The following is a 253400-nucleotide window of genomic DNA, read 5'->3' on the forward strand; positions in this document are numbered from 1 at the left end:
AGATTTCCTCCTTGCAGAAGGCTATTAGTCTTGCATTTTGCATTAAGGTGATCCATTTTCGGTTTCTTTTTAATGAGGGGCATAAGGTCTGTTTCTGGATGAAGTTTTTGCGTGTGGACGTCCAGTTGTTTCAGCAGCAGAATCTCCTGGACTTTTCATTCAGTTGTTGTGCTTTTCAACTCCAGATGTTCCATTTGGTCCTCCGTCCTCCCCCCTCCTCCCCCTCCCTCCTCCCCCCTCCTCCTCCTCCCCCTCCCCTCCTCCCCCCTCCTTCTCTCTTCCTCTCCTCCTCCCCCCCTCCCCCCTCCTCCTCTTCCCCTTCCCCTCTCACCCCATCCCCCTCCCTCCTCCTCCTCCCCCCTCCTTCTCCCCCTCCTCCTCTCCCTTCCTTCTCCCCCTCCTCCCCCTCCTGTTCTCCCCCTCCTCTCCCTCCTCCTCCTCCCCATCCCCTCTTCCCCCCTCCTTCTCTTCCTCCTCCCCCTCCCCTCCTCCCCCTCCTCCCCCCTCCTTCTCCTCTTCCTCTCCTCCTCCCCCCTCCCCCTCTCCCCTTCCTCCTCTTCCCCCTCCCCTCCACCCCATCCCCCTCCCTCTCCTCCTCCTCCCTCCTCCTTCTCCCCCTCCTCCTCCCCATCCCCTCCTCCCCCCTCCTTCTCTTCCTCTTCCCCCTCCCCTCCTCCCCCTCCTCCCCCCTCCTTCTCCTCTTCCTCTCCTCCTCCCCCCTCCCCCTCCTCCTCTTCCCCTTCCCCTCCACCCCATCCCCCTCCTCTCCTCCTCCTCCCCCTCCTTCTCCTCCTCCTCCCCCTCCTTCTCCCCCTCCTCCCCCTCCTTCTCCCCCTCCTCCCCCTCCTTCTCCCCTCCTCCCCCTCCTCCTCCTCCCCATCCCCTCCTCCCCCCTCCTTCTCTTCCTCCTCCCCCTCCCCTCCTCCCCCTCCTCCCCCCTCCTTCTCCTCTTCCTCTCCTCCTCCCCCCTCCCCCTCCTCCTCTTCCCCCTCCCCTCCACCCCATCCCCCTCCCTCTCCTCCTCCTCCCCCCTCCTTCTCCCCCTCCTTCTCCCCCTCCTCCCCCTCCTCCCCCCCTCCTCCTTCTTCTCTGTCTTCCAATTCGTTACTACAAAAAAAACTATTGTTTTCAGTCTGTCTTGGAAGTTTTAGAGTCAAAGCATCTTCTCTTTTTGAAGAAGTGAAACGTTTTGCAGACAGAATGGAAAGTGATGGGAATCCACAGAGGAAATGGGAGGGATCCTTTCCTTTGTGGATCAGATTGCATCTGGAAACGTCAGTGGCTCGGATGAAGGAAGACACGGCAAAGTCCTCCTTGGAACTGCAGAGCGAGATGGGCTCTTGCGCCGTCAGAACGGGTGCATCTTGTTTTGTGATCGGAGCGTCGACCAAACGGTTACCGGGCAGAAGACCCACTCCAGTCTCGTGTTTGGCCTCTTGCCACTTGAAAAGCAGTCCTTGAGAGACGAGTGGGAAAGGGAAGGTTGCTTTATTCAGGAAGCGGGCGACCTGGGAACATGGCAGACTGACGCCCAAAGACCGTCTCCAACCGTCCAGGTGAAGCTCGGGAAGGTGTGGCCAAGGGTGAGGCGGCTGCACGCGGGAGAAGCTGGTGCTCAGCCACTTAGTCATTTGTCGGCGCGACCTCCGAAAAGACTTGGTGGCAGCGGTGGCTGTTTTCGGAAATGGTCAAGACGCATCTTCTGGGAAAGTCTGGGTCCTTCGTTCCTCGCCGCCGGAGGTCTGCAAAACCCCGGGCGAAGGAGGTCAGTTCTGCTACAGACTGTGGGGCTTAGGCCGGCAAAGCAAGGAGCGCCCAGCTGGAGCCAGCTGGCCTGCATTGGAAGCTGTCACAGATCCAACACGGGCGACGCTGGAGCGGAGCGTGCGACATCCTCTCGCCCCAGACGACCTCTCGCGAAGCCTGACCGCCGCAGGCTGTCGCAGGGCCGGGCCGCCGCCGTCTCTGTGCCGAGTTCCAGATGGGGGACGTTCAGCGGTGAGTGGGGCAGCCACAGGCTTTTATGGGAGAACAGACGCCGTCCTTCCAGAAGGGGTCAGCACCGCTCAGGGAGAGAGGCTCACCGCTTGCCCGCACAGGAACCGCCGAGACTCCAGCCGCAGCCCGCTGCGCGTGGCTCTGGGTCTGGTCGGTGACCTTCTGCAGCTTCTGCTCTGAGATGCTCGGGAGAGAAGCCCGGGGTGCCCCGCATCGGCTGACCGCCTGGGTGTCTGAGCTGGGGCCCCACCCTCTCGCCGTGAGGCTGGCTGGGTCGCTGTGGTACCCCCGGATTTGCTTCTAAAAGTGATGGAATTGATGCACCTAAGAGAGTGTCGTGGGGACATTTTTCCAGGAATGTGCAAAATGCCCAGCACTTCTCTTTCAGAATGACCTTCAGAACCAGTGGCCCGTTCGTTCAAACACCTTCAGGGGCAGGAAGCTTCATCTTGTGAAGACGTGTTGTGCAGGTGGTGAAATAACCCAGAGTCCCCCAGGACCGAGTTGAGTGAGACGTTCCGGGACCAAGTCGTAAAGTTACGAGACTGATGTTCGAGAGTGCCTCAAAATGGTTTCGTTTACATCACGGGGACGCAAGTATCACTCACTCCTCAAGATGTCCAGATTCACGGAAGCACCATACTCTCCGTGTCCACTGCGTGCTGGACCTTCTACAAAATACCGAGATGACATCCTGAATCCCAGACCCGTGGCAGCAAGGTGCCAAGTGCCCCTTCTTAGCAGATCTCTGTTTTTGTTAACGGTCTGCTTTACAAAATCTCACATAGTTAAAAGACATTTTTTCAATGTTTATTTATTTATTTTGAGAGAGAGAGACAATGTACATGAGTGAGTGAGGAGCAGAGAGAGAGGAAGAGAGAGAGAAGTGCAAGCAGGCCCACACTGTCAGCACATAGCCAGATGCAGGGTTCAAACTCAGGAACCGTGAGATCATGACCTGAGCCGAAATCAAGAGTCAATGCTATAACTGACTGAGCCACCGAGGCACCCCTTAATTTTTTTAGGTGTTTGTTTATTTTAAAAAATATTTTAAATGTTTACTTATTTTAAGAGAGAGAGAGAGAACACGCACGGGGGAGGGACAGAGAGAGACGGAGACACAGAATCTGAAACAGGCTCCAGGCTCCGAGCTGTTGGCACAGGGCCCAATCACTCCAGGGCTTGAACTCACAAACTAGATCATGACCTGAGCTGAAGTTGGACGCTTAAGGATGGAGCCACCCAGGTGCCCCTGGAAACTCTGTTTTTAGCATTTTAAGGAACTGCCGAGCTATTTTCCAAACATTTACACTGGCTGCTTGGAAGTCTATCTGCTAAATTCAACATCGGGACCCCCTCACAGTTCTTACTGTGTTCACCGTGTGTGTGAATTTCACTTTCCTGTTTGTTTGCCTGTCTCCTAATATTTCCGTTTCAAACTGGACATTTTTGATAATACATTGTAGCAACGCCGGTTGATGATGGGACTTTTCCGGGTCGCTTCAAAGGTGGCTGTCCCCCTCTGGCTGGTCCCACTCTGGCATCAGTCCTGTGTGACGCAAACTGGGGACAGCCCCAGGCCAAACACCACCGACTCCCACTTTCCTCTCAGAGATCTGAAGAAATGCTTCTCAATACCATTTTTTTTTTAAGATTTTATTTTTAAGTAATCTCTACAGCCAGCGTCGGGCTCGAACCTACAACCCTGAGATCGAGAGTCAATGCTCCACTGACTGAGCCAGCCGGGCACCCCTGCTTCTCAAAGTTTTTGATCAATTTCCAGAGTCTAGAATTTTTGTTTTTATTGCTTTTTGAGGGACAGGATTTTTTGAGCTCCTCAGTCTACAATTCTGGAACTGTTGCCACCTTCTTCTTTAGTTTTGACTATTGATTGAACTTTATATAAGTGGAACCACACATTTTGTTTTGTGTCTGGCTTCTTTATTCAGAATTGTGTTCGTGAGACCCACCCCTGGTGCAGCTTGCACTCTAGTCTCCATTGTCCTTACTGCAAACACTTTGTTCTAGGAATCGACCGCATTCTGTTGATGGATATTTGAATGTTTTTATTATTTCACTATTTTTGCTATTGTGAGTAATGTTGCCTTGAATATTTTTGCACGTATCTCCCACATCTCTGTGCACAGGTGAATCCACAACAACTAGGGTACTGTTATGGGTTGAACTATGTCACCCCCAAATTAATCTGGTGGAGTCTTGCCCCTCGGTGCCTCCAGTCAGGTCTACTCGACCCCCACCCCCCCGGAATTGATTTGTGTGTACGGCACAACTTGGGGTCAAATTTCAATGTTCCTGTTTTCTTCAAGTACTGAGCCAGTGCAGCTGTCATTAGGAGTCAGGTCTCGCGTGTATGTGACCCTCTTCCCAGACCCCGTTCCACTGCCCTGCTCTGTGTGTGCGTTCTGTGCCAGCCTGCACGGCTGAGCTGGTGAGGCTCTGCACGGAGTCTTGTGTCCGGACAGCGTGGTCCACGTTGTCCTGACCCTTCGCATTTTCAAAACCACTTTAGAGTCAGGCTGACAAATCCTTCCCCAAACTGTGGAGGTTTTTTTTTTTTTTTTTTAATGTTTATTTATTTTTGAGAGAGAGAGAGCAAGCAGGGGAGGGGCAGAGAGAGAGGAAGACAGAATCCCAAGCAGGCTCTGCGCTGTCAGCGCAGAGTTCGATGTGGGGCTCGAACTCGAGAACAAGGAGATCGTGACCTGAGCCAAAATCAAGAGTCGGGTGCTTAGCCGACTGAGCCCCCCAGCGCCCCTGCACTGGGGAGGTTTTGATTAGCATCCCGCTGAATACATATGTCTTCCTCAGTAGGAGCTTAGTGTTTAAAATACCTCTCAGCAATGATTTATAGTTTTGCACGTCGAGAGATTACACATTTTTCTTAGATTTCTTTCTGAGTCATTTATATGATGTGATACTATGATAGTTAAAAGATTTTTGGTGTATATTTTCTAGTGTAAAAACAGACATATACTCATGAATGCATATCATGACTTGCTATTGTTACTTAAACATGTGATGACCGTTATTTTCTCATAGGTTTAAATACTTTTTCAAGACTCTTATGGAGTAACAGCACTGTATTATATGGCTGCACATCCTTCGTTGTTTTTATTGAAACTGAGGTGTAATTAGCATATAGCGAGCCGTCAGGTCTTCAGCGCGCCCGCAGGTCTAGGAGCTGTGACAGGCTTGTACGTCTGTGGGACCCACACCCTTGTCAAGATAGAGAACATTCTCTGAAAGATCCTTGAGTCTGTCCCACTCCGGAGAAGCCACTTTCCACCATAGGTCAGTATTAACCATTACGGAACTTTGCGGAAATGGAATTTTATAAAGTTTGCTCTTTATGTCCAGCTTCCTGTGTTGAGCTACTTTTGTTGTTGTTGTTGTTGTTTTAAGGTAAGTTCCGCACCCAGCATGGAGACCAACTCGGCTCGTGAACTCACAACCCTGAAATCAAGACCTGAGCGAGATCAAGAGGCGTAACCACTTCACCAAGTGAGCCACCCAGTGCCCCTGAGCTACTGGTTTGGGAGTCCGTCTACACTGTTGCAAGTACCAGTGGTTTGTTCTTTCTTATTGTGGAGTAGCATCCCGTCACATGAGTGTCCTACCGTTTAAAAACTGGGTGATGGACATTTGGATGGTTTGCGGTGTTTGGCTGAAGAGGGCAGCTTCTTTGGATATTCTTGTAGGTATTTGCGTACATGTGTTTTTTATTTCTCTTGGGTCAGAGGGTAGGTACGTATTTGCCTCTGTGAGGAACTGCCGGGCTGGTGTTCACGGTGGCCGTGCCTTTTTTACACCATTACACAGGCAGTGTAGACGGCGGCCAGTTGGCCCACACTCGCCGACACTGGGTGTTGTCAGGCTTTCACTTCCAGCCAATCCAGCCGCTCTTAGTGCTTTTTGCTGTTTCAGTTCAGTTTCCCTGCCAACTACAAGGTGGAGCCCTGGTCTGGCTTTGCCCATTAAAAAAATTTTTTTAATGTTTATTTTTGAGACAGAGAGAGACAGAGCATGAATGGGGGAGGGGCAGAGAGAGAGAGGGAGACACAGGATCAGAAGCAGGCTCCCGGCTCTGAGCCATCAGCCCAGAGCCCGACGCGGGGCTCGAACTCACTCGAGATCACGCAAGATCACGCGAGATCGTGACCTGAGCCGAAGTCGGACGCTCAACCGACTGAGCCACCCAGGCGCCCCTGGCTTTGCCCCTTTTAAACCTTGGGGGCTTGCCTGGTTTGTAAGCGGCAGAAGTTCTTTATACGACCCTGGTGGGAGCTGTTTCCTGGGTGTGTACACTGTAGGGTTTTTTCCCAATGCGTGGATTACATTTTTATTTTCCTGATAGTATTTGTTTTAATTTTTATTTTTGTTGATGTTTATTTATGTTTGAGAGAGAGAGAGAACAGAGTGCGAGTGGGGGAGGGGCAGAGAGAGGGAGACACAGAATCCGAGGCAGGCTCCGGGCTCCGAGCTGTCAGCACGGAGCCCCACGAGGGGCTCGAACCCACAGACCGTGAGATCATGACCTGAGCCGAAGGAGGACGCTCAACCGACTGAGCCACCCAGGTGCCCCCCCACCCGGTAACGATATTTTTAAAGTTTCATTTTCTAAATATTAATGGATAGGATACAGAAATGCAATTGATTTTTGTATGCCGACTGTACCCCATGACTGGCAGTTCACATATCGGGCCCTGTGAAGTGAGTACACAGCTTACTCTTATCTCTGGCAAAGGAAGAGCCCTGGGTCTCAAGCCCACACTCTTCAGTGCATTGAGACGCACATTGTCCTGGGTGACGCTGGCTCTGTGGACACTCTGGGGTTGGATTTTCAGTTCTTAGGGCTCCGTGTCCGGGAGGGGGAGGAGGAGGAGACAAACTGCCACGGACACTGGCAATGCTGGGTCCGGGGCGGGGGAGGGGGGGGGGGATGTGCTGGGGCGGGCCTGTGCCCACCCTCCTCAGGGTTTTCTGCGGTGTCCTTGTGATGCCAGCACCTTTTATTGAGGACAGTCATTCTGTCGACGAAAAATTACCGTTGAGAACTATCCTGTGTTGGGTGTGTTACCAGCCAGAGTTTTCTAGTGGAAACACACACACACACACACACACACACACAGAAAAAAAAGACCGACACCCATTATTGAAACGCTGAGTTTCAAAAGCATTATGCCAAATGTCAGAAGCAACACCAAAAAAGTACATCCTGCACGAATCCTTTTCTATACGATTCTAGAACGGGCACAACTAATCCGTGGTGAGAGAAATCAGGTCAGCACGAATCTGGAGCTAGAGCTGGGGAGGAATTGACACGGAGTGGGGGGCATGGCAAAACTTTTTGGGGGTGATGGAAATACTGTATATTTTGATTATGGCATTAGTTATGTGGTGATGAACGTTGATCGGCACTTACCGCACTGTAAATGGCTGTATTTTATTGTGTGTAAATTATACCACAATAAAGTTGATTTTTAGGAATATAAATGATAAACCTAACGATTTTCTTTCAGCTTCAAATAAAATGAAAAGAAGCCAACCACCCAAAGACATCAGAGGAAGCCTTGAGAAGGAGTATTTTATTAACAACATGGCCTTGAGAATTCAAAGTGCTGGGTTACTTATTACTTTCCTCCAAGATAAGGGGGAGGGGGGGTTGAGGCGAAGAGAACCCGGAAGAAGGACGTGCGGGGGGGGGGGGGGGCGGGGGGGGGGGGCAAAGGGCTAAGTTACATCTACATACATTTCTGTTCGCGCTGGGCTGCGGGGAGCAGAGGCTTCCCGGGGCCCTTCCTGAGCCTTGAGAGCAGAAAGTAGTTTAACTTCCTGATGGCTGCACGGCCTCGGATCGCCCACCTGCTCCGGCGTGTGCTGCTTGCCGCGGAAAACAGGCCCAGATCCGCGCACACACTGCGGCAGGAGGCCAGCCTCGCGCCTGTCCTCTTTCTCCCGGGGGCGGAAGTCCCAGTGCAGCACGAGGCTGGTTTCTCCCGCGCTCAGGAGGGCCCCTCTGTTCTTTCTGCTCGGTCCATTGGTGGGTATTTTAATTCTTAGGACGGTTCGAAAGCACAGACTTCCAAACCTAGACTGTTGAGTGTGCTTGCAGACGGTTAGAACACGGCAGGGCAGAAAGCACAGACAATCCTGCCTGACAACTTGGGTGCCGACGTCTCCAAGGCAGGCACGGACCGCTACCTCCCCTCCCCTCCTCCAAATTAGCAGCCTTTCTTCCTCTAAGACCCCATCTTAACCTGGGCGACAGCGCCGAATAGAAACTACATTTCCCAGTCTCCCTTGCAGCGAGACTGGTCATGTGACTAGGTTCTAGCCAATGAGACGTGAGCAGACGTGGCCGGAGCAACTCGTAGGAAGCGTGTCTGAAGAGAGGATCCGAATTCCAGTTCTTCCAGTGTGTCGGCTGGAATGTAGACTTGCTGGGCCGCCATTTGAGTCACGTGAACGATACGCCGCACAGCAGAACAATATCCGGGGAGCCTGGCCTCTAACAGCGCAGACCAGCCGGGGACCGCCTACCCTGACTTCTCCTTTGAGAAATGCATCGTATTGTTTACACCACTGCTGTTTTGAATTTTGTCGTATCTTCTTGGAAAGCTTATGGGACGTTTTGGGCTTGGTTCCCTTAGGGGTTCTTGTCCACGGGGTACCAGTGAGGAGGCCCACAGACCTGCAGAGGTGGGTTGTATGCACTGGGGGGGCCGTACCAGGTGTAAACCTGGTCTCCAGGCTCCAGCGCTGAGCGGGCGAGAGTTTGAGCAGAGAAATTCTTTCCTTGCACGTGCTCAGCTTAACCGCTTCCTGTGGGGCGGGGTGGGGAGGGGAGACAGCAGGAAGAGTCTGCAACTGCCAGTGCCAGCCTCTACCCGACCACCAGAGCCTTGCCCACTTCCCAGCCCCCTCTGCTGAGGCTCCAGGCTCCGTGCGGTGATCTGGTACCCGCCTCACCCCACCTCCATGCCTGGTCCTGCTGGTTCTGAGAGATGTGGCCTGCGGGTCCTGAAGTGTGACGTGGTAGCCACAGGGCTTCCACAGATACTGGGTCCTGTGGACCATCCTTTCTTTGTGGCCCCAGCGCCCTGGAATGTCCTGTCTTCCCTATTCGGCCAAGTGGGAGGACGGGACACCACTGGCAAGCGCTTGATGAGGACCGCAACGGGCTCCCTTCCCCGGGCCCTGTCTCCTTCCCGGGACTGCAGCAGCCAGCGGCCGCTATGGGGTCAACGCACCTGACCCATCCTCAGACCCGGGGTGGGCTCCAGGGTGTTCTCAGCAGGCGGGGAAGGCGTGCGTGCGCGCGGCGAAAGGCCGGCGGGCTTCGTGTCTCCCTCGGACGCTGGGACCCCCAGGCTCGTGGGCGTAGTGCCCGCCGCGGCCTCAGGGCGGCAGCACAGCCCGCGTCGCGCGGCCCTGGGCCGGCGCCCCCGCTGGTGCCGAGCCCGCCCTGGGACAGCTACCGCGCGGGACGCGCCACGCGAGAGTTACCGGGGACCCTGCCCGCCGTCCCCACTCGTGGGTTCTCGCCCGAGGCGGGGGACGCGGTCGAGAACCGGCAGGGGCGCACCGGGCGCCAAGAGCCAGGCTCGCGGGGTCCTCCCACCCCTCGTAGCCTCTCGGACTCAGGGTGGACGGTGGTCAGGGTCCCCGTCTCCCTCTCCGCCCCTTCCCCAGTCTCAACGAGACCCGGGATCCTCACGCACCGCCTGTGGGGGGCTACCCCGTACCCCTCTCTGTGTCCAACCATCCATTCCTGGGGTGGGGGCGGGGGGAGTGAGTGCCAGATCCCTTCCAGTGGGAAGCGCACTGCAGTCCCCGTGCGCAGCAGTGCCTTCGGGACGCGGTGCCAGGCGCGGGGTGGGGGGGTGGGGGGGGGGGAGACGACCTCCGAACGGTCCTAGGCCGTGACCCCAGAAAAGAGATGACAGCTGGTCTCTACCCCGTACATCCCGCGCCTGGAGAGTGGGTGCCCAGGGTGGGCTTTGAGTTGGGGGTGGTGGGGCAGCCCCCGTGCCCCCACCCTACCCCGGCCTTTGTGAGTGCCCACCCCCTCCCCCAGCCAGGGCCCCCACCGTCCATCGCATTCCCTCCCCCGCTCTCTGCCGAGCCCCCAGTCTCCCCACGCTGGTTTCTCCCACCCAAGCCCGCCCCCCCCCAGCCCGCCCCCCAGCTGCGCCATCCAGCGGGACTCCCCCACTGGCGCCTCTCTCTTGAGCTTCTGCTGCCCCCCCCCGCCCCCCACCTCCCTGGCCCCCCAGCCTCCCCCTGCCCGCCGGTCCCCCACCTCCCTCCGCCCTCATTAGCATAGCAGCTGCTCGCCGAGCGGGGACCCGCTCGGAGGAAAGGGCAGAGGCCTTGAGAATGAATGGGGGCCACAGCTTCGGAGGGGGCAAGAGAAGAAAGACAGACAGACGCGCAGAGGGACGGCCCGACATACAGCCAAGCAGAAGAATGAGCCCGACGGAGGGGAGGGAGTGTTGAAGGGGGGCGGGGAGCCTAGGCCCCAGAGGCGGAGCGTGCAGGGGGAGGTGGGGGAGGGCGGCCTCCAGAGACCCCAAGCCCCAGGAGGAGGCCTCTGGAGGAACTGTCTGGGAGGTTCCCAGACCTCCCAGGGCCCCCTGTCCTCCACGCCCTCACACCCCGGCCTCAGGCTTTGTTCCCCAGCTGCCCCCTGTGCCTGGCACCCCTGCTCTTCCAACAGCTTCCAGGTGGACACTGGCCTCTTCTAGGCAGGCTCCTGTGAGGCGTTGGGAGGCACTTGGCCAAGCCAGCTGCCGGGCCCGTGTGTCATACCCCTCGTGTGCCACCCTTTGCTGAGCTGGGAGACGTTTGGGGGACACCGAGGGCAGCCCCTTCTCCTTCTCCTAACCCCCCTCCCTGGCCCTTGGCCCTTGATCTGGCCTCCAGATCCTGCCCTCCCTCCTCTGGCAGGCTCTGTCCTGGCTCCCACGCCTGTTGACTTTAGACTTCACTCTTTCTGGCTGACCATTTTCCTGCATTTCCTGGTCTGTCTCTGGCATCCATTCCAACAGTAAACACTTCCTGTGTCTGGCTGGGGGCAGGTCAGGGAGACAGACAGTTGGACTGGAGCCGCCATCACTCCTGGCTGGGAGAGTGGGGCAGGCCCTGCCCCCCGACTCCTCCACCTTGGGTGTCCTGGGTGGTCCTGGCTGGGCCCCTGGCTTGGTCTCCACGTGCATACCTGCAGAATCCTGGAGGCCAGGCGGAGAGGTCAGCTCTGACTTCTTTCCCATCCTGGCCACAAAGACACTTGAGAGGATGCTTCCACCCCTGAAGGCCCATTGGGGGCGGAGGGGGACTCCCAGGTGACACCATTGGCCCACCCACAGCAGTTACCGCCAGTTCCTGAGCACGGAGGTCCTGGAGAACCAGCCGGCACTGCTCGGTTTGCTGGTTTGTTCACAGCTCTGACCTCGGACAGCGGAAGGAGAACTGTAGTTCGGGGTCTGCTTCCTAGGGCTCTGCCCAGCGAAAGGGCCATGAAATGCCCATGAGAGCCCTCGCCAACAGCCAGGGTCCAGGCAGTGGGGCGGCGGGCACCTAAGGAAAGAGGCAGCCGAACCCCAGCAGGCCTCCCCCACAGCTGTGGTGCTGAGCAGGGCCTGGTCTCCTTTTTTGTCCTTGCTGGAGAGACCATTCCTGTGAGCAGCGCAAAGCCTTTCTCAAAGGTGTCTCTCCAAGGGAGGACTTAAGGGAGCCGCAGACAGCCGCCGGCAGGTGCCTGGGAAGTGCCCCGGTGCCCATGCTCCACCGGCGGCCGACGGGCCTCTCCGCTGTGGGGCTTTAAGGGGATTGCAGGGACAGCGGCTCATTGGGAAGCAGACCCCTCCCCAGCAGCCTAGGCCGGGAACAAGCGTCACTTGCTAGTTCTCAGCCAGCTTCCTCCCTCTGCCGTGGGGAATGGAGATACTGTCCCACATGCCACCCAGGGAGTGCCCAGGGCCTGGCTTCACGGTCCAGACACCCCAACCGAAGCCCGGGCTCTTGTGGCAACTCTCCCTTTCGAGGCCTGGCAGCCTCAGCTGGAGTCCGCAGCCCCGCGTGCTCGCCAGCCCAGTGGACACCGCCTCCCCTGGGAGCTCACTGGCAACAAGTATTCCACTCACCTCTGCGTGTGTCCCAGGGTAGAGCCGGCCCCGGTCTCTTGGCTGAGGGGAAGGTAAAGGCCGATTTCATCAACAGAAAAACGAGCTCGGAAAACCCTCAAGGGTCCAGCAGGGCAGGGTGTGCGAAGTAGGAACATGGAAGGCGCAGCCCCCAAAGCGTCCAGTTTGGACAGGGCAGTGTGTCTGTGGGGCGGGGAAGCCCGAGCCCTTGGGCTGCTGTAGAGGGGTCCGGAAGCTCCGAGAAAAAGCTGTCACCTTGGAAGTCTTAAGCTGCCGGCTCCCCCTTCTCCTGGCAGGCTCCTCTTGCTCTGGTGTCCCCCCCCCTTTCCCGTAAGGCCCCAGGACCCCGAGGGCAGCTCGGGTATGTGCCAAGAGTCTCTGCTCCTCTAGTGGGTCCCAGCAGCAGACACCCTGCTCTGAGCTCTCCTCACGCACACAGGGACGCTGGCTGACACTAAGTCCAACTTGGGGTCTGTGCTCTTCGAGGACCGGCCGGCTCCAGGGGCTTCCCCAGCTCAGCTCCCAGATGCCACCAGGGGACGGAGAGGAGAAACTGGCCTTTTACTTGTCAGGAGAGAGCAACTATGGTGTTCCCGCAATTACAAAAAATACCCGTTCTGCGCAGCAGGCGGTCCAGCATGAGCCCACAGCAAAAGAAGGTGGTGGTGGGCAGGAGTGGGGCCTGGTCCTTCCCGGGACCCGTGGCACGTCGGGCTGGCTAGGGGTTGGGAAGAGCTTCGAGAACTTTCCATGCAAAAGGCCTCGGCTGCTTTGCCAGGGAGCAGAGGAAAAGGTTTGAGGGCTGGTTCTGGATGCACTCAGGGTGGCCTAGGTTCCCCCCTCCGCCCCCACCCCGGGGGCGGAACTGGGTCCACCCCTGGCACCTCCTAAGTCCCGGTTTGCGGCCGACCAGTTCACCAGGCTGTGTTTAGGTGAAAACAAGCCAAGCTTTGTGTAGATGGCACCCACAACTAGCAGGTTGCAGCCTGACCCTCCTCCTGGGTGCCAAGACTAAGAAAAACCAACAAACTTTTTTTTTTTAATAAAAAAAATCAATGAAAAATTTATTCATAAATTTTTCATGCTGGGCTACAAGTCTATATCGTACACTCAGGAATGTGCTGCAGACTTTATCCAGTTAGAAGTGATCATACCAGGACCCACACACAGCTTCCATATAAGCCTAGAAAGTCTTAACATTAATTAACATAATTAAAAAGGTATTTGCATCTAGAAAAAATATACAGAAAAACTCCTTTTGGAGTAATCTGTGCCTCAGTTTCAATGTCTGCTTGTTTCACTGACATTATCAATATATTCTGCTCACACAAGGTTTTATAAAAAGCCCCAGATGACGCCCGAGTGTGACCGGCCGCGCGCAAAGGGCCTCCACCCACCTGTGTCCTCAAGCGCTCCCCATTTCTGCACGGAGGGTCAGCGGCACTTCTACCCAGGGGAAGCCTCATTTAAATTTGAATAATTCAGCCTCCCTTTTATTTCCCAGGATCAAAACAACAAGGGGTGTGGGGTTGCATAGAAAATAGGAACCTCGGAGACCAGGAAGGGCGCCTTTCGGGACCGAAAGTGACGCGGAAGCACCGCCTCCAGCCCAGGTCCCCGCGCGGCCCCTCCCCCCATGACAGGGTTTTTGGATTCGAATCGGGTCCTTGAAGCTCCGGGAGACTGAAGAAGGGGCCAAACAGTCCTTCAACTTACTCAGCAATTAGCACAAGAGATTCACAGTCTTATAGGTATTTTATAAAAATATAAATATGGGTACACTGTTGCCTTCACAACGCTGGATACAACGCCCTTTAAAATTGGGTTTATAACCAAGATTCAAAACATACACCTAAAACTTGGCTTAAAATATGTTAATATTTTATATTCTGTCATAAATGTTATGACATTCAAATGTGGCAAATCCATTTACTTTTTTAAAAAAGTGTGCGACCTACTAACTATAATAGAACTCACTAGAAAAGGTAGGACCCCTCCCGCCCCCATCACCGCCACACCCGAGCACCCGTGCTCCCGAGGAAACTTCGCAAAGCCAGCAGGTTCGGGGGATGGTGGCCTCTCTCACGGGAGAGGGGAGAGGGAGCCCCGGGGCTTCCCAAAATTGTGTGCCTGTGTGTCAGGAGGGGGAGGAGAGGGGGTACGGGGCGGGGGGGGAGGAGGGGAGAGAGTGAGAAGCAGGGAGAGGGACCTGCACGGGAAAACCATCAGGCTGGGCGGTGTTTTCAGTGCAACCAAGAAATGACAGACTCAAGTTTTTAGTTTTAAGACTAAGAAAAAAAAAAATGTATCTTCCCCCCGATAACCACATTGACCACGCACAATATTTTCCAGACAAAAAAATTCAGGCGCACAAACTTCACCCACAAATATACACACACATGATAAATAGTTTAGAACCCTAAGAACAGCGGAGCGTCTCCACCGTCGCGCGTCCGGGCCGGAAACGCCCCGCCGTGGCCCCTGGGCGACTGCGGGCTTCGGCCGCGGGTCCTGCGGGCGGCGGAGCGCCCCGAGCCCGGCGTCCCCGCCGCCCGCCTTCCACCTTCGGGAGAAAACATTTCGACCGGAGGATCCGGTGTCTCGGGACTCCAAACTTGCTGGTAGCGAGACTCAAATTTCAAAGGGGCTGCAGCCCGCGCCCCGCCCCCACCTCCCCCCACCCCCCCACCCCCCCCCCACCGCGAGGCGGAGGGCGGGGGCCGTGGGAAGCCCTCGGCCCGGGTCCGGGCGGCCGCGCGGGGGCGTCGACCCCTGGCAGCGGGCGCCGCGCGGCCCCCGTGGGCGCGGACGCGCGCGCCAGACTCGTTGTGGCCGCGGGGCCCGGGGGCCCGATGCGCACCGAGGTAGTTGGCGGGAAGGTACAGCAGACGACACGCTCGAGGCCCGCGTCCGGGTCCGGGCGGGCATCACCGGCCGCTGCCCGCGTACTTGGCCTTGGTGATGAGATAGAGCACGATGTCCTGGTGGCCGCCGAACGCGGCGATGTGCAGCGCGCTCCAGCCGTCGCGGTTGGCCAGGCGGATGTCGGCGCCGAACTTGACCAGCAGCTTCACGAGCTCCAGGTTGCCGTCGATGACCGACTGGTGCAGCGCCGTCTGGCCCTCAGGCCCGAACGAGTTCACGTTGAACTCGCAGTTGGTCATGTTCTGCAGCAGCGACTGCAGCTCCTGCGTGTTGCCCTTGCGCACGGCCTCCTGGAAGATGCGCTGCGTCTGCGGCGCCGAGCAGGTGGACAGCTCGGCCTGGCTCATGCTGCCTCCGGGCGCGGGCCGCGGGCCGCGCCGGGGCTCAGCGCGGGCGGCGGCGGCGGCGGCTGCGGCGCGGGCCCCCGGCTGTCTCGGGGCGCGCCTCGGCGCATGGAGGGCGCGGCGCCCCCGGGCCCCGCACGCCGCCCCTGGGCGTTCCGGGCTCTGGGGGCCGGGGGCCGCCGCCGCGGGGCCCCCGCCGCATCCAGCCGCGCCCGGGCGAGCGGGCGACGGGGGCGGGCACTGCGCTCGCGGGGGCCGGCGGGCCCGGCGGCGGCGCCGCGCGTTCCGGGTCCCTGCTCGCTGCGGCTCCCACGCGGGTCCCACGCGCCTCCCCACGCGCAGCCACACTCGCCCGCCCGCCCGCCGCGCCGGGGCGCCTTTTACTCCCTTTATATTTGCATAACAATAGGGCGCCCGTGACGCGCGCGCCGGCGACCGGATGATTGGGCGGCGCCCACGTGGGGGCGGGGCGGGGGCGGGGCGTGCCTGGGCGGTAGCGCGCTTCGCGGCAGGGGGCGCTGGTCGCCGGCAGGGGGCCAGGTGGCCGTAGCGGGGGGTCCTTGCTCTCCGCACCCCCCGGGCTCTCCGCATCTCCGCGGTCGTCCCGCCTACTCCCCTTTCTGCCACTCGGGGAATTCCAAGCTCCCTCCGCGGACGGACCCAGGCCCGATCCCCGGCCGAGCGCAACCCCGAGGTGCACCGAAGGGCGGCCTACCGGTGGTGGGGGTTCGCTGACGTTTCAGACCCGGGAGGCCCGGGTAGAGAGCCCGGGTCTCGCTCCGCGCTTCCGGAGCGCGGGCCGCAGACCCTCTGCGTCCCTAGCGGGCTGGGTGCGCAGCGACAAGACTGGCTCAGCCTGGCCCCCAGGACACGAAGTCCACGCGGGTGACAAGTCCACGAACAGCTCGGGCGTGTGACCTGGGCCACGCGGTCTTTCCTGAAGGAGGGCGGCTCCTCTGGCGCCCTGGGTCACCCCGTGTTTGCCCCCAACCTGACAAGCGTGAGGAGCCAAACCCTGAGGTCCCGCCCTGACGAAGCAGGGTCTTTACAGGAGGAAGCTGGGGGCTGGAGGTGCTCAGAAGCCCCTCCAAGGCGGGGAGGTCAGTCGGCCGGACCTCAGGGCGTGCTTCCCTCTCCTGGGCCACCTCCATCAGCACGACTAGGGACAGGCAAGGCCTGGCCAGGTGAGCAGCCCCAGGTAGGGCACCAAGGACCGAAAGAAAGCCCAGAAATGACTCATTTCCAATCCGTAAACCCATTTTGTATTGACATTCTAATACTCCCGCCAGGTTTCCTCATTAGGATTTTACAGTTTATAGCTGGGCTCTGGTGGCTGGAAACGGAGCAGGAATGACTCTCGGAGCAGTAGGCCCAGGGCAGCAGGGCAGCACACAGGAACTTCAATTCCTTCGGAAGCGGGCTGGAAATTCCCGAGGAGGCGGCCCTGGGCCTCAGCCCGGGAGTCCCCCCCTGTCAGGCCTTGTTTGGGGATGGGCTCCCGTGGGCACCGGCCTGGTGTGCCCCATGTTTGGAGACATATGGGGGTGGGTGTGTGCCCCCCATCTCGCTCTGTGCTCTGGAACGAGTCACAGCCGAATCACAGGAAAAACTGGGTAAGGCCACCCCAGGGCTGGCTGCCTCTGGCCAGCTGCCCTCAGACCTGACCATTGTGGACTCTCTCGGGGTCCTCCTGGCAGCCAGAGCTCCCCGAGTCCCTCCCTCTGGTCTTCCGGAGGCTGGTGGTCTGGCTGGTGGTCCAGCTCTTCTGCTCAGTCTTGCTCCCACCAGGAGCTCCCCACAGTGTAGGTGGGTAAGCCCTGGCCCGAGGGGGGAGTCCCGAACCAGGCCCTGTGCTAGGTTCAGCTGAGGTTGTGACCTGGTGGGGGTGGGGGTGGGGTGCCGGTGTCAACAGCCCCTCCCTCGCCCCACTCATCTTGCCAGATGGGGTCCCTGGGCCCAGTAAGGGAGCCTGCTGGACTGTGAACCCCTCGAGGGCGGGGCCCTGACCACCTCCAGCACCCCCTTCCCTGCATCTTCCCAGCATCAGGGAAGAGGGCATAGGCCCTGTCCCCTGGGGCCTGTATTTACCTCTGGACAGTGCCCAGGGCTATGCCCAGAAGGTGAGGGGTTCATAGGCCCCAGCGCAGGTGGGTTCAGGTCCCCTGACCTGAAGAAGGGCATCTGGAGACCCTGTAGGGCCCGGGAGCAGAGCCCGGGGGTGAAATGTCCCTTTGACACGCGCGCAGGCTTCGGGGTGGGCAGACAAAGGGGCCCTGTGAGCTCAGTGTGGGAATGCACGGCCACCACCATGGGCCATGAAATCGGTGGCTTGGGTGCCCCCGGCAGGGACATAGGAGCATAGAGTAGCCATAGGAGTCTAGCCTGATGTTGCCTCCCGCCCCACCCAGGGCTCGGCGTGAGGGTCAGGCAGGTGCAGCCAGGTCTGCCACTGTGGGGTTTGGGTGACAGTCACACTATCTCTGGGGAGCCGATGGGATTTCCGTGGCCGTGCCGTGGCTGGGAGGGAGTTTCTGGTCTGAGCCGCCGTGGTCCACACCCTGGGAGTTGCCCCATTTGAGGACAGGAGGGGAAGAGGGGCTTGCAGGGCACTGGCTCCCAGTAAGCTCTTCTTCAGCGTTTGCTGAAGGAATGGTCCAAAAGGAGGACATTTGTTCCAAATGCCTTGGAGGGAATGGGGAAGCCAGGCCCCGCCCTGCGGCCCAGAGAAGCCCCTCTCCGGTGTGGGTGGGGTTTCTTGGTGGTGTTGTATAATAGATAAGCAATTCACTGGCTCTGAGTGAGAAACCCCTGACCTGGGGTCTGGGGGGACACACTCGACCCTGACCATGCGGCAGGACCCCGTCCTTCTCCCCATTGGCTCCAAGGATGCTGGCCCAGGAGTGCCACCCTGAAGGGCCGTGGTGGGTGGAGGCCAGAGTTGGAGAGGGCCCCCTTCTTTCTCTGGGGACCCCTTCCTCTAGAGGCTCACAGCAGTGGGTGTTGGGGGCGAACAATGTGGGCAGGGGTGGAGCGGCCTGGGGAGCATTCTGGGATATGGGCTGGGAAGGTCTGGGTGGAGCGGCCTGGGGAGGACAGCGCAGAAGAGGCGGCTGGCCAGAGCTGGGCCAAGGCCTGCGGCCACCTTAAAGGCACTAGGCGGGGGAGGGAGGGTGAGCAGGCAGGCGGGCAGTGGGGGCGGGGCTTCCAGCTAATTCATTAAAATGTGTCGGGGAGCGTGGGAAAGAGGAGAGTGTTTCTTCCCAGCAGCCCAGACACCTGGTAGAAGGGCCGAGAGAGGATAGAGATCAAATAACAAACACTCAGCCCTCGGCCAGAGCGGAGGAAGGACGCCCGGGGCAGGAACTGTGGCAGACAATCACTGCGCGGCTGCTTAGGGCACGGCCTGGCACTAGGGCCGTAGCCCACCCTGTCGGCGTGGTGCCTGACCCCTAGCCTGGGAGGGGGCCTGAGGCAGTCCTGGGGCCTCAGAAGGCTTTTTGGGCTGACCTCCTGGTGGCTCAGGACCGGGGGTCGGGGGCTGGGGCCTAGGATGGGGTTGCCGTGGGGCTGGGCTGGGCTGGCAGCGAGTACGTGAGCCTGGGAGGGTTCCCGGGGGGACACGGCCAGTCTGGGCAGCAGAGGGGTGGGGAGGTGGGAAGGCAGGCTGGACGGTACGCGTGTAGCTGTGAGGGGGCACACTGGGAAGAGGCCCCACGCAGTCGCCCTCTTCTCCCTCTAGAGGGTGCGCGGGGCAGTGGGGTGCTGGGGCCGGGCCTGCCTGGAGGGACAGGAAGGACACGTGGTCTCCTGTCTCCCCCGTGCTGGTCCCTGGCTCTGGCCTCCTTGTGTTGAGGACCAGCTGCAACCACCACCAAGGCCTTGGGTCAGAACAGAGTCTCCAGAGTCTTCAGGAAGCAGCTGGGTTGGGCAGTGGGGCCGGCACCCCTGGCGGTTTCCTCCTGACCTTACTAGGGGAGGAGCGTGGTCAGGGCTGCCTCCCAGGACAGGACGCGGGCCAGTGGTCTGGCTCTCGGAAGCAGCACCCCGATCACAGAAGGTCCCGAGCCCTGGTGGGGTGTCTGCTCGCCCCCACAGCCCCACGTGGCCCTCGGGCTCAGCAGTGACCGAAGGGTGGGGGAAGCCAGGGTTGCACGCTTGGCCCTGACACGGTGCCCCGGCTCAGCCCGGTCCTGTCCTGAGTCTCCGAGTCCCTCCCTCCATCTGTGCGGTAGCATCTGGTCCGGCTGGCCCCAAGGTTGCTGCGGGGCCGGGTGGGCCAGCGCCTGGCACGAGGTGGGCGTTTTCAGGGAAAGGAAATGATGGGCAGTGTGGCAGGATGGGTGCATGGCGTTCAGCATGAGCCCCCAGCCTCATACTCTTGGGCCTGACCCCCAGCCCAGGCGGGGGCAGAGGTAGGCCTGGCACTGCCAGCACCCACCTGGTACCTGAGGCAGTCACACCTGGGCCTGCAGGTGCACCCGCTCTGGGCAGAGGCGGCAGCCCCGCCCCGCCCCGCCCTGCCCCCCGGGCTCCCCAGCCCTGAGGCTTCCGCCTGGGTTCCCGGGCCAAATCTGAGCTGGTTTCCGCTCAAGGCAGGAAGGACAGGAAAGGGATGTGGGGGGTGGGGGGGGGGCACATTCCTAGGGAGTGAGCCAGGAGGAGGCGGCCAGGGCAAGATGCAGTCTAGGCCCCTCTCCCCGCCCACCTGGCACCGGTGCCCGGGGCCCTCGGGTGCCGGCAACGGGCGCCTGCGCCTCAGTTTCCCAGAGAGTAGGTGGAGCAGTGGCTGTTTCCTGCAGTTGTGAGGGTGGACGCTCTCGTGTGCAGGGCCCCCTTGTGGCTTCGGCTGCCACTCTGTTTCATGAGAGGAGGCCACCTCGACCGGGTTGGGGCGGGGGGAAGAAGCCATGTGGGGTCACACTCCGGCCGGCGAGGGGGAGAGGGCAGCAGATGCAGAGGTGGGCCTCCCCTCCAGACACAATGGATGCCCTCCTAGAGGGTGGCCGCCCTGCCTCTTGCACCACAGAGGGCTGGGCCCCGTTCCCCAGGAAGCCCCCAACCCCCACCCCCGCCACATCTGGCCTAAAGGGCCCTGGCCCTGAGGGGTCCCACCATCTATACTCCCTGGAACTGGAGGCCTCCCCGAAGGTCTGAGGAGCCCAGGAAGGTGGGGCAGAGGGGGGTGGCATTTACCAACACAGCAAAGGGAGTGGGCCCCCAGTGCGTGGGGGGCCTGTGTGCCCCCGCCTCCCTCCGCCCCACTGAGCCCCGCTGACGGGAGCCGCTTGGGTCCCAGCCCCGGGCCTTTGTGAAGGCCATTTCCTCTACCAGGCGTGTCCTTCCCACTTTCCGTCGGCCTCATTCCCGAGTATCAGGCGGTTCTCAGCTCAGGGTCCGAGCATCCTGACCTTGTGCAAGAACTTTCATCCCTTCCACCCCGGTCCTAGCTCTGCACCTGGGGCTGGCGCCCAGGTGTATGCAATGAGTCCACGGCCACAGGTGCACCTAGGGCCAGGCCCAGGTGTGTGCAGTGAGTCCATGGCCACAGGCCCATGCAGGTCAGGACTTTTATTATCTGTATTGCTGGAGGTGGGTGGGTGGGTGGATGCCCCAGGGGGCAGTGCAGGCCCGCGGGCCTGGGGGCTCAGCTCTGCTTCCAGGAGCTGGAGGCGCTGCTCAGGATCTGGCTGAATTGCGAGGTGACACGGCACAGGTGGGAGCCCTCCCAGAAGACCTTGCCACAGCCAGAGCAGCAGTAGAAATGGCGTAGCCCCGGCCGCCGCAGCACGCCCTCCGGGACCCCTGCCAGCTGCAGCTGGGTGCCACTGGCCAGTGTGGCAGGCGCACCAGCCCGCAGGTCTGCGGCCTCCAGCCAGCGGCAAGGTGGGTCGTAGGTACAGCCCCCGGGGGCCTCCTCTGGGGCCGAGTCTGGAAAGGTGGGGGGTGGGCGGCCACCCTGAGCTCTCAGCCTTATGGTGGGGTGGGGTGGGGTGGGGTGGGGTAGGGTGGGGTGGGGTGGGAGGGGCTGGGGGGATGGTCTGGCCTCCACCCTTTTCTTTCCGGTGCCTCTGCCCTACACTGCCCGGTCCCCCCAACGCTCTGCCTCATCTTACCCACGGACCCCTGGCCCTCTCTCCCCACTGGCCCTGCCCACTACCCCTCGCCTAGGGCACAGGCCCATCCTCTCAGGGCAGTCCCCTCTCCTGGGCCAGGAACAAACCCTGTCAGTGGGTGGTCCCAGGGCTCACCTGACTCCTGTATGTCCTCGCTCTGGGTGGCCTCATCACCTGGCAATCAATTGAGGACATCAGGGACTGTCCTAAGGGTGGGTCCTGGCAGCCCCAGTGCCCACAATGCACCTCCAAGTGCCCAGCCTCTCCCCCCACCCTTAGCAGAAAGGGCAAAGGGTAGGGGGCTGAGGAGCTTTGGTGCCAGCCTGATCCCCTCCCATGGGAACTCACACCTTGGAATGTTCTTGGGGCTCAAAGGTCCTTGGGAAACAAGTTCTGGGCGTGAGATTGGCCGATTAGGGCACTGGGGGCCTGAGAACGGGCCGGTGGGGGCGGGGGCATCCCATTCGTGGCGATGAGAAGATAAGCCACTGCCAGGGCCTGTGTTTCATAGCAGCAGGGCCCAGGGGACCTGCTGGAGCTCAGGGCGACCTTCTGACTCTGCAAGAGGGTCCCCACCTCCGCTAAGAGCACAGGAGACTCCAGGGAGGTGGCCAGGCCTGGGGCTACTGAGGGGCCAGTGCCGGCGTGAGGGCAGTGACAGCTGAGGAGTCCTAGCCGGCAGGCATAAGAAGAGTCCTACCCCTAATTTGCTTGGCAAACATCTCTCCACAGATGGCTCCAGATTAACTTTAGCCAGAGCCTGAATGGATGAGCACTGCCCCCACCCCTCCCCCCCCCACCCCCCCCCCCCCGCAACGCAATGAGGCCATGACCTCCATCTGGTCTCCCTATCTTGCCCTAGTCGGTCTGGCCTCAGCCTTTACCTGAGGCCCACGAGATGCCAGCAGGCCCGCAGGAGGGCCACCCACCACCTCAGGACAGGCGTGGGCCTCTGGGCAGAGCGCTGGTGGCTCAGAGGAGCCGGGAGCCCAGTGGTGGGGCGGCTCTAGCAGAGGGCAGTGCTCGTACCCTGCTCCTCCCTTCCTGGGCCTTGAACATGTCAAGGCCACACTGTGGAGAGCTGAGAGCTGCTGGGGGCTGGACACAGGCCATCACGATGGCTCACCTGAGGAGCTCCAGCCCAAACCTCAGGGGGTTTCGGAAGAATAAGAACACCCTCGTGGGGACGTCACCGTCCGGGAGAGCCACGGCGAGCCGTGCAAAGGGATCTCAGAGGCACCCTAACCTCAGGCTGACCCCCCTGGAGAGGGCACTAAGACACTCTCCTATCCATCCCATCCTGCTCTCCACTGAGGAGCAGCCGGGAGCCTGGGGAGGAGCTGCGAGGCTCCCTCTGGTGCCCCTCTCTCTAGAGGGCGGGGGAGCCGGTGATAGGAATGGAAGGGCACACTCACTGCCCCAGCCAGCGACTTCAAAGTCTCCTTCCAGTTTCTAGTTTTACAAGGATGGAAACTGAGGCTGGGTCCACGGTTGAGGGGGTTGACATCTGGGGTTTGCCCTCCTTTCTGTCTGTCCGGGATCGTCCGCCTTCAGATTGCTTAGCAGGTGCCAGTGTGCAAGCAAATGTGCATCTGTGCACGTGCACGTGTGTGCAACAAGTGTGTACAAACAGGTGCGTGCCGGCACACATGCCTGTGTGCATGTGCACTCTGTGTGAAGGGCAGGGTGACCGGAGAGAGGGCGGGGGACCCCACCCCAGAGGGGCCCTGAGTGTCTCAGCTTCCTGGCCTCCTGGGCCTGTAACCTTTGCGCAGCGTGAGCTCTGTCTTTCCACCGGCCCCTGGCCGGCACCTCCCTGGTCATCCCTGCAGTTTAATCCCGCAACTGGGCCACTGTCCACAGAGCCCACACCTAACCCCATGGGGCAACATACCTGTGATGCTGGGGCCTTCCGGGCGGCTGCTGAGCCTCACCAGCTGCTTCATCGTGTCCTTGGAGACCTTCAGGTACTGGTCACAGTTACAGGCCTGGGGACAGAGGGGTGCTGAGGCCAGGTGAGGCTCCGCCCACCTCCCACCCCCAGCCTCAGGCTCCTTGCAGCTCTGGGTCTGGCTAGGGGGTTTCACAGCGACAAAAGCACACATCCCTTCCTCTCCTTGCAGGACAGGGCACACCTCCTCCTGGGAGCCCTCCTGCACGGCACTGGATCCTAGTGGGCCCTAGGCAGCCTCTTCTGGCTCATGAGACCCTGTGGGCCTCTGTCATCATCCTGGGCTGTCCTCCCCAACCGCAGAGCCTCGAGGGCACAACCAGGCCTGGGCATCCCTGGGCTAGCTCAGCATCAAAGGGTCAGGGTAAGAGGCTTGCAGCGGGCCCCTCAGCCAGGCCATTTCAGTGTCCGTGTTTGTAGATGATGCCTGCTGCCTGCTGCCTGCCCCCGCCCCCCTGCCCCCGGGGCACCACATCACATCTACAAGGGATTAGGAGGGAAGCCACTTTTGCTTCTATTTGGGGTCCTTGTCTAGGACGTGCAATGGCTCTTGGAAGGCACTCAGCTCGGCCCTGCTGACCTTGCAGTGACACTGGGGGTGGGGGCAGGGGCTTCTGGGGCCCATCCTGTCCTCCCAACACAGCTGCCCCAGGGTTGCTTCATGATGGCCACTGACTGACAGGGTGAAGGACCCCAGGGTCCCCATGATGAGGTAAGGAGGGCCCAAGGGAGAGTGGGAGGGGCCACTGGTTCCCAGGCAGGTGGGCACAGGTGCTCATGGACACAAGCACAGCCAGTCACAGCCCTTCCCCAAATCAGAGAGGCCTGTAAGAGGAGGATGAGCCTAGAGCAGGGCCTGAGGGTGGGAGGGGGCGTTCCGGGGCCACAGGGAGGAGGGGTCCATGATCTGTGCTCATGGGATCACTCCCGGGCCCCTCCTGGAGGAGCCTGACCAGTGCCCTGAATGACACAGCTCCCAGGGGTGGGTGGGTAGGTGGCAGCCACCAGCCCCTGGAGCCTCAGGGTGTGCCCACGTCAGGGGCGGTGCCCCCTGCCCCCACACGCCCTTTTCCCATGGGCCTTTCGACACCATGAGCTTGCTGTACTGCATCCAGCATCGGGAGCCAGGGCCTGGGGGCGCCGGAGGGTGGGGCCACCTCTTCGGGGAGGCCTGGGTGGGGCTGGGGCAGGGCCGGTGCCAGCAGGACCCTTCCTCCTGCCTCTCTGGGGGGGTGCCTCCTGTCCCCTGGCCACCTCTCTGCCACGGGGAGTCTACCGTGGGCCCTGGCCTCCCGGTCACAGACCCAGGGACCTTCCTGGGCAGGAGTGCAGGTGGAGCCCTGGCCGCAGGTCTAGCCTGTGGTCACTCCAGGTCCAGCTGGGGAAAGGGTGGTCGCTGCCTTGGGCTGCCCACCACAGAGAACCGCGTTCGCCCTCCTCCCCCGCTACCCAGGCCCCCCCAGGGGACGGAGCCTGTAGGTGTGAGAGGGATGCTGCATTAGTGGGAGGGGGTGGGAGCCTTCCCAGGACCTGGGCCTGATGCACACACCTGGGCGGGACTGCCAGCTCACGCTGAGTCACGGCACGAAGACAAACCACCGGTGCCATCCACAAGGACCTGGCCCCACCCTCGGGAACCACCGGTGCTGCTTTTCCCACGGCTGCTGCCCACTGCTGGGCCCTGCCGTCACCCCATAGGCCCTGGGAGGCCCTGTCCCACCCCCACCCCCAGCTGGAAAAGCCGGTTCTACATGCTCACCCCCTCTCTGCCTGTGCTCCCCATCTGCAGGAAGGACCAGCACCTAGCGGCTCCCTGTGTCTCCTGTCCCCGTCCCCTGCAAGGTCCACCTGCCTCACACAAGGCTGAGGCCCTGCTCTTTGGGGCCCATGGCCCAGCACAGGCCTGGTCATGGGCTAGGTGCCAGTCCAGCAGAGGTCCCTTCCTGACACCAAAGGGGGAGACATTGCCTTTCATTATGAAGAAAGGGGGCTTCTGAGGGGCTGAGTAACTTGCTTACAGGGCCCTCGGCTAGCGAGGACCCCACACCGGGGTCCTCACGCTGACCCTTAGGAGAGGGGGTATGTGCAGGTGGTGTCTGGGCCATGCCCACTCCCCCTTGGGGGACACACGAACCCGAGCCTTGGGATGCCAGTGGGCCTGGACAGACTGCAGTGGGGGTCCCGGGGAGGGCCCTGGACAGGGGCTGGGTGGTACGGTCTTGTGAGTCCAGCCTGGTCTCTGTGTACCCCCATTCAGTCTGGGAGTCTGAGGGCGGGGAGGGCCTCCAGCCCCAGAGCCTGGCTGGGCGGGAAAGGCCAGGTGAGTCGGGGGCTGGAGGGGCTGGGAAGGCTCATGGCTTCCCGGTCCCAGGAGTCCACCTGCGTGCCCGGTCCCCACAGCTCTTACAGCTGCTTGGAGCCAACACCCACTTGCCGTGCTGTCCCAACTCAGGGCACTCTGTCGGCCTGGGGACTGTCTCGGCCAGAGACCTGAGCCCACAAGGGGGAGGTTGCCTCCCAGGGGCTGGGCCGCCAGCAGTGACTGGTCATCAGGACTGCTGGGGCCCACAGACCGGGAGTTAGGCAGACTTGACCTTTTGGCCCACCCTCTGCAGCCCCTTGCCCCTCCCTGGGGCCTGGGGAGGGCAGGAGAGGACTGCTTTGGCCACTTCTCCAGGAGGCTCTGTTTTCTGGGCTTCTTGGGGGTGTGACAAGAGGCTATAGCAGGCACTTGGGACACCTGCCCGTTCCACTGAGGCTAAGACTTGGCAGGGGGGAGCTGGGGGGCTTTGAGGGGCCATGCCCAAGGGCGGGGCCTCCTCTCAGGTCTGAGCCCAGGATTCGCAGTCACACTCACCCAAGGAGTGGTCGTGGCCAGCAGAACCAAGAGCTGCGCAACAGGCAAGGTGGCAGCATCTGTCCTGAAGTCTGCGTCCCTGGAAACGTCTGTGTTCCCACCTGCCCTGGGTGCAGGGCCACCCACACACACACAACCCTGGTCAGCATGCCTGCAGGTGTCTGCTGTGCACAACCAGCGGACAGCTGGCACACAGGTGTAGAGTGCAGAGGGGCACGCCCCAGCCAGGGCCACAGAACGGGCTGGGCAGGGCCAGCAGGCAGCTCGGAGGGGCCCTTGTACACGTTCCTCTCCAGAGGCAACCAGCCCTCCCTGGGCCCAGGACAGCACAGCCCTGTTGGTTGCTTGTAAACACCCTTGGGCCCCCATCAGCCTTGAGCCCCAGGCCTCAGCAAATGGGGGGTGGGTGTGAGGGAGAGAGGAGGGCGGGATAGAAGCCATACCTGGGACTCACCGGGCAGGGGGTACGTAAGAGAACACGTGTTCGTAAGGGTGCAGGGCCTGCCTAGGCTGGGAGCCCAGAGAAGGAACCCCCGCCCTAAGAAGGATGTGAGTGGGGCCTCCTGCCCAGCCAGCAGCCAGGTCCATGACCTGAGCTCCGCACCACAGGCTGGCTGCCTGGGGAGTTCACACCACCCTGCTTCCCCAGCTCGGTAGGCACTAGGCACCGCTGAGAGTTTTAGGCTCCAGCCGGGAAGTGGGCCCAGGCCACTTGGGTGCCCTCCTTCTGAGCAAGGGGCAGGCTTGTAGAAACCTCACTCCTGCCTGACGGCAAGTGCGGTCCAGGCTCCAAGCGGGGGCCCTGCCAGACTCCTGCAGCCCCCACCCCCAGTGGGGGAGGGGGGAGTCATTCTGGAGCCCAGGCCCTGGAAGGCCATGTTTGGGGATTTCTGACCCACAGGCAGGGCGGGTGGGGGCTGGGCTCAGAAGCTGTGGCATGTTCTAGAGTAATGGGCTATTTCTTGCTCATTTAGAGCAAATTGGAACAAGAGCGAAGCATAAAAAAGCAGAAGAAAAGAAACAGCACTTCGTCCCACCGCCTGGTGGGAAAAGCCAACGTGGCACTGAGAATGGTTTCCGGCACCTTCCCGAGCACATCTACACACGGCCAGCGTCTCGGATGCTCCGGTCAGGGTAGTGGGAGCCCTGGAGGGTCTCAACTTCAGGACACCAGCATCCCTGTTCCCAGGGTGCTTTCTGCCCATTTGGTCCCTGCCAAGCGCCACCTCCCCCTACAGTCCACACTTGCTGTCCTGAGGCCTCCCCAGGCTGGCTCATCCACCGTGACCGCCCCCAGGGCCACCCTAACAAATGGCGCCGGGTGCAGGGCCAGAGGGCTGGGATGAAAGGCCACTGGCCTGACACCTTGCCCGGACGGGGCGGGAACAAAGCCCCAGAGGAAGCGGTGAGGCCTGGGTCTGCTCCACACCTCACTCTCCCACACCGTCCGGGCAGCACCTCGTGGGGCCCTGAGCCATCTGCCCCCAAAGGTGATGTGGCCCTGGAGCGGAGCACGACTGCTGGGGCTGGGGCCCTCCTCCAAGACAAGCACATCAGCCAGCTTTGCCCATGAAGACCCTGTTGGCCCCCGGCACAGGGTGTTGTCTGATTGCCCAGAGGAGATGGGACAAGGGGCCAGGAGGACGGAGCCCCCTCCCTGCAGCTGGTCCGCAGGGCATCTGTGAGATGTGACCCCATCCTGCTGGCCTGGGGCGAACGCTGGACAGAAGGGCCAGGACCCAGGCCCTGCAAGGAGCACGTGGCTGGGGCTGATGCACAGGCCTGCAGGCCTGCATGGGAAGGTTTTCAAACCCAACCCTGGTGCTCTTCTGTCTGTGGAGCAGGCCCTCCTGCCGGTGGCCTCCAACCTGGATGTCTATGACCCGGGACAGCAGCCCTACAGGGGCCGTGCTCCAGCGCCAGCCCTGTCCCCAGGCCCGGGAAGGCCAGTTCCCATGGGCCCATCCCTTTGTAGGCTCAGGACAGTGTCTCCACAGACACAGCAGGGCCTGGGCACAGTCAGCATTGTGTGGGTTCCCTAGGGGGTCAGGAGCCACTGGCACTGGGGCGTGTGGGGTGCAGGAGTCCCCGAGGGGCTATGACTGGGCCCGTGTGTGAAGCTGGCGCCCTGCAGGTGTCTCTCTCATAAGCATTCCGGCATGAAGGGTGCAAGAGCACTGAGGGTGTGTGTGCATGTGAGCAGCACAGAGGCATGAACAGGAGTGAGTGTGACTGGGTGTTCCAAGGTGTGGATGAGGGACCTGTGTGACGGGGTGTGTCAGGGCGAGTCACTTCACATGTCCCCTGATCCTGGGAGTGTGTCTGTGTATGAGCAGTCTGTAGACAGGGGCTTGTGTGCACCTCGCCAGGGAGTGCAGGAGGGGTGCTCCCGGGGGCCTCTATTTTCAGTGGCAGGAGACCTGAACATCCACCTCCCCCAGCAGGTGTGGAGGGGACAATGGCATCTGGGACCTTCCCGGCTGGTGACCGGCTCATGGGGCACAGGCTCAGGCTGATGCCATCTTGTGCAGCCTTCTGAGGCCAGCACCCCGCGACTGGGGCCTTGGCCTCAAAGGCAGACGTACGGCTGGCGCCTGGAGCCAGACACCCTCCCCGCCAGCCTCCTGCCGGGCCCACCTCCTGCTACAGGGACGGGAGGGCCTGCTGGACTCCCTGGGAGTGGACCCCCCAGCTCCAGAGCTGCCCTCATGCCTGCAGTGGGTGAGGGCGGGCTGACAGCTCACAGTGAGGGCCCCAATAGCCACGGCTGGGGGTGGATACCCCTGAACTTGCAGCAGCACATGGCTGGTCTCTCTGATGGCGAGGGAGGGGGGAAAAGGGTGGTGGGTGGAATGGGCAGAGGGGCACAGCATGCGTGACAGCCAGAGCCTGCCCGAGCAGGAAGCCCTGCCCCGCCTAGGTGTACCCTGGCCGGGGAGACTCGGGAGGGTCACAGCCCTTCCTCCAGGCCCCTCTGGGGCTTGCAGGCTGGAGCCCTGGGCAGTGGCCACACATAGGACGGGCAGGTGGGCCTCCTACTTGGCATCCACTCCCCACCCTGGGTGCCCGGGCTTCTGAAAAACTCCTCCTCCAGCTGCACCAACCATAGCCCAGGGCCCACTGGGGACCCCCGTGCAGACCCCCTCGTGGGGGCAGTGGGGCCGACTCCAGCCCAGGCTATCTGAAGCTGGGTGGAATGGACCCCCTTGTTCCGGCTCACTTGGGTGGGCCGGGGCTGACCTTCATGGAGGCAAGCCAAGGTGAGCCAGGGGGCCCAGACTGGTAGTCAAGTCCTGCCCTGCTTCCTCAACCCTGATAGGACACAGTCACAGGCCCCCTCAGGCAGCCAGCGAGAATTTGGGCCCTGAATGCGAATTTCAGATCAAGTGTGGGATGGGATTACAGTTCTATGTGAGAAGGTATTCACTATTTTCTGCGGGGTCTGTATTTGTACTTCCTAAAACCAGTGACCTAGTCTCTGCAGGGTATCAGGAGGAACCGAGGCCCCAGAACCTGCTCCCGGTCAGGGAGACCCTAATGAGGAGTGAGTGCTTTTGTCCCCACTCACAAGGCAGGGTTGGCCAGGGCCCCCTGGGTGGCTCCACGAGGCGTGGGGGGCCAGAGAGCACCTGCCCTAGGTTAAATCCAATACAATCTGGCCTCAGGCCCCGTGTGTGGGGTGCTGTCTGCCTCCCTTTGGCGACCTCAGCAACCCCTAGGCGGCACCCCCTCCAGTAACCCCCCCGCCAGGCGCACCCCCCCCCCCCATCCTGGGGCTCCCGGGCACCCCAGCGCGACGGGCGCAGCGCGGCCCGTTCCCAGACGGGGGAGGGGCAGCGGGCCGTGAGAACCAGCCGGCGGCCGGGCCGCGTGGGAAAGCGGGAGGAGGGGCGGGCGGGGAGGGCGGGGCGCGCCTGGGAACGGCCCCCGCCCCCGGCCGGCCTTTGAAAGGGCCACTCAGGACACCCGGCCGAGATTCAAAAGCAAACGGTTGCGCCTGCCTTCCCGCGCCAGGACCCGGGGCCAGGGGGGCTGGGGTACCCCTCCCACCTAGGGCCAAGGGAGGCAACGGGCGCGGGGTGGGGGGGTGGGGGGCAGGCTAAGGAAGTTGGGGAGGGGCCCCGAGGCTGTGCCAGCCGGGATCAGCTCTGGTTGTCCCCCTTCAACAGACAAGTGGAGCCAAGCCCTCAGACAGCAGGCAGCGGCCTGGAAGGGAACTGGAGCCCTGAAGCCTGGGGTCTGAAGCTGTCTGAATGTCTGTGGGGCCTGCCTTTCACTCACAGCAGGCCTGCCCTACTGTGTTCCCAGCCAAGGGAGAGAGGAGCCCCCAAAGTACTCCTCCAAAGAGTGGTGATGCTCTAGAGATTGGGCTGGGGGCCTGGAGGCCTTCCTGGAGGAAGTGACAGACAACCTGGGGCTTGGTGGACCAAGTGGGGAGGGTGGGAGATCAGGTGCCCAGGGGGCCACAGTATGATGGGCCCAGCACTGTGGGGAGCCAGCCTGAGTGGGGGCTGAGACAGGGCAGGGGTCCCCTGGCCCTCTCCTCCCTGCCTCTTCCCAGGGCCACTGAGTCAGGCTAAGAGAGGCAGCTCCTTCCACCACACCTATGCCTTGAAATGCGTTTTCCAAGATGAGGGGAGGAAGCAGCAGTCCTTGCTGGAGCCTGACTCCCCCCACTTCCCTGAAGGACCCTGCACCACCTACTCTCCCACCTCAAGGGAGGAGTTCGGGCTTGGCCGAGCAGGCCTGTCTCCCTTTGTGGGGTTACTCTTCCAAGGCCCCTCCCTGTCCCTGGCTGGCTGGGGTCACACCCAGCCCCCATCCTGCCAGAGCAGAGGGCCCTCCAGGCATGCTGCTCTGCCTCGGACGCCCCATCTGCCCTCAGTGACCTCTGGGGTCTACACTTGTCCTGAATGTGCTCCTCTCACAGTGGGCAGTGAGTAGGGCCCCCTGGGAGAGAGGGAGGAGGGGATATGCGCCACTCCCCAGCCCCAGCCAGGGAGGGAAGAGAGGCTGGGCGGGAGGAGGGGGGGGGGCAGTGCGGGTGACTCATGGATGTTCCTGCCCCCCCTCCCCGCCCCCCCCCCCCCGCCCCCCCAGCGCCCTGCTGCACCGGCCATCCAGCCGTTGGTCCCTGCCTGGCAGACCCTGTTTTACCACCCGTGGGCCCTCCCCAGACCCAATCCATGGCTGCCCATGGCCTCCTCTCCCTGCAGCCCCAAGGGGGGCTGGCTGCTGCTGGCTTTACACCCCTGAGGCCAGCCAGGCCTTTCTTTCTGTATCTAGGGTTGAGTGGACAGTGGGTCCGTGCTCTCAGGCCTGCCGTCCCCATCCAGGCCCATGGCCACCCACCACGCAGCTCACTGCCCCCTGGCTCTTGGGCCCCACTTCTGCTTTGGGGCTGGCAATCGTTCAAAAGGAAGAAGAGTGCCCGCCTCCACGGTCAGATGCCAGCCAGGCCCCTAGGCAAGGGTCAGTCCTCTGGAAGGGCCGTTGGGTCCCTGAGAAAGCAGCTGTGGGCAGTGTAAGGACACACAGGCAGGGCTGCTGCCAAGACAACTATTTGCGGATGCTGAGATGTGAATTTCACACGATTTAGCCGCAGGCTGCGGTGTGCCGACACCAGGGGCAGGGTGTCTGTCTCAGCCTGCCGGTAACCCCGAAGCTGGCTGTGTGCGGCCTCGGTGTGCCTCAGTCCCTGAGCCCCAGGCTCCCTCGGCCCGTGTGGGGCTGTTCTGCTCTCCAGCCCGGAGGCCCAGCTGGTCACCAGGGGCTCTGCCCTCCCTCCATTTCTTCAGAGCCCGGTCCTCGGCCATGTCTGGCCAGTGGTTCTGGACAGCTCCGTGGCTGGGGGCTGTGCAGCGGGTGTGGAGGTGTGGAGCGGAGAGGGGGAAGGACCTAGGTCCTCAGAGACACGACCGCACCCCCAGACAGTGTGTCGTGGGCGCCAGGTGTTGTTTTACTGTCCAAGGTGTCCTAACTGGCCGCAGGCCCAAGACGACAGCACTGGGGGTGCCCCCGGCGGCCAGCTGTGCCTGGCCCATCCTCTGGTACATGTGACCACCAGCTGACCAGCGGAGGGACGCCCTGGCCCAGATGGCTAGGCCTGCACTGTCCTGCCTGAGGGAACCTCCCCACCGTCCTCGCCCCAGACTCCCAGGGGTCTGTCTTTGGCCTGCACCAGCTCCTCAGGCCCAGGGCACACTGGCCTGACTCGGGGCCATGGATGCGTCTGTCCAGGCCACAACAGTCCACCTGCATGCTGAGTGTCCACGCACCTGTGGACACTGGGTGAGCACGTGTACCCCGTGGCCCTGTGTCCAGTGTGGTCCCCTCACAGCGTAGCCAGGCCAGCCTGTCACCCCTTCTGAAAGTGGACAGGACGTGGGCTCACTTTTCCATCAACATTCCGGGGGTCCAGCCAGAGAAGCCCCATCCAGATGGGCCTCCAGATCGCTGCAGGGAAGGCCCATTAAGAAGCACGTGATCGCCGACGGCCGGGTCTTGGAGCACAGCCCACACAGACTGATGTGTGAAGGAGAGAGGGGCTGGGTACCCGGCTGGGCGCCTGGCGTGAGCTGGGCTGGGGGGACTCACACATCAACCCTCCCGGACACTGGCCCAGAGGCGCCCTGGCAGGTCTCAAGGCCATGAGCACAGGACTGGCCCTAGGGCCTCCTCTCAGCCCAGGCCACTTCGTGGGGTGGCACAGGTGCCACTTGTGTAGCCGTGGAGGATGAGGGTCTCGTGGAGATGAAGCAGGCAGTGCTGACTGCTGGACGGGCCAGGGCCAGGGGTGCGACCCAGGAGTGCCAGGGCCCTTCCTAAAGCGGCTGGGGTCAGATTGGAGCCACCAGAAACTGGGGGGGGGGAGGGCAGGCCATTGGGCCCGGGCCCTTAGTCCCCAGGACCATCTGGTGGGAACTGAAGCTGGGCTCTGGCCGAGGACCAGGGCTTTTCTGGAAGGGAGGCAGGACAGGGGGGTGGCCCTGCAGGCTGTGGGGCCTGGGCCCACCCTGCTGTCAGCCCCCAGGGACCGCACTGGGACATCACCCTGGCTAGCATCCTAAGGCTGGGGGCGCACTGGCCTTAATCCCTGCCAAAACCTGCCTGGTGGACCCCACTGTCCTTGAGGCCCCATGTCGGCACGGAAACCCGACGCCAGCTGCCCCCAACCCATCCTCCCCCAGAGCCCCCCGCTGCTCCCCCTGCCGCCTAGGAGCCGGCGGGCCAGGGTCTCTCCCTGTGCAGGGTGGTGGCCACCCCTCCTGCAGCCTTTGTGCCTGTGTGACCCTGGGGGCACGGAGTGTGGGAACAGGGCTGGGGGCCACGGGACACAAAGGCTGGGGAGGGGCGGGGTCAGCGGCCACTGCCCCTCTTCCTGTCGGTTCCTAGTCTGGTCGTCAGGAAAGAGGGAGGGTCTGCAGGAATGGGCTGGGCACAGGTGTCCCCGCTGCCCCAGGTTCTGGGCATGGGTGCTGGGAGGTGGCTGCCTGCAGTCCCCCTCACATCCCCAGGCCAGGGGAGCCCTCTGCTTGCATCCGTCCCCTGCCAGAGATCAGTCTGGGCCGGTGTCCACCTCCACCCCGGGGGCCCCCCGCCCAGCCCTGTTGTGTCCTGGGTGTCTGTGAGCCTGTAGCCTGAGGCCCGACCTCTTCTAGCTGCAGGCTCCTCTCTGGCCCAACACCCTCCGTCTCCTGGGGACCCTGTGGCCAGCACTGCCTGGGAGCTCCCCAGGGCGGGGTCACCGTCCTGCAGTGGCCTCTCCTCCCGGGTGCCCGCTTCCGGAGGCCAACGTCACTGACTCCTAGGACACGCCCCACTTGCACACGGGGACCACAGCCTGCTCCCCACCATAGCGGAGGGGGACCAGAGGGACAGTAAAAATAGACATTACACTTGGGCCATGTCAGGGGTTCCTGCTGACGCTTTTTTTTTTTTTTTAACTCCAATCTCTTTGATAAAATATTTTCCCATAGCGGACGGCACTGGGAACATCCATTTGGCGGATGTTCCTGACGGACGATCCCAGGCCCAGGTGGCCATTTTCAGGGGTCCGTGACCCTGCCCGCCACAGGAGACCCACCGCCCCCTCACCCGAGCCCCCCTGCCCACCTCTGGCCTCCACCACGTGGCTCCCTGTCCTCGTGTGCAGACGCCCCAGAAAGGGGACCCTGTGCCCAAGGCACACGCCGAGTGTCAACACAGCTTGGAGGCAGGTGCTGGGCACTAGGGTGGGGCACGGCCACGGACCCCTGGCCGGGCACCTAGCCCAGGCCTGGACCAGCCCTCTCCCATTCTGACTTGCTTCCCGCCTTGGACCCTGATGCACCGGCCCAGAGAGTGGCCAGGCTCACTCTGGGAATGCCTGTGTGTCAAGTGGGTTTTCCCTCTGGGAATGGCACTAAAATAGCATAAGGAAGGAAAAGAAAACGGAAAGTCAGCCTGGCAGTGGGGGGTCTCCAGGGAGACAGCCAGCTCCAGCCTGGGCCGGGCGGCAGGGGCTCTGAGCCAGCGTCCAGGGTGCGCAGGCCCCACTGGAGCACAGGGCGGGGCCCTGAGGACAGAGGCCCTCCCTGGGTCAGTCCTGAGTGTGCCGCTCCCTGCTGGTCAGCGGCAGGCACTTTCTCATGTCCAGACCGGCTCGAAAGCCGGTCTAGCCCGTGGGGCCACGTGGAGCCAGCCTAGTGGCTTCACTGAGCTTTGGGCCATCGCCCGGGAACGTCTGTGGGGCACCTCTTCGGGGCTTCTCAGTGCTTGCCACCCATCTACCTTGCCTGGCCCTGAGTACAGCGGGGCACTGGGTGGGGAGTAGGGGTGGCCAGTGTGCAGGATGGGGTGGTTGGGCGTTCCTGGCTGTCTCTCAGGCTGAGCTCCTGGGGTTCAGCTGGGAATGCCGTGGCGGAGGGGCTCCAGGAGCTCTGGGTGGGAATGTGGCCGGAGGCCTGCCCAGACCTGTGCTCACAATGACCGGGTATTTGGTCTGAGAACATGCGTGGGGACCCCGGCCTCAGGCCCAAGCATTAATACTACCAGCTCACTGACACAGAGTAAGCTTAGTCCTCCCACCGCTTCCCCAGATGTCTCTGTGGTGACCACGGCCGGTTCCAAATTTAGAAATCCTAGCTTCTCAGAAACCCCTTTCTCTGCCCACTTGGCTCCATAGAGTTGGCCTTTCAGGCTCCTTGTGCACATTCCTGGACCCTCCCACACAGTTATCTGCCACCCAGGGAGGGTCCTGCCCTGGGGCACACCCAGCACACTTTCTTTTGGAGCTGAGCTCAGCTGGAGGCCACTGGCCAGCCTTGGAACCAGAAGCTCTCCAGGCCCTTTCTTGACAAAGGCCCATCGGGCGTCCACATGCAGCCCTACACCTGTGCTCCTGCCTGCTGCCTGTCAGCCAGCCCCTGACTGCAGCCACACACAGGGGTCTCTGCCTGGGACGCCCCCTCCCACCCCCCCCCACCCCCCCGAGCCTGGGGTGGCTGCCCTCTGCTTCTTGGCCAGTGCAGTCACATGGCACCAAGTCGTGGACCCTGTCTGTCCTCCTCCCCAACTAGTCTTGGCGGAATGCATATATACCTCAAATAAGGACAGTGCTGGGCAGAGCTCCCGAGCCGAGGCTTCCCCTTCCCCATGCCCGTCCCCAACCTAGAGGGCCTGATGCGTGGGCCTCCAGACCAAGACCCCAGGGAGCCCAGACCCAGCACCTTCCCTCCCTGCTGGCCAGGGGCAAAGCCTGAAACCCGAGCCCACTCCTCACCTGCTACAGATGCCACCTCTCACCTGGGCTCCCTCCCCCCCGCTACCCGCTGCAGCCAGAATAGGTCTTAGCACCTCTGTGCCCCCGGACAGCGTCCCCCCGGTGGGTTGTCTTCTGTCCTGGGGTGCTGAAGAGCTGCCCTCTCTGGCCAGGGCACTTGCTGGTCCCCTATCAGGGCTGGTGCAACTCTGCCTCCCAGCCTTTGAACTGGCTCCATACTGCACCCACCCCACCTCCCCGGGGCACGTTCTGCATCCCGCCCCTCGCACCTGGCAGGGCAGGGGGGCTCTACAACTGCCCAGGGCGGAGGGGCAGGTGGGGCCGTGGACACTCTTCTGTGTGCGGCTGCCCTCGGTGCCCTCGCGGGCCTGAAGGAGGTCAGCCTGCTCCCCAGCATGAGGCTTCCCGGGGCACGGGTGGGGGTTTCCTCCCAGCTACCCAACTTCCTGTTTTCTCAAGAAAACTTAGCAGCAGAGGCTCTGAAAAGCTCATTAAAATGCCTCCCAGGCATCCCGGACGTCCTGGGGTCTTTACAACACTTGTCGGCTTGAGCACAGACAAAGAGAGGCCGCAGACAAGGTTCCTGTCCTGCCAGAGCTCACTGAAGGAAAAGGCCCCGCGGTGCACTTCCCGCCACTGGGATGACCACAGTCATTTCTGGAAGGGCCGGGGGCCCGGGGTCTGCACAGGCTGTACCTGAAGCTGGGTGGAGGGGGATCCAGGACCTGAAGAAGGGCCTCCCTCCCTCCTGTCTCCCACACTCGGCTGCACGCCTGCCCTCAGGGTGCCCCATCTCCAGACACAGACACACCAAGGTGGGATGATGTCCCATGAGCCTGGCTGGAGACCCTGACCCCTACCCCCCTGCGCTGCAGAGGTGAGGCCCAGTGTCCACCAAACAACTGGGCTTGGAGAGGTGCTCCTCACAGAGCTTCATCATGGCCCCAACTCCAAATAGTCCGGGAATAGCCAGCACTCTGCACCAGGAGCCACTGAGGTGCACTAGGACTGTGCCCTGTGGGGACCCCATGCCGCAGTGCAGCCACGCCCCGGCCTGCACCACCTCCCCCTAAGCCGGATATGGGGGCTAGGACTTGGTGCACCCAGGCCGGCAGAGAAGGGAGAGGAGGGCGCCCCCTCCCTGGTCCGAATTGGCAGACAGGACCCAGGCCTCTGACCCCTCTCTGATCTTAACCCTAGACATGGCTTTCCCGACCCAGACCTTTCTAGACGTTAGAATGGACCCAGTGGCGCCCATCTGCCCCAGATGGGGCAGCGGCGGCCGCTTGGAAGGGCACAAACGCTAAAGCACATGACCTCTGCTGTCTTGCCACCAGCCAGAGACACGCCGGGTCTCCTGTCACAGCAGTGGCTTCCTGACAGCCCTGGGGCTCACACACTGGCCCAAGGCAGGCCGGGGGCAGGTGGGACTCACCTGGCAGCGGCTGAAGATGTCTGCGTGGGTGACCCGAACGTTGAAATGCCTGAGCACGGCCTTGGCCTGCTGACGGGCCTTGAGGGAGCAGTCCACCCAGAGGCAGCGCCCAGCCCCGACCTGGGCCCGGAGCTGCACGGAAGCGCAGCCGCTGAGCTGTGGGCACAGGACCCAGAGCCTCTCCAGGCCCACCTCCCCTCCCTGGGCTCCGGGGCCAAGGGCTCCTCCCCCCCAGCTTGTCCCCCCAAGTGGGACAGCCGTCAGCCCCCACTCCCACTAGCCCCCGCAGCGAGCAGACCCCGAGGGCGGTGGCCCAAGGGCCAGGCTGAGGCTCCCTTGGAAAGATGAGCCATCTTCAGGGCCCCCACCTTGTGGTACGGCAGCCCCGACGTCAAGATGATCCTTCCCTCCTGCCTGGCAACCTGTGGGGAGGCAGAGGGACAGGTGAGGGGCAGGCTGGTTCCAGGACAAGGGCTATTTCTGCCCCTGCCTCTGCCCTGTCTGGCCTCTGTTGCCACCACCGCCCACCCACACCCCCCCCGCCCACCCACACCCCCCCCCGCCCCCGGCCCCCAGGCTGCCCGCCTGGGGCCTGCGTGGCCAGCAGAGTCCCGGTCCGCTGCCTCATTGTGCAGATCGGCTCTTAAAATCATGCAAACATTTTACATAATTGCAAACAAAATTTGAAATAAAAAAAGCAATCTCTCAAAATCCAAAGATGGCGAGACCAATGAACTGCAGAGAAAGAAGTCTTCCAAGCGCCCTGAAAGCGCGGCGAACTGACGGCGCAGCTCCAGGCTGCCTGCTAGCGGCCAGGGCGAAGAAGCCGGGCAGCGGTCCAGTCGCTGGTGCTGACTCTGGCGGCGTCCCTCGAAACGCTCGCTGCCAACTGTGCCAAAGACAGATGGCCGACGCTGGTGCTGAGCTGGGTCCGGGTGGGAGAAGGAAGGGTGAGCGTGGGAACCAGGGAGGTGGCACCGCGGCTTCAGGCCTGACGGGAGCTTCGGTACGAATTTCACACGTGCGTGTGCACGTGGGTGCCTGTGTGTGCACACACATTGAAAAGCATTTCATCACTCTGTCTACCACAAAGGCCTCCAAATGAGAACAACCATGTAGCCAGGAGCAGCCTGTGCCCAGACTGGTTTCCAAACAGGTGGAAAGGGAATCGGGCTTTTTTTGGAGAACTAGCTGACTCCAGGTCTGAGGCAGAAAATGCACACAGTGAGGCGGGCACATCTCGCCATGTCAGAAAGCAAAGAAGTCATCAAAGTCCACAAGTGTCACGTGAAAAGGACTGAGGACCCAAGGAAAGCTCTCACATGCCCCAGGGGGGCAGGGCACCCATCAATGAGGTGACAGCAGCAATGCACAGAGACGTCAAACACGGCGATATTGATGGGTTCGGCACATTCTAAACAATCCCTAGTGATCTCTGAAGTATGCAAGGGGCCAACACAAAAATGTAAGAGTTAAAACTATAAAAATCTCTTTTTTTAAGTTCATTTATTTATTTTGAGAGAGAGAGAGAGACAGCATGAGCAGGGGAGGGATCGAGAGGGGGTGTGGAGAGAGGGAGAGAATCCCAAGCAGGCTCCACGGTGCCAGCTGCGGAGCCCGATACGGGGGTCGAACTCACAAACCATGAGATCACGACCTGAGCTGAAACCAAGAGTTGGATGCTTAACCGACTGAGTCGTGCAGGTGTCCCTAAAACTAAAAGAAAACTAAAAACTAAAAATCTTAAAAGAAAACGTGGTGTGGGAAATGCCATGGCATTGTATTTGGCAATGATTTCTTGGATATGGCACCAAAAGCAAGGCCAACAAAATTAAAAACAGAAAAATTGGACTTCATGGAAATTTAACACTTGTACATCATAGGACACTATCGAGAAAGTGAAGAGTGAGTGAAGATATTTGCAAATCATGTATCGGCTCTGGGATTAATATCCAGAATGTATAAAGAACTCCTACAAGTCAGCAACAAAAAAGCAAATAACCCAATTAAAAATGGCCCAGGGGCTTAAATAGACATTTCTCCAAAGAAGACGTGCAGATGGCCAACAAGCACATGAGAAGACACTCAACATCTTTAATCGTTAGAGAAATGCAAATGCAAACGACGAGATACGACTTCACACCCATTAGGGGAAATAAGTGGTAGTGAGGATGTAGAGAGGTTGGAGCCCTCATGCGTGGCTGGTTGTCATAAAATGGTATATTCACCACGGAAAACGGTATGGCAGTGTCTCAAAAAGTTACACGTAGAATCATCATACGATCCAGCAATCCCGCTTCTAGGCATAGTCACACAGGAACCGGAAGCGGAAACTTGAACAGGTACGTGGACAGAAAGGTGCGCACTGGCATTACTCACAACAGCCAGAAGGTGGAAAGGACCCAAGCGTCCAGGTGAGTGGGCGCACGTGCACACGCACACACACATACACACACGCGCACACGCTGGAATTTATTCAGCTTTAAGAAGGAAGGAAAGTCCAACACGCTACAATGTGGATGAACCCTGAAGACATTCTGCTCCGTGAAATCACCCAGACACAAAAGGACAAATACTGTACGATTCTGCGTGTATCAGGTATTCAGAAAAATCAAACTCATAGAGGAAGAAACTAGAATGGTGGGTCCCAGGGGCTGGGGGAGGGGGATGGAGAATGTTTAATGGGTACAAAGCCTTTCTTTAGGATGATGAAAAATTTCTGGAGCTAGATAGTGGTGATGGTTACACAACACTATGAGTCCTTAATGTTACTAAACTGTACACTTAAGAATGGTTAAAAAAGGGGCGCCTGGGTGGCACAGTCGGTTAAGCGTCCGACTTCAGCCAGGTCACGATCTCGCGGTATGTGAGTTCGAGCCCCGCGTTGGGCTCTGGGCTGATGGCTCGGAGCCTGGAGCCTGTTTCCGATTCTGTGTCTCCCTCTCTCTCTGACCCTCCCCCGTTCATGCTCTGTCTCTCTCTGTCCCAAAAATAAATAAAAAACGTTGAAAAAAAAAATTAAAAAAAAAAAAAAAAAAAAGAATGGTTAAAATGATCAATGTTTTGTATATTTTACCCCAAAAAAGAAGAAAAAAAGCAATAGAGCGAGTGGTTACCTTGTAGTGATAACAAACATACGTCTGTGTGATGAATAAAAAACAAAATAAACAAACACAACTGAAGTAAATATGAAGAAAGAAGCAAATGAATGGAAAGTTAAGAAAAAATATACAGACAAGGTATACGGAAATGACCAAGCATAGGGGCGCCCGGTGGCTCTGTCGGTTGAGTGTCCGACTTCGGCTCAGGTCATGATCTCACGGTCCGTGAGTTCAAGCCCCAGGTTGGGCTCTGTGCTGACAGCTCAGAGCCTGGAGCCTGATTCTGTGTCTCCCCCTCTCTCTGCCCCTCCCCCGCTCATGCTTTCTCAAAAATAAATAAGCCTAAAAAAAAAGAAGAAAAGAAAAAAAAGAAATGACCAAGTACTGATGACAAACATCTCAACAGCAACGATGGACACCAAGAAACAATGGGCTATTTTCAAAGTTTGTCAAACTATAGTTATAAACCCAGAACACTCTCTTTCAGGAGAGAGAAGACATAGAGATTTTTCAGGGAAAAATAGCCCCAGTGAAATGATGTAGTAAAAGAAGTTCTTTTAGCAAGAAAGAGCTTGCTTTTTCTTGGAGCAAGTTCTGTTGTACAAGGGCACATGCACACAGCATAAACTCTACGAGCCATCAAATACACAAAATAAACATGACGTCTAATTAGTAGAATCAAGAAAAACCACATTGTGTTAAAATATTGGAAAATAACAACAGGTAAGTTGGGAGGGAGAAAACTGACTTGATCTAAGATCCTCGTATTAACTTTAACTCTAGACAACGTTAACTCAGATATAAATGTTAAAATTTCTAGCATAATCTCTAAAAGAACAGAAATATAACTTATAGGGGCACCTGGGTGGCTCCGCTGGTGAGCGTCTGACTTGTGACTTTGGCTCAGGTCACGATCTCACGGTTCGTGGCTTGGATCCCCATGTTGGGCTCTGCGCCGACATCGTGGAGCCTGCTTAGGATTCTCTCTCTCCTCTCTCTGCATCCCCCCCCCCCAAATAAATAAGAAATGGAATTTATAACTTTCAAACTAACAGAAAAATAGAACAAGGGTGAAAAGCTAAAAGAATGTTAAGAAACAAAGGGAAAAAAGAACAGAAGTAGAAGCAACAGAAAACAGAAGTTAGGGGAGCACAACTGAACCCACAGGGTATTAGCAATTACATTAAACGCACACAGACTAACCTAATAATTTAAAAAGCAAAGATTGTCAGACTAGATTTTTTTTTCACATTTAGCTAGAAGCATCTTATAAGAAACTCATATAATACACCTAGGCTACAAGAGTAAAGGAAGGTTGAAAGTAAAAGGACTAGGAATGATATACAAATACTAACCAAAGAATACTGGAGAAATGACGTCAATATTAGTTAAAATAGACTTTATGGCAAAGAGCATTACTAGAGCCAAAGAGGTTTATTATTAGGTAATAATTGTAAAAGATTTCAAACAAGAAGATATAAGAAGTCTAAAAATTATATGCATATGCACCTAATAACATAATTTAAAAACATATAAAGCAAATGCTGACACAACTACAAGAAGAATTTGATGAACCCACCATCATAGGAGACTTCAGTACAGAGAATTAAGCAGAAAAATAATTGAGGTACAGATGATTTGAGAAATACATTAATTCAGTTTGATCTACTGAGTATGTGTATGTATGAGAGAGAGAGAGAGAGAGAGAGAGAGAGAGAGAGAAATGAGCATGATTAGAGGAGAATATGTATCATTTTAAAACCCACATGGGGGGGTGCCTGGGTGGCTCAGTCAGTTGAGTGTCAGACTTTGGCTCAGGTCATGATCTCACGGTCAGTGAGTTAGGGCCCCGTGTCGGGCTCTGTGCTGACAGCTCAGAGCCTGGAGACTGATTCTGTGTCTCCCTCTCTCTCTGCCCCTCCCTGGCTCATGCTCTGTTCTCTCTCTCCAAAATGAATAAATGTTAAAAAAAACATTAAAAACAAAAACCCACATGGAACATTGATTAAAAAGATCGTCTACTTGGCTATAAAAGGCAAGTCTTCACAAACATCTAAATTAGCACTATATAGATGATGCTCCTTGATTACTATTCGGTTAGGTTAGAAATCCATTTAAAAAAGAGAACTATAAAGCTCTAAAACTCCAAGCTTTCTGAAATTAGAAAATAGTTTCTAGAGAACTCTTGAGTCAAATAAGTAATTGTAACAGGCACTCAAAAATTATTACAACTATAGAATAAGAAAAGTACTACACATCAAAACTGATGGAATGCAGTGGAAACAGTACTTGAAGAAAAAATGTATGGTCTTGAATGTTTACATCATCAAATTCAAAAGGCTGAAAGTTAAGGAGCTAAGGGGCACCCCACTTGGAAGTAACCCCAAGAAAGCAAAAGGAAGGAAACTATAAAGATAAGAATAGAAGTCAATGAGACAGAAAACAAGAATGAGATAGAAAGGATCAACAAAGCAGATACCAGTACTTCGAAAAGACTCATTAAGTTAACAAATGTCTGTAAGATCAAGGGAAACGGAGGAGCGCGAGTGCCCGACGGTGAGACCGGAAGCGTGAACGCTGCAGACACGGCGGGACTCACGCAGAGAACACCAACGACGGTGTGGATCTGGGACACGGGGCGGGAGGGACACGCTCCAGAAAAAGATTAATTACCAAAAGTGACCCAAGAAGATGCAGACAACTAAACAGTCCTATAATTATTAACTAAGAAAGAATCAGCTCTAGAAACCCCTTCCCCTAACACGTCAGGCCCGGAAGCCTCGCAGGAAGTCAGCCAACATTGGAGGAGAAGAGAATTCAAATATGACTCCAAGGTGCAGAAAGAGGGAAAGCGCCTCCACGTGTTTACGAGGCCAGAAAAGAGGGCGATGGCAGGAGCAGTGCTGTGTCAGACGTGTTCCTGGGGGGACCCAAACTTCCCAACTAAGACCTTCAACCCAAGGCCAGCGGTATAGGAAAGGGTCACAAGCTGGGCCAGGACAGGTCCAACCACGGAGGTTGTCTCGGTTGCTGCAGAGGCGGCTTTCGGCAGATCCCCATCTCCTTCGTGACGGGAGGGCAGCTGGACATCGGCTTCGTGCTGAAACAGCCCCTGGGCCTTGGAGGGCGCGGGGCCAAGAGGCTACCGCTTCTGCGCAAGTGAGCGAAGGATAGGAAAGGGGCAGAAACTGAGGCTGAAAGGATCGGAGAGGGAGGAAGGACAGCGGTCCGTAGGCGGTGAGTCCGCAGGAGGCCCCGAGACCTGACTGCCGGCTCAGCAGAACCGAGGAGACTCTCAGCAGGCTTCTGGGTGTGAGGTCAATTCTTGGCAAAACCGCCAAGTTCCTGGGTGAGCTCTGCCGAGCGAGGCAGTGGGCCTTAGTGGAGAGGGCCGGGGCAGAGAGGTGGGAGGCCGCCTCCCTCCCCTCACCTGACCGGCCGTCAGTGCAGTTCCAGGCTTTACCCGAGGGGCTGGGCTCACCCCACCTCCCGCCGAGGTGAAGAGCAAAGCCAGAGGGATGGAGACAGGGGAGACCTTTCCAGGGCAGGGTCCCCAAACCCCCCAGGCTCACTGGCTCACTAGAAGGACTCGTATGTGTTCTCGTTGACGGCAAAGACTGATTCTGGGGCAAGGACATGAAGCAAAACGAACACGTGAAAAGGCACACGGGCGAGGGGCTAGAGGCACGGGGTGCACCCAGCAGCAGGGGCACGCAGCAGGGAGAGCTGGCTGTCAGGCAAAGCCGCAGGGGCTGTACTGGGGCCGGGTACACGGGCACCTCGGCCTGGCCTACGCCCAAACTGCCGACTCCCAGAGAGACGGGGGGCGGGGGGGGGTCCACACAGAACACACGCTGTGTGGACGCTGCAGGCACGGTGAGCCACCTTCAGCATTTCAGGAAAGTGCCGTATCAGCGAGGGAACGGTTTGCCGGCCGAGCGCTTCTGCGCGGGCCTCTCGAAGGACGGCGTCAGGCCCGCTCCACCGACTTCCTCACTGAGCACGTCGTAGAGCTGGAGGCGGCAGCAGCTGGTGAACACAGCTTGGTCGGTAACCAGAGATCGGCGAATTAAAATACACCATACAGGACTTCACACCGACAGGACGGGCGAGGACAGCTTGGTGCCAGTGGTGAACTTGGCTTGTTCCCACTTGCCCGTCCAGAGGCGCAGACCCTGGCTCTGCTGTCCCGCAATCTCAGGCCTGCGGCTTCTCCTGGGCAGATACGGAAGCTCTGCAGTCCCCGGTGCGGGCTGTGAACACGAAGCGTGAGGCCCACGCCCACTCCTTCCCTTTGCCACTTTGTCTGGCTGATTCCACGCGCTGGTTACTTTGACTAAAACGTCCTGAGGCGTTCACCAGTCTCTTCTTCCGTAGGTATTTGGTAAGGATATCCAGGGCAGGCAAGATTTTGAGTGCCTTTTGCCACGTGATGCCACGGATTACCAGCGACCTGTCTCCTGCGGGAGACACTGCCTTTTAAGGTTGCCAGATTAGAGCACCGAGTTGGAAGCCCCGGGCCCCACTCAGAGGACCCCTCCTGAAGGCTGTGCTCTGGAACCACATCTGGCACCAGCGTCTGTAGGAGCTACGGTCGCCCGGAGAAGCAGCACCAGTCAGAGGCATAAACAAGGAACTGGCTCTCGCTCATGTGGCTGGCCAGGTGCACCCGAAGTCCACCGGGTGGCCCATCGGGGGCGGGTCATGAGCGGCAGGACACCACAGGCACAGCCCAGAGCTGTCACCGGTGGGTGGGCTTTCTCCTCAAATTCCGGCTTCTGCCGAGGGAAGTCCTTCCCTGAGGACTCGGGCTTGGTGGGCACCCTCATGCCCTCACGGCCCTCCATAGCCTTTTGTAAACTCAAACTCTGACCTCTTCTCCATGGCACCTGGCCTCCCCTCGGCCACCCTTTGGAAATCAATCACTTGATTTTAGCATCTTTCACGGTCCCACCAGACTGAGAAGCCCGCCCCCCCCCCCCCCCCCCGTCACCCAGTCTGGCTCCTCTTTGCTGAAGAGACCTTCTCCCAGCTGACCCTGTCCTCTCCCACTTGACGAGAAGCAGCAGGAGGCCCCGGGATGTGCCCTGAGCACCTGCATGGGGGCCTCAGGTCTGGGGGCCTGCCTGACCAGCGCAGGACACGGCGCCCCGTTCTCTGCGAGCACCCCGCCTGCCTGCAGGGAGGACGCCCCTCGTGCCCCGGGGCCCTCAGCAGCAGAGCCTCGTTTCCCTCCAAGAACGAGCTTGTCCGTGCACTAGCAGCACACGAGATGAGCGGTACAGGAGGCGGGACCTCGAGGACAACTGCCCGCATACAGAACACACAGTTCCCTCGTGGGAGTTCTGATGCGGAAATACACGGTCCGGAAAGGTCCACGGAGGAGGACGGAGAGCAGCCAAGGGACCCAGCAGCTCGCTCTGGAAAGTGCCCGAGGCCCTGCCCCCGCGAGACCATCACCGCCCAGAGCGTTTCTGGCAGCAGACAAGCAAAGGGGCGTGAAGCTTCCTACTCTGGAGGCCCTGAAAATGCAGAATCCAGTCACAGCTTTGAACAAAAGGCCTGCTGGGCAGAAATGAGTCAAAGGGACTTTGGAAACTGGATGGCTGACAGCAGTCCACGGCAAGTACGACACCAGGGCAGGGTCCGGGTCTGGCTCACACCTCTGTCCACAGGTTTGCACCACGGAGAAGGACCACCCACAAATGCTGCCTTCGCCAGGGTGGGCCGGGCATCTCCTCTCGACTGAAGCTGGTGTGTTTTTAGGTCTGAACATCCCAGCCCCGGCCGGCCCAGCAGCACTGAGCGGACCCTGCTTCTGTCTCGTGACCTTCAACGCCTTCCGCCCTCGGTCTGCCAAGGCCGGCCAGGCTTCTCCCCTGGTGCCCCAAACCGCCCTTGATTGCCAAGCTCCTTCCACGTCCGTCCATCCGTCTGTTCCGGCGGCGCCACACGCTCTGCCACCAGGACCTGCGCTCCCTCTCTTGCGCGGCCGGAACGTTTCCCCCAAGCACCACTCGGCAGAAGCTGGGTTGCGGCCGGGCTCTGGGGGTGGGGGCAGGCCCACCGGGCAACACCACCCTGTGCCTTGACTCCGACTCCTCCCTCCTGTTTCTGCTCGGAAGGGCTCATGTGACGATGCTGGGCCCACCTGAGTGATTCGAAATACTCTCTTGATTACGGACTGATTGCAAGTTGATTAGTAAATTACATCTTTAAATCCCTTTTGTCACACAATATAAAAAAGCACAGGTATAACACGGGTGTTTAAGGAACACGGGAACCAAACCCTGTCTCCCATTTGCTGGCGATCACACGCTCTCTGGGGGGCTGGTGGGAAGACACCGCCCTCCTGGCTCATGAATTCCTTGACCGATGACGTCTGGTCTGGAGGCCCCGAGAAGGCAGGCTGGCCACCTTGGTCTTGGCACCCCACAGGCTAAAAGCAGCCGTAGCTGGGAAACAGGTGTTTTCTACAGGGACGGTGGCCAGGGCCAATGCCAGGACAGGCCCCTGGGAGAAGTGGCCGATGAGGGGCCAGAGATGGGGGAGAGCGCCACCAACCCCTCACGAACGGCAGGGGCAGGCAGCCTGGGGCAGGCTCCATTCTTCTGGCCTCAGCTTCCTCATTGTTGGGGGGTGGGGGGGGTGACACCAAGAATAGCCACCCACAAGTGCTGGATGTGTCGGGGGGCTGAGCCACGAATGGCCGGCCCTGCCCGGACCCAGTACGTGATATACAGGCAACCACGGTGGCTGCTTGCTCTGGGGCTCCCGGGCCACAGACAGATCCCAGTGCTCTGCCGTCTCAGGGCCGCCACGGGCTCCGTGCTGCAGCCAGCCATCCAGTGAGCCTGGGAACCCGTTCCCAGAAGGACGTTTGCAAAGGCACAAAAGAAACCACGATTAACGGAAAACTACATTACAGTCATGTTCGTGCTCCCCTACAGCAGCGTGACCGGGAGCAGCCCAGGTGACCATCCATTCACACAACAGGACACTATTTGGTCGTAGAAAGGAAGGAAGCAACGGCACATACAAGAACATAGATGAACCCGGAAAACGTGCCGAGTGAGCACAGCCAGACTCCAGAACAGCCTCCCCCGCCCCCCGGGGACAGACACGGGATGGCCAGGGGCCAGGGGCCAGACACGGGATGGCCAGACCCCCCGGGGACAGACACGGGATGGCCAGGGGCCAGGGGCGGGGCTGGGGGGGGTGACAGTTGTGGTTCTGGTCCCACAACACTGCGGATGTACAAAAAGCCACTGAACTATACGCTCTGACGGGTGAGTTGTGTGTTGAGTTTTATCACCATGAACCCGTGGAAAAGATTTCCATCCAAGTGCAAGCCCCTGAATTCCAAGACCCCAGCTCAGGATTTCTCCATGGCCCCGGGGGCTGGTGTCCTCACAGGCAGGCTCCTGCCACAGCTGAGAGCGGAGCTCCTTCCTGTGTGGTGTTTCCAGGGGCCACAGGACAACGGGGTGGAGGTGGGGGCGAGACCACCGGGGTCTGCCTGGGTCAGGCCCACTCCTGCAGGAGCTGAGAGGGCTCCCGCCGGCAGACCCCAGGTGCCCGGCAGCCACAAACATCGCTGTCCTTGGAGACAGTGTCCCTGACAGGCCAGGGAAGCCCTGCCCTCTGCCCCGGGGCTGGGTCTATGCAGCAGGGGCACCACGGCAGCTTGAGACACAGCCCCTGCTCCCGGCGGACAGGGGGAGAGAGGGGCCCCGAGCCCCAGCTGGGTGGGCACGAAGCCCCGCCACGCTCACCTCAGCTGCCCTTCGGTGGTCCTCGTTGGTGCCCAGCACGCGCACGTCCGCGCCCAAGCAGCGGAGGCTCCTTGCCAGCCCCTGCAGCATGTTGTCGCACACCACGCGGAAGGCCCTGGCCGGGACCTCTGGAGCGGCGTCCTCGCGCTCGGCCACAGGCACCTGCAACACGGCCCTGCTCAGAGGCCTGCAGCCCCCCCTGCCCCGCCCCGGACTCTGTGGGGAGTGAGCGCCCTGCGGGCCGAGTGGCCAGCTCTTTCTCAGCCTCTAGAAAGAGGATCGCGAGCAGTATGGCCTCCATGCAGAAAACAGCAGACGAACACATTAACAAAATGATGCGAGATCGCTCGCACCGGGCCCAGGCAGGGCCTCCACACGTTTCCTGGGGTGGGGGCTCTGTGTACGATGCAGCGGGGCTCGGGGCTCGGGGCTCGGGAGCCACACGGTCCACGCGAGACACCGCCCTGGACCTTGGTGGGAGCACGTCAAGCCCGCTGACAGGAGAGCGATGGGAACCCCCCTCCTCCAGGACGCTGACGGGGCTCTGCTCCCCTCCCAGGCCTCCTTCCCCGTCTGGTCCTCCTCCCTGAGAACTCTAATGAAGGGGTCCTGGGGGGCTTCACCCACCTGCCAAGGCAGGGCTGAGGCCTCCTGCAGGCGGGGCGGCTCCGGGGCCCCCGGTCTCTCACTGCACCCTGGCTGCAGGCTCCTGGCCAGGTCCTCAGACAGGGAGAAGCTGGCAGGCTCTCTGCTCAGCGCCTGGTGCACCTCCAGCAGGCAGTAGGCGTCAGCAGCTGGGGTTGGCATGGGTCGGCCTCAGCCTCCAGTGTGGGGGGCACAGGGGTGTGGGGTGTGGGGGAAGTAGGGGTGTGCACCTGCGTAAACCAGCTGCCCCTCGCTCAGCGGCCGCCGATCCCAGTTAGAGAGCTGCTGCGTCTTGTCGAGGGGCTTGCCCAGGACCTGCTGCACCAGGAGGCTGAGGCCCCGCAGCCCCCTGGCCTCACACATGCCTCCAGCTGGCATGTTCACCACCCGCATCTGCCAAGACAGAGCCCCTCAGGGGTGAGCGGCCTGTGCGGGAGGAAGGATGGCCACCACGGTGCCAGGCGGCCCTGCCCTGGGGAAGGCCCTCGCCCTCCAGAGCCGCCAGTGCGTGGAAGGGAGGGCGTGGGTGGCCGAGGCAGGCTGCGCGGGGGGGCCTCAGGTCAGCTCTGGGGATGACATCTTAGCCCCCAAGGGCGTGTGCTGAGAACTCAGAGGGGCCCAAAGCAGGGCTGGTTCTGGGGAAAGTGTGGGGACACGTGGTCACTCTCCCTCCTCGGCAGGGCCTGGTGACCTGGGGCCAACACAAAGGTGCTCTGAGGTCATGAGCTCATCCTGGCACACGGACACCCGCCAGCCCATGGCGAAGAACCCCAGCTGGCGCAGGGCATCGCTGTGCAGGCGGCTCAGCAGAGAAAGGAGGGCCCCCCTGTCCCCCTCGAGCGGACCTGCCTGTGCACCCGCAGCAGGTCCAGGCCGCCCCACAGCCGCTTCTCCACGTGCGCCAGGGCCGGGCAGGAAGCACCCAGGCTCCGAAGGTCCCCCGCCAGCCCATAACCTGCAAGGAGGGCCGTCAGCGTGACAGGCGCCCGAGGAAGGGGCCGGGGCCTTGCCCCAGCACCCTCCCCCTCGGTGGGCAGGGGCTTTGCTCACCCAGTTTCGTGATGGAGGGGTCCGAGAGCAGCCGGGACACCAGCCTGGAGAAGGCCTTCGACACCTGCCCTCCCGCTGGCCGCGAGAGCACAGGCAGGTCCAGCAGGAACACGCGGCCCTCCACTGCCAACTGCATGACTGATGCCTGGGGCCGGCCCCCCGTGCCAAACGAGGGTCTCCACTCCACGTCGACCCCGACCACCTGGCCGGGCTGCGGAGAGGGGCTGCTATGAGCAGGTGAGGCCCGCTGGGGCTGCAGGGCTGTGGCTGAGGGCTGGGAGGGTGCAGCTAGCCGGGCCCCCCCTGAGTGTGAGGTCCAGGTAAGGCAGCCTCTGTTGGCAGGGCTGACCAGCCCTGGGAGCTCCCACGTGACCAGGGCCGCGCCTGGCCCCTGGCTTGCCCGCCATTCCACACAGAAGGGCTCAAAGGAACCTGGCAACCAGGCCGAGGGCCCAGCCACAGGGCAGGTCTGGAGCTGCTGCAGGTGAGGGGCCAGTGTCTCATGCTTGTGTTTTGGGCCCAGGGTCTTCCAAATGGGCTGGTATGGGTGCCCTGCTCTGCAGGGGTGTCTGGGGCGGGTGGGAAGGACAGCCAAGCCTGGGGGTCCATGGCGTGGACAGAGCCCCAGAGCTGGCCACCCACCTGCAGCAACGCCTCCTCATGCCTGGCCAAGTCCTCCCAAGAGGCCAGGAAGTGGATGTCCTCCCTGGCGATGGGCAGCTGGTAATAATCACCCTTCCTGTCCTCCAAAGGCGCCCTGGCCACCCTGAAAGAAGCGGAGCAGTGGCACCCACCCCCCGCTCTGGGCCCCTGGGGCCGCACCCCACCCCACCACCTCCTGGCCTGGCCGGGCCCAGAGTAGACCTCAGAGAGGAAGGGGAGTTACGAGGGCCGCTGGCGTCTGCGGGGTCTTTGCGGTGTGCCCGCCTGTGCCCCTCCTCCCACACAGCTGCTCTCTCCGCCTTGCCCACCTGCCCCTGTCCCACCCCCCCCCCCCCCCCGCCCCGGCCAACAGACTGCCGCTTCCTCAGGCCCTTGGGGGTGTGGGGCCTGGTTGTGGGCTCCAGCCCCAGGGTCTGAGGCCGGTGCGGAGGGGTGCGGGCTCCTGGCTCATCTGCTCTGTGCGTGTCTGCGTTCTGGGAACAGGGGCATGTGCCCCCTCCTTGGTTTTCTGGTCTCACTCCCAAAGTGCTGGCATATGTGAGTCGTGGGATCACTTCCCAAGGGGTGGGGGCCCCAGGGCGTGCTCCCCTCACCAGCCTCCCGAGCCTGGGGGTGCTCACCTCTCCTGGAGTTCGAGCCGGCGGAGCTCGGCAGCCACTGTGGCTGGCAGCTGCTCCTCGGGCACCGAGAGGCCCAGGGCGCACTGCGCGGCCACGGCCTCGTTGCCGGGGGAGGCCAGCAGCTGCACTACCATCTCTTGGGGCCACTCTTCCCGGCCCACCAGGCCCTGGGGACGGATGGGATGGGCTGTGCTGCCCGGCTCTGCCCCGAGGGGGTGCAGACAGTCCCGCACCAGGCCCAGACCTGCCCCCGCAGACCCCAAGGCTCTGTGCTGACCGAGCTGTCGAGGACCTTCCACACGGTCAGGCTGGAGGGTCACCGTCCTGTGTCCGCAGCCCGGCCTGGCTCCCTGCGTCCGTCTCCCCGTCTCCAACGCCCGGTCCCACCCTGCTGCTATCACCAGCACCTCCTCACCGGTCCTGCCCCCCCAACCTGACACCGGCACTGTCTTTCTAGAACATTGTCTCCACCCTTGCCTGGTGGGTTCTGCTCCTGACCCTCCGGCTGTCCAAGTCTGCCCCTCGGGCATCCTTGCCTCCACCCTTGGGCTGGCCAACATGCTCAGGGGAAGGAGGGCCATGGGACACCCCTGAATCCACGGTCCAGACAGTGGACACGGACGGGCGGCCCTCAGAGGGGTAACGATGCTCCGGGGCCTCCCGAGGCGGCCTCTCCCACACCAGTGCCCAGCACAGGAGCACAGGACTCATGTAGCCCACGGGCAGCCCACCCAAGTCCGCTCAGCCTCGGGGCACCCAGGGCAAGGCCCAGGCACCCCACCCTCCCCAGAGTCTGAGCCTCTCGCTCTCCGGATCTCTAGCCCCCGAGGCCTCTGTGCTCCCCAAGGAGCCTCTGCTGGCTGACAGGCAGGGCCCCTCCCAGACAACTCTGTCCCCCCAGCAGCCTCAGGCCATCCGCTTCCCGCAGGCCGCGGGTTCCCACGTGGACGACAATATGTGGAAACCCCTCCACATTCTTCAGGATGTCCGCTGCCCTTCCGGCTGCCTCGGCCTTGGCACCCAGGGGGGACCAGCCTTCCGGGCCTTCCCGGGGGTCCACGTTCCTCTCTGGTGACTCACCGCCCACCCCACACACCCATCACTGCAGGGGTGGCTCAGCGCTGCCCCCCACTGGATGCCACTCAGAACACCAGACGCTAGACCATTCATCAAGGAAGGAGGGCCCCCCCCACCCCGCTAACTGGTGCGTTGCTCCCGTGCTGCATCTGGGACCCCACACCCCCTACCTTCTTCCAAGGCTGCTTCGCCCAGGGCTGGGGACAGCGCTGTGCCCATGATGACCCATACTTCCAGCTCGGGCCTGAAGGACCCAGGCCACTACATGGTCCTGTCTAGGCTGCTGTCCTGGCGGGCTCTGTAGCCCCCTGGGCCAGGAGTGGCCCTTGTATCACCCCATTGGGCAGTTGGGGGCTCATTCCTCACCAGGCCTCAGGGGGCACAGAGCTGTGTGCAAGCACAGCACTCAAGGATGGTCTAGAATATTCTCTCGGTGCACAAGTGGAATCTCCAGCAAACCTGACCTCCTCCATTGCCTGGCAGCTCCGTGCTCCACCAGCTAAAAGGGGCCCCAGGACCCCCAGCCGCTCTGGCCCTGCCTCACCTGGTGGGGTCCCCCTCAGCAGCTGCCTCTGGCACCCCCCCTTCTGACAGGGGTGGGCAGACATGAGTCCCTGTGTCTGGTTTCTCATCAAGGTGTGGGGTCTGTGCTGGGCGGGGAGAAGCCCCGTCCCTGCACCATCTGCTTCCGGCCCTGCCTGGACATTGGAAGAGCTGACCCGGTGTGTGGGCCTACACACCACATGCCTAGTCCATACGTGTGCACATAGCCTCTCAGGGTCACGTGCCCCTCTAGTCCTTGCCCAGGTCTCCAGTGAATGCCCACCCTGCACAGGGCTTCCAGGGGCTTCCAGAGCCTTCCAGACCCTTCCAGAGGCTTCCAGGGCCCCTGGACTCACCTGCACGTGGTCCACCCAGTTCTCCTGAGACATACTTCTCTGTAAAAGTAAGCATCAAGATAACCTTTTCTAGTTGCAGCTCTAGAAGCTGGGGAGGGAGAGCTCCCCCCACCCCCTGTCACGGGCCCAGGCTCAGGGCGCTAACCAGGGCACACGCACCTCCACAAACCGCTTGTAGCACAGGTAGCGCAGGGCGGCCAGGCGCTGCTGATTGGCAGCGTTGGGACACAGAGCTGTTGAAAAAGCACAGAGCTCAGGGCTGGGCAGGGGCCGGGGGCCAGTGTGTGGGGGGCTTCTGCCCACTCCCCTCCACCCTTCACTGTCCCCACAGGTGCCCTCCCAGCCTTGAGCCTCGTTTGGGGTCTCCCAGACCCTCTGCATCGGGGGCTCTGAGGGACAGGAGCCCCATCTCTCCAGGCTTCTTGTCCTTCGTGTCCTTCTCCCACCAGAATGTGAGGAAGGGGCCATCTTGCTCACCTGTTTACAAACTGGTGCTTACTTGTTGGCCTTACTTCCACATTTTGTTCAGAGCCCGAGGGGGCCCAGGAAGGGCCCCCTCCCACCCACCCATCCACCCGCCCCACCCTCTGATGCTGGTCCTCCCTCTTGGGGCCAGCTGTCCTTGAAGCCTGGCAGTGCGCAGGGGATGCTGACCACAGAACCCTGCCCCTCCCAGTGGCGGCCTGGCCTTCTCAGGGCCCTGCACCCTCCGGAAGTGTGGCTGCGCCCGCAGCACCCCACTCCCAGCACCGGGGAGCGCCCTGTTACAGGGTCGCTGTCCAACCACAGCGGAGGTCAGTGCCGCCCAGAGGTTGGGGCCTGCAAGGGAGGGCCAGCGACTCCTCAGACAGGTGACTCCTCAGACAGGGGGCTCTCCCTCCTCCTTCCTGCCCAGGCTGTGAGGGTTCCAGACCCCAGGAGGCTGCTAAGGAACCTGGGACAACACTGCAGAGTGAGGTGGACAAGGCCTGAGGAACGGGGGAACGAATGAGTGAGCTACAAGGAAAGAAGGAAAGAAGTGAATTTCTGCAGGCTCTGTCAGGACACAAAGTAACCATGTGTCCTTGCAGAGGCATCTGCAGACAGAGACTGGTTTTCCGACATTTACGCAATTTGAAGCATCATTTTGCCAGTGGGAAACTTTGTCCAAAAGCCTTGTGGATACGGTATCGTGTCCACAGATAGATTCTGGCGCAGCCTGGGCTGACTGGCTGGTCCAGACGCAGCACAAACCCTTAAAGGGGCGGGCACAGCTGAGCCAGGCCCAACCGCCTGCCACACCCCTGAGCACCTGCAGATACCACAAAACCCAAATACAACGCACACTGCAGCCTGCTGGTTCATCTGCGCAAGGACACCTTGGGGGGCTCCACCTGGGACCCAGGCCTGGGGAGGGGTGGGCTAGTGGGGAGCTCAGGCTGGAGAGGCAAACAGAAGTCCCCGACCCTCCTTCTGCGTCTAACGTCAGCCCACGGAGGACATGGGGTTGGTCCTGTGGAGGCCACAGCTGTGACGGTGGACACGCGGATGGACTGCAGAGGGGCAAAGGGACAGTGACCACAGCTGTGACCCTGAGGCCTCCTGGCTAAGACAGACCCTGCTGGGGAAGCAGCAGATGGGGCCTGGCAGCGGGTGGTCATGCGGAACAGGAGACCCGGAGGGGGTCTGTCCTCCCTGCCCCCAGCAGGCCAACGAGCGAGGCACCCACGGAAAGCACCGGCTTGTCTACCCCGCCCTCTTGTCCAGCGGCCCCCCACTGTGTGTGACTATGTGACCCGGCACATAGTCAGGGGGGAGTCCCCACTATGTAGGGGTGCCTAGGCACCTAACCTGTTCCAGTGCCACACTCAGCTGAGACCTGTGGGGGGGGGGGATAGACCTCCAAGGGGGGCACATCCTGAACTGCGGGGGGCGCCAGGCTAAGGCTGGTCCAAGACCCCAAAGACCTCTCTGGCCCCAAGCCCTGGGCCCACTGTGGCCACGACCCGACCCGGAAGTGTGGGCCCTGTGGGTCAGTGAATGTCATGGCAGGGCTGCTGGGGGGGGGGCGGGGGGAAGGCCTGCACCTCAGACCCAGCTGTGGTCTCCCACACAGCCTGCCCACCACCCCGGCCTTGTGGGCCTCACGCCCCACCCCCGCCCTGCCCCACACGGGCCTGAGTCCTGGGTGGGGAGAGCCTCTGCCGAGGCGGCAGGCGCAGCCCCCCACAGCAGCCAGCATCGACCCTGTGAGTGATTCCGTGCTGAGAGCCTCTCGGGCCCGTGTCCCTCACCCCGTGTGCACCCTGAGGGACGCCAGCAGGGCTCCCCGACACAGCGCCCAGGACAGGCACGCAGGTGACCTCAGAGGCCCCCATGCCAGGGACGGGGATCCCCATGGGGGGGTCCACTCCTTAGCGCTCCAGTCCTGCAGCTGCACCCCAGACCTCCCGGTCCCTCAGACCCCAGCACCCCCAGGGGTCTGTGCTGCCGGGACCCTCCTTGGAGCTTCTGCACCTACAGCCCTGCTTTTGGTCTTCTTCTGCCGCCCGAGGGTGGCTCCTTCCTAGGGCTGTGTCCCCTGGCGCCCCAGGGGTCCCAGCAGCCGGCCGGTCCTCCTAGACCTGCCTCGGCTGCTTCGGGAAGAGGCCCCCCCAGCTACCGTCAGCACAGCCAGCAGCTCCTTGTCCCTAACTGACCCAGACTGACCCGCACCACCAGCCTGCAGGCGCCCACTTCTTGCTCCTCCCATCTCTTCACCTAGTGCCACCTGGGGGCCGTGGACAATCACACATCAAAACCTCTTGGTGATGTGTTTCTGTCTGCAAAAGCCCCTAGCGTTGCCCTCCTTTCTGGAGGCAATACTGCCTTCCGGAGGCACCTTTGTCCAGGGTCAGGGGATCTGCACAATTTCTCAAGGGTGTGAGGACAGAGAAGCCTGCAGGTGACTGAGACCGAAACGAGATGCTGACCAGAGATGGGGCTGAAACTTGGACACAGACCATAAAACACCTGTGAGCAAGACATTCAAAGGAAAAAAAGACAAAACTGGAAATATGTTCAAGTATCAAGAAACCACACAAAGCGAAAGAGCAGATCTGGAAAAGAACCAAAGTATGACTTCTGGAGCCACGGATACAACAATCAAAATGCAGTGTTTTGTAGTTTTTGGGACACAGAGGAGAAAATTAGCGATGCGGAAAAGAGCAGGAGTTGCCCGAGCTCATCATGAGCAAGACACAGGACGGTAACACCGCAGGGAAGGCAGGGTGACAAGATCACACACGGGGCCAGAGAACCAACAGCAACATCTGAGGACATAGTGACTTACAATTTTCCAGAACCAACCGAAGACAGCAATCCACAGATTTAAAAAGCCCAACAAAACCCAAGCCAGATAAATACAAAGAGATCTATAACCACTCTCCTCACAGTGAGACTGCGGAACATCAAAGAGGAGACAGAGAGAGAGAGAGAGAGAGAGAGATTGCTTTCAGAGAAAGGAAATTAGATTTCTTCATAACAACACATTTCAACCCAAAGGACTGACATCATACCAAGCATGATCTTCGATCATGATGAGATTAAGAGCCCACACTAGAAAGGTAACTAATAGTGCCACATAGCTTTGAAATGAAGAAGTACCATTCTAGGGGCGCCTGGGTGGCTCAGTCAGTTATGTGTCTGACCTCGGCTCAGGTCACGATCTCACCGTGAGTGAATTCGAGCCTTGCATCCTGCTCTCTGCTGTCAGGACACATCCTCTGTCTCCTTCTCTCTCTGTCCCTCCCCTACTAGCTCTCTCTCTCTCTCAAAAATAAATAAACATTAAAAACAGAAAAAGAAATACATTTCTAATTAGCCCATGGGTAAAGAAAAAATTATAATAAAAATTAGAAAATATCTTAAGCTGGACAATAATAGAACTAATATATGTTGAAACTTGAGGAATATTTTAAGAAGCAAGAAGGTTTAAAATCTAGTTTGGTGGGCTGGGGAGGGCAACGAACAAAGAGGGCCAAAAAGCCAAAAGCCACCAACAAGTGGCCTTACATCAAACTAAAAATTAGCTTCTGTACAGCAAAGAAACAGTCGACAGAATGAAGAGGCAACCTACAGAGTGGAAGGAGATATTTGCAAACCACGCATCTGACAAGAGGCTAATGTTCAAAATATAGAAGGAACCCATGCAATTCAATAGCCAAAAATCCCAAATAACCAGATTTAAAAACGAGCAGAGGAACCGAATGGATGTTTTCCAAAGAAGACATCCAAACAGGTGTTGAATAAATGAAATGGTCCAAGGTACCACTAATCATCAGGGAAACGAAACTCCAAATTATGATGAGATACCACCTCACGTGTGCTAGAACGGACATCAGCCATCATTGGACGAAAAGACAAGAACGAACAAGAAGGGGCAGGGGCAGGGAGGGGGCGGGGTGCAGCAAGGCCCCGCCTCCCAGGAGTCTACGCAGGCGGGCAAAGGGGCTTGCGGGCCTCAGGCTCCTGCTCCTGTCCGGGGCCTGCGATGGGCAGGCGGCGGGAAGCGGGGGAGGTCGGTGGACCCTGGTCAGCCTGAACCCCGCATCCGCCGGGCGCACACAGGTTGTGGGGGCGGCACTCACCCGGGTCCAGGCCCAGCCGCTCCAGCTGGCTCAGGACCCGCCGACTTAGCACTCGGGGACTCAGCCTCTCCAGCCTCGAGGTCACCTGTGGGTGCTGCCTGCAGGGAGAGAAACACGGCTCCTGTCTGGCACTGCTTTAAGACTTTTGTTTTCATCTAAGTCACACACGCACAGTTTAAAACTCAGGTAGTTCTACAAGGTTTAGGGAGAGAGCAGTCACCCTGTCACCCTGCCCCACTGCACACCAGACACACACGTCACTTTTGCCGTGTTTCGTATTTGTCTCTGTGCTTACGAGCGACATCCTTGTACGTGATCTCTTGGTTATTCAGTTTTAGGAGTTTGGTCTGGACATCTCACCACGGAAGGCCCTCCAGCCTCCCTCCCCACACAGTATCCAAGCCCTTACGTGGGGTCAGGACACCGTGTCTGCCATATCGTGACCAGACGACCAGGCGAACACTGTCAGCGGCCAGGCCACGCCCTCCTGCTCTCTTCAGGGTTAATACCTGTCTGCTGAGGTTGCTGACCCAGGCCCCCCGCCTGCCTCGCCCTGTGCCCACAACTCGGTGGACACACCTCCTCACTCCCCCGGCTGACAGCTCAGCACACACCCGCGGAAGTTGCTAGAGCTGGTGTGCGCCTGAGCTCTGCCCCGCGCCGGCTGGAGGGTTCGGCTGAGCCGAGACCTGGGGGTCTGGGCAGGCGACGCTCCTGGAATCCTGCCCGATCCCTGCTCTTCCTGGGGTCTGCGGTGTGCGTCTCACCCATGCGGGCCGCCCCGCGGACCCGCTAAGCCGGGCGCCTCGGGACCGGGGTTCCCATCACTTGATGTCGGGCCTTCTTGACAAGATCTCCGCTTTTTCTTTTAACCTTTTCTCTCTGATTTTCATTTTGTTTATCTGTTTTGTACTTTTTCGAAGACATCTTCAAATTTATCTTCCAAACTTTTATTGTGCTTTTCACTTCGCTGTTAAATTTTTGATTGCAAAGAGTTCTGTTCTGTGTTCTGCAGACACCTCGGCCCAGGGTCCCCAAGGACCGGCTGACCGCTGAGGGCCCTCCTCGGGCTCTGCGTTGGACCCCACATGCTCCTGGCGGCCACGGGTCAGCTTCCCAGCCTGCTAAGTGCTCTACCTGCCCACCTGCCACCAGCTCTTGGACCCCCTGCTGTTGCTGCCTCTCCTTCTCTTACAATGTCTTCTTCATTTTGGGGCAGAGACACAATAATAAATGCTTGTATTTATCAGCCAGAAGCACTTTTTAAAACCTAGCGTTTATAGGGGCGCCTGGGGGCTCAGTTGGTTAAGCATCTGACTCTTGATCTCAGCTCGTCATGATCACGGTTCGTGAGCTAAAGCCCCACATCGGACTCTGTGCTGATGGTGCCAAACCTGCTTGTTATTCTTTCTCTCTCTCCCTCTCCCTCTCTGTCTCTGTCTCTCTCTCCCTCCCTTTCTCTAGGCCCTAGGAAAATTTTTTCTAAACTATTCTTTTTAAGTTTGTTTGTTTGTTTGTTTGTTTATTTATAAGAGAGAAAGAAGAATGGGGGGAGGGAGGGAGAGAGAGAATCCCAAGCAGGCTCCAAGCTGTCAGCACAGAGCCCAACGTGGGACTCAAAGTCATGAACCGTGAGATCACGACCTGAGCCGAGATCTAGAGTTGGACTGAGCCACCCAGGTGTCTTAAGACCCGGGAAATTTTTAAAAAATCATTGATTTAAACCAATATCCTCAACTAAATCCAGCCACACAGGGCCTTCCTCACTGTCCCACTGTCCATCCATGTATGTCCCTTCTCCACATGGGACTCTGACCCCTGGCCCCACAGTATGTTCACTTATTTGCTCTGTGTCCCCCCACCCTTTTTTTAAAGTCGTTGTTTATTGTTCAAGCCACTTTTTTTTTTTAGTAATCTCCCCGCCAAACGTGGGGCTCAAACTCATGGCCCCGGGATCAAGAGTCGCATGCTTCACTGACTGGGCCAGCTGGGTGCCACTCTGTCACTTTTCAAATCCGTAATGACAGGGAGGAGAGCCAGCGCTGGACGAGCCCAGCCCGGGGCTGTGTGGGTTTGCCTGCTTCCCAGCATTTAAGTCACACAACCCTTGAGACGGCAAAATCAGTCCAGTTTTAGGGACAAGGAAAGAAACCCAGAAAGTGAAGTGACTTGCTCATAGGTCCAGGGAGGTCTGCCCCAGAGCCCAAGGTCTGGATCTCCAGCCGGGGGGCCCCAGGGCTGGGTAGTTCGTGGAGCCCGGATCAAGCCACTACTACCTGCGGACGGGCGGGTGGCTCAAGGAGCCTTCACAGACCTCCAGGAGCTGCTGCCCCCTGTGCCCCCCTCAACACGTGTGGCAAGAAGATATTCTCCCGCCAGATGCCACCCCCGTGCCCTACACCCAGGCGACACCCTCACGTCACATATACCGGCACGTGGGCTATCCACATGGGCTCCACACCCGTCCCTGGCGATTTATCCCGCGAAGGGATGAAGGAATGAGTGAATGGATAAGCAGCATGACTTCCGGAACCAGGTAAGAGGTCATCCACCTGACGCGGAGGATTGTTTCTGTTCGCTCGAGGGTGGTAACCGTCTCTCATCTGGTCCCTGGCAGGCGTGGCCCCTCGCTGGCCGACCCGGCTGCGACTTGTGGGGGCCACGCATGTGGCCTTCCCCTGTGCTTGCCCCCCTCACCCCACCCTGGGCCCCCGTGGGGCTCACCTGGCAACAACTCCGATGTCAAAGCCGGGCCGGCACCAGGAGTCCAGGAGGGCCAGCAGCCTCCTCTGGAGGTCCGGGAAGCCGGCCACATAACGCTCCACGAGGCTCACTCTGTCCTGGAGGAGCAGTGGGGTGCACATCTGCGGGGAAGCACGTCCTCAGGCCACAGCCCTGTGGGCACCTGGCACCTCCACCCCCAGCTGAGACCCCAGACTCACCTCCAACCCAGCCAAGAGTGTGAGTGCCCCCATAGTGGCTCCTGGGGCGTGATGCAGGCAGCCCAGCCCATGCCCTGCGCTTGAGCATCTCGCCCCCACGCATGCAGGCCCCACAGCTCCCTGGGGCTCGGCCTGGGCTCTGTGGTCATTTTCATCTCCGTTACAAAGGCCTGGAGGCCCCAAGAGGCAAGGGGAACCTGGGGAAGCTGTTTCTCCTGTCTTCACTGAATTGGGGGCGGGGAGCGGGAGGGAGGCCAACGTGGGCAGTAGCCCGATGGCCCAGAAATGCCTCCTCGTTGGCACAGATGGCATGCCTACTCCTAGTGCCCATGAGTGCATGAGCCTATGAGAGCCCCAAGCTGAGCCCTCAGGGAAACTTGGAGGCAGCCCCTGACGGTGGCACTGGCCCTTTGGACACTCGGGCCGTTTCCACCGCAAACGTCAGGCCTCGACAAAGCCCCCTTCCAGTGGTCCCTACACTAGACCCCACCTCGCCTCCTTTCCTCTCCATGTGACCACGTAGGTCAGGCTGCCTGGAGCCCAGACTGGATGGGGTCCCCTCAGCCAGGCTGGAACCATGGGGGTGGTCCTCACGGAGAGCTCCATTCCTGAGAGCCCCTCTGGCCACCACTTTTGGAGCATACCACACCTGAGCCCAATGACTGCCCTCCTGGGCTCGCCCCTTGGGCCCTCCGAGTAGGGTCGGGTGGTCACATGCGACCCTTGCCCTCTAGCACCCCAGCCCCACCCTGTGAACAGCAGAGGCCAGGGCTCAGTGGTACGAGACCCTCCGCCTCCAGACCATGTTTCTGGAGACCTGGGCTTCATCCATGTTGGGACCTACAAAATTCACGTGAGAAAGACACTTACCTTTTCAACATCAAGTGCTGGCTGCAACTTCAGCCTGGAGCCCAGCACGACAGCCTGGCAATCAGAAATGGAGCAGGTTCCACAAAGTACACGGGCCCTGGTGGGGCACGGACAGCACCACGGTGGGGGGGCTCCCACCCCCTACACCTCTGTCACTGGGGCACAGGACAGGCCTGTTCAGGTCCAGGGGGCCTGGAATCCAGGAGCCTCCTGGCAGACAAGCACCCCTGCCCCCCACCCCCCACCCCGGGCTGAGTCAGGTTCCACAAGAGGTGGGGCAGGTGGGAATGACCCATGGGCCCTACCAGGCTGGGGTGTGGCCTGCTGGATAGGGCATCAGGGTGGGTGCTGGGCCCAAGTGGCTCTGGCCAGGGGGTGCTGATGAGTGGATAGAGAACGAGGGGGGGCAGACAAGAAGTAGAAGTTTTGTCACCTACCCCCAGGCTCTGCTTCCACACACCCGCTCTCACATGCCCCGTACCTCCCACCAGTTGCCCTCCACCTGCAAGAGCCTGGCATGGCCAGTCACGGTGCTCACAGCCAGGGGCCAGGGTTGGTGACCCCTGCCTCTGTGCACCCTGAGGCCTGGGGGCCTGTGGCCCTGAAGTGCAGGGGCCTCTGAGCGCTTTCCACAAGGCATACTGTGTGTGCAATCCAAAACGACTAATGAGCGCAGGACTCTCTGTCCAAAAGGGCGGATTGGCCCCAGGACGAGAGGCCGGAGTAGGCCGTGGTGTGGCCTGAGTGTGTTGGGGGAAGCACAGAGCTGCCCCCTTGGGTCCACAGAAGAGAGGCTCTGCACCCACCGCTTCCTGGTGAGGACGGGAGGGTAGTGGGCGCAGCTGAGAACCCTGCCCGCGGGCGGCCGACCGGCCGCAGGGACCCTCCTCCGACTCAGCATAGAGAACGCCCGGGGCCCTGAGCGCCCGCACGTAGCGCTGACCGGGCTGCTATTAATAATTTCCATACATCGCGCTCCCATTATGAGCAAAAATAACCGGCAGAGCAGCCGGGCGCCCCGCCCCACGCGGCTCACACAAAGGACCAAAATAGCGGCCTGGGAAAGGCTCGCTCCGGCCTCCGGCCGCGGACCGCGCGGGGCGGGGGCGCAGGGCCAGGGGCCTTTCCCTGCGCGGCGCTGACCCGGCGCCTCCACAGCCTGGCTGCTGTCCAGGAGCTCGGCCGCCAGGGCCCCGAGGGGCCCCGAGCGGGGGGCAGGGGCGCAGGGGGCGCAGAGGGCGCAGGGGGGAGGGGCCAGAGCTGGAGGAGGGACTCGAGGCGGGGCAGGGCCTGGGGAGGGGCTCAGGGCGGTGGGAGGGGTGCAGGTGCCTCCCGCCCGCGGGGACCTTGTCTTTTCTGGATGGGAGGCCCCCTGAGAACTGAGGGAGCGCCAGGCCCCCACCCGGGAAGGCTAGCGTGCATACCCCGGTGGCCCCGCGCACCGAGCTCACAAACTGGGGTGGTCGGAACACTACCACCTGCGGTGCTTCTTCCGCCATCGACACCTGGACCTGCGTGTGGTCAGGCCTCGCCTGACAGCCAAGAAGGGGCTGTGGGGAGGGATACCTGGGGGCCTGAGACCCTCCCATCCTCCAGACCGGGCCATGAGCCAGTGACCCTGGGAGAGGTGGGAGGGGGGGCACGAGGCGAGGGGCAGGGGGCGGCAGAGATGCCCTCCTTCTCCCCTCACTACCTCTGCTGGGGTATCGGCCCCCATCATCTGTGGCTCCTGCTTCTCTAGGGACAAGACTTCGCCCCCCACTCTCCAACAACCCCTCTGACTCCTGGGGTGAGGCCTCAGGCTCGGGAAGGGGGTAGCCTGGAACGGTGGCCTGGGTGTCAGGTCAGGCTGCCACGGGAGGCTGGGCGCTGCCCTTCACAGAAGCAGGAGCTTCGCCTTACAGGGCAGCCTAGAGCCCCGAGGGTGCCCCCGCTCTGCCGGCAGGGCCTCCCTCCCCCCGAGGAGCCTGCGGTGCCAACCCCAACCCTCTCACCTGCCGCCTTGCCACCAGGGTCCTGGTCAGTGATGCCCACCGGCTGAGGTGGGGGGGGCGGTGCTCAGAGCCCAGCCCACCCATCCGAGGCAGGCAGCTCAGGCCTAACATGTGTGGCTGGGTGCACAGCCCACCTGGCCGCACAATGACACTGCCACACAGGGCTCAGAGTGCTCAGCGTGGCCCCTCTCTGCTCCCTGGTTCCTCCCAAGCTCTCCTAGCACCCAGGGTGCCCTCTCTCAGCCACGTGGCCTGTGTGGAAGCTGCAGGGTATGGCCAGCGTGCCAGGGCTGGATGGCCGCAGACACCCCCCAGGGACAGTTTAGGAGGTACCCTCATTCTGCACCTGCACCTCTGTACCTGGAGGCTGGGTGGGGTGGCACAGGACAAGGAAAGGGGCAGCCAGGGGGTGTGGTCTCGGTGACCTGGCGGGGATGATTGACAGCAGGAAGCCCCCGGGGCCTGGCTTCTGTCTTGGGGCTTGGTGGGGGCGGGTGCTGTATGTAGTTCTTTCATTTCCAGGAGGTGGGCTTAGCATCTGTCTCTGGTCATTTTTCTGTCTGAGCTTCTGCTGAGAGGACAGCACACCAAGCCGCCCATGGCCTGGTCACATGAGAGAGTGCAGGCACATCACCTGCTGACACAGGCACCTGTGACAGGGAAGGTGGGAGGGGCTGAGACCCCACGGAAGGAAACTGCGGAGGACTGGGCCCCTGGTGCCTCCCAGGCCTTCCTGGCCTCTGCATGGAGGCCTCTAAGAAGAGAGATGCCAGCTGAGTCAGGGCGAGGCTGTGGAAACCTCTGGCCAGACAGACTCCGGGACTGCTGCCTTTGGGGAAAACAACTCAGAAAACCCAGAGGGGCCGGGGTGGCCACCGTGGGAGGAGCGTTCATGGGCCACCCCCCACCTCCTCCCGGCTGTCCACTCCATGGGGCTGGAGGCCGGGCAGGTGCCCAGGCAGCCAAGCCCAGACTCGGCAGCCTCAGACCCAGGACGGGCCTGCCTCCCACCTCCACAGCTCAGCTCGGGCCTGGAGCCAAGGGGCTTTTTTTTCTTCCCCCTGAAGCAAAGCTATCTTTTTACCTTGATAAGCTGTTTAAAAAATGTAAATAAAATAACTCAGTAGACAAAAGCGGGCATTCATCCCGCCTGGAGCCAGCCGCCGCCCTCGACATGAAATATCGGTGCACATTAAGTCGTGAGTCCCTGCTAATCCGAGCGGACAGGCCTGAATGCGGCCCCTTTCGCCGGGCGCGGCGGTGGGCACTGGAGCATGCACCGCCTGCCGGGCGGCCCCGCTTGGGGACAATGGCTTTTCTTCGCAGAAGGGGCCTGTGCGGGACAAGAGCCCCCTTTGTGTTGGGATTCCTGCCTTGGAGCGCGAGGGAGGCGCATTCAGCCGGCCCTAGACACTCTTTGAAAGGCTCGGGTGTAACAGAAGACACCGAAACACTAGCCTGCCTTCTGCCTCCCGCATTCTTGCAAGCCCAGCCGCCCATTCAGCCTGCGGAGAATGGCCCTGCGCCACAGGAGCGGAGCCCCAGCCACATTGTCCCTGGTGTGGCCATCTTGGTTTCTCAGCGCCCTTCGCCAGCCTCGAGACAAGAGCCCAGGGCCGGGCATGACAGTCGCCAACACATGGCCCACACCTCTGAGGGTGCAGGACTGGCGGTCCAGGTGAGGCCCAAATGGCAATGAGCCTCCTCACTGGGACTGGCCCCTCGGGGAGGAAGCCCCCCCGTGGGGCAGGTCTGGGGTCCTGCCTCGGTGCCCACCGAGGCATGGGGAGCAGCGCCCCTGGGCAGTGGGAGGGGTGAGCCAGGAGTGCGCCCCTGGACACCCCCGGGACTGGACCTGGGACATAGCAAGAGTGCCCCGCTGAGCTGGGCAGCCTAGGACTTCTCCCCGTGTTGCGACCTTCACATCTTAGGGCACAGAGATGTCATGGGGGCCCCTGTGCCTGCAGCAACAGCTCAGAGCTGCACCCCACCCCCACCATAGAGCCGCCGCTCCCTGCTCACCACAGACCCCCCACTCCTTACTACCTCATGCAGACCCAAGTCACTCCCAGTGCTCGTGGCCAGCCTCCACCTCCTCTCGGAAACTTCTGGACTTATATGAGAGCTGGCAGGGCTCATAAAGGAGACCCAACGAACCCACCAAGACCTCCAGAGCCCCACAAGCTCTTACCCAGAGACCTGCAGCTACTAAGCCCACGTTTCCACATTTGCTTTTTCTGACCCAGACTTTCCCAGGATAAGGGAGCCATGACCGGTCCCAGGCATGGCCCCACATCCCAAAGCATCATATGCGCTAGAGGACTCTCTGCTGTCATAACTGGTCACCCGTGCCCCAAAGTGCCAGTGCTGTGCCCTACGCGGAACTTCTGCAAAAAAACCCAAAACCATGCTGAGGGGCTGGTCCTGGGAAACACTGAAACAGGTAGGTTGGGGTCCTGCCCAGCCTAGTACCTGCAAGGAGCCAAAAGGACCCTCGGGGTGTCTGACCCTCACAGGGGCACCACCGCTGCGGGGACCTGGTCCAACAGAACGACAAATAGCAGGAGTTGTGCCACCCAGAGCGAGGCCCCTTCACTCCAGGGCAGGCCCCTTGACGGGTGCAAGGAGGTGGCAGACACAGCATGAGGGCTCTCAGGGGGCTCTTCCAGACCCCGCTGTTAGAAAAGGAGCAAATTGGCCAGTCCCCAGGCCTGGTGTGGGTGTGGCTGCAGGACCCCCGACAAGGATACAAAGCCAGCAGCTGGAAGCGGCTGGGCCCAGAGGGAACTGGCCTGTTGGTCCCCAGGCCACATCACACTGAGGCCAAGAGACCTTGCGAGTGGGCCTGGGCAGAGGCAGGAGGGAGAAGGGGAAACCCTGTGGGGTCATGTGGGTGCTCCCTGGCAAAGCTCCCTGCTTGGGAGGCTCTGGGCTGGGAGGGTGTGGGAGGTCCAGCTGTCTGATCGAGGCTCGAGGGGTGGCAAGTGTGGGCAGAGGGATGCCCGCACCCCTGATCTTCTTAGCCCCCCCGAGTGTTTCTGGGAATTGACATGTGAGACTGGACAGCAGCGGCTCAGGTAAGCGGTTCTGCCACAGGGCTTCCAGGCCAAAGCCAGGGTGTCCTTGGGCTGCTGACCACATTTGAGGACCCAGTGAACACCCAGGAGGAAGGACCCCAGGTGCTGCACCAGAGAGCCAGGCGTGGGGGGGGGGGGGTGCTGGGTGCTGCTCCCAGACTCTTTTCCAGCTTGGTGAGTGTGAGGGGCTCCTAGGACCCCAGTGCATGGCACAGCCCCGAGCTGGGCTCCTGGGGTGGCTGGTCCCTGAGACCCTCTGCTCCAGACCCAGAGTCCCCGTTGCAGCACTCCCATAGTGGAGGGGTGGAGAGGACACTCCCAGGGTGGACCCTGTGAGCCCCCTCAGCCCAGCTCTTGCCTGCTCCACTGACCCCACGTGCAGACCTGGCCCCTGAGCCCCTCCCTGCCAGCCCCGGTGTACATGGGGGTCACACTCACTTCTTTGAACTTGCCCTCCTGGTGGAGCTGGTGGATGTGAGTCAGCAGGGGGCTCCGGTCTGCGTCCTGCAGCTGGAAGATGCTGACCAGTGGCTCCACGAGACTAGGGGGGCTCCTGGCGAGGACCCTGACTGCACGGGCCCGTAGCTGTTGCAGCCTTGAGCTGTGCTGGGAGACCAGAGAGCCAGCCTCAGCCGGGGAGTGGGGGGCTGCAGCTGGAGCATGGTGCTGGGGTAGAAGTCCAGCACCTCGACCCTGTGCCTACGGTGGACAGTCCAGGCAGGCAAGGCCTGGGGGGCAGGAGCACAGACGAGGGCGATGTGTGACCGTGGGGAAGCTGAGAGTCAAGCCCACAGACCCGGGAGCACAGTCAGTCCGAAGGCAGCGGCCCCTGCCCACCAGGGGTGAACGAGCTCAGCGGGCCAGGTCAGGCAGGCGTGGAGCCCACCAGGCCGAGAGCTATGGAGGGGGTGGAAGGGGCGAGGCTGGTGGGGCCGTGGGCAGGGCTCACCTGGGCCGGCGCAGGGAGTGGCCGTGCCTGCAGCCAGCGGTGCAGCTCACAGACTACCCAGGCCTCCAGGGAGGGGCCCTTCCGCTGCCAGGCCTGGCTGCCTTCCAGCATGTCCAGGAGTCCGGTCAGTGGGTCATCCAGGGCAGCAAACCCCCGCCAGGCCTCTTCCCGGAGCTGCGGAGACACAGCACCTCACTGTCTCTTTGTTGAGCTCAGACCCTCCTGGTAAACCCTGCCCCGACCTGCACGGCCCAGCATGTGGTCTGCTCAGAGGGGGCACTGGGGCTGGTCAGCACTGTCCTCCCATCCTCGGGGTCCTGGTCTGACCCGCCATGCCCCTGGCCCCGGGTGGCAGCCACCGTCCACACCGACGGTCCCGTAAAGACAGAGGGCATGTTCCCCGAGTCAGGCCAAGGGCGGCGGGACCCATCTGAGAGGCTCCGTTCATTCGGCTTCGCCCCAACTACTCGTGCGGCACGCCGAGGACCTGGCACTGGTCCTTCAGACACAGTGACTCCCTGGCGGGGCCAGCAAGCAACAGGAAACAGAAGAAAGAAGAGAAAAAGCCAAACTGGAAAAGGTCTTTGATTCACTTTTCTACCTCTTGCACTGCCAAAGGCTTGGAAACACGTATGAGCCGAAAGGAGAAACACCAGGAACACGTGTGCTGTTCTCTCCCAAACGTGTCTTCAGGAGAACAGTGGTTCCTGATGGACTTTTAAGCAAGTGGGGTGTCGGGTGAGGGCCACACTGCACCCAGCCCTGGCTCTCCACTCTGCCTGACTCGGCCGTTCAGTCACGAGACACCCTGCAGTCAAGAACTTGCTGCAACTCCAGAGGCCTGTCTCGGGCCCCCCTCCAGGCAGAGCTGCAGGGTCAGAGTCTCGGCCGTGAGCTCAGGAAACAGACACCCGGACACCTGAGGCTACTCGTAAGCAGCCTGGAGGTGAGGCCCCGGCTGTCCTTGCAGACCTGCACACGGAGAGCACCCTGAGGACAGCCTGAAATACTGCCACTCTCTGGGATGCGCGGGCCACACGCCCGTCTCAAGGAGCCTGGGGGCACCCGCAGGGGCCACTGTCCCCCACCCTCCAGGAACGTGTGAAAGAAGACAGCTGAGGCCGAACCACCGCCACTTTCTTGCTCATGGAAGGAAAGATCTAGAAGGATGCGGCCCTGGACTTTGGTCCTAACTTGTTCACGTGTGGTGCCCATTCAGGGCCCCCGAAGAACAGCTCCGAGAGGCTCCCAGAGCAAAGCAGGGAGGCCGTGTGGCCGGGGCCTGGGCTTACAGTCGCCAGCCAGTCAGCTTTTCCGCTCGCAAGGTGAGCTCAGGTAAACGCCTCATCTCCTTTCTCCGCTGGGCAGTCTCTACCTGCCTGGCCCCTTGCCACCAGCCGGACAGAGGGTGTGCGGCAGCCAGCCCTGGGGCAGGGCAGGGGGCCGGAAGGAGGAACCAGGCGCAGGACCGACCTTCCAGCTCTGAGCTGGGTGCCTACTGACCAGGCGCCACGAAAAGGAAGGCTCTTCCAAGGGCACCACCACCCTTCCAGCCAGGTGTGGCTGCCCAGCCCCGGTAGGTTTCACAGGCCCCTTCCCAGTAGGGTCGCTCCGTAGTCCACTGTTGGGGCCGGCTCCCTCCTTCGGGCTCGCCCAGCTGCTCTTTGTGGTGGAACCTCGTGGTAGCCAGCCGAAGGGGAGTGAGCGGGCATGTCCTTCCACAATGGCCGCTGCCCATTGTTGGCACCCTGGGCCAAGGACTCTGCCCTCCGTGGCTGGGAGTTGGCTCTGTCCCTTCCCGTGAAAAGTGCCTGGGAGGGGCGCCTGGGTGGCTTGGTCAGTTAAGCGTCCGACTTCAGCTCAGGTCATGATCTCACGGTCCATGAGTTCGAGCCCCGCGTCGGGCTCTGTGCTGACAGCTCAGAGCCTGGAGCCTGTTTCAGATTCTGTGTCTCCCTCTCTCTCTGCCCTTCCCCTGTTCGTGCTCTGTCTCTCTCTGTCTCAAAAATAAATAAACGTTTGGGGCGCCTGGGTGGCGCAGTCGGTTAAGCGTCCGACTTCAGCCAGGTCACGATCTCGCGGTCCGTGAGTTCGAGCCCCGCGTCGGGCTCTGGGCTGATGGCTCGGAGCCTGGAGCCTGTTTCCGATTCTGTGTCTCCCTCTCTCTCTCTGCCCCTCCCCCGTTCATGCTCTGTCTCTCTCTGTCCCAAAAATAAATAAAAAACGTTGAAAAAATAAATAAATAAAATAAATAAATAAATAAACGTTTAAAAAATTAAAAAAAAAAAAAAAAGAAAAGTGCCTGGGAGCACTGTGGAGGTGACACTCACCTGCCCAGGTACCAAGCCCCACTGGGGGCTACAGGCCTCATTTATGCTGTGTCACCAGTGAGGGCCCAGGCACCTCCTTGCTGCACTCTGGCATGTCCCCTGGAGAGAGGAGGCCTTCTGGAAGCCCCCAGTGACCTCCCCAGGGTTCTGCTGATCAAACTTGGTCCACAGACTCCTCCACTGCCAGTGACTAAGCAACAGTGGAGGGGAAGTCACCAGGGAGGCACAGACCCCCTCTGCTGTTGGCCCCACGGCCCTTCCCACGCTTCTGCCCTGAGAGCATCTCGGGGCCAGGCTGGGCCAGAACCCTCTCCTTGCAAATCATCTCTTATGTCTGGAGCTCCGAGAGTCACCCACGTTGTCTGTGCGTGCCTTCTCCCACACATGTGCCTCTGCCCTGCTCAGACAGCACCCAGCAGCCCACAGGTCAAGGGGCCCACCCACAGAGCAGTGGGCAGCAGGCAGGGTGCAGAACTGGGGCATGGGCCACAGCCCTGGCATCCACGGTGTGGACGATGCTTCCCCAGGACACTTAGAGCAAACACCCACTTGGTTTGAATGTAATTTTAAGACCACAGTACTTGAGCAATCTGACTTGCTTACCAAAAATGAAATGCAGACTTTCCCCTCAAGCGTTTGGGTGAACTCAGGAAGCCAGGCAAGTCTCTCTCTGCAGACGCCCAGGAAAGGAGAGGCGTCTGTGGGAAAGGAGGCCTCTGAGGGCCCAGGGCTGTGCGGTCAGCACCCTCCACGGGGTGCCACAGGGAAAGGGTGGGCCAATCCCAGTTCGGTGGGCTGCCTGGACTCCAGGAGTCCCAGGAAGCCCCTCCAACACATGGGCCTCCACGTCACAAGGACCCGCATTGGTGACACCCGGCAGGAGCTGGCAGGAAAAAACACCATCGCTCTTTAACTACTTTGCAGACATACTTGGGCCTTCGCCACCAGGGGAAGAAGCTTCAGTAAGATGAGCCCACGTGAAACCCCACAAAGCACACAGGGAACAGTCACCGTGAGTGACAGCCACAACACGACAGTGAAAGGTCTGAGAACAGGGACAGGAGGACACCCCCCAGGCTGGGGTCTGAGAGCCCTTCCCGCCCCTCTGGCCCCTGTGGCCTCCAGGGTGCCCCTCAGGTACTAGGTCCAGCACCCATGGGCCATCTGCCGCCCCTCGTCCTAGAGGATCTAAGCGTAGGCCCCAAGGCCCTGCTCCTGTGCTGGTCCCTCCTCGGCCTGGGTCCCAGGTCTCCTTCCCTCCTGCCCCCTGACCGCTGCCACCCAGCAGGGGCCTGTGCCCTGTCGTCACCAGCTTCTGTGCCCACATGGTCCTGGGGCTGGAGCGGCGCCAGAGCCCCTACGGACCTGTTCAAACAGGCAGGGCTGCCCGAGAACTTGAATTTCTCACAAGCTCCCAGGTGCCTGCTGCCTGGGGGCCCTACTCCAAGGAGTACCGTCCTTCCAGTTTGCTCACCCCTCCTGTGCTGGCCATCTCTCCTGCCGTACCAACTCAGGGGGCTCTGAGGGCATCCCAACCCCACTGTCCGTCCCCCGCCCCAGGCCCCAGTCAGTCCGCACCAGCCTGCCCCTTTCCTCTTTGTGCCACAAACCCTCACACGGTTCTCCAAGCCCAACCCCCAGTTTCCCTGTGCTGTTCTGTCGGGGACCCTGAAACTTCCCTGTGGTCAGCCAGGGGACAGCACGTGTCCCTCCAGCCAGGGGCTTTGGGAGCCGACGCAGTTCCCTGGCACATGCACAGCAGGCCTCGCTGGCACCAAAAATGAAAATTCACGGACGTGACCCTTCACAGACAGAAACGAGTAACAAAAGGTAAAACACACACCTGTGTTTGCTTGGAAATAAGTAACCTGCTGGCCGAATGAGACAACATAATGAAAATCAGAAAACAGGGAAGAGGGACAACGGGTTTCTCCACCTCAAAACTCGTGACCAAGGGAACTTGGAGGGAAATGCACCGCTGTGGGCGAGCGCCTGGGAAAGAAGGACTGGAGAGTAAGGACGGCGTCGACAAGCGGTGGTGCCCAGCGGCACCAGCCACGCCCACACGCTGGCCACAGCGAAGACGCCAAAAGCGGAGCCCCGGGGAAAGCGCTACAGCTCGAGCTGGGGGCTCGCACTGCCCCCCTCGGAAAGCCTGGCCAGCAGCCATGATGACACAGAAGAAACGGAAGCTTCCTGGGGAAATAAACCAGAAGCAAAACTCTGAACAGGCCTGGGTCCCCCGCCTCCCCCCCCCCCCCCCCGCCAAGACCCCCCGGGGAGGACTGTGCACTCTTCCCTCTCCCAGACTCTGGAGGAACAAGTAATTCCTGTCTTCCACCAGTCGCTCCAGGGACAGGAACGAAGGAACACCTTGTATGAGGTTAGTTCCAGGACTAACTAAGTTTTGTACCAGGAACAGAGACAAAAACTCACAAACGCCACAGTGACCAGGGGAGACGCGTCCCAGACACGCGGGGGCGACTTGAGTTAGAGAATCTGTTCACCAGACAGCACGGTCATGTTGCTTCAGTCTTGATCCTGAAGCCACCGTTACAAAATTGAAGAGAGCTTTTGACTTGCAGAAAACTTCGGATTCGTCCAGCTTGAACTGGCCGCTCGAAGCCTAAGCACCTGGCTCAGGGGTGGAGGAGCCCAGGTCTGTCCCCGACACAGACATATGTGGTGGCCCCAGGAGTCTGGCTGACCCATTAGCCAGGGACAGGTCCTCCCGGCATCACCAAGCAAGCTGCGGGCCCGGGGAGCACCCTAACCCTGGACAGCTCACAGACACGGCTCCCGCACGAGCCTGCAGCCCCTTCCTGCAGCACGCCTGCTCTGGACACCTGCCCCCGTGGGCCTGGCCCTCCTTGGGCGGCAGGAAGCAAGGCCAACACTAGACTCGAGCCTCATCCCCCCAGCCTTCACAGCAGTGACTTCTGTGTCCTCCCTGGGAACTAGGGCGACTTCACTCTTTTGCTGCCCCAGGGGAGCCAAGTACAGGGCACGGGGCCCGAGGGTCAGGCAGTCCCACTCCGGAGACAAAGCTACCCTCCAGGCACAGGCCACCACCAAGCAGCCTCCTTGTCAAGCCCACCGCCTCCTGCTGGACGACAGGCTGTCCCTGAGAGAGGAGGCCATGGGCGAGGCCAGTGTGAACCAGTGAGTACCCGGGCCCCACCCGGCACACAGGTGGTCATGGCCCACTGGGTCCCCTGTGCTGTGCGGAAGCCGAATGGCGGCCGCAGGCCCTTCCCTCCCGCTCTGAGCCTCAGGGGTCTGTGTCTACCAGTGTCTCGTGGGTGTCACCCCAAGCCCCAGCCCCCACGTGTCTGCCAGAACATCCGGACAGGGCGGCCCACTGAGGCCAGTGGAGGGCCCGCAACCCCCATGCTCACTCACCTGCTGCAGCTCTCGCGTGGACCACAGTGTCTGCAGGGCCTGCCGGAACAGGAGTGGGTCCTGGCCTGGGGGGACGAGACAAGGGCTATGCAGAGTCCACCAACACCCCCCCGCCTTTGATCAATGCCTGGGGGCTCCCCGCAGATGCCAGCCAGTGCCCGTGGACCCCGGCCAGAGCTCCCCGCTGCCCTTCCCTGTGACGCCAGCCTGGCCATCCTGCAGTGCTCACTGGGATGGGCTTCTGCCCACAGCTTGGGGCAGCCCAGGCCTCATGTTTCAGCAATGGTGGGCTGCAGGTCTCAGACTGACCACACCGTGTGGGCAGGGAAGGGGCATCGGACCCCAGGGCCAAGCCCACAGCACTAACCATCAGGGCATGCCTGGTGGGCCACCGCGCCCCCACTCCTCCATGCCATGTCACAGCCCACGCCTGTCCACTGCCCACCAAGTGTGGCCTCCAGCCCCTGCTGAGCCCCTAAAGTGGTCCCGGCCTCTGCCTCCCCTGGCTGCTCCCCAAAGCCTCCCCACCCACAGCCCTGGCCCTCTCTTGCTTGCCCAAGTCTCCAGCCCCACCGCAGGACTGCTGGCCGGGGCAGGGATCCCACTGGGACCCTAGGCCCCGGGGAAGTTGGGGTTACCCTCATGCTGGAAAAGGGACTGTGCCCTCAGACCAGGTTTAAGGTCAAGGTCTGGGAAGGTGGCTGCCGCCTGCTCTCCGCTTTGGGAAAGAAAGCGGTCTCTGAGTCACCCACAGCCACCAGCGCCCCCTGGCTGCCTCTGGAAGGCCCGCCCCACCTCTGCGGCTACCTGCCCTGGGCCTCAGGGCAGGGCCACCCTGCTCAGCCCTTCCTGGCTCCCCACGGCCTCGCCACACGAGGCCATGGAAACCCATTTTCTCTGTGCAAAAGCTCTGCTGCCGACACCCGGTTGCCACTGACCCTGGCCTCCCCAGCCCCGCCAGAACCTTGCAGAGCACAGGGCCCAGAGGGGGCGCCTCGTTCTTTCCTCAAGAACCATCAAGGCCATGTGGCTCAGAGGTGGGGGGGAGGGGGTGGTGTCACTAACAGATTCCATAGGTCAAATCAGGGGGCTCAAGAGCACGGGTGGCTCACCCACAAATCTACTCAAGAATCAAAGAGACAAGAGCAACCCACTGGGCTCCTGCAGAAGACCAGACGTGGAAGGAAAGGCGGGGACACCTGAGCCCAGCCCTGGAGGGCTGCCCACCTGAGCACACAGACGCAGGGACCAGACAAGGCAACAGTGGTCAGACTCAGTGCACAGCACGGGAGGAGGGATACGTTGGGCGCACTCCAGAAAGCAAGGCTGATCGACCCATGGAGGGTCCACCACTGTGGCTCGTTAATGGGATACGGGGAAACATTTCGTAAAACAAGCATTTCGTAAGAGTAAATTCTATTCACGATTTAGGAAACAACTCTGCAACTAGACCACAGGCAACTTCATGACCCAGAAAAAAAAGATGTTTATAAACAAAACCCCTCAGCAAACATAGAACTTAATGCTGAAAGCTGAAAGCAGGCCCCCAGCGACAGGGCCAACAGGAGGGCACCCACTGCCCATTCAGCACGGCCTGCAGGCCCCTGCCGGCTCAGCACGACACGAAGGAACAGTTGACGGCACAGAATTTGGAAAGGAAACAATAAAGTCAACACTACTCTGACAAACTCTGGTCTGTCCACAAGCGGAATGCGACTCAGCGCTAGAAGAAATGAGCGGTCAAGCGAGAGAGGACACGGAGGGCCCTCAAACGCACACTCCTGAGCGGAGGAGGCCGTGTGAACAGGCCACACGCGGCAGGATCCCAGCCCCGCGACATTCGGGAAGAGGCATGGCCATGCAGGCAGTGACGCGACGCCGCGGGAGGCCGTCACAGTGGACGCGCATCACCACGCACGTGTCCCAGCCCACAGAGCACCGCCGCCAGGAGGGCCCGAGTGCCCACGGGGGCTCTGGGCGATGGCGGCGTGTCAGTAGGGTTCATGAGGGCACCACACTGGCCGGGACGCGAGAGGCTGTGTGGGGCAGGGATATGGGAAATCTCTGTAACCTCCCGGATTTTGCTGTAACCCTGAAACTGCTCTAGAAAAAATAAAGTCTTTAAAAGTTAAAACAAAACAACAACAAGAAAAGACACTACTGCTCACTGAAAACATAATTTTGTGGAGAGCCCTGAAGAATCTGAAGAGGTTCCTCAGTGGACACGTTTCTGCACGGACGCTCACCACCAGGCCAACAGTAAAGTCCACTGTAAGCCCGCAAGTGGAGACGGGCATCAGAAACAGTGGGGGCGCCTGGGGGGCTCAGTCAGTTGGGAGACCGACTTCGGCTCGGGTCATGATCTCGGGGTTTGTGAGTTTGAGCCCCACGTGGGGCTCTGTGCTGACAGCTCGGAGCCTGGACCCTGCTTCCGATTCTGTGCCTCCCTCTCTCTCTGCCCCAACCCACTCACATTCTGTCTCTGTCTCTCTCAAAAATAAATAAACATTAAAAAAAAAAAAAAAGAAAAGAAATTTCAAATAAAGGTGTGCCTGGGTGGCTCAGTCAGTTAAGCTCGGTTAAGTCAGACTTCGGCTCAGGTCATGATCTCGGGGTTTGTGGGTTCGAGCCCTGCGTCGGGCTCTGTGCTGACAGCTCAGTCTGGAGCCTGCTTCGGATTCTGTGTCTCCCCCTCTCCCTACCCCTCCCCTGCTCACACTCTGTGTCTCTCTCTCAATAATAAACAAACGTTTAAAAAAAAAAAAAAGAAACAGTGACAATGGCACAAAAAAATTCAGATTTCTTTGGATAACTCTAACAAACGAAATTCATGCAAAAAAGCCATAAAGCATTGAGAGTAAAATTAAAAGGCCTATTGAAGAAGGGCCATCCCACACAATAGACAGTGTGAAGTTGTCACCTGTCCCACAATGAACCATTCTGCTCCAGCCCAAACAGCGGGCTGGTGTGTGTGTGTGTGTGTGTGTGTGTGTGTGTGTGTGTCCACCTGTCTTAACCATCCACCCAAATCACAGCGAGACAGGACTCTGACCCCACCCAGCCCCAAGCAGCACCCTAGCTAAGGCGAGCGGCACTGGCCCGGAGAGGGCAGGTGTGGACCAGTGTAAAGACCTCAAGTCAGAGCTGGGCACACACAGGACCCGATGTGTGACCACAGTGGCCTCAGGAACTGGGTAACCCTATTCAGAGGACCCTGGAGCATCTCCTGGCCTCACACCTACAGAAAATCCATCCCCCAGTTGTAGATCTGAACGTGAAAGATAAATCGGGCCTCTGGGAGAACATCTTGAAGACCTTGGGCTGGAGAGGTCTCCCAAAGAAGTCAATCACATAAAAGATTCCCACTGATCAGAAGGACCCTGCAGGAACTGGAAGACGGCTCTCCTGTCTGGCCTGGTCCTGCCCTCACCGGGGGCTGTCTAAGGGCACAGCCCTGCTCCAAGCTGCTTTCCCAGCACCTAAGACCTGGGCCCCACTGGGAGCTATGCCCTGGACATGCCCCCCGACTCGGCCCACACAGCTGGACCCTGCACATGGGCTGAGAGGCTACCATCGGTCCCTCCCAGGAAGGGAGCACATTTGACCATGCTCACGGCTGTGGTCTGGGCCTTGATGGGTGCTCCACAGTGACCTCGGTGCCAGGGCCAGGCGTGCACGGCCACCAGCTCAGAGTGGCCTCAGGGAGACCTCTGGAGGGGACCTGAGGCCGGTCTGGGTGGGGTGAGGCATGGCAAGGGCATGGCCTGGGTGGGCGCGGAGTTATGGGCAAGATGCAGGCAGGGGGTCAGGGAGGTCCCCTAGGCTGAGGGGGGGCTCCCAGGCTGATGCCCATCCAAAGACACAGAAAGGGAGGACTTGGGAGGTGTCTGTCTAAAGGGTTAGATAAGCAAGCTCTGTGTCACTCTGCAGAACCCAGGGAGGGGCCTGTGTCCCCACTGCCCTGGCCTAGGGATTTAGGCAGGAGGCTGGGGCCTGGGAGGGCACGTGGGGCCTGGTGCAGAGGGGCCTCTGCCCACAGCCTGCCATGACCTCCGCCTCCCCACCCCAGGCCTGGATCCGGGACCCGAGACAGATGGCCTCCGGCCTATACCTGGCCCCTGACCCCATCCCAGGACCATGCAGGTGGGGGCAGGTGGGGGCCTGTATGCAGGGAAGACACTGAAAAGACACTCAATCCCCAGAGCCAGACCTTCACCCCTGCACCCTGGGCTGCTTCTCCCCGCCAGGCACATGGGCCTCACTGGCTGTCCTGGCCACAGCCCTCCCACACACGTGCCTGGGGGCCACAAGGCAGCCAGGGACTCGGGCAGAGGCACGGGGATGGCCCACCTTCTGCCCTGCCCCCTCCCATCCCGCTTCCCCGGTGCCCACTGGACACCAAGAGCTGCCGGCTACCTCCACTCGTGAGGTGGCCGACAGGAGGAAGAGGGATGCAGGGACAGGGACAGACAGGACAGACAGATGCCGCTTCATCTAAAATGCCACTGAGTCTAAGCTACCTCAGTGGCCTTCGCTTTAAGAAACAGACGCATTCCAGAAAACGTGTTCAGCTGCCATGCCAACTGCCAGGAAGACCCCTACTATTTTCTATCACGAAGCTGGTGTTAAGGAATAAAATAAATAAAGTGGGTGCTTTTTATCGCTGGAGTCGAGGAGATGAAGTTCAGAAACCACAGCTGGGCGTGACTGAGCTGGGCTGCGGTCTCCGTGAAGCCACCTCTCCTCGGACACTCGGTCCTCCTCGGAAGTCAGGGACCTGGATACACAGCTGCGCTCGGGTCAGGGTCTGCAGAGCTCCAGTGCCCACCACGCCAAGCCCAGGCCACCCCGACCACACCTGCCCTCTCTTCAGGTGGCCTGGAAGCCATCGGGTCATCACGGTGTGCACCCCCGCCCCCAGGACGGCTGTCCTGACCCTGTCGGCCCTGAGAAAGGGCCACAGCATCAGGCCCCGTCTCATCTGCAGACCTAGAAGCACCTCACAAAGGCCTGTCTCTGGGAGGCCAGCCCGTCCCCTCACTGCCCACCACACCACCTGGTGCAGGTGCCGGCCCCCTCTGCGGCAATGTCCACGTGAGTGCTGGCGGCGGGCGACATCCCACCTCCCAGGACGGGGGCTCACGGTTCCTCTGCAAAGCTGGGGACTGCCACTCTCTCCAGTGCACCTGTCTGCCCCTCTCGGTCCCTGGTCCCAGGTTCCACGCTCGTCTGGGATGTGATGGTGGGCCCAGCCCCTCCCGAGCGGGCACCGCGAGGGCAGGCGCCAGGCCAAGAGAAAGGGCGTTCCTCAAAGCTCCCAAATCCACACCTCCTGCCCGGCAGCCCCTCGGAGGCCCCCAACGGCACCCAAACCCCATGGGCAGGGTGAGCTCTCCGGTGGGGGCCGTCCCCATCTGGGAAGTGGGGCGAGAAGGCCTTGTTATCTTGCCTCCTCCGACAAGCCGTGGGCCCCCAAGACAGACCTCGCCTGTCCTCAGCACAGGGCCCCTAAGCGCGAGGCCGGCGAACAGCCGTGGAAGTCAGGACGAGCCAGGGCGTCCACACAGACGCAGGCTCTCGCTGTCTGCGACAAGACCACACAGCTTATGGGTCCACTCGGGTGAGCATGTGATCCACACACAGAAACTACCAGACTTCGAGGGCACATTAGAGAATCTGCTGGAAGAAAAGATTCTACTAACAACAGGGATTTAAAATGACGGCACAGCTACTCGTAAAAACAATGTGGGACTGGGCGCCTGGGTGGCTCCTGAGTTAAACTTCTGACTCTTGGTTTCAGCTCAGGTCATGACCTCAGGGTTCCTGCGTCCGAGCTCCACGTCGGGCTCTGCGCTGACAGTGCGGAGCCTGCTTGGGATTTTCTCTCTGCCCTTTCCCTGCTCTCTCTTTCTCTCTCTCGATATAAATAACATTAAAAAAAAAACAACAACTGCGGAAAATCAATTTTTTAAAAAGCACATCTAAGAAGAAAAGACAGCTAGGAAGGCAAACCCTGTCCTTGAGGGGCGTTCCCTTTTTTATGGCTGCGTAGAAATTTACCCTAAACCAGTCATTTCTTACACTCACAGATCCCACAGGCCAGGAATGCTGGCACTGGGCTCTCAGAGAAAGGTCATTTTGATTTCGTCTGAATGGGGGGGGGGGGGGGCTGTGTCTGATCTGGGAGGGGCTGTATCTGATCGGGGTGGGAGGCTGTGTCTGATCCAGGAGGGGCTGTGTCTGATCCGGGGGTGGGGCTGTGTCTGATCCGGGGGGAGGCTGTGTCTGATGGGGGGGGCTGTGTCTGACCTAGGGGGTGCTGTGTCTGATCCGGGGGGAGGATGTGTCTGATGGGGGGGGCTGTGTCTGATCCAGGGGGGTGCTGTGTCTGACCTAGGGGGTGCTGTGTCTGATCCGGGGGGAGGCTGTGTCTGATCCAGGGGGGACTGGGTCTGATCTGGGGGAGGCTGTATCTAATCCGGTGGGGGGGGGGTGCTGTGTCTGATCCAGGGGGTGCTGTGTCTGACCTAGGGGGTGCTGTGTCTGATCCGGGGGTGGGGCTGTGTCTGATCTGGGGGGGGTTGTGTCTGATCCAGGGGGTGCTGTGTCTGACCTAGGGGGTGCTGTGTCTGATCTGGGGGGAGGCTGTCTGATCCGGGGGGGGGGGTTATGTCTGATCTGGGGGGGGCTGTGTCTGATCTGGGGGGTGCTGTGTCTGACCTGGGGGTGCTGTGTCTGATCCGGGGGCGGGGCTATGTCTGATCCGGGGAGGGGGGCTGTGTCTGATCCAGGGGGGCTGTCTGTTCTCAGGGTGGCCTGTCCCTTTGCTAGCTCCAGTAGACCAAGGGTGAGGCCTGCAAGACCCTGGATGGCAGGCACTGTTCTGCATATCCTCAGACTAAGGCCCAGGTGTGATGCCGGGTGTCACGTCAGTACAGGCCCCACCCTACATGCACCCCAAGGGGATGGGCAGACACAGGAGGGCCTGACACACCACCCTGGGTGAGGCCCTGAGAGAAGGAGGGGCCGGAAGATACCCTGTCCCAGACCCAGAGTCCCTGCCCCAGGCCCCAGGTCCCCCAGGCCCCAGGTCTCTGTCTCCCCCCAGACCCTGGGTCCCTATCCCACCAGGACCTGGGTCCTCGCTCCTGTCTCTGGTTGGCTCAATGGGCAGAGGTGACCCCCAAACTGATGACCCAGTTTGGAGGCTGCTGTGGGGAACATCTGGAGACCATGGCTGCTCCGAACAAAAGAGGCAAGCCGGACTCTCAGGGTGGAAATGAGAAAACAGTCCACATCCAGGGCCACCTTTGCTGACCACATCCAGGGCCACCAAGCTGAAGATGCCTCCCTTCCCCACGGAGGAGCTTCCGTGCCCAAATAGGCCCCTCATCTCCGGTCAGGACCCGGGGCCAATGCCCTGCACTGTCCTCTTCCGCCCCTGGGCGCAGGGCAGGAATACCCCACGGGGTTTGGGGCTCCTGTGCTTGGAGCCCGGTCCAGGCCCCTGCTTTTCAGACACATCCCGGTTCCCTTCCCGCTCCTTCTTGGCAAGATGGATCAAACGACCATGTGTGGAGCCCAGAGACTGTGCGTGTCGAGCCGGGACTCAGAGAGACAGCCGTCCTTCCCAAGTGCCCCCACACACGCCTGAGTGTCTGTCCGGTCCCGCAGTCCTCCTGGCAGCCCGCAAGCAGGTGGCCAGCAGGCAGCCCGCCCTGGGACAACCAGGCCACGCGGCTTATCCTCGAGAGCCGGTGGCGCCCTCCCCGGCGCAAAGAGAGGCGCCTACCTGCGGCCCTCGAGACAGGACGGCGGCGCTGCCGTGCTGTGTCGCCTGCACGCTCGCACCCGCTCCCGGGGCGGCCTCGCACAAGGCCACAGCACGGGATGCCTTCCCCCGGGGTGCCTACCTGGTGCACACACGTACCCCATACCCGGACAGACCTCCCCCGCCACACCCGCTGCACGCGCACCCCGCACGCGCACCCACGCCTGGCCCTGCCACGTGCAGCCAGCCGCACTCAGGGCCGTGGGCGCGCAGACTCACCTGTGCAATGGCGCTCGCCGCCAGTGGAGTTGCCAGGGTGGTCTGTGTCTCCAGCGGCGGGGTCGCCGGCGGCGGGGTCGCCAGGAGGGTCTGCCGGGTCCATCCTCAAGGCGGCGCTGGGGAAGAAAGCGGGCAGCTTGAGGAGTGAGGCATCGGCGGAGAGAGACAAGTACACCGCACGCCAAGGGCCCGCCTCTGTGGTCCAGGTGCAGGGGCCCGGGCGCCCTCGGCTCCACCCGCCAGCTGGCCTCGGGGACGGGCTCGCCACGAGGAGCCGGGAGCCAGCCCACACAGGCACACGCACCGCTAACCGACGCCGCCCGGCAACAAGCCGTTACGTCCACGACGCACTTCGCCACGTTTCTGGAGATTAGCCTGTTCTCCCTCCTCTCCTCTGTGCCCAGGAGGCCGTATAAAGACTTCGTCTCCATTCACGGTCGTTTCCTTGCACCACGGTAACGCCTGCATGGCCGACCGCGTAAACCCCAAATCCTCACACGGGCACGGGAGGGGAGACCCACTGTGCTCCCTACTCCAAACTTCCTACCCAGAGGAGCTCTGCTAGCTATGCCCTTGGATACTTTCGTTTATCTTTCTAAAGAATACGTTGATGTGGTTATTCCTTCAGTTTCAGTCTTACCTGTGATGGACCAACCTCAAGGGAAGAATTCACTATCGTCCCCCGGCACCGCCTGCATACCCCACAACCTCCTGAAACGGTTCTGAGAGAGTCTTCCTTTGGCTCACCATTTACAGAAGACATGAGTACAACTCTGTAAATACTATCCCCAGCTGAGCCACATGGGGACTACGGTTTTTTCTCCTTTCTTGCAGGGTTTGCTCCAGACTTCTGCTCTGGTCACGTGGGAGGGCTGGCACTGACGCAGCCCTCTCACTGCAAACATCAACTGGACAACACAGTCGAGGCAGCTGATTCTGGGCAACAGGCCACACACAACCGTGCTTCCCGACAGCAGGACAATGCCCGAGGAGGGCCCCGGGATGACCGCCTCCCACCGAGGGCAATCCCCCAGCCAGGACCACTGATCTGGAACCCAGGGAGCACAGCATTCCACCAAGTGGAGGAGGTGGCAGGCCACCTGCGGGGCAGCGCACCGGCAAGAGGGGCGGTTGAAGCAGCCGGGAGTGTGTACGAGCGACGCAGGATCCCCACGGCTCCCAGAAACAGTTGCCTTGGGGCTGAGACCGAAACAGAGACACTAGCAGTCAAACAGTGCTAGACACATTAGACTCCAGCCCAGACAACACTGCAGCATCTAGCCAAGACTCCAGAAAGACCAGGCCTTGGTGCTATGCCTAGAGTGAGCCCCACTCCTGACCTGCCCTGCCAAAATCCAGAACCAAGCCCCGGTAAAATCCACAATGGAGCACTTTGCAGGTTGAGTCCCACCAACACAAAGACCCATCCTCACGAAATGCCAAGCCATGCTCGCCTGTTCAAGGTAATCAGCTAGAAATTAACTGCCTACTAGAACAAAGGTCAACGTTCTTCAGAGGAAGATAACAGAATCCAGAGTTGCTGCGATGCACCATTCACAACATTCGGTACATGATATGAGAATAACAAGATCTACCCAGAAACAGGAAAATATGGCTCATAATCAAGGAGAAAACATTACAAAAAACAACAATAACGAAACAAACCCAAAAAATAGAAACCAACTCCACGTGGCTCAGATGATGGGTTTATCACAGACTAACACAACTGTCGTAAGTGTATGCAAAGAATGAATGGAAAACATGTCCAAAAAGTTAAAGGAAAACATGGTCATAATGAGTAAACAGACAAAGGAAAATGGAAATTACTTGAAACTATATAAAGGAACTAAATGGCAATTCTCCGATAAAAAGTATAATAGCTGAAATGAAAAATTCACTGATTGGGCCTGACAGTGGATTGGAGATGGCAGGTGAATTGGGGGATTTGAAGACAGATCACTAGAAATCATCTTATGTAAAGAATGGGGAAAGGGAATAGATCAAAGAACAAACTGCACTGCTGGATGCTCTACATTGCCATCATTAATGGGACTCTGACAGAATTCCAACACCTCTCTCCACATGTTTAAACAATCCTGGAAGTCTATCACTTGTTCTTAAAGACATCCCTTCTCAAGCCTCTGTCCTCTGTCTCAGTCTGGACAGCCAATCTCCAGCCCTGTGCCATAGCTTCCACCCTGAGACTCCCATTCTCTTCCTCTCCCGGTGCCTCCTGTGTTTCTGGACTTCCAAGTCCTCACCTTCCCCAGTTTTCCTCTGGTTTTGAGGAGCACATTCTCCAGCATCTTCCTGAGAACAATCGCAAAGAAGCACATTTAACAAGGCTTTGGTTGTCTGCAAGAGTTTTCCCTGGGCCCTTGCTCCTGGCTGGAAGTCTGGCTGTGTGTGGGCGGCAGGTGATGGCGATGGCCCTCCACTGCCTTCTAACTCCCAGTGCTGGTGCCAAGAGGTCTGCAGCCACCTGACTCCCCACTGCATGCAGGACGCTTGTCCCCTCCTCCCGAGGCACCCTCCCTTCAAGCATCCAGGGTCTCAGCAGGATGGATGGGGTGGAGTCCATCGGGTATGCTTATGTCCCTCAGTTCTGGGACATGTCTTTTATTTTCCTTGACAATGTCCTGGCCTCCCTGTCCTCCGTCCTGTCCCGGAAGTGCTCTTAGATACTGAGCTTCCTGGAAGAACTTCTATTTTTCTTATCTCTCCTCTTCTGTGCCTTTGGGGAAGGTTTCCTGAACTTTATTTTTTAAAATGCTCGTTGCATTATTCATTTCCGCTATCAAAATTTCATTAATCAAGAACTCTTTCTCTTCTTACCCCAGAGGACCTCATGACTCAGTCTTTGTTTTCATACACATTCTTCTGTATCGACGCCCTTTTTCCTGCTTACACAGTGACTGTCTTTCCTCTCAGAAGCTTTTCTCAAGCGTCTGGAGACCACTGCTCATATTCAAGAGTGAGGCACTGTACAGCCGCCTGGGGGCTGAGCAGAAGCCAGTCCTTGGTGCGGGTACACTGGGGGCCTGGGAGACCAGGGCCCAGAGGTCTCTCGCCTTAGCCGGTCTGTCAGGAGGGAATGCTCCCTCCTCACCTGCAGACGGGCACTCGGCTGCCACCGCCCAGGTCTCCGAGGTCAGGGTCTGACCCCTCCACTTGAAAACACCCCCAAGACCCTGGTTCCAGTCTGGAGCCTCCCTGGGCTCGGGCCAGGACGGGGTCACCCCTCTGCCTCAGGCTCCAGCTTTCTCAGGCTGTTAGTCACCCTGCTTTCCATCTCCTCCCCTTGTCTTTTCCGTTAAGCACTTTTGCCTTTAGTAAAAGGCAAAACTGTCTTTTTTAAATGCCTTTACCATCATTTTTTTTTAATGTTTATTTATTTTTGAGACAGAGAGAGACAGAGCATGAACGGGGGAGGGGCAGAGAGAGAGAGGGAGACACAGAATCGGAAGCAGGCTCCAGGCTCCGAGCCATCAGCCCAGAGCCCGACGTGGGGCTCGAACTCACGGACCGCAAGATCGTGACCTGAGCTGAAGTCGGACGCCTAACCGCCTGAGCCACCCAGGCGCCCCCTTTACCATCATTTTAATGGGCCTCAAAAGAGGCTGGGGTAGGCAGCCACCACCCAGTCTCTGTGGCTCTTGGCCGGCAGGCAGGCGTCTCTGCTATAAACCCAGCTCCTGCAGAGCTCACGCTCTGTTCACGGTGCTGCCGTATGTCTCACTACTCTCCTAAGTGTTATCGCACCCAAGTCCACAAATGATGTCGGCCTGCACGGTTCTCTTCTTGGAACACCTGCCCCAGAGGTGTGCACATCTCCTACCACAGCTCAGATGAATGGATGCCCGGCCTGGGCTTCTCACCAGGAAAGAAAGGGAGAGACGGGACTACAGGAGGGGGTGGTCCTCACGGCGAGCTTACAACCCCACCCCACCCACAGACTGGCCTCCGGGGGTGGGGGGATGCCTTTCCTAGGGTGGCCAAAGCAAAGCACCACAAACGTATGGCTTAAACCACAGAAATCTAATCTCTCTCAGTTCTGGAAAAGGGAAGCCAAATATCAAGGTGTCGAGGCCTCTCTCCTGGGTGTGAACGCGGTCGTCTTCCCCCTGTGTCTTCCTTCTGTGCATGTCTGTGTCCTGATCTCTTCCCACAAGGACACCACTCAGAGTGGATGAGGGCCCACCCTAATGACTTCATTTCATCTTAATGAGCTCTGTCAAGATGCTGCCTCCAAATACGATCACATTCTGAGGTGCTGGGGTTTAGCGCTTCAGCATATGAATTTTTAGGGGGACACAATTCAACCACAACGGGGGCTAGACACCCCTGATGCTTCCCCACGTTTGGTTCCGAACCGGTCAGAGCACCCTCGGACACTAAGGGACCACATCCGGTCTGACTTTCCACCAGAGCCAGAGGGATTGCCGTTCATTTGCGTGTGAGAAAAAGGGGGTCATCTGGGACTAAACCTGGGTTTTCTTCCAGCTCTTTCCCTGCACCACCGTTCACTTTTATTTGTTTTTAACTGGCTTTTTACTATTTATAAAGGCAATTATGCATATTAGTAGAGTATTTGGAAAATGAAATAAGCTTGCAAATTTTGAAAAATTAATGCAAAGGAAAGCTATTAAAAGCTACAGTCGTGTGCTGTTCACCTCCTGGCCGTTGCCCCGACGCTCCGGGTGCCAGCCTCCCTGCCGAGACACGTGGTCAGGGTCAGCGCTCCCGCCGCGTGCGGCAGCCCTCCTCCCCTCCTGGTGCTGGGTGCAGGATGGGCCCTCATGCGGTGACAAGGAGGGACAGGCGCCTTCCTGCAGGTCGGGGTTGTGCCGAGTTACTGCGCCCCCGACTCGCCACCCCTGCCACGCGCACTGCACACGCTGGGTACAGCACGCTCCAGGCACAGGCTCCCACGCCCCAGGGCCCCTCCTTCTCCTCACAATAAACCATCCTGTCTCCTACCTAACTCAAGAAACAGAAGGACTCACAGCAGGAAGACGCTTTAGGGACAGCTCTCACTTTAACGTAGCACAATCATAATTTCTCTCTATTGTGGGTTTCCTCCTGGATCTTGTTCCGAAATCACGTTAAGGTGGCTCAAGTCCACAATAAACGCCAAATGTGCCAAACCAGAAGATCCTGAGGGCTCCGCTCCAGCCTGCAAGACCAAAGCATCTCCCAGACGGCGGCTACCCTTGCACCTGCCCCACCTTGACCGTGGCCCACCCCGTGCCAGACCCCGCCCACACCCCAGACCACCTTGACCCACTTCACACACCTGCCTGACCCTGGCCCTCAGCCCTCCCCCAGCCCTGCACCCCAACCCCCCCTTCCCACACCTGGCCTTGCCCCTGACCCCGCCCCCAGACCCAACCCGCCCCGCCAGACCTGCTGCCTGGAGGCCTCCTTCCTCCTGCACCACAGCAAGCAAATCAGGGGGACAGAGACTCGTTCCCACAGCACACCCTCTTTGGGGGTCTCGGCCACCCCTGTACCTGCACCCCTGCACACTGGCCGGGCCCCATGGGGCACACGCACAGGTGCTCCTCCAGGCCCATGGCCAGGCTCTCCGCTGGAAGGAGCAGCAGGAGCTGGGGGCTCTCCTCGTTTGTCTGCTCGTCTCATATGTAGCCAACGTGCCACCTTCGTCCCTCACGGTCTTTCCCCCGTGACACCTGCCGGGTCACAGTCTCCCGCCGATCCACCTGTCTGTTTACTGCTGTCCCTTTCCTGGGAATCCCCACAAAGCTGGGTGCTGAGGGGGCAGTCCGGTGCCACAAGTGCCTTCGTGGGCTGTGCCAAGGAGACCTCTCGGGCCCCTGTGGCCTCAAGAGGGAGGGGAACTCTCGGGCCTAGCAGACGGCCCCCACGAGGGGAAGCTGGAGACCGTCCAGGTCCTGTGGGCCCCTCCCTGAGGAGGCACCAGGAGCCCCGCCCATTTCTTCCCCTGGTCAGTCCTTCAACCCTGGTTCCTCCCTGGACTAATTTGGAGCAGCCTCCAGGCCTCAGCAAGGCCAAGGCCCCGGCCTGGCTTCTCCATGGCATCAACACCGTTGTTTCTAGAGCCCTCGACACCTCATGGCATGTGTAGCACGTGTGCAGAAGGGCCTCTTAGGCAGGGTCCTTCCACACCACGCCCCACCCAAGCAAGCAGCAACCCCCCAAGGGCAGTGTGAGCCCCTGGGGCCACGTCCTGTGCCTGCATTCCCTGGACACGAGGATGGGGGTGGGGAGGAGCAAAGAGCATGATGTGGGGGGCGGGAGTTCCCCCCAGGGTACAGAGTTCTGGCTCAGCACCCTTCTGTCCACCGTCCAAAAACACAGGGCCAAGCACCCACCACCTGCATGACCGAGAGCCATGTGGGTGGTTTAAATAAACCCCAAATGGTGGCTCCTCCCCCTGGCCTCTGTCCCTGGGTCGACTGCAGGCAGGTGCCCTGCGCTGCCCTCTGAACTACAGGCCACTCTGACAGCTGCTAGAAGGGTCTCAGAGGGAGGCCGAGGGCTTGCCACGCGTCCTGTCTAAAGCCCTCCTTCAGGCACAGCCAGGCCCCCAGGCCACCCCCTCTCTTTGGCTATCCCCACCCTTGTGTGGTCTGAGGGGCTCCTCTTTAAAAAGGTAGAGCTGGGGCTCCTGGGTGTCTGAGTCAGTTCAGCATCCCACTCTTGATTTCAGCTCAGGTCATGACCCCAGGGACGTGGGATCCAGCCCCACACTGGGCTCTGTGCTCAACGTGGAGCCTGCTTGGGATTCTCTCTCTCTACCTCTCCGCCCCTCCCCAACTCATCCCCCCCTCCACCTCTCAAATAAATTTAAAAAAGGTGGAGCCCCAGTCCAATCAGAATTATAATAAAGACTAGCATCGGTGCAGGGCAAAGGTTCCTCTGACCCCTTCAAGTCAGGTCACCAGAGGAGGAAGCCTGTCCTGCAGACCAAGTGTGGTCCATCCATGCCTCGTGGTCAGGCTCTTTCCACGCCGCATACAGCACAGACTGCCATGACCCCGACGACCTCCTTTGCACTGCAGCCACCCGCTTCGCCGGTCAGCCCAGGAAGGAGGCAGATGACCAAATGGCCCTTTTGAGGGAGGGGCCTTTTTCTAGTGGAGAAACCCCTACGACTCCAAGATTTGCCACAGGCTCTCTTCCCCTTTTCTCTAAGTAGCATAGCACCCAGCGTCTGGCCACCCAGAGGCGGGCAGTGGGCTCCGTTCACAGGCCAGTCCCAGGACAGGTAGACGGACCTACCCCCTCCTCCTGGAGAAAGGACCGAGGCCACAGAAACTCCGCTCAGCTCTCATTACACAACCTTTGTTCTGTTCCCGAGCCCTGGACAAAGTACAGCAACACACTGAAACCCATGTGCTTCTGAGAATGAAAACAGCTGGCAGAGACCAAGTTCAAGTTCACCCCACGACAGACTTTTTTAATTGACCTCATTTTAAAGTGAAAATTAAAAAATCTGGAGTCCAAATCATCTTTAGCTGGGAATGTGGTTCTGGGTTTGCAACCCACACCACAACCAGCAGGCCTTCCCACGGATGGCCTTCCAGGAGCCCACTGGGGTGAGCGGCTCCTGGCAGTTTGAGAACTTCTTTTTAAAATGAACGGTCAAAATGTGCAACTCATTTAAGCACCATGTATTTTTCTGAAAGGCGGCTAACCTGAGCCAGGTTCTTGCCGGGTACCCTGCAGCACAACAAAACATCTGCCTCAAAGAACCCACTCACTCCAGAGGCCCTGCTCCCTGGCCCCTGCTCCACACCTGAGTGGGAAGCCCCTGGCCCAGCGGCAAACCCGGCAGCAGGAGGGCGCGGGCCAGGTGGCCTCCTCTTGACAGCTGGCCCAGGAGAGCCTACCTGACAGCCGCACAGGCCCGCCAGGCCCCAGCAGATGTGAAGCAGAATAAAGGAACCATCCTTTTACGTGGAGCCAGACAGCCAGCAGGGGGAGCCCTCAGCCCTAGCGTTCTGCGCCAGCCGCACACCCAGCAGCAAGAGAGTCACCTGTGCGTGCGTGCACACTACTTTAGCTGGGGCCTCATTCACCCCTCAGCAGGAAGGACTCGGCCAAGGAGAAGCTGCCGGCACCCTGAGCCCTCCCTTCCTCCAAGGGGTTTCCCTTCCATGCAGTGCCTCACAACTGTCTCCTTTTTCTCTGTAAAGTAACCTTCCTCTCCTTTGTTCTCCAGACTTGCCTGTGGCTTCGTCATGGCTTGCTCGTCCCGAATCGCAAAGCCTCTGCCATTCCCGTGTAAGCCCATTTTGCTGGCAAAACAACTGGCTGTCTAATTATCGGGGTCGACACAAGCCATGTCCAGTGTTTGCTACAGGTTCCCGATGCTCCAGGGCGCACCGACCAAGCAGGACCCAAGGCCTCCCGAAACCCTGCCCCTCGGCCACGCCCCAGCCACCCTCCCAGCAGTGTTGTCTCCTCCAGGCAGAGCCCGCTGGCACCCTGCACAGTTCAGGCTGGGGTCCCGGCCCAGCCGCACGGTGAAGTGGGCAGCCTGGGGCAAGTGAGGGCATGGGAACCACAGAGCGAGTGTGGCTGACACACGCACAGCCCTGGCTGTGACCTGGCTGTCTCGTCACCTCTACAGGAGGGAGAGCAGCGCGGGGCCCTGGCTTGCTCTGAGACGGGCCGGGAGGCACATTCTTCCAGCTGGTGGTCTCTCTGCGTAGAGGCCACATGCGTGGGAGGAGCACGGCAGCAAAGCCTGAGACCTGGCTGGAAGCCCAGAGGGCCAGGCTCCTGGCCAGGACAGGACAGCATGGAGCAGACACTTCACGGTGTGTCCTGACCTAAAGCTGCCCTCCAAGCCTCCCAGAAAGGTGGGAAGTAAAGGAAAAGGTCAGAAGTTAAAAGAACCCGGAAGGAGCTACGTGGCTGGCTGAGAGTCCAATGCGGCTGGCTACTGGCTTGAGCCTTCTGCCTGTCTGTCCCTCCGTCCCAGGAGAACAAGGCCAGGGGGCTTCCTGCGGCCACAGAGCACGATTCTCTCCACACTGTGGTCACTGAAGTGACTTTAAATGTCACCAAAGCACTCTCGTGTGAACGCCAAGTCATGGTCCCTTCACCACTTTCCTATAATGCTTTCTGCAAACAGGGGGCGCCGCTGTGTGGCCCCCTCTCCAGGTGAGTCCTGTGCCCTTTATCACAGGGGTGGCTGAGGCCGAGGAGGGGGTGACCACGGAGCTGCCAGCTCCCAGGCTCCACTGCCCGAGGCAGCCTCACTGCCGGGGGTGCCAGAGCCCTGGACTCCTCCTGGCGCCCCCTACACGGTGCCCAGCCCCCCACGCGGCACCCAGCCTTCCCAGGCCCTATGGGTGGCAGCCCCCGCCCGTGTTACCCATAAGACATGCGGCAGGAATGCCGAGGGGCCGTCAGAGGGTCATCAGCTGGCACCAGCCCTGGAGCCCCCGAAGCCGTAGGCCTCATGGGGGAGGCCCCTGAGGCCTGGAGTCCCTGTCTCCTCCCAGCCCTGCCCCGCCCCCCACACCCCCCCCACCACCATCCAGCAGGTCAGCTACGCCCTACTTTTCAGTGCAAAATGTACCTGGCGTAAGGCATCAAATGTCTCTATACTGATCTCTTATACCGATTACAGGTGGGAACGGTGATATTCAGGGAACACTGGACTTAGGAAATGAAAATTAATTTCCTCTCCTGGGGCACGTGGGTGGCTCAGTCGGCTAAGCGTCTGCCTTCAGCTCAGGTCATGACCTCACGGTTCATGGGTTCAAGTCCCACGTCAGCGCAGAGCCCACTTCAGAGCCTCCGTCCCCCCCCCTTCTCTGCCTCTCCTGCACCTGCACTCTCTCTCTCAAAAATAAACATTCAGAAAAATTAACTCCACCCCCCACTTTTTTTTATGTTTTTTAACAGAAGCTCTATGCCAACGTGGGGCTTGAACTCACAACCCTGAGATCAAGAAACTCATGCTCTACCAACGGAGCCAGCCAGGCTCCCTGGACCAGAAAATTTAAAAGCACATGTGTGATTCACACATTTCTGCTGGGTCTTCATTGGGTAAGCAGCCGGCCAGACAACAGGGGACCTGGAGGTGCCTGGCCGCCTCCACAGAGATGGGCACCGGGCCCAAAGGCACCACTCTGCACAAGAGCATCGGGATTCACCCTGCCGTCCCCAAATTCCAAATGCCAGTGGAGCTGGGGTCGCCACCCCAGACACATTTGGGCGTCCAGCCTGGACCCTGAAAACTGGGGCCACTCAGGTCTGTTTTGTTAAAGGAGAATGCTAATTTGAAAGCCATTTCAATTCGTTTTCAAACTGAATCAAATGTCCGGGCACACAGCTCAGTGATTTTTAAAAAGTTTTATTTATATGACACACATACTATGAAATCTACCCCTTTAAAGTGCACAACTCGGTGTTTTGGTATATTTAGATAGGAGAAAACATCGCCGCTACCTAATGGCAGTACGTTTCCATCACCCCAGAAAGACCACCCATTAGCAGTCGCTCCCCATCGGCCCTCTCGGTGGCAACCACAAATCCACTTTCTGTCTCCTGGGATTTGCCTGTTTTAGACACTCAAAGAAAAGGGGTCATATGATACGCGGCCTTTGCCTCTGGGTCCTGCAACCCAGCACGCTGCTTTCAAGGCTCATTCACCTTGTAGCACTGCTGGCACTTACTCCTTTTCACGGCTGAACAATACTCCACGGCACAGCCGGACCACACTCCTCTGTGGACGGACATCTGGGTTGTTTCCACCTTGTGGCTGCCGTGGACGTTTGTGCGCGGATGCCGTACGTGGAGGTGTGCCGTCATTTCTCTGAGAGTAGAGTTGCCGGGGTGAGCGGAGCTGATTCGCTGGCTGAGAGGCGGCCGGACTGCTTCCCTCCACGGCGCACGAGGGGCCCAATTTCCGCACATCCTTGCCAACGTTTGTTGGTGTCTTTTTTATTCTGTCCGTATCCGTGGGAGCGACTTTTAACTTACTGGTTTAACTTCAGGCCGTTCCTTTCTTTAAAAATTAAGACTGCCAATTTGAAATACAAGAAGGTAACTTTTCCGAGATACCACGAGGGGTCCAGGTACAACTGCTGGCGTGTGCCTCTCTGGCCGCCGCCGTGGCGGGTGCTGATTCTGGGCCGGAGCGGTGCCCTTCCGCACACTCACGACCATGTGCACATTGTCAAGACCGAGCGGGGTCTAGGCCTGCATGTGCAGCTCAGGGAGGAACCGGCTCCTCCAGAGTCCCGGCTGGGGGCCCTCACGAGAGGAGGCTCTTCGGGGACCCTTTCCCATGGGGCGCAGGCTGCGGCACGGCCCGGGGGCAGGAGGCAGAAATCACTGGCCCCGGAGTTCAGCTGGGCTTTCCGGCTCCACACCTGCTCTCGTGAGGGCCTCCTAATATCCAACAACGGGGCAGAAGTCCTATGAATGATGAATGGCTACTGAAAAGAGACATTTTACAAAAACATCTAATGTCACGGGAAACAAAGTCCTCACAATGTGGCCTAGCGTTGAACCTAACCGAGAGCATCGATGTTACGGCGTGTGCCACAGGACAGCCGGTGGTGTCAGCCCGGGACACGGCACGGACACGAAGGACATGTGGGCCCTGGCAGCGGGGGGGCCGCCTGCCAGTTCTCTGTACAGGAACGCCTTGGTTTGTGAGCATCATTCATTCCGGAAACATGCTTGTGATCCAAAGCACTTGTATATCAAAGTGAATTTCCCCATAAGAAATAATGGAAACGCAGATGATTCATTCCACCACTCAAAAGTGTTCATATGAAGTATAATACAAAATAAAGAAAATACAAAATATAAAGGAAAATCAACAAATTAACCTGCACTGACCTTTGAAAACCTTCGTGGCTGGTGTGAGGGAGACAAGAGAGAGGAGGGTTATTGGGTAGGACGACTTTCATCATCTCTAACGGAATCACTGCTGTCTATTGGCTCCGTGGGATCTCTTTCTTTTCGTGCAACTTTAACACGGAACCTATCCAATGACACTTGCTTTTGCCTCCGTTTGAGGATTTCACGGAAATGGGACATCGCATTGTCGTTAAACAGATTCATCGCTCGCACTGCTACAGCCTTATTCGGGTGGTGCTTTTCTACAAACTTCTGCACTGTTTCCCACCTTTCACACATCTCCCTAATCTCACTTGAAGTGAGGGACTCCTTGGCCTTTTTCTCCCCTGCAGACGAGATCTCCCCCATAACCTCTTGCTGCTGCTCGCGATGCAGACCCATCAGTTCGTCGGTGGTCGGCTCCCGGCCACGCTCCTCCACCGGCTCCTGACTGTCGTCCTCATTCACCTCCAGTCCCCTGGTCTTCCCCAAGGACACCGCTTCACCGACAACTGGCGGCTGCTGTTCGTGAGCAAGCCCCTCTAAGTCAGGTGCAAGAACACAACCGGGCCACAGTTTTCTCCAAGCAGAATTGAGGGTTCTCTTGGTGACCCCGTCCCAGGCTTTATCGATGATCTGGAGGCAGTTCACGATGTGGAAATGATTTTGCCAAAACTCTCGGAGGGTAAGGTCTGTTCCTTTGGTCACCTCAAAGCATTGCTGAAATAGCGCTTTGGTGTAAAGCTGTTTAAAGTTGGAAATGACCTGCTGGTCCATGGGCTGGAGGACTGGAGTGGTGTTGGGAGGAAGGAACTTGACCTTAATGAACTCGAATTCCTCCAGCAGGTCGTCCTCAAAGCCTGGAGGATGAGCAGGGGCATCGTCCATCACCAGCAAGGCTCTGAGCGGCAGATTCTTCTCCAGAAGGTATTTCTTCACTGCAGGACCGAAGGCCTCGTTGACCCACTCGACGAACAAGATACGAGTGACCCAAGCCTTGCTGTTGGACCTCCACATGACGTTTAACTGGCTCTTCTGCACCCTGCATTTCCTGAAGGCTCGTGGGTTCTCGGAATGGTACACGAGCAGGGGCTTGACTTTGAAATCCCCACTCGCGTTGGCGCAAAACAAGAGGGTGAGACGGTCTTTCACGGGCCTGTGACCAGGCACCGCACTCTCTTCTTCCGTAACGTGCGTCCGCTCTGGCATCTCTTTCCAAAACAGCCCCGTCTCATCGCAGTTAAAAACCTGCTCTGGCAGGTAACACTCGGAAGCCATGAGCTTCTGGAACTCGGCAGCGAACACCTCCGCTGCCTTAGCGTCCGAACTCGCAGCCTCTCTGTGCCTCACAACACTACGGATGCCGCTTCTCCTCTTAAAGTTATCAAACCATCCCCTGCTTGCTTTGAAGCCTTCTTCGTTTTCTGTTGACGTACCTGGCAGTTTACTTACGAGGTCGGTGTACAAGGCCTTTGCCTTCTCGCAGATAAAGTTCTCGGTCACGGTGTCACCTGCCAGCCGTTTCTCATTTATCCAAACCAGAAGCAACTTCTCTACATCTTCCAGAACACGTGGCCGTTGCTTTGATATTCTCGTGACTCCTTTCGCTGCATCTAGCCCCCTTATTTCTTCTTTCTTCTTTAATATTGTGCAAATGGTCGACGTAGACTTCTTATAAAATCTTGCAATTTCGGCCACTCGCATCCCTCGTTCGTACTTCTCGACGATTTCCTTCTTGACTTCCACCGTGATCATCTCCTTCTTCCTGCCTTTCTTTTCAACCTTTCTCTGCATGGGGGCCATTGCAAACGTTCACACAGATGCTGATTACAGCACAGTATTAACAAACTCTTGTCATAGACTGTATTTAATGGAACCGGCAATAAGGCAGCAGAGGAAAGGGTCTCTATCTGCAGGCAGCCTGACCTAGAATGAAGCAAAGCATTCCTAAGCTTACTCTTGTCTGGAAAAGCAAAGGACTGTCCATTGGTGCTTTGAAGTGACAAAAATACACCAGTGCCGGTTGTGGGCACCTTGTAACATTCTGAAAAATCACAGATATCTGCCAAACACCACAGCCTGAGACCAAACATCCAAGCATGGAAGACGATCACCCACAATCCCACAGAGAGAGAGAGAGAGAGAGAGAGAGAGAGAGAGAGAGAGAGAGAGAAAGAAGAACCATTGGCTCAGTTGTGATCACGTGACGTTCGGCGTTCTGTACTACCTGTATTGCAAGACATGGCTCGTTTATCAAGTTAAAATTTATTAGAGATGTTTGCTCATCTTGTGGAACACTCGCAGAACAAGTTACAATCCAAGGTTTTACTGTATTTTCTATTTTAACTTTTTTGTACTTGCTAAATATTCTACCATGAACACACTCCACTTTATATTCACAAAGAAAAGAAAACCACAAATGGTATCTTAAAAGTTAAAATAAACTATAAAGGAATCTTAGCTGCAGAAAGGAGACGGGGCCACCGTTCACTCCTCCATGAGCCCCCCGACAGGCCGCAGGGTTGGTGGCCATTTCCCACTGGACACCAGGTCCTCTCCCCACGGCCCTCGCTCTGCTGGACGGCTTTAAGCCCTCATCACCGGTTATCTGCTGCTGGCAAACAGACCGCCCCAAACTCAGTGGCTCAGAACAGAAAAAACATCCTGCCCTGGTCGCCAGGGGTCAGGCACTTGAGGCAGCCTGGCCCAGTGGCCCTGTGTGAGGGTCTCTGGCGGTCACAGCTGGAACAAGGCAGGGGCTGCGCTGTCTTGAGGCCCAGCTGGGGCCGGGGGCTCACGCAGGCTGGGAGCACACACCCGTGCGTGGCAGGAAGCTGCCAGCCCGGTGCCCGTGTGGCGGGAACTTTGCAGCCCGCTGCGTCCCTGCTGCTCACCACCTGCTCCAATTTTCTGTTTCTTCTCAGGTGTGTTTGCATAAGGCATCGATTTCTTGAGGTTTTCCCATTTACGACCGTGGTGCCAGTGTGGACGCAGAACATCTGCGCTTCTCATTAAGCCTGAGTGTTGTCTCACTTCACTGGTTTCCCTCTATCTCGTCAGGAGTTTATTTCATCGTTTGTTTTTCAAGAACTGGTGTTTGGTCTTACTGATTTTATTGTTTTAATTGAGACACTGACTTTTTTTTTTTTTTTTTTATTTACTTTATTTTTAAGTAATCTCTACACCCAACACATGGCTCCAACTCACGACCCCGAGATGCAGCGTCGCACGCTCGGGCCAGCCGGGCGCCCCGTCTTACCAATTTTATACTTTCTGATTTAATTAATTAATTAGTTAATTAATTAAGCTTTTCTCTTAATTAACTCCCTCTTCTTCCTTTTGGTTTCTTCCCTTTGCTTTTTACTTTTTTGGGCATGATTTCCTTCCTTTTGACTAAATACAGGCTACTTGGATTTGCCTTTTCCTCCGAACGGCTCACAGATATTCTGCTTCCTCCCGACCTCCAGAGCTGCTGTGCTGGCCTGGCTCCGTCCTCTGCAAACGGCCGTCACCGCCCTCTGGGACCTCCTCCGACCGGCCCCTCATCCTTGGATTTCGATTCAGCCCTGCATGTCTCAAGGTGTCACCCACTAGCTCGCTCACCTACTTCCTGCACCATAAGCTCTTTCCTTTCTCACAGGCTGTTCTACCAGAGTCACGGGGCGTAACGTGACGGTGTCGGTCGGCCCGAGGGCTCTGAGCCTTGCCCCTTTCTCGCTTCCCCCGCAGACAGCGGGCCATGCCTTGTGGTGGCCATGGCACAGGGTCCCCCACCGCTGCGAGAGGGTCTCATGTGTGGCCTGGCCCAGACACCCACCGTGAAGGGCCGCGTGCAGAAACTGGCTCAGAGACCGGTGGCGGCTCGTTCTGCGTTTGAAACCACAAGGCGAGGAACCGGCGCTGGCTTCGGCCTGAGAGTAGAGGGGCGCGTGAGGGCGCGTCGGTGCTGCCGGCCCAGGACTCCCATCGCCCAGAGGATGAGGGTCTGCCCAGCATGGAGTCCTGCAGGAGTGCTGACACGTTCCCTGTTCTACAGTCTCAACCGTGCACCTTAAAGGAGAGGAGTCTTGAGGCGCTTCCTGCGGGCACGGCTTCCCTGTCACACAGGCGGTCTCAGCCACCAAGAAGAGCACCCCGCAGCGGCCTGAGCTCTTCCTCGTCCCTCTGGTTTTCCTTCAATGTTTCCTGGGTGGTGGAGGGCGAGGTCCTCGGCGGAACTGGTGGCTTTGAGAGACGTGGTGCCCTGCGGCGGGTGCCTCCTCGCTGACCCCAGGAAGGGCCGGGTCTCAGGAAGCTGATCTCTAACACCATGCATTTCAATCACACCAAGACTATTTTTATTTCCTGAAGGAAAAATCTTATTTTTCTTTCATTTTGTCTTGGAAAGTGCCCAGTTTTTAAAGGAAAAAAAACAAACAAACCCGACTTCTTCGTATTGGGCTAAAACCAATTCCTGCCCGTTTCTTGGACATTCGTGCTCCAGAATTAACCACAGAGAAGCACTGCCCTCCTCTGCAAATAAGTTCCAGCACCATGCCGACCTCTATCTGAGTCATGCTCTTACCTGAGGAAATGGTTCCCTTTTCTGGACTCTTCTACTGAGGCAGGAACTGTGTGATCCACACAACCTTAGCGGGTCTGCCCGTAAAGCTGACAGGGAGGCAGCTGGTGGCGGCAGGAGCCTGGGCGGCCTCCCCTCCGATGCCACAGCCACTGCACGTCTGGGGAGGGTGCCAGGGCCCCCTGCAGAGGCCAGCTTCAGACCGGTCCTCAGGCCGCGGCCGCTCCAAACGCTGAAGCACCTACTTGGAACAGATTTTAGCAGATGTAAGTTTTCGAAACAACATGTCAGCAGCTGAATTTCAGAGCTGGAAGAATCTTAGGCTCAGTAATCACTCCAACTTTCAGGGCATCTGTAAAACAGAAAAACCTGTGATTGAATCCTTCTTTAAAAATGGTTTTAAATTAAGAATTTATTTTGAGATACACACGCAGTTCTGAGAGAAAGAGACATCTCATACACCCTTTATCCAGTTCTCAAGACGTTACCACAGTCAAAATCATAATGAGGGACTGACACCGACTCAGTCAAGATATAGAACGTTCCACCCCACAGGACCCCCCAGGGTTGCCCCTTTATAGCCGCCATTAATCTGTTAGCGGCCCCAAGCAACCACTAACCTCTCCGCTTAGATCATTTGTCACCTCTAGAAACGTATACAAATGGGATCAAAGTATGCGATCTCTGCCCACTCAGCATGCCCCTGAGCCTCCTTCCCCAAGCTGTGTGTGCCCACCGCCCATCCCTCGTCCACGTGTGGGTGCGAGTCTGCCTAACCGTTCGCCCACTGGAGGACAGCTAGGTTGTTTCCAGTTTGGGGCTTCATGAACAGAGCTGCGGTGAATGTTAGGGTATGGTGACAGGCACAGGGATGGGACTTTTTTCATCTTTTTATTATGGAAATAGAGAAGTCTAGAAAAGAGCCATGCGGCAGGTGCCCAAAGGCAATTCAAACAGTGGGACCACTGGGGAGCGAGGGCACAGAAAGGCCAGGCCAGAGCCCAGGGGAGGCAGGAGGGGCAGCCGGGGGGCTTGGGGGACCCGGAGGGGGTCATGTCCCTGAGGCCAGGGGGAGGATGAGCCATGCCCAGGGAGGAGGTTACTAGTGACCCTGACAGGTCTGCAGGAAGGCCACCCAGAGGCGGTGTGGGAGCAGCACGGTGGGAAAGGGAACCAGTGCTGCCGCCCACCTCCAGGCCAGCAGGACGGGGAGCCTCAGCCCCCACTGGGGAGGAAGCAGGTCCTCGGGGGCACAGGTGCCCTTCCAAGCACATCACAGGCGATGTCTGTGAGTCGTCACAGCGCTCTGCCAGGCCAGGACTCAGCGCTCCCATTCCTCAGGTAAGGAAGTCTATAGGGTCAGAGAGCTGGACCAGGATCACCCAGGGAGGAGACTCAGCCATAACGGAGCAGAGTAGGACCCAGGGTGTTCTCTTATGTGCATGAAAGGACAGAGCCTGTCTACGGGAGCATTTCTGGGGTTGGGTGTTGTGATGGCTCATTTTGTGTCACCCTGGCAAAGCCGTGGTGTCCACATGTTTGGTCAAACACAGTCACAGGTTGCTGTGAAAGCATTTTTTATATGAAATTAACATGTACAACAGTAGACTTGTCCTAAAGCAGATGACCCTCCCTAACGTGGGTGGGCCTCATCCAGTCAGGGGAAGGCCTTAAGAGAACAGAGTGAACTCTGCCCCCAGACTCAAGTTGAACCCTGAGCTCTTCCCTGGCTCTCCCGCAGATTTTGGATTTTCCAGCCCCCACAGCTGCTCAAAGTCAATCCATCTCTCTGTACACCTGTTGGTTGTTTCTCTAACACAGGTGTGAAGGATGTGACAGCAGGTAAGACCTGTATGGGAGTGTCGGTAGGGACGTGTGCCCCCGAGAGGCTGGGGCCCCTGCAGGGAGAGGCTCCTGGCCCCGGAGGGCCTCCACTTTCTAGTGAATGAGGTTGTGCAGGGCACAGGGCAGGGGCTCCGCCTGCCACAGGGGTGGGTTGGGCTGAGTTAGTCCTGCCCTCTGAGCCTCCATCTGGGGCAGGGACAGGGAGCACAGGACCGACGGGCCCCAGAAGAGCCACTGGCACGTCACCACGACCTGGTTTTCCACGAGTGAGACTCGGGGCCTCCCCCCGAGTTTCCCCCCGAAGTTGAGCGAGGGTGAGCGCGGGCCGCCGCCGTGGGAGACCCCAGACCACCGTGGCCCGCCCCCCGCCCCAGGACCGGCCCCCGCGGCTCTCCCCTCCCAGCGGAGCCGGAACGACGACGCCTTCGCTCCTCGCAGACTCGGTCCGCGGGCTGGCGGGGACAGGGGCCGCAGTGGAGGACCCACCCCCACCACCTTCAGGGCCGGCCAGGCCGCCGGCTCGGCCACAGCCCCGCTCGGCCCTGCCTGGCTCCCCGCGCCCCTGCAGACCCCTAGACCGCCCCACCTCGGCCCGCGCCCGGGCGGTCTCTCACCTGAGCCCGCGGGGTCCGCCCGGAACCCTGGCCCGGCCGCGGCGGTAGCGGCAGGCCCGGACGGCTTTCCCCGGCGCACCGAGACCCACACTGCCGGAGGCGCCGCGGGCTGCGGAGAGCGAACTCGGGGAGCTCCGGACGGAAGTCCGGAGGGGCGCGGCATAAGCGGGAGGCGGGGCCGGATGCAGAGGGGCGGTCCCTACGGGGGCGGGGCCGTGGGGAGGGGCGGGGCCGCTCTGCCGCGAGAGGGCGCTCTGGGCAGCAGGAGGCGTGGCGCACCCGCGGCTCGTGGACTCCGCGCGCTCCCAGCGCCGCGTCCCGCCCGGATACCCTGCCGGCCTCGGAGTGGGGGCCCCACTTCCCCACGCTAGTCTCCCGACCCTGAAGGCCCTGCCTCGCGGCCCTCGGCCCGCAGTCGTCCCGCCGGACCCCTCGCGGGACCCCCACCGCCGCCGCCGGCCGCGCCCGCCGCGCTCCCGCCCGGAAGCGCGGACTTCCGCCGCACGGTCCCGCGGGTGTCCACGCCGCCATGCCCTCTCTCGGGGACCTGCTGCGGGAATGGGACCGGGGCGCGCAGGCGGTAGCGCGCGGGGACTGGGACTGTGCCCTGCGCCTCTTCTCGGGCGACCCGGAGCCGTCCGCCAGGATGTGCTTCAACGTGGGCTGCGTGCACCTGTTGGCCGGGGACCCGGAGGCCGCGCTGCGGGTGAGCCGGGGGCCTGACAGCCGGGCGCCCCCAGGGTTGGTCGCGGAGACCCCACCTCTTGGGGAGGCTGTTCTCTGGCCCTGGGGAACCTTACTTACCTTGCTCCGGGTCAAGGAGCGGTGCGATAAAGACCCAGCTACAGGGATGAGCCCGGGGTCCCCCCCCACCCCCCGCCCTTCTTCCTGATAGTCACCTGGGGATGTCCCCCCAGGGTTCCGCCTCAATGAACACCTGAAGCAGGTGGGAACTGTGTGATCGGGGGATCCCACCAGAACCGAGTCTGGGCCATGATGGAGGCGCTGGGCTCCCTCACCACCTCCACTAGGTGATGACCACGTGCCACACTCCCCAGTCAAGGAGAAAGGCCGGGGCTCTTGCTAGTGGTTCAGGTGCTCACGGTCTAACATATCCGGAAGTAGGCTCGAGGCTGGATCTTGCTTGGAGGGGACTTACCTGCTTCCCGAGGTGTAGAGCTTAGAGCAGGGGACTTCATCAGATGCCTGTGGCAATGGCAAGGAGATGAGGTCTGTCTCGTCTGATCTGAGTACTTCTGTTTCCCAATCTGTCCCCCAAAACAGAACCAAGACTCAAAAGTGCACACGGGCACACACACATACCTGCCTCTGCGGAGGGGGCAGCACCGAGCCACTCGCCGCCTTTTAAATGCTTTGTGTTCTTTAAAGTGATTCATGTTCCGCAAAAATCCAGCAGCACTCTGCTCATTGTTCTGGTCCCCAAATCTCCCCAGTAAAAAGAAACAGGATCCTACAGCTGTGGAGACCATCAGTGACAGTTACCTGGAAAATGACACAAATGAAAAGAGAATTAGGTATTGTAGGAGAGTGCCCATGTCAATATCTTGCAAAAATTCACCACGGGAGTTGGGGGGGGGGGGCGGGTAGAACTGGGCAAATCTTACAAGGGATCTCCTCTGTCATTCCTTGCATCTGCATACAAATCTACAATTCTCAGGAACAATTTCAGTTTTAAAATGTTACCTAAAAACGGGAACACAATCGCTGACAGCAGGTAGTTCAACAGCGAATGGTAGATGTGAGGGCAATCCAGTTATCACTTACTTATAAACTGATTTAGCCAGACAGAGGGGCCAGAGGTGGTGAGCAGAAGAATATGGTATTAAATCCTCTACCCAATAGGAGAGGGAGGACTGTGGAAAGACAATAAAATTAAGTAATTAAAGCATGAGCACATTAATTGGAAACGTGGAGATTTTTGAAAGCAGACGGAATTGCTGCGATGAATACAAGTGTCTCTGGGGAGCAGGGCGGGTGAGGAAGGTGTAGAGAGGACTGTGGTCTGTCGATAGGAACCTATGCGAGCCTGATTTGGTTGCTGTTCCTGGCAGGGTGGCAAACAAATGGACTTCTCTGGCACTGAGCGCCCCCCGCATCAGGGCCTCCGTGCATCCCTTCAACCTTGGGTCAAACCCAGGGCTGCACAAGCCCCCCATTTGGCCAGATTGTAAGAGCATGAAGCCCCTCCGACGGATTGCCTGTGTCTAACTGAGAGCCACTGTCCTTGTTAGGAACAGACAACATCATTTCTGAGTGAGGTGTAGGGAAGAGCTGTGCTTTACACACACACTAAAACTTTTGTTCTTTCTGATTCTAATAGATAAGGAGTGTGTCCTTTCATGAGAACTATCAGAAATAGGGTTGTCATGGACTCTGGGTCTGGAGTTCTTGTCCAGCAAGAAAGCAGACCCAGGATTCAAAGCGGGAGACGACTAATGTCCGGGAGAGGACAAGAGCCCCGAGTAAGGGTTCTTGCTCCATTTTTATTAGGATCAGAAGGCTTACCAACATGGCGATGGACGTGCACAAAGGGACAATGAAACTGCGAACATTAACTCGTGGACGTGAGGGAAAGGGGGTCTTGAAGACATTCGGGGTTAGGGGTTTGGGTTAACACAAAACAAAATCCTGGCTCCTAGCGAAAGGTTGTTTACAGCAGACTTGACTTGTTTACTACCGAAACTGGCCTAGGGGACCAGAAAGACTGAGCAGGCTACCTCTGGGTCAACAAGGCACCTTTCTTTTGCTAATTAGCTCTGCCCTGGGCAACTTCACCCGCAGCGTCTATAGCCCTATTTACCTGTTTACCTAATTTGGTCCTTCCTTCCTGTGAAAGCAGCTTTCTGCTATTAAACTAAGTTGGGGGGCTTTTCCGCCCTGGATACCTAATGTTGTTCACCTCACCTTGGATGTTTTCATCCTGAGAGTCCCTCTTCCTGTGCCTTTGTCCTATACTGGGACCTTTGTCGCCCTTTGCCTAATCTCCTTTACCCAAACTTGGGTGCGAACATCCTGTGGCTTTCTAGTTTTTCACGCCTTGTTAACCCATCCTGCAGGCTCAGGGAATTCTGAAGTTTATTTCCCACATAGGATTTAAGTTTTTTTTTTATTTTTATTTTTTTAACGTTTATTTATTTTTGAGACAGAGAGAGACAGAGCATGAACGGGGGAGGGTCAGAGAGAGGGAGACACAGAATCGGAAACAGGCTCCAGGCTCTGAGCTCTCAGCACAGAGCCCCACGCGGGGCTCGAACTCACGGACTGCGAGATCATGACCTGAGCTGAAGTCGGCCGCTTAACCGACTGAGCCACCCAGGCGCCCCTTAAGTTTTTTTTTAATGTTTATTTTTGAGACAGAGAAAGACAGAGCATGGACGGGGGAGGGTCAGAGAGAGGGAGACACAGAATCCGAAGCAGGCTCCGGGCTCTGAGCTGTCAGCACAGAGCCCGACACGGGGCCTGAACTCACGAACCGTGAGATCATGACCTGAGCCGAAGTCGGACGCTTGACCGACTGAGGCACCCAGGCGCCACTCCCCACATAGGATTTTAAAAAGACAAAAATCTTGCATAACTGCATCCCCCAGAGGTAACCATCATTAATGTGCCACAGTGTTTCCTTTTTTTGTACCCCCTTGTCATTACGGTAAACAGACTGGACTGTGACTGTGTTCTCTGCACCTCGGGAGCTCAGGCTGGTTTAGGTCGTGCCACTGAGGGAAACTGAATGGTGATGCCCTGCATGCAGGCTGTTGTGGGGCCCCGTGAAATTCCTTGGCCCCCCGTCACTGGTCATCTGTCTGGGCTGTATCTGTGACACAGGGGTGATGGAATTGCAGACCTTGGTGATCTGTGGGCGTTTCTGTCCTCAGGCATTTGACCAAGCAGTGACCAAGGACACTTGCATGGCTGTGGGCTTCTTCCAGCGAGGAGTGGCCAGCTTCCAGCTGGAGAGGTGAGCACAGAGGTGTCTCGTTTCTTCTCTGAGGGCCCTTTGTCTCTGCAAAGTCCATTCTTGTGCTCCCCGCCTCCTCTCTCCCCATGGGGCACCTTCTCTTGCCCACCCCCTCCTCCATAGCTTCAGGGAAGCCTGGAAGAGGACACTGTGGTCACGCTGGAGGGGCACGCAGGGAACAGCCACACGGTGAGCCCTGTCTCTGTGCTGAGGTTCACAGGGCGCTTTCACGGGCACTTCTTCCTTTGTTCCTCGCCACATCTTTGCTGCAGCAGGGATGGCGGGATTACACCCATTCTGCAGATGAGGAAACTTCGAACAGGGCTGCAGGAATGGTGTGTCCCAGGGCAGGGAGGGGGTTCGGGTCCTCAATGCTCACCTGGGCTCTTTGCACTGTGGTCCTTCCCAGAGGAGGAAACCTTCTGCAGGACAGGCCTGGCTTCCCCCTACCCCACCTAGCCCCGGGACAAGCCTCACGGCAGGCAGGCCCCATGCCAGGGCAGGCAGGCTCTGGGGACAACCTCCTCCTCTCATGGGTCCAGGAGCCTCCTTGGAGGAGATGGGGATTCTAGTGGAGGCCAAGGAGTGTCCAGCCGGTCTCTGCGGCAGGAGGCCCACAGGGTTGGGGGTCCTATGAAGCAGGAGGGAAATGTGGAAGAGGGTCTGGGGTACAGACAGAGGCTCTAGGCAGCAGAGTGAGTGAGGTCCCCAGGAATCAGGACTGGATCCGAGCTGGCATCACCTCACACCCCGGATGTGGTGCCCCCATGCCCCTCACAGCCAGTCTGTCCATGACCCGTGTGTTGGGACTCGAGGGCCCACCATGTGCTGAGGCCTGGGTGACCACCACTGCCCCCTAGCAGGTGTCCCTGGAGCTGGGGTGGTGGGGAGGCTGGGGCAGGGCTTGGCCCCTTTCCCTGCAGCCACTGAGGTCCCCCTCGCTGCTGGCTCCCCCACTGCCCACAGGTTCCAGGAGGCCCTGTGTGACTTCCGTCTGGCCCTGGCACAGCTGAGGGACAACACCGCCATCGACTATACACAGCTGGGCCTGCGGTTCAAGCTGCATGCCTGGGAGGTGAGCTTGCACCGGGAAGTGTGGCCTGCTGGGGCTCTGGGGGTGCTGTCTGCGGGTGGCCCGGGTGGTCCTTCAGGCCCCGTCCTCTGGGTTCCATCCTCTTCTCACTGTCACAGGTGGGGCCGTGTTGACCGAGGCTCCCTCTGGCCACTCTTTCATCCTGAGGAAGCCGGAGGGTAGAAGAAGTTAGAGGCCACCAGGAGTGCTTTGCCCAGGAGAAGGGCAGGGGAGGGGCAGAGAGCAGACAGGTGAAAGGCAGGTGGGGTCAGGAAGCAGCACAGCTTGGCTCTCTGTGGCTGACACCAAGGGAGGGGAGTGGAGAGGACACCGTAGTGCTCCCGGAAACTGGCTGCCTTGCAGCCTTCTCCCAACAAGCGGTGTTGCAAGAAACAAGTCGTGGGAAAGCCCCTCCAGGTGGGGTCCCCTGGCCCAGGGCACTGAACAGTGCAGGGCGGTGGGGGGGCGCGGGGAGGAATGGCCTGGCAGTGACCCCCACCTGGCCTTGTAACAGGAGTCTCCAGAGGGCGGCCAGCTGGCTCTGGGGGTGTGGTGTCACCTGGCAGGCCACGGGGACAGAGGGCCGCGCGGAGGGAGTGTGTTGATTTCTCTTGACGTTGGGCCAAGTTGGGTGGCACTTGCTGCCTCGGTGGCAGCAGCAGGGGCTCAGTGGGGAGGTCGGGTCCCAGGAGCACCAGGCGACTTTGCTTCTGCCCTCGGTACGTCCGGCCGCGGCAGCCTTAACCCAACCCAAACTGTCTGTTAAACGTCTTGTGACACGGGGGTGGGGACGGGGACAGGACAGAGAAATGGGTTCCTTGGACGGCACCCCAGACTCATGCACTGACAGGACAGCACACAGACGAAGGGGCCGCAAAAGGGGTTTGGCCAGATGCAGAATGGGGGTGAGGCAGGCAGAGAGGATGCTTCCCGCTTCCAGAAATCCGCCCCTGATTTTTGGAGCAGAGAAGCGCCAGAGCGATGAACCGCTCCGGATGGGGGGGTCTGGAGAGTGAGGCCTGCCCGGCAGAGCCCCGCACCGGCGCCGCCACGGACCGGCTGCCTCGCCCTGAGCCAGGCTCCTGGGCCAGAAGAGCCCTCGCTGTTGTGGCTCGGGCCGGGGGTGGGGTTGTGGGAGGGGCTGGGGTGGGGCGGGGTCAGCGGAGGGGCTGGGAGTGGGTCCGGGGGAGGGGGTGGGGGACGGGCTGGGGGACGGGCAGGGGGCCGGGGGTGGAGCCAGGGGAGGGGCGGGGGTGGGGCCGGGGGTGGGGCCAGGGGAGGGGCTGGGGTGGGGCCGGGAGAGGCGCCGGAGGGGAACTGGAGGTGAGGCCAGGAGAGGGGCTGGGGGTGGCACTGGGAGCCAAGGCCTGAACGGGAGGGGGTGGGGGGGAAGGGCGGGGAGGTCCGGAATCCGGGCCAGAAGGTCTGATCTAGGAGTGAGACCTGGGAGGGGACCATGAGACTGGAGCTGGAGCTACATAGTGGCACTGAGGGCGAGGCCAGGAGAAATGTCGGGGGTGGGACTGGGGGCACGCCCCGGGGTAGAATCTGGGGCAAAGGCGGGGCAAGGCGGGGGGGGCGGGGGGGGGGGGGTTGAGACCCAAAGGCGAAGGGGACTAAGGGAGGGAGTGGGCTGTCCCCTGGCTCCCAGGTGCTCTTCAACTTGGGGGCCGCACAGTGCCGCCTGGGTCTCTGGGCTGAGGCCACCCGCAGCCTAGAGGAAGCCCTCTCCAAGGGGTCAGAAGGGGCCCGAGACCACCTGTGCACTGCCCTGGACCAAGTGCAGGTGAGGGGGGAGGGCAGGGAGGAAAGCAGGTCGTCCCCACCCCTTGGGGTTGTTGGTCCCATAGCCCACTGTGCAGGGCTCATATCTATACAGGCCCCCCAAGACTTTCTAGAGGGAGGCAGCCCGTGTGCCCAGGTGCGGGGGCTGGGGAAGGACTTCCCGTAGTCTGTGACAAGTGGGTGGAGGGGCCCCCTGAGACCACCGCCCTGGTCAGATGCTCAGGTCTGCGTTGGCCGGACCCCCTCCAGAGACAGGTGCACCTGCAGCCTCGGCAGGGCCCCAGGGGTGAGGTCTTCCGGCCCCACAGGTGGCACCTGGAGCTCCTGGAACCCGTGGATTTCCTGGGCAAGGCCAAGGTAAGGGGGCAGCGTCTCGCTTCCCAGCCCCGGTGCTCAGGAGCCAGCAGCAGCCAGCAAGCTGGGGAGGGACCGGCCGCCCCCAAGCTGCAGACATACGGGAGCTTCCTAGGTCAGAAGCAGTGTCTCCAGGTGGAGTTTACAGATCCCGGGCTCTTGGAACCAGGACACAGAGGCCACCAGAAGTTGGCTGCAGAGGAGGGAGCTCATGCCTTTTGACGGGGATCCCCGAGGCTCCCCCCCGCCTGCCTCCACTTCAGCCATGCTTTTCTGGCCTCAGAATCTCCTTGGCTCTGTCTGCCTGCATCTCTGCCCCGGACAGTGAGATCTCAGGGAGGCCCGAGGTAGGCTGGCCCGGGCCACTTCATGCCTACCCCTTGGCCAGGGCCGGGCAGCACCACCAGAATCACAGAACACTGGGGAACACAGGGAAATGACTCCTGTGCGCACAAAGGAAAATTCACATTGACTTCAAGCTGGTGGCCCTTGGGTTAGCCCCGGCACCCCCGAGGTCACCAAGGGCCAGCGTGCTGCATGTGACCGTGTTAAAAGTGCTGGCGAGGTCACCTGCCACAGACACCTCATGTTCGCAAACATCTGCTGGTGGGGGCCAGGCGGTTCTGAGCTGCGTTGATCAGTTTAGAGTCCACTTATCACAGTATAAGACCTCTAAGAAACAAAAATATTTCAAAAATTGTACTCAAAATAAGTTGAAACTCTCAGCACAGATGTCTTCCTTTATCAGACGTATTCTTCCTACCTTCCCAGCCCCCATGGTGGCGGTCTGGCAGCTTGGGTCAGGCCCCTGCCCAGCAGATGGGAGACTCAGGGGGGTGCAGTGGGTGGCAAGGGCTGGGAGCCAACGTCACAGAGCCCCCTGGGGGTTGGGGCTGGTGCCTGCTGACCCGGCTGTCCCCCTGCTGTCCCCCTGCTGTCCCTTACCAGGTGGTATCCTCTGCCTTCCCTGCCGACCGGCAGGAGGACATCCAGCCTCAGCAGCCCCAGGTGGGTGGTGGCCTGCCAGCCAGCCCGGCTTTCTCTGTCAGTTTGCAGGCCTGAGCCCTTCGCACCTTTTTACTGTTACGGGAGGAAAATGCTCTGGACCGTCCCCAGTGTTCCTCTGATCTGGAATCGGGACTAGCAGGCCTATTCTGTGCGAGAGTCTATAAAAATCACGCAGTCTTGCTTGGGGGGGTGGGGAAGAGCATTGCTAGGCCTCCCCACCCCGAACTCACCCACCGGGGTCTGCATCCTGAGAGAGGATGGCATTCTGTGCCCACAGGTTCAGGGTGCAAATGGCAGAGCCAGGCCTGGAGCCGCCCCACGGTAGGAAGGAGCGTCCCTCCTGTTGGGGCAGAGGCCCTGGTGTGAGGCCTGAGGCCGGAGCCCCCATGCAGACCTGGCCAGGGGCCAGGACTGTCACACCCCCTTCCCAGAGTGGATGTGGCCGGAGCCCCTGGTGCCAGGGGAGGGGTGTCCCCCTCTCATAGAGCCGTCACTCTGGCCCTGGCGGGCACCAGAGGGGAGTTGAGACTGCGGTCATGATGACTCCAAGCAGCGCAAAAGCTCAGAGCCAAGGTGCCCAGGGAGGGTGCTGGCGGGACTGCAGCCTGGCGTGATTACGCTTCCGGCATTGCCAGACTGGAGCCTCACAGATGGGGCTGTCCCCACTCAGGAGAGGGGCTGGTGCTCAAGGTTGCGCGACGTAGAGCCAGCCCCACGCCCTGGGGCCCTGCTCGGACCTAGCCCTCATCTCCACACTCCAGGCCCTCCTCAGGCCGTCCGGGAGGAAGTCCTGAGGTCAGGGGTCCCCCCCTACCCCTAGGGCTGCAGTCACCGGGGCCTGGAAAACCCGCACCGCCCGTGGTCCCAGGAGGCCCCCCGAGACAGAGACACAGGTCGGCCCCGGGCAGGCAGGGCAGGCTGACCACCATGCGCCCGTCCTCTCCGATGAACAGGTGGGTGACCCCGAGATGGGGAACAGCAGCCACAGCCGGGCGCTCTGCGGGTCTGGGGCGGGTGACCTCGTGCCCTGCTGGGGGACAGAGCCTTGGCTTTCTCTGTCGGGTCAGAGACAGGGCCGGAGCCAGACACCGGGGTCGGGGGGGCCTGCTGATGGCCGTCCTCACCCGGCCGTAGGCCTTGGGGGGCCTGGCCTGCAGCCTGTGCATCTGGGTCTTGGGTCTCGTGCCATCCAGCCGTGGCCCTTGGCACCCCAGCCCTCCTTCCTGGACACCGGCTTCTCCCAGGCAGGTGCAGCCAGGAGGGGCGTGGCTGACCCCCTCCCACACCAGCACCAGGAGAGGGGCCTCCACGCACAGAGCAGGCGGTTGAACTGAACAGGCATTTTATCAAAGGACTTCATGAGGGAATATGCGGTCACTTCCCTTTCTTTTCCCTGGTGCTCAGCTAACTCAAGTTGAACGGACCTGTGCCCTTAGCGGTTATGCTCTGTCACAGCTGTGCTTTATTAACTTCCTGCATGCGGTTAAAGCTGCATTTACTAAGTTCATGGTACTTAGGGGTTTTAGGCCCTCGACCCTCCTGGCACAATAGCGAATAGCTTCTGAAGTGCGTTAACCAGCTGGTAAATACGCTGAAGTCCAAATGCTTCCTTTACCAATGAACTTCCAGACCCTCACCTGAAGTCAGAGTCAGGATGGCCTGGACCCCGGGGCCTCTCTGGGGTGCCCTGCTGCCCCTGCAGCACATCCAGCATAGGGTGAGGTCCAGCTGGTCCCTGGCCTGGGTCCTCAGGCTCCGCCTGGGACCACCCGGGATGACAGCTTCATCCGCACTGACGTGAGGCAGCCTGTCTGTGGTCGCTAGGACCGTGGGGACCCGGTGCCTGCCCCGAACACACCCCAGCACGGGTTGCATTTCTGGCTTGCTGGTGGTCAGCTGGTTCACAGGCCGTACGCCTCACCGCTGGGCCTGTGCTGGGCCTGCTTCCACAAGCCGGGGACACTGCCCCACCCGCAGGGCCCCCATCCCTGGCCCCTGCTCCAAGCCTGTGGCTTTCCCTGCAGAGGCCCAGTGTGGAACAAGCTGGCAAACAGGTTCCTCCAGGTAAGGGCTCCTGAGCTGCAGGCGGTGGGCAGGGATACTGGGGGAAGGGGGCAGGCATCTGGGGGTGTGGGGAGCAGCCTCTTTGTGCCCTAAGGAGGAGATTGGCTACCTGTGCTTCCCAGTGGGCGAGTGGTCCAGGCAGGTCCTCTGCTCCAAAATATTCCACCTGAGAACCTGCTCTGTTAACCTCCACAGGGCTGCGGGTGGCAGGGGAGCCAGACCCCGGCCCTTCTGAAGACCCCTCTCATGCTGGGGTAAGAGCCTTGGTGTCACCCCCACTCTTCTGGTATTTGGGGCCCTGAGGCTAGGCCCCATCCCTTCAAATGGCCCTGGGGACCCCAGCTGATGAGCAACTTACAGGCCTGTAGCCCCAGCCCCCTGCCACCGTCTTTGTCCCCACCCTCAGCCCCAGCTCGAAGGCCACCCCAGTTGGGCCTTGTGCATGGAGATTTGGGGCTTTACAGGCTGACCACTGCCTTTCTGCCTTGTCCCAGGGAGTGGCCGTGGGGGACCCTGAGTCCTTGGTGACCCTCATAGTGCAGTGTGCCTTCACACTGGCCCTGAAGGTCCCAAGAGGAGCTGACCTGTCCAGCCTGCGGACCCTGCTGAGCCAGGCCCTCCCCCACCAGGCCCAGCAGGGGCAGCTCAGGTGAGCCAGTCAGAGGTGGGACCTGAGGTCTCTGAGCCTGGCCCAGGGCAGAAGCCCCAGGGCAGGGGTTGGAAGAGGGGCTGGTACATCTGTGCCCTGGCAGAGAACCCCCCCCACCCCCACCCCCCGCTCACTTGGAGGGGTTTCTCTGCAGTTACCAAGACCCCAGCAACGAGGGGCGCTGGGTCCCCCTTGCTAGGGAGGAGGTGCTACAGAGGGCCTGGCGGGACAAGGCGGCCAGCCCTGGGGTCCTGCGGCTCCAGTGCCGGGTGAGCCCCAGGAGAGCCCGGTGTGGGTCCCGGTGTGGGTCCCGGTGCGTGCGGGGCGGGGGAGGCCCTGGGGCCCTTCTGCAGCCGGCCCACCCTGGAGCCCTCCCCTGCCACAGGGAGCTGGCGGCCGGCCTGTCCTCTACCGGGTGGTGGCCCGGCACAGCTACTCTGCCCAGGGGCCTGAGGACCTGGACTTACAGCCAGGGGACATCGTGGACGTCCTGTGTGAAGGTCAGTGGGGCGCTGGGGCCAAAGGGGTTTCTGTGAGCAGATACTATCTGATGTGCCCTAAGGAACACTGACATCCCCTCGCGTGCAGTGGACCCGGCCTGGTTGGAGGGCCACTGTGATGGCCGCATCGGCATTTTCCCCAAGTGCTTCGTGGTCCCAGCTGGACAGTACATGTGAGGAGCCCAACACCCCCACCTGGAGTCCCACATACCCCAAGCCCAGTGAGGAAATCGGCCCTAGGAAGTCCCGTGGCAAGAACAGTTTTAATAAAGGAATCTTCCCCCCACTGAGGTGTGGTCTGTGTTCTTGGCTTGTCCACTGTGAGGGCCCGATGGAGGCTTTGAGGATGGGGGATGGGGCTGCTCCCAGAGAAGCCTAGGAGCCTGGATACCTCCCCTCAGGCTGAGTGATACCCCCGTTCGGGCCGGGCCCCTCCGCCAACCTCCTGAAGCCCTGCCAGCCTCTCCCAGGGAGCCGACCCCTTCTTCAGCAGTCACTCCCACGTCCGGGCTTGACCGGGCCCCACGTCCCGCTAACACTGAAGGTCACAGAGCCTTGGAATGCTGCAGGGGCCCCTGTGGCCTGGCATTTATCACCTGCCGCCCTGGGGAGGCCACAATATCTCCTGCATCCACGGGGGCCATCTGACCGTGGGGCCAGAGCCCACGGGACAAGGGGACCCGGCAGGGGTCAGGAGATCAGGGAGGCTCTGACCAGCTCAGACCGTGGGAGCTGAGCCCGTGCCTTCCACCATCAGGCGGCCGCCCAGCTTAGCCCTGGGGCCAGAGGAGCTGGCCTGCCACAGCCCCCAGAGTAACCGTGAGAGTCAGCACGGCAAAGACGACCCCGGCCGCCCAGATGCCATAGCTCTGTGCCCGCCACTGGGCAGGCACCTCGGCCGGGATCATCCTGGTCAGGTTCAGCATGTAGCCCAGCGTCCAGCCCATCTCCGTGCCACCAGCCTGTGGGACACATGGGCTGCTCAGTGCCGTGGGTGGCTGCCCTGGAGCCCCTGACCCACCCTCGTCCTGGGCCAGGTGGTCACCTGCTTGCGGAACTCGATGCCAGGCCAAGTCTCCTCACTGAACCCGTAGCCCTCAAGCAGCAGCGTGAGAATATACAGCCCCGAGGTACAGTAGTCACGAAGCCAGCGGTCCTGCCCGGGCGAGCTGGCCTCCACCTGGGGGCCCGGGAGGTGAGGAGCCAGTTGGTGTCCCCGCTCCCAGCCTTCCAGGGACAGGGTCCCACCAAGTCCCGGCCTGCTGAGGTCTGTGCCTGCGACAGCTGCAGCTCGGAGACCCAGGGCGGCCCTGGGATCCACCCACCTGCTTCCAGGGCCTCTGGCAGAACTCCCAGATGGTGGCGTTGACGGTGGCCAGTGGCTGCTTGGAGGTGAGATTCAGGAAGTGGAAGGTGTAGTAGAAGTTGGAGAAGGCCTGGGGGCGGAGGGGGGTGATGAGCTGTGTGTCTTCCCTGGGCACTGGGTGATGCCCGGTGGGCCCGGGTCAGAGGAGCCCTGGACAAACCAGGCAAAGTCCCCACCTGCCCCCATGCGGGGCCCCAGAGTTCCCAAGAGCCCGCCTGTGCAGGGCTCATCCTGGGCCCACCTGGGGTCAGACCCCTGGGACCGGGGCCGTGGAAGGAGGCTGAGACCCTGGGGAGGACGGGGTAGGGAGCTCACATAGAACTGGCCCCGCACAGGGGGCTGGTAGACCCCATTGAAGGCACAGTGTCCTCGGCCCTGGCAGCTGGAGAAGTTGAAGAGGCCCCGGATGGCTGAGATACAAGCCCCGGGGTTCCCTGTCCCTTCCACAGTGAGGTTCCCGGCCAGCTCTGGAGGGGCTGCTGTGTGCACACAGGGGGACTCGTAGAGGGCGGCCGGGGACAGCGTGGCCCAGTAGCCGCTGTGGTAGCATGGGTGGCGGACCAGGGGGCCGGAGCTGCTCTGCGGGAGGGCAGGGAGGTGGCCTTGAGCCCAGCCCAGGGCCACAGGCCGCCCCAGCTCGCCTCCCCCTCCTCTGTGGCCCAGCCGACCTGCACCAGCTGTGCCAGAAGCCTGCTCAGCATCTGGTCCCGCCCGAAACAGAGGTAGCTGTGGGTGTAGACACTGTGCTCAGATCCGTAGAGGCGGAAGGTGGTCTGGGTGCTCTTGTCCAGTATGGGGCCTCCAGGCACAAAGGTGATCTGGGTGGAGGCTCCACCCATGTCCAGGGCGCCCACCAGTGTCCCCTCCAGAGGCTGGATCCATTCTCCAGAGAAGGAGTACTGAGCACAGACAAGGGGCACTGAGTCCTGGGACCAGCCGCATTGACCCACCGCCCCTGGTCATCCAACCCCCACCCTCGGGCAGCACACAGCACCTTGACCAGCATGCCCAGGACGTAGTTAATGGTGATCCAACCTAAAGCACCCTCGTCCTGCCCGGCCAGAAGCTCAGCACCCCAGAAGTCCAGGGGGGACTTGCCCAGGACCTGGGTGACCGCCTCGAAGATGTCTCTTGCCTGAGAGCTATTCTTCTGGCTGGACAGAAAAGACCAGCAGCCCGAGCTGGCAGGAGACCCACACCCACTCCACTCCGCCCGCTTGCCCAAGGCATTGACACCACGGCTCTCGGAGCTGTTCCTCACGGATGTGCCACAGGCCCCAAGTCAGCCCGGCTCACCTGAGTAGCCTCATGCCAGCCGTGGCCCCCAGGAACATGGGCGTCTTCCGCTGCTGTGCCTCTGGGATCAGCGCCAGCGCTTCCTCCAGGCAGCCCTGCAGGCTCTCACCGGCTTGTGCAGGATTGGAGGCGTAGGAGGAGATTCCAGGCCCTGAAACACAGCACCCCAGGCCGAGGTTCCAGGCCTGAAGGCTGGGCTGGGCCGGAAGGGCCTGTGGGGAGTTGAACAGTGTCTCCGCCCCCCACCGCCCCCAAAAGGTATGCCCATGTCCTAACCACTGAGATCTTTGAGTGGGATTTTATTTGGAAAAGGGATCTTTGCAGATGTAATTAAGTTAAGGGTTTTAAGATGGGATCATTCTGGATTCCCTGGGTGGGCCCTAAATCCGATGACCCGTATCCTCTAATTTAAAAAAAAAATTTTAACGTTTTATTTTTTGAGAGAGAGAGAGACAGAGCAGAGGCAGGGGAGGGACAGAGAGAGGGAGACACCGAATCAGGCTCCAGGCTCTGAGCTGTCAGCACAGAGCCCGACGCAGGGCTTGAACTCACGAACCGGGAGATCGTGGCCTGAGCTGAAGTCGGACGCTTACCCGACTGAGCCACCCAGGCAACCCCTGATGACCCATTTCCTTCTAAGGGAGAGGAGAGGGAAGGTCAAGGCACATGAGGAGGAAGGCCACGTGAGGTTGGGGGGAGAGGTTGGAACGATGTGGCCACAGCCCAGGAGCCTCCAGAAGCTGGAAGAGGCAGGAAGGACCGGGCAGGCCCTGTACCACTTCTTTGCAGGCACATGTAGGTTCTGGTCCAGTTCCACACTGACCATCTGTGCCACTTGGGTAATTCACTCAACCTCTCTGAGCCACTTTTCCTGTAGGTTCATCTGCTGATTTGCTAAAGGATGTAAATGTGGCTCAGCTGGCTCCAGCCTGTACCGCCTCCCAACCCTCCGCCTCGCCGGGAATCCCTCCCAGACAGCAGCCGACAGCCGTGCGCACCCGCCCGCTGTCCCCAGAGCTGCCCACTGACCTTTCGCCTGGCAGACCAGGGCCTGGCTGACCACGCCCGTGTCGTTCTCCTTGTCTGCCGGCCACCGGTACACAAAGAGGGACGTATGGGAGGACCCCGCGTCAAACACAATCCCAAACTGAGAGTGACAACAAGGTCAGGAGGGCGTGGGGCCAGCGCCCAGCCCAGCCCAACCTCCCCACTGCTCGGGGTCTGGGGGCCTACCTTGGTGTCTGTGGGCAGGAGGACATCAGTGGCCTCCACCAGGATGAGAATGAGCGTGGTGAGGCCTGAGGCCACTGCCGCCCCGAGCAGTGCCGTGAGAACCCGTGGCTTCCAGGTCAGCCCCATCAGGGCAGGGCAGGGCAGGGCTGGGCTGGCACCTGCGGGTGTGGGCAGCAGTGGGCACCGGACGCCCCTTGCCGCAGACACTGCTGCCCTGGAGAGCCACCCTGTCCTCCCTGGGGCTCAGCATGTCTGAGCTCAGTCAGTGGGCAGAGCGGAAGACCACACCACAGGAGCCGGGCCTGCCCAGGAGTGCTGTGGAGCCAGGGTCCAGCCTGGGACACACAGTGCTGATGGGGTCCAGAAGAGCCCCTTTCTTTCTTCTTCTTTTCAGACAGAGAGAGAGAGAGTGAGAGAGGGGGGCAGAGAGAGAGAAAGAGGGGGGCAGAGAGAGAGAGAGAGACAGAGCGAGAGCGAGGGGGGCAGAGAGAGAGCGAGGGGGGCAGAGAGGGGGGGCAGAGAGCGAGGGGGGCAGAGAGAGAGAGAGAGAGAGAGAGAGAGAGAGAGAGAGAATCCCAAACAGGCTCCATGCTCAGTGTGGAGCCCAACTTGGGGCTCGAGATCCTACGGCCCTGGGATCATGACCTGAGCTAAAATCAAGAGTCAGACGCTTGATCAACTGAGCCCCCCAGGTGCCCTCACTCTCCCCACCCTCCTGGGAGGAGCCCCAGTTCTGAAGGTCAGCTCCAGACTGACCTTGGGGGACCCAGGACCCTGCCCCCCCCCCTCCTCTCTGCAGCCCTCTCCCCAGGCCTCCCCCAGGGTAGGATCTTCACTCTGGGAGCCCTGAGGTCAGCCCTGAACCAGGTGAGGCCAGGGGACCAGCTAGACATATAACTGCTCCCAAGCAGCCTCCCTTGTGCCCTAATGAGTGAGGTCGGTAGGGCCCCGAGGAGCACATTTTCTTGAAAGGAACTTGAGATCAGGGAGTTCCGAACAAAGACGTTGGTTTCTATTCGAAAACCAACCGCTGCCTTCTCTCATCTGATCTGGAAGCTCTGCAGTTGGCTCCACACCCCGCCCCGGGCAGCTGGCCGAGGCTGAGGCTGGAGTGCAGTTTGCACAGGGCCGAGGTGCCCAGCTCAGTGGCCTTGGCCCCTGCAGGACCCTCCCCGGGCCCCAAGCGTCCCCAAGCCGGGCCATACACACAGGACTGCCGGGAGCCTCGCCCCCGCTGGTGCCTCCGTCCAAAGGAGACAGCTGTCTGGGGCCTCCCAGGCCCAGAGATTCCTGTGATTTTGTATCACACTGTGTCTCACAAAAGCGTAAACATCCCTCATGTGCTTATTTCAAATGCAGTGACAGGCAGGGGTGATGATGCCATTGTCTTGGGGCTCCAGCCACCCCCCCCCCCCCCCGCGGCGTGGGACAGGCTGTGTGGATTAGGGACCCATTTGAAGGTGGGAAGATGGGGGTTCGGGGTTGGTGAGGCCCAGAGGGAACCCAGCCTGTGTCCCCACACCAGAACCTGGGTCACAGGCCACATCACACAAACAGGTGACAGGCAGGACCCAGGGACACTGGGACCCCACCTCATATCTCACCTCCAAGGGATACAGCAATCTGAGACTCCTCAGCTTGAGTCCCCAATGAGTGGGCAAAGAGGATGGGCAGACTCCCCCACAGTCAGAACACCCTCCCTCAGGACTGGTTGCCCCCCACAACCGGAACAGCCCTCCTCAGACCGGGACAGCTCTCCCCAGACCAGAATGGCACCCCCTAGACTAGGATAGCCCCCCCAGACCCAGACAGCACCCCCAGCCCAGTACAGCCCCCTCACCTGGACTGTTGGAGAGCTGGCTGCCGCAAGGAGGAAGCCGGCTGCTGTCCCTCAGGCACCTGCTGGGTGCGGTCCCGCCTCTCCCTTTCCCTCAGCTAGTCGCCGCCCACCTCTGCTTGGACCTCACCAGGCAGGTGACAGAGCTGCGAACTCTGGCCACTGGGGGCTGGTGCCACCCACCCCCAGATCACAGACTGGCCAACAGAGGCTCCGTGGGGTTGAACTCAGCCCCTGCTGGGGGTTAATCCCCCACTACTTAGGGTCGCACTCCACACACCAATTCCCCCCCCACATCACCCAGGGTTATACCCTCACCTGCTGCCTAGAGTTCTCCTGCCCCACCTGCCGCATTTGGTGACCACCCAGGTGGGCCCCCACCCCTCCCTGGAGGTGCTCAGACTTTGCCCTCTAACCTCACCTTCCCCCAGTGGGAGGCCCAGTGCCTCCGCTCAGGCTAAGGGCAGGTCAGTCAGGTGACCCAGGGCTTGACCAGAGCAAAGGCCAGAGGCCCGGCTAGCTTGTGGTCCAGGGAGGAGGGAAATTCAGCTTCTTAGCAATGTTTTTGGTGATTTCAAGCATACAATAACATTACCCCACTTTTGTGCACACGTGTGGGCTCACGGGAGCACCGCCACAGTCGGACTCACCAGGCACCCCTCCTCTGCCCCTCCGGGGTCACGCCCTGGCCCCAGCCCAGCCCAGCCCCACCAACTGGCTCCTGTCACAGTTCTGTCTCCTGGCCACAGGGATAGGTGTGAGGCCTGAGGCCCAGCAGCCACCATGGGCTCTGAGGTCCCTGCTCTGTGCCTGAGTCAGTCTGCATAGACAGGCTGCAGTTTGCGTGGCCTGCCCCCGTGGAAGGCATGAGGCATCCGGGGAGTTTCCACTCTGGTGAAGAGCTGCCACGGATCCCGGTGCCTGAGTCTCACCCAGGAGACCGCTGCTGAGCCTGTGGCTGAGTCACGCCTCACTTAGTTCCAAATTGCCTGTTTCCAGAGCCAGGTCCAGGTTCTTTGCACCCCGCCTTCCCGCCAGCATTTGGAGCCAATGTTTTATTGTAGCCAATCTGATGCATGCACCCTGGCTGTGATGCTGAACACCTTTCCACGCACGGATTTGCACACATATATCCTCTCTGATGGTGTCATGTCTTTTGCCCATTTTGAAACGGAATTGTTTGATCTCTTCCTGTTAAGTTTAAAGAGTTCTTTATATATTCTCCATCTACCCCTCTGTCTTTGTCACGGATGCGGTTTGCAAGTTTTTTTCTCCCCGTCTGTGGGTGGGTCGTCTTTTCGTTTTCTTAATAGTGTATTTCACAGAGCAACATTTTGAATTCCTGATGCAATCCAGTTTATCGGTGTGTTCTCCGGGGGTGGCACCTTGCACGTCATTACTGGGGACTTCTCATCTACCAGATCTTCAAGATTTCTTTTTCCTAAAGGCCTTATAGTTTCATGATGGGTGTTTAGAGCCCCGGTCCACTTAAACTTTGTGTAAGATGTGCCGCTTAGGCTGAGGACCACGGCCTTCCTGTGGACAACTGATCACTCCAGACACATCTGGGGAAAGGACCATCCTTTCTGTATGAACCCTTGTTCACCTTTGTACGAATAGCTACGCTTGTTTCTGGGGCTGTCCTGTGTCCCCATGCCCCCACTCCTGTGCTGGCCGCTACAGTCCGCAGGGGGTCTCAGTGCCATGTGTGAGGAGCCCCCCCTCCCATTTTCTTCTTCTTTTTAACTATCGCTGTAGCTCCTCTGTGTTTCTGACATCTTTACAAGTTTGAGTCTTTCAACCCACGAGCACAATTTCTCTTCTATTTATTTAGAATTTACATCTTTTAAAATTTTTCTTTTGTCTGAATTTTCCAGTTTTCAGAACAATGATCTAGTACCTATGGGCTTTTTATTTATTTATTTATTTATTTATTTATTTATTTATGTTTATTTATTTTTGAGAGAGACAGAGACAGAATGCGAGTGGGTTAGGGGCAGAGAGAGAGGGAGACACGGAATCTGAAGCAGGTTCCAGACTCCGAGCTGTCAGCACAGAGCCTGATGTGGGGCTCGAACCCACGAACTGTGAGATCATGACCTGAGCTGAAGTTGGACGCTCAAGCAACTGAGCCATCCCGGCGCCCCAGTATCTGTGGGCTTTTTAAATTCCATTTCTTTAAACAAAACCAAGCCAAACACTTTACCCATGTCTCCTGCTCTCTACCCCCATCTCTTGCAACCACTATTCTGTTCTCTGTATCCATGAGTTTGGCTTTGTGGTGCTGGGTGGGTCCCATATGTAAGGGGTCACATGGTTTTTGTCACACTCCATCTACCTCGTTTCACTGAGCAGAATCCCCCCGACATCCATCCATGTTGTTCCAAATGCAAGATTTCATTCTTTTTAAAAATTTTTAAAGTTTATTTATTTATTTTGACAGAGAGAGACAGAGAGAGAGAGAGAGAGAGAGAACAAGTGGGGGAGGGGCAGAGAGAGAAGGAGAGACAGAATCCCAAGCAGGCTTCACCCGTCAGCATAGAGCCCCATCCAGGGCTCGAACTCACAAACTACAAGATCATGACCTAAGACCAAGAGTCGACGCTTAATTGACTGCGCCACGAGGTGCCCCAAGATTTCATTCTTTTTGATGGCTGAGTGATATTCCATTATATACAACTCGCATACATCCCATATTTTCTATATCCATTCATCCACTGATGGACACTTAGGTTTTGTCTAAGTAACTTGGCTATTATAAATATTGTTTCAAGGGGTGCCTGCATGGCTCAGTCGGTTAAGAGTCTGACTTTGGCTCAGGTCACGACCTCACAGTGCGTGAGCTCGAGTGCCATGTTGACTCTGTGCTGACAGCTCAGAGCCTGGAGCCTGCTTCGGGTTCTGGGTCTCCCTCTCTCTCTGCCTGACATAGACTCTAAGTCTAAAGTTCTTTCTTGTCCAGCAAGAGAGCGGACACAGGATTAAAAGTGAGAGATGGCTAATGTCTGGGAGAAGACAAGAGCCCCAAGTAAGGGTCCTTGCTCCGTTTTTATTAGGATCAAAAGGCTTACAGATATGGTGATGGACGTGCACAAAGAGACAATAAATCTGTGAACATTAACTCATGGACGTGAGGGAAAGGGGGTCTTGAAGATATTTGGGGTTAGGGGTTTGGGTTAACACAAAACAAAATCCTGGCGCCGGGTGGATGGGCAGATGGTTGTTAACAGCAGACAGGAGTTGCCGAGTCTGTTTGTCTTAGCTGGCCTAGGGGATGAGACAGAGTACGTAACCTCAGGGTCAACAAGGCACCTCTCTTTGTTAATCAGCTCCACTCTGGGCAGCTTCACCTGCAGCGTCTATAGCCCTATTTACCTGTTTACCTAATTTGGTCCTTCCTTCCTGCGAAAGCAGCTTTCTGCTATAATACAAACTTAAGGAACGCTTTTGCCCAGGATACCTAATCTTGTTTATTTCATATACCCTTGTTCTATACTGGGGCCTCTGCCCCGCCTATTATTTACCTAAACTTGTTTACCCAAACTTGGGTGTGAGCATCCTATGGCTTTGTAATTCTTCACACCTTGTTAACCCATCAGTGCAGGCTCAGGGAATTCCGAAGTTTATTCCCCACATCTGCCCCTCCCCCACTCATGCTCTGTCTCTCTCTCTCAAAAAGAAATAAACTTTTAAAAATCTTCTAAAATAAATAAATAATGTTTCAGTGACCATCAGGGTGCATATATCTTTTCGAATTAGTGTTTTGGTCATCTTCAGATAAATACCCAGAAGTGGGAGTGCTGGATCATGTGGGAGTTCTATTTTTAACTTTTTGAGGAACCTCCATACTGTTCTCCAGAGTGGCTGCACCAGTTTGCATCCCCACCAACAGTGCATGAGGATTCCTTTTTCTTGTTTCTCATGTTGTTGATTTTATTTTTTTTTAATTTTTTTAATGTTTTTTTTATTTATTTTTGACACAGGGAGAGACAGAGCATGAACAGGGGAGGGTCACAGAGAGGGAGACACAGAATCCGAAACAGGCTCCAGGCTCTGAGCTGTCAGCACAGAGCCCGACGCGGGGCTCAAACTCACGGACCTCGAGATCATGACCTGAGCCGAAGTCGGCCGCTTAACCGACTGAGCACCCAGGCGCCCCATCATGTTGTTGATTTTAGACATTCTGACAGGTGTGAGGTGTTATCTCATTGTGGTTTGGATTTGTGTTTCCCTGACGATGAATGATGCTGAGCATCTTTCCATGTGTCTGTTGGCCACCTGTATGTCTGCTTTGGAGAAACATCTATTTGGATATTTTGCTTATTTTTTAATCAGCTTATTTAGTTTTTTGCTATCGAGTTGCATGAGTTCCTTACATATTTTGGATATTAGCCACTTTCAGATATATGAGTATTTTCTTTCATTCAGCAGGTTGCCTTTTCATTGTGTTAATGGTTTCCTTTGTTGTGCAGATTTTTAGTTTGACGTTGTCCCAATATTTTATTTTTGCTGTTGTTGTTTTTGCTTTTGGTGTCAGATTCAAAAACTCATCACCAAGGGGCCCCTGGGTGGTTCAGTCAGTTAAGCATCTGACTTCAGCTCAGGTCATGATCTGGTGTGTGGTGGGACCAAGCCCCATGTCAGGCTCGCTGCTGTCAGCACAGAGCCCGCTTGGGATCCTCTGCCTGCTTTGCCTCTGCCTCTCCCCCACTCACACACACTCTCTCAAAAATAAATAAGCATTTTAAAAAAATTGTCACCAAGACCTATATCAAGGAGCTTCTAACCTATTTTCTTCTAGGAGTTTCATGGTTTCAGATCTTACATTCAAGTCTAATCCATGTTGTGTATGGTGGAAGATAGTGTCCAGTTTCCTTCTTTTGCGTGGTGCTGCCCAATTTTCCCAACACCATGTATTGAAGAGGCTGTCCTTTCTCCATTGAATATTCCTGCCTCCTCAGTCGTAAATTAATTGACCGTACATGCATGGGTTTATTCCCGAGCTCTCTGTTCTGTTCTATGTGTCTGTTTTTATGCCAATACCATAATGTTTTAATCACTATAACTTTGTAAAATAGTTTGAACTCAAGGAGCATGATGCCTCCAGCTTTGTTCTTCCTCAGGATTGCTTTGGCTGTTTCAGGTCTTCTGTGGTTCCATATGCATATTAGGGTTGTTTGTTCTAGTTCTGTAAAAAATACCATTGGGAGTTTGATAGGGATTGCATTGAATCTGTAGATTGTTTGGGGTGGTATGGACATCTTAACAATATTAATTCTTCCAATCAATGGGCATGAAATACCTTTCCATTCATTTGTATCTTCTTCAACCCCTTTCATCAATGTCTTATAGTTTTTAATACGTAGGTCTTTCACCTCCTTGGTTAAATGTATCCCTAGGTATTTTATTCTTTTTGGTGCAATTGTAACTGGGATTATTTCTTCATTTCTCTTTCTGATGATGGTTCATTAGTGTAAAGAAATACAACAGATTTTTGTGTATTGATTTTGTATCCTGTAAGTTTATTGAATTTGTTTACTCTGTTTTTTTTTTTTTGATGGAGACTTTAAAGTTTTCTAGACATATCATGTCATCTGCAAATAGTGACAGTTCTACTTCTTCCTCTCCAATTTAGAATTCTTTTATTTCTTTTTCTTGCCTAATTGCTCTGGTTAAGACTTCCAGTACTGTGTCAAATACAAGCGGCAAAATAGACATTCTTGTCTCATTCCTGATCTTAGAGGAAAAGCTTTCAACTTTTCAGCCTTGAGTATGATATTAGCTGTGAATTTGTCATGTACAGACTTTATTATGTTGAAGTACATTCTCTCTATATTTGCTTTATTAAGTTTTTATCATAAATGGATGTTAAACCTTGTCAAATCATTTTTCTGCATCTATTGAGATGATCATACGATTTTTATCCTTTATTTTATTTTATTTTATTTTATTATTATTTTTTTAATGTTTATTTATTTTTGAGACAGAGAGAGACAGAGCATGAATGAGGGAGGGTCAGAGGGAGAGGGAGACACAGAATCTGAAACAGGCTCCAGGCTCTGCGCGGTCAGCACAGAGCCCAACGCGGGGCTCGAACTCAGACCATGAGATCATGACCTGAGCTGAAGTCGGTCGCCTAACCAACTGAGCCACCCAGGTGCCCCTATCCTTCATTTTATTAATGTGGTGTATCACATTGACTGATTTGTGGATATTCAACCATCCTGCATCCCTGGAGTAAATCTCATTTGATCACAGTGCATTATCTTTTTTATGTATTGTTGAATTTGGATCATATTTTGTTGAGGATTTTTGCATCTATGTTCATCAGGGAGATATATATATATTATATATATTATATATATATATTATATATATATACACATATATATAATATATATATTATATATATACACACATATATATAATATATATATTATATATATACACACATATATATAATATATATATTATATATATACACACATATATATAATATATATATTATATATATACACACATATATATAATATATATATATATATAAGGATGGTGGCATCCTTACCTGGTTTTGGTATCAGGATAATGCTAGCCTCATAAATGTTTGGAAGAGTTCCCTCCTCTTCTGTTTTTTGGAAGAATTTGAGAAAGATTGGTATTTATTCTCTTTTGGATGTTTGGCAGAATCCACCAGTAAAGCCACCTGGTCTTGGACTTCTTGCTGGGATATTTTTGATGACTGATTCAATCTCCTTGCTGTTAATCGGTCTGTTTAGATTTTCCGTTAATTTTCCATTGAATCCAGTGATTCAGTCTTGGTGGGTTTTATGTTTCTAGGAATGTATCCATTTCTTCTGGCTGTCCAATTTGTTGGTGTAGAACTGGTAATGGTGGCCTCTTATGATCTTTTGTATTTCTTTGTCATTTGTTAATTCCTCCTCTTTCATTTCTGATTTTATTTGAGCCCTCTTTTTTTTCTTGGTAAACGTAGCTATAGGTTATTAATTTTGCTTAACTTTTCAAAGAACCAGCTCTTAGTTTCATTGATCTTTTCTGTAATCGTTTTAGTCACTGTCTCATTTATTTCTGCTCTGATCTTTGCTATTTCCTTCTTTCTACTAACTTTGGGCTTCATTTGTTCTTTTTCCTAGTTCCTTGAGGTATAAAGTTAGGTTGTTTATTTGAGACTTTTCTTGTTTTTTTGAGGTAGGCATTTATTACCGTGAACTTTCCTCTTAGAACTGCTTTTGCTGAATCCCATAGATTTTGGTACATTGTATTTCCCTTTTTATTTGTCACAAGGTATTTTTTTAAATTTCTCCTTTGATTTCTTCTTTGACCCATTGGTTGTTCAGTAGCATGTTGTTTAATCTCCACATATTTGTGAATTTTCCAGTTTTCTTTGTGTAATTAATTTCTAGTTTCATACCATTGTGGTCGGAAAAGATGCTTGATACGATTTCAATCCTCTTCAATTTATTAAGACTTTTTTCATGACATGTGATCTGTCCTGGAGAATGTTCCATGTGCTCCTGAGAAGAGTGTGTGGTCCTTTGCTGGTGGGCTGTTCTGTGTCCATCTGTTAAGCCCATCTGGTTTAAGGTACTGTTTACAGCCCATGTTTCCTTATTGCTTTTCTGTCTAGATGATCTATCCTTTGATGAAAGTGGGGTGTTAAAGTTCCCTACTGTTTTTGTATTGCTGCTTATTTCTCCCTTTAGGTCTGTTAATATTTGCTTTATATATTTAGGTGCTTCTATGTTGGGTGCATAAATATTTAGGGTTATTATATCCTCTTATAGGACTGATTCCTTTATCATTATCACTTCTTTGTCTTTTATTACAGTCTTTGTCTTGTATTTTATAGTACATGTTTTGTTAGATTTATACCTAAATATTTCCTTTTGGGTTATTACAGGTTGTATTACTTTTAAATTCCATATTCAATTGTTATTAATAGTAAATAGAAATACAGTTGGTTTTTGTGTGTTGATCTGTATCCTCCTACCTTGCTAACACTCACTTATTAGTTCTAAGAATTTGTGTATAGATTCCCCGGAATTTTTGACATAGACAGTTGTGTTGCCTGTTAACAGTAATAGTTTCATTTCCTCCTCTCCAATGTGCATGCCTTTTATTTCCCTTTCTTGCCTTATTGCAGTGGCTAAAATTTCCAGTTGCATATTGGGTAGGAGTTGGGAGAGTGGACATCTTTGCCTTGTTCCCAGTCTTAAGGAAAAGCATTCAGTCATTTACCATTGAGCATGGTGTTAGTTGTAGGTGTGATGTAAGTGTTGCATAGATGCCCTTCTTCAGGTTGGGGAAGTTCCCTTCTAGTTTTCTAGACAAGTTTTCTTCATAAACGAATGTTGCATTTTGTCAAATGCTTTTTCCTTATCCATTAATGTGTTCATGTGATTTTTCTTTAAACTCTCAACATAATGCATTACATTGGTTGACTTTCTTGAATACTAAACCGGTTTTATAGTCTCAGGAGAAACTGTAGTTGGTTGTGGTGCATTTTTTTCTTTATATATTAGTGGATTTGCTAACATAGTCTTCATTATTTGTGGATCTTGTGTTTGCAGTTTTGCCTACTAACCAAATTTTTTTGGTGATCTCCAAATCAGTACTTGCATGGTCATTCATGGACATGTGCAGGGCAGCAAAACACCCGAGTGCCAGACATGCATTTTCTCAGCCGAGGTTGAAGAAGGCAACCTTCTTGTTTCAGCCTTCTTGTTTCCACATCCTGGAAACTGTTTCTTTTTCAGAGCCTATGCAGTGCTGCGTTTTTGCACTTTTGTGCTTTGTCTTGGTGATTTCTGTTTAGGACGGTGCCAAAGTGCTGCTCAGTGTTGCTAAGTGCTGGGGCCTTTTCCCTGCTGGCCAATATTTCCATGGCTCTCCAGGTGGCAACCAGTTCTGGTTTGTGATATTTTGAATACTAGTCTGTGAGCCTGGGGTCTGGCCCCCATCCTGTGGACAATGCTGGGGTTTTAGCTGTGGCCTCGGTGGCTCTAGTCCCAGGTCATCCCCTTTTCTTTCACTATGTCGTCTGTTTGGCTTTGCTGTGCCTCCAGTCTGGGAGCGGGCCAGTCTGCTGCTCAGGCACGGGTTACGGTTCATTCTACATGGGCCTGGGTGCAGGGCTAGGGCCTCATAAACACCTTTCCAGGTGGTTTCCCGGTGCTTTCTATACCCTTGCCTCCAGGCTCCTCTCTGGGTCCCTTTTCCTGGCCCTGTGGCAAGCTCCTCCTGCACCAGGCCAGTGTGTCCGGCATATCCAGCCTGCGTGGCTGTCTTCCTTCAGCTTGCAGACAGACCCTGACCCTGTCTGGCTGACAGCTGCATGGGGTGGGACCAGTGGGGGCACTTCCCACAGTGGCTGACAATCTCCCCCGACCCTGGTTTCCGGAGACCGCTCAATGGGAAATGCAAGCACCAATCTATTCTCTAGGGTGCACAGACTTAGTAAAAGGAGCTGTGGGCACAAAGTGTCCCTTCTGGAAGCAGGGGGCAAATGGTGGTGCGAAATGTGAGTTTCCTTCTACGGGTGAGGGAGCATTGGAAGGTTCTGGATGAGGCAGATGTGCCCCCTATGTTGCGGCAGAGGAGTGAGGACGGAGGCTGCCTGGCCCGCCCTGCCATTTGCAGGGGCAGGTGTCAGGTCCTCTCTCCTCTGCCAGGAGTGAGCGGCCACACCTTCCTTCACAGCCTGTAGTTACACCATCTCTCTAGATGAGGAGGATCACACCTCGCTGTGACTGGAGACACTCTCCCCCACCCACCCTGTTGGCTGACCATGCCCCAGCTCTGTCCTCCAGGGCCCTCGTCTGGGGCTGAGGAGTGCCAAAGGATAGCCATTCGGGATTGTGGGGGCTAGCCTGGACATGCAGGCTGGGCCACCCACACCTTGTGAGTGAGCTCCAGACAGGGCAGTGTGGGGGACACGGGGCAGGCTGGGACGACTCTGCCCATCCTGATTGGAGACACGGGTGTTCAGGCCTGGCCTTCTGAGTAGTTATGAAAGTGTATGTGTCACCATCAGCATTCACTTACCTACTCGCTTTATTTATTTTAATGTTTATTTATTTTGAGAGAGAGAGACAGACAGACAGACAGAGCACAAGCAGGGGAGGGTCAGAGAGAGAGGGAGACACAGAATCCGAAGCAGGCTCCAGGCTTTGAGCTGTCAGCACAGAGCCCGACACGGGGCTCGGACTCACGGTCCACGAGATCATGACCTGAGCTGAAGTCGGACGCTCAACCGACTGAGCCACCCAGGCGCCCCATAAAGTTTATTTATTCTTTTAGAGAGACAGAATGCACGGGGGAGTGGCAGAGAGAGGGGGAGAGACAGAATCCCAAGCAGGCTCTGAATTGTCAGCGCAAAGCCCCATGCAGGGCTCGAACCCATGCACTGTGAGACTGTGACCTGAGCTGAAATCAAGAGCCCCTGTCCTTTTCTTATTAATACTTAAAAACTTCTTACAGGTCGGGGCACCTGGGTAGCTCAGTCGGTTAAGCATCCGACTTGGGCTCAGGTCATGGTCTCGCGGTTCGTGGGTTTGAGTCCCGCGTCGGGCTCTGTGCTGACAGCTCACAGCCTGGAGCCTGCTTCAGATTCTGCCTCTCCCTCTCTCTCTGCCCCTCCCCTGCTCACACTCTGTCTCTCAAAAATGAATAAATGTTAAAAAAAATTTTTTTTTTCTAATTTAGGGAAGAACTTCCTACATGGCAAGGATCTAAGTTCCATCATTGCCTCCAGCTGCTGGGGCAGGTGGGTCAGCCGGCACGGCCTCAGCCCCACGTCTGCTACCACCTTCCCTGCTTGTGCTTCCCTAAAACGCTTGTCCGCGTTGTACTGGGCACCTCCCCCATCTGACATCCTTCCCTCCGTGCTTCTCAGTGGCCACAGGCGAGGAACAGAACCTCGGGAGCCAGGTGCAAGGCCGCGAGCCTCCTGCCGGCAGACGTCCCTGCCTTCCCCACCACAGCCGTCCCTAAGAAGCGTGTGGGGAGGACAACCTGTGGGAGCAGCCCGGACCTGCAGATGCAGGGCCCCGGCAGGGGCCAGGGGAGGGGCAGGGGCCCGTGACAAAGCTTCCGGCTGGTCTCGGACGAGGGCCGCAGCGGCACAGCAGACGTGCCTTCTGCGCACACGGCGGGCAGGCAGGTGGGTCGTCGGGGGACAGCCAGCCTCACGGCCTGCACACGGAGGGCAAAGCCCACGGAGAGTGATTCTGGCAGCACCACGTGGACTCCAGGTGTGAGGAGTAGGGGAGACGCGCCACGGCTCAGGAACCGAGAGCACAAAGGACTCCCGAGTGACCCGTGACTTTGTAGTCAGCGACCCAGTACGTGAGAGCGTGTGGACAGGCATCTGGAATCTAGTCTACGCACCTACAGTGTGTCCGTCCACGTTGGTGCCGACACCTCTGCTGCCCTCCATAGCCCCGCGTGGGAGACCGTGCACGCGCCTGGAGGCTCCAGGGCTGTGTGCCCCCAGAGCTGGCACGCCCACCCCAGGAAGCGCCGCTTGGCCCCAGGTTCTCAACATCCCGGGCCGCAAGCCTCCCAGCCTCTGCCCATGCCGTCCGCCGGTGGCCTCCTGTCCCCTCCAGCCCTTGCTGGCGTGGACACACCCAGCCGGCACCTGCCGCTCCATCCCTGGGCCACAGGACCAGGAGCCACCAGGCAGCCAGGCTGGCCATAGCCATAGCCTGGCTATGTCCAGCAGCAGCTTTGCCACTGGGGGGAAAGCAGCATTAGGCACATCTGGGGATGACAGAGAAGAAGACTGGCCAGCTGGTCCCGTGGTCACTTCTTGGGCATCCTGCTGCAGCCACACTGCTGACCACACGCAGAGTGTGGCCTGAGGAGGATGGGTGGCCCTCTGCCCAGTGCCTGGGGGTAGTGACAGAGGAGGCAGGGCACAGGAGTGTCTCTGTTTGCACCTCCTGATCCTTCTCAAACCTTTTCCAGGAGCACAGCCCCTGCCCCCCCAGCGGCCATCTCAGGAACCTGCTTTTCTCCATTCTCCCCCTCCTCTGGCTGCCAGACCCTCTTCTGGAGTGTGCCCTTGGCAAGGAGGTCTAGCGGCCCCACCCAGCCCTGTCAGTCCAGGCAGAGGTGTGCGGGCAGCCACCACAGCAGCAACCTTGGACCAGCAGACCCAGAAGCTCCTGGGCCCAGGGAGGTAAGGGACAGGGCTGACAGAGGAGGCCCAGGCGGTGGCCGCAGCAGAGGGTCAGGTTTAATGGTCACTCTAAGGGATATCGTACATCATTCAGAGCCCAGCACATGCCCCTGCCCCCTCCCTTAGCTGAGGGCACAGCCAGGTGTCCTCAGACCCAGGCTCTGCAAAGGGGTCCTGCCCCTGAGCCCCAGCTATATACAAGAGCCGGCCCCACTGGGCCCCAGCAAGGCCACAGCCCAGAGTCCACCGTCTGCTCAGCGCTGCTGCGGGGTCCAGGCACCCACTGCAGTGTGCGGCGGGGTTCTCACCCAGCGGGGCCCAGCCCCACTTGCCCCTGCCAAACCCTTTGTGCTGGGAGAAGCCTCCAGACCAAGGCTGGCAAAAGCTGAACGCACCGCGGCATCAGAGGGCCAGGCGGGTGCCGGAGGACGGGGAGCAGGCAGGGCCCGGCTCAACCCAGAGCCTCCTGAGAGAAGGGAGGTGTGTCACCTCCCCCCTGCCCCGCGGCTTCCCAGGCACCCCTGCTAGGCCAGTACGGCTGAGGTCAGAGTAAGCAGTGGGTGGCAAGAGGGAACAAGCAAAGACCATCAGGGACTCGGCCAAGGCCGGAGCCGGGCCGGGCAGCCAGGCGACACCGCCCCCACGGACGGGCCACCCTGGTGCTGGTGATCAAATACGGCAGGGCTGGGGGGCTGGGGGCAGACAAGGTCCTGAACACACACTGGGCTAGGTTGTCTACACCGTAACTGGTAACATAGCACTTAACTATTCAACTAGTAATGCTGCTTCCCTTTGAATTGTTTTGGGGGTGTGAAAATTGCACTTATTTCTATGAACCCGCTAAGAGGAGCCACCCCAGTGCTGCACCCTCTGCACGAGGCCTAGGCCCTGTCAGCGCCTGGCCGCTGAGCAACCCCTGGCCACATGGGGTGAGGCTCGTCCCGGGGCCCCGGGGGCTGTGACCTCTGGCCTGTGGTGCAGTGAGGACCAGACCCGTGGGCGGGAACCTGAGCGACATCTGAGGGTGCCCTGAAGCGGCTGTGAAGACTGGGACCGCGTGGTCCTGGGCGGCCCACAGCACGTGGCCCAGCCCCAGCCACCGGTCCAAGGAAGCAGCCAGGCGGTGGCCGTGGCCCTCACAGGACATCCTCAAAGTCCAGCAGCTTCGAGTGCTGGCGGCTCTTCCACAGGCGGTACAGCCGGAAGTCAAAGTAGGTCTCTATCATCTGCTTCCCTGGGGCCAAAGGAGAGGGTGGCTAGGTCTCAGGCCTCTACTTCCTGGACCCCGCCCCTCAGGCCGGGAGCCAGCCTGCGAAACTCACCTTGGGCCGACAGCTCCAGGGGAGACTCAAAGGTGACCCTGTAAGGGGTCATGAGGGTCCTGAGGTTCTGGAACAGCTGCAAAAGCGGGGCAGGGCCATGAGCTCAGGGTAGGGGAAGGGGGGTGGTGAACGGTGTTGGGGGGAAGCAGGAATTCTCTACCACTGACAGGGGCTCATGCATAGGTGGTTCTGGGGGGTTAAGGAAGAGAGAACGGGAACAGAAGAAAAAGTGGGAGGTTCTGTCAAGTCTTTTACTGGATCTGGGGTCTCCAGAAAACTGGAGCAGGGCTTGGGGGTTCCTGTACCTTCTCCCCATTCGGGTTTCCCAGAATGTAGCAGCCCATGATGTGGACGACGTTCGGCTCTGGGTTCACTTTGCTCATCAGGCGGCTCAAGCGCTTCCAGAAGCTGGTGGGGGAGGGGGTGGGTCACAGGTGGTCTCCAGCCCAGGCCCCCAGGTGCAAGGAGGGGCAGGCCAGAGGCCAGGGCAGGGCTCCAGAGAAGGAGCATCACAGAGAGGGTCTGTGGGGATGGGCTGTGTGGGTGGACGTTGCCTCCAGCCCCTCTGCCCAGCCCCCGCGTGCAGCCCTGCCCACTCACTGGATCATGTCCTCCTCCTTCTCTACTTTGGCAAAGGTGGCCACCTTGTTCTTGAGCAGGTACAGGTGTCCTGGGCCACCCTGTAAGAAACTGCAATTGGCCGCGTGGGGCATACACAGGGCGTCCATCCACCGTCCCCATACGTGCACGCACGGACACACGTCTGCACGAAGCCTGCATTCTCAATACCCCCGACCCCCACAGCAGAAAGGGACTGAGTCCTACCTGGCAGAAAATCAGCATCTTCCAGATCTTGGCCCCTTTGTGATAGATGTTCAGCTTTTTCTCTATTTCCTCTATGGAGGGAGGAGTGTGAGCACAGCCCTCCAATGCCCCCCATGGCCCATAGGTAAGCCCCCAGACCCAGGATCAGAAGACAGGGGATTGGAGGACACATACCCAGGATGTCCTCAAAAGTCGCATGCTCGTGGTCCTGAAACAGACACGGGCCACACTCTCAGAGTCCCTCTTGGGCAGCAGTCCAACCCAGAACCAGGGGCCGGGGGAGGGTCACTCACATAGAGGATGGGGATGATGGACGGGTCATCTCTGCGGATGATAGTCGGGATGTACTCGGCTTTGGGCACCTTGGAGGAGATGAGCTGGAGACAGCACGGGGAGCTGCTCAGGGCCCAGCCACCTTGGAGCCAACGGGCAGTGGGAGGCCCCATGAGGTTGTCCCCCACTGCTAGGCAGCCTGTAGTGGCCGCATCATCTCCAGGCAGAGCCATTGGGCTCCTGGAGGAAAAGGGACCTCCCCCCTCCAGCCCAGGACAGGCTGGAATAGGAATAGCATAAAGACGGCCCGACCTCACCATGACCTTGGGGGGCACAAAGCCCTCTGTGTCACAGGCCACCGCCTCCAAGCCCTTCTCGGTCTCCCAGTCCAGATCCTCAAAGGCCTCGCCCAGGGTGCAGTGTGAGCTCTGCAGGTCACTACCTGAGGGGCAGGATGGGTCACCAGGACTGTGGACCACCTCCAGCCCCAGCCGTGGTCCACAGACACGGGTAGCAGACAGAACCCGCGATAAATGGTCCTGGAGGGCCCTCCAGGCCGGCGAGAAACCCAGGGTGGGTGACAGAGACCAACACTGGCCACCACCAGCCTGGCGGGACTGGCCGCTGCCACCAGAGCTGCTGCGCTGTTGACCTCCGTGCAAGGGTCAGCTCCAGCCAGGGCAGTGCAGCCTCTCAGACCTCTAGAGTCGGTGAAGCACCCCCGCACCCCCGCCCAGCACTGCCGTAGCCGTTAGTTAACCCTGCCCACGAGGTCGGAGGTGCCAGGCGCCCCCGCCTCACAGATGGGTAAACTGAGGCTCAGAGAGCAGAAGCGCGGAAGCCTAGCTGCCAGTGCAGGAGGCCCGCCCTGCGGAGCGCGGGGACTGGGGGACTAGGGGAACCTCTGAGGCAGGTGGGCCGGCCCGCGCCGGGCACCTACTGTCTCGGGAGTCGTGGGAAGTGTCGGCTTTCATGGGGGTGGGGTCGCTCCAGGACCGGCTGAAGCTCCGCTCGCGCCGCTCGGCGAACGCTGCAGTGAGAGCAAAGCCGCGTCAGCGGGCGGGGGGCGGGGGCGGGAGGGGCACAGCCTGGGGGGACTCCAGACACAAGGGACTGCAGACTTGGGAAAGCCAGGGTGAGAGTCCTCGAGCTCCCGACGCCGGGGAGGTCGGAGGACATCAGTTGGGCCACCCGGAACAGAGTCAGGTGGGGCAAGACTAGGGGTGGCGCCTAATGACGCCAACTGGGGCGAGGGGACAAGAGTGGGGTGTGGGACCTGGGGCGGGGCGGGGCCAGAGCCAGAGCTTCTGAGGCGGGGTTAGGGGCGGAGCCTGGGCAAAGCCATCGGTTCCGCTGGGGGGGCGGGGGGCGGAGCTGGAGCCAAGTGTTCTGGGGCGGAGGTGGGGGCGGAGCCTGGGCGAGGCCAGAACGAGAGGTTCTGAGCCGGGGGCTAGGGGCAGGGCCTGAGCCAGGTGTCCTGGGGGAGGGGCTGGGGGCGGAGCCTGGGGCGGGGCGAACGGTCCCGGGGCGAGGTCTGAGCCAGGAGGGGGGCTAGGGGCAGAGCCAGGCGTTCTGAGGTGGGGTTGCGTGCTGCACCTGAGGCGGAGCCTGAGTCAGGGAGTCCTCAGCAGGACTAGGGGCGGGGCCAGAGTCAAGGGTTTCTTGGCGGGCCTGGGGCGGTAGGAAGAAGGCCGCGGGGTTGGAATGGGGATCTGGGAACTTGGGTCTTTCCGGTGCAGCGAGCAGCCTGCGAAGCCCCAGCCGGCCAAGAGCAGCGCCACCCCCTCGCCCTCCCGCCCAGGGTCTTACTCTGGGCCTTCACCCTCCGGCTGCCGACCATGCGCAGGTGTTTGCGGAAGTTCCTGGGGAAGAAACACCGGTGGCTGGTGAGGACCGCGAAAGGGGGGGTGGGAGGCGTACGGATCCCCCATGCTTCCTGCTCGCCACTCTTCCCCCAGCAGCCGGACCTGACATGGCCTGCCTTCGCCCCTTTAGGTGATAAATGCCCTCCTGGCGCCCCTACGCTCTCCCACTCACCCACCGTCCACCCAGTCCCTGTCCTGCTGACACCTTTCCAGGGCTCCCCTTTGCTGCCAGGACAAAGGCACAATGATCACGCCTTCTCTTGCGGTCACCCCCCTCGTCCCCGTCCCCCCCACCCCCCATGCAGGACCACTCCCTTGGTGGCTCCCCAGCATCCAGGCACCCACCTCCACTGCCCACCGTTACATTCCCTCTTTGGGCCCAGGCATACTCTGGACCCTATCAGCCCCCCTCTTCCAGGTGGTCAAGGGCTCCTGCTTCCTGTGCTCTCAGGCCAGGGAAGCACAACTGTCCGCACCGACCCCAGGTAGGTTTGGGGCCTGCAGACACTCCCTCCCCTGCCCTTCTGTCCCTGGGCCACCTCAGAGACAGGTCTTTGCCCCCAAATCGGTGCCCTGCCGGGGTCCAGTGTCCAAGATGGACAAGGTTTCTGGTCACGTCTCTGAGGTGGGGCATGGGGAGCGTAAGCTTTGCTGCTGACCCCACAGCTCTGGGGTTCAAGGGCCAGAAAGAGACACGGGTGGGCTAGCTGGCTGCAGTTCAACTGGCAATGTACCCCCAAAACACACCAAAACACAGGCCTGGGGGGGGCCCAGGTCACATGACCTCTCCTGCCTGCAGCGTCCCCAGAGCAGGGCCAGGCCAGTGGTCGCCACCGCCCTTCCCCCATCAGGTCTGCGAGGGCCCAGTGGGCCCAGGCCAGACCAGCACAGACAAGAGACGGACTCTGGTGGCGAGTGGCTGGCAGGCCCTACCTCTGGATTACAGACGCGGAATCATTCTCCCGTTTCCGGCGCTTCCTCTCCGCGTAGCCCCTGAACACCCTGGGAAACCACCACGAGTCAGCACTGCCCTTGGCCGCAGGTAGGTAGGAGGGACCGAGACGTGGGGACAGAAGCGTGAGCACAGGGCCTGGAGGGGCATCCAGAGCGCAGGGCCGGGCAGAAGGGTCCTGGCCTGCCTCACCCTGTCCTCGGCCCGGCTCTTGGCAGGTCCTGCTGTGGCCTTGGTGCTGGGACACAGCACTCCCTCACAGTCAAGGCCCAGGTCCCTGGCCTGTCCAAACTTATTTGGGGGTGGGGGGTGGGGGGGGTCCCCCAGGGACAACCACCATGCCCTTAGGCTCAGGGTCCCGCAGAGTACTTACGAGATGCTGGAGGTGCGGCGGGAAGGGGCAGCGTAAGAAAGAAGACATAGTAAGCCACGACCCCCTCAGCTTGTAAATTCCCAGTCGTTTCCCTTCTTGTCATGGACTCCAGGGGTCCCTCACAGGCACTCCAGGCACTAGCAAGGCACTAGCAGTGCTGTGGTAAGCCCATGAAAGGGCAGTGGACACTGAGGTCACTGGCCCGTGCCACCAAGTGCTGTAACGTGGTTGGGCTTGCACAGAGGCCTGTTTCTGCTGGGCCTGGGCCTGGCAGCAAAGATGGCAGTCCCCAGCCAGCCTGAGGGCAGTGGTGGGTTCCCCAGGGTAGCACGAGGGGCGGAAGCTTCCTCAGTGTGGGGGACACTGCAGCAAAGGGTGCTCCCGGGAAGGAACGCTATATCAGAAAACAAACCCAGATATGTGTCACAGGTAGAGAAGAGCAGGCCCCCGCAGGGGACTCCTGACTTGTGATCCCTTGAGGCTCATACAGAATACGCAAGTAAGCTGCTGTTTGGGAAGCTGAGATGGGGCCGTGGCCTGGAAGAACCACCCGAGTGGTGACTACATCAGCCTCAGCCCTGGGCCGGGTCCGCAGAGGACCATGAGGGACAGGGGAGGGCTAGGAGACAGAGGGCAGGGCAGTGGGCAAGGGAGGAGTGGGAAGGGAGGGGGCATGGGAGGGGCAGTGGAGGGTGGGAGTTGGGGGGGGGGGGGGGGGAAGAGCGGCCAGCGCTGCCTTCCTTGAGACTGATGTCACCTCTGGCAGACCTGGTGGGACATGGGCATGTGGGGTCGCTCAGAAATAGCCACCCAGGTGGGCCCAGAGGGCAGGAGAGGGTCTGGCAGTAGTTCCTGAGCACCACCCCTCACAGCGGGCACGTATCAGGTACACAACTCACGCTTGCATAGTTGTGGTTGCTGTCTGGAAGCTGAAGAGGTTTTCCTTGGGGAACCAGGTACGGATGGGGACGTCATCTGGAAGACAAAAGAAGTGGCTAGGGTGGCCTGGGAGTTCCTAAAGCCTTTACCCCCTTCTGCCAGGGAAGGCAATGCTTCTGCCAAAGCCAGTGGAGGAAAGGCACCAGGGTCCCCTAACCCTCTCCCAGGTGGGCGGAGGCTGGCACAGGCCGTAAGGCAACATGTGCCCGCTTAGCTGTTCAGGCCAAGACAGCTCAGCGGCTTCGTGACAGTTTGTCTTTGCTTAGCTCTCCCTTTGGTGGCCTACAGTTGAAGAGCGGTCCTTTGAAAGCACAGCCTGTGTCCAGGGTGCCCAGAGAAAAGGGTTCACTTTGTTCCCCTTCGGAGAGAAGCAGGGCAGGGACAATGGTTGCAGCCTCCCTTTGTCTGCAGCCTGCACACTCCACTCCCTTGGACCCTGCCAGGAGAGTGAGGCGGAGCCCTCAGGCAGCATGGAGATGGTCTTGCTGAGGGCTGCCCCCTCCAGCTCCTAGACAAGGTGGATAAAAGTTTGCTCTACCCCCCTGAGAGTTGCCCTGACCCCCACCCCAGCCCCTGAGCTGTGTTCATCAGAGGAGTGTGAGGTCATGGAGCTGAACTGCCCACACCCCAGGCCTGTGCCCTGATGCCCAAGCAGGTTGTTGACTTGGAAGCCCAGGGGGTGTCCTGGGACGATGTGGGTGCTCAGCTAGTAAGGACTCTGCTTTTTAGGAAGTGACCTCAGATTCAAGAGGCATGGGGCTGCTCAAGCGTCCCAGAGAGGCCTCTTCTAGACATAGTAGGCCTTCAGGGCTCACCAGCCACCCACACAGCTCAACAATCCTTGGGAGGCTCCCAATGGCTGGCCAGGCCCCAGATAGACATGTGCTTCCTGGGGTGAACGAGAACTCCATTTGCTGGGACCCAGGGCAGGGACTATTTCCCAGGATTTCCCAAAGGCAGACCCATCTTCTAATTAAGCCATGTTTTCTGCCTGCTCAATCTTTAAGATTCTCCTGCCCCCTGCCCCCCTCCTCTGGGAAGCACTCCTTGATTGATTTGGTGCTGGCAGGGCCAAAACCAACTAAGAGGCCTGACATGTGGCGTGGGAGATAGCAGCAGGAGGCTACCTACATGCCACGACCTGGGCACCCTCCACCTGTCCAAGGCTCAGCTTACCACCCTGCCCCACAGCCTGCCCATTCCTCAACGAGCCCCCTCACCAGACACACGATCGACACTGTACATCCTCTCCAGCTTCTTGCGGCGGCTGGTGGCCTCAGGCAGAGGTGGCTGGTCCAGCCCAAAGGCCCGAGGGGAAGGGCTGGGACCAGGGGCCAGCTGGGCGCACCCGGGACATTCCTTGGAGCCCTGGCGGCTGCCTGCCCAGCTCTGGCAGGGCCTGCTGACGTCCTCGCGGCTGCCCCCTGGGCTGGCACGCAGGGGCTGGCTGTGGTGGTGGAGGTGCCGCTCCCGCTGCCGCCGCCCCTTCACCACAGCCAGCTCGATGGCCTCTGCCTCGGGACTGGGCAGCAGGGCAGGCTCCCCGGAAATGGTGTACACGCGGGGCTGGGGGCCCTCAGCGGTCGGTTTTCCACCGATGACCTCCTCTGAGAGACTGCCCTCATAGCGGCCATTGGAGACGAGGGAGAGGCGGCGCTTGTTCTGGGGGGCTGGCTGCATCTCGGGGGACCCGTCGTGGCCAGAGTAGGCATCAGCCAGCAGGTGGTCTGGGAGAGAGGCAGCAGGTGAACTGAAGCCCTCCTGGCCCTGCCCCCCCTTCTCCTGGTGCCGTGAGGGCAAAGAACACCCAGCGAATGCCTGGCTCAGATGGGGGGGTGGGCAGAGGCTGCCCCCCAGCCCCAGTGACCACATCCTAAGCCCCTGGTATCTCCAGAAAAGGTGTTTGCAAGCTGCGCACTCCTCTTAGAGGCTCCCACCCTCCTCCTACCTGGGCCCTGAGCCCTGGGTGTGCGTGCGTGGGGGCGACAGGCTAGACTACCTGTGGGTGACGGTGGGGGGTGGACAGGAATAAACAGGCCACCTCCCAGCCTGCCACTGCACTCGTGTGCCCAGTGCCAATTTCTCCCCTCCCCCCCACCAGCTGGCCCCCAGAGACAGCGGTGCCAGCCCTGGGGGTGCCAGGAGGCCTGTTGCCATGCCAACGGCCCAGGCTGGGTGGGTGCCATGGTGATGAGTGACTCCAAGCTCTTTCTGGGGCTCTGGGCCAGGGAGGGCAGGGGGCGTGAGGAAGCCAGCCCAGCAGAGCAGCTGCTGCCCGCTCACACCCCACAGTCTCCACAGCCTGCCGGCCAGGCCTGGGCTGCTGGAGCAGGGGACAGCATCCCTAGGTCGTGGGGGTGCGGTGGGGCTGCGAACCGACCCCGCCCCGGTACCTCTTCGAATGCCCCTACCTGCACCGTTCCGATTCTCAGGGTGACTCTGGGACAGGTACTCGCCAAATGCTCGGGCTGCTCTGAAGGGTGGACAGCGGGGTGCGCTGTCAGTGCACACAGACCACTCTGGACTCTGCTCGGATGGGAGCCTGGGGTCCCCACCCCCACCCAGACCTTGGACACCGGTAAGGGAGGGGCCGGGGTCACCCATGGCAGACAGTGCCCTCCCACCCCAGAAAGCCCAGGGCTAGCAGGTCGCAGTTCCGGGGGCCTTGGGTCCCAGTGCAACGTGGCCGGGGCCCTGGCCTGCTTTCTGTCCAGCCCCTGTCACTGTGTGTGTGTTGGGGGTGGGGGTGGGGGGGCGGGGGGGGGGGGGGTCGTGAGGTCGGGCATCTCAGCCGCAGCTGTCTCCGGGAGGGGAGCCGCACAAGGTGGGGGTGGGAGCGGGGGAGGGAGACTCGGCGAGAAGCCCCGCCACGGGGGAGGGGGCCGGGGGCGGGCGCTGAGCCCCGGCGGCCGGCCCCGCCGCACTCACCGCACTTTGGCCGCCACCGAGGACATGGCCTCGCTCCTCAGCGCCCTCCTCCGGGAGGCGGCGGCGCCCATGGTCGCGGCGGCGGCGGCGCATCCCCCGGCCTCAGAGCGCGCCCCGCGCCCGCCGCCTCCGCCGGGGTAGCCGCGCCACGCCGGGACTCGGGCTCGGGCCCCGCATGGCCCGCGCTGGGCCCTCCGCGAGTCCCGCCGCACCGGGAGAGCGCGGCAGGGGCCGGGGGCGGGGGCTCCGCCCACCGCAACGTCACGGACGGGGCGAGGCCAGGGGCTCCGCCCACCGCGACGTCAGGCCTGGGGGCGGCTGCCCGTGACGTCGGGGCCTGGCCGGGTCGTCAGGAGGGGACCGGGGAGGTGGCTCCGCCCACCGTGCCGGGGGAGGGGGCGGGGTTGGGACGTGGTGCGGAGAAACTGAGGCCAGCGGTCACCCGGCTGCAAGGTCCTGGGCCCTCGGGTCAGGGTTCTCGGTGCCCCTCACAGGCCTGCACGGGTTGCGGACCCCAAAGTGACAGCGCCAGAGCGCTCTCTCCTTTCCTACAAAAGGACTCCCGGGCGCCGTTTAACGATCTGAGAAAGTGTGGGCGGCGTACAACCTCGGAGCGCGGCTCGTGTACTGCGTGGGAAGACGCCCGCGGGAGAGATCTGGAGGGGGCTCATTCTTGGTTCGGGGGCACCCTGGCTCCACGCCAGACCCTGGGCGCCCTGCCTGCCTGGCTAGTTGTTGCCCTGCGGTCTCAAGCCCCAGCAGAGGGGTGCCTGGGGTCCCTACATGACGACTTCACACCCAACCTGGCCTCGGGGACGTGGCCCTCACGGCAGATCAGTGGTGCAGCCGGAGGCTGCTCTCTGGCTCCGGTCAGGCGCATCGTGCCACGGGGACGTTGGCAAACGGACGTGTCCACGCACAATCAGATCTACCTTTATTGACACATCAGGCCCTGATGCTTCAGGGGCTCCAACATCTCTCAGAGGCCTCGAGGAGCCCCTAGGACTGCTGTGTGTGCAGGGGTGCCAGGACCGAGTGCTCCACCAGCAGCTGCCGGTACACAGAAGCCAGAGACCTGCCCCCGCCACCCCCCGTCCCCCCCGCCCCAAACACATACAGGTTGGGTCCGGCACAGATGAAGCTGGACCCATGGCGCACAGGGCGCTGGGCCCCAGCCCGGTGGGGAAGAGCCCCCAGGAGCTCTAGGAGCCCTGTCTCTGAGAAAGGCCCACAGCAGAGGCAGACTCTAGGGCGCATCAGAGTGAGGGGCTCTACCCATCTTCGTCAGCGTGTCAACAGCAGGGCAGTTTGGGGAAGCCAGACTGGGGTACCGATGCCGAAGTGAGGGTTCGTCCTCCTACAATCAAACCGCACACCGTGCGGGTGGGGGTGAGCCCAAAGGGCTGACCCAGGGTCAGGTCTCTGTGCTCTGTGCTGCAGGGCAGCAGGGAGCGAGCAGCTGGCCTGCTTGGAGCCCTCGGAGCTGCCTCAGCTGAGGGGCACCACAGGCAGGTCTAGGCAGCTCACCGAGTCGGAGCCCAAGTGGGCCGGGGCGCTCTGGAAGTCAGCATACGTGTCCTTGGAGCCATCTGGCAGCTCCTCCTCATACTCGGTCTGGTAGTCAGATTCATCTGGGCAGAAGGGAGGGCCGTGTTGGTCCCCTCTCAAGAGCAGGGGCCATGCCACGGTGGCACAAGTCCCTACCTGCCACTCATCAGGTCCAGGGGCTGCTAGAGGGAGCCTGGTGACCAGGGTGGCTTGCTGGGCACACCAAGGGTCAGAAAGAGATGTTGCCACCCCCACCTGCAGCTGTGCATGTGTTGGGCGTCCAACTCACCGTCCACTGTGGCTACTTTGGCAGGCTCAATGCGTGACACAATCTCAGCAAGGTCCGTGAAGGAGGCATTGGGGCAGGTGAGGACCTGGAGGGCCGAGGTGGAAGAGACATCTCTGTGACCCTCTATGGCCCTAGCTTGCTAAGATGCCCAAGTTAATCCCTGGAGTTGGGGCAGGGGCACAGAAGATGAGCAGGGGCCTAAGCAAGCCCCCATCCCCTTCAACCGTGAGTACCAGAAGAGTAGAGAGCCAGAGTGGGGCAAAAAGAGGGGATGCTGAGGCAGAGGCCAAGAGTTCACCCCCACGGGGTCACACCCCTGCCCTGTCTTCTGGCCCCTGAGCAGCTGAGGGGGTGTGCCACGGTCCTGCAGAGTGCAGGGAGTTCTGCGCCTCTCGGGCCCACTGAGGCAGGAAGGGAAGGAGGGTGCGAGCTCTGGCACTCACATCACACGCCTTCATCTTGCTCGTTCCCTGCCGGTCCTGTAGCATCTTTTCCAGCACACCACTTCGACCCCAGATGTCAAACACTGTCCGCCCGTGCTGATACCCCACTTCCTGCACACACACACCAGGAGCCCCCACTTCTAAGCTCTCAGAAGTGAGGGCAGGGAGGCTGGGGAGGGGGCAGGCAGACACTGGACCCCGCCGACCCTCCGCACCCCAGCTGCACTCACGCAAATCTCGTTGAACTTGCCAAAGTCCAGAGTACCGTAGCTGTCGATGGGGGGGCGCAGGTACTCACAGTACTCACTGTTCTTCACCATCTCCAGCTGCCGGACGCAGCACACATAGGCCAGGCGTGTCTGGATCTCCGCCATGTTCAACACCTGCTGCCATCAGAGCACCTGAGCAAGGCTCTCCGGTCCCCACATGGCCCCATGTGGGCACAGCTGCCTGGGTCTTGTGCCCTGACCCTCTCCCTCCCCTCCCCAAGGGGAGACACATCCCTGCTAGGCCTGGGAGGGCAGGTGCCCAGCCAGGGGTCCTGGAGATGTATCCTGACAGCATGTGGAGCCTCTGGGCCCGTGTCCCCTTTCCCCAGAGCTGGTCCAGGCAGGATCCTTGGCAAGGACAGTGAGCAAGCTCCGCTGGCCTCGGGGCCTGGAATGCACTACAACCCTCCCCCCGCCCACGGGAGGCATTTGGGCAGCAGCACACGGCCCATCTTGGGGTCAGTGGTATGAGAGCATGGAGAGACTTCAAGGGAAGCTACAGAGGAGCACCTGATGACCTGGGCACTGTGCAGAGCTATGCCCCCCACCTTGACTTTTGTGGCCAAGGGGTTCCAGCGCTTCCACAGCAGCCACCACCCAGACAGCGCGTCGCCATAGTTGGTGAGGTCCGTCTCATCCTGGCTGCCCACATCAATGGCAATCACCACCTTTGCCCCCATAGACCTGGCCACATCCGCTGGGGAGAAGACAGCCTTGGTCACCACCCAGGACAGGCACATAGAGCCCCGGGTGGGAACAGGGCTTGGGAGGGACGGGGAGAGAGCCTGCACAGCACTGGGAGCCAGAGGGTCTCCCCTTGGGCCTGTAGAGAGGCAGCCTAGTGCACAGAACTGTCCAACAGGTGACAGGTGTGCCCAGGGGAGGGGCCTCACCCACAACAGACCTGGCACTTTCTGGCTGTTAGTTCTGACTGTGGGCACAGATGGGACATAATTGCTCTCAGCTCCTCTACTTGGCCCTTGTTCTGAGTGCTGCTGAGCCGACAAACAGGGCCATATGCTGGGAGCACACAGTGCCCGAGCATGTGTGCACGAGGGCGTGCGTCTGTGTGTGTGTGCCTGGACCTGTTCTCCGGGCTCCGGGAGCACCTCTGACCCCCAACCCCCTGCTCCAGGGAACACTGAGGAAAACGTGCCACTGGCCTTCCCGGGAGTGGAGGGGGCTGAGGCAGGGGTGGGGCAGCCCCTCCCCACCCACTGCAGCACCTGGGAGGTTGTTGATGTAGCCCCCGTCCATCAGCAGGTGTCCGTCTTTGGGGTCGCAGAGGGGAGGCAAGTAGCCTGACAGAGACATGCTGGCACGCACGTACCTCCACAGGGAGCCTGGGGGAGGGAGAGTCGGGGGGCTGGGGGAGAGGTCACCAGGGCCTGTGGGAGGGGAGCCTCGCACTGCCCACGGTGGGTTCCTGCCCTGGACCCTCAGCTCAGAGCCCTGCTAGCGTTTGGGTCCCGAAGTCTGCACGTCTGGCTCTGGCGGATGGCCGCAGGCCTGAAGACAGACACCCCTCCTGTTCTTTCTCCTCCACGAGGGAGGCCAGGCTGGCTCTGCAGTCTTTCCACGTTCCACTGTGTGAGCCACGTCGTCCCACTCACCTCCAGAGAGACACATGCAATCAGCTCACAAACCGCTCTGCCCAGGAAAAGGGCCCTCAGCTGCCACCCGTGCATCAGCCTTCTCATGGTCCCCGGCCCAAGCAGTCTACCACTACCTCCCGACTCGAACTCATAAAAACACATGCCCTGCATGTGCCCTTCATTACACCCCACGGCCCAAGCAGGCCCTTCACCTCACTCCTCTCTGCTCCCAGTTCACAAAGTTTTCTCCACCTTTCTGTGTCCAGTTTGGACTTCTCAGTGTTTTTAGGCTCTTCGTTATGGTCCCTCCCCATTTCCTTCATGCTCACAGCAGGATCACCTCTGTGTTCAGATCTCCCTGAGTGTTTTGCCTCCTCCAGGTCATCTTGGTGCTTCGTCCAGTTCAAGGAGCTGCCACGCTCTCTACCTGCAACCCGCCCCCCCTGGAGGTGCTCTTTCAATGTCCCTCCCCTGACCACTCTGCCCTGAGTGGGGGGCTGTACCCTGTGCACGCCTGAGCCCGTATCAAGGGGCACCCAAGGAGGAGGTGCTCACCGTCCGTGTGGACCCGCATAGCAGAGGCTGTGATGTCTGTGGTGATGGTAAAGTAGGGGATCCATAGGTCCTGCAAGGTGGGGGGCAGGACTTAGGACATCCTCCCCGACGGCCAGCTCCCTGACCCTGTAGGCCCAGGGGCTTGAGGGGATGAGGAGGACGCCAAGCACCCAGACACAAGTCAGGCTCAGGCTGGCTGTAGGCTCCAGCTGAGGCACCCCAGGGTGGTCCCTGCTTTGGGGGGCACCTCGATCTGCCGGTCCTTGAAGACGCTACAGATGCTGCTATTAAAGCCGGCCCCCGAGAACATGGAGGTGATGGGGTAGGTCAGGTCCAGCACAGTCTTCACCATCGACGTCATGTCCTGAGTGGATGGGGCACACGTGAGACCCCTGCAGAGGATGAGGGGCTCACACCCCGCCCCCACCTGCTGGCGTGGGTGGCAAGGTGATCCCACAGGACCCAGCCAGGAGCCCAAATCCAGAAAAGGGAGCAGGGACACAGCACACGTCTGTGCTTCCTGCAAACAGAACAAGGGTGTCTGGGAAGGGTCCTGAGGAGTCCCCCAGGAGGAGAGAATTCCAGGGCCTGAGCAGCAGGGCCTTGAGGTCCTGTGAGGGTGCCTGCTGACGCCTGCTCAGGAGGCCGAGCTGAGGACGGAGCTCCATCCGGGACCCACACTGGCAGGTGAGTGGCAGGGACCACTACCCCCTGAGGTCCCCAAAGGCAATAACACCTGACCCGTCAAGATTTCTCCAGGAGGGGGAGCCGCCCTGCCCCAGAATGCTCAGGGTTGACCCTCACATTCCAGCATGGCAGGCCCTACAACAGGGTCCCGGAAACAGGGCCCTGTTGAGGGTCCTCTCTCTTATGAAGGCCCCCCACCCTCCCTCTCTTGTGGGACTGAAGCTCATCCTTCCTCAGTGAGGACGTGGGCCTCTTAGACCTGCGAGGAGGACACGTGACTGACCAGGCAGCACTGGCCTTGCCCCAAGAATGCCTGGGTTCAAGGTTATCTACCTTCTTAAGAGTCAGGGATAGAGAGGAAAGGTCCTCCCTGCCTCTGTGTGGACAGAAACAGATGGAAAAGCCTAAAACAGAGGCCACACAAGGGGTGGGCCCCCAGCTGAGGGGGAGCTGCCCCCCAGTGTGTTCACACTGAGATGAACAGAGTGGAGACTCTGTTCAAACAGAGGGAACACGTGTGCTCCTAGGGGAAAGGGACCCAGAAGCACAGGACACCCCAGGGTCCTCCCTGGTTAGCAAGGCCTCACTCCTGAAGAAGCCCCTGCCTAGCACCAGAGAGCCTGCAGAGTCAAGCCTGGCGGCCCCCACAATCACATCCCCTCGGCACGGCAGGAGGCCAAGGGCCCACGCAGACAGGGAGGACAGAGGCCGTCCTGGATGGGATCCATTCTGCCCTGCCGTGCAGAGTCCCACAGCCCATTGCTCACTGAGGACAACGGGGGCATCAAGTCCAAAGCTCCCTGGCCAGTCCCACACCTGCACTGGGCCAGCAGAGGTGGGGAAGGGAGGTGTCCTCCTGGCCTGTGAGCAGACCCTCAGCTGAGGCTGAAGCACACTGTGCCTACACCCACTGTTCTCAGAGGCCATCCTTAGTGACGAGCTGTGTTTGCTCTTGGACCTCTCCTTGGAGTGGCCCACTGAGGGGCATCTGGGGTGGCTCATTTCAGGGAAAGAGGGGTCTCTGGAACAGAGTTGGGCCCACATGGATGGGGCAGATAGCCTTCTCTGACACCTTCTGCCATAGAAGGTGAACAATTTTCTTTTCTTTTTTAAAAGGAGAACTTAACACTTTTGACCCCACTCATGGTTTCAGCCAGGGCTCCGTCCCGCCCCAAGGAAAGCAAGCGGAACTGTGACAAGGGCAAACGGCATCTGTACCTTCAGGACAGGGGTGAGTTGGCCTCCCCACCAGGCTCCAGTCTGCCCACGGGAGCTGCTGCAGCGGGCTCACTTACAGTGCGGGCTTTTTGGCCTGCATTCATCACCCGGCCAGCTATTAGCACTTTTTTCTTATTTTCTATCTTCCTGATGCCCTGGCATGTGGGGTCTTACAGACCCGGGGAGAGGCTGTCCCCTCGCAGGGCTAGCCAATCCTCAGAGACAGCAGAAGCCTCGCCCGCTGGGAGCGTCTCTCCTGCAAACCGAGCGATCCAGAGCCCACACCCCCCGGCCCCCTTTCTATGTCACACTCTCACACCAGGTCAATAATCCTCCGCCTGAACCAACCCAGGCCCAGGCACCAGACAACTGGGGACGGCCCCTACACGGCAAGCCCACTGGAATTATTCCAAAAGCCCATCCGAAGCTGTTTACCCTGCCCTCCCCTGCCTTTCCCACAGAAACCCCATAAAGGCTCTGGCCTCAGCCTTCCCCTTGCTCCTCTCCGCTGCCTCGCAGGCATGGGTGCTCCCATGTGGTCCTGTAGGGTGGGCACTTTCCTTCCGGTGGTGCTGACCTCTCCATGTTGTCCTCAGTCACCTTTATAAATGAAGACCAGGCACCAACCAGAGCCAAACCTCCCAACACTGATGTCCTTATCTCTTTTGTGCTCCCCATTCCCTCACCACCCTGTAAACCCCAATCTGAGGCCAGAGCCTTGCAGAGCGTGATCAGGGGCCAAAGGTCCCAATGCCCTCCCGCCCCCCACAGCACCACAGGGACCTGGTGCTGAGCTCCAGGGAGGGCAGAGGCCCCTCACCTCAGCCCACTGCTTGGCCCGGATCCGTATCTGGCTGTAGTTCCGTTCCTCGGAGTATAGGGCGCCCATGAAGGCCCCGATGGACGTCCCTCCAACCATGTCCACAGGGATGCCACACTCCGTCAGGGCCCGGATGATGCCAACCTGGGCACAGCCTCTACGCCAAGCAGGAGCACAGAGCAGAAGTAAGCACTGTTGCCAGGAACAGCACCTGCCGTGTGCTGGCAAAAGGACCCAGAGACAGTCATCCCCATCTACCTCCTCCTCCTCAGTGCCTGCCTCAAAGACATGGCCCCAAAGAGGGGCTGCGGCCATTACCGGGATGTCTCTCAGAGCCTCAGCAGTTGTGAAGCAGACACAACGCAGGCTCTACAACCACCATGATTAGAGTCCCAGGGGCCAAAAGCGGCAAGCAGCCTACGTGTGTGATGGGTGAGGGAGTAAGCAAAGTGTGGCATGCACGTACAAGGGATGTTGCTTGGCCTTAAGGAAGAAAATTCTAACACATGGATGAACTTGAGGACCCTGCGCTAAGTGAATGAAGGCAGACACAGAAGGACAAGGTCTCTCCTCACATGAGGGACCTGGAGGGGTCAAGATCACAGATACAGAGAGCGGAGGCTGGGGACTGGGGTTGGGGGGTGTGGGGGCAGGCTACGGTGTAACAGGGACAGAGGTTCAGTTTGGGAAGATGGAAACGGTCCAGAGCTGAGTAGTGATGGTTGCACAATATCGTGAATGTACTTCATGCAGCTAAATTTCACATTCAAAAATATTTATAGTGGGAAATTTTATGGCATGCATATTTAATTTTTTTTAATGTGTATTCATTTTTGAGAAAGAGAGAGAGAGAACAAGCAGGGGAGGGTCAGAGAGGGAGACACAGACTCTGAAGCAGGCTCCAGGCTCTGAGCTGTCAGCACAGAGCCCGACGTGGGGCTTGAACCCACGGACCGCGAGATCGTGACCTGAGCTGAAGTCGGACGCTTAGCCGACTGAGCCATGCAGGCGCCCCGCATGCTTATTTTAACACAATTAAAACAAAATTTAATATCACCACAAAAAAATTAAATATTCAGGTATCAGGCTAAAAAATTTTCAAGAAATTGAAGACAAGATTGATAATTTGGCACAGAACTGGAAACTATAGGATAGAGCCAACCACCACCTTACAAGTGGAAAATACAGTGTCTGAGATAAAGACCTCACTCAGCAGGTTAAGCAGCAGACCAGGCTCACTGGAGACCCATGAAGCATGGAGATGGCACAAGAAAATCCTCACTGAGTCCCAGGACACCCCAGAACGGACATGGAGACCGCTCCTTAGAACAGACGTACGGGAGCCTAGAGCATGTGTGGGATCCGGCAGGAGTCCAGAAAGAGAAGGGGATGGGCGGAAACGTCTGGACAGAGGGTGCTCTGGTGCAGCCCAGGAGGGCTGGCCTCTCCGTCCTGAGGTCACAACACAACATCTACAACCCCTAACTTAGGAAAAAAAGAACAGTTTAAATCAAACAAGTCAAATTACGGAAATAATAAAGGTAAGAGCAGAAATTGATGAGGCAGAAAAACAAAAGACTCAGTAGAGCGGACCAACAAAGCTAACAAATGGTGCTCGGAAAGGACCAACTCCCGGCCCCTCCTGCGAGAAAAGGAAAGGCAGGGAGGGGGTGTCAGGAGTGAGAAAGGGCGCATCTGCAGAGATGCTTCAGTTACAAAAGTGAGAAGTAGGTGTGAACCTCGTGCCTAAGTAGGAAAATTCAGATAAAATGGACATATTCCTAGAACGACATAGTGTGCCAAACTGACAAGAGAATCTGAATTGTACTACACCCATCAATATGACCGAACCTTTCCTTTTTAAATCTTCACAAAGAAGACTGTATGTCCAGATGGTTTTACTAGTGAGTGCTACTGAACGTATAAGGAAGAGTAACACAAATTTCACATAAAACTTCCCAGAGAATAGGAGAGGAAGAGGCACTTCCCAACTCCACTCTGAAGCCAGCAAGCACACCCACGTGCAGCCCAACCTCACACAGATTCAAAGGGAGTCCAGCAGTGGGCAACACGTCATGGGCCAAGAGGTCTACCCTCAGAAGACATCAGTCTTTATTTAAGGATCAATGCAATTCACCACATTAACAGAATAAAGGAGAAAAATTACACGATCGTCTCGACAGAAACACAATAACAACCATCCACGATACGCACTCAGCAAACTAAGAAAAGAAGGGCGCTTCCTCCATCTGACACAGGGCACCATAGACACCACGGCCGAGGTGACACTCGATGACGGCAGTGAATGCTCCCCCTCCCACGGGCGACAGGACAAGACGTGTGCCCCACTTCCACTCGGCACTGTACTGGAAAGTCTAACCGGTGCAACAAGGCAAGAAGAAGAAACAAAAGACATATACGTATTTTGGAAAGAAAGACAAAAACTGGCTCTATTCTCAGAAGATATAACTGTGTATATAGGAAATGCAAAAATAAAAATAAAAAAGTCATTAGAACAAGTGAATTTAGCACGGCTATAAGATACAGAGCATCAATTTACAAATATCAGTTGTATTTCTATATACTGGCAACAAACACCTTGAAAGTGAAATTTAAAAGAAAACATTTACAACAGGAAAAAAATCCCATAAAATACTTAGCTGATTCTAAAAATTTATATGGAAAAGCAAAGGACCTAGAAGGGCCAAAAACAATTTTGAAAAAAACAGAACTCAGGAATTTGCAGCGTCTGATGTCAAGATTTACCATAAAGCTGTGGCAGTGGTGTCGTGAAGGACAGACACGACAGAGCCCACGGGCTCTGGTGGGGGACACAGCAGCCACGGGGGAGGGACAGTCTACAACCAAAGGTGCTGGCTCAGCTGGATGACCACATGAGGAGAACAGAGCCTTGACCGGCACAAGACGTGTCAGGTGGTTCACAGACCTGAATGCACAAGCTGGAGTCACAGAGCTTCTAGAAGAAGGCAAAATGCCTTTGTGACCTTAGGATAGACAAGAACTCTCAGAAGCCCAGCAGACCGGAAGCAGTAACCATAAAAAATGGAAAATCACGCCTCATAAAAATTAAAAACTATTCATAAAAAATACCATTGAGAAAACAAAAAGTCAAAGATTGAGAGACAGAATTACTACTAAATATTATCTGACAAAAGACTTGTATTCAGATTATATAAATAATTCCCCTGAATCAATAACAAAAGACAAACCACCAGTTAAACATGGATAAGAATGTAAACACTACTTTATAAAATGAGATACACAAAGGGCCAGCGAGCACGTGACCTCATTAGGCCCCAGGGAGATCACCAGATGCCCCCACATGCCCTTTAGAACAATTCAAAATGAGGTTAATACCAAGGGTTGGCAAAAATGTGGGAACCTGAACTTCAAACAGTGTTGGTGGGGGGTGTAAAACGGCACAACGTCCCCCATGACCAGGTAGCTCCACTCCTAGGTATTTGCCCGAGAGAAAAGAACATACATGCACAAAAAGATTTGTACAAGAACAGTTATAGCTGTTTCCCAAGCCAAAAATTAACCCGAGTGCCCATCAACAGGAGGAGCGGGGTAAGCAAAGCGTGGCAGACAATGGAATACACTTAGCAGTGCTGCCGATGTGGCCTGGAGCACACAGACAACCTCACACACTGGGCCCAGTGTGCGACACAAGCCAGTACAAACAGAAAAGCTAAGGAAGCCAGGAAACACCTGCATGAATATTCTCAGAGAAATTCAGTATTCCACTAGCGGAAGAAGGAGAGAAAACTATGAAGAAAGCACTCAGACATTAGAAATACTTTAGCAGAATAGAGCAATTAGAAGATCCATCTGAGAAAAACCATCTAGAAAGTAGAACAAAAAGGCAGGGATGGAAAATGAGGGAGAGGGAAGACCTGGCTTCTGATCATCAGGAGCTCCTGGAAGAGAGGACAGAGTGGGAGAACATAAAACACGCCCCAGAGCTGAAGTTCACGATTTCCAAATTCGGAAGGGCCTGCTGGGGCCCACCCAGCCCAGTGGATGAACACACTGCCACCAAGGCACACCAAGTCCCTTCGAGGACCAAAATGAAAAGACTCCCCCCACGGCTTCCAGAGGGGAAACAGACCTCACAAATAAAGTGGGATTGGGCATCTCAACAGCGACACTGGAAGCTAGAAAGACAATGGCAGCACCCCCTTAGAAATTCTCAGGGAAAATTACTTCCATGTTGGATTCCACACCCAGACTGTCATCAAGGACATTTTCTGCTACACAGAATCTTAAAACTTTTACTTCCCAGATGTCTTCTCTTAAGGAAGTGTCTAGAGTATGAACGCTACCCAAATCAGGAGTATGTCAAGAAAGAGGAAGGAATGGAATCCAGGAAATGGAGTTGAATGCAGAAGAGAGACCAAGAAGTTCCCAGGATAACAGTTAAGGGAAACTCCAAGACAACATCACGGGCAGAGCCCAGAGGCGCCGGGAGACCTGGAGGGGGTGGCTCCCACACACGGTGAAGCAGAGGCCACCAGAGATGGCGAGCAAGCTGACAGGAGGCTGATGCTCCAGAGCAGTGTCTGGGCACCAATTAATGACCCCCAGGAAACAGAAAATGGCAATTGCAACAATTATTAACTCCAAGGAAGGAAATACAGCCGTACTATGCAATGTGGTGTGACTGAGCCCTGAATAAGCACCACGTCATAGTAATAGAAATGGTGACAACTAGCTTGACCGGCATGGGAACCACACTGGGAACTGAGTGGTGAGGAGGGAGACAGACAGAAGACGGGTGATGGATAGATGTACAGGTGGACAGATGGATGGCCGACGACAGACAGATGAATGAAGGACAGATAAACTGGGGATGGGTTAGGAACTCAATAATCTAAAACTGAAAGAACAGAATGGCTATGCTGTTGAGAAATGCAGATGAGCAGAGAGATGACTATGCTCCCAGTGATCTTCTCTGGGATGTCTCTGGGTTTGGTGCCGGGCGAGACAGCAGACGACGGCCTCAAGGCAATGGCCACGTGGCTATAAACTAAGTATTATTTTTATGCTCCCAGTGATCTTCTCTGGGATGTCTCTGGGTTTGGTGCCGGGCGAGACAGCAGACGATGGCCTCAAGGCAATGGCCACGTGGCTATAAACTAAGTATTATTTTGACTAAAACTAAATTTTCATTGAAAATGCTGTTGATCGTGGCGCCTGGGTGGCTCAGTCGGTCAAGCTTCTGGCTCTTGGTTTTTCAGCTCAGGTCATGATCTGGCAGTTCACGGGACTGAGCCCCATGTCAGGCTCTGCAACGATGGTGCAGAGCCTGCTTGGGATTCTCTCTCTGACCCTTCCCTGCTCCCATGCACAGACGTGCGCTCGCTCTCTCTCAAACTAAATAAACTTATGAGAAAAAAAATTTTTTAAATGCCATTGATCACATCATCCTGGCCTACAAACCAGGTCCAAGTCTGGGTCAGCTCTGGGCCACCTCACTGTCCTAGTCCCACAGGAAGTAGCCTGGGTCTTGCCCTCCATCAGGCAATGTTAGGTAAATCACCTCGTTCTCCAGGCTGACTGGCTCAGCTTTCAAGCAAAAGCATGGCACCAGAGGGTGCTCGGATTGTGCCGCGTCACTCGGGGCAGGCCAAGTCTGGGGGTGAGCAGGACACCCTGGAGCGAGGCGGCGACTCCCCATGCTGGGGTGAGCAGGGGTGGGGTCTGTGTGTCTACACACCCTCCTGTCAGGAAGGGCCTCAGGCCAGACGCCAGGCCTCAGAGGTTTCCAGGTGGAAAGTGCACACAGTGGGGTTGGACTGCTCCTCTGCATTATCCCGATCTTTTCTAGAGAAGAGAGTCTGGGTCTCCCTTGACCTTGAGGCTGGACGGCATCTCTGACTTTAATTCGCCAGGTGTGAGCACAGGTCTGGCTCCACAGGCAGGAGACAAAACCTTGGAGAGTCCCCCCTAAGGGGGGATACTCCTAAGAGGTTTTAATGTTTCCGAGCCCCCCCCCCCCCGCCCCTCCTCCAGCTCACTCTGAAAGGGATGTCCTTGGAACCAGGAGATGCTGAGCCAGGCACCTTCTGCAGGGCCCACGGGAGAGAGGCCAGCAGCACCAGCAGGGCTGGGGGGTGGGGTGTATGTATAGTGCTCAGGAGGCCCTGCGCACCTCATTCGGCCAGAGCAGGGGGGGAAGCGTGAGGGACTCCACCCCACAGGGCACCCCCAGCACAGGTGTTGTGGGAGGCACTGCTCGCACCTCCTCACTGTGTTCCGGGGCTCCACGTCTGTTCCAGGTGTATATGCCTCTTTAAATTCAGGAGGAAGGAGGCGTGTGCCACAATGACAAACACAGGGTAGCAGTTATTTGGGTTAAAAGTCCTGTAAGGAACTGATCAGCCCGCAGAACTGAAGAACGCTGTGCTACATTTGCAAGCACACCAGGACATTGGTCTATAAAGTATGTATTAAAATGGAAAGAAACTCACCTGCAGCCCAATGGGAAGACTGGCAAAGGACAAGAACAGAGTTCTCAGAGGAAGTGTGAATGGCTAACAGACAAGCAGACACTTCTAGCAAAGACAATCAGAACAAATCTACTGCACTGGCAAACGTTAAAACCTGGGGGTGCCTATGGGAAGCACTGCTTGGCAATGTGCACCCAGGGGCGGAAACATGCTTGGTCATGCACTGGGCCTATCTATGGGGACTGCTCCTGGGACCAGCTCAGAGGCCTCTTGGTCAGCATTAGAGTGCGCGTGCGCACGTGCACACACACACACACACACACACACACACACACACACACGCAGCTGTGGGTGGGATGGGGTGGGGACTCACCTTGCTCCTCCACCCCCAAGCACCAGGGCGATGGCGTTGCCAGTCAGCACCCGAGCCAGGCGGGAGAAGTCCGAGTGCCGATCTGGGGGCCTCTGGAAGACTCGCTCGTACATCTCCACCTGGGAGAGGGGTCGGCAGACAGGGAGGGCTAGGCCAAGTTGTACACACTGTGACCTGACCGGGGTGGCCTCCTCGACTCCTGACCCAAAGCCCTCTCCAGGACACAGCAGGGTCTGTCTGATACTGATGCTGGCAGCACCTTGGTGCCTAGGCATGCCTGGGAAGAGGACCTCACAGGGCACATGGGTGAGGGGACAGGGTGGGCAGATGGACTACATACCCACACGTCCAGCAGGAGACCACAGAGCCCCAGGAGAGCTGTACCAAGAGGGATACCAAGCCCAAACCCCAGCTAAGACCCTGCCAGCCACCAGGGTGGAGGGTGCTCCAGGGCACAGGCTCCCAGGCACAGCCGCCACTGTCAGGACACTGTTCACTGAGTCGCGGGGCCAGATAGGCTGTGGAGTGTGGGCAGCCTGTGGGGCCCCAGCCCCGCAAAGCCCCCAGGGCTGAGGAGGCTCCCTCCTCCCCCTTGGCAGGCTCTGGTGACCTCTCCCCCAGGCTCCCCGTGGAGGTACGTGCGTGCCAGCATGTCTCTGTCAGGCTACGTGCCTCCCCTCTGCGACCCGAAAGACGGACACCTGCTCATGGACGGGGGCTGCATCAACAACCTCCCAGGTGCTGCTCCCAAAGATCAACTCAAGCAAACGTAAGCTTACAGAGAAGCAAGCTCCCCTTATCAGCACCCCGGCGACCTCAGACTACAGAGACCCAGAGAGGGAGCGAGAAGGAAATGAGCTTGGCAATCACAAGTCAGGAAGGCTGTGTTCTGTAGGCCAGGAGTTCCCGTCAGTCCAGCCCAGCGCCCGGGCCTCACCAGCTTGGGCAGGCTTCTCCGGGAGAAGACGCGGCGCGGGCAGCACAGGTGCAGGTGGCCGGAGCACCAGCTGCGCATGTTCAGCCACTCCACGGTGCGGGAGGGTGCGGGCCCTTCCTCCCGGTGCAGCAGGACCAGCTGCTTCTGGGCTCGCACGGCCGTGCTCTCCAGCATCCGCTCCAGCTGCAGGAGGGCAGAGCCTGAGGCCTCGGCAGGACAGAGGCCCCGCTCCGGACGCTGCCGCACACGGGCAGGAGGGCTGAGGGCAGGGCCTTGGCAGGTGGCACCCTGGTTCTGTGAGCCGGCTCAGCCGTGGTGTGAGCTGCCCTTCGGCTCTCGAAGCTGTGACCCAGGGGTCTGCCCGGCCATATGCCTGATGCACGCTGAGCTAGGTAAGGGTGGCCACAGGGAGCTCTGGGGTGTACAGGAAGGGAGAGGCCTCCCCCCGTCCGTTTTCCTAACACCTCCTCCGCATATGCACACACTGTGACCTTCTCAAATGATGTGTCCGCAAACACTCCCTGCATCTCTCCCTGCAGAAGAGGAGCCCGCTTCAGAGATGGGTAATTTTTAGCTGCCCTGGGATCAGAGAGGAAGGAGATGGGGAATGTGTGCTAAGGGAAGGCAAGCCTACACTTCATACCCTTGAAGCTGGAAACAAAGTGGGCTGACGACGTAACTTCACAGCTGAGAACAGACAGATGGTGGGGTACTCACAAATAGGAAACTAAACAGCCACAGAACCCAGTGAAACAATATGGATAAATCTTAAACACCTAAGTGTTGAGGGAAAAGGGACATTTCACAGTGATATAAAATAGGGCACTATTTATATCAGATGTAGATCTGTGAAGCTGTGCTGTACACCTCATAGTAAAACTCAGGACACTCAACTTCACAAGAGGCCACCTGCGGGCCACTTCAGGGCGCCTGCCCTGCTTTGTGCTAAAACCACCACCACAGGTGAATACAGCAAAACGTTTCAAACCATGAAGAGGAGCTATATGGGTGTCGGCTTTTATTATGTCTTTTCCTGGGTTCTTGAAATATTTCATTCAAAGGAAAAGACAGAGAAACAGGGCTGTGAGGAGAGTGGCCCCTGACCAGAACCTGGCCCGCCTGCAGCCCTGCCTCCACCACCCCTGTCCTTGCCACCCTGCCCTCCGACAGCCCCGCCCACAGAGGCCCCGCCCCCTGGCAGCTCCAACCGGTTACCTCGCCCACAGTGGGCTCCTGCTCTCCCAGGCCCACGATGAGGATGCAGTCGGCTTGCCGGATGCAGCGCTGGGTCCACGGTGTGAGCGTGCTGTCCGCCTGGTAGAGCACGATGCGGTGGATGTCCTCCTGCTGCCCCAGCCAGCTGGACAGCCGGTACTCGTGGATACTGGAAGGCACGGTCATGGTGCGGTGCAGAGGCCAGGGCACGTGTGGACATGGGGGTGTACAGTTGCAGGGGTTGCAGACGCGAGGGACACAAACACCAGGGGACGTGGGGGATGCAGATGCCAGGCTGTGTTTGGACCTGCTGCGAGCAAGAAGCTAGGGTCGGCCAGACTGTTTTCCACACGGAGGCTGGTATACCTGTCCAGAGCAGCAGAGCCAAGGCGCTGTTTGATGTTGTCACTGGTCAGCAGTAGGACAGGGCCTGAAAACACACACATAAATTACAGAAAGCTGTCCTGGCAGCCCACCTCCCCACAGATGAGAGCGCCCACTCCCTCCCTAGAGGTCTGGTCTTCTTGAGAACAATGAGAAGCCTTTCTTGTTTCAAAGAGGGAGTGCCTGTATCTGGGCGACACTTCCCTCTGTGCACAGAGGAGACCCTCTGGACAGCTGAGATCACCTGGTGTAGGAGTAGGTGCTGAGCAGAGGAGCTCGGAGGGCTGTGCCAGCTCAAGAGCTCAGCGGGTGGCAGCAGGGGGCTCTCTGAACCTCACTCTGCAACACTGACATATCTCTGCAACACTGATACTGTGTGTGTGTGTGTGTGTATGTGTGTTGGGGGCAGGGGAAGCACAGTTTGTAAAATGCAAGATAATATAATTCCCCAAATCCACACGAGTGAGGTTGGCTGGGTTCCAATATGGTGTGGTGGTGTAGTCACGCATGTGGAGATGCTTCTTTTCACATTTTGTTGTCTCTGAAATCAGCATGCATCTTTCATCTACGATGTCTACATGGACACAGGTGTCAGGGCCCGCCCAACCAGGAGGCCCAGCATCAGGGTCCGCAGAAAGGTCACCAGGGGCTCACATGCACTGGGGGCCGCAGATGAGCACCCACAACCCAGGGATGGAGAAGACCCAGGAGTCCTGAGGGCTTTCTTCTCATTCCTGTGCTTGTACAGAGCTCTCCAAGAGCAGACAGTTAAAAGGTGAGAGCTAAGAAATCACCGCATCGTATTTTAACTGGCAGCATCTGCTCTTTTAGAGGCACCCAAAATAGGGGGTGTGTCCTACGATGATGGTGTCCCTACTGAGATATGGCTATCTGGTATGAGCCATGGGCACGCATGGACAGCTCGGACTTAAGTGACAGAAACTTGCTGGTGTAGGGAAGCTCCTCCTCTCAGGGGCTTGGGGTGAGGGAGCGGGTCAGGTTGGGGGCCTGCACTCCTGCTACCAGCTCTAGTTGGTCACCGGCACGGGCCCGATGGAGGAGGGGAGACCTCTTGGGGCTGGGCTGCATCATGCGCCTGCAAGGGTGGGCCCTGCTGTGCGCACTGCAGCGACACGTCTCGACCGCCTCCTGGACAGGCAGGACGTGATGTGACGCGCAGGCTGTGTCTGGCTGCAGGAACACCGAAGAGCCCAGCCCTGAGGCCCTCCGGGGACCCACTAGTGCATGCCCACTAGTGCATGTCTCCTTGTAGACACCCCTGCCTGGACTCAGGGGGCTCTGAGGAGACCCTGGTCTCCCACAGCACAGGCTACGGCTACGGCCAGTTGGGAGTGTGGTGACCGACCCTGTCCCTGGGAGGGGTCTGCTTATGGCCAGGCAGTGGGCAGGTCCAGGAAGGGAGGGGAAACAGGGTGGTTCATCTGCACTTGGGTCTGTGGCTCTGTGGGGCACAGCTGAAGTGGGTATCCAGCCAGACTGCTGCTCCCCCTCTGGCCTGGACAGTCACCGCTGGCCTGGCTGCTGGACAGCCTTCTTCCCAAACACTGGAAGCTGAGGAGATGAAAACCTCCAAGTGCTAGAAGAAAATGGCCATCAGCCTAGAATCTTCCTCCAGAAGAGAAGGCAGCCTACACAAGCCTGGGCACCTGACTTTTGGCAAAGGTGTCAGCACAGCAGCGGGCCAAGTTCAAGTCTCTCTAAAGGAGGGTTCTGGGTCGCTGAAGACAAAGTGAATCTTGACTTCTATCTTGTATTATAACCCAAAGCAACCCTAAATGGATTGTGAACTGAAAAGGAAAGGTAAAAGCATGAAGTGTTTAGAAGAACATCTTCATGATTTGGGGGCAGGATGAAATTCCTTTGGTAAAACACAAAAAAACAGTAACAATATAAGAAAAAAATTTGGGCGAAGGAAACAATCAGCAAAACTAAAAGGCAACTGACGGAATGCGAGAAGATATTTGTAAATGACATATCAGATAAAGGGTTAGTATCCAAAATCTGTAAAGAACTTATCAAACTCAACACCCAAAAAACAAATAATCCAGTGAAGAAATGGGCAAAAGACATGAATAGTTACTTCTCCAAAGAAGACATCCAGATGGTCAACCGACACATGAAAAAATGCTCGACATCACTCATCATCAGGGAAATACACATCAAAACCACAAGGAGATACCACCTCACACCTGTCAGAATGGCTCACATTAACAACTCAGGCAACAACAGATGTTGGCGAGGATGCGGAGAAAGAGGATCTCTTTCGCACTGTTGGTGGCAACGCAAGCTGGTGCAGCCACTCTGGAAAACAGTCTGGAGGTTCCTCAAAAAACTAAAAATAGAACTACCCTATGACCCAGCAATTGCCCTACTAGGTATTTATCCAAGGGATACAGGTGTGCTGTTTCGAAGGGGCACGTGCACCCCCATGTTTATAGCAACGCTATCGACAATAGCCAAAGTATGGAAAGAGCCCAAATGTCCACTGACAGATGAATGGATAAAGATGTGGTATATATACATGATGGAGTATTACTCAGCAATCAAAAAGAACGAAAGCTTGCCATTTGCAGCTACGTGGATGGAACTAGAAAGTATTATGCTAAGCAAAATTAGTCAGTTAGAGAAAGACAAATATCATATGACTTCACTCGTATGAGGACATTAAGATACAAAACAGATGAACATAAGGGAAGGGAAGCAAAAATAATAAACAGGGAGGGGGACAAAACATAAGAGACTCTTAAATAGAGAGAACAAACAGAGGGTTACTAGAGGGGTTGTGGGAGGGGGGGATGGGCTCAATGGGTAAGGGGCATTAAGGAATCTACTCCTGAAATCACTGTTGCACTATTTAACTAACTTGGATGTAAATTACAAAAATAAATTAAATAAAATTTTTTTTTAAAAAAAGAAAATTTGGGGGCGCCTGGGTGGCTCAGTCGGTTAAATGTCCAACTTTGGCTCAGGTCATGATCTCACGGCTCATGGGTTCAAACCTGCTTAGGGCTCTGGGCTGACAGCTGGGAGCCTGGAGCCTGCTTCGGATTCTCTGTCTCCCTCTCTCTCTGCCCCTCCCCTGCTCACACTCTGTCTCTGTCTCTCTCTCTCACAAATAAATAAACATTGAAAAAAAATTTTTTTAAGAAAAAATGTGGTAAATTGGTCTGCATTAGAATTAAGAACTTCTGTTTGTCAAAAGACATCATTAAACGAATAAAAAAGCAGGCCACAGACGGGAAAAGATACCTGCAATATTAGCATCCAAAAAAGGAACTGTACTGAGATTACACAAAAAAATACCCATCAACAAGGAAAAGATGGCAACCCAATAAAGATACTGGGTGACTTGACAGGCACTTACAGAAGAGGGTGTCTCCACGGCCAATAAACAAACTTCTCAGTCAGTGGGAAATACAAATTAAAGCCATAACGAGACACCACTGCACACTCACCAAAGGGCACAGAGGCAAGACTAACCACCCAGAAGAACAGGCCACACACCTTCTCAGAACATTCTCCAGGACTTTATCCACGGGCGCCTGGCTGGCTCAGTCGGTGGAGTGTGCGACTCTTGACCTCAAGGTTGTGAGTTCGATCCCCACGACGAGCATGGAGCTTACTTAAACAACAATAACAACAAAAAACTTCACAACATTCTCTAGGACACACTGTATGTGAGGCCACAAAACAAGTCTTAATAAACTTTAAGACTGAATCCTACAAGTATCTTTTCTAGTCACAATGGCATGAAACTAGAAATTAGTAACAGGAGAACCAGAAGATTCACAAATATGTGGAGATTAGAAAACAGCCCTGAACTACCCACAGGTCTAAGAAGAAACTGCAGAAGAGATTAAAAAAATACCCTGGGACCAGTGAAAACATAAACACAACATTCCAAACTCCAGGGGCAGCTCACCAGGAAAGAAGAGGGGACCCAAAACTATAAATGTGCAAATGCACAGATCAAGGACCTAACATTATACCTTGGGAGAGTACCAACTAAACCCAGAGCAGACAGAGGAATGAAATAAGAGATTAGAACAGAGATAAATGAAAAGAATAGAAACACAATAGAGAAAATCAATGAAACCAGAAGTCTTTTTTTGAGAGAATCAACAAAACTGACAAACCTTTAGCTAGATAAATAAAGGAAAAAAAAGAGAAGACTCAAATCACTAAAATCAGAAATTACAGCAGGGGGACATTACTTATTTTACAGAAATAAAAAGAAGCAGGGGCTCCCAGCTGGCTTGGTTGGTGGAACGTGCGACTCTTGATCTCCAGGTTGTGCGTTCAAGCCCCACGTTGGGTGTAGAGATGACTCAAAAGTAAAATCTTAAAAAAATAAAAAAACAACTATGAATGGAAAGAAACTTCCTCAGTATATTAAAGGCCATACATATAAACCTGAGCTGACATCACACCAGTGGCATGAGAAAGCTTTCCCCTAAGACCAGGAACAAGAAAGGGCGACCGCTCTCACCACTTCTATTCAACATTGTGCTGGAAGTCCCAGCCAGAGCAGTTAGGTGAGAAAAAAATATATAAGACATTAAAATTGGAAAAGAACAGGTAACATTATCTTAGCTCAGAAACAACATGATCTTATATGTAGAACATCCTAAAAAGTCCACCCAAAACCGTTACAACTAATAAGAGAAGCAGCAGGACACAAAAACAACACACAAAAGTCAGTTCTCTTCCTATACAGTGACAGAGGTTAAGGAAGAGGTTAAGAAAACAATTCCATTTACAACAGGATCAAAAAGAGTAAAACACTGGGCACCTGGGTGGCTCAGTTGGTTAAGCGTCCAACTTCGGCTCAGGTCATGATCTCACAGTTCATGAGTTCGAGCCTCACGTTGGGCTCTATGCTGACAGCTCAGAGCCTGGAGCCTGCCTTGGATTCTGTGTGTCCCTCTCTCTCTGCCCTGTCCCCCATTTGTATTCTGTCTCTCAAAATTAAATAAATGTTAAAAAAAAATTTGTTAAGTAAAATATTAGGAATAAACTTAAACTTGTACACTGAAAACCACAAAACATTGCTGAAAGAGATTAAAGAATTGACTTAAGAACATGGGAACATGTCCTGCGTTCATGGGTTGGACGAGTGAATATTGTCACAACGCCAGTACCGCCCAGAGTGAAACACAGATCCAGCGCAATCCCTGTCAGAATCCCAACGAGTTTCTCACAGAAATAGAAAAGCACGTCCTGAAACTCCTGCGGATCTCAAGGGACCCTGAACAGCGAAAACAACCCTGCAAAAGAACACAGCTGGAGGCCACCTGCGTGGCTCAGGTGTGTTAAGCATCTGACTTCCGCTCAGATCATGATTTCACGGTTCCTGAGTTTGAGCCCCACATCGAGTGAGTTCAAGCCCCACTTCTCTCTTTCTCTCTCTCTGCCCCTCACTCACTTGCACTCTCTCTCTCTCTCTCTCTCTCTGCCCCTCACTCACTTACGCCCTCTCTTTCTGTCAAAGGAAAAATAAAAAAGGAACAAAGCACACTTCCTGACTTCAAAACCTACTACAGAGCTACCGTAATCAACACAGCGCGGTGCTGGCATGAAGACAGAATGGCCCAGAAACGAACCCTCACATGGATAAAATGATTTTCAGGAGGGTGCCAAGACCACTCAATGGAAGAATGGAGTTTTTCAACAAATGATGGTGGGGCAACTGGATATCCATAAGCAAAAAATTAAACCTCTACCTAAACTTCACACCTTTTACAAAAATTAGCTCCAAAACAGATCATAAATTTAAACGTAAAACTTTTGTAAGCCTTTTGGTTTTTTTTAAGTTTATTTATTTATTTTTGAGAGAGAGAGAGACAGAGAGCACGAGGGGGATAGAAGCAGAGAGACAGAATCCCAAGCAGGCTCCATGCTGTCAGCACAGAGCCAGACGCGGGGCTCGAACCCACAGACCATGATATCATGAGATCGTGACCCGAGCTGAGATCAAGTCGATGCTTAACTGACTGAGCCACCTAGGTGCCCCAACTTCAAGTCTTTTGAAAAGACACAGGAGAAAATCTAGGCCCTAGGGCTAGGTGCAGAATTTTTAGAAATGATACTGAAAACATAGTCCATAAGAGAAAAACACTGATAAACTGGACTTCATCAAAATTGACAGTTCTGCCTGTGAAAGCCGGGAAGCAGCAGAGGAGGGAGCAGCGCGTCTGCAAACCGCAGACCCGGCAAAGGACCCATATCTGGAGTACATAAAGAATTCTCAAAACTTAGGGCACCTGGGTGGCTCAGTTGGTTAAGCGTCCTGCTTAAGGCTCAGGTCATGATCTCACGGTGCCTCAAGCCCGTTCAAGGGCTTCTCACGGAGTTCAAGCCCCATGTTGGGCTCTGTGCTGACAGCTCAGAGCCTGGAGCCTGCTTCAGATTCTGTGTCTCCCTCTCTCTCTGCCCCTCCCCTGCTTGTGCTCTTTCTCTCTCTCAAAAATAAACAAACATTCAAAAGAATTCTCAAAACTCAACAGTAAGAAAATAAACAACTCACTCAAAAAGGAGCAAAAGATAAGAAGTTATGAACAGATACTTGAGCAGAGAGGACCCACACATGGTAAGGAAGCATAGGAAGAGACACTGAGGGTCGTGAACCACTAGAGAACCCAAATGGAAACCGTGATGTGCTCTCACTACCCACCCATCAGAGCAGCAGACATAAAAACCAACGGCAGCTCCCAGGGCTGGCAAGGACGAGGAAGAGCCGCCTTCTAGAAGGGTCAGCAGCTCTTCAGGACTGCACACACATCTATCACACTCACCACATGCCGAGACGTCTTTCCAGAGAAATGGACACTCACAAGTATACAAAAATCCTTGACACAAAAGGTCACAGAGCTTTATTCACAAAACCCCCAAACCAGAAGAAACCCAAATATCCTTCAACAGGTGAAGCAACCAAGTACATTCAGGCTATGTCTCCACAGTGAAAGGGAGCAAACTACGGACAGGTGGCACCATCTGAGCCTAGAGAGCCAGTATCCAGAGGTCATCTGCGTAGGACTCCATTTTTATGATACTCTCAGAATGATGAAACAGAAGCTGCCAGAGCAGAGCTGTGGAGGGGCAAGGGGCGGGGGTCTGTACCTGGAAGGGCAGGGGATGGTGTTGGTGAGAGTCTATCTGGAGGGGTGTGGGGGTGTCTGTACCTGGAGGGGCAGCAGGGGGCGGGAGGGGTCTGTACCTGGAGGTGGCAGCAGGAACACATGGGAGCCACAGTGGCACAGAGCACATGCACCCATGCATACACATGTCACAGCCAGTGACACCTGAAGGCCCACAGACCCCACAAATGTCTATCTCCTTATCCTGACTGGGTGCGACAGTTACATAACCTGGGGGAATGGTACACGGTCCTTTCTACTATCTGCAACTTCCTCGGAATCTGTAATTATTACAAAATAAAGTTTTTGTTTTTGTTTTTGTTTTTGTTTTTAAGAAAGGGAATAAGCTTTTAGGAAAGCAAGATATCCCTGCTATACAACTTGGAGATGCTCTGTGTGTGCAACGCCAACGGGAGATGAATGGGATTCCCCACATCTGGAGTATTTGTTACGAAACAAAGATCAAGACTGACAGGGCAATGAATGCCTTCTGTATTTTACAATTTTGTCTTCAGAATAAGTTTTAAGTACTTATAGTAGAACCTTCCAACTTTAGTAATCTTTTTTATTTGGTATTTATTTAATGCTTTCTATTGTCAAATGTCTACATCGAGTAGAGAACCTTTCCACGTGGTATTAAAACATACACCTTTCTCACGTTGTTTCGTGACAGTGATCTAATGCTCACTGCATTTATTCTCATGTCATTCTTTAAAAGACAACCCCGGGGCACCTGGGTGGCTCAGTGGGTTAAGCATCCGACTTTAGCTCAGGTCATGATCTCACAGTTCATGATTTCAAGCCTTGTGTCGGGCTCTGTGGTGACAGCTCAGAACCCACCTCAGATCCTCTGTCCCCCTCTCTCTCTGCGCCCCCGCCCATCCCCGCTTGTGTTCTTTCAAAAATAAAATTAAAATTAAAAAATAATTAAAAAAAATAAAGACAACCCCTGAAATTTTCAGCATTACCATATCACAGAAAATCGATTTACTATTACTATAGTTACTCACGATTACATGAAAACTTACAAATAAAGTGTTAAGAATACATAACACTTTATGATTTGGGGAGTTCCTAAGAGTTCTCAGGAATTTCAACTCCTTGTTTTTGAATTCTAAAGCTTAACAGCTGTCAGGAATCTGGAAACACTACCCAAGCTCCCTGACCTCAACTGAGGGCATTTTCCCCGCTGTCAGCCAGCTCCTGCAGCCACAGAGTCGCCTCCACACAGGGAGCCCCCAACCATGCCGGAGGAGCAGCTGCAAGGGGCGGGTGACACAGGCTCCCGTGACACAGCGTCTGCCATCAAGACCCTCAGAAAACTCCTGGTGGATGCTCTTCCGCTCCTGTCCTCTCCCGAGCACCCCCTCCCCGCACCCCCCGCCCAAGGCTTAGCTGTGAGGACGACACTAACTGCACTTGCAGAAGGAACCGGAAGGACCAAGAAGCAAGAAGAGGAGGGCTTGAGCAGATCCCAGGTGGCCTCGGGCAGGACTCACCGATGGCACCGAGGGCGTGCTTGAGCTCCAGGGCAAAGGCGGTGAGGGGCACATCCTCCGACACAGGCATGACCGCCACCGTGGAGAGGTTGCTGGCAGGGTTCCCCGAGTCCCACTTGCTGCCTGCAGTGTGTAGCCCAAACTGGTGACCTGCAAAACACAGGGTCGTGAGTAGGCCTGAGGGGCTGGGCGGCTCCCGGGCAGTCTGGAGGTGTGCCTAATTGTTTCTAGATGGCACCAGGGCACGGGGGCCTGGGAGAGAGGAAGGGGCACCGGGGCTTGCTCCAGGCCCGCACAGTCCGAACTTCTCCCGCCCACCCAAGGACCACCCTGCCTCTCCGCTGGAGTACCAGCCCACACCGTGAGCACCTTGCGTTTCACACACTCGAGCCTCAGGGGAGACTGAGAAGACAGACACAGCACACAGGAGAAAGCATGAGGCCCGGAGTTAAAATGCTCTGCCACGTGAGGCCCACCTCCTGCAGTAAGAACGACTGGGGGCAGGGGTGGGGGAGGGGGAGGGGGTGGACAAGCCAGTGCAGGTAGAACTTCCGGTCCCTGAGGCCACGGACTCTCTGTCCTCCAGACGTGCCTCCCTGGGGCCCCCGCAGCGGCAGGGAAGGAGGCAGCAGATGTGCTGACCCACAAGGTCATTAGTCAGAGGGTCTCTGGAAGTTTATTTCCAACAACAGTCACTACACGGCCAACGGCACCTCCTATTTTCACGGAGGCAGCCAAGGGGGGCAGCCTCTCCCTCCCGCCAGCCACATCCCAGGCAGACTCGGGTCTCCCATAGACTGGACACGCCGAGGGCTCTCTTGCTGGCTCCCTGACTGCTTGTTGCCCAGCCAGCTGCCTGCCACGCCCCGACCCCTGACGTGCACAGCCAAGCGTCTGCACAGGCCACACCAGAGGGCCCAGCTCCTCCAAAACAGAGTCCATTTCTGACTCTGCTCATCTTGCCCCGGGTGAGGAGTGGCGGTTCTTGAGCAGTGGAGTGTGGGTCCTGGCACGGCCTGACCCAGAAGCCAGAGGGAGGGGATGTAGGACAGCAGAGAGAGGGGGCGGCTCAGAGCTAATCTGGGGCAGGGAAACACAAGGGCTGCGAGCTGGTCACTGTCTGCACACAGGGTGGCAGAGAGGCCCCTTTGTGCCAGTTTCCCTGAAGCTTCTCCTCTGGGAAGCCCCCTCCTCTGTGTCTTTCCCAGCAACCTCTGACATCAGCATCCTCTGTCTGAGGCTGAACCAAAGGGGACCCTCTCGCTAGCTTTGCATGGCCTTCTCTGCCTCCACCGGAGGCACTGGGAGGTCCTGGTTCTGGCTGAAAGGGAGACGAGCAGGATGCCCCACCTGCCTGCCCCAAGGAGGCTGAGAAGGGTGCAGAGAGCAGGGCCCACTGGCTGGGTCCCGGACCCCTGGGAACCACCTCATCAGCGCCACCAAAGCTGTGGCATCCCTGCCCCTCCCCACCTCCCCAGCCAGGCAGGGTCCATCCATCCCTCCCAGCCAGGTGCTGCCTCCAGGGATATTTTCCAGGGCCCCTGGCACTAAGCAAACACCTGCCTGGGGCTACACACACAGTGGGCTGGAGCCCTCCAACTCTCCACACCCTGCACTGGCAAGTAGGGGTGCACGCCCACCAGAGTGGGGAAATCACAGAGAGAAGAGGGGTGGAGAAGGAAATCTCTAAACCTAGCGTGAAGTCCTGGGCTCACCGCCAAGTGGCCTACGCACAAAACCAGCCAGAATCGCACAGCAGAGGCTCTGAGAACAGAATATAGTACAGAACAGCAGCCAGCCTGCCTCCACAGTGGCTCTAGGGAGCACACGAGTAGGGCAGACCGCAGTAACAGCGCAAAGGCCTGGAGAATTAAATTAACATTCAAACTGTCAGGGCCAGGACATGCTCTGCGAACATAAGCACGCTGACAGTCTGTTATAACAGAAGATTTAAATGAGAACCAGCGTGTCATGACATCACGCCCAAAATACAGGATATAATCCAAAATAACCAGGTTTACCAAAAGCCAGGAAAATCTCACCTGCAACATCAACAGACAAAAGTGACAACATGTCATGGAATTTGGAATTACTTGACAAGGATGATAAAGCAGTGATCACAACCAGCTACAAACAGCAATCACGACCAGTAACACCGGTGCAGAAATATAATGACTGAAATAAAAAAACTCTCTGGATGGGCTTAAAAGCAGAATCAGGAAGACAGAGGAAAGAGCCAATGACCTTGAGGAAAGATCACAAGAAACTACTCAATCTGAACACTGGAAGAAGGAAAAAAACCCACCATGCCCAAGAGACCTCTGGGACAATAACAGAAGGTCTAGCATTTGTGTCTGTGGATTTCCGGAAGAGCAGAAAGAGTAAAGAGCTGAAAGAACATTCGAAGAAATAAAGACTGAAACCTTCCAAGTCTGGTAAAAGATATAAATCTGTAGATTCAAGAAGACGAGCATTTGGTTTCTAAAAATTAAGGACAAAGACAAAGGCTTGAACACAGCCAGAGAGAAAGGATGGCGTAGAGATGTGGGAACAAGTCACGTCTGGGCTTCGCAGCAGAAGCCGTGGCGGCCGGAGGACGGCACAGCCCCCAGGGGCCGTCAGCACGGTGGCACATCCAGCAAAACAGCCTTCAGGATGAAGGTGAGAGAGGGTCTCAAGACGAAGGGAAGCTGCGAGAGTACGCAGCCAGCAGACCTGCCCTGAAAGGACCATCACGAAAGGCACTTCTTCAGACAGAAGGGAAGGGTCACCAGGATGAAGAGTGACAGAGTGGGAAATATTCTAGATGATTCTCCCCTCAAGCTTCAAGATCATGTTTGACGGCTGAAAGCCAAAATTACAACACCGTGTGAGGGGCTTCAACGTGTGTAGAACAAGGGAGAATGATGGGACCGGAGCGGAGGTGAGGCCCCTGCAGCCCGCCCTCAGGGACAGCGTGTTGGTACTAGATGGCCGGACGGGAAGGGGCGGGAACCGCAAGCCCACAGCAACTGCTGAAGATGTGGTATGAGGTCGCACCCCAGAACCACGACCGATGAATAGGAACGGATTACTCAAAAAGGCTGAAGGAGCTCAAAAGAAGACAGAAGGAGGCATCCAAGTAACAAAACAATGAGAGGGGAGAGCAGAGAACAAATAATAAAATGACAGGTATAAACCCTGATGTGAGTAAATGTATTAAAGGCAGACGGTCTATACACAAATAAAAAGAAGCTGTCAGAAGGGGTGACAAACACAGAATCCAACTATGTGCCTCCTACAGGAAACCTGCTTCCCACCTAACTGTACAGGTGCTTGGAGGGGAGACAGACAGACACACACCTCCTGTGTCCACCCTGGACCGTGCAGTGGGACCGCATTGGAAATAGGGTCTTGGCAGATGCAGCTGGTGGAGATGAGCTGTGCTGGACTCGGGTGGCCCCACCCTGCTCTGCTGTCCCCCCCAGCACATTTGTGCACCTCCATCCTTCCACAAGATGCAGTACTGTGCCCAGGGCACTGCACCGGATGGGGGGCGGGGGGAGGACATAGTCCTGGCACAGGAGACAGAGCTAGGGAGGTGTGGGGTGAGTCAGGGGATTCAAGTGAAGTGGGAAAGGGGAGATGAGGAGCAGAGGGCACTGGGGTGGCCAGGTGGGTGCAGGGCTCTGATGAAGGGGCTCTGGCAGAGGGGCTGCAGGCCAAGGGGCAGCAGGTGGTCCCAAAATAGTGAGGAGGAACCAGTTGCTGTTGAACAGCACAGGGGATCTAGCAAGTATTTAAAAGCGCACATTCTCAGAATTAGAACCAGAACAGAACACATAAGCTGGCAGGAAAAGTCCCAACATCAGGGAATTGTTTCACCCGCTCAGACAGGCCAGACTCCCTCAAGTACCTGCCCCAGTGCTGGGTTCAGATCCGTGCCATCCAGTGGCCAAAAAACAGGGGAGGCCCCAGGGCTTCCCTACCATGCTGCCTGCTGCCAGTACCCATATCAGCAAACCCCAGCGCCTTCCCCACCAGCTCAGAGCTGCCCCACCCTGGCCACCACACCCCTCCTGCCACCCCTTCTCCCCTCGCTTCCCCCACTCCCCCCAGGCAGGGCTCCAGTGAGGTAGGCAGGGCTCCCAGGAGCCAGGCCCAAGGACATACCAGAAGCAGTTCCCTGTTGGAGGCTGCCCAGAATCTTCTCACCCAAGAGATGAATCAGCCGAGTCACAACCTGGGGGCAGAGAAAGAAAGGAGACCACACATTTAAACCAAGAAGCGAAGCACCTTGGATCCACATTTTCAAAATCACTACTTCTGTAAACCCCTCTGGGCTGTGGGCTGTGGGTAGTGTGGTTGGCTGGCTAGTCACCTGCAGGTAGGACCCAACTCTATAGGGTGCCTTCCTAGAGTCCACTGCAGGCAGCAGGTGTGAGGGGCACATGCCCTGTAATCTGGAGCCTGTCCCAGAGTCTCCTTTTACTTCCAGGGCACGAGAGCACCAGAGAAAGCCACAGCCACATCCACAGGCAGGCCAGGAAGGGCTTCCATAGAGCCAAGGGCTCACTATGTGCTCCTGAGCGGGCCAGACCTGGGCAGGACACGGGATGAGTATGACATGACATCCAGGAAGTATTACATGGCTACATTAATGCTAAATGTCATAGACAAAGTATTTAAGGTTGGAATGCCAAGATATTTACAATTTACTCATACATACTTTCACATAAAGTCAGATGTTTTCATTGCTAGGGTTTATACTATGCAGGCGGCCTACCACTGTAGCTCCTAGATGCAGTCCAGGGCCACTGTGTAAAGAGAAGCTGCTGTCAGCTTCAGTAAAACCTAAATTATATCAGAAAGCAAGCTGAAGACACTGATGAGGTCCCTTGGATGCTGCCTGTCTGCTGTCCTCTGCCTTTCCAGGCCTCAGCCTCTGGTTTGCTTTCTGACCATCTACAGCCCTGAGCTCTGGGGCTGCCCCTGGAAGGAGCCGGCTGAGACCTTAGGCTCCAGTAACCAACAGCCCTGGAAAACCGACTCAGAGAGCCTCTCTCACCCCCACGATGCTGGAGTCAAAGACTCATGCACGAGGCAAGTGAAACTGTCCACATTTTAAGGTGTGAGACAAAAAACAGTTTGAGCAGTGGTCCAAAACAGAAACTAAAAAGGAGTCTGGTTTGTATAGAAGTAATCTAGCAACAAACTGTTGCTTGGAGCTAATTTTAAAACCACACGTTATTGTGGAAAATTTCACGATACACAAGGGCGAACCCCACCCTCCATCACCCAGCCACAATCAGTTCACACACACACACCTGAAAAGGTTTGAAGCCAATCCCAAACACAGCATTTTATCCATTAATATTTGAATCTGTATCTCTAAAAGAGCCTTTAAAAACATACACATGGTATAATTATCACAGTTACAAATGTATAATAATTCTCATTAAGGCTAATTTAAAAAGTGATCATTTCTACAGCAAGTGAAAAAGGTTCAAAATAAGCCCACGAACATACGAAAAGGTGCTCAACATCTCTGGTCATCAGGGAAATTCTAAGCACAAGGAGAGCCATTTCCTGTGGAACGAACGAGTGCAGCCACCAAGTGCTGACGCCTGGTGACAGGCTGTGTGCTGCTGGGGCCATGAACTGGTACAACCACACGGGCAACCACATCCAACATATGTCTACCCTCTGACCCGGCAATGCCAGTGTCAAGTGGTTCCGAAGAGAAACGAAACATGTGCCATGAAAATATTTCCAGAACAGCCTCAAGCTGGGAACAACCAAATGTCCATCAACAGGACAGATGAGTGCACCCTGGCGCAGGGTGGGACACTGCTTTGCAGCAAAAAGTACATGTCAACAGGACACAGACCTCAGACACCACACCGGGCAACAGAAGCCGGACAGAAAACACTTCGTTTACACAAAATCCAAGCACAGACACAGAGAGGACGGTGGTGGTGGGTGGCGTGCTGGCAGCAGCCGCCCCACGGGGCCGAGTGGCCAGCGGTCCCCTGTGTTGGAGGGCACCAAGCAAGCAAGCCCGGGATCTAGGCCAGGCCAGTGCCTATGGGAGAGCACACACGGTGATAGTCAGCCCAGTAGCAGCCAGCGTGTGATGGAGAAGCATCGGGACGCACCACGAGCTCCTGGGAGCTGCACATGGGTGAAGTCTGTGGGCCCCCAGGGGAGTGGGTGTGAGCAGAGGGTCTTTCTATGGGCCCACCAGGGAGCAGCCCTGCAGAACAGGAAGCAGCTGGCTCCCCCTTGCTCCCAGTGACCGCGTGGCCGCTGGTGGCACACGTACTGGCCCTGGCCACCACCACCACTGTTCTGCCATTCACAGGGGTGTCCTGGTGCTTAGATCAAGGCCCTCAGACTTGGGCCCAGATCCTCCCACAGATCACGGGCTTGCAGAAGTGCTGAGGGAGGGAAGATGCGGGCGTCAGCCGTGGGCAGGTGCAGGGGGAAGTAGAAGAACTGGGGGGGGTGGGCAGCGGCTTGGTGTGGGGTAATGCTCTGCGGTGGTGGGGGGGTCCTCGAGGGAGGAGCTGCACACACTCCTAAACAAACAGCTCAAGACAGGAGCAGATGTTCTCACTGCTGGAGAGGGAGAGGCTGGCACGGAAAGGGAAGACCCTGGGAGCTCCAGCAGAGTGACCAAGGGCTCCGGGCCAGAAATGCACATGGCACGACAGGACTAAGGGGTCCCCAGAGACCAAATCTGGGACACGAACAGCCAAATGAAAGATGACAGTAAAGGATTACAAACTATCTAAACGGAGCCAGAATATACAGTGGCATGCCAAGGGGGTGCAGTGCCTCCCCCAGCCAACTCTGTGTGCCCACAAGAAAAGGTCCTGCTGGGCAGGTGGCCCCCGGCTGCTTCCCCAGGGAAGGCACCCTAAACTGTTCACAGAAAGACATCCATTCCCTCGTTTCCAACTGGGAAAGACTCACCCTATCCCACGTAGGACACAGCAGGGCCACGTCCTAGGTGCTCCCAGCTGCTGGAACCAGGAGGCTGCCCTGGGCTGCGTGGGCCCCACACATGCACACAGTTCCTCATGTGGTTGTGCTGGTCTCAACTCACATGCTCCAGTCCACCTTGTAAACCCTCCACTTTTCCACAAACAAGATACCTGTTTGCTGCAAATCCAACTTTTACTCCTTTCCCAAACTTAGGCCAATTGTTTCATTTTTTTCAACCTTTCCCGTCAGGTGACGAGGGGCCTATCTTGTTTTGGACTTGGGTGTTCTGGAATAAAGGTTTCTTCACTTCCATTTTATTTAGAGTGTTTACTACCCGTGGCTGAATTTTGTCAAAAGCCCTGATATAGTCGTAAGAGGAAGACTTCCTTTTGACTTTTTCCCATAATTAATTACATTTTAATAGTTTCTCAACATTAGGCTAATATTCCTTAAACAGGCCCTAATCAAATACATATTTTTTATAGGTGATTTGCTCACATTTAGAGTATTTGTAGCACTAAGAGAAATGAAAGTTTTCTGCATTTTTATCAAGTTTTGGTGCTAAAGTGAAAATAACTTTGTAAAATAAACTTGCTCTGTTCTAGAGCAGAGATGTCTGCACGAAACGTGCACACGGTGCTGATGAGGAAAGAACAGGCCATCTCTTCCTCCTGCAGCGGCTCTGCTCCCGATCCTCCTCCAAACCCCCGGGCCCGAGGCCCTCCCATTTCCCAGGCCGCACGCTTACTGCTTCTAAGCAGGGAGACGAAAACCAGCCATTCCATCTGCCCCGGGAGCAGAACAGACTCCCCTCCGTCCACTGCCTGGACCAATGGCCACTCGCCCAAGCCTGAATCTGCCTTGTCCAAAGTCCGAGTCCACTTTTCCCAAGAAGCACAGCAAGAAAGCCCCCACCGCGAAAACCACACTTGCATCGCGCCTGTTCCTGCCTGTCGTGAGATCCCTCACTGGTTTTCAGTATCACCTGTGACGTGGCTCATCTTGAGGGAGGCGCCAGGTGGCTTCACTCGTTGAGTGCCCGTGTACCCCTCCCACCTCCTGGCAACACCCAAGCCACCTGCCCCAAGGCCCTTATCCCCACGTGCTGGTCCATACTGACACCTCCTTGAAAACGGGCAACGAGCCTGCTTCAGGTCACTTCGATCTGTACCCACTCTGGTACTCAGAAGGACGTAGCCCAGGGTCAAGTAATCCCGAGTTCCTGGTCTGGATGTCCTGCTTTCCTAAGGCAGCCCGAACAGGAGTGCTTACCTGCGGGTACCTGCGCTTGATGGATGTCAGGGCTCCCGCCGGAAGCTTGGCCAGCTCTGAGTCCCGAACGGCATGCACTGTGGTCGCCCTGGCCTGGTGGGTGAGCGTCTCCACCTGAGGAAGAGAAGCTGGGGAGGTGCTCACGCCCTCCAGCCCTGTAGGTCCAGCCAGCCACACTCTGAACGCAACCACAGGCAGAGCACGTGGTGGCCCTTCTGCAGTGCGGCATACAGGCGGGAAACAGGAGGAAAAGGGGCTCGTCAAGCCACCCCTGAAGTGCTGGAGGAGCGTCAGTGACAGCCTGCGACAGGGTGAGCATCCAGCAGCACTGGAACCTGCCTGAGGCCAAAGGGGCCGGGCATCCCGCAGGGCCTCATCCTACACAAGGTTCTCAGAGGGGCTCCCAGCTCCACCCGGCCGGCTGTCCTCTCTGGAGACCTTCAGGGATGACCGTTCCAAGCCCTGGTGCTGCAGCCTGGGTGAGAGCAAGCACGCCGGCCCCCAGGAAAGGCATGTCCCACATGAGGTCACTTGGAGGGCCCCCTCCCCACACCCAGGTAAGGAGCCAGGAGTCACCCTGGAGCAGGGCCTGGTGGGGACAGGGAATCTGGCCCTACCACACCGATGAGGTCTCCGCGGCCATACTCCCCCGCTAGGCGCTTTTTGCCATCATCCTTGCGGATCACAGAGCGCAGCCGGCCACTGAGGACGATGTAGGTGCAGTCTGACCTGTCTCCCTGCCTGTGGGGACAGAGGCCGATGGAGCAGATGGGGCAAGGCCGGGAAGCCCTCTACCATTTGAGGTGGCAAATAAACCAATTAATTAAAAAAATATTATCTTCTCACTAAATTTTTTTGGTTGGGAAAATACAGTTATTTTCCATCAAAAAATACATACGCTAACGTATAAAGGGCTTATTGTGATTTTTAAGCAAATGATCATTCGGGGCGCTTGGGCAGCTCAGTTGGTTAAGCATCTGACTCTTGATTTCGGCTCAGGTCATGGTCTGGCAGTACCGTTCGCGAGTTCGAGCCCCTGTGTCAGGCTCTGCGCTGACAGCGTGGAGTCTGCTTGGGATTCTGTCTTTCTCTCTCTCTGCCCCTTCCCCGCTCACGTTCTCCCTCTCAAATAAACTTCAATAAATACATCAAAAAATACATAAATATTTTAAATGTTGTTGATTTTAATTTTCAATACCATAAAAACCAGATGGCAACAGCCCGTGTCTGTGTGAAACTCTGGACACAGCTGCTGCTGCGACGTGGAGCTAAGAGGCCAGACGCTCAGCACATGAGCACCTTCACCCAGGCTGTGCTAACATCCCATCTGCTGGGCCATCTTAAAGGAGAGCCTGCATTTGCATACGTTGATAGGGAAGGATGCCCATGAAAAAGTGTGTGTGTGCGCGTGTCTGAGTGTGTGCGCACGCACACCGTGGGAGGAGGGCCAGGAAGCACGTGGGTGTGGGGACCTCAGGGAGCAGAGCCAGAGGAGTTGGTCTTCCCAGTGGAGACACTGCAGGTGACAGACCTGCATGCCTACGGGCCCCACCTGTACACTGCGCGCCCGGCCTCCACCTCCATCCAGTCCAGCGCGAAGTCGATCTGCCGCACGAAGGACGACACCCGCTTGACGACGGTGTGCGCCACGCCCAGGACCACCGTTGGCTGCTTCCGCATGATTCTGCCAAGCCCGCCCAGAGTCACTCCTGCTCCAGCAAGACCTACAGCCAACCCTTCCGGTGCTACCCCCTTCCCTCCAGGCCACAGCACTTGGAGCTGGCGGGACCTGTACCCACACTTATCAAATGGTGATGCCACGTAGCAGGTGACAGGGACACAGGCCCAGGGCTAGGACAGAGCTCAGCAACCACTCAGCCACCTGCTCCGATGTGGTCTGTGCACGCCCCACAGCCGCCAGCAGCTTTGGGAGAGTCTGTGGAGGCCCCTGCCAGCTGCCATCGCCCCCACAGATGTGCTCCGAGTACAGGCCTCATTTGACGTCTCACCCCAGCAGTGGGATGCAATGTGCCATGAAGACCAGAGTGGGTGTGGAAAAAGGGCTGAATGGGGGCACAAGAGTGAGGGCGAGGCTGAGAGGTCAGAAGGCAGTGGCCACGCAGGACCTTGGGAACGCCCTGGGTCGATTCTGGGCGTGACAGAGTAATTGGCAGGCTCTGGCCGGCAGGAACGCAACAGACCCAATTCCCTGGTCGCCGTGTGTGAACCAGCTGCTGGGGACGAGGGCAGCAGCAGGGTGTCCCCTATACTGTGAAGGCTTCTAGAAGGAGCAGCAAGGGCACGGTTAGCTCAGGGGCGGCAGGCTGGGGCAACTCCAAAACTCTGCCTGAGCAAGCGGCAGATAGAGTCACAAGTTACAGAGAAGAGAAAAATGGGAGCAGGAGAAAACTGGGGGGAAATTGGCAGTTCGGTTTTGGACAATGACTGAGGAAGCCCCTGAGGCACTGCAGGGGGTGGTCAGCACATCAGGCCGACACAGGGGCCAGGAGGGGAGTTTGGTGGGAGCCGTGAATTTAGTACATAAAGGCCCAGGGTTAGATGAGCTCTCTCAGGACATGAGTCAGACGATGTGTGCAGGGCGGGAGCTGCCTATGACACACACTGTGAGCCCACAACACACACGCACACAGGGGTGACGATCAGGCTCCCTCAGCAGGCTGAGGACACCTCTGGGCCTGGAGGGGCTGGACGGGGTGGACAAGGGTCTACGTCCAGGCTTAGGGATGATCTGGACTGTCTTCCTGAAGAGGACCCGAAGCTCTCTGGGCCTCCAGAGGCAGGGGGCATGGTGGCCACCCCACAGGGTAACAAGCCCTTCCTGCTACTTCACCCCACTGACCTCACCTTTCTCCCTGGAACTCCTGTCTCCTTGGGTGTGAGTAGGGCTAGAGGCAGGGCCCCGAGAGGTGCCTGACGTGGGCCCCACAACAGCCACCCGCACAGGAGCCACCCAGGCCGGCCTGGCCTCACGTGGCAGGTCGAGGCCCAGCGGGGACTCACTCGTAGAAGTGGGCCTTGGAGATGGAGAGAAAGCTGCAGTCCCTGTTGGCCTTGATGGTGAAGATGAGGGGCTCTCCCGTGAGCACTGCCAGCTGGCCCACCATCTCCCCCGGGCGCACTACGAATAGGCAGGTGTCCTCCTCACTGTCGATCTTCCGCTGGTACACATGCAGCAGCCCCGAGACCACAAAGAGGATGTTCACGTCCTAACCAAACAAGGGGTGTGGGCTGGAGACCCCTGGGTCCGGGCAGTCAGCGCAGCAGCACCATGGGGGCTCTGCGTGGCGGGGCCAGGGGGCGGCCCAGGAACTGCACGCTTCTCCTCTGCCTGTGCTGTCTCATGTCACTGTTCCTGGGCACAGGCTCGTGCTGCCTAGGAGCTCTGTCCCCCAAGTCCTGCCCCTGGGTCTTCAGCTGGCTGTGGTCACCTGGGCCCGTGTAGTGACGCTCCAGCAGGTACACGGGCACAAGGGTGGAGGGCCCATGCTCAGTCTGCTCTCCCAGCAAAAAACACCTGTTTCACCAAAGCTGCTCTAAGAGCACACTAAACAAAACACCTTCCGGCATACTGGTGCAGGGGCCACAGAAGACCCAACTCCTACAAAGAGGGACACCCAGACCACCCAGCAGCAAGAGAGACGAGCTCCCAGGAGGGCAGATGCCATGGAGATGATCCCTGCCTGCCCAGCACAACAAGGCTTTCAGAATCAGAAATTAGGTTCATTTATTTAGAAAAATGTATTTTTCATCTGTATTTGGACTTAGGAATTGAGAAAACAAAAGCATGTCCTCTGCACCTAGGAGCTCAGTAATGACCCTCACACATATGCAAGCACGCGTGCGTCTGTGAGTGTGCACACGCACCCCACAAACAGGGCGGGCTCAGTGATTCACAACATGGCTGTAGACACCTCCACAAGCCCCACGGGAAGAGCACCCTCAGGAACAGTGACAACAGACCCTGCATCCTGTCCAGCACTGGCTACAGCACTGGGCAGCCCTGGTGGCCACTCCCTCCGACCATGGCCTTTTGCTCACCTGGTCTCCCTGCCTCGACACCACCGTGCCCCCCGGAACATGGAGAAGCGTCACCCGGCCATCCAAGAGCGAGGTGTCCTAAAAATAGGAATGCAAGTACCAACACAAGAGAGCACGGACACTGTCTGAGGACGGCTGCCAAGGCGGACCCTGCACAGCCACCCACATCACACTGGTACCATTGGCACAGGACTTCAGACATCAGACATGGAGCCCCCTTGCCTTGTGAACTTGACCTCCAGGAGCCCAGCTGGGCTCTCATAGGAAATACCCAAGAAGAACGCCCTAAACGCCTTTAGGCCTCCAGTAGAGGGAGGGACAGGATATTGTCAAATACTCCAGAGGCTTCTGTGCTCTTCACAGGCCTGCCCGCAGGGGAAACTGCTTCAGCACAGCCTGACCTGCTGGGGCTTCATCAGGGCTTAGCTGGCCAGAGGAAGGGGAGTGCCCAGCCCCAGCCCACGTCAGCCATCTTGTGTTCCCTAAAGGGTTGGGGGTGACCCTGAGACGCACTGGGAGACTCCAACGCAGAGGCACAGGCCCCACTGAACACAGACCACACGGGACCCATGGCCCTCCCCTTCCTTCCCCTCCCCACTCCTCCCTATATCACTCAAGAACTACTGACAAGAGTTCCTTCTCTTTTATCATTAATTATACCTTTAATATAATAAAAGCTATTAAAAGCAGCAACTGAAAACCATCAATCTTTTCAAAGGTGCACAGGGTTACTGTAAGGTCAGGTGGCAGCACAGCTACTCTCTTGTATGAATGAGATGCTGAGGTGCAGAGTCTGGGTGGCCTTGCTAGGCCTTGTGCTGACTTCCCAAGTGAGGAAGACACCCCCTTCCCCTCTTCCAGCCAGAGGCTACCTGGAGCCTGCGCAGAGAAGGTGCAGGTGCACTGTGGCAGGCCTTGTCCCCCCTGTGCTTTCTCAGAAGCCTAGAAAACAGGCCTGGGGCGGGGGGGTGGGGAGGGTGGGGGTGGTGCTGTGCCCCCTGAAGCCAGGCAGGAAGCCACAGATTAGAGCCCAGGTCCCACACCCCACCAGGCTGGGCTGCAGTGGCAGCAGCTATGGGGCTGAGGAAGGGAGAAAACCAGCCCAGCTGCACCTCCTGGATCTGCCAGGGGAGCAGAGGGAAACTGCAGCTCCTCTGACGCGGGACATCACATCCAGCCATCAAGAAAAAACCACGAGGCACACACAAAGGCAAAAACACAGTCTGAAGAGACAGAGCAGCATCAGAAGCAGACTCAGACCTGGCAGAGGTGTTGGAATTATCAGAGTAGAATTTTAAACAACTGCGGTTAATATACACCAAGGGCTCTGTAGGATCAAGTAGGCGGCACGCGAGAACACATGGGCAGTGTAAGCGCAGAGGGAGAAATCTCGAGAACCAAAGAGAAAAGCTGGAGATAAAGACAGTATGGCAGAAAGGAGCACTCTGATGGGCTCATTAGCAGACTGGACTCACTGAGCAAAGACTCTTGACACTTAAGGACACAGCAACAGAAACTCCAAAAGTGAAACTCAAGCAAACAAGCAAAACTGTAAACACAGAACAGGATCCCCAAGGGCTGTGAGACAACGACAAAGGTGTGACACACATGTGAAGGGAAGGCTAGGAGGAGGAGGAGGAAGAGAGAAAGACACAAAAGAAATAACTGCAACAATAATGACTGAGAATTCCCCCAAATGAATGTCAGACACCAAACCACAGACCAGGAAGTCAGAGAACACCACACCCAGGCATACAGATCATTTCAAAGCACAGAAGGTCCAAGACAAACGAGGGTCCTGAAAGCAGTCGGAAGGAAGAGGTGCCTGGCGGTCTCAGTCAGTTTAGTGTCCAACTCTTGGTTTCAGGTCAGGTCATGATCTCACACTTTGTGGGTTTGAGCCCCGTGTCAGGGATTGGGATTCTCTCTCTCTCCCTCTCTCTCTCTGTCTCCAGTTCGCTCACCCTGTCTCTCTCTCTTATAAATAAATAAACAAACTTGGAGGAAAAAAAAAAAAAAAGAAGCTGGAGAGAAGAAACCCCTGAGCTACGGAGGAACAAAGAATTACATCTAACTTCTCAGAAATGAACATGAGCAAGACAAAAGTAAGTCAAATATTGAGAGTGTTGAGAGAAAAAAACAGAGAAAACCTGGAATTCTGCACCCACTGGAATTGCCCTTCAGACATGAGGGGGTGATGAAGATGCTGCCTGACGCGCACAAGGGGGACTCTGTTGCCAGCAGACCTGCCTGGAGACATGTTGAAAGAAGTTCTTCAGAGAGAAGGAAAACGATACAGGTCAGAACCTCGGATCTACGTAATGAAAAGAGCACTGGAGGAGACACGTAAGTGAAGGGAAAATAAAAACTTTCATTGTTCTTATTCTTTTTTTTGTAAGATTTAAAAAAAAATTTTTTTTAATGTTTATTTACTTTTGAGACAGAGAGAGACAGGGCATGAGCAGGGGAGGGGAGGAGAGACAGGGAGACAGAATCCAAAGCAAGCTCCAGGCTCTGAGCTGTCAGCGCACAGCCAGATGCAGAGCTCAAACTCACGAGCCACGAGATCATGACCTGAGCCGAAGTCGGACGCTTAACCGACTGAGCCACCCAGGGGCCCCAAGATTTTATTTTTAGGTAATCTCTATACCTAGCACGGGGCTCGAACTCACGACCCTGAGATTAAGGGGTGCATGCTCCACGGACTGAGCCTCATAGTTCTTATTCTTAATTGATCTAACAGGCAAATCTCTTCAAAATGGTAACAGCAATAGCAACAACGTACCTGGTTATGCATGCCATGATGCTCCAAGTGGTGGCCAGTTAGGGTTACCTGGTTCTAAGCTCTCACACTCTACAAGGCAGTATTGTGTTTAAAAGGAGAACTCAGAAGCTGTCAGAAGCCGGGGGCAGAGACCAATATATATATTTCTTAAGATGTCAGGATAATTTGAAAGTAGACTAGGGTTAAATGCAAATATATACTGCAAGTTTAGGGCAACCACTAAAAAAGTAAAAAAGAAATATAGAACAGATAAGCCAAAAAAGGAGGAAAAACAGATGATACAAAACGCATAATAATCACAAAAAGCAAAAAAACAAGAAAAACGCGGGCAACAAATCGGAAACAGTAAACAATGTAGTAGGTAATAACCCAACTCTATCAGTAATCACTTACACATCAACGGTCTGAATGCACCAATTAAAAGACAAAGGTTGTTGGCACAAAAACAGACACTCAGACACTGGAACAGAATGGAGAACCCATAAATGGACCCACAAACGTATGGCTGACTAATCTTTGACAAAGCAGGAAAGAACATCCAATGGAATAAAGACAATCTCCTCAGCAAGTGGTGCTGGGAAAACTGGACAGCAACATGCAGAAAAATGAACCTGGACCACTTTCTCACACCATACACAAAAATAATCTCAAAATGGATGAAAGACCTAAAATTAAAACAGGAAGCCATCAAAATCTAGAGCAGAAAGCAGGCAAAAACCTCTTTGACCTCGGCCGTGGAAACTTCTTACTCAACACATCTCCGGAGACAAGGGAAACAAAAGCAGAAAGGAACTATTGGGACCTCATCAAAATAAAATGCTTTTGCACAGCGAAGGAAACAATCAGCAAAACTAAAAGGCAACTGACGGAATGCGAGAAGATATTTGTAAATGACATATCAGATAAAGGGTTAGTATCCAAAATCTGTAAAGAACTTATCAAACTCAACACCCAAAAAACAAATAATCCAGTGAAGAAATGGGCAAAAGACATGAATAGTTACTTCTCCAAAGAAGACATCCAGATGGTCAACCGACACATGAAAAAATGCTCGACATCACTCATCATCAGGGAAATACACATCAAAACCACAAGGAGATACCACCTCACACCTGTCAGAATGGCTCACATTAACAACTCAGGCAACAACAGATGTTGGCGAGGATGCGGAGAAAGAGGATCTCTTTCGCACTGTTGGTGGCAACGCAAGCTGGTGCAGCCACTCTGGAAAACAGTCTGGAGGTTCCTCAAAAAACTAAAAATAGAACTACCCTATGACCCAGCAATTGCCCTACTAGGTATTTATCCAAGGGATACAGGTGTGCTGTTTCGAAGGGGCACGTGCACCCCCATGTTTATAGCAGCGCCATCGACAATAGCCAAAGTATGGAAAGAGCCCAAATGTCCACTGACAGATGAATGGATAAAGATGTGGTATATATACATGATGGAGTATTACTCAGCAATCAAAAAGAACGAAAGCTTGCCATTTGCAGCTACGTGGATGGAACTAGAGAGTATTATGCTAAGTGAAATGAGTCAGTCAGAAAAGACAAATATCATATGACTTCACTCAGATGAGGAATTTGAGATACAAAACAGATGAATATAAAGGAAAGGAAGCAAAAATAAAAATAAGGAGGGGGGACAAAACATAAGATACTCAAATACAGAGAACAAACTGAGGGTTGTGGGAGGGGTTGTGGGTGGGCAGATGGGCGGATGGGCTAAATGGGTACGGGGCATTAAGGAAAACACCTGTTGGGATGAGCACTGGGAGTTATACGTAGGGGATGAATCATTGGTATCTACTCCTGAAATCATTATTGCACTATAAGCTAACTAACTTTGATGTAAATTAAAAACTAACTAATTTTAAAAAATAAACTAGGGGGAAGGCAGAAAAAAAAAAGACAAAGGTTGTCAGACTAACTACAAAAACAAGACCCAACTATATGTTGTTTACAAGAAATCCACTTTAGGGGCACCTGGGTGGCTCAGTTGGTTAAGCGTTTGACTTCGGCCCAGGTCATGGTCTCACGGTTCGTGAGTTTGAGCCCCACATCGGGCTCTGTGCTGACAGCTCAGAGCCTGGAGCCTGCTTCGGATTCTGTGTCTCCCTCTCTCTCTCTCTGCCCTTCCCTAGCTCATGCTCGCTCTCTCTCTGTGTCAAAAATAAATAAACTTAAAAAAAAACCCACTTTAAATGTAAAGACACACATGGATTAAAAGTAGATGAATAGAGAAAACAAAACAAAGCAGAATCAGCTATATTGATTTCAGAGGATGAAGCAGACTTCTCAGAAGGAAGATTACCAGGGATAATGAGGGACATTTCTGAGTGATAAAGGGGTCAATTTTTTTTAAGTTTATTTATTTATTTATTTTGAGAGAAACAGAGACAGCAAGAGATGGGGAGAGGCAGAGAGAGAGAGGGAGAGAGAGAATCCCATGCAGACTCTGCACTGTCAGCACAGAGCCCAATGTGGGGCTTGAAATCACGAAACTGTGAGATCATGACCTGAGGCAAAATCCATCTGCTTCAACCAACTGAGCCACCCTGGTGCCTCTAAAGGGGTCAATTCCTGAAGGTGTACCAGCCCTGTACATGAGGTGCACACCTAACAACAGAACGTTAAAGTGCATGAGACACAAACAGAACCGCAGGAGAAACAGACAAATCCTCTATCGTAGATGGAGACTCAGCCCTCTCTGTCAGAAATGCAGACCCAGCTAGCAGAAAATCCGTAAAGACGCGGCTGAGCTCAACAGGATCATCCAACAACTGGCATAATTTATCATCTATATTACTTCATACAAAAAAGCAGAATACAGTCTTCCCACACGGAACATTCACAAAGATAGCCCATGCCTTGGGGATAAAGCACATCTTCATAAATTTAAGGAAATACAAATGATACAAAGTCTGCTCTCAGAGCACAATAGAATTAAGTGAGAAATTATAACAGAATGATAACTGGAAGAGCCAAAAATACTTGGAAATTACACAACACCTCTTTTTTTTGAGAGAGCGTGTGTGCTCACGGGCAAGAGCAGGGGAGGGGCTGAGGGAAAGGGACAGAAGAGAACCTTAAGCAGGCTCCACGGTCAGCATGGAGCCCGACCATGAAATCATGACCTGAGCTACCCAAATGCCCCTAAACAACACATTTCTAAACAACACATGGGTTAAATAAGAAATCTCAAGAGAAATTTTATTAAAAAAATTTTTTTTAATGTTTATTTATTTTTGAAAGAGACAGAGAGCAAGCAGAAGAGGGGCAGAGAGAGAGGGAGACACAGAATCCAAAGCAGGCTCCAGGCTCCAAGCTGTCAGCACAGAGCCCAACGTGGGACTTGAACTCACGAACCGTGAGATCATGACCTGAGCCGAAGTTGGATGCTCAACCAGCTGAGGCATGCAGGCGCCCTCAAGAGAAATCTTAAACAAATTTTTAACTAAATGAAAATGAAAACACAACTCAAAATTTGTGGGATCCAGCAAAAGCAGCATTTAGATAGAAACTTATAGCACTGATTGCATAAATCAGAAAAGATCCAATATCAATAATCTAAGCTTCCACCTTATAAAATTAGGGAGGGGCTCCTGGGTGGCAACTTCTGCTCAGGTCATGATCTTGTGATCCATGAGTTTGAGTTCTGCACTGGACTCTATGCTGACAGCTTGGAGCCTGGAGCCTGCTTCAGATTCTCTCTCTCTCTCTCTCTCTCTCTCTCTCTGTCTCTCTCTCTCTCTCTCTCTCTGCCCCTCCCCTGCTCACACTCTGTCTCTCTCTCAAAAATAAATAAATATTAAAAATATAATAAAATAAAATAAAATAAAATAAAATAAAATAAAATAAAATAAAATAAAATAAAACAAGGGGGAAAAGGTAAATTAGAAGTAGGCAGAAGAAAAGAAATAATAAAAATTAGAGCAGGGGCACCTGGGTGGCTCAGTTAAAGCGTCTGACTTCGGCTAGACAATGACCTTGCGGTTTGTGGGTCTGAGCCCCGCGTTGGGCTCTGTGCTGACAGCTCGGAGCCTGGAGCCTGCTTCAAATTCTGTGTCTCCCTCTCTCTCTGCCCTTCCCCTGCTCATACTCTGCCTCTCTCTGTCTCTCAAAAATAAATAAATGTTAAAAAATTTTTTTTTTAAATAAAAAAATTAGAGCAGAAATCAATAAAATTGAGAACAGGAAATCAATAGGGAAAATCAACAAAATCAAAAGCCAATTCTTTGAAAAAATCAACAAAATTGATAAGCCTATAGCCGACTAAGAAAAAAAAGAAAGAGAACACAAATTATTACTATCAGAAATGAAAGAAGGGACATCACTACAGATAACAAGCAAAGTAAAAGGATAATATAGGAATACTATGAACAATCTATGTTCAACAATTTAATAACCTAGATGAAATGAGCCTATTCCTTGAAAGACACAATCCACTAAAATTCACATAAGAGACTACCTGAATAAGCCTATATCTATTAAGAAATTGAGTCAGCAATTAATAACTTTCCAAAACAGAATGCACCAGGCCCAGATGGGTTCACTGGTAAATTCTGCCAGATATTTAAGGAAGAAATTATACTAATTCTCTACAATCTCTTTCAGAAAATTGAAGCAGAGGGAATTCTTAGCTTATTCTATGAGGCCAGCATTTCCCAAACACCAAAACCAGACAAAGACAATACAAGAAAACCTTAGACCTGTGTCTCTCATGAACACAGATGCAAAATTTCTCAACAAAGCATTAGCAAATCAAATCCAACAACATAAGAATTATACGCAACAAACAAGTGGGATCTGTCTCAGGTATGCAAGGCTGGTCCAACACTTGAAAAATCAATTAATGGGGGGCGCCTGGGTGGCTCAGTCGGTTGAGCGTCCGACTGTAGCTCAGGTCATGATCTTGTGGTTTGTGAGTTCGAGCCCCATGTTGGGCTCTGTGCTGACAGCTCAGAGCCTGGAACCTGTTTCGGATTCTGTGTGTGTGTGTGTGTGTGTGTGTGTGTGTGTGTGTGTGTGTCTCCCCCACTCACACCCTGTCTCTCTCTCCTTCAAAAATAAAATAAACATAGGGGCGCCTGGGTGGCTCAGTCGGTTAAGCGTCCGACTTCGGCTCAGGTCATGATCTCACTAGCCATGAGTTCGAGCCCCGCGTCGGGCTCTGTGCTGACAGCTCAGAGCCTGGAGCCCGCTTCAGATTCTGTGTCTCCCTCTCTCTCTGCCCCTCCCCCGTTCATGCTCTGTCTCTCTCTGTCTCAAAAATAAATAAACGTTAAAAAAAAATTAAAAAAAAAAAAAAATAAAATAAAATAAAATAAACATTAAAAAACAGGTTTTTTTAAAAAAAATAAAAATCAGTTCAATGTAATTCATCCCATCAACAGACAAAAAAAAAAAAAAACAAAAAACAAAAAACAAAACACCACATGGTCATATCAATAGATACAGAATAAGCATTTTTTTTTAAAGTAGGTTCCATGCCCAGTGTGGAGCCCAACGTGGGGCTTGAACTCACGACCCTAAGATCAAGATCTGAGCTGAGATCAAAAGCTGGATGCTTAACCAACCAAACCTCCCGGGTGCCCCCAAAAATAAAATCTTAAAAAATAATAAAATAAGAAAAATTAAAAGCCATGTTCATTGTGCCTGTATTTGTCTGAAATGGAAAAGTCTGAAAATCCCGATTGCTGTCATGCATGCAGGGTCACAGGAGCCCTTGCCACTGATCTGGGCAAGTGGTGATATATACCCCCTGGGACACAGACACATGAGTGTGTGTCCCTCCACAGCACGGATGAGAGATAGATATGCACAGCACATTCCCATGCTGGCCCGAGCCAGAGACAGCAGTGATGGGGCCTCCAGGACTGACAACCCTGTGGGCAAGTCACAGGCACAAAGCTGAGCGAGTGTCAGTAGGCCCAGAGGACACACAGGAGGAGTCGCGCACATCAAGTCCACACACAGGCGCAAGGCAGTGGTCTTCCCGGGGAGCAGGGGGTTGCAGCCACTGAGGGCACACAGCTGGTTTCGGGACCAGTACTTTGGTCCCTTATGTGGTGGCTCCATGGGCACCCACTCTCTTCTGTATACAAGGTATTCACAACTCTTTAACCCTTAGATGGCATCCAAAGTTTGCAGAGCACACAGGACTCACAGCCCGCGGAGGAGGGCAAGGATGTACTGAGAAAGTGCCAAGGAGAGGGTCTGCAAAGCCGCCAGCACAATAACGCCATCCCGGGACACACTGCCCCAAAGGCGTGGGTCTTTAGGACAATGTGCAGGAGTCATCACCCACCTGTCCCACCAGAGACTGCACATGTCTCCATGCTCACCCAAGCCAGAGACAGGGCAGGAGGGTGGCCACTTACGTCCAGCTTCATCAGGGTGAGCAGGTCCTTCTTGGCGGCTCTGAAGATAGCATCTGTCTTCCTGCTGGAGACAGTCTCATCTAAGTTAGTCTCTGAGTAGTGGAAGACCGCAGAGGGAGTGTCTGCAACCATCACGTTCTTCTTGGACTTGAGAAGAACAGAGGCAGCATGATCAGAGGGGTGTGGCAGGGGAAGGGTCCCCGTAGCACACACTACAGCCAAGGGGCACCAAAGCCAGAGAGGGGAAAGAGGGTCCCCACCCACCTTGCTGGCCACAGAGCTCCCAAGGCGTTCTTCTGCACGGAGAAGGACCCTGGCACGGTCACATGCCATCCTCAGGTCTGAGGTTGCACCTGCTGTGCCCCCTACAAATGGAGGGAAGACTGAGGACACTAAGGAGCAGCCTGGGCACGTGGGTCCATATGCGCTCACCGAAGGCCGGCTGAGCTCTCCTTGAAGCCTGAGGAGCACAGATCCTGGTAGATAAAACCACTGGAGCGCAAAGTCACTGTGCTGTCATGCTCTCCTGTGACCCACAACCAACTTTTATTTTGTTTTTTAAATTAAAAAAATTTGGGGGGGGGGGGTGCCTAGGTGGCTCAGTTGGTTAAGCGCCCGATTTCAGCTCAGGTCATGATCTCACAGCTCATGAGTTCAAGCCCTGCATCAGGCTCTGTGCTGACAGCTCAGAGTCTGCTCTGGATTCTGTGACTGTCTCCCTGCCCCTACCCCACTTGTGCTCTCTCTCAAAACTAAACATTAGAAGAAAATTTTTTTTTTATTTTTAAGATTTTATTTTTAAGTCATCTGTATACCCAACGTGGGCTCAAACTTATGACCCCGAGATTAAGAGTCACACGCTCCACTGACTGAGCCAGCCAGGTACCCCCACAACCAACTTTTAATCATAACTATTTTTGTTCAGTCTGAGATACTGTGTATTTATAGTACTCACTGTAATACTGTTATGTTATTATTTAACAACCTATTAACATTTTATATATTAACATATTACTGTTTTATTATTAAGCCAAGGTATTGTGATACCAATATCTATTTTACAAATAAAACCCAACCATACTCCCCGTAATGGATACACGCATATATCAAAGGTTACACATTTCTGTAGGATGCTATTCTCCTAGTTTATACACATCACGTATTATGTACTATATACAAGACAGTTGACAAAACTTAAGATTCTGATCAGTGTCTCTGATCTTTGCAGACACATGTCCTATAAGAGGGCATTATTTTTCTGGACCAGAGGAGAGGTATTGGGACCTGCATGGATGTTAACCAGACATGTTAATGGAACTAGATAATTCAGAGTCAAACTTTATTATTTGTGGACTGCTATTATTTTCAGTTATCTAGCACTTAAGCTTCTTTTGAAAAAATTTGCTAAACACATTTTTAAAAAATACAGCAGGTCAGCTGAATAGCTGGAAAAAAAGTGTATCATGACCCCCATTCACTTTAGACAAAAGAACCAATCCTAGAAGGATAAATATGAATGGTAAAATGTTAAATCTTACAAGCAGATTTCCCAAATAGGACACAAAATAATAATCACAAAAGAAAAAAATTGATAAATTGGACTCTATGAAATTTAAAAACTTCTGTTCATTAAAAGACACCATTAAGAGGGTGAAAAGAGCACAAAATATTTTCAATACCTATATCTAACAGAGACTATCTAAAGAAGTCCTATTAATCAACAATTAGATGAATGACACCCTAAGAGGAAAATGGACAAAAGACAATGGCAGCCCACTCCCCATGGAAATGGAAAGTGCTGGGGCTCAAGAGTCATCAGGAGGCTGGAGGTGCAGCCACAGAGAGACCCACTGTGGCCCAGGGGGTGAGGTGAAGAAGACAGGACGGTGCAAGAGCAGGAGGTTTCCCGGAAGATGGTGCGACCTGTCGGCAGCACAGACACCCAAGGCCAAGAGCACCTGAGGGGACGGAGGCTCCACAGTGGACAGCACAGCCTCGGGAGGGTAGTGGAAGCACGAACTGGGACCGACACTCAGAAAAGCGTGGGCAGTGCCTCCGAGTCAATCGTGTGCACTTTATGAGCCAGCGGTTTCAACAGGAACACATACATGTGTGTTCAACAGACACACATGCGGTGTATTCACACAATAAATCTCTATCCATCAGCGAGAACAGGTGCGTCTTGCTCCACACAACACGCATGGATGTCAGACGAAAGCTGAGAAGCAGCCTGGCTGCTGGGACTCAGAAGAGCAGGGAGCAGCAGCCTAACTTCACCACTGGTAACCGTGGCACCTGCTTTTTGCACCTGGGTGCCGGCCTCACAAGTGAGTTCAGTTTGTGAAAAATCATAAGCTGTCCGTTCACGATTTACACCTTCTGTATTCATATTATACAACCATAAGCAGTTAATGAAAATTGAGAACACCTTGGGATCCATGAAGAAACAGGCAAATAGAACACAAAGGAATACCTAAAAACACAAAAGATACCTAAAAAGTAGATCCTAGTAATGAAATATCCAGAACAGGCAAACCCAAGAGACAGAAAGCAGATCAGTGGTTGCCCGGGGCTGGTGCAGGGGGTGATGGCTGATGAGGACACGGCATTTCCACTGTCTGACAAAATGTTCTGGGAACAGACAGTAGTGATGGATGTAAAATTTTGTGAATATACTAATAAATTGTACACTTTAAAAGGGTGAACTGGGGGGTGCCAGCTGGTTAATCGTCCAGCTCTTGACTTCAGCTCAGGTCATGATCTCACAGTTCATGAGTTTGAGCCCCACATTGGGCTCCATGCTGGCAGTGCAGAGCCTGCTTGGGATTCTCTCTCCCTCTCTCTGCCCCTCCTCTGCTTGTGCTCTCTCTCTCCCTCAAATAAATAAGCTTTAAAAAATAAAGAAATTAAGTAAATAAATAAAATTTTTTTAATGTTTTATTTATTTTTGAGAGAGAGAGAGAGACGGAGGGAGACAGAGAATAAACAGGGGAAGGGCAGAGAGAAAGGGAGACACAAAATCCAAGAAGCAGGCTCCAGGCTCTGAGCTGTCAGCACAGGGCCCGACATGGGGCTCAAACTTGTGAACCACGAGATCATGACCTGAGCCGAAGTCAGATGCCCAACCAACTGAGCTACCCAGGCCCCCCTAAGTAAATAAATACATAAATAAAAGGGTGAACTCAGGGCACCTGGATGGCTTAGTCAGTTAAGCATCTGACTCTTGATATTGGCTTAGGTCATGATCTGGAAGTCGGTTGTGAGTTCGAGCTCCTCATTGGGCTTTGTGCTGAGCATGGAGCCTGCTTGGGATTCTTCCCCCACTCCAAACCCTCCCCGCTCTGTCTTAAAAAATAATAATAATAAGCATTTTTTTTAAAAGGGTGAACTTGGGGCGCCTGGGTGGCGCAGTCGGTTAAGCGTCCGACTTCAGCCAGGTCACGATCTCGCGGTCCGTGAGTTCGAGCCCCGCGTCAGGCTCTGGGCTGATGGCTCGGAGCCTGGAGCCTGTTTCCGATTCTGTGTCTCCCTCTCTCTCTGCCCCTCCCCCGTTCATGCTCTGTCTCTCTCTGTCCCAAAAATAAATAAAAAACGTTGAAAAAAAAAAAATTAAAAAAAAATAAATAAATAAAAGGGTGAACTTAATGGCATGTGAATCACATCTCCAAAAATCTATTACTAAACAAACAAAAAATTCCACGTAGAGTCAAAAACTTGATACCAAATGAACATGGCACCAAAGGAAAAAAAAAGCAACAGGTAAATGAAAGATCTTAACGGCGTTGTGTAAATTATCAGTATACAAAGTAAGAAAAGACCTAATTTCTTACTTCAAACACATACAAGTAGGAAGTGCAAATGAATGAGACCTCAGGGAAGGGAAAACCACAGAGATAGCAGAAAAGGATCTAGACAAATGCACTTACAACCCAGTGAATGAGCAAAGAATAAGGAAGGCCCCAAACACAAATCACAAGGTGTGCAACGGCTGCTTTTCAATAAATGAACATCAAGGATTCCTGCTCCACAATGGTCCGCAAGGCTGGGCGTTGTAACAGACGAACACGGAAAAAAGACATCTGAACAATTACAAATGGTGAAAGGTCTCTATCCAGAGCATATACAGAATTAATGCAAGTCAACAAGGCAGACTCAGGAAACCCTGCAGAAAATGAGCAGAGAATATAAACAGACAATTCTTAAAGGGGGACGCAGATAGCTCTCAAATACACCAGATGATGAAACCTGCCGGCAACTCACAAAATGCACATAAAAACTAAACAAACTTTCTAATGAACATAAGAGCAAAATTAGAAGGTGGTAAGGAATGAGCTAGTTTGTGAAGGCTGCGGACGGGATGAGAGAATCCCTGGCCCAACCGCCAGGATGCGCTGGGAGCCTATCCACACAGAGGCCAAGTCCCTGTGGGGAAGGTGCCCCGGAGAGGGGCAGAGAGCTGCTGAGAAAGCACAGCAGAGACAGACTGGGGACGAGCTGGCATGGACAGCTCCTGGAGAGCTCTGCTTGCGTGGAAGCAGATCCAGTGGCAGCTGAGGCGCCAGAGGGCCTAGGAAGTCTATTTCAGCAGGGGATGCAGCCTGATGGTGTGCACAGGGAAGAAAGGATGGTGCTGGAGCAGATGCTCCTGCAGTGGCCGGGCACAGCCTCGGGGGTGAGAACACGGGGAGCACAGAAGTGGCACAGCGTGGAGAGGAGCCCACAGGATGCCTGGGGCACCAAGACAATCACCACCGCATCAAATCAAGGCTGAGTGTGTGCACAGGGTTCTCTGGGCCTGAGGGCTTGCCCACCCATCAACGCTCCAAGGTCAGGGTACCCAATGCCTTACCTGGTGGAGCAAAAGGGGCCTGGTCACCTGCCTGGGCCTTGCTGAGCTCATCCAGGATCTCTTCGTGAACAGAAGGCAGCGGGAAGGACTGGCTCCTCTTCAGCAGAGGCCCAGGGGCTGCTGCACGGCTGCCCCCTCGATCTGCCGGGAGGAGACGGGTGGGAAGCAAGGCCTCTGTTCCCACAGCAGTGCAGAAATCACGTCTCAAGGGCCTCTGAACACACCCTCACCACCCACACGTGCCTGGCCCTTCCCAGGGACCGTTTTAGTCCAGGTGGCCCTCCAAGCGCACTGGCATGAGCCTGGCACGCTTCGGCGCTCCACCGGACCCTCAGGTGAGTTTATACAAAGCCACCTTCCAGGAAGGACCCCGCGCAGCATAGCTTGATTTTACTAGTCTGTTAGCCATTTGTTCATACACGAGCTGGTGACCTGTCCCACATCTGTTAGCATGGCCGCACGTTATACTGTCACCCTGGAGGTGACCCCTAGCCAAGATGCTTCAATGGACAGTCTCTTGCCCCAGATGTAGGCCCCTCTCAAGGGCTAGAGCGACACGAAGTTTGGAATCTGCTCCCCGAATGGCTGCCTCCTGGAGCCAAGTCCTCCCACAGAGACAGGGGTGAGGGGAGGAAAGGAGGCCCGACACAGGCTGGAGGCCAGGCCAGGGCCAGTACCTGGATCGCAGGACTCCTGGGGCCGGAGGGGCCTCTCAAGACGATCCTCAGAGCCACAGCACACCTGCCTCTTGGCCTTGCCAGCAGCCACGCTGGCCACAGACACCAGGGGGATAGCCTGGCTCTCCTGGGGCGTGAGAAAGAAGCAGGTGCTCCAGCGGTACCCTGGGCTAGTAGTCTCCGCAGCCACACTTAGGGGGATGAGAAGAGTGGTGACCAGTGGAGAGACTAGCTGTGTGCTTACGGCAACAAAGGCCCAGCCTGCTTTATCCTGGCAACTCCGTCAAGTTTAAATGGTGGTCCACACTGTCAGAAACCTTAATGCCCTTCATTAAGATGGAAAGTAATACTGGGGCACCTGGATGGCTCAGTCAAACATCCGACTCTTGATCTCGGCTCAGGTCACGATCTCACGGTTCGTGAGTTCGAGCCCCGCATCGGGCCCTGTGCTGACAGCTCAGAGCCTAGAGCCTGCTTTGGACTCTGTGTCTCCCTCTCTCTCTGCCCCTCCCCTGCTTATACTCTGTCTCTCTCAAAAAATTAATATTAAACTTTTTTTTTAAAAACAGATGGACAGTAATGTAGAAAACAAAAGGTTGGGGCACCTGGGTGGTCATGATTTCAAGGTTCATGAGTTTGAGCCCCCACATCGGGTTCTCTGCTCTCAATGCAGAGCCTGCTTCAGATCCTCTGTCCACCCCCACCCCCTCTCCCACTCGCGTGTGTGCGCGCACACTCTCTAATAAACATTTTGTTTAAATCTTAAGTTAAAAAAAACCCGAAAGGATATGCCCTAGAATACCAGTAAAGGAAGATGATAAAACCTAATGCCCATCAAAACTAGAGACAACACCCGAGGGTAACACTGACCCCAATAATTAGAGGTCAGCATCCAGCCCCCTCCAACCAGGGCCTCGGAGGGTCTCATCTACTGCTCACAGCAGCTCCGGGTGGAGTGACCTGACCCTTCTCACAGCCATCAGCTCAACCCCATGGCGGGAGGGACCCCAGGGTGCAGGAGGTGGCCGCCTCCACTGGGTGGGCAGGCAGCTCAGCTGTGTGCACCAAGTGAGCAACAGGAAAGGGGAAATGAGGTCACAGAGCAAGGTGACCAAAGGGGCCACATTCAGGCCAAACTGCAGGCTGTTCTGGGAGGAGTAGGAGTCCCATCCCCCAAACCCCATGGGTGGGAAGGGTTCTCGGCAGGAACTCTCGGGACACTCAAGCCCCTGACTCATCTACCAGTATCCGCTTTAAGGCAGAGGAGTAAACCTTTCAAAGCCCAGGGTCCTGGCCACAAGGATGGGGGCGGGGAGGGGGGGGGCAGGGCTGCACTTACAGGGTTGAAGAGCTCTGTGGTCAGGCCCAGGTAGTTGTGCAGAGCCAGAAAGGTGACCCGCTGCAGCCGCACCATGATGATCTGTGAGGGGACAGCCAGCTGTGCCAGGCCTGGTGCCTCCTCAGACCCCCGCGCCCCTCACCACCCTCCCAGGCACGAACCCGAGGTTCTGACAACCCCCCAACGGCCACCTAAGATATTGGCGCTAGGGACGTAAGGACTCTCTGCATTATGCGTGCAAGTTTTTGGTAAATCTTTAAGATTACTTCAAAACAAGTTTAATAATAAAAAAAGAACCCTCTTGGGGGCTGGTAGGAGTTCCGAGGACCTCTGTGAGGTCATGAATGTTAACTTTTACTGTAAAATGTGTATTACAAAACTTCCAAAAAGCCACCTTAGTCTTTTCTACACCCACTCGGGATGCGCCTTCATGTGCGAGCAGTGGCTCCCAGGCCAGAAAGGGGGACTGCAAAAGCGACCCACCTGCACTACCCTCACCAGGGTTTCAGGATACTTCTCAAAAACTCCTTGAAAAGCCACTGCTGGGAGCCGGAGGACGGTGGAAGGGACAGCCGCACGGGCGGACACAGTTTTGTATGGAGCAGTGTGGCCCTGCAAGGACAGCGAGGTCAGGCCGCTCCCAGCACCCTGTCTCCAGAAGGGGCGAGATGCCAGCACCTTGCCCCACACGGGACACCCACGAGGGCCCTGAGGAGCCTTGCCCTTCACGGGAAGCAGATGGCCAGCGGGCTCCAAGCACCAACCACTTCAGAGGAGCCGGCTGGCACTACAGAGAAACCCGTTTTTCTGGTGAGGATGCCACCCTCTGCTGGCACCAGCCTATCCTTCCACTGTTGCTTCCTGGCAACCCCTGGGATTTTCTCTGTCCTGATGGCTTTGCCTTTGTCCCAAGGTCACATAAATGGAACCGCACAGGTCTGGCTCCTCTCACAGAGACGGCAGCTGGAGGCCCGCCATGCTGTTCACACACCAGCAGTGGCACTCTTCATGGCTGAGAACGGGGTTATTTTATGGATGCTTCACAGTGTCCTTACCACCCAGCAGCTGAAGGGCAATGGGCCTGTTTCCAGTTTGGGGCAATTATAAATAAGCTGTTATAAATGTTCACGCACCGGATTTTGTGCAAACAGTTTTCATCTCTCTTGCTAAATATCCAGGAGTGGAACTTCTGGGCCATGCGGTCTATGCATCTTTAACTTTCAAGAAACTACCATGCTGTTTCCACAGTGGCTGCACCACTTGCATGCCCCCCTTCCGCCCGCCCTGCCACGGATGAGTCTCAGCGGCCCACACGTACATCACATCTACACCGCCAGGGTTGAATGGTCAGGAACTTGGCTGGTCTGGGTCCCTGGTTTCAGGGGGAGCCCCTCAACCCTTGTTAAGTCCTCACATGTTAGCAATGTCTGTGTTACCAGGGTGGGCCCAGCAGTCTCTGGAGGGAGCTGTGTAACTGGAAGTTTGCCCACAATGGGGGAGTGGGGTAGTCCCGACCTCCTAACCAAGCCCTGTACATCGGGAACTCTGGGCATGTGGTTCTCAAATGTTCTAAGTGAGTTCTGGGACTCAGCTCTTCTCCTTGGAATCATTTCTGCTCATTTCACATCCTTTACAGAAAGAAAACTGTGCACCTTACAGATTCCAACACACCAGCCAGAGCCCTACACAGCCATATGGGGCCTGTCCTGCACGTCTGAGTAGCCTCTCCCAGCACAAGGCTCCAGGCAGAGGCTGCCCTCAGCTGGCCTTCTAAGGCAGGTCTGCCTTGCTCAGAGGTAGTGTCCCTCTCAGCCCTGGCCAAGCATCTCGTGAAGGCACACCAGGTCCTGGGGCCAGAGCAAGATGCCAGAGTCCTATCCATGCCTCCACCCCAGGCCCCACCACAGCTCAAAACATGTCTGTGCCAGCCTAACAGGGATGGGTGAAAACAGTGGGCACCCTCAAAGTCTCTGGAGTTTATCACCCCCTTGTGCACAAGAACTCAAGAACTGGATCAGAGGACACCCACCAAGGGCTCCGCCCACCATGTGAGTGTCACACAAGTACATAGGTTCCTGGCCCCGCACGGATGCGTCCTTGCCAAGGTCTGCTGAACTGCTCTAGAGACTCCTCTGTGCAGTTTCTGGGGAAACTGAGGTACAAGCTGCCTCAATGTATAGCTAAAAGTGAAAGCAGAAAGAATAACTTCGAAGGTAAGGTGACAATCACATGCCACCTTTTGAGCTACACAGGTGTGTGCATTATCTAAGCTCAAGTAGCAGACACCTAAGATTTGCTTCATTGTATGAAGACTTTACTCATGAGAAAAAGAAAATTAAACATTAAATTCTAGTTAATGAGATAGGAATAGTCATGCTGAGCCGAGACTTCTTGAAGCCGGTGATGCACACACGATTAATTTTACGATTCTGTCTTCTTTTGAATATGTTTCAAGTGTACCATGATAAAAAGTTTAAAAATCCCAAGATAACATTTCATGTTATCTTTTAATTGACTGGACTGGCAAAGATCAAACATGAGATGGCTCCCTAGCTGGTGGGGTGAGGACACAGGTGTCCTCCCGCAGGACTGTGGCTCAGGCGTGTGGGGGGTGCACTCTCACACCTGGGAAGTCTCTGCTAGGGATCTGTCTTGCAAATTGGTCCTCAAACATATGGAGTGGCGTGCACACAAAACCAGTCAACAGCAGGAGATTGGGAACAACAGAGAGACACCCGTTACCACAGAAGATCCATGGGAGGGCCCTCCTAGGAAGGGGCCTTGGGGCCTGAAGGGTGAGAGGAAGTGTTTTCACTCACAACATTTGTGCCTTTTGCATCTCAGACCACGTGTATATAACAATAATCATTTAAGAGACAGCCAAAACCCGTGAGCAAATGCCCAGCTCTCCTTCAACACAGTTACAGCTGCTTTCCCACACACCCTTGACCTGCTGGGGGTCCCTCCCGTCCTAGGCCAGCCCCTCGCCACTGGGGAGAACTGGACTCGGCAGTGAGGGACATGCTGTCCAGGTGACTTCTGGGTAGACCCGGGAGACTCACAGTGATGACATCCAGGATGCTGAGGAGACTGTGGACGCTGTCTCCAGCCAGAACCTCCTTGACCGCCACCTCGGTGCCATCCTGCACTCAGGAAACAGAGCAGAGTCATCCCCTGACAGGTGGCTCAGCCCAGCCCAGGCCAGCTGGGCAACCCAGCCTCCACTGTCGCCTGTCCCGAGGGTTAGGCTGTGCCCTACTTGACCTTCAGGAATTAGAGGTGGAGCAAGCTCCAAAGCAGAGGACAGAAAAAACAAAGATGAGTTAAGAGCAATCAGGAAGCTCGGCCTGGGCGTGGCCCTTCAACCCAGGGCTTATTCTCACTAGGAGGACTTAGACTGAATTTCATAAAACCTAAGTGAGTGTGCTGGCCCAAACAAAAAGTTCTAAGGACGAAATTCGGTTGTTACTGGCATAAATAATAGCATTTTGATGTGTTTTTCCACTGGATTAAAAGAGAAAGAAAAGTAGGTGCTTATTTAATACAGGAACTTCTCAGCTTCACCCAGGAAATTCCTTTTTGAACTTGTTCAAACTTGGCCCTGGTCACCCTCCAAGAACCCTTCCTTCTGGCCCAAAGTCACATTTTCAGGAAAGGCTGGCTAGCTGGGAAACAATAACCCTGGATGCTGATATGGCCCAAATGGGAGGAAACTAGACAAAGACCATTTCTTCTCTCATCATCCCATCAAGTCCAGTGTGGGATGAAGCCACACACACACAGTAATTTTGCCCGGACAACATCGTATCTAGAAACCCAAAGAATATGTGGGATCCATTATGGGTCAGGGCCCACCCCAGGGTCCTGGCAGGTGGGGACTTCCCTAAGGTCAGGGGCCACTTTGTGCAGACTGGGGCTCACTGAGTGTCTGCTTCAACAATAATAAGCAGTGGGAAGCCTGGGTCACTCCCCTGGGCAAATCAAAGGATACATTCTGCTGGAAAGCAAGACTTCCACAGGCTTGATTGGCCTGGAAGCTGCTCCCTGGGACATCTGATTCATGGGTGTAATTAACAGAGGCAGGAAGCAAGTATTGCGTTTCCAGCTGAATTAATACCTTAATTATTTTCTTAGAGTTAAAATCATTCACAACAGGCAAGGGTACAACTGATGGTGGCAGGTCAACACCCAACTGCTGAGGGTGTTCTCGGGAAACTGGAGAGACATCTCAAAAGGCTTAGAACAGGTAAAAGGCAGAAAACCACCGAATGCCGCTGAACCCACTAACCCATGGGTACCCCCACATGCATGAGTGAAGGTAACGTACCAACACTGAAGGGCAGCTGTGTGCCAATGCCGGGACCAAAGTGTGCCATTTTCCCCAAAGAACTGAAACTTAAAATGCTATACTAACTTTTCAATATAAAACTTAAAAAAATGTTTTCAATGACAGACATCTAAGTAAAAACACAACATGAGCGCCTGGCTGGCTCAGTCGGTAGAGCATGCAACTCTTGATTTCAGGGTTGTGAGTTCAAGCCCCATGTTGGGTGTAGAACTTACTTAAAAAAAAGAAACACAACAAACAACATACACAACAGACCCACACCCTCCACCTTGCTCTGCACTCCCTGGGGCCATCCACACACGTGACAGGCGCTCTTACCGCGTCCTGGATGCAGACTTCCAGGCGCCCATCCTGCACTACATAGATGCTGGTATCTGGTTCCCCCGGCTGAAAGACGTGTTCCCCTTCGAGCAGCTGTACAAAGATCATGTGTTTGCAAAGTTCCAGGAAGAGTGGCTTCTCAAAGTGGCCCAGGACCCTGTAAGAACCATAGCACATGTGGGACACCTTCTGGAAAGGAGAGAAGGAAGGACAGCATTTCCAAGAGGCTGATGCAAATACAGCCACTGCCACAGGCACTGCTGGTCAGACCCACAGGGCTAGAGTTCACAGAGAAGCAGACCCTGCAGCACTGGCCACCTGGAGTCACTGTCAGGACAGAAGCTTACACTTCGGGAATTCCCATAAACTGCTTTCCCGTCAGCTCGAAGAACTCTCGAGCCATGACTATGAATCTGAACCAGAGACATAAGCAAAAGCAGGTGGACGGAACACCCCTCCTGGATGGTGAAGCGCCACTAGAAAGAATGGGGTTTCTGGGCAGAGATGGAAGGGAACCCAGACTTGCAGCTTTGATCCAGCCACACACTTCCCATAGCTGCTCTGAGTTTCCTCACGAAGACGGAAATGCTGATTAGTAAACAAATACTAAACTAAACAGGAAAGAGCTGTGAGAGGCCGTGCGGACGGCCAGGGAAGGTAAACTTAGCTCGGGCAGTCCTAGGGAGCACAGCCCCAGGCCTCCTGCAGCCTCCTTCACCCGGCTGGTCTCACCTCACATTCTTCAGCATGTACAAAACTTCTGATGGCAGGTGAGAATTCTTCACGTCAAACTCTGTGAGATCCGCCTCCAGCAGGGAGGGTGGTGGCTCCTTTGGCTGCAGGGTTGGGTATTCCTTCTTGAAACGCAGAATCCTACAAAGCAGAGATACGTGCCTCTGGAGCAGAAGCCCAAAGGGGTTCGAAGCAGATGGCAGGAGTACTGCAAACCCAGAGGCAGGGAAGCCATAGGCAGCAGCGATGGCCAGCAGGCTCACCAGGGCCCGCCAGGGAGGCCAGCTGGGGCACGTGTGGTCTCAAGGACATTCCCAGTACCTCTTGGCCAAAGACAGCACTTTGGTCCTCTTCCTTGCCCGCTGCCGGGGGGCAGCCGTGCTCCCCACGAGAGTGTGGGGCAGCGTGGTCACCTGCAAGGTGAAGGGAAAGGCCGAGTCCCGACCCTGTGACCTACTGGACCCAGCCTCAGCCTCAGGGGTCAACCTCAGGGGTCAACCGCAGCCCTCAGGAGCTGGGCTGCCTGCAGGTGTGACAGCAGCTCCGAGGGTCTTTCCCTGCCTGCCCCACCTGCCCCACCTGCCCTGGGCACAGGGAACCATCCCTGGTGCCGTTGACGATGAAGTGCCACCTGGCCGTATCACCAAACAGCCAGCATTCTCAGAGTGCTGGATCCTCAGGCCTGTGTTCCCTCTGCCTGCAAAGCTGACACTCAGCCTCCCCTCTGTCACGCTGGCACAGCAGCCCCTTTCGACCGCCTTTTAAAAGCTGGCCCTATCCCGTTCAGGCTCTAGGCCAGCATCATGGCCTGCAAGCAGCACCAGTGTGTCTTTGTTTCACGGCCAGGAGAACAGGAGGTCCACCTAAGGACTCACATGGCTTCTTGTGTGGTATTTCGAGTTTGCTACAAAGAACATGAATTAACTGCTTATCCAGAAAAAGTAACAAATCGGGACTATTTTAAAATACCAGGAGTTATTTTAAACACGTATTTCAAGTACACTAAGCCTCTGGGAAGTGTGGGGTCCCTCCTGCCCTCAGGGGAGCGGAAGAGACCGGGGGTGAGCAGGCAGGGCTCCACCAGACTGAGAAGTGAGGCCTCCTAGCTTCCAAATCTTGGCAGGACCCCCAATTTCAGCACCATGGCCAGAACCCTGTGTGTCCATGCACCCCAGAATATTCCTGAAAGAGACTCTGTCCTCTTTTCTAGCTGAGACGAATGTGCACCTCAAAGGGCCAATGAGCCCTCCGTCTCTGCTCTGGCCAACAGTCTCTGAACGTTAGGAAGACCCCACAATGCGGCATGAGGGCAGCTGCAGGCTGTTGGGGCCCCCACTGCACTGGGGCCTGTGGGAACACAGGGCCTGCGGCACAAGTTACCTTCCTCATGATCTTCCTGCCGTAAAACATCACTTTGTCTCTCTTTCGGAATCTGTACTGCGGAGCGGGCTGTACCTGTCCTGCAAGGGGAGCAGAGGGGTCTCCTGAGCCACGGCTGGGACACAGGCAGGCAGGAAGGCTCTGCCAAGCAGCCCGTAGGGCACACACACCGAGCCTATCCTGCCCCTGCTACGGTTTATGGTGTCAGGGAATGGCACCCAGCGTCTGGGGCCCAGGCTGGCACAGACTGGATCACAGGGAACAGGACTCACAGCCCTTCGTACCAGGACTTGCAGCCCTTTGAACAGGACTCGCAGCCCTTCGTACCCAGTGAAATGGAAGGGCATTCAGAAAAGGGTCTCTGCGAGCCGAGAAAGCTGGGAACATACTCAAATCCCATAGGTCTGGCGTGCACAGCCTCAGGCCAGCAATTCCCACCAAAAGCCACCACAGGCTTGAGGGCTGCTCCTAGAAGCTCACAACAGGGGTTAGGTCACCGAACCTTCCCCCACTCTCCCAAGCCCTTGTCCCTTCCCCATAGAGGTGGATATCTGAAGTAAGATACTCACGGAATCGGTTAACTCTCCTATACACGAAAAAGACAGTGATGCCAACAAGGGCGAGGGCCAGGAGGGCTCCAATCACAATCCCCACGAGCTGGGTGAGGTCACAGACAGACAAAGCACCTGTCAGCAAGGCTGCCGCAGAGCCCCTCCCTACCCCGGCAACAGGCTGGGACGGAGGTGACAGAAGCAGCCAGGAGTGAAGCAAGCCCACAAATCCCAGCACCCACCCGTCACCAGGAGGCACGTAAGGCGGTTACCATGGTAGACTGTGACCGCTGCTCCGTCAACTGCAGCCCCCAGGACTGCAGGACAGGACCCAGACAAAAGCCAGCCTGGAAGGGAACATTGTGGTCACGAAGGGCCAACACAGGCATGGCCCTGGCTTCCCAGGGCCGCAAGAATAAAGCTGCTGGTTAGAAGGGCAGTCAGCAGCCCTGGGAGAAGTGATCTTCTGGGCTGCTGAGGTCCTCCGAGCGCACCTGCTCAGCACAGAGAGAGAAACCCGACCTCCCAGGCCACCCGCGGGATGGCTGGGAAGGGCCAGCAGCTGTGCCGTGTGGAATCCTCAATCTTCAGCTTTTCAGTTCCTCAGATGCAAGTCTAGAGGAGCAAACCCGGCTAGCCAGTAGGGGTGCACCCCACAACACCGTGTGCTGCCAGCCATGTGCCAGGGCACATCGAAGCCTGCACCGCAGCAATGTTGAGAAACCCCAAGGAGCCCCCTGGATTCTGAGAACACGGCATATCAGCTCATAGCAGAGAAAGGTTATTTACCAGCACCGACCACTCCCCAAGAAGGAGATTTTAGGGGCTTCTGAAGTCCAGACCCAAGAGAGGGAGGAGGAAGAGAAAAGTGAGCACAGGAGGGTGAGTGGGCAGATGGCTGGGGCCACCTACCTGAGGGTACTGGCTGATTCCCCCAAAATGATGAAGATGAAAACAAGCAAGAGAAACCAGTGAAACAAGCAGCCACTGTGCATTCCTCCTGGCGCCCACACACCTCCTCCCAAGAGGCCAGGAAGAGGAGAGGGCAGGGAGCCCCTGTTAATCCTCTCTAGTCTCTACACAAGTGCCAAGAACTAAAGCAGAGGCCAGCATTAGACACCAAAAACCCCAGTGAAATGGAAGGGCATTCAGAAAAGGGTCTCAAAAGCAGAATGCTGGTTGCCTCAAGGCAGAATAAGTAAGTGGTCCAGAAAACCATGTTTTTGAACTTGGTTCAGGAGGCAAATGGAAGTTGTGGGAGTTTTTTGCTTCAGAGCTGAGGCATCTCCTGGCCTCAATTGTGCTCAGCTCTCAACATGACAGCACTCACAACCACACCCTTCACTAAGTGTGTCCCTTAGAGCTCAACCACTGCTTTGGGGACAACCAGGGATATCCACGGAAAGGGTCACACAGGTGTCCCATAATCTAGTTATATAACTTCGTATGGTTGAGCATCTCAGGCTTTCGTGGTTGTTTTAATGTATCTACTTTTCTGTTTCAGGAATAGAGAAAGGCCTTTGTGATGTAGCTACAGATGTTCCACTAAGGAAAAGACTCCCATCAAAACAAGCAGAAGTCTGGGGCACCTGGGTGGCTCAGTCAGTTAAGCATCTGACTTCAGTGGAGATCATGATCTCACAGTTCATGGGTTCAAGCCCCATGTCAGGCTCTGTGCTAACAGCTCAGAGCCTGGAGCCTCTTTGGATTCTGTGTCTTCCCCTCTCTCTACAACTCCCTCACTCACACACTCACTCTCTCTCTCTCTCTGAAAAATAAACATTAAAAAAAAATTTTTTTAAACAAACAAGCAGAAGTCCTAAGGGGGAGCAGGAACTGAGTTTTGACCTCAGAGAAGAAGTGGCCTCAAGATCCGACAAGGAGACAGAGGGGCCCAGACCACCTCTCCCACATTTAGCCAACTTCAAGGAGCTGCCCACAGAGCAAATGCAGAAACACCCCTAATTGGGAATTTTGAGGCTCTGATTCATCCCCGGAACCATCTAGTTCCATACCTCTGGGCTGGCATCTTCCTCTTGCTTCATGGCTAAAAATGAAAAAAAAAACAGTCAAGGTGAAAAGAAGCACTGGTTCAGGGCAAATGTTCCCTCAACTCACGCTCATGGGGCAGAGCAATGCTTTCAGCCTTTTCTCCTGGGTTCCTCTTCTCCTTAAGTTATGTCTTCACTGAAAGGAAAACCCTGGTGGAAAGCTGTGTCCTCCAAGAAGAGAAACACCAGAGCCACTTCCCTCTCTGTAAACAGCTCTCCCATGGCTGCCCAGGAACCCCGAAGCGCAGCCAAGTCCTACTCCTCTCCCAGCTGGTCAAGGGCGGGTGTGGGCAGCTCAGCCAAGGCCTAGTGCGGCCAGGAGCTCCCAGTGCCTCAGCGATGAGGCTGTGGCTGGGGGGTGAGGTAGGGGTGTGTGGGGCCAGGCCAGGCAGCAGACTGTGAGAACACCTAGTGGCCTGTGTCAGGGGATTTCCTATCCGGTGTGGTTGACCTCAAGGTGGGTGTGTTGGGTCCAGGAGATGATGAATTGAGGACCTGCCTGGTTCACTTTACCCCTGTCTAGAGGTGAGGAGCCAGGTCTGGGGCCTTCACCTTGTGGCTCCCAGACCCCTTAGAAAAGCAGCAGCAAGGGAGGATTTATCTCTTCCAAAATCCCACCCAGAGAAATCAGGATGCAGAAGGCAGATGCAAGGTCATAGCCCACTTTCTCCTGGGTCAAATGTCCTGTGTCCTCTGCCACCACATGGAGAACCTTCCTTCTCAGTCTCCTGAAAGGCCAGCAGCGCCCTTGACCCCAGCTCTGTGGTCTGCTAGTGCCCTGACCAGGCAGTCTCCCCACGCACCCCACCCTGCACATTTGAGGTGGGGTAGAGCTCATGGCCCCCAGTACGTGCTAGGGAGGCAAAGTGGAAGCCATTGCTTCTCCATCTGGGACAGCACAGAGCCAGAGGGAAGGGGCGCAAGTGGGCTGCAGGGTTGGGAAACGGCAGGTTAGGAGGCACCGGGGTTAGTGGCCATCCAGGTTGGGGGTGTCATTTTGGAGGGTCATCAGGTTGGGAAACCTCGGGGTTAACAGGCGTTGGGGTTGACGGGTGTCGGGGTGAAGGGGGCGTCGAGGTTAGGGGGCTCGGGGTTGAAGGCCGTTGGAGTTGGGCGGCTTGGGTTGACAGGCAGCGGGGTCGGGACTCAGGGTTGGGGGACCTCGGAGTTGGGGTTGGAAGCGGTGGTTAGTGTCCGGACGACCGAGAGGACACGGCTCCGCCTCCCACAGGCGGCTCACCGCGCAGCGCAGGGCCGCGCGGGCCTGTGGGGCGGTGTGCGTCCGTCACCGGGTGGGGCAGCTAATGGCTACCCTTCCTCTCGGGACCAGCCAGAACCTCAGGGCGCTCTGCGGGGACTCACCGGGACCGCGCGCGCCCGACGCCCGCGCTCCCGTCACTACCCCCCACCGCCGGGCCGCCGACGTCCGCGCTCCCGTCACTACCCCGACTGCCGGGCCGCCGACGTCCGCGCTCCCGTCACTACCCCACCGCCGGACCGCCGACGTCCGCGCTCCCGCCGCCCCGCCGCGGACGCCGGACCTCCACGCGCATTGGCCGGGGTCTGGAGGTCCCGCCCACTCGCAGGGTGGAGGCTGCGCATTGGACGCAGTGCAGCCAATCGGAGCTGCTTTGCTGCGGCGCAGAGGCCTGACGGCGCCGGAAGCCGCGCGGACTGCCGGAAGTCATCACGGGAGCCGGAAGCTGAGTGCCGTGCGGCGGAGACCCGCAAGAGTTCGCCTGGCGGCGGCCTCGTACGCGTGAACTGGCTCGGAGGACGCTCGCATCCTGCAGGACCCACCCAGCATGGGCCTCCTGAGCGGGGCGGCCCGCATCGTGGTGCGGGGCGCCGACCGCATGAGTAGGTGGACCAGCAAGCGGGGCCCACGTACCTTCTATAAGAGCCGTGGTACCAAGGGCACCGGCGTGCACGCCCGCGACGGGAAGTTCGTGCAGGTCAAGGAAATGGTCCCGGAGCTGGTGGTGCCCGAGCTGGCTGGCTTCAAGCTCAAGCCCTATGTGAACTACCGCGTCCCGGCGGGCACAGACGTGCCGCTGACGGCCGAGCAGCTGTTCCGGGAGGCAGTGGCACCTGCTATCGAGAAGGACTACAGGGACGGCACTTTCGACCCGGAGCAGCTGGACAAGTACGGCTTTGAGCCCACGCAGGAAGGCAAGCTCTTCCAGCTGTACCCCAAGAACTTCCCGCGCTAGGAGCCGAGGAGTGGCAGCCGCTGGGTGTGCCTGTGGACTGCGTCCGGCCATCGCCCCCGACCGCTGGTCCCGGGGTGGGCGAGCGGGGAGGCATTTCCTTCGTTTTGTTCCTATTAAAGACCTTAGCTACCGTCCGGTGTTGGTTTTGGCATCTGATCATTGTGAGATGAAAGGGTGCGGCATGACAGATCCAGGTGTAGTGAGCGAGGCAGAGCTCGCACAGAGGCCCTGTTCCCGGTGTAACTGGAAGCACTGTCTTCCCAACCAAAAAGTTCTGGGGAGGTAGGCCAAGGGCGAGAAGACACGGAAGGAGAATTCACAAGGCACATGGTGCCACATGACAACACTGGTTATCTGTCCCCCCAGATTCTTAACTCCCGAAACCAGTCAGCATATTCTTTATGGGTTGAAAAACAACTATTCTGGGGGCAAAACCTCCCGTCGTCTACAGTCTCCCCTCTGGGTTCCCCGGTTTCAGTGCATAGTCCCCGAAGTCTTACGTATTCTGCTTCATATTTAATTGACCCTTAGTTAAATACCATTAACACAAACTCTTAAGGAGGGTTCAAATTCTTGTGTTGAAATAAATGCACCATTAGCTGGGAAATGATCATTTTTATAGAGTGATTTCTTACATGTTCTGACCCTGTATTTTCATCAGAAAATAAAGAAGTGTGTGTTTTCTGACTCTGATCACCTACAACAGAATATTGGTAGAAATTTGACAAATTCTACACTAGCCTGCACTTCAACTACTGTTCCTTCCAGAGAGACAAGAATGAACTATGGGAGTCAGATGAGTCACAAACCCAGTTATGTTCTTGGAGTTAGTATGTGTCCAAGCTTCGGAAGCTACTCAGGTTACTAACGCCACAATGGGGAATATTTCAAGTTTATGACACGCTAAGGCAATTCAATGTGTGTAGGCTTCCTTTTGTTTACCTGCATAGGAGGCTAATACAAGCACTTCTGGTGCCATGATAAGGTGATCTTTGTTTTTTTTAAAGTTTTTTGAGAGAGACTGCATGTGAATGGGGGATGGGCATACAAAGAGAGGAAGAGAGACAATCCCAAGCAGGCTCCTCGCCATCAGCACAGAGCCCGATGTGGGGTTTGAACTCACAAACCTGTGAGATCGTGACCTGAGCCCAAGTTAAACACTTAACCAACTGAGCCACCCAGGCGCCCCCGATAAGGTTTATTTAAGAGAAGCCAATAGCTTTTTTGACTGTTTACACCGTGGACATAAGGTACACTGAGCCCTATATAGTCACCTGTGGAGACTACAATAGGAATCTCAATGAGACGGTCTGACAGCAGTTCACTCACAAAGTCGCACTCTGGGCTTTCTTTGTGGAAATGGTCTTTGACTTCAAGCCAAGCAACCTCTTCCCCAGCTCAGATGTTTTCCCACTTCCAGAGGTGAAGGATATGATCATAAAAGGAGCAAGTAGTTAGGAAGCTGATGTCAAAGTTCGCTGCTTCCAGATAGAGGTCAGAGTCACAAACCTTGGTCCCTGCAGTGTGCAGCTGGCTGTCACTCTTCATCATGTCCTCTGCGAGTGCCTGGACAGAAGTCCTCGGTTTGCTTCCGCTCTGAAGTATGGTATGACCTTCTTCATCATTCTCTGCTAAATGATCGTAAGACGGTGCTGGTGACTGGTGTACAGCCTTCAGGTTTGAGAGATGTGCTGCTTTGGCTCCTGAGTTGCTGCAGGGAGAGGAACCTGAGCAGCATGACCGGCAGGTCTGTAATGGATTGTGGACGTACAGCCAGGACCAGTCGGCTCCATACACCAATGAGTTGGGCAATGTGTGGGATGCAGAGACTGTGCAGGCTTCCTGCTTCTCCTCTGGAATGAGACAGAATACAGGAAATGTGACGTTACCCAGGCTGATCTCATCACTACCAAATGATGGCCCCTGCCCACTCTCAAAGGGAGACTTTGCTAAAAGCAGTCACTCATTTGTCAGCAACCATTGTGCATGATGCAAAGGAATCCTTGAGACGTGGAGAGATGAGAAGAAAACAGACCTTCATCTTGCAGTGAGTACACTGTGGTGCCTAACAAAGGAATCGGCCTGGCTACAGAAGCACAAGGGTGACGGTGCCCTTCCAAGTTGGAGGACTTGGCAAAAGCTTCAGTTAAGACTTCAAAGCAGAGGACAAAGCAGTTAGCCAGATGGGAGAGACAGGGACGCATGTGAAACAGAGAACAAGCGTGTGTAAGGTAACAGGACACATCTGGGGAACCACAAACAAGTAGATGTGGCAGAAACGCCATCGGGGAGTGGCGACACGTGTCTGGAGGGTCAAAACCATACAGAATTCAGCGTGCTCTGTAAAGTCTGGATTTGAGCTTGGAAAGGACTCATTGGAGTTTACGTGGTTTTCCTTCTGGTGAGTTGCTATAGCAACTTTGAGGGTGGAGGACAAGACTGGAAAGAGGTTCAGCTATGGAAGGTTTGAAAGCAATATTCAACCAGAAAAAGAAATGACAAGGTGTTGCCAAAGCTGAGGTAATCTAGGGTCCAGGGCAAGGCCAAGCATGGCAAGAGCAGTCATAAAAAACTGGTGGCCAGTGACCTGGGGATGTGAGCTTAGAAAACTGTCACCAGGTGAAAGGCCTGTTGGCCATTCAGGTCTTTAGTAAGCCTGGACAGCTACACACTCTGAAAGGGGTGCCACTGATGCCTCCCAAGTGCAAGGGTCCAGGCCAGAGCCATCAGAAGTGCAATCAGAGGGGTGCCTGTGGGGCTCAGTCAGTTAAGTGTCTGATTCTAGATTTCAGCTCAGGTCATGACCTCACGGTTCGTGAGTTCGAACCCCCCGTTGGGCCTGCGCTAACAGTGTGGAGCCTGCTTGGGACTCTCTTTCTTCCTCCCCCTCTTTCCCTACCCCGCTTGTGCTCTCTCTCTCAAAATAAATAAATAAAACTTAAAACAAGAAAAAAAGGAAGAATAACTGCAATCAAAATGAGCAGTGATGAAGAAAGGCCAAGAAGTGTAGACCAGGTCAGTGCTGGAACCAGGAAACGCTGAGAGTGCCACCAGAGCACAGGAGATCCTACTCCCGAAGCCAGGGCTTTGCCTGGACAGAAGAGGCTCCAGAGAGGAACCAGATGCCGAACGTCCCCAGACAGCCAGAAAGGCACTCAGGCAACACGAGCAAAGGAGGGAGCGCCTCAGACCATCACTGTCCCTCCATGGTAGCCTGGATGGGACTCAGAGACAGGGCCACAGGGCTTTCCCAGCCAGGACCCCATTCCGGGCCCCAAGTCAAACAATAACAAAGAGCATATCTCCTACCCAAGTGCACACAGAATATTAACAGAACATCATGTTAAGCAACAAAGAATCAAAAAGTTCCACAAAGGAGAAATAGTACAAGCAAGCAACACTCTCTGATCATAATGCAATAAAAACTAAAACTAACACAAAGGGACAAAAAAGTCCTTCTACCTAAAAAATTTAAAACCTCCTACGAAACCACACTTGGGCAAAAGGGAAAGTACGAACTCAAGTCACAGAATTTCTTCTGAAAAATGAAATCATTACATCTCACAACCTAAAAATATGCTTGAATCAGAGAACATTTCAGACACAAAAACACTCAATGCAGGGGTGCCTGGATGTCTCAGTCAGTTAAGCGTCCAACTCTTGGTTTCAGCTCAGCTCATGATCTCATGGTTTGTGGGATCGAGCCCCAAGTCAGGCTCTTCACTGACAGCTCAGAGTCTGCTTGAGATTCTCTCTCTGCCCCTCCCCTGCTCGCATACACAAGCACTCTAAATAAATCAATAAACTTCAGAAAAAAAAAAAAGCTTAATACAAACACAATAATAAAGAAAAGTGAACTGTACTCCCAACTCAAAATGCTAGAAAAAGGAGACAAAGGGAAACAAACATAAAAGGAGAAACTGATGAGACAGAGAACAGAAAAACAACACAACTGTAATAAAAAGCCAAAATCCTACTTTTTTTTTAATGTTTATTTTTGAGAGAGAGAGAATAAGTAGGGGAGGGGCAAAGAGAGAGGAGGACAGAGGATCCGAAGTGGGCTCCATGCTGACAGCGGAGAGCCTGATGTGGGGCTTAAATTCAAACTGAGATCATGACCTGAGCTGAAGTCAGACACTCAACCCACTGATCCAACAGGTTCCCCCCCACCCCACCTTTTTTTAAATGTTTCAAAATCAATCTTTCTTTCTTTCTTTCTTTCTTTCTTTCTTTCTTTCTTTCTTTCTTTTCTTTTCTTTTCTTTTCTTTTCTTTTCTTTTTTCTTTCTTCCTTCCTTCCTTCCTTCCTTCCTTCCTTCCTTCCTATAAAAATCCAGTAACTTTTTTCTGGGACAAGATAAGTTAATGTCAAGTTCAAATACAAGAATAGTTAGGAAATCCTTAAAAAGGAAAAGTGAAGGTGCCAGTAACCCTCCTATTACAAAGACACCACCAAGCTCCACAATCACAGCAGTGGGTACAGACACATGAAGAGACATCCAATGGGACTCGAAAGACAAAAAAAAAAAAGCCATGAAAGTAGGAACCCAAGAAGAGTGGCATCTGGATTCACTGGGGGTAGATGGACTTTCTAATAAATGGTGTTGGGATAGCTGCTTGCACCACATACGACACAGACCAAAGTTCTAACTAAATACATGGCGCTACAAGTACTAGAAGAAAACACTGGTAAATTCTTTTTTTTTTTTTTAATTTTTTTTTTTAACGTTTTTATTTATTTTTGAGACAGAGAGAGACAGAGCATGAAGGGGGGAGGGGCAGAGAGAGAAGGAGACACAGAATCGGAAGCAGGCTCCGGGCTCCGAGCCGTCAGGCCAGAGCCCGACGCGGGGCTCGAACTCACGGACCGCGAGATCGTGACCTGAGCTGAAGTCGGACGCTTAACCGACTGCGCCACCCAGGCGCCCCACCACTGGTAAATTCTTTTACAACCTGAGTGTGAAAGGGGAAAAGCTTTTTAACACTAATATTCAAAATGTAGAAGATTCCGTGGGAAAAAATATCTATAAATGTGATTACATTAAAAAGCACCATTGGGGCACCTGGCTGGCTCAGTTGGTAGAGCAGGCAACTCCATCTCGGGGGCGTGAGTTCAAGCCCCACGTTGGGCATAGAGATTATGTGTTTAAGAAAAAAAAAAAAAAAGCGCCTTTTGCTTGGGGGGAGGGGTGGACACCAGAGGCAAAAATGAGACAATAAAGCAAGAGAATGTATTTCCAATGTATATCAGAGGTAAGGAGCTGATACACTAATATATAAGAACTCTGTAAAATCAAGGGGGAAAAAGACAAGAAACCAGAAAGAAAAATTGGCAAAAGACGGACAAAGAAAATTTATAAAAACAGAAATATGGGGGCACCTCAGTGGCTCAGTCTGTTGGGCATCCGATTTTGGCTCACGTCGTGATCTCACAGTTCATAAGATCAAGCCCTGCGTTCAGCTCTGTGCTGACAATGCAGAGCCTGCTCTGGATCCTCTGTCTCCCTCTCTCTGCCCCTCCCCAGCTTGTGCTTGGTCTCTCTCTCCAAAATAAACATTAAAAAAAAAAAAACAAAAAAAAAACCTGTGTATAATAAATAAGTAAATAATTTTTAAAAAAGGAAACAAATAAACCTGATTGTATTTCAAATAAATAAAAAGCCACTTCCAAGTAACCTTTGAACACAGCACTCTGACAATATCGAATTAATCTCACAAAAAAGAGCTGTAAGAGCATTTTGAGTTCCCTTCACAGGGTTGTCTTAGGTGCAGCACAGTAACAACTCTGTGAGGTGAAGCGTGTAAGTAAGAGTTTGCTGGGAGCAACTTTTCACTGGAGAAGGGAGACACCACGGAATAGGGATATGCATACATACGTGTGGACACACACATATACACACAAGCACACATGGTTATGTAACCATATATACACACACAAACGTATCCACGTATGTATAACCACACACATGTACACGTTATACGTAAACATACACATACATATGTATGTGCGCGCACGCACGCACACACACACACAGCCATACACAACACCTCAGTAGCTGTAAGACCAACTAATGACCAGATCTTGGATTCTAAACACACTCACCACTAAGAGGACCCAGGACACCCTGAAGAAATAGCTGATTCCAGGTATGGGAGAGGCAAAATACAAAATGAACGTGAAATATTTTGTGCCAAAAAGCGAGGAAGTACTCAAAAATCAATAGGGACATGTGAAAAGGACACAGGAGACAGCTTAAGGGGTTTTCATGGGAAAAGTCTAGGACAATGAGAACATTGTAATGAATGATGACTATAATAGATTACGACCCACTGAATGACATAAAAACGCATGAATCTATATGGTTAATAAACACAGATATATGGGAGAAAAGTGAATGCTAATTTTAAAATGTACAGAGTATGATAATAGTTACAAAATCACCATTTTGCAATTATAGTAATAATTTCATTCAGGGAAGACTCATTAATGGATTTGAGTGGAAGTCTGATGAGGAATAAAAAGGTTCACTCTAACCACAGGCTAGTTATCATTAATCACACAGGGGAAAACAGTATTTTTACAGCAGAGAAACCCAGGGGAGACTTAACCAAGTGACCAAATTAACATCAGCAGTGAAAGGACAAAGTGGCATCCTGTGCCTCCTGACGAAACGCATTAAAGAAGGCAGAATGTCACTTCCATAATGTTCCTGGCAAAGAGCCACGAGCCAGTACAGGAGACGCACTGCAGACTCCAGGCCATCAACAGACTGAGAGCAAAAGGCAGTACAGTCGCAGCGCGCAGAGCAGCCAGAGAGAACGAGAATGGCTCTGAGGACACCAGATGGCGCAGACCCTCAAACACAGTTACTGGAAATAAGTAAGGACCCTGACAATGAAAAGAGTCTATACATTAGGGAAATGCAAACATTATAGACATCACACGCACCTAACAGAACCCCACGATACACGAGGCAAAAACGGACAGAAATGAGGAAGGACACGATACATCCGTAACAGTCGGAGACTTCACCACCCCACCTTCCAGGGCACCTGGCCGGCTCAGCCGGTGGAGCCTGTGACTCTCGATCCTGGGGTTGTGGGTCCGAGCCCCACACTGGGTGTAGAGATGATTTAAAAGAGCAACCAGACAGAAAACCCAGAGAACACGGGAACAGGGCACACCACCCACAGCTGCGGAGAACTCTCTTCTCGAAAGCCCGTGGGGCACTCTCTGGGACCAACCACGTTTGAGGCCACAAGACAAGCCTCAGTAAACTTAGAATATACTTAGAAATCAGGAACAGGAAAAAATTCAGGACAGTCACAAAAATGTGGAAACTAAGCAACACACTGATGGACAACCAATGAGTCAATGAGGAAACCACGAGGGAAATGAGGAAGCACCCTGAGGTGAATGAAAAGACTCCACACCCCAAAAGTGAAGGGGTACAGCGAAAGCAGCAAATACGTGAGAAAAGAGACCTCACGGGGCTTTCAGCTGAGAACAGGGCAGCGCACCTGTGCCCCTGTAGAACAGGAAGTCCTGGGGCGTGGCCCAGCACACAGGAGACAGGCCTGCAGAGCGGAGAGGTGGTGCCTTAATCACTTCTTTGTATAGATGAGGAGGGAGGTGGAGTCACGAAGGGAGAATGAGGAGGGAAAGGGGCCGTTGGGCGTTTGCGAAGAGAGGAGAAAATGTGCAACGGTCCTGACAGTGAAGACTTACTGGCCAGAGAAAGGCGGTGGTGGGCCTGGCGGTTCCCAGGCCCTCCCGCAGCACGAACTCAGAGTGAGGCCCGCAGGGCTGCCCTTTCCCTCCAGCCACCTTCTGGGGCTCCGGCCCAAGTCTGAGCTGGGTCTGACCAGTGCTGGGTTCTGCTCACAGAGCGTGAGCAAGGCAGCGTGAGCAGAAGTGAAACACTGGCAGAGCAAGGGGGCAGGAAACTGGGAACCCCCACCCCAGGCCTGACTGCCCCAAGCCCCCTACTCACCTATTGCCTTTTGGCAGTTGAAGATCTTAAAGCCACCGTGCATACACGCTGCCAGGAGCAGGTGGTGGTGGAAAGGATGCCACTTGAGCCGCCACACTCCGCCCCCCACGGACATGTCTGCAAAAGGCTGCTTCATGTTCCGGGTGTCCCACAGTAGAATATGTTCGTCATAGCTGAAAGCCATCCAGCACAGGGATCATGCAGGAAAGTCAATGCCCACTTATTCCCTAGGTGGCAGCGGGGACATCTCCCAAGCAGGCCCATCCCATTCATTCCTCTAGGGCAAAGTTCCTTTTCCCCAGCCCAGATACCTACACTTTGGTTTAAGAGTTGGTCCAACTGGGGGCGTCTGGGCGGCTCAGTCGGTTAAATGTCTGATTTCGGCTCAGGTCATGATCTCATGGTTCAGGGGATCGAACCCCACACCAGGCACTGTGCGACAGCACAGAGCCTGCTTGGGATCCTCTGTCTCCCTCTCTCTCTGGCCCTCCCCCCGCGTGCACACGTGTGCGCACTCTCTCTCTCTCTCTCAAAAACAAATAAGTAAACGTTAAGAGTTGGTCCAATTAAAAACTGCAACGGTCAACGTGAGGAAATGAAGGAAAAGACGCAAGATGGACCCCTGTGCACAAACCCTAAGAGACTCACCTTCCCGTGGCCAGGATGTTCTCCCGATGGGGACTGCTACGGATGCTGCACACACCCATGGAGTGCCTACAGGCAAAGTGCAAGGTTTGAGCGAGTGCGCACACAGGGACACGTCTCTGGTGGAAAGTCCGCGGAGGAGGGATGGGAGGGCTGGTGGTACATGCCTAGGGCCGGCCCCTTGATGAATTTACCTCTTGCTAGTGAACACAGATGTGCCAGGTGTCCTGGTGTCCCAGCCTTTCAGAAGACCATCGTCCCCACCTGTGTGGAAACAGAAAAGCCCACTGACCGTGGCACTGACGACAGGAAGCAGCCGCTTCTCAGGGAGGGAATGTATGCCTGTGAGGAAATCCCCGTGAAGGACTTTTCCTGGGTGGTTTCAGGCTGGCACCAGGCAGAAGAGCTCCAGAAACAGCACCCCAGAAAGAGGCCTGTGCTGTGACTGTGTCTTCACACTTGAAGAGGGCACCTGCAGGGAAGACAGGAAAGGCTGATGAGCTCAGCCTACAGGAATGAAAGGGAAGGACAAGAAGTCAGGGGAAGAATTTTCAGGTCACATGTGGCTAAAGTGCCTTCTGTTCAGGCTCCAGCAACCAATGCTCCTAGCTGCCACAAACCAGAGCTGCCTTATCAAGGAACTCAGAACAGGATCTGTATGCAGGAGGCAGCAAACACGAGCATTTTTTTTAAACGTTTATTTTTTGAGAGAGACACACAGAGTGCAAGTTGGGGAGGGGCAGAGAGAGAGGGAGACACAGAATCCGAAGCAGGCTCCAGGCTCTGAGTTGTCAGCACGGAGCCCAATGTGGGGCTTGAACTCACGAACAGTGAGATCGGACCCGAGCCGAAGTTGGGCGCTCAACTGACTGAGCCATCCAGGGGCCCAACACAAGCACTTCTTAAGGTTCTGGAACCTTCAGCACACCTCCATTTATCTTGAAGTCACCTGGGGCACCTGTGTGGCTGAGTCGGTTGAGTGTCCGACTTCGGCTCAGGTCATGAACTTTTGGTTCGTGAGTTCGAACCCTGAGTCGGGCTCTGTGCTGACAGCTCAGAGCCTGGAGTCTGCTTCGGATTCTGTGTCTCCCTCTCTCTCTCTCTGTTCCTCCCCTGATCATGCTCTCTCTCTGTCTCTCTCTCAAAAATAAAGAATAAAAAAAAATTTTTTTTAAAGGGAAGTACATTTTGTAACCTTACAGTAAAAGGACCTCTGTGCTTGTCCTAGGGAATCTGAAAAAACAGGAAGGGTAGGGAGCCGCCACCCTAATCCATAACCAGTCTTTGAAGACAGCAACAAGATATAGCGTGATGGTGGCTATCTTGAAGGAAGGGGAGAAAGGCTGAAAAGCAGGGCCCACAGGGAGGATGAAGAGCAAAAGAAAAACACCTAGGTCTGACCACTCCGTCCATCCGTCTGTCCGTCCATCCATCCACTCAACCGTGTATCGTTCCTTATACCCACCCACCACCTAGCCACCTTTGCTCCACTCCGCCCATCCAACACATGCTCACTGAGCACACTGCAGATCCCTAGGACAGACAGAAGGGATACAGGAGGAACACGACCTACAGCTACGTAGACCAATAGAACCGGTCCAGCCAGGCAGGACACCTGCAGGTGAGCCTCCAATCTGAGCTGCCGTCCTGTGGCAAATTTGCAGAGAAAGCTGGTACTGGCTTCTTTAAACGCTGGTCTGTCTCACACCCCACATCCATCCACCAGGACATCCTGACAAGCCACCTTCACACATACAACCAAAGTCCTACCACCTTTCCCTCGCGTGCACTGCTCCCAACTCAGTCTGAGGCCTTCTTGCCACCACCTGTATGGCAGGTCCCCAGGCTCTGCCCTCGTCTCCTTGCAGTCTATACTCGACACATTAGGAAAAAAGATCCCCTTCTATTCTGCAACATTAAGTCAGAAAACGTCACCCCTCTGCTCAATATCCTGCTATGGCTTCTATTGCAGTCTGAGCCAAAGCCAAAGTCCATCCTGAGGCCCGCAAGGCCACGTGAACTTTGATCTCACCTTCTGTTCTGCCACCTGCCTCCTGCCATTCTGGCCACACAGCCACTTGCTGTCTTCATGCAGCAGGCTCACTCCTGCCCTACCTCTGTCCACCATGACCATGCTCTGTAACAGGACAGGCTGCACCTGCCCACAGCACCCCAATCCCCCAGTCACAGCCCACCAAAGCACTTCTCACCTCTGAGCCACTGTGCCCTCTCTTCACTCATTCTGTGTCATGCTTTGTGACCACTGCCCGTCTCCTCTCTGTGTAAGTTCAGGGAAAGCAGGGCTTCTGTCTGTCTCGTTAGCTCATGTGTCTCTGCACCTATAGCGGCGCATGGCACATAGTAGATGCTCAACAAACGTTCACTGAATAAACGACTTGGTGCTGAATTACAACATCACAGCCTCCACTATGCTTGGCTCTGAATTAGCTGAGTCTCAAGGTAGAGCTAATCCAAGAATGAGAAGCCTCAAGAAATTAAACCTCTATTGTTGTCACTGAGACTGTTCACAGTGTGACAGCAAAAAATGCAGAAAGGACCCAGCTGTCAGGGGAAGATGAGCATTAGACACAATGAGGATGAGCCCAAACAGCAACAAGGGGTCGAACCGGGCCAGTATCTCCAGGATAGGATTTTAAGCTGAGCCCTGCCAGAAAAGCAGAACAAACCGGTGGTCTAACACGGAGATTGGGGAAAAAAGAACAGTTCGGTTAAGCATGGAGATTGGAGAGAACCCTGAATGGGTGAGGAAAAAGCCATCACTCAAAACTGGCTGGAGAGGTAGGCAGGGACCCGATATGCAAAGCCACAATGTCGCTGGGGGGATTGCACCAAGAATTCTGGAGAGAAGCTGCAAAGGGTTAACCACGAGTGAAGTGAGATAATGTTTGCATGTTTGTAGCTTTTTTTTTTTTTTTTTTTAAGTTTTTGAGAAACACAGGGAGACAGCGCGTAAACAGGGCAGGGGCAGAGAGAGGGAGGCACAGAATACAAAGCAGGCTCCAGGCTGAGGTGTCTGCACAGAGCCCGTTGTGGGTCTCGAACCACGAAGCGTGAGATCATGATCTGAGCTGAAGTCAGAGGCTCAACTGAGTGAGCCACTCAGACACCCCAAGTTCGCATGTTTTAAAACAATCGCTCTAGCTACAGTGTGGAGGCAGGATTAGAAAGGCTCAAGAATGAATGCAGGGCCATCCTTCAGGGCTCTGCCAGGAGATGAGACAGTGCCCCCAATAGGTGGCAAGAGAAAGAGATGGCCAATTCTGAGATGCTTGGAAGATCAATAGGACTCCCACTTCTGGAAGGGGTGAGGGGACGCTGGTGTCTGATTTGGGCAGCCAGACCCTGCCCTGGGGTCGGGACATCAGGCAGGAGCTGTGTGCAACAGGACAACACAGGGACAATGGCCTGAGCCAGGATCCACATGTGAAATGCCCAGGAAGCATCCTTTTTTTTTTCTCTTAACGTTCATTATTTTTTTTTAATTTTTTTAAACGTTTTATTTATTTTTGAGAAAGACAGAAACAGAATGCGAGCAGGTTAGGGGCAGAGAGAGAGGGAGACAATCCGAGGCAGGCTCCAGGCTCCGAGCTGTCAGCACAGAGCCCGACGCGCAGCTTGAACTCACAAGCTGTGAGATCGTGACCTGAGCCAAAGTCGGACGCTCAACCGACTGAACCACCCAGGCACCCCATCTTAATGTTTATCTATCTTTGAAAGAGACAGTGTGTGAGACAGTGAGAGCACTCATGAGCAGGAGAGGGGCAGAGACAGAGAACCCCAAGCAGGCTCCATGCTGTCAGTGCAAAGCTTGATGCAGGGCTCGATCTCAGTAACCATGAGATCATGACCTGAGCTGAAGTTGCCCCCCATCCCCCCCACCCCGGAAGCATCCTTGCAGAGTGCTTGGTAGCTGGCAAGATAAAGGCATCAAGAGCTCAGGGGGAAGAAAGGTCTAGGGCACCCGGCTGGCTCAGTCTGAAGAGTGTGTAACTTGATCTCAGGGTCATGAGTTCAAACCCCATGCTAGGTGCAGAAATTACTCAAAATAAATTAGTAAAATCTCCTTGAGAGAAAGAAAGAAGGAAGAAAGAAAGAAAGCAAACAAGCAAAAAAGGTCTGCTTAAGCAACCAGAATGCAATTGTTTCTGGAAGAGAGCAGCTGAAATCAAAAGAGCAACAATGCAGAGCGACAAGAGCACCCAGATAGGCCAGAGGACAAGGAACACTTTCAAACAGAGGGAAAGGAGCCAGCAAAGGAATGAGAAGCAATCAGAAAGAAGAGGGAAGCCCGGGATAACGCAGAGAAAAGACTGCACCGGGAGGAGGCCGGCGTGGGAGCATTGCTGAGAGGTACTCCCTGGACCAGGCACCGTGGCCGCCACTGAGGACCTCCCCAAGAGTGGTTCTGGCGGAGCGGGGTGGGCCACGGAGCTTCCGGACAGTCTAACAGAACGTCCCTGACCTCACGACTCACCGTACGGCTCAGCACACCACCAGCAACTAGACGCAAAAGGAAACGAGGGTCAGATCTTTTCTTTGCCTCTCTGCAAATCCAGCGACTCCCCTTCTGTCTTCTCTCAGAGGCCAATGCCCCCTGCCCCCCACCCCCCATCTCCCAAGAGTCCTCACCGCCTGGGGAAGAGAGGCTGCTCAGCTACCTGGCTCCTGCAAACGTCAGGTGTGTTCATTTCTCGTCCTCACATCAGCACCCCCAATACATACCACTCACAATGTCAGGAAATCAATCCTACCCCTCTCAGGCTTTTCTTTGGGAAGGTAAACTGGACCCAAGAGAGGAGTGACAGCCTGAAATCCAACGTGACAAGGCCAACACTGGACCCAGAAATGGCAATGGAAATGGCAATGGAAACCCACGGCAGGAGGCAGGGCTCCGGCTGCTCCAACACTGGGGGCAGTGTCCCCCAACACCCTGCAATGCCCACGACCAGGTGTGCTTTGTTTTCTAAGGAATAGCTAAGTGTTGAGTACCAACTAACAGCTTTTGCCCCAGAAAATACATTCTCCACAAAGGGTTTTCACGATCCCAACATGTCCAGAGTCACAGCCCTGACCTGGGCCTCACCTGCTCACTCCCTCCCTCCTAGGATCCATCCCCAGGGGAGAAGTACCAACCTGAATAAACGATTTCTGTCTGCCAGTAATTGAAAGCCGCAATCCAGGCCTCAAAGTGATGAGCTTGCCACATGGCCACCTCCTGCAGCCCAGGCCCCTCCTCATTCACCTCTAGCAGGTAGAGCTGCCCCTTGGAGTCACTGCTAATGACTTTCAAGGGCTGGTCACTGGCCCTAGACACAGAGAACCAACGGAGAAACCCAGCTGAATTTATTCATTGACCCAAACTCATCACCCACTTCTGGTTCCCGACTGGTGGCATCCCGAGACGTGTCATGGGAGAGGCTGTCCATGGGCCTGATGCACGGATGTGCCTGTTAACAGGTTTGGGCATCTGGCAGAAATCAAAACTAGCACATAACTTGTCAAAATAAACCCATGTCAGCTTCTCTTGATGAAAACACTGTCTCTTTTACCTAAAAGGATGAATTGTTTCTTTTCAGATGAGCACCAGTAATGACATTCCTGAGTCTAGGAAGCCACAATCAAGGCTGGTGCAAGGTTTCAACTCTCTCTTGCACGAAAAGAGCAACGAATGCTCAGAGGAAAGACGGGATCCCTCACCAACACCGGCTCTTACCTTCCAATTTTCCCAGTGGACCAATCCAGAGACAAGGCCAGACACTGCTTCTCCAGGGCAAAGCTGGAAAACGGCTGCAGTGTGTATGCATTCTAGTGGAGAGAAAACGCTATCAGAAGGAAACAGCCCAGAACCTTGGAAAGACTACTCCTGTAGCTCAGGTAGCCATCATTCCCTCATCGCCTACTAGGTGAACAAAACGGGTCAGTCCCTCATTCACGGCAGAATGAGAAGACACCGGACAACTGGCCCCTGCCCTCTAGGAGCTGACGCACCTGCAGAAGGGCTTTCCCACATGTGACCTTGGGGGAAGCTGATCCGTTTTTCAGACCCCCTTGCTGTCCATGCATTCCTAGACATAACCACACCGCCTACGCAGACTCCAAGAAGCACCCCTGGGACACACTCTCCATCTCTTCAGGCCTCAAGGGATGCTGGCATATTCTCTCTCCAGGGACAGAGACAGCCGGCTCTTTCCTCCAGTTTCCTTTTCCGAAGCCACAACTAGCCATTAAACGCTGTTTCTCTTTCCTATGATTTATGTAAGCTTTTTATTACCTAAGTATCTGAACAGTGCTTAACTCCATCAAAAGGCTCCTAGCAGGCTGCTTCCTCAGTGTCCTCTCTGGGGTTTATCTACTCTTGCTCAGAATCCCGGTTGATGGGCCCACAGTCTTCCTCGATGTTTCCTCCCTCACTCCTGAGATAGGGCAGCTGCTCTCAGCTGGCCGGCGAGGTCCATTATACACACGCCCTCAGCTGCCATAAATCCAACAGCAAGTGGACCCGTTCCAGTCCCACCCACACCCCTGGACCAGTGTGTGTCCCTCTCACTAAGTCAGGGCTCGGTCTTGTGGGCTGTTTACTTCCCTGTTCTCTCCCTCTTCCAACAATCAGATGCAGTCATTTTGCAAACATGTGGTGCTGATCAATACCAAATGCTCTGAAAAAGTCACATAGAAAACTGCCTTCCCAATTATGGCTGAGAAACACCACTTTCACATAAGAAATTCACGGCCATTCTTGGCCCCAGCATCATCAACCTAAGAATGCTGGTCCAGCTTTCCTTACAGAGGAACTTTCAGATCCACTGACAGGTAAATAAGTACCCTGTCACTTCACCCCTTCTGCTGGTGACACATAAATTGATCTCTTCTCAAATTCAGATGCAGAACCCAATAATTTAAAATAGATTGCATACTAATTTAGAGTGTTATATGACAGAGGCACCTGGATGGCTCAGTCAGTTAAGCTTCTGACTCTTGATTTCAGCTTCAGGTCATGATCTCACAGTTTCTAGGATCGAGCCCTGCATCAGGATTCACACTGACATCGTGGAGCCTGCTTGGGGTTCTCTCTCCCTCTCTCTCTCTGCCCCCTCCCCCACTCATGTTCCCATACGCTCTCTCTCAAAACAAATAAGTCAGCATTTTTTAAAAAATAGAATGTTTTATACGATTTGCCATTGAACGGAAACCATCCCACAAAAAGGTTTATATCAGCACAACCTCCTGCCCAAACCCTCTCCATTCAGATTCTTTCCACCCCCCAAAAACTCCTCGCCCTAGTCACTGACCTCAGATCCCACCAAGCGGAGCAGTTCTATGGACCCACCAGCATCTGCCACACCCAAGAGGGCATGGCCGGCCACCGGCACGAGGCACCTGAGGAGAGAATTCACATGTCAGTCAGAACACGGGATATGCCCAGAACACAGGTTAGCATTATGCACCTCAGTAACTTATTAAATTTCAATTCCAAAACCAGGTTGTAGCCTACAGTTCTGTTCCAAGATTCCCCAGCTTACGAATCAGAAAACTAGCATCACTTCCCAGACTGATACCAACCCTAGGACTCAGAAATGAAAAGAGCCCAAGTCTCTAGTAGCCTCCAAATGCCAACAGGTGGGCAGGACAATAAAGAAATGAACCCAAAGTTCAGACATTTCCCCATCTTACTGAATGCTGACAGGCATCAGTCTCCCCTGATTAAGTGAACAAATACTCGACAAGTCCCAGACAGGGGGAATTGTTATCAGTTATACCATTTCATGTCCAAGATTGCAGAAGTATCTCTTCTTTGGATCTCAAGCAGGGGGCAAGCAGAGCTGTCTGCATTGAGACGATACAAGTAGAGACGACCTAAACGGCTTGGAGGCTCGTCAGGGTCAAGTCCACTCTACAAAAAAAATGCAGACGTGCTCTATGATTACCTTAATAGATATCGAGGAACCCAAGGGATGGGAAAAGGAATCAAGGGAAAGAAAAGGCTTGACGAGGCTCTGGAACTCGGCCTCAAAGCAGCACCTCTGATTTTCTGAGCTGGAAAAAATGTCTCCTTTTGTACATGATTAATGGGTAAGTAGATAAACTCTGCTAGACTCAGTACAGAATGCTTTTTTTTTTTTTAATTTTTTAATGTTTATTTACTTTTGAAGGAGAGAGAGACAGAGTGTGAGTGGGGGGTAGGGCAGAGAGAGAGGGAGACACAGAATCTGAAGCAGGCTCCAGGCTCTGAGCTGTCAGCACAGAGCCTGACGCGGGGCTCGAACCCACAAACCGCAAGATCATGACCTGAGCCGAAGTCGGACGCTCAACCGACTGAGCCCCCCAGGCGCCCCCAGAATGCTTTTTTTTTAAAGTTTTATTTAAGCAATCTCTACACCGACATGGGGCTCAATTAAATCCATGACTCCGAGATCAAGCGTCGCGTGCTCTTCGGACTGAGCCAGCCGGGTGCCCCTACAATGCTCCTTCTAGGTGAGCTAACAGGGACCAGCTATGGTTAGGGTCACCACGGGACCCAGTCTGCCCGGAAGCGTCCTGACCTAGGCCTGTTGCTGGAGTGCCAGTTCTCATGCTTAGTAGTGTTCTGGTTTGGATCTGAATAGATGCCATCAAGAGAATAAGTACGGCTCCTTCCAATTCCCGTTTTTCTTTCTATTCTAGGCTTCATTCATAAGCTTGAGCCACGCCTGCATATGGGGTACATTTTACTTTCAAGATGCCCATTCTAACCTACCTTCTGGCCACAACGCAAACGTCACATCTTCATCTCCTGTGTGACTCCACAACCTTTTCTGTTCCTGCCTCCCCCACAACAGGCCAGACACGTCTCAACATTTGCGGTCGGCTCTGCCTCTCTGAAGTATTTTCTCGTCCTTCCTGAGACCTCTCCTAAAAGAGTTTGACTCTGGGGCCTTAGCTGCTCGAGAAACGCCATTTGGGGAGCGCGGACCTAGAAAGCCGCGGCCGAGACCGCCTACGGCCAGGAGGACACCACACACCTTGCTCTCAGGGTCCGCGGGCTGGTCCTCTGGCTTCCGCAGCTGGTAGGTGCCGCAGACCAGCAAGTGCCTGCGGCCTTCCAGCGGGCACCATTCCACCGAGTCCGCGGTGTATTCCGTGTCCACCACCTGCAGCAGCCGCACGCGACCTTCCGTCGCCCGGAAGTCAGACAAGGACGCAGTAGCGTCCAAGGCTGCGGGAACCGGGCAGCGTGGGAGGGGTGACGAGGCCAGATTGGGAGCGGGGTCGGGGCTGAGGTCGACGGTGAGAGGTGGCTCGGAGTCAAGACCAAAGACCGCGTCGGTGAAGAGATGCTCCCGCAGCCGGTCCTTTTTCTACTTCCGCAGTCCCCTCCTTCCCTTTCCTGGGGCGTCGGGGCGGGACTTCCGGCCGCCGATTGCCGCCGCGCGTGACGGTGGCCTCCGGCGCCTCCCGCCGGCCGGCGGACTTCCTCGGGCTCCACGTGCCAGGGCTCGCATCTTGCCCTGGCGGGGAGACGTGGGCATCTGGGCGGGCAGTGGTGTCCCCTTCGGAGTCCCCGAAGATCTGGGCTCTGAAGGGGGGGGGGGGGGCGGGACGCAGAGGAAGAGAAAACGGGCATGAAAGTGGGGGTAAGCTAAGGACCTAGACATTCAGGGAGCCCAATCCAGGGTCAGTCCTAAAAGGGCTGCGTCCTGCCAGCCCTGTGCCCCTCATGTCCATCCTAGAGGGCTGCCGGTAGGCCATGAAGTGCGGCGCACCCGTGGATGCCAAGTCCCGCCTGCCAGGACAGCACAGGAGACAGGGCGGACTGAGGTGGTGGGTAGGTAGGTAGACAGCCTCGTGGCGCCAGCGGCAGGGGTCTGTCAGCCACTCAGAATGTAAAGGCCACCCAGCACTGCCATGATCTCACTTGGGACACGGAGTAGATGCGGCTGCCATTCAAGAAAATTAATATATTCTACAGAGTAGATTTGGGGAAGGCAAGTTTTGGACACTGTTAAGGATGGATTGTGTCTGCCCCAAAAGATACATTGAAGTCCTATCCCACAGCACCACAGAATGTGACCTTTGGAAACAGGGCCTTTACAGAGGTAATCCAGTTAAAACGAGGTCATTACGGTGAGTCCTAGTCCAATATGACTGGTGTCTTTATGAAAAGGTGATTTGGTCTCCCAGGGACACAGACCCACAGAAAAAAGATAACGTAAAAACAGAGGATTGGTATGTTGCATCCACAAGGCAAGGGAGGCCTCAAACTGCCAGAAGGTAGGAGAGGCCTGAAACAGGCACACCTTCCCATGTGTCTTCAGAGGGATCATGGTCCTGCCAACACACCGATCTGGGACTTCCCACCTCCACAACAGGGATGATGCATTGTTGTCTGAAGCCATCTGCTGAATGCTAACTTGTTATGATAGCTCCAGGTAGCTGGACAAGCTGACACTGAAATCCACATAGATACCTGGGTACCCAGCCTGTGGTTTTCAAGTAGGGCTATGGCTAGATATACAGCTGTGAGTCAGCAGCTCAGGTGGCAGCTGAAGCAGAGAAGCAGAAAAGGCTGGTCAGAAAGCATCAGGACTTTCCAAAATAGCTGAACCACACATTTGTATCTGCTACAAGGAAGGGTCAAGGGGCACCTGGCTGGCTGAGTCAGTAAAATGTGCAACTCTTGACTTCGGGGTCATGAGCTTGAGCCCCACACTGGGTGTAGACACTACTTAAAAAAAAAAAAAAATCTTTAGGGGGAAAAATAAGGTCAAGTCACCCAGCCCCACACACTACAACTCAAACAAGCCCCCACACTAACCATCTGAATGGTAACATTTCATAGGCACCCTAAGAGGTGTGACCGCAAAGATCAAGAGGTTGGGGCCATCAGAGGAGAAAAGAAACCAGGGGCTGCCATCAGAGAAGGGACAAGGGAAGCAAACAGGGATAAAAACTGTCTGTGGATCCTACAGCACCTTCACAACAGTGTCCACTCCAGGGAGCCACTGCAGTGACTCGAGCAAAGGGAAGGAGCCACTACATGGGCAACTCTAGAACCCTTACAGCCACCTTCTAAGCTCTAGCCCTTCACCAGCACAGACGTGGGGGGTCTCTAACACACGGTACAGGGGCACAGCCCAATTGGACGGGGATCAGCTACCAGCAGCAGCGCCTGCTCAAAGCAGCTACGTTGCACGATCCCCAGACCAATGCTATTCCGATGAGCCATGCGACGTGGAAGACCTCAACCGTGTATCGGGACCTAGCGTGGTGTCCTACAGGTCTGCTGAGAGACCCTGGGCACTTCGATTTCAATGTAATTTTCTGGCAAGTAGCCAGGATAATGACCTCAGGATAATGTGTGGTCAGGGAATGCAGACAGGCTGAAGTGCCGGGTCATGAAGGACAGAGGCAAAAACCACAGCCTGTGGTCTTTTGCCTCCTCTTCCCAGGAGCCTTTTTGTCTGAAAGCACACTGCCTGAGCACACTCAAGGCCTTGCGCCTGGAAGACCACCCAAACCCCAACATGCCAACATACCTGGGTTCCCCCCACCCAAATGGTCCAGACTAGAGCTGGCCTCTGGAAGAAGGAATTACACCAGCCCCGGGAATGTCCCAAGGGGTCCAGCCAACTGCTGTCTGTAGGACTGATGATCTCTCAGGATCATACATATCCCCCTCCACAAAAGGTTTCTGAGCCCCCATTGCTGCTCAACCCAGGGTTTGGAGGGACCTAGAGCAGGCTTTACCTATGCAGCAAAGATGTTCCTCATCTAGAAAATATGCTGCACCTCACCCACACTGACCAAGGGGAGCTACTCAGTAAAAACACACATGGTGCAGACGGGGTTCTCTCGCCTTCAGAGAACCTCCCTTGGGGTTGACCTGAACCCTCCTGCTCCCTGCTTTCTGCCTTTACCCGACTGCTCAGTCCTGCTCTCCAAGACCTACTGCCCAAGAGGACTCCCAAAGACTGCAAAAGAACCTACTAGAAACTCAAGTCACAAACCAACGCCACCAAGAGGCTATTCTCGGTCAAGGAAAGCAATGAGGACACACAGGACAGATGGAACACACCGGAAGATGGCAGAAGAGCTGCACAAGGGAAAGTAGGAGCACTTGGGACCAACGTGGGGCAGGGGGTAGCCCAGGACAAACACTCAAGAGTTGGGATGGCCAGCCTCATTCTCTCAGGAAGCAAAGCCCCTAGCAGGTTGGCTGGCTGGATCTGGAGACCAGCAAGATCCCAGACACAAAGCCTGGCTCGGTGCCCCATGGTGGCTCTGCAAGGTATACAAGATGCTGCCCAGCCTTCAGACATCTGTGGCTCCCTGACGAGAGGGAGGGAGCCCAGCAGAGTGGACAGGAAAGCAGCGCTCACTCACCCTGGCTGCTCCAATCCCCAGGCAGGACCTCCACCACTGAACTCTTTGCCACTCGGCACACAAATCAAGGGGAGAACTGCCAGGGCGAGAACATTCCATGTCCGCCTACTTCAGCACCCCCAGCAACTCCTGCCCCGGGACAAGAACAGGCCCGGGTCTCACTCACACTCCCTGCCTGCCTCCCCTCTCTCTCAGCCTAGGAATAAAGATAAAGGCAACCTCCACCCCTCACCCCCACAGCACCTTGATTCACTTAGAAATAAACTTCAATAGCAGAGAGGGCAAAAAGGAGAGCAGAGCACGGCGGAGGCACTCGATGATTCCACCCCTTTACTGTGTGTGCCTTGTGGATGTGACTCCATGCAGGCCGCGCTCCTCGGGACGGCAGCTGCCCAGAAAGAGCTTCCACTATGTGACACTGTTTAGACTTTTTAAATGTGTGGCCCAACCGCTTGCCAGTTAAGAATTACAGCAAATGATTCTATTTGTAATTTCTAACCTTCCCACTGCCTCCCCCCAAAAAAACTGTACATGAGTTTACAAACATATTAACATATAAATAATGAGAAGCGTCCTGGTGGGAGCCTCCCCAGCTGTCTCTGCTTGGAGATGAACACTGAGGGGGACGCCGTGCCCACACGAGGTGCCCGTGGCGAGGGGGCCTCTGTGGCAGTTGCCGTGGGTGCACTTCGCTGGCTTCTTCAGCACCTCTGGGTCAACCACCAGTCTGTGTCTGCTACGCCCAAGGTAGGTCCGGAAGCCCGGTCATCGCTCTGGCTCAAGCTCATGCTGGAAGGGGCGCTTCTTCTCTCGACAGTGCTTCTTGTGGGCGGGCCAGTCCTTCTGCTGGCACTGGGAGCCGCAGTACCGGGCCACCTGGCAACGCCCGCAAATGTTGAACTCCCGGAGCTGAAAGAACACACAGGACAACCATGGCTTCACGGTCACACCAGGGAACCGGTTGTGGGGCAGGTACTACGCTGCAATCAGAAAGGACCCGGCAAGCCCATACACTGAAGCCGGCAGGCACAGCGGCTGCGGTGGAGAGGTGCGCGAGAGGCCCGCAGGGGCCGGGGCAGCGGGGTATGGAGCAACCTGGAGCTGGCACTCACTGCAGCACCTGTACCTGCTTCTCAATCATCGTGCAGGGAGGGTAATGGCACTCGTAGTAGGTGCAGGAATTCTCCTCCTCTTCCACCACGTCCCCGTTGGCGTTATAGTACCGGGTCACGTTCAGGACAGGAAACTGCTCTTCTATGGGGTCTGTGGGAAGCTGCTGAATCGCCAGCCAGTATAAGCTTTGCTCCCTTAAAAGGAGAAGCATATGCTTCAGTATACTCCAGCCAGACACGGTCGAGACAGGGACATGACAATGACCTGACTGCAGACAGATAGCTGGTTTCTCTTGCTCAGCATATCTCTGCCCCAGTTTTTGTTAGGACAACTTGACTCTTCTTTGGCCTGCCCCCACCATGCAGCAGGGCTTACCTGTATGGGATGTCAAGTATTTAGCATGTCTAAGCAGGGCTATGTCTGCCTCCCTCATAGATTTCCCAAAACCTGGGACTGACGGGCACACAGCAGGCACAAAGAGTGTGCGGCCTCAGTACAGGGACCTGGCCAAGCCTGGCCACCTGTGCAAAGCCAGGCAGTCCTTCTCCCTGCTCATGGACCCAGAGGCACCTACTTCTGCCCCTGCTGGTCCACCTCTCCTTCAATACTGTGAGCTGCTCTAAGTCTTTCTAAATACCAGAAGCTTGCAACTGAAGAATCCTACCTGCTGCTAGAACTGAGGCACCCTAACAGGCCCCAGGGGGAGCGCAGGCTGGGCAGGGCCGGTGAAGGCGCTCAGCAGCTCCCCCTGCTGCCGGGCTGCAAAGGTGCCACCACCTGTACTTCGAGAGCAAAGCAGCAGGTTAGCACCCCCTTCAACCTACCACCCTCTGTGGGGCCAGGCCTGGAGGACCTGGGCTAAATAGGGGAAGGGTCACCTTTACCTAATACCATATACGAAAATTATCTCAAAATGGATCAAAGACCTAAAAGTAAACAAACCTAACCTAAACAACTAAAGGCTCCATCGACGCACAAATGGGTACGATGTGGTACATAACCATAATGTAATATTAACCAAAACACACAGGACACCAGGACAGAAATCCTGGGGCACCTGGGTGGCTCAGTCGGTTAAGCATCTGACTTTGGCGCAGGTCATGATCTCATGGTCAGTGAGTTCAAGCCCCGCGTCGGGCTCTGTGCTGAGGGCTTGAAGCCTGGAGCCTGCTTTGGATTCTGTCTCCCTCTCTCTCTGCCCCTCCCCAGCTCACGCTCTGTTCTCTCAAAAATGAATAAACATTAAAAAAAAAAAAAAAAGACAAAATCCCAACACAGGCTACATCACGGATGAACCTTGAGGACACTGTGCTAAGTCTGTCACAAAAAGACAAATCCTGTAGGATCCACTCACAGGAAGCCCTGGAAGATTCAGATCCAAAGACACAGAGTAGGAAGGTGGAGGCTGGGGGAAAGGTGGGGGGGGGGGGGAATCAGTGTCTAATGGGGAAGTTCTGGAGATGGATGGTGGGGATGGTTGCACAACTCAGTGGATGTATTGGACGCTACTAAACTGAACGTTCAAAAATGGCTGAGAGAGTAAACATTGTATGCATTTTACCACAATAAGAAAGGTTTTTTAAAAGGAAAAAAAAAAAAAAAAGGGAAGTGTCAGGATGTAGGAGGGTGCTGGCTGCCTTCTGAGCCCTTCAATGAAGTCCTACACGACACAGGCAAGTTTCAATCCCAGTCGGCTCTTAGAAGCAGATAGGGAGGAAAACACACCTTGACAGAGAGGCCCTTCCCCCCCATGGATGAGCCGCCTTTGTGGCCCCACACTGAAGGAAAGCAGGGCAGGAGGTGCAGGCCTGTGAGAAGCCATGACGCCACGTTCCCTGCTTCACAAAGAGGGGGATTCCCACCACAAGGACCTGCAGAGTGCAGACCACATAATGCCCAGGCCAGCTGGTATTTCAGGCCACACTCAGGCTGGCTCTGACCCACGACAAGTAGAGGGAGAGTGTGAATCCCTAGCTGACAAACTAAGGATGGTCCCACTTGATTAGTTCCTGGGATGACACAAAGGACAGAACCTCAAGAACACAGCCTGTCCTGGGCCTCATGGGAATGGCCCATGGCCCATGGCCTAGAGGAGAACGGGGCAGGCAGGCCACGACCCAGCAGAGACCACTGGGCAGGGTGGCCTATGATGGAATGGATCCTTTTCCAAACAGGTGTTCTCAATTGTGGTTATCTTATGATCATAAAGAGTGTTCAGATAAAGAAATGTAACAACATTCAGCCACAGGCTGGCCAAACCATGAGTCACACAGAGGCCTAAAGTAACGATTGATAGCAGGAGCAGATCCGCTGCGGGTGAAGGGGTGGGCAGCCCCTTCCAGGTCTCCAGTGAGCAGAAGGAAACCTGTTTGGTGTTGGGGGAGGCGGGGCCGCTCCCGGTGTCCACACTGGATGAGCATCCGTGTTGGACAACCCAGGGGGAAATCTACAGACACTGATATGCCTGCTGAGCTGCCCTTACCCTTCTGTTGCTAATCCCTAACTTCACGTTCATTTTGTTTGATGAAAGAGCCTTCCCAGAGGCCCAAGGACATGCACAAACCCCAGAGAGCCCCAGTGAGCCCATAGATAATGCACACGTGGCCAGGAACACCCTGGCTAATTTGAGCTCCTACCTTCCATTCTGCTGGTTCCCCAGCTCTTCCCAAGGCCTCCAGGAAGCTCACACCCAGGCTGCTCTTGGGGCCATGGGAATTGCCTCAGAGCATCTTACTCGCCCAAGGGGGACACCTGCAGTAGCCTGAGCAGCACTGTTGTCAGGACCATGAAGAGGCAGAGACTGAGCAGCAGAGCCCCCAAACCACACTCTCTTGCTTCTTTTAAGCCACTGCTTAGGTGTTTAGCCAAAGAGCATGACAGAAAGATGCACGTGTGTGTGTACAGGAGGCATCCCCAGATAAAGATGTCCAAGTTTTCTCAGAGACACAAAGGAGAAGTCCTGCCCATGAGCAGGCATCCAGCCCAGACAGCTCTTCTCCCCACTAGAGCCAATCATTAGAAGGGGCACCTGAGTGGCTCATTCAATTGAGTGTCCAACTTTGGCTCAGGTCATGATCTCACGGTTTGTGAGTTCGAGCCCCACATCAGGCTCTGTGCTGACAGCTCACAGGATTCTGTGTCTACCTCCTTCTCTGCCCCTTACCTTACTTGTGCTATGTCTCTCTCTCTCTCTCAAAAACAAACAAACATTAAAAAAAAAAAAAAATTATCAAAATGGTATCCCAACCCCGTGAAGAAAACAAGGAGGGAAAACTTGGAGGGAAAATGACCAAGGTCTCCACTCCCACAGAAGCATCAGATCAGAGTGGAGACACGGGCCCCTCTTAGTAACAAGAGCCTGAAGGAGGACCTTCCATGAGGCACCTCTGCCGGCTCCCCCGGCCCCGAGAAGCCCCACCTTTGTTTGCTGGATGTCTCTTCGGCTTTGGGCCGCCAGCCCCACGGCACCAGCTGCAGGTTGTCCAGGCGATTGTCTACAGTCACAGCATTGAGGTGTACCACCTGAAACCCAGGAGCAATGCCTCCCCTGTGCCGCTCCCTGGAAAACAAGACGTCTCTCTCAATCAGCCTCCTCTGGCCTTCCCAAATACTTCCGCCCTACGATCTGAACGGGCCCCTCATCACGCTGATGGGGACAATTAGGAACAAGGGTGTCGAGAGGAATCGAAGTATGTCGGTCCACGGCCAAACAAGATAGACCATGTTGAAGTCCAGCCCCTCGACAGAACCCCAACTGTCAAACACAATCTAGAGACTTCCCCATCAGAGTAGTCCCAGGCGCTGTGGAACTACACCATGCACACCAAGGAGAGGTAGTCCTTTCCTCACATCCCACCGACAGGCTCAGCGAGAGCCCAGTGGAGGGAGCAGACCCCACCCTACCCCAGAGGAGCCTGTGTCCGGAGCAAGTACGAGCAAAAAATGCGCTTTTAGGCTGCTCTGTTAGTGATACAATATGCGAAGGAGCCATTCCTCTGAGTTAATGGCAATGACCCAAAGGCAACTAAGAGGGTGCGGGAGCACGACTCAGGGAAAGCACCTTCTGTCAATGAGGGCAGGTGTCTCTGCAGGCTCTATGTGCGCATCAGGGCTCATGCGGTGCCCAAATAGAAAATACGCAGTTTGAAGACACCTACCACAGCAGCTCGTGAAGGAGCCTTCCTGACCCTCTTCCCCGGTTTTTGTCAAAGGCATATGCAAATATCTTAGCACCATTTCCATCTGCATCTACTTCCATCCGGGCCTGAGAAGGAGCAAAGAAAAGGTCTGTTAAAAAGTTTCTGATTCTTAGCTACATTGGAAATCCCTCTTAAAGAAATTAAGTGAAAGGGGCGCCTGGGTGGCTTAGTCGGTTAAGCATCCGACTTTGGCTCAGGTTATGATCTCATGGTTCATGGGTTCAGGCCCCGCGTCGGGCTCTGTGCTGACAGCTCGGAGCCTGGAGCCTGCTTTGGATTCTGTGTCTCCTTCTCTCTCTGCCCCTCCCCCGCTCATGCACTGTTTCTCTCTCTCTCTTTCAAAAATAAACGTTAAAAAAAATAAAAAAGAAAAAAAAAAGAAAGAAAAATTAAGTGAAACAAACAAACCAGGATACATATATGGGGCCTGTTTCTGGGACCCAGAGCTCTGCAGAGACTTCCAGATGTGAGAAATCAGCCCTGTATCCCAGCAATAACTCACTTACAAACCACTCTGTAAAACACTGTGAACACAGAGAAATAAATTTTCCCACTTTTAGAAAAAGCCCACAATTCAGTAAGAAAAACAAAGCCTCGGACAAGTAACTACAGTTCATCCTTGAGGTAAGCCCCACACAGCTGAAAATCCACGTGTAACTTTTAACTTCTCAATACTTAACTACTAATAGCCTGCTGCTGACCACAAACCTAAACAATAACAGACAACTATCAAATATTTTTGTATGTTACATGTGTTATATGCTATGTTCTTACAATAAAGTAAAGTTAGAAAGAAGGACACGTTTTCAAGAAAGTCTTAGGGAGGGGCGCCTGGGTGGTTCAGTCAGTCGAGCGTCTGACTTTGGCTCAGGTCATGGTCTTGAGGTTCGTGAGATCAAGCCCCTCATCAGGCCTGTCTCCCTCTCTCTGTCCCTCCCCCACTCATGCTGGTGCCCATGCTCCCTCTCTCAAAAATGAAAAGTAAACATTCAAAAAAATAAATAAGAAAGTCACGAGGAAAAAAATACATTTACGGTACCGGACTATGTTTATCAAAGAAAGGACCCATGTATAAGTTAACCTGTGCAGTTCAAAGCCATGTTGTCCAACGGTCATCTGTGCTATAAAAGCACGAAAGGCTGAAATAAAAGTGAAGTGGGTCCACAGACTCCTGGAGGAATTCTGACGGGGAGGAGCTGGTAGGTGAGGACTGGCTCGTCCAGTGGAGAACTGCGGAAGGCAAGGGAGCTCAGGGAGAGTAGAGAGCACCAGGGCACAGAGGGACAGTGGGGCCAAGGCCAGAGGAAAGGTGGGGTGGCACTGCACAGCCTCATAAGGAGCCAAGGCTTGTCCGATTGAACATTCAATCACAAGCATGACACACAATTCAACGTGTTTTCAGGAAGAGCCAGCAACCGGGGTAGAAGTGGGGGAAGACCAGTATCACAGAGGTGGTGGGGGTTCCACCGGGCAGCCAAAGCCAGGCTGCCCTCACAGAGGATAAAACCCATCCCTCATGACCCTCCCCAGGCAGTGACTGAAAGTAGGGGAGCAAAGGAATAGCCATCCTTACCTCAAAGGAGTAGCCCTCCACCAGTGGGATATCTTGCTCATCTATCAGTGTGTACTTGGTCTGGAAATCAACCATGTTTCAAAACATTACATTCAGGGTCTCAATAAAGGATTAGTAACAGGCAGCAACAGCTCCTCCAAGCTAAATGAGGCCTGCAGGTGAGGGGCATAGGCAGCCTACCCAGAACGGCAGGTGGTTATGACCCGCTCAAGGCTACCAGAGGAGCAGGTAGCAGGCTTCATTCCTACGTGCCACCGAACTGGCTAACCTCGAAGCTGTTTTAACGGGTCAACAGACCTAACCCGAGACAGGGGCTTCCTCAGAATACAGGAAAGGATCGGGTTTGAAGCACAACATCCAGAAAATTTCAATTAACGTTTACTTAAGATGGGTGGTCGTTACACAGGTGCTCACTAAACTGTTTTTTAACTTTCTGTCTGAAATGTTCCAGTTGAAAGTTTTAAGGGATGATATTAACGCAACCAGTCACTGAGTTGGAAATGGTCTCGGAGCTGACGGGGAGCCCACCCTTCCCTCAGGTAAAAAGCCACATCGCTCCTGCAGGAAAGGCAAGAAACAGTCCCCCAAACGGACTAGTCTCACTCTTGCTTGGAAAGCCTTTTTCTAGGATCTAAGTCGGTTTTACCTTCATCTGACTGCCTCTGCTCCTCTCTCCCACCAGAAGCTTCCGCCGCTGGTGATGGGAACAGGGTTCCCATCCCGGGTAAGGTCCGTGGCTGGTGCAGCTGCACGGCCGGCCGGCTCCTGGAAACAGCCAAGCCTCAATGCCCACAGGTGCCAGGAAGCCCCAGCCTCGAACACGCGGAGGGCGGGGCCAGGTAAGGGAGAGAAGCAGAGGGAGGCCCTGCTCTGGGAGGCCCACTGAGGCTGGTCCAGACACGGCCACCGCCGGCAGCGTGAAAACCTGCGCGAAGCTCCACCACGGACCGGCAGGCACCGAGACCCAGACCGTCTTGCCACCGAGCGAGCGGGCCGCCTCGGAAGGGCTCTGCGCTGCCCGCGGCCACCAGCCCCCTCCTGCCCCGCGGGGACACGCCGCCAGCCCGCCCGCCAGGCCCCGCAGCCCCCAGACCCCGCGCCCCCGGCCCAGCGCCCCGATCCGCCGGCCCCGCGCCCCGGTTCCCGAGCCGCTCACCTTCCCGGCCACCCGGCCGAGCCGCACGATGCCCAATTTGAAGTCGGTCATGGCCGGGCCTGCGCTCGGCCGGCGGCGCCGCTCCCTCAGGAGACGCCGGGCCGGGACCGGGGCCGGGCCGGGGCGGCGCCGCGGCGCGCCGGGTGGGCCGGGTCGGCGGGCCGGGGTCGGGCCAGGCGGGACGAGGCTGGGCCGGACTCGGGCCGCCTCCGCCTGGCGCCCGCCGGACCTGCCACGCGCCGCCGCCGCCGCCGCCGCCGCCGCCACCGCCGCCGCGCGCACCACCGCGAGCGGAGCTGGAGGCGGGGCGCGGCGCAGACACACCCCCGCCCGCCGCCGTCCCGCCAATCGCGGGGCGCGCACTGCGCTAGCCGCCGCGCGCCGCCGCGCCGTGGCCAACGGGAGGAAAGCGAGTGCGCCGGCGCATTGAGGAGCAGAGGCAGCGCGGGGGAGGGGCGCGGCCGGGGGCGGTGCCTGCGCGGCCTCCCCGCGCGACGTCAGTTTCGCGGGAAGCTTTGTGAAGGACGCCGCGCTGAGGCTGCTTGCTGCCGGCTCCCCGCTCGCGGCTCGGACCCAGCGCCGGGTCCTGCGCCCGGCCCCTGACTCCACGACTAGCCCGGCGGCCACCGGTCCCGCGCCCGGCCTTGCATCCCCACGCCTGACCCGGCGCCGGTCTTTCGACCCCGCGCGCAACCCCCTTGCGGAGGGCGGCTTGGCTCCACGCCCGGGGGCCGTCGGAGGGCCTGCAGGTTGAGGTTTCTGCCGGGCTCGCTGCGGCTCCCCCAAAACGGTCCCCCGTGCGCAGGACAGCGGGCAGGAGGCACGGGTGCCGCCGCGGAGTAGGGGCTGGGGAGACACCCGAGCCCAGCCCAGAATGCTGTTAGCTGGTGGCACACCTGACCGCCTTCCTTCCTCCCTGGCCACTCACCACCTCCTCCTCACAGGGGCCCAGGTGAGGACCACGGTGGCCCGTGGTGCCCACACAGCCCATCCTCAGGCTACATCAACCTTCCTTGGGTCTCAAGCTGTTAACTAGGGTGGGGTAATGTGCCAGCCGCTCACCAGCTTGGTTCAGCTCCTTCCTGAGGACTTTGGGGGCGACCACCCTTGTCTCCTGGCAACCACTCTAGCTGGGCTTTCACCTTCCTCCCCTCCCTCCCCCCCCCCCCCCCCCCCCCAGAAATTACACCAGTGCACAAAACAAAAACCAGAAACCCCTGGTCATATTTCAGTGACGGAGGCAGAAAAGGCTCATGATGAGTTATGTGCCACATTAGAAAATGATAAACACTGGAGGGGGAAACAAGTAGATCAGCATTAGGCAGTTGGGGGTCTAGGGAAGGTGGTGGGCAGGGTAGGCCCCATTGAGAAGTCAATTTGAACCGTGTAAGGAGAGAGGGCCATGTGGGCATTTGGAGGAAGAGCCAGTGCAAAGTCCCTGAGCTGGGAACATCTGGCATATTTGAAAAAGTAGGGGTGTCCATTGTGACCAGACAGGAGTGCCTGACAGAAACAGGGGTCAAGGTCAGAGAGGTGAGGGGCCAGAGGGGGGGTCAAATAGACTCATAAGGACTTTAACTTTTAGACTTAGAAAAGTGAGGCCAGGGGCACCTGGGTGGCTCAGTCAGTTAAGCGTCCGACTTCAGCTCACGTCATGATCTCACGGTTTGTGAGTTTGAGCCCCGCATCAGGTTCTGTGCTGACAGCTCAGAGCCTGGAGCCTGCTTCCGGATTCTGTCTCCCTCTCTCTCTGCCCCTCCCCTGCTCATGCTCTGTCCCTCTCTGTCTCAAAAATAAATAAAACATTTTTTAAAAAATTAGGAAAGTGAGTCCATTGGAGGATTTGAATAGAGGAATAGCTTTCCAATGAATCAAGCTGTTGATTGGGCGTGGGGGCCAGATTGGAAACAGGAAGGCTGTTTAGCAAGTGAATACAAGTAGCAAGTGAATACAAGAGAGTGTTTAGATACATGGAGCCAGTGGTCTGTAGCAGTCGGGAGCCCTGGTTATGCTGCAGTAGCAACCCCACATTCTCATGACCTGAGTTGAAGTCAGACGCTTAACTGAGCCACCCAGGTGCCCAAGACATACCTCTTCTGAGGTATTTTTGCTAAAAACAGGAGCAGAGAAATGGGGCCAAAACTGGAAAGAGAACGGAAGTCGAGAGATGGTTTCACTCTGGGAGGGGATATAGATGTTTGCTCACCCACAGGAAAGATCCCATAGAGAAGAATCACTGGCAAGAGGAGGGTTGGGAGATTAGGTGTGGCAGCTCAGCTCAGTATGGAGAGTCTGATGTAAAGGTTCTGAAAGGCAAGTGGGTGTGGAGGCAGGAGTTTAAGGGAGTTCTCTGCTGATGAGAACTTTCTACTTTCTCAAATAAGTAGAAAACAAAGTCATCAGTTCAAAATGAGGAAAGGGGAACAAATGTTGGGAGTCCAGGGAGAGAGGTCCAGGAATAATGTAACTGGCTAGAAAAATAGGAAAATGCAGTAGGGGGCCACACAGTGTGACTGTGTTTTTCTCAGCCTATTTCAGCTGGTGCAGAGAAAGAGAAGGGCAGGATTTAGCCAAGACTCTGGTTGTGCTGGGTGGGGGCAGGGGTGGGGTTCTGAAAGAGTGACCCGATGCTAACCCATGGCATCAGAGCTGAATGAGGAAAGGAGAGGATACCAGAGGGGGCGGGGCCAGTGGGTTGGAGTTCCGTGGGGTCCAAAGGATTGCAGGAATTGTAGCACTAGAGAGAGTGGGCTAGCAGGACAGGAGGTGGTAGCCAGAGATGTGTGGACCTGAGATCACAAGGGAGGGCTGTGACTGTGGATGATGTTTGTATATTTTTGTTACCTACCGATGTGCAACTAACTAACCACTCCAAAATCTAGTGGCTTAAAGCAACATTGATTTAGGGATGCCTGGGTGGCTGACTAGGTTAAGCATCCGACTTGATTTTGGCTCGGGTCATGATCTCACGGTTCATGGGTTGGAGCCCCACATCAGGCTCTGCGCTGACAAAGCAGAGCCTGCTCAGGATTCTCTCTCTCTCTGCCCCTCCCTCTCTCTCTCTCTCAATAAACTTAAAACAACAACAACAACGATCTATTATTCCTTGCAATTCTATGCTTGTGGTCTTCTATTCCACATGGTGTCAGCTCAGTCCCTCCTTTGGTTGCACTGGATCAGAAATTCCCTGGAATTTCTTCTCTGGGTGACTTACCTTTGTGTGATGACTCATTATTCAGGGTTCCCCGCATGGCCAAGCATGATAGCTGGACTTCCTTCTAACATGGAGGCTGTGCTCTAAGTGATAAGTCCCATCGTACAAGCATTTATTTGGTGTCCGTTTGAATCACCCTTGCTAGTATCCCACTGGCCAAAGCAAGTCATGAGGGCAAGCCCAAATGAGTGTAGGAGGGCTGTCCACAAGTATGGTTCACTGTGGGGGGGGACTAGTGGAACAGCCTGCCCCAGCCCACCCTTTGGCCTCCAATGATTCATACTCCTCCCTTTTGAGAGTGTGCCTCCCAAGTGACCCCAGAATCACCATCTCATCAAGGCATTAGGCTTGGAGTCCAGTATATTGCGATACGCAACAGGGCCAGATGGATGAGGCACATTGGATGTGCCATTGGATGTGCCTTTTGCTCCAAGGGCATGTTATCTGCCCCCCAATACCCAACATTCAGTGGTGAAGCACAGTTTAAGTGAACAGACGCCCTGTTCAAAAAGGGGGAGTGTACCCTTAGTCACTGGTCCACAGCAATTTTGGAACCCAGCTAACACCTGTCACAATATTCCTTGCTCAGGGCTTGTCTGCGCCCTGCAAATGGTTCCTTCAGTTACTGTTTTGAGTGTTCTCAGTTCCTCCCTCCAGGCACTGGGCCATGCACTTGCAGTGACCCCCTTTTCCATAGGAAACGGCCTGTGTTTGCAGCTGAGTGTCTTCGTTAGTCTGCTTCCTGCCTGTAGAAAGCAGGGGCCCAGACACCTTTTATTTCAAACTCTGTTATTTCAACCCTTAAACACACACACACACACACAAACTGGATTTCTATATATCAAAATTGTAACTCACTTTACTAAACAAAAGCTATACTGCAAATGTCTTTAAGAAGGCTGTTCTCTCCTGCGGGCTGAGTCAGGTGCTGTGGAACGATGACCTCAAGATTCTTAGAAGCCCTTTGTGTGGCTGGCAGGGTCTACGAGGACTCCCCACCCCCACCGGAAATCCTCAAATATCTTCACAAGGGATCATACAACCGTGCCCTTAAATTTATTTTAACCCTCATATTTTGCAGGAGGTACTCTGGACTTAGTTTTTACCACGATGCCATTTCTCACCTTTAGAACTATTTGCCGCCTGTAAAGGCCGAGAATGAGAAAAAGTTTTGATTTTCCAACGTAGCAAGACCTGGCTTGGAAATACCTCATCTACCTGCTGCCGGAGTATGGAACGGCTACTTCTTTGGTACGTTCTCTCCTTGATCTCACGTTAGGCTAACTGAGCAAAGCCAATCAGCCTCGAAGCTTTCTGCTGGGAATCTGCTGGGAAAATCAGATCATTAGACACATTTTGTGTCTTCCATGTTACCACAGGCCACGGGCTCACCATTTTCCTGCCAATTCTGAACATGGCCTCCCTCAGCTGAGTTCTCACTGCCAGTGTCCACCTGCTGCCTGCTTCAAAGTCAGTGTCAGATTTTATTTTTTTTTTAATTTTTTTTTAACGGTTATTTATTTTTTTGAGACAGAGAGAGACAGAGCATGAACAGGGGAGGGGCAGAGAGAGAGGGAGACACAAAATCTGAAGCAGGCTCCAGGCTCTGAGCTGTCAGCACAGAGCCCGACGCGGGGCTCGAACCCACGGACCGTGAGATCATGACCTGAGCCGAAGTCGGACGCTTAACCGACTGAGCCACCCAGGCGCCCCAGTGTCAGATTTTAGAATTTTACTGCAGCAATATCTCACTCCCAAGTGTCGACTTCTGTCCCAGGCATCTGTTGCTGCATCACAAACCACCCCCAAATTCAGCAGGTTAAAACCACTTTATTCTCCTGTGACCCGTGGTGTAGCTTGGGCTCAGCTGGTGGCTTCTTCTGCAGTTGCAGGTGTGGCAGTTTGTCTCAAAGGGTCACAATCAATCCCTTCCCTCTGTGGGTGTGGTGCTTCCCCCACACCAGTCCTGTGACCGTTTTGATGCACTTCATGGTGTAGAAAGTTCTGGGACCTCTGAGCCCAGGCCTGAGGACTGGCAGTTTCGCCTTCCCCCCTCTAGGGGACTTGCTGCCAGGTAATCAGTCTCACTCTCTGGAGGCCACTGTGCTGTGCAGAACCCCAAAGCAGCCATGTGGAGAAGCCTCATGGAAGAGGCACCCGACCAGCCTCAGCTGAGGCATCAGACATGTAAATGAAAAACAGATCTTGGGCTTTCTGTCCTCAGCAGACCCCACACAGAGTGGAAAAGCCCCCTGGCTGAATGCAGCCTAATTTTCAGAATAAGAAATAAATCAGGGTGGTTTGGGTCACTCACACAACCAGTCACTGGTTGTGACTGATGCAGGCAGTCTGGGATGTTTTCACTCCCCCGTGCAGGCATTCTCTCCCTCTCTCTCCCTCTCTGCGATCTCTCTGATTTCTCCAGTAGGGTAACCAGATACTTTGAAATGGTAGTTCAGGACGCCAAGGGAATACGAACAAGCTGTGAGGCCTCCTTAGAGCCAGCAACTTCTATGGCATCTGTTTCGTTGCAGTCCAGCTAGTTAAAGCAAGGGGACAGCCCAGATTCTACAGGAGGGGAAGGAGCCCAACATTCTGATGGGAGGAACAGTGTAAATATAAAGGGATGGCAGAAATTGTTGCCAGACATCTTTGCAGACAAACTAAGGAAGCCATTGAGAGAGCTGCTTAAGTCAGCTGAGGGGGCTCTTGGAGGAGAGGAGACATGGGAACAAGAGAACTGAATCAATCATGTTATTTTTCTGGATCTCACAATGCTTTGACATCTTGGGAGCCTTGCTGGCTGGGGAGAGGCTGCCCCTCCCAGGGCTAGCTACTTCCTAGAGGTATCAACTTGCCTGGGAACACACCTTTCACATGTAAACCAGCCAATCTAGAGGCCATACCCCCAAACACCTCCTATGTGAAACTCAGACACCAAGCCAATATTCCCCTAGCCTAAATCATTGTAGGGCCAGATACTGGACGACTAGAGAACACCCTTACAGCCCAGAGACCACTGGAGTGATGTGTTTGATCCTAAGCTTGCTCAAATTTGCCTACCCTGCTTCACCCATTCCTTCGCACAGAGGACACAATCAAGGCTCTGGGCCACGCGCCGTCCTAACAAATTCTGCCTCCTGACCAACCCGGAACTTCCCCAAGTGCTCCCTCCTCTTGGGAAGGAGAAGTACTACACTCTTCTTTCAAGGCAATTGTCCCTGCATCTGTCACCTTGTCACATCTAATTGAAACAAATCCCAGGTACATTTTAAGATAGAGAGCAGGGGGTTGGAAGGATATTCCACGATTCTGGAGTCACTAAGAATTCCTGCAACGGTGATATTGGAGAGCATGACAGTGAGTCAGGAGCAGAAATCACCAAAAAGGGGGATTGACTTGGGCTTTGAAGATGACAGTAACAGGGGAGCAGTGGATTACTATTCTGAGAAAATGAGTTAAACTTGGGGGCTCTTAGGGAGGGGGCAAATGGTCTGGAGGTTGTTGTAAGGGGTCAGGAGAGCACACAGTCCAGGTTCAGATGTACAGGGGTTTCGGGAAAATAAACATGTACAGCTGAGAGGCCCTAGGGGGAAGCCTGGGTTACATGAGAGCATGAGCACTCAGGGAAGTCAGGGCCGTTGTGCTGATGGCTTAAGTGAGGACACAGCAGCGGTTTCCAGAACAGGGGATGGGTGGGTGACGGTGCAGAGTTGTATGGGGGCTCCATTTCTTGTGGCTTACTTATCTTAGCAGCAGCCAACAAATTCTCCCCCCCCCCCCCCCCCTGAAAACACTTCCTTCTTGACTTCTGTTGTGGACATTGGGCCTTTTTGGGTTGCCCGTAATCCTCCTTCTTCCCAGAGGGACCCTGAACTCCTTGTTCCGGAATTCCTCCATTTGCCTGGTATTGACAGAGAAATGCCTTAAGTGTGGCCAATCAGACCCCTCCCTCTCCCCCAACATCCGAATCCCAAGCAAGCCAGGCGGGCCGGTGCTGGCTGCACACTGCTGGCCCTTCCGGGCCTCAGGCCGCTCCTTTTCCTCAGCTTGGCCCAGTGGAATCCCCCCAGCCTATGAGCCTCTCTCCTTTTGCTGGAGGGCCAGGTGAGGTTTTTTGTGGCTTTCACTCAAAACCCTTGATGTCATCAGCACCCTGACTTACCATCTTCCAATAGGGGACTGAAAATCTTTAGTCTTCCTCAAACTCAATCGTACATGTACCTACCGAGCCTCTTAGATTCTGCTCCTGACTTTGTCCCATCCCCTAAGCAATTTATATCTAAGCCAGTTTTCTCCATCAGAAAATGCCACCCCATTCACGCAGGTGTTCTGGACAAAAACCCGGGCCACCCTGACGCCCTCCTTCAGGCGCTCCCACGCGTAAGGCGCCGCTGGGCGCCCTGCACTGCTCTGCGCAAGCAGCGCGTCCCTCGCGGGGCTCCCTCACGGGTCCGCCGTCCCCCACAGTCCCCGCTCCACAGGGACCTCTCAGGGCAGGTCAGAGGAGGTCCCACTCCCATCCCCGTCCCGGGGCGCCGCTCTCGAGCCTGGGGTGCCCGGACAGCCCGGCACCTCCGCCGGAGGCTCGCTACCCAGCGACGCCGCCACCGGCACAGGTGTGCGCGGCCCCCATGGGGATCGCCCGGCTCTCCGCCGCGCGCCACCCCGCCATCCCGCACGGGGCCCGCCCCCCGTGACGTCCTTCCGCCGAGCGACGCGGGACCGCCCTCCGCAGCGAGCCCGCAGCGACCGGGCGGAGGTTGGGGAGGGGGCACCGGCCCGGCCCGCCCCTCGGCAGGTGAGCCGGCCGCGCTCCCCGGGGCCACCAGGGGGCGCCCGCGCGCCGGGTTCCCGCGAGCCGCGCCGTTATCCACCCCGCGGGCGGGCCCGCGTGGCGGGCGGGGAGGGCAGAGGCAGGGAGTTGGTGGTGGAGAGGAGGGGGAAGAGGCGGAGGACGGACCCTGGCAGGGCTCGGTGAAGGGCCGAGGAAGGCTGGAGCCCGGGGGCCGGGGGAAAAGCCGGCAGAAGAGGACCCTGGAGCTGGGGGCTGGCCGGGGAGGGCCGGGGGGCGGGCACAGGGGAGTGGGCGGGCCCGGCGGGGAGGGTCGGGGGCGGGGCCGGGAAGGCGGGGCTCGTAGCGCGGCGGCGGGAGGGGGCGTCAGTGCGCGGCCGCCCGGCCAGGGCGGCGGCATGGGGCGGGTGCAGCTCTTCGAGGTCTGCCTGAGCCACGGCCGCGTCGTCTACAGCCCTGGAGAACCGCTGGCGGGGGCCGTGCGCGTGCGTCTGGGGGCGCCGTTGCCCTTCCGAGGTGGGAGCGGGGTCCCCTCGGGGGAGGGCCGGGCCGGCGGGGCTCAGGTGGCTGCGCAGCACCTGCGGCAGGGCCGGGGCTCCCGGAAGCGGCAGCCCGTGGCACTGGGGCCTGGACCCGCGGAGCCTGTGGCGCCACCTGCCGCCCCCTCCCTTAGTCTCCCGCCGGCCTTGGGAGCCTTGGGAGCCTTGGGCCCCGCCGGCTGCGGGGAGGACTAGGGTGCGGCCAGCCGGGCGGCGCAGAGCCGCCGGGGTGGGTGGCTGGTGGCAGTGGGGGCGGAGCAGGGAGGCCCGGGTGGCCCAGTCCTTCCGCATCTGCCCTTCCTGTTCTCTCCTCCCAGGGTCGGCTAGAGTCGGGGGCAGGGGTTTAGATCCTGCCCACCTTGCCGAAGGCCACTCTGACTTGGATACATGCACGCCCCCGACCCTCCCTGCCAGTTCTGCAGGGTCCGCTGAGCCCCGCCCCTGCTGGGCCCTCACCTGGAGCCCGGCCCACGTTGGGCTTTCTCTCCCCACATGCCCAGACCCCTGGCGCAGGCCCTCCCTCCTCGCGGTCCCGCGGCATACTCGCTTCCACCCAGGCTGAGGTTTGGCCTTGTGAGCTGGGAGGGTCTTGCTCATCCCTCCGTGACCCAGGCCTTCAGCCCAGTGAGCGTCTAGGAGCTGAACCCGAGCCCTGCTAGCCGGTCCTTTGCTCGCACAGGCATTTGGGACTTTGGGACTGGAAGTTAGCTTGCTGCTGCGGTCATCCCTAGGGCTCTCTGCAGGTGCTGGCCTTATCTGCCATCTGAGGTATGGACAGGGCTCTGGATGGGACTTCAGCGTTCAGCCCTCAGGGTGCAGTGAGCAAAGCTGCAGCCCCGGGGCCTCTATGCCCGATCACTGGCTGTGAGTGCAAGGCTGTGTGTGAGGGTTTTCCTGCTGGGGTGCTTCTCCACCTTGGCGTGCTTGGCCAAAACCATAGCCGTCAGGCATCGCTCTGGACCTTGATCCTCTGGGCGTTAGTGTGGTTGACTGCTCAGTGCTTCTGGTGCCTACTGAGGACTGAGAGCCACTGCCCACCTTTCTGGGCAGCTGCTGCCCCTGTCCTGGATGGGTCTGACCCTTGACGTTTCTGTGTTTGAGGCCGCAGGGCTCTAGAAAGAAACTGAGTGGGTGTAGATGCTTCTGGTCAGGTGCCTGGCCTAGTGGGGCCTCCCCCTGATGACTGTTGTCTCCTTTCTTGTCTCCTTAGTTGGAGTTTGGAGTTTGAGTGGGGGTAGTTATGTTTGTGGCAGGGGGCCCTTTGACAGTGCAGCCCTTTCCTGGGGCACAAGTGACAGGTGAGAGGTGTCATGGGGCTGAGGGAGAGCCCAGGGTGCAGGAAGGAGGGGCAGGCTTGTGGCTGGGGGGACAACCACTGTGAGACCCCATGCAGAGCTCACTGCCTCGCTCATCCGCCCAGTCATGTTCCCATAGCAAACACACCGTTACTGACTAGAGCAAAGGTATGGCCTGGCCTGGGCAGAGCCCCCTGCAACCATGTGATAGGTGAGATGTGGGTGAATGGACAGGGCATAGGATACCAAGGGAGCCCCTGGTGATGGTCCTGATGGTAAATGTACTAGCCGAGCCCCTGATTAGGAGAGGGAAGATGGGGGTATCGGCCAAAAAGCAGATGGATAATGACTTCAAGCCAGAGGGGTTATTCTTCAGATTGTCCCCAGGGGCCTAGATGGAATGTGGGTGCTGGGGCTGCTCTAAGGCTTCCTGTAGCCCTAGCTGGGTGTGGAAAAGGCAAGGCTGTGGTTCTTTCATTCTTTAAAAAAAATCTTTTTTAATGTTTATTTATTTTTGAGATAGAGACAGAGCATGAACAGGGGGAGGGTCAGAGAGAGGGAGACACAGAATCTGGCTCCAGGCTCTGAGCCGTCAGCACAGAGCCCAACGCGGGGGGCGCCTGGGTGGCTCAGTCGGTTAAGCGTCCGACTTCCGCTCAGGTCACGATCTCACGTTCCGTGAGTTCCAGCCCCGCGTCGGGCTCTGTGCTGACGGCTCAGAGCCTGGAGCCTGTTTCCGATTCTGTGTCTCCCTCTCTCTCTGCCCCTCCCCCGTTCATGCTCTGTCTCTCTCTGTCTCAAAAATAAATAAACGTTAAAAAAAAATTAAAAAAAAATTTTTTTAAATATTTATTTATTTTTGAGACAGAGAGAGACCAAGCATGAACGGGGGAGGGGCAGAGAGAGAGGGAGACACAGAATCTGAAGCATCTTTCATCTTAAGATACCTGTTCAGCTCCTGTTACCAGCCAGTGATGCAACAGGGAGGCCCTCCACCCCTCTGGGAGGACATGGAGGTGGTGAGGACAGCAGGTCTTTCCTGGGGGGCTCCTAGTCTTACCCACTAAATACTTGTCTGAGGAGGGACAGTGATGATTTGCACTTCAGCTATGAGGGCACTGGCTGTCCTCAGAGCTACTGTAGAAAGCTGGGGAAGGAACCGGTTTCCTGGAGCCCAAGTCCAGCTGAGCCTGAGGCTGGGGGTCACACGGGGGTGCACTCTTTTCTGGCATTGAGGGAGGGTGGTACCCAGACGACAGCAGTGGTCAGCTCCCAGCTCTGTCAGTTCCCTGAGCTGTCACTGTAGGCCAGACACCATTCTCCCCACCTCCCGTGGACCAACTCTATAAACCGCCAGAGCAACCCTGAGAGGTGGGCACCATTATTATTGTCATGTTTCAGATTTGGACACAGGACAGACAGAAGTGCCTCACAGGCCAGAGCTTTAGTGAAAAGATGTGGCAAAAGGTGGGCTGCTGTGGATTTGTGGGAGCTGGTGGAGGTGGGCGAGACCTTTGGGACCAGAATGAAGAGTGATGGCAGGTGGTGCAAGGGAGGAGGGCTACTGGACAGGGGAGGGCTGGCTGGGGAGGAAAGTTCTAGAAGTCTCTCTGGAACACAGTCCACATGATGATGTTCCTTAGAGAACTGGAGCAGCCCCAGACCCACTGTTAGAACTGAAAACACTTTGAAACCTAGATGGTACAGCAGGGCTTGTTTCTGTTGGCGGAGGCTGTCCCTTACCAGAACATGCCTCCCCTGTCCTGTGGCTGTGCTGCCACCCGTCACACTGGTGATGGTCATGGTCACCTGCGGGAGCAGATCCCCCCCCTGCAGGAGGTGGGAGGGAGAAGCCTGCTGTGTGTATCTGTCCCCTGCACCTCCATTGTTCTCCTGTGGAGGAGAGTGCACAGGAACAGGCTGTTTGACTCCAAGACAGTGATTGGAAGCTGCTCATTCAGGCAAGGTCTCTGAAGAGGCTTAGGCATGTGTGCAAAAAGAGGCTCTTTGCCTGCACATTGGGAAGGTCATAGAACTTGCCCCCACCCGGAATACCCCAAGGGTCGATTTGATACTGTTTGTTTTTCTAGGGTCAGGTGACCCCATGGCTTGTTCACCGGAATTCTGGGGGCCAAGTTCGGTCTGGGTGGGTGACTGTTTTAACCATCCTGCTGTTGGACGTGGCTATGCCTAGATAGTCCTCGGTACCAGTATTGCTCGAAGCTCTTGGGTAGCTAGGGTGGATTCTTTTTTTTTTTTTTAATGTGTATTTATTTAAAAAAAAAATTTTTTTTTTCAACGTTTTTTATTTATTTTTGGGACAGAGAGAGACAAAGCATGAACGGGGGAGGGGCAGAGAGAGAGGGAGACACAGAATTGGGAAACAGGCTCCAGGCTCCGAGCCATCAGCCCAGAGCCCGACGCGGGGCTCAAACTCACGGACCGCGAGATCGTGACCTGGCTGAAGTCGGACGCTTAACCAACCGACTGCGCCACCCAGGCGCCCCTAATGTGTATTTATTTTTGAGAGAGAGCACAAGTAGGGAATGGGCAGACAGAGAGGGGGACAGAAGATCTGAAGCAGGCTCTGGGCTGACAGCAGTGAGCCCGATATGGGGCTTGAACTCACAAACTGTGAGATCATGACCTGAGCCGAAGTCGGACTCTCATCCGATTGAACCACCCAGGTGCCCTATAGGGTGGATTCTAAGAACTGTTGAGTCCCCTGGTATGTGTGTGTAAGATCACAGCAGATCTTCCTGGTGCTTTTTCAGGGCCCCTGTAGTAGCCTACAGTTTGATCACCATAAAGGAGTGTGCTTTCCGTCTCCTAACACGTGTCAAAATATTTAATATCTGCCAGTCTGATGGGTTAAAATGGTAACTCATATGAGCCTCTCTGATTTCCACTGAGGTTGGACGTCTGTTCTTGTCTGTTTCTATGTGAAAGTTTCTACATAACAAGTCACTCCTAAGTCAAGTTGTTTAAAATGACCATCTTACTATGACCCACAGTGCTGTGGATTAGGAATTTGGGCAGAGTGATTCTTCAGCTGTGTGTGCCATCCATTGGGGTCACTTGACGGTTTTCAGCTGGCACTGGGCCAATCTGGGGACCACTTAACTCCTTTTGGCACACTGTGCTGGTCCCAGCGTTCGTAGGACAGCCAGATTCAAGGGAGAGTGCACCCCCTCCATGGGGAGTGTTAAAGTTACGTGGCATCTGGAATTGTCACACTTCCCGTCCTTGTTCTGTTCACTCCCGTCGTGTTTCTCTTGGGCTGTGTTGGTCTATAGGAGCATCACCGATGTCCCAGATTTCTGGGGTGGGAACAATTCTGGGTCTGGCCCTAGGAAGGGATGGCTGATGGAGTGTGGATTAGAAATCAGGATCCAGGGGCGCCTGGGTGGCTCAGTTGGTTGGGCGACCGACTTCGGCTCAGGTCACGATCTCACAGTCCGTGAGTTCGAGCCCCGCGTCGGGCTCTGTGCTGACAGCTCGGAGCCTGGAGCCTGTTTCAGATTCTGTGTCTCCCTCTCTCTCTGACCCTCCCCCGTTCATGCTCTGTCTCTCTATGTCTTAAAAATAAATAAACGTCAAATAAAAAAAAAAAAAAAAAAAAAAAAAGAAATCAGGATCCAGTCACAGGCAGTGCCAACAGGGGTGGAGGATGAGCCAAGGGTTCACGGTGGGGGGAAAGCCCGGTGGTCTGTGGATGGTTAACAGGAGGCCTGTTTGGCAGGATGGAGTCAGCCTGGGGAGACATGAACATGGCTGGTGTGGCTGGCTCCTGGCCCTGGACACTTGGGATACCAGGTTCCTCCTGCCTGGTGGCTCTGTCAGGAGGCTGTCAGATTCTGAGTCACCTTGCCCTCACTGGACCATCGAGTTGGGAGGAAGAGGAGGGGCTGGGCAGGGAGGCTAACATCTTTGGCCTTGTCTCAGCACGGGGCAGGGAAAGAAGTGGAGCTGCAAGGAGTGAGAGTCACTGAGCTCCCAGCCCCTCTCTGCTTGGTTCTCCAGCTGTGCTGTCTTCTTGGTTGTCCAGCCACAGCCTGTGACCATAGTGGTCTCTGGGCATATGTCCATTAGAGTGAGGAATTTGAGTTCCCGACCACAGAAAGGTGGGGTGACCTCTGCTTCTGGTCTGGGTGCTTCCACAGGAGAGTCGGGGAGAGGACGGAACCATCTCTTGATGTTGAAAACCAGTCCTCCTGGGCAGCACTGGTCCAGGAAGTCAAGGGTGTCCTCACCTGCCAGTGTGCCAGACTGTTGGGTACCTTATCCGCTCAGGCAGGTCTGACCACATTCCTGTGTCATGAGGGTGAGCAGTTAGTTTCCTGGAGCATAAAGGGGTGCCTCCCAGCCTAGCTGACTTGCCTGTGAGGCAGCAGGAAGTAGGGTTGGAGGTCAGCGGCTCCCATGGGCTTCTGTTCATCATTGGTGTCCCCAGCATGCCCTATAGGCAGCTAAGTCTTCACAGGTCTGGTGGGCCCAGGGGTGGCTGGGAACAGAGGTTAGCAGGCTGGGGTTGTCCAGGTGTCATCTGGGTGACCACTGGGGCCTTCCCGTTCTGGGCTTCAGGACAGATGTAACTCTGTGCCTCACTGCCGTGGGAGCACTGTACTGGGAGTACCGCAAGATGGAGGATGGACAGGAGGCATCCTCTGGAGAGCAGCAGGCCACTTGCTGTGGCCTTTAGTGCTACACCCTTAGTGCTGCAAGCCCTACCTAAGTCTCTGTGGTGGGGGCAGGGAGGGGTCGAGGACAGTAGCTGGCTGGGACTCACGCCATCCCCCCCTTGCAGCCATCCGAGTGACCTGCATGGGTTCCTGCAGGGTGTCCAACAAGGCCAATGATGCAGCGTGGGTAGTGGAGGAGGGCTACTTCAACAGTGCGCTGTCGCTGGCTGACAAGGGTGAGTTTGGGAGACTGTACTTGGCCTCACTGTGCATAGTGACCCCGCCCAGGGCAGACCTTGGTTGAGTGTGGGGCCCGTCTGTCCACCCTACCTCCCCATCAGGCTTCTGGGACCCCCGTGCTGGCTCACCCTCTAGCACTGCTTGGCATCCTGATGTATTTCTCTCCCCATCAGGCTCTGGGTATTGCCTGATAGGGGTTGGGTGGTGGAAGGGGGCCAGTTTCTTCTTGATTTGGGTGGGCTCTGGCTCCTGGAACAGCCCCATCTCCCTTTCCTGTTCAAGCCAAGATCTTGCATCACTTCCTTTGCCCAGGCTGCAGCCCGTTGCTGCTGTCGTGCCTGGAGTCAGAGGCTGGGAGACCCAGTAGCCAGAGTCCGTGTGAGCTGGTCAGCTGCAGGGCCTGCTTCCAACCTGTGTCCTGTGGTGTCACCTCAAGGCTCCTGAGCCCCCTCTCCCCTACACCCCCCTCCTGTCTCTGCAGGAAGCCTGCCCGCTGGAGAGCACAACTTCCCCTTTCAGTTCCTGCTTCCTGGTAAGAGCCCAGCCTTGCCTGGCCAGGCCTCTTGGTGACAGTTGGTGGACAGGAGGTGGGGCAGGGGGCAGTTGGGTGCCATTCCCTGCTCTCTCTCCAGCCACAGCGCCAACGTCCTTCGAAGGCCCCTTTGGGAAGATTGTACACCAGGTGCGGGCCACCATCGACACACCACGTTTTTCCAAGGATCACCAGTGCAGCCGTGTGTTCTATATCTTGAGCCCCCTGAATCTGAACAGCATCCCTGACATCGAGGTGAGGATGGAGCGGTGGTCTCCTGGGTGGTCCCCACCTTTGCCTGATGTCCTGTCCTCAACTAAGATGAGGTGGCCGGGCTCTAGAAGAGCAGCGGCCTCTCTGTCCCGAGCTAACTGTGCTGTGCCTGGGGGGCAGGGGATAGCAGGGCACAGCGGGCTTGTTCAGCGAGAGGCCTCAGGGATCTAGGCTGCCCACGCCCACCAAACCCCCTCACGACTGCCCTCCCCTCAAGCAACCCAACGTGGCCTCCACCACCAAGAAGTTCTCCTACAAGCTGGTGAAGACAGGCAGCGTGGTCCTCACCGCCAGCACCGACCTCCGTGGCTACGTGGTGGGCCAGGTGCTGCGGCTGCAGGCTGACATCGAGAACCAGTCAGGCAAGGACACCAGCCCTGTGGTAGCCAGTCTGCTGCAGGTCAGAGTCCCCTCTGACTGTCAGGGCCTGTCCCCATGGGACCAGAGGAGGGGTAGGGGCCTGGCCTGCCCAGGCTCACAGGCTGGCCCTTCCCCAGAAAGTATCCTACAAGGCCAAGCGCTGGATCTATGATGTGCGGACCATCGCAGAGGTAGAGGGTGCGGGTGTCAAGGCCTGGAGGCGGGCGCAGTGGCAAGAGCAGATCCTGGTGCCTGCCCTGCCCCAGTCAGCCCTGCCAGGTTGCAGCCTTATCCACGTGGACTACTACTTGCAGGTGCTGGGGGTCGGAGGGAGCGGGGTGGGAAGGGGGGGCAGGTGGCCTAGCCTCACTCTCCCATCCTCCCCAGGTCTCCCTGAAGGTGCCTGAAGCCACCGTGACCCTTCCTGTCTTCATCGGCAATATTGCTGTGAACCACGCCCCGCTGAGCCCCCGGCCAGGCCCAGGGCTGCCTCCTGGGGCCTCGATCCCGGTGGTGCCCTCCGCACCGCCCCAGGAGGAGGAGGAGGCGGAGGCTGCGGCCAGCAGCCCCCACTTTGCAGACGCAGTCTCCCTCTCCACGAAGAGCCACTCACAACAGCAGTCACTACCTGCCACCTTCGGCTCTGTGCCTGCTGCCCCTGAGCCCCGCCCTCAGGATGGCAGCCCTGCTCCCCACCCACTGCCCCCTCCCTTGTGCATCTCTACAGGTGCCACTGTCCCCTACTTTGCAGAGGGTTCAGGAGGGCCAGTGCCCACCACCAGTACCTTGATCCTGCCCCCAGAATACAGCTCATGGGGTTATCCCTACGGTGAGTGAGAGGCCTGGGGTCTGGCTGGGGGAGAGGGCCCCATGAGCCCCTTGCAGACTTTGCTCTTTCCCCGCAGAGGCCCCGCCATCCTATGAGCAGAGCTGTGGCGGTGCAGATCCCAGCCTGACGCCCGGGAGCTGACCCTGTGCCGCCTTTTCCGGGTGGGCTGACCTCTGCCCTGGGACCGGGCGCCCAGGGCCTCGTGCCTTTGCTCCTGGCCTGGCCCGGCGTACTCAGGACCTGCTGCTGCCCGGCCGTTCCTCGCAGCCTCCGCCTCGGGACTAGCCTCTCCCGGGGACTGGGGCCTAGAGAGATGGAGTGTAAATAAAGCGCTTCATTTGTAGAGCTGGGCACAGGCCGGCCTCTCTGGCGCCCTCCTCCAGCTCAGTGCGCGGCGGCCTAACCCTGGGGGCCTCCCTAGGCGCGCGCCCTCCTCCTGGCCCCGCCCCTCCTGGGCACGCGCCCTCCAGGCCCTACTCCTCTCTTGGTTCTGGGCCCCTGGCTTCTGGGTCTCCCAGTCCCTTCCTGGGCGCGTGCCCCTCTCCTCGGTTATGGGCCCATCCTTCCTGGTGCCTAGGGCTGGAAGACAGGCTGGGGGAGCGGGACCAACCAGCGTGGGCCGGTTAACTTCAACTCGGGCTCGGCTGGCCTTCGCTTTTATGGTTCTGCTTAAGGATGTGCCCTTTAAGCCGGGCTTGCATGTCTGGGGCCTTGGCATTAATTTAAAATGTATTTGTAACGTGGGGAGACCACCCCTGTTCCGTTTGATTGTCACAAACCTTGGACTGTCCCCTCTAGCACCCATCATTCCAGGGGGAGCGGCTCAGACCTCCTTGTCAGAGAAAATCCCTTGGGGGATGAGGAGGAGGGCTTGCCCAAGCCTCTGCCTCTTGTGCTATTCCCTTATCCTTGGCCTCAAGTCTCAAGTCCCTGCTGTTATCACTGCTACTCTGGCTGTGAGGGATACTGTTGCTCACCTCTCATCCAAGTGTGAACACAAGGCCAAGGCCACACCTGCTCCTGAGGTCCCCTTCAAATGCCTGTTGTCTAGGATCCAAGGAACCCAAGAACAAATAAAAACCGGGTTCAGAAGAGCAACGTTTACCAAAGGGACATCTGCAGATGTTCCAGGGCTGAGGGGAGGGTCTGTAAATGCCCAACGGGGCCAATGATTGTGGACTGTGCTTTAGGAAATAATGGAGGTGTGGTTAAGATAAGACTTTGGGTTCAAATTCCCTATCTGCCATATGGTGAGGGAGTGACTGGATAGGTGTCTGTTACCTTAATCTACAAGAAATTTATGGGATTATGAGAAGACATATTGAGCTCCTGCCCATTTACTACTTGTACACTTAACAGTCCAGAAGTGCAAAATTTGGGCCTGGTGACCTAGCTGTCATTCTCTAGTTCGGGCTTCCACTCCTGGGTCCAGAGTGGCCATTCCAGATTTCACCATCACCCAGTTTACTGGGCCTGCACCTCTAACTTCTTGGCGGGGTTGGGGGGGGGGAGTATAGGCTGGGAAGTAGATTCTATCATTTGTGCAAACATCCACCCAGCTACCTTTGACAGTTGGAAATGTGCTCTTTAGTCAGGTAGCCACGTACCCAGCTAAAACGTTACTATTTGTTGGACAAGGAGAGGATAAACATTGGAGAAAAGCTCAAAATATGCCACAAGGAGGATAATCTGCAAACCATCTGCTAGTGGTAGCCTCATAGTTGAAAATGTGCCTGGGTTTCAATCCTGTCTCTGCCTCTCAATAGTCAGGTAGTCTTGAGGGCACTCAACTCTTTTGCTTTGGTTTCCTCACTCAGAACGTGGGTAAGAGTCTTGCCTCTCAGGACTGATGTGATGGTTCACATGGCATGTGTTAAAAACTGCACTTAACATAAATGATCAATGATCATACAAGGATAGGGTGGGTTGGGCTGACAGAGCAAAATGGGAGCATATCCTACTTCTGACGCATTGACTTACGGTCAGTGTTTGCCTGGTAAAGGATTTCTTCTCCACATCTTATTCACTCACAAATATTTATTTTTTTCTCCTGCATGCCAAGCATTGTTATAAGCACTAAGGCGTACAAGATAAAAGTCCCTGACTTTCTGGACTTACATTTTAATGGGAAAGACAGACAATATAACAGTGGTGTGCCAAGGAGTAAAATAAAGCAAGGAAGTTCTGGGGTGCAGTATTGTTTTCGGTAGGGAGGTAAGGGAAGGCTTTCCTGAAGAGGTGGTATTTGAGACCCAGCCATGGCAGAGAATTGAGCCACACATACCTGAGATAAAAGCGTTTCAGGGAAGGGACAGACTAGAGCCCAAGGCAGGAGTGGAGATGGAGAGTATGCTGCCAGAGTTAGGTGTGAGTGGAGGTGAGTTAAATTGGGCCGTACAGGTCATGACTACTGAGCTTCCAGTCTTGAGGCTCCAAACAGTCAAGGGTCCCAAGCCTGTTAGGAGCTGACTTAGGTTGCCCCAAAGAAACAGGGAAGATTTCCTAGGTACTTACAGTCGTCCATTTCCTCCTTTGCACCTGTGTGACTGTCAATGTCCACCTTAGTAGAGTAATTTTTCTGGAGTCCCATGAGAGTGAGCCCGCATGTGCGAGGGGGTGGAGCAGGTTAGCCTTCAACTCAGAGCCTCCTCAGTTCTTGTTGCAAAGACCGGTGAGAGAACCCCAGTTTCAGTCTATACATCTTTCTTCAACTGCCAGAAGATGATAGAATTCAGTCTGACCATGGCGGGGGGCGGGTGGCGAAGCCAGTTTATGTGATGCTGTCCATGAAGGCGGTTGGGTGTGCTGAGATCTTCCCCGTGCAAAACTGGGAGGCAGGCTGCTGGGTAGGTGCCGATTCAAGGAGCTTGGGGTGATCAGGGAGGCTGCCCAG

At 56.1% G+C, this 253400-nt stretch overlaps 11 protein-coding genes across 33 annotated transcripts; 3 read left to right on the top strand and 8 right to left on the bottom strand.

Annotated features, from left to right (window-relative positions):
- Positions 1-13900: 13900 nt before the first annotated feature.
- On the bottom strand, positions 13901-15813 carry NRARP (NOTCH regulated ankyrin repeat protein). The gene has a single exon (XM_019438407.2). It carries the CDS (start codon positions 15434-15436, stop codon positions 15092-15094), a length of 345 nt encoding a protein of 114 aa, XP_019293952.1. The 5' UTR covers positions 15437-15813; the 3' UTR covers positions 13901-15091.
- A 5173-nt stretch (positions 15814-20986) lies between these two features.
- Positions 20987-101750, bottom strand: EXD3 (exonuclease 3'-5' domain containing 3). 5 transcript variants are annotated; one of them, XM_053908604.1, is made up of 23 exons: positions 101636-101750; positions 98021-98258; positions 81604-81719; positions 73554-73618; positions 67822-67995; positions 67311-67478; positions 61802-61855; positions 60714-60853; positions 57990-58087; positions 53542-53615; positions 53383-53421; positions 51407-51573; positions 50766-50889; positions 50124-50334; positions 49919-50028; positions 49304-49466; positions 49056-49222; positions 48429-48590; positions 37921-37974; positions 37553-37684; positions 23441-23534; positions 21682-21720; positions 20987-21361 (listed from the first exon to the last, which is right to left on the bottom strand). In XM_053908604.1, exons 3-23 carry the CDS (start codon positions 81704-81706, stop codon positions 21078-21080), a joined length of 2622 nt encoding a protein of 873 aa, XP_053764579.1. In that variant the 5' UTR covers positions 81707-81719; positions 98021-98258; positions 101636-101750; the 3' UTR covers positions 20987-21077. The 5 variants fall into 5 exon arrangements, with proteins under 5 accessions (XP_053764579.1, XP_053764578.1, XP_053764577.1 ...); XM_053908603.1 differs by lacking the exon at positions 101636-101750 and adding an exon at positions 100477-100588; XM_053908602.1 differs by lacking the exon at positions 101636-101750 and adding an exon at positions 100477-100588 and having other exon boundaries at positions 98021-98369.
- LOC109260227 (tigger transposable element-derived protein 1-like) lies at positions 86256-95211 on the bottom strand. Its single transcript, XM_053908023.1, has 3 exons — positions 93771-95211; positions 87117-87193; positions 86256-86315 (listed from the first exon to the last, which is right to left on the bottom strand). The coding sequence occupies exons 1-3, from the start codon at positions 95209-95211 to the stop codon at positions 86256-86258; spliced, it is 1578 nt and encodes a 525-aa protein (XP_053763998.1).
- Positions 100710-112170, top strand: NOXA1 (NADPH oxidase activator 1). 2 transcript variants are annotated; one of them, XM_053908610.1, is made up of 14 exons: positions 100710-101182; positions 104370-104452; positions 105419-105527; positions 107176-107310; positions 107559-107666; positions 108612-108671; positions 108949-108992; positions 109492-109624; positions 110696-110735; positions 110931-110989; positions 111230-111384; positions 111539-111653; positions 111770-111884; positions 111973-112170. In XM_053908610.1, exons 1-14 carry the CDS (start codon positions 101006-101008, stop codon positions 112059-112061), a joined length of 1422 nt encoding a protein of 473 aa, XP_053764585.1. In that variant the 5' UTR covers positions 100710-101005; the 3' UTR covers positions 112062-112170. The 2 variants fall into 2 exon arrangements, with proteins under 2 accessions (XP_053764585.1, XP_053764586.1); XM_053908611.1 differs by lacking the exon at positions 108612-108671.
- On the bottom strand, positions 105508-118015 carry ENTPD8 (ectonucleoside triphosphate diphosphohydrolase 8). 7 transcript variants are annotated; one of them, XM_053908608.1, is made up of 10 exons: positions 117620-117928; positions 115780-116162; positions 115576-115693; positions 114547-114697; positions 114245-114404; positions 113919-114149; positions 113566-113829; positions 113210-113320; positions 112930-113064; positions 105508-105687 (listed from the first exon to the last, which is right to left on the bottom strand). In XM_053908608.1, exons 2-10 carry the CDS (start codon positions 115903-115905, stop codon positions 105508-105510), a joined length of 1476 nt encoding a protein of 491 aa, XP_053764583.1. In that variant the 5' UTR covers positions 115906-116162; positions 117620-117928. The 7 variants fall into 7 exon arrangements, 6 of the variants coding, with proteins under 6 accessions (XP_053764583.1, XP_019293936.1, XP_019293935.1 ...); XM_019438391.2 differs by lacking the exons at positions 105508-105687; positions 117620-117928 and adding exons at positions 112129-112846; positions 117935-118015 and having other exon boundaries at positions 115780-115937; XM_019438390.2 differs by lacking the exon at positions 105508-105687 and adding an exon at positions 112129-112846 and having other exon boundaries at positions 115780-115937.
- Positions 118016-129857: 11842 nt separating this feature from the next.
- Positions 129858-139555, bottom strand: NSMF (NMDA receptor synaptonuclear signaling and neuronal migration factor). Of its 7 annotated transcripts, none has more exons than XM_053908617.1 (15): positions 139296-139555; positions 138779-138840; positions 137588-138094; positions 136328-136403; positions 135037-135129; positions 134048-134100; positions 133175-133268; positions 132556-132676; positions 132259-132342; positions 132140-132173; positions 131966-132036; positions 131741-131830; positions 131446-131548; positions 131141-131216; positions 129858-131052 (listed from the first exon to the last, which is right to left on the bottom strand). In XM_053908617.1, the coding sequence occupies exons 1-14, from the start codon at positions 139364-139366 to the stop codon at positions 131167-131169; spliced, it is 1509 nt and encodes a 502-aa protein (XP_053764592.1). In that variant the 5' UTR covers positions 139367-139555; the 3' UTR covers positions 129858-131052; positions 131141-131166. The 7 variants fall into 7 exon arrangements, with proteins under 7 accessions (XP_053764592.1, XP_053764587.1, XP_053764588.1 ...); XM_053908612.1 differs by having other exon boundaries at positions 131741-131820; positions 139296-139552; XM_053908613.1 differs by having other exon boundaries at positions 131741-131820; positions 135037-135105; positions 139296-139551.
- Positions 139556-140212: 657 nt separating this feature from the next.
- Positions 140213-203952, bottom strand: PNPLA7 (patatin like phospholipase domain containing 7). Of its 5 annotated transcripts, XM_019438346.2 has the most exons (36): positions 203838-203946; positions 202440-202471; positions 200697-200771; positions 200443-200530; positions 199874-199953; positions 198815-198906; positions 198494-198634; positions 197759-197918; positions 196155-196235; positions 193576-193704; positions 193093-193173; positions 191754-191880; positions 191077-191217; positions 186492-186592; positions 186228-186374; positions 177058-177135; positions 176020-176225; positions 174551-174682; positions 173616-173739; positions 172999-173112; positions 168910-168979; positions 164758-164907; positions 156084-156147; positions 155718-155886; positions 154503-154685; positions 153566-153684; positions 146720-146876; positions 144242-144358; positions 143995-144064; positions 143071-143187; positions 142393-142541; positions 141806-141958; positions 141576-141686; positions 141133-141217; positions 140823-140926; positions 140213-140652 (listed from the first exon to the last, which is right to left on the bottom strand). In XM_019438346.2, the coding sequence occupies exons 2-36, from the start codon at positions 202467-202469 to the stop codon at positions 140542-140544; spliced, it is 4056 nt and encodes a 1351-aa protein (XP_019293891.2). In that variant the 5' UTR covers positions 202470-202471; positions 203838-203946; the 3' UTR covers positions 140213-140541. The 5 variants fall into 5 exon arrangements, with proteins under 5 accessions (XP_019293891.2, XP_019293892.2, XP_019293895.2 ...); XM_019438349.2 differs by lacking the exons at positions 140213-140652; positions 140823-140926; positions 141133-141217 and having other exon boundaries at positions 141574-141686; positions 141874-141958; XM_019438347.2 differs by lacking the exons at positions 198815-198906; positions 199874-199953; positions 200443-200530; positions 200697-200771 and having other exon boundaries at positions 203838-203952.
- A 217-nt stretch (positions 203953-204169) lies between these two features.
- MRPL41 (mitochondrial ribosomal protein L41) lies at positions 204170-204822 on the top strand. Its single transcript, XM_019438367.2, has one exon. The coding sequence runs from the start codon at positions 204281-204283 to the stop codon at positions 204686-204688; it is 408 nt and encodes a 135-aa protein (XP_019293912.1). The 5' UTR covers positions 204170-204280; the 3' UTR covers positions 204689-204822.
- Positions 204823-205858: 1036 nt separating this feature from the next.
- DPH7 (diphthamide biosynthesis 7) lies at positions 205859-224550 on the bottom strand. Its single transcript, XM_019438316.2, has 13 exons — positions 224482-224550; positions 223088-223107; positions 222732-222900; positions 222347-222682; positions 221105-221238; positions 220637-220724; positions 219061-219152; positions 218481-218653; positions 213694-213798; positions 213521-213590; positions 213330-213395; positions 212682-212854; positions 205859-206541 (listed from the first exon to the last, which is right to left on the bottom strand). Exons 1-13 carry the CDS (start codon positions 224548-224550, stop codon positions 206087-206089), a joined length of 1950 nt encoding a protein of 649 aa, XP_019293861.1. The 3' UTR covers positions 205859-206086.
- Positions 224551-226022: 1472 nt separating this feature from the next.
- On the bottom strand, positions 226023-234027 carry ZMYND19 (zinc finger MYND-type containing 19). Its single transcript, XM_019438399.2, has 6 exons — positions 233749-234027; positions 232593-232652; positions 230978-231084; positions 230239-230379; positions 226834-227014; positions 226023-226616 (listed from the first exon to the last, which is right to left on the bottom strand). Exons 1-6 carry the CDS (start codon positions 233797-233799, stop codon positions 226473-226475), a joined length of 684 nt encoding a protein of 227 aa, XP_019293944.1. The 5' UTR covers positions 233800-234027; the 3' UTR covers positions 226023-226472.
- Positions 234028-242101: 8074 nt separating this feature from the next.
- Positions 242102-250850, top strand: ARRDC1 (arrestin domain containing 1). Of its 2 annotated transcripts, none has more exons than XM_019438344.2 (8): positions 242102-242273; positions 248399-248509; positions 248995-249045; positions 249146-249300; positions 249536-249718; positions 249816-249992; positions 250066-250507; positions 250584-250850. In XM_019438344.2, exons 1-8 carry the CDS (start codon positions 242156-242158, stop codon positions 250646-250648), a joined length of 1302 nt encoding a protein of 433 aa, XP_019293889.1. In that variant the 5' UTR covers positions 242102-242155; the 3' UTR covers positions 250649-250850. The 2 variants fall into 2 exon arrangements, with proteins under 2 accessions (XP_019293889.1, XP_019293890.1); XM_019438345.2 differs by lacking the exon at positions 242102-242273 and adding an exon at positions 242633-243064.
- The last annotated feature ends 2550 nt before the right edge of the window (positions 250851-253400 follow it).

Source organism: Panthera pardus, unplaced genomic scaffold, assembly GCF_024362965.1.
Source record: "Panthera pardus isolate Hobbes unplaced genomic scaffold, ASM2436296v1 HiC_scaffold_20, whole genome shotgun sequence".
Taxonomy (NCBI): Eukaryota; Metazoa; Chordata; class Mammalia; order Carnivora; family Felidae; genus Panthera; species Panthera pardus.

Excerpts from the sequence above, each read along its gene's own strand:
- DPH7 (XM_019438316.2), bottom strand. The coding sequence starts at position 224,550 with ATGGCTCATCGGAATAGCATTGGTCTGGGGATCGTGCAACGTAGCTGC. Across the intron at positions 221,239-222,346 it reads CCGCGGACCCTGAGAGCAAG|AGTGGACTTGACCCTGACGA; the intron begins GTGTGTGGTGTC and ends TTTTTTTTGTAG. Across the intron at positions 220,725-221,104 it reads GCAATCTTGGACATGAAATG|GTGCCTCGTGCCGGTGGCCG; the intron begins GTATAACTGATA and ends TTCTCTCCTCAG.
- ZMYND19 (XM_019438399.2), bottom strand. The coding sequence starts at position 233,799 with ATGACCGACTTCAAATTGGGCATCGTGCGGCTCGGCCGGGTGGCCGGG. Across the intron at positions 232,653-233,748 it reads TCGGCCGGGTGGCCGGGAAG|ACCAAGTACACACTGATAGA; the intron begins GTGAGCGGCTCG and ends GTTGATTTCCAG. Across the intron at positions 226,617-226,833 it reads GCACGATGATTGAGAAGCAG|CTCCGGGAGTTCAACATTTG; the intron begins GTACAGGTGCTG and ends GTGTTCTTTCAG.
- ENTPD8 (XM_019438391.2), bottom strand. The coding sequence starts at position 115,905 with ATGGGGCTGACCTGGAAGCCACGGGTTCTCACGGCACTGCTCGGGGCG. Across the intron at positions 113,830-113,918 it reads TTCTGGCACAGCTGGTGCAG|AGCAGCTCCGGCCCCCTGGT; the intron begins GTCGGCTGGGCC and ends GCCCTCCCGCAG. Across the intron at positions 113,321-113,565 it reads CTGTGCGGGGCCAGTTCTAT|GCCTTCTCCAACTTCTACTA; the intron begins GTGAGCTCCCTA and ends CTCCGCCCCCAG.
- LOC109260227 (XM_053908023.1), bottom strand. The coding sequence starts at position 95,211 with ATGATCACGGTGGAAGTCAAGAAGGAAATCGTCGAGAAGTACGAACGA. Across the intron at positions 87,194-93,770 it reads CAAGGAGTCCCTCACTTCAA|CGGAGAGCCTGGCCATGGGC; the intron begins GTGAGATTAGGG and ends TGCTCCTTCCAG. Across the intron at positions 86,316-87,116 it reads GCCAGTGTGCAGGGGTGCAG|GGAGGCTGGCACCCGGAGCG; the intron begins GTACAGGGGTGG and ends GTGTCTCGGCAG.
- ARRDC1 (XM_019438344.2), top strand. The coding sequence starts at position 242,156 with ATGGGGCGGGTGCAGCTCTTCGAGGTCTGCCTGAGCCACGGCCGCGTC. Across the intron at positions 249,046-249,145 it reads CTTTCAGTTCCTGCTTCCTG|CCACAGCGCCAACGTCCTTC; the intron begins GTAAGAGCCCAG and ends CTCTCTCTCCAG. Across the intron at positions 249,719-249,815 it reads TGGTAGCCAGTCTGCTGCAG|AAAGTATCCTACAAGGCCAA; the intron begins GTCAGAGTCCCC and ends GCCCTTCCCCAG.
- NOXA1 (XM_053908610.1), top strand. The coding sequence starts at position 101,006 with ATGCCCTCTCTCGGGGACCTGCTGCGGGAATGGGACCGGGGCGCGCAG. Across the intron at positions 108,672-108,948 it reads TCCAGCCTCAGCAGCCCCAG|GTTCAGGGTGCAAATGGCAG; the intron begins GTGGGTGGTGGC and ends CTGTGCCCACAG. Across the intron at positions 110,990-111,229 it reads AAGACCCCTCTCATGCTGGG|GGAGTGGCCGTGGGGGACCC; the intron begins GTAAGAGCCTTG and ends GCCTTGTCCCAG.
- NRARP (XM_019438407.2), bottom strand. The coding sequence starts at position 15,436 with ATGAGCCAGGCCGAGCTGTCCACCTGCTCGGCGCCGCAGACGCAGCGC.
- PNPLA7 (XM_019438346.2), bottom strand. The coding sequence starts at position 202,469 with ATGAAGCAAGAGGAAGATGCCAGCCCAGAG. Across the intron at positions 200,772-202,439 it reads AGGAAGATGCCAGCCCAGAG|GCTGGCTTTTGTCTGGGTCC; the intron begins GTATGGAACTAG and ends GTTCCCTTCCAG. Across the intron at positions 154,686-155,717 it reads AGGAGCCCACTGTGGGCGAG|CTGGAGCGGATGCTGGAGAG; the intron begins GTAACCGGTTGG and ends GCCCTCCTGCAG.
- EXD3 (XM_053908604.1), bottom strand. The coding sequence starts at position 81,706 with ATGGACCCGGCAGACCCTCCTGGCGACCCCGCCGCCGGCGACCCCGCC. Across the intron at positions 51,574-53,382 it reads ACTGGGTGGACCACGTGCAG|GGCCTGGTGGGCCGGGAAGA; the intron begins GTGAGTCCAGGG and ends ATCCGTCCCCAG. Across the intron at positions 50,335-50,765 it reads ATGAGGAGGCGTTGCTGCAG|CCCGGCCAGGTGGTCGGGGT; the intron begins GTGGGTGGCCAG and ends CCCTCTCCGCAG.
- MRPL41 (XM_019438367.2), top strand. The coding sequence starts at position 204,281 with ATGGGCCTCCTGAGCGGGGCGGCCCGCATCGTGGTGCGGGGCGCCGAC.
- NSMF (XM_053908612.1), bottom strand. The coding sequence starts at position 139,366 with ATGGGCGCCGCCGCCTCCCGGAGGAGGGCGCTGAGGAGCGAGGCCATG. Across the intron at positions 136,404-137,587 it reads CAGTGTCGATCGTGTGTCTG|ATGACGTCCCCATCCGTACC; the intron begins GTGAGGGGGCTC and ends TTTGTCTTCCAG. Across the intron at positions 131,821-131,965 it reads AGATGCTGATTTTCTGCCAG|GGTGGCCCAGGACACCTGTA; the intron begins GTAGGACTCAGT and ends AGTTTCTTACAG.